Below are 287,577 nucleotides of genomic sequence, written 5' to 3'. Positions count from 1 at the left end.
AACTTTAGTGGAAGGTTAAAGAATACAGACAGAAAACCTTTTCAGACAGCAGACGGTGCTGTACAATCCACTGTGATTGCATTCAAGATATTTGCCTGAATATGTTTTGCTGCCTTAGCGAACAGGGCTGTCTTATATGTAACATATGGGTCGCAATCTGACAGTAACCAAGAAGCTTTCACATAAGGAGTCTCGCCCTGTAAAGCTGTCAAAATCTGTCCCAGGAATCTCTCTCTAGGGGTCTGATATAGGTGGCAAAATAGTAGGTACCTCTCCCCCACCACAGATGCAGAGCCGTAGGTTTCTTGGAATTTGCCTATATCTTCCGTCCCAAACGGCCGAGGGCATAGTTTGAAAATGTAGTTCTTTAAATGCAACTCTCAGGGAAGAGAAAGTGAGCATTTGTAAGTACTGGGCTCTTTCGTGGTTTGATTTCAACCAACAATACCAATGGGAGAAATTTGATAATTTGATTAGATCTAAATCCTGATTATTATCCAGCCTGTATAACCAGACTCTCAGTTTATTTTTAAATCCAGGGATAATAAAAAAGTCCAGTGGGAGGTTTTTAGAAATCAGTAGCTCTTGGCATGACTTGGCCCAACTGCCTTTCCTCCATTGCTCTCTCAGGCATAACTTTGGAAGACGATCGTCTGTCATGTCCAGGACCCTCTTGTAATATAGAAGGGCTGCCTTCTGCGCCCTGGCTTTGACCGAAACCATGCCTGTCTCTGTCCTGATAAACGGGGCTGTCTAAGGCACAGTATATTCTATGGGCTTATTCATGCTTTATCACCACTTATTTATTTATTTACTGTTGGAGCAGACGACAATGGAACCAATGACCTAGGGAGGTGGTGGGCTCTCCAACACTGGAGGCCTTCAAGAGGCAGCTGGACAGGCAGCTGTCAGGTGTGCTTTAACTTGGATTCCTGCACTGAGCAGGGGGTTGGACTTGATGGCCTTACAGGCTCTTTCCAACTCTGCTATTCTATTATTCTATTTATTTATTACCTGTGAGGAATTGTGCAACCTGGACTATCCGTGCTCAGGAGAAATGCCCAGGTGAGAGGGGCAGAGCCTCACTTTGCCTAATGTTAAGGCTGCCCCTGCCTTCCCAAACCAAGCAGAATGAATAACAAACAGCAAAACAGGCTGAGAGCATCAGCTTGATGGTGCACATCATGGTAGGTGTTTTGTAAGAGCTGCTTCTCTACTTGCCTCCAAGGCCTTCGTTCACCATTGAGCTGGTCTGGTCTGTCTCACTTGGGACGTGCTCTCCCTACCAGGAGTTCAGCTCTGGAGAGGGGCACATTTACTGGGCATTTATTGAGGCCCCAGCAGGGGAAAAGCCCATCACCTCAAGGGTGTGGTATTTTGGGAAATACCAGCACCAGTCAGTCAGCCTTTATGCAAACGTGATGCCACCACCCGCCACCAGATCCATTTATCAGTCCCCGCCCCCATGCACATAATCCAAAATGGCAGGAAATTATAGAAAATAATGACCCATAGAAACATCCTCGTTGCAGGGCAGACATTGCTTGTGATGTGTGTTTTCCATGCTAAAAGGCTGGAGCTGCAACTGTTTCCTAAGGGCTGTACAGGCAGTATTTGGAGAGATTACAGATGAATGCAGGGTTATTATTTTTTAAAAAAGAGGTTGGCCTCCTGTAACATATTCTTCTCACTCTTAGTAAAGTAAAGTGAAAATTTAAAAGCAGTGTATAAAATAAAAAGTTGTGTGTAATTTATAGTAAATGCACAATGGAGATGAGCAAAATACACAAACTGATTTCCTATCGTGACTCTCCAGATGTAAAATGTTAAAACAGGCAAATCAGAAGTTAGTACCTCAGTCTTATCAGTGTGGGTGTTATTATTATTATTATTAAACAAATGCATAGACTGCTTCACAGCATGAAGCCATCAAAGTGGTGTATGAGATACAAACAGAATAAAACCCACAAACACAAGCTCTAAAAACAATACAATCAATTCAATAAATTCTAGAAACAATAAAACAATTTCATCAGATACAAAACTGATATTCCATAAGTGATTGGGTTACACCTCAGGAAAAGCCCTCCTAAAAAATACAAAAATGTCTTCAATAGGCACTAAATATTATCATGCTAGGCACCTGCCTGATTTTGGCTGGTAACTTATTCCAGAGAGCTGCAATGCTAAAAGCCCAGTTTCTGGTACAGGCCAAGCACATATCTGGGACATATGGTACGCTCAACTGCATGCCATCTGGAAGCGCAACTGCCAGACAGGGATATATATTGGGCAAGGCGGTCCCTTAGATATCCTGGTCCCAGGTTGTTCAGAGCTTTAAATGCTAGAAGCAAAACCCTGAACTGTGCCAGGAAGCCTACTGGCAGCCGGTGCAGCTCCTTCAGCAGAGTATCCAATGGTATTGATGGGGTGTCCCAGTCAACAACTCAGCGGCTACTTTCTGCACCAGCTGCAGCTTCCAGGCTAAGCCCAAGGGAAACCCCACACAGAGTGTGTGGCAGTAATCCAGTCTTGAGGTTACCAGTGCCAAGACCATAGTGACCAAGCTATCTCGATCCAGGAACGGTCTTACTAGCCCAAGCTGGTGAAAGGCACTCCTAGCCACCAAGGCTATCTATGCTTCAAGTGACAAAGATGGATCCAGGAGCACCCTCGGACTACGAACCTGTTCCTTCAGAGGGAGTGCAGCTCCATGCAGAACAGGTAACTGACCTATCTCCCGGATGTGGGAGCCTCTCTCTTGCTGGGGTTCAAACTCAGTTTATTAGCCTGATTCAGATGTTACAAAAGAGCTGTGTGTCATCCAAATACACACGTGTAGGCTCTTTGCAGAGGTGCCACTGAGGTCAGGGACAGGTCTTGCTGCCACAACCCTCTCTCCCCCCCATATGTATTCCTCATTCCCTGTTTCATTGTAGGGGTGTTTACACATGACATTCAACGAAGTTACACACAAACAGTTGAGCTGAACGCTTGCAGTTATTCACACATAACATTCAGTGAGTGTACAGCCTCTGTACCTGTGACCAGAATACACAGGAGTTGTGCTGTGCAAATCGACAAGCGGACACTCTTTTCCCCAAATGCTTGCACATGTGGAGAGACAGCTGGGTCAGGGTCATACGTGGCCAAACCTTGTGCAAAGGGGGGATTATGAGAATTCCGGAGGGCGGCAACTTTTAGCAGATTGATTGATTACATCAACTGATTAAAAACACTTCAAGAGGAAGAATATGATCTGATTAATGACATTATTCTGTAGCGAGGAGGGTGTTAGAAAAGGCACACTGTGCATGCTCAGAGATTTCTTCAGACTAGAGCTGAGCTCCTGGCCGGTGCCAGAGTTCACAGGGATATTCAGGCTTTTGAAGCGGAGGCGATTGTGTACCGTTCACAGTCGAGAGCGAAACCCGACGCCGCTCCTTCTAAAACTCGCAGTTAACCCTTTTCCGCCTGGAGCAGCAGAGCTGCTGGCCAAGGGGAGGAGCTGGCAGGCTTGGGGAGGGGCAAAGGGGCGCCCCAGAGGCTCTTGCTGGTCCTCGAGGGAGGAGCTGGCGTTGACAGCCCTAGCCGGAGAGCGGCGCTTCTGCCGCCAGAACTCCGCAGCCGCCGGGCGCAGTTTGTCCTAAACCTCGACGGGGCCACGATGCCTCCTTGCCGCGAGCTGCGCAGGCGCCAGGAGAGGCGGAGGTAGACGGGGGCGGAAAAATAGAGGGCAGCCCCCCGTCCTTTCTCTGGGCTGAGCACCCACCACCACCTAACGGAGACAGGGAAGACCCCCGAGGGGCGAAGCGAAGGCGGCCTTAGCATGGTTCTCCCCGGGTGGTGAAGGGAAGCCGGCCGGCCGGCCGGCCGAGCTGCCGTCGGAGGAGCAGAGGCGAAGGCTGGCGGGCGGGCGGTGGCCATGGCTCTGGAGCGGGCGCTGCAGGCCGCCCGTCAGGGGGACGTGGACACGCTCAAGGCTCTGCAGGCGGACGGGCAGCTGCTGCCGGCGTCGCTCCGGGACCCGCTGGGCGCCTCGCCGGCTCACCACGCCGCCCGCGCCGGGAAGCTGAACTGCCTGCGCTACCTGGTGGAAGAAGCGGCGCTGGCGGGCAATGGGCGGGCTCGCAACGGGGCCACGCCGGGCCACGATGCCGCCGCCACCGGCAACCTGGCCTGCCTCCAGTGGCTGCTCACGCAGGGAGGCTGTCGAGTCCAGGTGAGCGCCGGGCGAGGGGGCGCCTTCCTTGGGGGGCGCTTCGTTGGCGGGGTCGGGGGCTCTTTCCCCAGCGCTGCCTCGCCTCCAGCCGGGGCCGCTCCGTCCCAAGCGGCGCCGTTTGCAGACTGTAAGGGACCTTAACTTCAAGGAGAGACTCTGCCCCAGGACCTGTTTGGAATGGCTTTGTTGTTTGCTGAGAAATGCCAGCAGGGCTCGGGACATAAAAAACAGGGCTAAGATGAAAGTGTGTCTGAGCGCATGCAGAGTTAGTTTCTCTCAACGCCAGTGCTCCAATGTCTGTGGGGGGAGAAGGGTCCGGTGCCTTATTTTGCGTGCTGACTCCTATAGCTATGGTTTTCAGAAAGGGGGGCGGACAGTTTGGCTGGAATTGTCAGGGGGGTGATGCCTCTGAACCTCATTGGGACTGTCTTCAAGTCGATCCCGATTTACGGCGACCCTATGAGTAGGGTTTTCATGGCAAGCGGTATTCAGAGGGGGTTTGCCATTGCCTTCCATTGAGGTTGAGAGGCATTGAGCATCGTGGCTGTGTGGGGATTCGAACCCCGGTCTCCCAGGTCATAGTCCAACACTCTAACCCAGCCTTTCCCAACCAGTGTGCCTCCAGATGTTGTTGGACCACAACTCCCACCTGAGCCTGAGGCCAGCATTGCCAATTGTCAGGAAAGATGGGAATTGTAGTCCAGCAACATCTGGAGGCACACTGGTTGGGAAAGGCTGCTCTAACCACTATGCCACACTGGCTGTCCTGAACCTCATTAAGGTCCCCATAATCCGAGAACAGATCCTGATTACACACCTCTCACCGAGTAAGCCCAGCCCAGGATTTGAGCCCCAGCACCTTTCTACTTAGGTTTCAGTTGCTGAAATCACTGAGAGCAGGTCTCCCTCCATTATGCATTTATAATAACAATATGAATAATAAATAGTTCCTAAATCAATAAGGAAGATGAAATAAGAAACTAATAAGAACAAAAGGAGTTATTTATTGAATTTATATCCCTTCCCACCCTTGTGTGGCAAACGCATCAGCAAAATAATTTAACAAAACACAGTTTTACAGTTACAGATAAAAACATTCTTTTAATCCAGTGATCTGGGTGTTGCCAGGAATAGTGTTTCAGCCATCAAATACCCAGGTAAACAGGAATGTTTTTCAATTCCTCCTAAAAGTAAACCATGATGGAGACAGACACACACACCAGGGAGGGCATTCCACAAACAGGGAGCCACTGCTGAAATGGCCCTGTGATGGGTTTACACCAACTGGCAGCCTGCCTCAGACCTCTCAGAGCATGCACAGTGTGCGTTTTCTAGCATCCTTGCTACAGAAAAATGGAGCTGTCGGTCACCGAACTAAAAAAATATATTTTAAAAACTCATGCAGTCTGGGGCTGATGGGAATAGCTTGTTGGCTACTCAGTAACCAAATAATAACAGCAAGCAGGTGTTGATTGCAGTAGTGGTGCTTGCAAAGGAGAACTAGAGTTCTACTGAGCATATACAAAGTGCCCATCCCTGTCTGCTGCATATCCTATGTTAATTAGGACATTCTCTTTACATGAAGACACCGGTTTGGGGCTAGCAGAATTTCTAAGCAAGAGAGTGTTAATTCTCTGCAGGATTAAGCTCTGTTAGAGTAGAAAAAGAGGAAGGCCAAACAAGAGTTGGATTAATTCCATAAAGGAAGCCACAGACGGGAATTTACAAGATCTGAACAGGGTGGTTCACAACAGATGCTCTTGGAGGTCACTGATTCATAGGGTCAGCCAGAAGTCGTAGTCAACTTGGAGGTACATAACAACAAGAGTGAAATGTTAGTTGTTGTTTTTCAGTGAGAGGAGAGCGAGAGACAGAATTCAGCCTTTAAGTGTATGGGACTGTTGAGTAGGCAAGACACTCACAGGCCCAGCTGCATATGGTTAGAAACCGTGTAGGGAGCCTCCCTGTCACAATCACTCGCTTTACAAGTGTGGTGGGGTGAGGCCATTCCACTCCTGACATGCAACAAACCTGAGTTTGCCTCCGAATGCTCCCTTGATGGGGAACTGAAGCCAATCCTGTGTTTCTGCTGAGAATTCCTGTTTGATTTGGGAAGAGGCTGGAGCTCCATGGGACAGCAGCTGCTGTGCATGTTTACCAATTACCTAGAGAGGTAGTGGGCTCTCTGACACAGGAGGCACCTGTTGGAAATGCTTTGATTTGGATTCCTGCATTGAGCAGCGGGTTGGACTTGATGGCTTTATAGGCCCCTTCCAACTCTATGATTCCATGATTCTATGTAGAAGGTCCCAGATTCAATCTCTGGTATCTCCAGGCAGGAGGAGGAAAGACTCCTGTCCAAAACCCCAGAGTTGTCAGTATAAGACAACTCCCTTTGTCACCAAGCACATGAGAAACTTAACCACATGGTGAAATGACCATTGCTGTATGGTGGGGAAAAAGCACTCTGCATGCACTTAGAGGTGCTGTTTTCTTAACTGCAACTTCATATGAGCCTTTGCACTGTAAGTAGGTTCTAGGGCTGAGATCCTAGAATTCAAAAGCATCCAAAGCAGCTGTGCTAAAAATATATATTCAGCAAAGTAAGAACGCAGCGGCAGGAAAAGCAGCTGAGAGTCTTGGGCTACCTTAAAGGTGGGCATATGGCTGATGGCATGCACTCTCAGGGACTTGAGCCCGTGGCCAGATGCTGTGGGGATTGTTCTTCATTCCCAGTACATTTTGATAAAGCCTTTTTTCCCTCAAAGGTGAAGAAATCTTTTATTTATTCCTTAGAAACCATTCAAATTACTGTACAATCCTTTGTAGCTAACTCAGAAATACTCCTTAATAATTATATTCTTAAATGCTTATGGTCTTAAATATAAGAATGATTTTTCCTTGAAAGATATATCAAAATGCACAGTTTGTGCAGCTGTGTTCTTTCGGTGTTTGAGAATTATGGGGGTGCATCAGGTCTGGTTAAATCCCCCCCCCTCTCTATTCCCCTTTCTCTGTTCCTCCTTTGGATGTTTTTTGGGATGCACTATTTATTACCAATAGCTGGGGAGCTGCAGGGGAAGAGGGTTGTTGGTCCAAGATAACTCTGTCTGGAAGCCAGACAGAGAACTTGTGTAGACTACTTGACTAGCACAATACAGCTTTTAGATAGAGCACTATAGACAGCGTGTGCTTCACTCAAAGTAAGCTTGTAATCTGGCATTGGCCTGGTGGCTTGTTCTGACTTTAAAAATCCCCTCCAGGTGACAAAGGAAGAGTTGGCTTTCTGTTTTTGAAGTCGTGTGAGTGATAGAATTGTGCTTGGGCATATAGGCAGATAACTTTGTCATCATTTGCAAAGCTGTGGCACAGAGCGACATAACTTTAAGAAGGGCAGGTCCCTGCCCCAAGCAGCTTACAGTTTTAAATTTCCATAGCTATTAGCCTATGCTGTATGGGGGAAAGGCCATGTTTACTGGAAGGTTGAAGCAAAATGTACTAAAGGTGTAGAATTAGCATATTGTGATTGCACTGACTTATTTGCACTGTAATTATCAATATTGCAAATAATATATTTTTTTCATCTAGGGAGAACATGGTTTCCTTCTATATGTCTTCCTAGTGAATGTTGCTAAAGCTGTTCTGAGGTGGGGGTGAAGAGGGGAACAGCTCAAGGGTAGAGCATAGAATCGTAGAGTTGGAAAGGGCCTCTAAGGCCATCTAGTCCAACCCCCTGCTCAATGCAGAAATCCAACTTAAAGCATCCCTGACAGGTGCCTGTCCATCTGTCTCTTGAAGGCCTCCAGTGTTGGAGAGCCCATCACCTCCCTAGGTCATTGTTTCCATTGTCTACTTTTTAAAAGAAAACTTCAGTTTGGAGGCACAACTGGAAAGGTTTGCTTTTAAGTGTGTGTAATGTGAGCAGTCTCTTTGTGGCCCAATAGTTTTTTTCCGGGCCTTCACATCTCTAAGCTGGGGTCTCTTGTGTGAAAAGATATCCTACAGGGTCACTACTGAAAAGATCCCCCCTCTCATGCCCTAAACCAGGGATAGCCCAGATGGTGCCCTCTAGACTTTTTTGGATTCCAACTCCCATCAGCTGCAGCCAGCATGGCCAGCAACATCTGGAGGGGACCACGTTGGCAACCCGTGCCCTAAATATATGGCTTGGCTAAGTTCAATGAAAAGCCTCCAGGCTGAGCAGGAATCTGAAGCCAGGTCTCCCTGGCCCTAGTCTGATTTCAACCACCTCACCACACTGGTTCTCATGTCTTTAAATTATTTATTTTTATTTTATTTGAAATATTTATCTCCCACCCTCCTACAATGAGATCATAAAATATGTAAATGTACTGCCTTCAAGTCGATTCCGACTTATGGCGACCCTATGAATAGGGTTTTCATGAGGCTGAGAGGCAGTGACTGGCCCAAGGTCACCCAGTGAGCTTCATGGCTATGTGGGGATTGGAACCCTGGTTTCCCAGGTTGTAGTCCAACACTCTAACCACTACGCCACACTGCCTCTCATGAGATCATACACAGTTAAAAAACTCCACAAAAAACATTAAAATAGATAAAAATACATACAGTATAATACGGCTAACAATTCTAGGGGAGTGATATTAAAAAGGGACTAAAGAGGTAAAACTAGAAAGGGGGAAAATTAAATCAGTTTCAAACTATACCTTAGCTTTAAGCCGATGCTGCAGTCCCTTATTGTACACCTTAAGCCACTTCTTTATGTTAGGTAAGCAATGTCTGTTTCAAGTTGCTGGCTTGCATTGTGGGGAGTAAATTGTCAATGGACAGGTTGGTACTTGTTTTTTTTAAGACAGCTTTTCAAATAAGTCCACGAAAAGTGACAAGGGTGCCTGTCTAGCGCACACACACTAATTTTATTCTTCTTCCATCAAACCCAAGTCAGTACACATTTGGCTCCCAGGCAGTCTACCATCCAGGTGCTGGCCCGGCCCAGATCCGCTTAGCTTCAGAAAGGCTATTGTATCATGTGCCATCAGCCCATTTCATGGGGACCTGTGATTAAGACCTAAATGTAAAAAAATAAGCTCTGCTCTGTGCAGCTTTCTTACCAGGATGCCTGAAGGTGATCTTTACATGCCTTAGATAACCGGGCAAATGACTATATCCAAGCCTATTGTACTTCTATAAATGAGCATAAATGAGTTTTTAAATTGTCTTTAATTTTGTTTAGATTGTGTTTTTAAATTGTTTTTTGTGTTTTAAAATTTGTATACAGTAGGGCCCCACTCATACGGCGGGTGACGTTCCACACCCCCGCTGTAAAGCAAAACCCGCTGTAAAGCGGAACCCATTGAATAGAATGGCACGCAATGCCTGAAAACCGCTGTAAAAGCGGAACAAGCACCTTATGAGTGGGGCTTTAGTCTAATTGCGTCTAATTGAGACCGCTGCATTAGCAAATCGCTGTAAAGTGGGGCCCTACTGTATTTGTTTTTATTGTTTTTAATTGCTGTGAACTGCCCAGAGAGCTTTAGCTATGGGGCAGTATATAAATACAGTAAGTAAGTAAATAAGTAAATAAGTAAATAAATAAATAAATCTATCTGCAGAAACTGGAAACAGGGAACCTGTTTCTCACCAGGTGCTGCTGGACTATAACTCCCATCATCCCTGACCATTGGCCGTACTGGCTGCTGAGGCTGCTCGAAACTGGAGCCCAGAGATATCTGGAGGCAACTCTGCCCAGAGTAATATGTTCCAACTGGCCAACAAGGGTCCTCCAGAGTTTAAATGTCCGATGCTAGTGCCTTTTACTGATTGACACCCTGTGCCTGCCGGTGCTCAGTGATGACCCTTCGCCCTCCCGGTTGTGTTTCCCAACCTTCAGGACACAGACAATTCTGGTGCCACCGTCTTGCATCTGGCTGCCCGGTTTGGGCACCACGACGTGATTGATTGGCTCCTGCGCTTTGGGGGCAGCGAGCCGCTGGCAGCCACAGACATGGGTGCTCTACCTGTTCACTACGCAGCAGCCAAAGGAGACTTCCCTTCCTTGCGACTCCTCATCGGGCATTGCCCCAGGTAAGGCAGAGATGGGGACTTTGCTCCTTCACATTGGCTAGGCATCTTCTGGCCCACGGGCTGGGCTGTAGCGACCTTCAGCTGATGTCCTGCAACAGTTGACAAGCAGATGCATGTGCAAGCTAAGTGCAGACTTCAAACCCATGCCTCTCTTTCCACCCCCTGCCTGCCCCCCCAGTCCACTGTGTAAGGTTTTCCTTTGGCTGTGATGCCAGAACTGGAAAGTAAAAGTTGTTTCGGATCAGAACTACAGAAAAGAGCATTGTGGGTGAAGTTGCTGGACAGAGGTGGCATCATTGCTATGGCCAGGTATAAATCCGAAACAGCAACCCCCTTGCCTGCCCATCTGCAATCTGAAGAAGGCGGAATGATTCCATGTGGTTGCACAAGATGATCCAAATTGCTACACCAGTGGAAATTGGACTGGTGCCTGTTTGTGTTTGGTTGGTTGGTTCTCTTCAGTGCTTTCTTGCTGCTTTTAAGGTCCAGCCCTTCAGGGGCCTGCCCTGTATTCTCTCTGCAAGTTCTGCAGCGATGGAATGTTCTGCCTGGCTTGGGACAGCCAATTCTTGCATGACTGACCACCCACCCCTCAATGCTTTGCTGTTTGGGGCTGGTTTACATGTGCAACAGAATGAGGAGTTAGAACTGCAGTGGGGTGTAGTGTGCGTTTTTGGAGGGAGGGGGGAATCCCATTTCTGAATGCTCCCCTGCATTTAAAAAGAAAACTGTTTGCCAGTCGAAAACCGCAATGGCGGGAAGCAACATCCTTTAGGCCTTTAGCCTGCTGGCCTAGCTTTCCATCTCCCTACCCAGTTTGGTCCCAAAAGCAAGTAGGGCTGTGGAGAGCTAACAAGTCCTAAAAGGGCAGGACCGGGGTTTGGAGGGAGGCTGCCTCCTCTGGGCAGAAGTTGCCAGGGCAGGCAGATGGCATGGCAGAAGGGCAGGTTCCAGTTCCCAGCCTTAGGGCAGAGGTGGGCGTCAAGCCCACTTCCTCCACGTAGGCCATTGAGCTTCCTCTGTATGGCTGATCCCTGAGGCAGGCTCCGCTGCTGACCTGCGCCCTCTTTGCTGGAGCTGTTGTCCAAGGAATCTTGAGGAAGCAGCCTTTGGCTCTGAAGGTAGCTGCCTTGCCCTCTCTCCTGGGAATGCTGTCGTCTGTGGTGCTGTACAGACTGTCCATTTTAGAGAGCCTCCATTTGGTCTTCATGCTCCGCATTGCCCCTCCTTCCACGTACATGAAGGAGCCCAGCCTTGCGCAGCCAGATGGTTGGGCTACAACTCCCACTGTGTCTGACCTTGCTGGTTTAGACTGATGGGAGTTGTAGTCCAACAATATCTGGAGGGGACCAGGCTGGGGAAGGCTGGAGTCAGCCACTATGTATAGCTTGTCTTTCATATGCTTCTGTGTGATGCTGCAGTGTTGGAAAGATAATCCCAATTCTGATTGAATACAAATCCAGTACAATCAAAGATAATATTCCCTACCACAGAGTTCAGGATCATAAAGTTGGGAGGCACCTCAAAGGTGATCTAGTCCAACCCCCCCAAATACAGGCAAGCAGCTCCTACAGTATCCCTGACAGGTGCCCATCCAGCCTCTGCTTAAAAGCTTCTAATGAAGGCTTCTTTTTGAGGTCGTCCATTCCACTCTCAAGCAGGTTGCACAGCCAGGAAGCTCTTTTCCTTGGCATTTGGAGTGCTGTGAACAATTCTGGGGCACCCCCTCTCAAAAAAGGACAGCCAAAATGATCGTGTGCTGGAACACAGTCTAAAGAATTTGGGGCTTTTCAGTTGAGAAAAAAAGGCCAGTAAGGTAAGAGGTGGAAGCTTGATCTAAAACTCTAATGGACTTCATGAGAGCTGAATAAACTGAATCTTAATCCAGTCGAGATTGAGGCACTGTTAGCAGGTGGTTCCCTAGACCGGATGGAGGGAGTGTGTCCCACTCTGGATGGTCTTACCCTCCCTCTGAAGGAGCATATACCTCTCTCGGGGGTATTTCTGGATCCATTACTGTCGTTTGAGACTCAAGTGGCCTCCGTGGTGTGGAGTGCATCCCATCAACTTTGACTGGTGGCCCAGCTGCACCCCTTTCTGGACTGGGGCAGCCTAATTTCTGTTGTCTACACTCTGGTAACCTCTAGATGAGACTACTGCAATGTGTTATAGGTGAAGATGGTTTGGAAACTGCTGCTGGTGCAGAATTCAGTGGCCAAATTGTTGACTGGGGCAGAATTGTCTGAACATATAATACAAATTCTGGCATGACTGCATTGGCTACCAATTAGTTTCTGGGCTGAAATCAAAGTGCTGGTTTTGACCTATAAAGCCTTATGCGGCTCAGGATCCCAATGCCTCTAGGGCCACCTCTCTTCATATGAACCAAACCAGACCATGTGATTGTCATCGGAGGCCCATCTTCATGTGCCGCCTCCAAGGGAGGTCAGAGGGTGGCGACACGAGAGCAGGCCTTCTCAGTGGGGGCCCCCCTGGCTGTGGAACGCTCTCCCAGGGAGGCACGCCTGGCACCATCTTTATCCATCTTGAGGCACCAGGAAAAGACCTTCCTCCACACCCAGGCCCTTGGCCCTTGTGGAGATCTTTTAGTGGAGTGGGACTGGCCTTTTATTTGTATCACTTGTGTTTGTTTTAATTTGGTTTTTCATTGTCAGAGGTGTTTTTAGCTTTATGGATTCTGTTGTTTTTATTTGGTTATGTAATTTGCTTTGGGTTACCTGGTAAGAAAAGTGACCTAATAATAAGTCATGATATGAGGCTAATAAAATTATGCTTGATATCAAGAAAGTGGTGGCAGGACACCTGCTTCATGTGCAGAAGGTCCCAGGATCAGTCCCTGAAATTGTCAAACAGGGCTAGGAAAGACTTCTGTCCTGAAAGCCCAGAGAGTCACTGCCGGTCGGTGCAGGCAACACTGAGCTAGATGGATCAATGGTCTGACTCACTACAAGGCAGTATCCTTTAGACCTCTGCCACAAGGAGTGTCTATAAAGGCAGCTTCAGGTGTTTCTTGAAATTTTCCTTCCTCTCTCATGATACCAGAACTGGGGATCATCCAACTGAATTGATTTACCTCCAGTAGAGTCAGGATGGACAACGTACTCCTCCACACAGTGGAATTCATTGCACAAGGCATGGTGATAGCCCCTGACAGACTGATCCTCCTCCATGGGGCCATCTATCAAAGGGTCAGCCAAGTCTCTATGTTCAGAGGCAACGGACCACTGAAAGCCAGCTGCCTGGAACAGCCTTGCTGCTCTGCCTGTGGGCTTTATGACTTGTTTTATTTATTTCATATATTTATATACTGCTTAAGACAGTCTCTAAGTGGTTTATGAAAATGGCAAGTGTTCTGTATGCATGGACACTCATACACACACTCTGAAATCTAAAAATACAATACCAAATAAAATACTCCCAAAAAAGTGATGTCAGAATTCAGTGATAATTGTCGGGACTTCAAAGCACCGTACAGGGCTTGCAAAGAGCCCCACACGGTGCTTTGATGTGCTGCTGATCAGCAGGCTTGAAGTCTAGCAGCTGAAAAGTGGTGGCTTCAAGCCAGCTTTCTTCAGGGATCCCCTGTGCGACAGAGTTCCCCGTTGTCTTATGTATTTAATTTATTAGCTGCTTTTCTTCACAAAAGGGAACTCAAAGCGACTTACAATCAATAAAAGGATGAAAGCCAATATCAAAAACTGAAACAGATAAAAAGTTAACAAATGCAGTGTGCAAATATAGAAGGTGGTGGAACAGCCCCCCCCCCCAAAGAGGCTACAATATCAAGAGCTGTCCAAAAGCCCTCCAAAATTAAGAGCCAAATGCTTCAGAGAAGAGGAATGTTTTTGTCTGGTGGCTAAAGATAGACAATGATGATGCCAGGTCTGCCTCCCTGGGGAGAGCATTCGATAAGCAGGGGGTCACCACTGAGAAGGCCCGCTCTCATGTTGCCACCCTCTGCACCTTCCTTTGAGGGGCGCACAAAGAAGGGCCTCGGGTGCCGATGTCTCAAAATCACTGCCCATCAGCTGATGGGAAGTGACTTCAAGAGGGCTTTCTGCAAGGATTGGCTGCATCCCTACCTGCCCCACACCTGATGTTATATGGGGTATTTAGGGGTATGACATGGCTTGGGGAAAATGGCCTCACGGGCCAAAGTGGGACCTGTGCTGGGCCAAATTTGGCCCATGGGCCAGAGGCTCCTCACCCCCAACCTGCAGGATTCCTGTTATGGGCTGAATAAATACCACCAACAGAGCCTTCTTTGTGGCCTTGTGCAATGGCCCTTTTGTGGTAAATGTGGGCAATGGCCTTGATCAGGTTTATTCACCTGCCTCGGTGTTGGCAACATCTGACCCTTGGCTTGTCTTGCGGTGGCAGCAAAACCCATTTTCAGCAAACAACCAGAGAGGAGGCTGGCCGGTTTGACTGCTGTCAAGATTTGTTCCCGTTTGTTGAGCCCCTCTGCCTTTCTCCCACTGTGACAGCTTTATCATGATTGGAAGTCAAATGCCTGTTCTTTTAACGCTGCACTAACAAAGCAAGGTTTAAATCTTGATGGAAATATTGCTCACCATGTGGACGAAGCGCAGCTGAGGATTTGCACGTTGGGCTTTTGCAAAGGGGTGATAACACGGCCGCCTTTGTCTCAGCCGGAGGCTATGTAAATGGATTATACCGCCTGCAGGGGAGGAACGGAGAGTCAAGTGTGAAGAATCGTAGGGTGGGGGCAGGTATTTCCAGGTTCAGGAAAAAACGGGGAGCCTTGGGTGGTGGGCAACTTCTGTGTATTTTAAAGTTATATGTTTTGGTGAAGTCCAGGCACTGTTTTCGCTGAATTTTGGGGCTGCGTGAGGAGCACTTTTCACCCTGAGGGCCACATTTCCTCATGGAGAATTTTCTGTGGGCCGAAGTGGGCAGAGGAATGGGTGTGACTCTTCCACATGTCAGCCACAAAAGAGTCAGAGGCTTTTACCTTCCCCCCACCCTGTTCATCCAGGCAGCCAGAGGTGTTCTGTCATAACACTGGAACTCATAGACCTCCAGTGAAGCTGAATGTTGGAAGACTGAGGACAGACAAAAGAAAGGCTTTTTCCACATAGTGCATAGCTGAACGATGGAATTCATTCCCACAGGAGGCAGTGATGGTCACCAACTTGGATGGCTTTAAAAGGGGATTAGACAAATTCATGGAGGGAAAGGCTGTTGATGCCTACTAGCCGCCAGGGCTGAGCGCTACTTCCACAGTTGGAGGCAGGATGCTTCTGAATACCAGTTTCTGGAAACTGCTGGGTGGAGGAGGAGAGTGCTTCTGCGCTCAGGTCCTGCTTGCGGGCTTCCCTTTGGGGCACCTGGTTGAGAGCAGGATGCTGGACTAGCTGATACCACAGGCTCTTCTTATGTTCTTAAGTTGAAGGATGCATGCCTGCCAGGCAGAAGCCATGAGGAGGGTGTGGGGAGAGAGGGTGTTGTCTGTGCATGTGCATGGCCTGGAGAGGGTCCTGAAGGCTGGATGGAGAGGCCAGGAGATGCACGTCTGGCCCCAGGCCTGAGGTTTCTCACCCCTGTTTTAGGGTTCTCTAAGGACACTGCTAGTTAAGCTAGTAATTGCCGTGAGAAATACACTAATTAAAACATTCAGTACTCCTGTAAGCCCAAGCCATCCTTCTACAGAGGAGGAGGATCAGGGTATAAGAACATAAGCACATAAGAAGAGCCTGCTGGATCAGGCCAGTGGCCCATCTAGTCCAGCATCCTGTTCTCACAGTGGCCAAGCAGGTGCCTGGGGGAAGCCCGCAAGCAGGACCCGAGTGCAAGAACACTCTCCCCTCCTGAGGCTTCTGACAACTGGTTTTCAGAAGCATGCTGCCTCTGACTAGGGTGGCAGAGCACAGCCATCATGGCTAGTAGCCATTGATAGCCCTGTCCTCCATGAATTTGTCTAATCTTCTTTTAAAGCCATCCAAGCTGGTGGCCATTACTGCATCTTGTGGGAGCAAATTCCATAGTTTAACTATGCGCTGAGTAAAGAAGTACTTCCTTTTGTCTGTCCTGAATCTTCCAACATTCAGCTTCTTTGAATGTCCATGAGTTCTAGTATTATGAGAGAGGGAGAAGAACTTTTCTCTATCCACTTTCTCAAGGCCATGCATAATTTTATACACTTCTATCATGTCTCCTCTGACCCGCCTTTTCTCTAAACTAAAAAGCCCCAAATGCTGCAACCTTTCCTGGTAAGGGAGTCGCTCCACCCCCTTGATCATTCTGGTTGCCCTCTTCTGAACCTTTTCCAACTCTATAATATCCTTTTTGAGATGAGGCGACCAGAACTGTACACAGTATTCCAAATGCGGCCGCACCATAGATTTATACAACGGCATTATGATATCGGCTGTTTTTTTTCAATACCTTTCCTAATTATCGCTAGCATGGAATTTGCCTTTTTCACAGCTGCCGCACACTGGGTCGACATTTTCATCGTGCTGTCCACTACAACCCCGAGGTCTCTCTCCTGGTCGGTCACCGCCAGTTCAGACCCCATGAGCGTATATGTGAAATTCAGATTTTTTGCTCCAATATGCATAATTTTACACTTGTTTATATTGAATTGCATTTGCCATTTTTCCACCCATTCACTCAGTTTGGAGAGGTCTTTTTGAAGCTCTTCGCAATCCCTTTTTGTTTTAACAACCCTGAACAATTTAGTATCATCAGCAAACGTCTCTGTGTGAGTCACTGCTCCAGTCTGCTCTCCTTCCAAGGGGCTTCCAGTGTGATGCGGGTAACTTCTCTGTCGCCTCTCTGCATCGGGTGCAATTGAATGATCACTGTGGATGTAGCACAATTGCCTGCGTCAGAGGCTGTTGCCTATTGAGTCTCTGCACGAGTTGCTCCCTGCTCTGAGCTGGCCTTTTTTCATCAGGGAGGCATGCCCAGATCACTGACTTCTCTGGGGAAAGGCGAGTCTTGCAGCCCAGAAGTTTTATGTAAGAGTCGGGTCTGGCATTGCCACCAGGCACCCTTGGGTGGCTACTGGGACCCTAGTGCTGTGGCAGGACAGGTCCCCAGTGCTGGGTAGTGAGTGCCTGTGAGCCAACACACTGCTATGCCCCAGATGCAGTACACTGGGTGTGCATGTTTGTGGGAAATTTTAAAATGCCAATAGTGGCAGATGACTGTGAGCAGCCAGATAAGCCTGTAGCTGGTCGAGGGCGGCTGTGGAAAAGGCAAATTCCATGCTAAGGACCATTAGGAAAGTTATTGGAAATAAAACTGCTGATATAATGCTGTTGTACAAATCTATGGTGTGGCCGCATTTGGAATATTATGCAGAGTTCTGGTCGCCTGACCTCAAAAAGGTGGAAATAAAACCGCTGATATAATTTATTTATTTATTTATTTATTAGTCGCTTTTTTCTGTTGTACAAATCTATGGCGCGGCCACATTTGGAATATTATGCACAGTTCTGGTCACCTCAAAAAGGATATTGTAGAGCTGGAGAAGGTTGAGAATGTTGTGTGTAATTTGTGTGCTTAATTTCGTTTAAAGCAACACCACAGCAGCAGAGTAACAGCAGATGTTGAAATGCGAGTGTGCCAGCGTGTACGTGCATTTACCTAAGAAAGCAGGCTTTTACCCTGCATCAGCATCACTGAGACTTGAGACTTAGTAAAATAAGAAAAGCTACTTTATTTATAGAAATACATAGTAGATAGGAAAGCAAACTTAGTTCAAACTAACTAGGTAAGTTGGAGGCATAACGCCCAGGTGTAGGGGTTAGCCTCATGGCTTGGAGAGAGCAGAGACAAAGGGATGTCTCCTCTCTCCAGACAGTCGGAGGACAAAGGAGAGGAAAGGGCGTAACAGAAGGAAGTCAGTCAGAGCATCACAGGTAAAGGTAAACAAGCCTGTCCATCTGGAGGACCCGAACTCTACCTTCTGGAACACAAACAAAAGACCAAAACAAGAGTTGCTCTTGCCCCACTTCCAACAGAGAAAAGGGCAACCAAGATGGTCAGAGTGATGGAGTAACTCCCCTATGGGGAAAGGTTGCAGCACTTGGGGCTTTTTTGTTTGGAGAAAAGGCGAGTCAGAGGTGATGTGATAGAAGTGTCTCACATTATGCATGGCATGGAAAAAGTGGTTAGGAAAAAAAGTGTCTCCCTCTTTGATAATGCGAGAATTTGTGGACATCCAGTGAAGCTGAATGTTGGAAGGTTCAGGACAGACAAAAGAAAACACTTCTTCACACAGCACAGAGTTGAACTATGGAATTCACTCCCACAAGAGGCAGTGATGTCCACCAAGTTGGAGGGCTTTAAGAGAGGATTAGGCAAATTCATGGAGAAGACTATCAATGGCTACTAGCTATGATGGCTGTGCTCTGCTGCCATAGTCGGAGGCTGTATGCTTCTGAAAACCAGTTGCCGGAAGCCGCAGGAGGGGAGGAGGGTGCTCTTGCGCTCAGGTCCTACTTGTGGGCTTCCCATGGGCATCTGGGTGGCTACTGTGAGAACAAGAAGCTGGGCTAGATGGGCCTTCTTTGGTCTGATCCAGCAGCCTCTTCTGATGTTCTCATGAGGGGGCAGTGCACGAGAGAGGGGGCAGTGGACACTTACCTGAGAGCCCCCTCAAAACTGGAAGCAGCCCTGCTAAGAGTGAAGCATTTCTGCAGTTTTAATGCAAGGGGAAACAGTGTGCCTAGCAATCAGATGTTTGGAGAGGGCTTCAGACGCCCTGTGGGATTAAGAAGTGTGAAAACTCTGCAGATGCTTTTTGGGGTTTTTTTTACAAGTTTGGCTGCTCTGTCCCTCCATATCTGCCCTTCATATTGCAGCACAAAATGTCAAGGCGAAATCTACCCTTCTCCCTGAGAAGTGTCTTTTCTGCATGCAGGGAAGCATGATGTTTTTTATTGCAGGAGTACAGGAAGATTCCTCATCCCTTTTTTCACTTGTGACATGGAATGTTGTTTAGAAAGAGCTTTGATTCTGCTCAGTGTTAGAGCAAAATTTCCCAGAGGGTATTCAGCCATTGTGGGGGAGAGGAGAGAGAGAGACCATTTTGATTTTGTTACAGTTTCTTGCACCCGTGGCACAGTAATGCTGGCTGAAAAAAGCATTTAATGGCATGTTTCAAGGTCAAGAAAGGGTCCTGTGGCATCTTGAAGATTAAGAAATTTATTATGTTCACATGCTGGACAAGACAGCAGAGCGATCCCCTTCTTGGGCCCAGCAACTTGTTTTCAGAGACAGACTGCCCCTCTAAATGGAGGTTCCATGACTAAGTTATCATGGCCAATAGCCATTGGCAGACCACTCCTCTCTGCATTTACAGGCTGGGCAGGTGGAAAGCAAGTAGGCAAAAGTGCAGGTTTCATAGTGTCAAAGCAACACCACAGGATCCTGAAAATACCTGCCTCTTGGCATAATCATGTTTGCACCAGCATTTTATTACAGTTATATCCCCCCTTTCCACCAGTGAGTTCAATCCGGTGAATATCATTCTGCCCCTCCTATTCTACCTCACAGGGTTGTGGTGAGGATTAGTTTGAGAGGCAATGACTGGCCCAAGGTCAGAGTGAGCTTCATGGCAGACGGTAGATCTGAACCTGTCTCTCCCCACTTGTAATCTTGAGACACTTAAACACCACATCACTTTGTCTGTCTACAGTATTTTTTTTTTGTAATTTCTATGGCACTCTTTAGTGAACGACATGCGTTACAACTAATATCTAATGTGATTAGATGGTTCCCTAATATTGGTGCTCTAGCTAGTCTGCTACCGTAGCACCCTCTGGATCTTTAACAGCAGCACAGGTGAAGCTTTTCCATTTTACTTTTTCCGTGGTAGGAAGAGACTGTTCTGGTGAATTTCAAGAGCAAACCGTGGAGGGGTCCATGTACAGGAGCACAGCTCTGGGACTTTTTTCAAACCAGAAGCAATGACTTCATCTGATGGAGTACCAGCGTAACTGATGCCTCATCCTTTCCCTGGCAAATTAACAAGGCGATAACAAGTCTTTCAAGTTTCTGACAAATTAACATAGCACAGGGGTAGGGAACATTTTTCAGCCCAAGGAGGGCCACATTCTATTCCTGCCAACCTTCTGGGGCCCACATGCCAGTGGTGTGCAGGACCAGAGGGAAAACTGGGAGAGGAATGAATGTGAATTTTAACTTTGTACAGCAGGCTGCTTTCTTCACACTCATGGATCCTTCTCTGCCCTCCATCCCAGCAAGCAAGAAGCATGATCAGAGTCCAAGAATACATTCTAGCCAGGGGAGAAAACACTCCAGGAGATTGCAGAGCAGGGCAGGTAACAGGTAAAGCTCAGGAGAAAGTGTGCCCTCTTGTGGGGAGGAATCCCATGGGCCAGACAGAGCGGCCTGAAAGCGTCATTTGGCCCCTGGCTAAATGAGCCTTCCCACCCCAGGCATAGAGGAAGCCAGAGAATGAGGAAAACAAGAAGATTATTTGGGTACGCTTTTGTTTTTCTTTGATGGGGTTCCTACCTCAAGCTAGAAATGTAAATGGTTGCACCATTTTGCAAGGTTGCTTCCAATGAAAAGCAAAGGTTGCATTTCAGCTGGCTGAAAACCTTTTGTGAAAGCTCAGTGTGTTTTCCAGGTTGAACCTCTGCAGTGAGACGTGAGCCCCATTCACTTCAATGGCACTTACAGGAAACTGTGCACAGGATTGCAGTCATGCTGGTCGTACTACCTTGGAAGTTAGGCTGTGTGTACTGCTCTCTAGTGTGTGCGTCTTTACTAGTATGTGTGCAAAATGGATTGACACAGCTGTGAGGTTTTGGGGTCTCCGTGTGGGGTCTGTCATGAGGAGCTCCTGCACTTCCAAAGTGACCCCCACCACCACCACTGAGAGCAGGACGGCTTTGAAAAAATAATCAGTCAGGAACTCTGCAATGGCATCGACACCTGTGTGGTCACAGAGCGTGCATGGCTGGAATCTATCTTTTAATCTATTTTAATCTATCTTTAGCTTTTAATGTATAGCAGATTGTTAACCGTTCAATATGTATGCTTTTACTGTTTTTTGTGATTTTATTGTATTTATCTTATGCTGTGCACCGCCCTGAGAGCCTTCGGGCTGCGGGCGGTATATAAATTGAATAAAGTAAAACAAATAAATAAATAAATAATACTGCTTCATAAATACTTAGCAACGTGTGAGCTGCAATCTTGGCTTAGGGTCAGGCTTCATTTCTCTTCACTCTTTTAGGTGGATGGAGCCTCCTCTTTTCTCCTTCTTTCTGCCCCCCATTCCCATGCCCCCCTCTTGCCATCTCCATGAAATTAGGTTTAGGATCACATTCAGCCACAGTTCCTCCCCGCACCCTCCAGTACCTCAGTCTAGGTAATGTGTATCATCCAGAAATCCCTGGAGTTGAGACTGGATGCAAATGGATTCCTTCCTCTTATTTCCCCCCCCCCCAAAAAAAATATCTGTTGATGTTTTATAAAGGGCTTCCAGTGGCATCCATGAGAAGGAGAGCTAGAAACATCTTTGCAATCCTATCCAAACTGTAGACTGGGTGAGAATCTGTAGTAGTTTTGCGCATCTGATCATTGTAGTGAGGTGTTTATTAGCCTAGCTGTTCTATTCAGGGCAGTTAAGCATCTCCATTTGTCACAGTTCTGATATGTACTTCTAGGTGACTCTGCTTGACTGCTTATTGCTTTTAAAAGAATGTTTTGTCCAAAATGAGCTTCATCGTTGAGCAGGCAGGTGAAATTAGGTCTGCCAGGTTTGAGGTTATCAGCTTCCCTCGATGCTTTAGGATTAAAATAGTGGTGTTCAGAAAACCATGAACTGTCTAGGACTCCCAGTGCGCAGGGTTGTTGTTGTCTTTAACTACTTTACCTTGATATGTATTTTCCCCCATCAATATGCGAGTTGGTCCTGGCAAGATGCCATTACGCAGAAGTGTGTAACTCTTGTGTCAGTCAAGAACTGGAAAGCAAGAACGATTGTGGGATGGCCCGGTGTATGTCCGGAGAGCACCACCCTAGGGTAGCAAATACATGGTGCTCAGCCAGGCCTATTTCTGCTGAGAAGCAGGCAGAGTTACGCTGCAGTTAAAGGCTCAGAGAAGCTGTGGTGGCAGACTAGCTAGAGTACCAACTTCAAATGTTTTTAATAATGTTATTACTTTGTTATATAATTTTTGTAAATTGTATTGTTTTTATTGATACGTATTTCTATATTTGTGTTTATTTTTTGTAAGCTGCCTTGAGGGCCTTTTGGCCAAAAGGCGGGATAGAAATAAACTATAATAATAGTAGTAGTAGTAGTAGTAGTAGTAGTAATAATAATAATGTTGTTGATGATGATGATGATAAATGTGGAAGACTCAACTTCAGAGTCTTGTTCAGCCCACTGGGCAGCTTTGATTAATGTGGTTCTCTTCACCAAGACAACCCTTGAAGGACTATGATAGACACACAAGATACTGGCTGTACACTAAAGAGTGCCGCAGAAAAATTAAAAAAAAAATACTGCAGGCAGTATGCAGTGCGTAAAATTGTCAGATTAGGAGTGGGGAGACACGGGTTCAAACCTGCATCCCACCAATTAATCTCCTTTCGCCTCCATGTAAAGCTGATGCAGTGTCAGCCATCGCTGCATTCTTTTAAGATCCACTGAAATCCTGGGGTGAAGCTTGGGTCCTAATGCTCTCCTCACAGCTGCAGATTGCATCCTCAGGATGTGCTGTGCGTTCTCTAGGCCTGTGAACCTGGCCCTGGATTACACAATTGCCTGATGGGAGTCAAATCTTCAGCCTCCTTTGCCCCCAAATTAAACTGTGCTCCTTTGGGGGCTGGCAACCAAGATCCCTGCTGGTGTGCCACAGTACTGAGCTACATGCCTGCCATGTGGGTGGAGAGGTGTTGGCTTAGAAATGCTCTTCTGCCAAGGAACTGAAGCAAAATCACTGCTCAGCATTAAAGCAGGTTGGCTGGGTGCTTTGCAGAGTACGGGCTGTTTAATCTCATTTTCCATGACGAGTGAGTGTGACAGACCTATAAATAGCCTGGACAGAGAGAAGGGACCCTGCTTGGTAATTATAAACCTACCCGTACATAGTACTCTTTCCAAGGAAACTCTTTGGCAAACATGTTGGATAGAATGGGGACCAGAGTTGGAAGGAGCATTGAAAGCATTTGGGTATAGCTGAGGCTGTCCACACCCTATGGTTGCAGTCAACTAAATTATACTCAGAGTAGACCCAATGCAATTAATGGGCCTAAGTTGTGCTCATTAATTTCAATAGATCTACTCTGAATAGGACTGACACTGGATATAATCCCTGGGTGTTGTTTGTTAAATTAAAATTCCGTGGCCAGGCAGTCCCAACTAGGGTTGCCAGGTTCAGGGCCTGAGACTGATCCTGTATCTTTAGGAGAAGATACCAAGTGCAGGTGTTCTTGCAACCCTGTAATGGGAAAAACTACAAGGTGGAATTCCCTCTGTCCCTGCACAACTTTTAAAGATACAGAAGACCTCTTGGTTGCCAGGCCCGGCCTCTTTAAAAGTTGTGCAGGGGGAAGGGAGAATTCCACCTTGTGGTTTTTCCCATTACAGTGCTGTAAGAACACCTGCACTTGGCTGACTTTCTCTTCTCCTAAAGATACAGGATCAGTCTCAGGCCCTGAGCCTGGCAAGCCTAGTCCCAACACTGCTAAAAGAAAATAAGACTCTGTCTAAATTAAACTGAGACTGGTGACACTGTAAATGCCATCCTCTGTAGCTTCCTAATTTGTAACTGGCCTTAGACCAGGGGTTCCCAAGTGGTGGTCCGTGGGCCACCAATGGTCCGCGAGCTTCATTCAGGTGGCCTGTGGCATATAAATATGAAAGATTCATATTGATTTTTGATTGTTATTGTTATTGCTTGTTTGATTGCTTATATTGTATTTTATTCAGTCAGTTTTATTGCCTAGCCATAGGTCATTGCAACATACAGAATCGCTGATCATTATATAAAACTACAGTTAAAACATTCTTTCGTAAATTTCAAGAGGTGTACAGGGCAAAACGTATCCCCTATGAGTTACTCGACAATTGAGCCAGCTGTGCCGCACGGATCTTATGTGCAGCACAGGCAAAGAGAGCGACCCTATGTGTAACCGCAGAATCCTTGTCGGCTAAAAGGAAGACGATGATATCCTGCACAGACCTCCCGCGTATTAGAAATTCACCCCGAATTCTGGACCTCGGATGTGCATAAAGGGGGCATTCTAGTAGGTAATGTGGGAGATCCCACAAATGCAAAGTTGCTGGGTCCACAGGGTCTGGTTATAACGGCCTGCCAGTACAGTGTTCGGCATTGACTGGAACCGGAGTGCAGTGAAAGCTTGTCTAAGCGTTGGTGTCATGGGATGGGCCATATAGTTTGCCCTTCGGTGGTCCTTTTTTATAGCCCCAAACCATCTAAAGGGTTTGGAGTTGTTGATTGCTAGCCTATCTAACCAGTGACAGTGGGAGAAAATTGTCTCTTTCAGCCCTGCTCTATCATGGATACCAGGGGCAGGAGGTGAAATGTGGTACAAATGGTATATACCAAGGATTTTTTCACCCCAGAATTTGTCTCTGGAGGCCTGCTTGATGCATAATTTCAAAATGAGCTTAGACCGAGAGTTTTGGATTGACTCCCCAAAACTGAGCAATGCGCAATGAATATGAGTGCTGACAGGAGAAGTTCCCGTCTCAGCTTGCAACAATGCCTATGGGTAAACGCAAAGGTTTTTTAAAAAGCTGTTTTGGACCACCTCAAGATTACATAGAAGGGGACCCTCCAAGACCCAAACCGGGGCGCCGTACAAGATCTGCGGTAAAACTTTGCTGTTATAAATTTTCAGTGCTGGGGGGATGAGATTACCACCTGTGGACCTGTGAAAGCTCAGGATGGCACCGCATGTTCTAAGAGCAGTAACTTTGGTGTGGTCGATATGTCTTTTCCATGTAAGGTTATCCTGGAACAATATGCCTAGGTATTTAAAGGAGCGGCATTGCTCGATTCGTTGGCCATCCATAGACCAAGGAAAATTTCTGTGCCTTTTACCGAAAACCATGACTTTAGTTTTGGCATGGTTTATCTGTAATTTTTCCTTTAAGCAAAAGGCACTGCATTTCGAAAGTAGTCTTTTTAACCCCATGCGTGTAATAGCAAACAGGATCATGTCATCTGCGTACAGGAGGACCGAAACCTTCCTGTTCCCAACTGCTGGGGGAAAAATTCTGGCCCCGTCAGCTCAGTGACTATATCATTAAGATAAAAATTAAAAAGTAAAGGGGCTAACAAGCATCCCTGTTTTACTCCCCTATTTGAGGCGATGGGATCTGAAAGCGAACCCGAGTAACCCACCCTCACTCTTGCTTTGTTATCTGTGTACAATTCCCTAATAAGGAATAGAAGTTGTTTGTCGATGGTTGTGCTAGCTAACTTAGACCAGAGCATTGATCTGTCGATGGAATCAAATGCTGCCGCCAAATCTATAAATGCGGTGTAAAGGTGTTTCGTGGGGCCTAGCACGCATTGCCTTGCGATAATGTAAAGAGTTAGGCAATGGCCAGTCGTGCTTTGTCCTTTGCGGAAACCCGCTTGTTCAGGAAAGATGACATTATTGGCTGTCTCCCACTCTTCCAATTTCATTAGGAGAAATTTAGCATATAGTTTGGTGGCGATGTCAAGGAGACTGATGGGGTGATAGTTATTCGGGTCCTGCCTGTCCCCTTTCTTGTATATAGGGACAACGACACTCTGTTTCCAGCCCTCTGGGAAAATGCCAGTGCTGTTCAGTTGTGTGAACAGCTGGGCTAGAATGGGGGCTCACCAAGCAGGGAAGTTTTTGAAAAGTTCGGGGGGCAGCATGTCTTCCCCAGGCGCCTTGCCATCCCTCAGAGTGGATATAAGTATTTTAACCTGTTCTACAGTTACTGGAGGCCAGGCAGGTAAAAGGGCTCCAAAGAGTGGCAGGGAATTACAGCGGCTTCATTTGGGGGCGCATAAAGTTTGGTAAAATGGGCATGCCAAAGATCAGCCGAGATCAAATTAGGACTAAGGGGTCTTGACGTTCGCATCCCACTGGCCACTATTTCGCAGAACAAGCGCTTGTTTTTCCCTATGGCTGCCTGTGCTAGTTGCTGCCATTGAGATCTAGCGTACTGTGCTTTTTTCTTTTTTAGCAAAAGCTTATAAAGAGCGCGCAGTGCCACTAGATGAGCGCGCGTAAAGTTATCAGGGTCTCTAATTGCGCGCCGTGCATAATTTGCAAGCTGTTTCCTGAAGCTTTTACATTCAAAAAAAGTTTGGGAACCCCTGCTTTTTACCATAAAAAAAAATAGGCAAAGCTAGCAGATATGCACAACTTCTTGCTTTTGCGTTATTTGCACTTAAAATATTTTGCACAATTCTACTTAGCTAGTTGCATGAATGAGTGCCCGCCTGCTGGAGATCATATTCACCTTCTTTGTTGTTTTTGCAGGATTTCAGCAGGCATTGCCACACCACATCTTCACAGTCATCAGCTAGAAACTGGATCTCTTTTTTTAAATTATTAAATTAAAGTTGAAGAAGAAAATAGCTGAATTCCACAGCTCCACTACCACAATCCATGTGGGGTTTTTTTCTGCCCTCACATGGAGGTATGGCATACTGAGCACCCCTAGTTATAGGAGGGTTAAAGTAGGCAGGATAGGATAGTTGCAGACCCCTTGCAAACATTTCATTCTTACTTAGAGAGCCAGTTGACACATATATATTCATTGCTATCTGTCTGCAGCATTAAGTGGTAGGGGACTTCCTATGAGGAAAGGTTGCAAGAGTTTGGTATGTTTACGTTAGAGAAGAGACTTATTTATTTAAAAGGCTTCCAGATAACCTTTTTTTTAAAATGTCAGTCTTGGCTCTCAGATTAACAGTCTAAAATGACATGACACAAAAGGAAAATAGATTGGGAGGGAAGAGGGAATAAACTCAGATACGAGTGGCACATTATTCTAATGAGCAGCTGTAGTGGGAAAGTTCAAGGAGAGGAGGAGCCAGGAGATGCTGGTCTCTCAGCTGTGACAATGGAGTGGTCCTGCAAACCTTCTCTTTCTTCCTCTGCAGTAGGCTGGTGGAATGAATGGCTGCTGCAAGGTGACAGTTCATGGAGGGAGCCAAGAGGTGATGAGATATGGCCATCTTCAAATATTTGAAGGGCTGTCACATTGAGCGTGAAGCAAATTTGTTTTCTGTTGCTCCAGAAGGTAGGATGTGAACCGATGGGTTCAAATTACAGGTGTTGGAGACAGCCTTAGAAGGTGGTGGCCTCTTCTTCATTCAAGGTTTTTAAACAAGGGCAGTATGGCCACCTAGCTGGGATGCTGTAGTAGTGGATTTTCTGCACCAGTTGGGGGTTGGACTAGATGCCCTTTGGCATCCCTTGCAACATGATTCTATGACTTGCATGTGTAAATCAGTAGTGTAGTGGCAAATTCAGAAATGCAGGGTCCCTTCATAATAGTCATAACCACACCCCTCCCCCCTTTTCTTGCTGCTGGGTTCAGAATGTGATCCCTGTTAATGCCTTTTCCCACAATTATTATTATTATTATCTTTATTTATACCCCGCCCTTTTTCCAAACTGGAACTCAAGGCGGCTTCCAGATAAAAGTAAGTACATATCATTAAGAACTTATAAACATATAAAACATATAAACATATAAAAATCAGCATTAAAACAGAATTAAACTATTAAGATGTTAAAACCAATTAGCCATACACTTAAAATACCGCAACCCAGTTTAAGAGCATACAAGTAAAACAATAACATCCAGCACCCTCTTCAATCACTACCCTTAAAACCTTCAGTTCCAAAGGCCTGCCGGAAGAAAAAAGTATTTAGCTGTCGGCGGAAGGGCTGCACAGAGGAGGCCATTCTTGCCTCCCTAGGGAGGGAGTTCCAGAGCCTAGGGGCAGCCACCAAAAAGGCCCTATCTCGTGTCCCCACCAGTCGCACTTGTGAAGGTGTTGGGATTGCGAGAACATCCCTAGGAGCCAATAAGCATGAAAGGGGAGAGTGTTAGCTACTGAAAAGAGTCTTCTCAGTGGCTGGCTCACCTCCTTTCACTCTGATTGGCTCCAATCAGCAGAAAAGGAAAGGAAGCACATTAGAAGACTCCTCTCAGTGGCTAACACACTCCCTTTTCATGTTGATTGGCTCATAGGATGCTGGAGGCATTGGGACCCTGCTCCCAAAAAAAGTAAAGGGTCTAAGACAGCCCCCCCAACCCTGGGCAATTACACCATTGGTGTGAATGAACCCCCAATGTTCTAATATGACAGGCACCGCTGTGTCAGCATGACTCATGGCCCTGGCCTTCTGTCCTTTCTTCAGCATCTGCTGAGAGCTCTCTGCATGCCATGTGACTGAATCATTCAGTCCCTCCTAATCCAGAGACATGGCACACTTATCTGCCTGTGGTGAGGCTTCCTGTTGTGCCTCTGCATGAGTCAGAAAGCACAAGCATGATAGTAGATTCCTATGAGAGTTGCTGTGTGGTTGCCATCTAAGGGCCACCTGGCATGTCCAAGGTTCAGCATTCAGACCCCTGGAGCCCTTTGTTCCTTGGCCTGAGTGAGAGACTGTCCCTGACTTCATTGTGGCCCACAGCTCAGTGGCAGAGCATGTTCTTTGCATGCAGAAGGTCTCAAGTTCAGTCGCCAACATCTTCAGCTTTAGCTGGGAGAGGCCTCTGCCTGAGACCCAGGAGGGTCCTCTTTCAGTTACACACAGCCGAAGGCAGCTTACTATTTAAATTCAGAACTGCAAGGATTACGACCTTTCTTTATTTTTAGGGGAAGGACCATAGGTCAGTGGCGGAGCACCTGTTCTGCAAGCAGAAGGTCCCAGGTTCAATCCCTGGCGGCTCCAGGCAGGGCTGGGAGAGACCCCTGCCTGAAACTAGAGAATGCTGCTGGTCAGTGTTGACCAGGCTGAGTGGATAGACCAATGGCCTGCCTTGATAGAAGGCATGGAGTGATTTGTTGCTCTTTCACACACTCCGAGTAGATCTTGGGTGTACAAGTGAAGTGTGTCCTCCAGTGTTAATTTGCAGGGGAGGGTTCCTTGGCTCTTAGAAATGTGGGAAATGCTGTGATGCACACTTGCTTGAAGGCTGCTATTGTGACTTTCCTGTCACCAGGGAGGAAAACACCAGGCTTCCTCCTCCTCCTCCACAGCTTTGTCCATACAGGGAAATACAAGTAAACTAAGTGGATTATGATGAAGCAGGCAGGTGGCCTTGGAACGCCACGTTGGTAGCACCCAGCAGTCAGATGGCTGAAGCCTGCAAATGGCTAGAGAAATTCGGTTGCAAGCTGACCTGGGACCTCTGTGTGAGAGGCATTAAATTTTACCTCTTGAAAGGCCACGCATGTGACAGAGATTGTACCAACACAGGAGTGACCGTGGCCTGTCATAGTTATTGCTTAGCCGTATATACAGTGGAACAGATTGCATGCATTTGCCAGGATGCAGATATATTATTTGCTGGAAAATACTTGCATTCTGCGGACATCTTTTCCAATAGTATTTGGTACCATTGCTGCCTTCCCGGTGGAGTCATCGAAATGATTTTTCTGCATCACAAATTGCAAAGTAAATGGGCTGATAACCTAACCCATGGATATTTTAAAGCCAAATTAAAATATTTAAGTAAAGGTAAAGGTGTCCCCGCACTTACAGTGCGAGCCGTTTCCGACTCTTAGGGTGACGTCTTGCGATGTTTACTAGGCAGACCATATATATGGGGTGGGATTGCCAGTTCCTTCCCCGGCCTTTCTTTACTCCCCAGCATATGCCGGGTACTCATTTTACCGACCACGGATGGATGGAAGGCTGAGTGGACCTCAACCCCTTTTACTGGAGATTCATCTTCCTCCTTTCGTTGGAATCGAACTCCACTCTGCGCCACGGAGGATCTATAAGCATGTAGTAAAAAACTAGATTTCAGCTGAACATCAGGAAAAACCTCCTAACTGTTAGAGTGGTGTGACAATAGAACCAATGACCTAGGGAGGTGGTGGGCTCTCCAACACTGGAGGCATCCAAGAGGCAGCTGGACAGGCACCTGTCGGGTTTTGTATTATTCTGTAATATTGTGTTCTCTGACTTTTACATTTGTTTTTAATTCTCTTTGGTCAGGGATTTCCCTTGGGTGTTTTTGATATCATGACAATTCATAGCCAGTCAGATGTGGTCATGTGTTGACTTCACTGAGGGCCATAAACTACATTTATACAAGTTTCCCTATCTGAATTTCTCTCCAGATATTTGGGATTTGAATTACCGGGTTTTGTTTATGGAGCATCACCAATATCTTTGGAATCCACCGTACTTGTACTTTGATTTTTGGACTACATCAAACCTCTCATATGTTCACTTTGTTGCAGCTTTTCTGCCCTTCCCTACATTCCTCCTTTCCCTGCTCATCGTGCTAATTCATGCAAATGCTTATTTTCATTAAAAAGCAAAGCCCTGCAAGAGGGAATTTTCACCTGTTCATCCATGCAATGCAGCATCAATGATTGCTTGTCCACACTGAGATGGTGGCAGGGGAATTTGAAAACAGACAAAAGGAAACGAATACTGTGCGTGTGCCAATTCTGAAAGTCTACAAATTCTCCAGGTTAAATCTGGAAGAAGATGGTGTAGAATGCTGAGCTAGGTGAACTCGAGGAATAACAGTGGAACTGAACCAGGTACATCTCCCTAGTGCCACCCCCCTGCAAATAGAGCAATGTGCATAATTTATCCAGGGTTGGCTTAGTACTGCATTTTGATTTCATTTTGAACCCTGCCACTCTTTGAGGGCTCCAAGCTTTAAATAGGTTTTTGATTTAACCATGGGTTACCCCTGGTAGACCTTCCTTGTTTCAATATCCTTGTCTTTGTGCTGCTTGCTTTTACTGGGATCACCTGCCCTCCTTAGTCAAGAAGTGACATGAATTATTCACTGCCAGGTGAGGACTCTCTGTTCACAGTACCTCCCGCAGATGCTGTGACGCTAGTCTCGGTTACCAGCCTTTGCAACTGGATCTCCGGGAGGAACTTGTAAGCAACATGGCCAGCGGCTTGCCTGGGGAGGGATTTGTCACCCTTGTGTGTCTGAGAAGCACCTTCTCCTACCAAAACAGAAATCTTTCACACACACCCTTTGGACTCACAGAGCTTAAGAAAGATGGTTAAGAAGATTGTTGCAAGGAGTAAATGCTTCATTTTATCCAAGTGGTTGTTTTTCTGCTGGGTGACTGTCTGCAGCAGGGAGCCTTTTCTGTCTGTAGTGACTCCCACACATTTTAGAACCCCTACATTTCTAGGGTTCTACATTGCATGGGGAGCCTATAGAATAGACATAGATGGGGCAAACCTTGTGTGCTCTGCCTCCTGCATTCTACTTATGCATAAATATTGGAAAAATGAAAATGGACTGCCTTCAGGTCAATCCCAACTTATGGTGACCCTATGAATAGGGTTTTGATAATAAGTGGTATTCAGAGGGGGTTTACCATTGCCTCCCTCTGAGGCTAGTCCTCCCCACTGCACAAGCCAGCCCCTTCCTTGTCTGCAACTGCCAGCTGGGGGGCAACTGGGCTCCTTGGGACTCTGCAGCTTGCCCACGGCTGCACAGGTGGCAGGGCATGTAACCCCTGAGCCACTCACTGTGGGGGGATAAACGCAGGAGACACGAGTGGGGATTTGAACTCTCAGACTCTGGACTCCCAGCCAGGCTCTCCTCCCCACTGTGCTATAAAAGGTAAAGGTGTCCCTGCACTTGTAGAGCAAGTCGTTTCCGACTCTTAGGGTGATGTCTTGCGACATTTACTAGGCAGACCGTATATATGGGGTGGGATTGCCAGTTCCTTCCCTGGCCTTTCTTTACCCCCCAGCATATGCCGGGTACTCATTTTACCGACCACGGATGGATGGAAGGCTGAGTGGATTTCGACCCCTTTTACCAGAGATTCGACTTCCTCCTACCGTTGGAATCGAACTCCGGCCGTGAGCAGAGTTTTGACTGCGTTACCGCCGGTTACCACTCTGCGCCACAGAGGATCTTCCACTGTGCTATACCAGCTATATATTACATTATGCTTTAATGTGGATTCCCTCATTGAGCAGGGGGTTGGACTCAATGGCCTTACAGGCCCCTTCCAACTCTACTATTCTGATTCTAACATCTGCATAGGACTTTGGATTGTTGTGTGGCCTAGAGATTAATATGGGACCATGCTCAGCTGCACATCTATTTTCAGAGCCAGGGCTCAGCGCTGGAACATAAAAAGTAAGAATAGAGGAAGACTCCTGAACAAGTACAGAGTGCATTTCTGGAAGTATTGAGATTAGTAGTCACCTGGGATTATTGAAAGCCTCGATGTTTCCAGTCAGATGCGAGCCCCAGAAGATTACAAAAGGAGCTAGATCCTGATCTTGGTGCAGTCTGGAAGCCTGCATGAGCTTTCAGCAGGGCAAAGGCAAAGAATGCGGGTTTAAAAAAATGGAAAGGGCTTCAAACTTTCCTTTTGGAAATATGACTTCATTGTGTGGGTGTATGTATATATGCTTATATATGGTGCAGAGAAAGTAGAGAGAAGGAAGTTTTCTCTCTCTCCCATAATAGACAGGATCATCCCGTGAAACTGACAGGCAGGATATTGAGTTCAGACCCAAAAGAAAAGTTTTTTTCAGATCTACCTCTTTCCTTTATCTATAGTACCTGCCCATACTGCAAGTTCTTCAGCTTCTCTGTGTGCCTTCCCTTGTGGAGGTTTTCAATTATAATCCAGGCAGGGGGACTTCTCTGTTGTGGCACCATAACTTTGGAGTTCCTGGCCCCAAGAACAATGCCTGATGCTGTCATTACACACTTTTTGATGCCAGGTTGAAACAGTCTCAATATTTCAGGCCATTCAGATGGTTAGATTGCTTTAAGCCCTTCTTGCTATACTTTTTTAATTAATAATTTTTGCCTCTCTGTTCATGTGTTATGAAGGGTGCTTATTCAGTGTGTATGAGCATATATGTATATATGAATATGGAAATGGACTTACTTCAAGTCGATCCCGACTTAGGGCTACCCTATGAATAGGGATTTCATGGTAAGCGGTATGCAGAGGGGGTTCCCCATTGCCTCCCTCTGAGGCGAGTCCTCCCCAGCTGGCTAGGGCCTGCTCAGCTTGCCACAGCTGTACAAGCCAGCCCCTTCCTTGTCCGCAGCTGCCAGCTGGGGGGCAACTGGGCTCCTTGGGACTCTGCAGCTTGCCCACAGCTGCACGGGTGGCAGGGCACGTAACGTAACCCCTGAGCCACTCACTGTGGGGTGATCTTTAGCTAGCCCTTGACACCCAGGAGACGTGAGCGGGGATTCGAACGCACAGACTCTGGACTCCCAGCCAGGCTCCCCCCCCCTGTGCTATACCAGCTGTTCAGGTTAGGGGGAAGTGTGCATAAAAATGCTAGTCAAAATTTCATATAAAACTGTGCTCTAAAATGCTGAAGAATTTTCATGAGGATTTTTTGTTTTAAAAAAAGATAGCTAATTGCTGCAAAAATGTGAACTGGTTTTTTAAATAAAAAATAATAATTATGACTCTGGGAGGTTCATTAGGGTGGGGTCCTAACACCCTGCAGGCATGCTTTGTGTCAAAACTGCCTACAAAATATGTTTAGTAGGAGGAATTCTCAGCTGGGGGGCAACTGGGCTCCTTGGGACTCTGCCGCTTGCCCACAGCTGCACGTGTGGCAGGGCACGTAACCCCTGAGCCACTCCCTGTGGGGTGATCTTTAGCTGGCCCTTTATACCCAGGAGATGTGAGCGGGGATTTGAACTCACAGACTCTGGACTCCCAGCCAGGCTCTTCTCCCCACTGGGCTATACCAGCTAGGGTGCATACATTTATTCCTGCATGTTGTATGTGTCATCCTGGAAGACAAGTGTCTGCAGCTCAGAAAGTCCCAGGTCTCCAGGCAGGGTTGGGAGACAATCCTGTCTGGATCCCTTTAGCGCTGCTGCCAGTCAGCGTGCGCAGTACTGAGCCTGACGGATGATTGCTCTGACCTGGCCTAGTGGAGGGCAGTCACTCAGCAGCGGAGCATCTGCTTTGCATACAGAAGGCCTCAGGGTCAATCCTCGGCACCTCTAGGTAGGGTTGGGAAAGATTCCTGCCTGGACAGCCGCTGCCAGTCAGTGTCAAGAATACTGAGCTTGGAGGTATAAGGCAACTTTCTCTGCTGGGTGTATTTCCATGCTACCCATTTTCTTGGATACTGACTCCATTCACTCACTGGCTTATTACTGAAAATCCAGACGCTCTCCATCTCAAGCCTGTGTTTTCTCTCGTTGGCCCCAGAGCAAAGCATACACACCCCGCCCTTTGCCAAGCTCTCACCTGTGCAATAAAAAACTTCTGTCACAAATTCAGTGCAGTCTTTTCAGGGGTCAGTTGACGGCAGTACTGTTTCTAACCTGGGGCAGCGGAGTAATTGTTGACGTCTACACTTGCCCATCCAGAAAACAGAGACAAGTAGTGGCAAAACTGACAAAATTGTCCCCCATGCCCCAACAGTGAGTCTGAAGAAGAGAATGAAACTGAAATGGCTCCAACCAAGATCCATTGGGGAACTTGATTTTATTCACTTATTTACTGGTGTGTGTGTTTTTTACATGAATTGCATTTTATTTGTAATTATACTTTGTAAATTGCAACGTTCTCTGGGTGGCTTTCACTAAAAATGTTTGTATACAATGAAACAGCAAAAACAGCAACAACCCTTTAGTAGGCCTATAATTGTAACCTAGGAAAAACAAAAAGAAACCTTGTGCTCCAGATATGAAAAGTACGGGCTATGTTGTAAACTAGCAGCCTTGGACCCAGCGTTGCCCAGGAATTTTAAGAACCAAACAAAAATCAATGCAGTTTTGAAAGGTTCAGGCCGCCATTTTGATTCAAAATGGTGTCCAGTTGTATGCAACCACAGATGAAAACCTGCTCCTTAATCTCAGGAACATCTGGCAAAATTGGTTATGATATGCAAATGCATGGAAAGGAGCCTTTCTAAAATATATGGTAGATACAATATGATCAAGTGTCAATGTCATATGATGAATATTTCTTGGGAATGTGCCCTTAAGAGGCAGCATCTGGTATTTGCTGCATCCAAAGAGAGAAACTGCTCTTTGGGTACCAAACTATGGGCACAGGTGTGTGCCTTTTGCAACCCCCCCCCCATTTCCCATGCAGAATTGGTACAGGTCATCCCACCCACCCAGTTTATTGTAATGACTTCTTCATGTGGAATGGGCCCATGAAGGTAGTGAAGAGGTGTAGAGTGTTATCAGCAGGGACTAGAGAGGGTTGGAGTTGAAGTTGCAGCAGGGTCGACCAAAAGCTGATGTGAGGGCTTAAGAAAAAGGGGGTGACCTTGTTGAGGCAATAACAAAGGCAGACTGTGAAGCCTCGGATAGTTAGGTGACCCTTTTACGCTCTGTAAGGAGGCAGCCAGAGAGTTGCGTTTTCCGCTAATGACCGAATGAATTGGAATGGCATTGCATTGGTGGCTGCTATAACTGGGTTTATATTAACAGTGCAATTGCGATCTTTGCTGCTTCAAGGGCTAAAGGACATTCAAGGGAGGGCTCTGTAGTTTGCGGCTGTTTAATCCTGGCCCTAATTGGTGTGTTTTTGAACCTGATCAGTGCCAACTCTTCAATCTGTAGGCTTTGTTTTGTTAATCCTTAATCAGCTTGGCTGCTGGCAATCAAGGGGGAAAGAGAGGGGCTGTTTTTCATCATCCAGGTTGTTTCCTGCAGTCGCTCTGGCAACCAGATAATCTCTCCATCACAAGGGCAGATCCAGGCAGGTGGGTGGAGTCCTGGGCCTTTTTGCATCCCCAAACATTTCACAGATGTGCTCTCCTGTGAGAACCCCTATTCTTACACCCACAATCTCTCTCACACACACACATGCACGCACACTGCCATCCATGTCTTCTCTTGTTGCTCACATACTCAGCACTGCACTGGATTCTGACGCTGGCTGCATTAGTCAACTGCCCCAACAGTCTGCTTTGTCAAATTCCACTTGAGTAGAATGTTGTGGACTTTGCCATTCTTTGCTCTTGCTGCAGAACAGCTACAAGTCAAAATTTTCAGCACCTTTACCTGTTTGGAAAGGCAGTTCAAGGGTGTGTGTCTGTGTATGTGTGCAGGAAAGCGGCACACTGGGCTGGCATTTTGTGTTCTTATGTTTGTGCATTTACCAAGAGTGGTGTGGTGGTAAATTCTGACATGCGGGTGCTCTTCAGGACAACCCCCATTGCCACACCCTGTCTATGACTATGCAACAGAAATGAGCTGTTGACCAATGCAGACTTAACTATGGCTTCAATACCAAGCCAGGTCTTCTCTGATGCACACACACACACACCCCTACCTTAACATCCAGCCTGAGGAAGAGTTCTGGTAGATCCAAAAGCTTGCTGCTTGCTCACTATTTTGTGACATTTGGGTTGGTCGTAATCAGTGCTCTTTCTTTTTCTTTTCTTTTTGGTAAAGAATGAGATTCCAGGTACTCACACCTTGATAAAAGTGTTTTGGATCACCAAAAAGAGGGGCTGGTACTCTGTACCTGTGAATACCATCACAAAAACAGCACAGGTCATAATAAAAGGACTTTCAAAATAAAAATTGTGTTATCCATACATACTAACATAGCTAACCTCTTCCTCTGCTGAACTTATTTAGAGGGTTTCTTTCTGGGAAAAACTTGTTTGTATAGCGCACAGAGGGTTTCAAAATCTGAACCTCTGAATGTGAACATTGCCCTCACAAATCCAAGTGCTTTAGACAATGTTGGCAGCCCATTGATTTGTCAGGTTTCACATGGAGCAATAAGCATGTGCATGCAACAGGGTTGGGGCAGTTGTGATCCTCTGGATGTTGCTGGACACCAGCTCTCACCAGCCCCAGCCCCAGCCAGGCTGCCTGAGGGGCAGGGCTGATGGCCATTGTAGTCCAGCAACATCTGGAGGGTCATAAGTTCTCCATCCATGATGAGGAGCCTCAGAATGCTCAAAGCATCTCTTGTGTTTGTTGTCAATCATCTAAGTTTTTCATTCAGTTTGCCTCTTAAGAACATAAGAAGGGCCTGCTGGATCAGGCCAGTGGCCCATCTAGTCCAGCATCCTGTTCTCACAGTGGCCAACCAGGTGCCTGGGGGAAGCCCGCAAGCAGGACCCGAGTGCAAGAACACTCTCCCCTCCTGAGGCTTTTCAGAAGCATGCTGCCTCTGACTCATTTCTGCATCAGTTTCCAATTTTTTTAAGTACTCATGGGAATTCATCATTTTTATGCAGATGTCTCCTAAGATATTTATTGAATGTATTACCTGCTTTTCTACACAAATATGTGTACTCAAAGCAACTTACAGTTAATTAAAAAATAAAATTAAAAAGCAAAAGGAAAAAAATAAAGAGTTAAAAACAAAACAGTATATAAGGCAGTGGAGCAACGCTTCTTAGGAAGGCTACACAACAGAAGCCCTCCAAAAGCCTTTCAAAGCTAAGAAGCAAATGTCTGCGAGAAGAGAAATATTTTTGCCTGGCCCCTAAAGATGGCATACTTCCCTGGGGAGAGAGTTCCCCAAATGGGGGGCCACCACTGAGAAGGCCTGTTCTCATGTTGCCACTCTCCGCACCTCCTTTGGAGGGTGCACATGAAGAAGGGCCTCCAATGCCAAGTGCAGGGTCCGGGTTGGTACATAGAGGGAGAGGCGGTCCTTGAGATATTGGGGTTCTGAGCCATATGAGGCTGTATAGATCAAAACCAGCATTTTTAATTGAACCTGGAAACAAATTGGTAGCTGTTGCACCAGAATTGGTGTTATGTGCTCAGATTGTCTTGTCCTGGTGAGTAGTCTGGGTGCTGAATTCTGCACCAGCTGCAGTTTCCAAACTGTCTTCAAAGTCAGCCCTGCGTATAACACACTGCAGTAGCCTAACTTAGAGGTTACCAGAGTGTAGACAACAGAAGTCAGGCTATCCCTGTCTAGATAGGGGCGCAACTGGGCAATCAGCCAATGCTGATGGAAGGCATTCCTCACCACTGAGGCCACTTGAGCCTCAAGCGACAGTAGTGGATCCAGAAATACTTGCAAGCTATGTACCTGCTCCCTTCAGAGGGAGTGTAACCCCATCAAGAGCAGGCCCCAGCCCCTCCATCCGGTCTAGGGAACCACCCACTAGAAACACATTTTGGTATGCAATTTTGCCTCAATATGCATTTTTGCAAGCAATTTGCCCTGATATAATGTATTTTTGTACATTATTTTCACAAATATGTGCATTTTTATGCACACTTCCCCTAATATATAATTTTTGGGGCACATTATTCTGTTAGAGTCCTGCATCCTACAATCCAGAGAAGTATAAATTTTGAAAGACAGCTGCATTTTTGTATGCATTGCTGTTGTTATGTGTTTCCAAGTCGATTACGACTTATGGCGACCCTGTGAATCAGCGACCTCCAAGAGCATCTGTCATGAACCACCCTGTTCAGATCTTGTAAGTTCAGGTCTGCGGCTTCCTTGATGGAATCAATCCATCTCTTCTTTGGCCTTCCTCTTTTTCTACTCCTTTCTCTTTTTCCCAGCATTATTGTCTTCTCTAGTGAATCATGTCTTCTCATGATGTGTCCAAAGTATGATAACCTCAGTTTCATCATTTTAGCTTCTAGTGACAGTTCTGGTTTAATTTGTTCTAACACCCAATTATTTGTCTTTTTCGCAGTCCATGGTATGCGCAAAGCTCTCCTCCAGCACAACATTTCAAAGGAGTTGATTTTTCTCTTATCCGCTTTTTTCACTGCAACTCTCACATTCATACATAGAGATCGGAAATACCATGGCCTGAATGATCCTGACTTTAGTGTTCAGTGATACATCTTTGCATCTGAGGATCTTTTCTAGTTCTCTCATAGCTGCCTTCTTCTGATTTCTTGACTATTGTCTCCATTTTAGTTAATGACTGTGGCGAGGTATTGATAATCCTTGACAAGTCCAATGTCCTCATTGTCAACTTTAAAGTTACCTAAATCTTCTGTTGTCATTACTTTAGTCTTTTTTATGTTCAGCTGTAGTCCTGCTTTTGTGCTTTCCTCTTTAACTTTCATTAGCATTCATTTCAAATCATTACTGGTTTCTGCTAGTAGTATGGTATCATCTGCATATCTTAAATTACTGATATTTCTCCCTCCAATTTTCACACCTTCTTCATCTTGGTCCAATCCCACTTTCCGTATGATATGTTCTGCATATAGATTAAATAAATAGGGTGACAAAATACACCCCTGTCTCACACCCTTTCCGATGGGGAACCAATCGGTTTCTCCATATTCTGTCCTTACAGAATATGGAGGCTGTTGTGCAGAGTATAGGTTGCGCATCAGGACAATCAGATGCTGTGGCACCCCCATTTCTTTTAAAGCATTCCATAGTTTTTCATCATCTACACCAGTCTTTCCCAACCTTTGGGTCCCCAGATGTTGCTGGACTAGTTCCCATAATTTCTGACCATTGACCATGCTGGCTGAGGCTGATGGGAATTGTAGTCCAGCAACATGTGGGGACCCAAATGTTGGGAAAGGCTGGTCTACACAGTCAAAGGCTTTGCTGTAATCTATAAAGCACAGGGTGATTTTCTTCTGAAATTCCTTCATTCGTTCCATTATCCAACATATGTTTGCAATATGATCTCTGGTGCCTCTTCCCTTTCTAAATCCAGCTCTATATATGGCAAGAGCCTTTGTTGTAGAATCTTGAGCATTACTTTACTTGTATGGGATATTAAAGCAATAGTTTGATAATTATTTCAATGTAGACCCAACTAATTTGCACTTTCTGAAATAATATGCAAAAAGAATTGGTTTGCAAATTATTTCAGAAAATGCAAATTAGTTGGGTCTACATTGAAATACAGACTGAGCTGAGTTTCTCCCCCTACTTCAGCCCTCATACCATGATTTGTCCTGTATTTCAGATGGAGGGGAGGGAGACTGAGGGTGAGGAGCAGTGACAACTATTGCCTAGTAAGCGCACGGCAGGGATGAGATTTCAGCTGGAGGTGTTCTGGCTCGTAGCTTCATATCATGGCCACAAATCCACATCTGTTTAACTTCACAAAGAGAACCCCATCCAGAGCCTGCAGACTGTTCTTTGCAAAGCCATTCCTTACCAGAGCTAACTAAATCTTCTGGGGAGGGGGAAGGAGGCAGCCGGAGCCGCCCGTTGTGTGCCTTGGGCTCCACGTCTGCCTTTTATCTCTGCAAGCCTGCCATGCCTTTACGGCCCCTGCAAAACAGCTATCTGTGACCCGGCACAATGGACCAGGTCTCCAGAATGTTGATTTACGGGGTCTGCTTGTGCCTGACAATCAACCACCAGCTGTAAATCTTGGTCATGTTTTGGTCTGTCGGGGCCTCCTGTGAATTATGGAGGTAGGACTTATCAGAGCAGCTGCAGCTTCAAGGGGGTGGGATTGGCCAGCTTCTTGCGAAGGGTGCTCAGAAATGCAGGCAGGTGCCTGGAAACAAAAACTGTCCTCCTCAACCCCCCACCACAAACATCTTGCCTGCAAAAGGGGAGACAGAAGCACCCACAGAGTCTTCCTTCCTGATGGAGGATGTGGTCTTGCTCTGTGTGTAGAGGAGCAGCCTCACTTCTGTATTGTGGAAGCAACTCCCTGTGACAGTGTTTTCCAAACTCTTGCTAGCCAAGAGGCAGCCTTCTTTTTCTGAATTAAAATTGGAGGCACATGTTATATATACTGTATATAAAAGAGAGAGGCTTGCTTTTAGAGGGTGACAATATTAGAACTGTCCACCTCTCTCATTCGGTTCCCTGCTTGGAAGAAAGGAAGCCAGAGCAGTGACTCATGCAGAGATGCAATGGGCAGGCCATTCTGCTGTGTTTAGACTCTGAGGACCCAACTGCGTCCCATACTTACTGAATTACTTGCACCTGGCAGAGGCTGACTGGAAGGAGGCAAAGCCAGAGCAGTAAGTCATGCAGAGAGACAGTGGGGAAGTTCCTCAGTGGATAGGTCTTTAGGGAGAGGAATGGAAATGGAAATGATGCACCAGGATTTTCTGACAGTGCAGAGGCATAGAAATTTATTTATTTTTATTTATTTATTATATTTGCATCCTACCTTTCCTCCAAGGAACTCAAGGTGGTGTTCAGGCATGGTCCTCCCCTCCCAATTTTCTCAGGCTGAGAGACAGTGACTGAGCAGGGATTTGAACCCTGGTCTCCCAGCTCCCAGTCAGACACTCTAACCACTATACCACACTGGCCCTTGAGAAATGAAATGCATGTATGCTAAAGGTGAAATACCTGAGCCCCCAGAATGGCACCTCCCTCAAATGTTTTTTAAAGGCATTCCCAATAGCTCTCCAAGAGTCAAAACTGGACAATGATTTGACAGGGACCAGAACCTCCCAGTTTGTGGTTTGGGGTGGGGGACCTCGAGTTTCACATGGAGGCTGCCTTGGCTGGGCAGCTCAGGGCTTCGTCGCCACCGTGACAACTGTGGGGCTGCCCCAGCATGTTATCAGGGCAATGTGAAAAGGATTCGAAGGCTGTGAAGGGATGAGTCTCCAGAGCAAAGCGTTTCCATTATCCACACCTGGAGGGGGAATGGGTTGATCTTCCAATGAGTTGTGAAATTTATTTGGAATTGATTTTTTTTTAAAAAAAGCACTCGAGCTGTTCCCACCAGGTTTTATATTAAAAAAGGGGGTGGGGTTTGATTAGCATTGTGTGTCCCCGTTTTCAGGTGGAGACACACTGGAACCCGCAGAACAGGAGTGTGTGTTTCTACCCGTAATTTGCCCTGGTGGGAAGGAGGGTGGTGACCCAAGAGATCCAAGAGGTAACATCTGTTTTGAAAGTGGTTTAACAAAATCCCTCTTTCCATGGAACTCTGGGAACTGTATCTCCGTGAGGGGAATAGGAATCTGTTTTAACTCTCAGCACCCGTAGCAAGCTACAGTACCTAGGATTCTTGCCGGGGAAGGGCATAACTGTTTAAAGTGGCATGATACTCTTTTAAACGTACAGCACAGGCAGACCAGTGAATGCATTTCAGCTTATGAAGGATGTGAGCATAATAACATCACACTTCCTCGCAATGTGGGGATTCCACGCAGCTACCACAGACCGCTCATCCTCTCCTGTGAATTTGTCTAACCCCCTTTCAAAGCCACCTAAGCCATTGGCCATCCCTGCATCTTGTGGCAGTGAGTTGCGTAGGCTAATTATGCACCCTGTGAAGCAGTGTTTTGTTTTGTCTCTCCTGGGATCAAGACAAGTCTAATGGAACCTTAACAGATACTGGAGGTAAGACTAAAAAATTAAGGTTGATATAGTTATGAGAATACTCAGTATAAATTTAATAAAACACATTAAAAAAATACAATAAAAAGGAATATAAAAGGTGTAACATACAAAAGTCAAACAATGACAGACATGATACTATGATCTTCAAAAGTATGTAACTAAAACAAAAAACATCATGAAGAATGTATCTGATGTGTACTAATTTTGTTCAGATGGTCCGTTTCTTTTATGAAGAAAAGAGAAGTATGTTTTTTGTTAAAAAAAGTCCAGCCAGACGCGTTTCGACAGGTGTCTTTTTCAATGGCTACTGATATGACTTTCAACAGAAATTGAATATAATGCGATAACCAAAGGAATTGCTAATATGACTTCAACAAAAATTGAATATAATATGATATCCAAAGAAATATGACACTCACTTCTTTAAACACTGTAGCTTGGTACTAGTCTTCAACTTGGACTTGGGCTGGAGCCGAGAGGTGGGGCACATACTTTGCATGCAAAAGGACCCAAGTTCAGTCCCTGGCATTTCCACACAGAACTGTGGGAAACCCTGGAGAGCTGCTGCCAGTCAGTGTGGACAGTACTGGGCTAGATGGACCAAAGGTACATTCCTACTTCAATCCAGAATCATGAAGACTACAGTCTTGCTTTATTGGACTGTAGCTCAGTGGTAGAGCATTCCTCTGTTCCCATCTGTGTCACTGGGTGATTGCTGGTATTATGAGAGGAAGAAAAGGGTCTCCCTGTGACTTTCCCAGTCAAAGTCTCCCTAAATTTATCTGGGAATGGTTGAAGAATACACTCTTGGACAGTCTCCCTGCGCTGTAGGCAGCTGCCCTGGCCTTGGATGACACCTGCTCTGTTCCGGCAGCGTGTGAGAAAGAAGAGTTCCCCAAACCTCCTGGATTTCTTGTCATCTTGAAAACAGCAGCAAAGATTAGTTCCCGGAAAGGGCTGCATTGTTTGCATTCCTGCTGTCTGCCAAAGGCAAACTTCAAACCAAGAGGCAGTGTCCCGTTGCAGTTCCCAGGGGTGTCTCCTCTCTCCCGGACAGTCGGAGAAGAAGGAGGTGGAAAGGGCAGAAGGAGGAGGGGCAGGTAAGCTCCCCTAAAGATGTAACAGCCTAGTAACCAGTAGGCAGGCAGTCAGAGCATCCCAGGTAAAGGTAATCAAGCCTATCCATCTGGAGGACCTGAAATCTACCTCCCTTCTGGAACATGAACAAAAGAACAAAACAGGAGTTGCTCTTGCCCCACTTCCAACAAGTACATAGTCAACATGCCTAGTATCCACTGATTTTTCTCCTTGAATTTGTCTAATCCTCTTTTAAAGCCATCCAAGTTGGTGGCCTCTTGTGGGATCAAATTCCGCAGTTTAACTCTGCACCGCATGAAGAAGGACTTCCTTTTGCCTGTCCTGAATCTTCCAACATTCAGCTTCATGGGATGTCTCTGAGTTCTAGTATTGTTAGAGAGGGAGAAAAACTTTCCTCTATCCACTTTCTCCATGCCATGCGTAATTTTATACACGTCTATCATGTCACCTCTAAACTTGCCCTTTCTTGAAATGAAAAAGACCCAAATGCTGCAACCTTTCCTCATTAGGGAGTTGCTCCATCCCTTTGACAATTTTGAGGTTGCCCTTTTCTGAACCTTTTCCAACTATTCAATATCCTTTTTGAGGTGACGTGACCAGAACTGTACACAGTATTCCAAATACAGCCGCACCATAGATTAACACACTGGCATTATGATATTCAGCAGTTTTATTTTCAATACCTTAATGATCTCTAGCATGGAATTTGCCTTTTTCACAGCTGCTGCACACTGGGCTGACATCTTCATTGAGCTAACCATGATGACGCCAAGGTCCCATTCCTGATCAGATACTGCCAGTTCAGACCCTGTGAGCATATAAGTGAAACTAAGACAGATATTTTTTGCCCTGACATACATCAATTTACACTTGTTTATGTTGAATTGCATTTGCCATTTTATTGCCCATTTGTTCAGTTTGGAGATATCCTTTTGGAGCTCTTTGCAATCCCTTTTTGTTTTAACAAGTCTGAACATTTAGTATCAGCAAACCTGCCCACCTCACTGCTCACCCCTAACTCTAGCTGATTAACGAACAAGTTATAAAGCACAGGTCCCAATACTGGTTCTTGCGGGACTCCACTTTCTACATCCCTCCTTTGGGAGAACTGTCCATTTATCCCTACTCTCTGCTTCCTGCTACTTAACCGGTTCCTGATCCACAAGAGGACCTTGCCTCTTGTTTTGCTTTTGCAGGAACAAGCTGTGTGTAAGGCACTGAAGCTCTGCCTTCTGTCCACTAGGGGGAGCTGCCAGAGCTCACTGAGATAACACATGCTCTGCATGTAGAGGGCTCCTGGTTCTGTCCCTAGCATTCCTAGCTAAAAGGAACTCAGGCAGCAGGTGGTAGAGTGGAATACCCTTGGAGAGCCACTGTCACTCAAAGGAGACAGTCTGGGTTACATAGACCAATAGCCTGATGGCAGTTTCATACGTCTGAAGGATCTGCATGTTTCCCAGTGGCAGTTGTTGTAGAAAGGCCCAGATCCAGTCTCCAGTTAAAGTAAGGCTGGGGGAACCTGTGGCCTGCCAGATGTTGTTGGTCTACAACTCCCATCATTGCTGGCCATTGGCCATGCTGGCTGGTTGGAGCTGATGGGAGTTTGAGTCTAGCAACATCTGGAGTGTCCCACATGTGAGTTAAAAGATTTCAGAAAGGAAGGTGCTGGGGAAGACCTCTCTCAGCCTGAGACCACTGGAGTAGCCTCCCCTAGCCTTGTGCTCCCCAGATGTTTTGGACTACAGGTTCCACTAGCCCTAGCTAGCACAACCATGCTAGGGCTCATTGGAGTCATAGTCCAAATCATCTGGAGGGCACCAGGCTGGGGAAGTCTGCCCTGGAGAATCATTACTAGTTAAGGTAGACTCATGCCTAGTCAAACAGTAGTCCCATCTGAGATGGGATTAGATGGGCTTGTGGTCCCTACTTTGTAGAAGACAGATTCATAAATTCATGGAGAAAACCTTCTATAGTCACCATCTGTTTGGCCCGCAGACTTTCACATGAAGCTGCCCAGTCCTTGAGATCATCCTCAGAGACCCGCACCCCTTTTCAGGTTCCTCCTCCTTTGCAGGTGTCCCAAGATAAGGCTTTCCCTGTAATCCTGCCTCAACTGGAATATGCTTCTCCAGGGAGGCATTCTGAAAGATAACACAAAAATGTATAATAAATAAATTATTATACTGAAAAAACTGGTTTTCTTTATATTACTGTTCTTGCTTCTAAAAAGCTGATGAAAAACTGCCACTCTGTCATGATTTTTCTTTTTCTTTCTTTCTGTTATCTTCCGTCTCTTAGTTTCTCAGTTTCCCTTAACTTATATTTCCCTTAACTTCCAACAGTTGTGCTATCTGCCAGACTCCCCCCATCCTCCCCCCTTGTTTGTTTTTTTTAAAAAAGTCTTTGTTTTGGACATCTCCGCCTTTTGTCTATTAACAATTGGGCAGCTGTTGGGAAGGCTTGAAATTTAGTGAACCTTTTTGGTACAGTGCGCTGATTGCATCCAGCTAGCAGTACTCTAGGACCTAATGGCACCTCATAGTTAGTCCTTCTACTTATGTGGGTTATCCCCAAATATCTGCAGAGCAGGCTTTGCCACATGTGTAAATAGTTATTTGAAATCACACCTCTGGCAAGCCTATTTACTATGGGAGGCTTGTGTTAACCTAGCTATCTCTAGTATACTCGGGAAGCTGCTCTGGCCTTATTCTGCTGTGCTGATGCATTTTTAAAGTTTTTGTTAGCTGCTCTTTGAACCTGCTGGAGCTTGGGGCTCACAGGGGAAGCGGTAACTCAGGGTCAGGCTCATCAGGACCCTGGACAGCTCTCAGTGCCTGCTGGCCGAGTTAGGGAAGAAGTCTCAACCGGGGACCAGAGTCACTTGAGGCTTAAGAAGGCTGGCAGGACTTTTGTTTTTAGTGCTTTTGTTTGCCACCCCAGGCTCGTGCTGGGAGGAAGGGCGGGATATAAATTGAATAATAAATTAAATAAATAATCATAAAGTCTGGAAACTTTCTAACCTGCCCTTTAAATGAAAGCTGAAATTTTTAGGAAGTGGCATTCTGCAGTTTTTCTGCACTTCTGCAGAATCGTGGCACCGAGGCATCCCTAGGCAGGACCATTTGTGCCTTGCCATAACAACAATGGGTGCTGCTTTCCAATTCTGAAACTTTATGCAGTTGGCTGATTTTATATCATGCTCAGTTTCCCCACTTGATCCTGAGTTTAAGGGAGTGATGCAAATCAAATCAAATCAAATCAAAATCTTTATTGCGGTCAACGACCCGTCAAAAACTTTACCATAAAGTCTTCCTAAACAGTTACACATAACATCTAGGCATTTTTACAGTAAAACTGGTAAAATGATAAAACTCAAACTGCGTGGGTCGCATATTAGAGACGAAGAGATAGTTGTTTGCACTGGCATATATATAAAAACTTGGCCACTGGAATCAGATATTGATTATTATTACACGACAGCAGTCTAGACATCCAATGCTCTAAGGAACTGTTGTAATACTTTTCCATGAAGGGTAAGATATATAAATTCCTTTCCAAGGAGTATAACGAGCAAACGAATAGAACATGAGGAAGTGATTCTATGTGGCCTTCCTTACACGGACAGATACGTTGGTCTCGAGGAATGCCCCGGTATCTACCCTCCAAGAGAGCTGAATCTAAACAATTAAAACGCGCCTTAGAAAAGGCTAAACGATATTTGGGATTCGTTAGGACCTCCACGTATGGGGCATACTTTGCGCAGTTAATGCTCAGGTTATGGTGAAGGGGTGAGCAGGCTTTGGCTGCTGCTTGTATCGAAGATTGCCTATCGATGTCCTGGAGCCGAGAGTTAATAATCTGTCTGGCCTTACTAAAATCTAGGGTAGAAAGAAACTCTAGAGAAAGGCCTAAATAGGGAAGCTTAGCTATAAAAGATTTCTTCCAAGTTGAGAGGAACGCTTCTTCCACAAGGAGCGACATATAGCCCAAGGGAGTGATGCAACAGGTGGGCGTGGTCAGTCATTAAGTCATGCATAGTATGGGTAGGAGGCTGAAGTGCTGATGAATCTGCAAAGCGTCATGGCAACCAGGCTGTCCTGAGATGACTGTTGGTTCAAATCTGCGTGTGCTTATTTATTATTGCAATTAATATCCCACCTTTCTACACAGGGCACTCAAGGTAGTTAAAAACAGCAATAAAAGCACAATTTAAAATTATTTAAAAATGCATAGCAGCATAAAGATAAAAGAGTAGACAAATCAGGAGCCAGAACAGTTGAAAAACATGCATAAGACGGTGGCCAAATAAAATATCTTAAGCTGTGAAAAGGAGAGCAATTTGACAAGCCAAAGCCCTGCCTAAATTTTAAAAAGTCTTTTCTTAGTGGTAAACGGACAGAAGGGCAGATGGGGGCCCGGCCCAGCAAGCCTCCATGGGAAGGAAGTTCCAAAGCTGAGGTCTGATTGTGCCACTGTTTCTCAATGATGGGAGAGAGGCTGTCTGCACATGCTTATGGGAATGCTTCTTCACGTATTTCAGGGGTGAGCACTTGTGCCGAAGGAATAAATCTGGCACAGTTCCACCGCGTGGCTGGAAGCCAATTAAAAGGAGGAAATAGCTCTGGCCCCTGAGTGCAGGAGGTTCCGACCCAAAGGCATCGCTACACATGGTTGTGGTTTTTAATGGTGGATCTGAAGCAGAAGAAGCTAACCTTTGGGGGTGGGATAGGGTCACATTGCCTCATTGTAGACACTCTTGAGGCAAAAGTGGGTCTCCGCACCCAAATTGTTTGGGTTGTTGTGGGTCATGGAAAACCTTTTGGATGGCCGAATTCAGCCTGCAGTCCTCATCTAAAAATCAAAATTTGCGCTACAACCAGATTTGTCATGGAGTTCTATGCCTGTAGGCCAGGAGGCAACCTGACCTGTTTATGGTTTAGTTCAGTCCCCAGCTTGCTTGCTGGGTGCAGCTGGATGGATGCTCACAAAAATCTTTTGGGTGACCCTAGTTCCCCCCATCCCCCCAGGATGCATGCATCTTTTAGGAGATAAAGAAGAATCTGGTTTGGATAAATAAAGCCGCATACTTGAGAACAAAGGGCCACCTGGTGGACCTCTCCTGTTGCTAAATAAACAGACTGCAAGAGAATGCCCTGGAACTGTGGCTCACACCTGCTCTTGAAAGACTGTCCTTTGCAGCTGTTTCCAAATGCAAATAGCTTGATCCATTTTTGCTGCATCCTGGCATCCCAGCTCCAACATTTAGGCAGCCTGGTGCATGTTGCACTGACTCTCATTGACTGCCACGGAAGCCAAGGGCACCTCAGCATGCCCCACAGAGGGGCAGAGTGGTGAAGCTGCTCCAGAGAGATCTCTTGGCCCACTCTCTCTCCCCCCCCCCAGCCATCTGTAGTGCGGATCCATGGGCAGCCGCTTAGAGATGCGGGCTGAGGTCTGGGCTTCCTCGTGAGGGTTAGTGCCATTGGCTGCAATACATTTGGGCTATTTGGGGTGTTATTTAAACAATGATGGACATGATGGCTACAGCTGAACCTGCCCCAGGGTATTGTAGAGTTGCAGGGTTTTCCACAGGAGTGGAGAGATATGGTCCTCAGGATGCTCCCGCTTAGGCCAGACCTGGCCCCCGCCCCCCGGCCTGACCCCCCACTGGCCCTGCCCTGCCCCTCCTCGAGTGCTTTGGCCTGGCTGGATTGTGTCCTTGAGTTTTGATAATGCCTCCTGGTTGCCTGGTTGGAGGGTTGAGGGGTATAGAAATCTCTGTTGGAATAGACAAACTTGCATGTTCACTTTAAGGGATATTTGGGAAATATCCCATGTACCTGTTTACCATGATGTAACTTCCTAATGGGTGGGATTAGTTACCTGGTTTCCTCCTCCTTTGTCCTGGGGATTCCTGCATAATCTCCATTACTGAGCTTTTCACCTCTGGGGGAGGCCGCATGGCAGATGCTCTCCTCAGAGCATCACTACTAAAGACTAAGATGGACTAAGACTTCTACTTTTCTTTCATCTAAGCTAGAGCCTATGTTTCTGAACATATGAAAGGTCGTGAGTAAATATTCTTTATCTTTTACCTAAGAAGATTGTGTCTGTTGTTATTTATGCCTAGGGAAAGGTGGACTGGTTTACATTCTCACTCGGCTGCTTGCATTTATATCTCTGCTAAGAAATAGGACCACGAGACTTAGTTCCTATTTCATTTTATATTTTTAAAATACCAAACAACCTCTGACATTTGTGTGGCAGTACAAAGGTAAGAGCCCCATCCACTTTGTCCCCCACCCCACCCTCCTGGCATGCGGCCCCCAGAAGGTTGCTCATGAGGGCATGCAGCCCTTGAGTTGAAAAAGTTCCCCACCCTTGATCCAGAGGTTAAGTCCTTGAAGGTGTAGGTATCTAGTGTACATGCATCCCAATGCTGCAGCTGCTACACACGTCCCTGCGAGTAGGTCCCAGTTGGCCCGATGGAGCTTACTTTGGGGTCTCCATGCGTAGGGTTGCACTGTCAGGCACCTGACCATGCAGTATGGAGCCGACCATTTCACAGTCCTGCACCTGCTGAGGATCAGTGGGGGAGGATATTTTGTGTGACAGCTACTCCTCCACCCGCCCAAAAATGCTGCTGTGGCTTTTGCATGCATGGAGGGGGCAGGGCTGTTGCAGAATGCTATTGCTTATTTCATGGATTGCTCCTCATGAGGCATCCCAAAGTGATTTACCATATAATAACAAAAATTAGAACATTTATTTTAAAACCATCATAAATATTATTATTGTTATTGTTGTTGTTGTTGTTGTTGTTGTTATTGTTATTGTTATTGTTATTATTATTGTTATATGTATTTATACCCCACCTTTTGGCCAAAGGCCCTCAAGGCGGCTTTCAAAGAAAAATAAACACAAGTATAAAAATACATCAATAAAAGCAATACAATTTACAAAAATTAAACTAAATAACAAATAACATTATTGAGAAAAACAAATGTCCAAGAAAAATATAAAAACAGTTTAAAGCAACAACAGTCCATACGTAAAACTAGTTCATATCCAAGACACCAACTGGGATAAAATTAAAAGAAGGCTTGTTCAAAGAGGAACATCGTCATCAGGTGCCAAAAAGACAACAGAGAAGGTGTCTGTCTGATATGCAGTGGGAGGGAGTTCCAAAGGCTAGGGGCTGCCACACTATAGGCCGGATTCTGATATCGTGTGCAAATCTGCAGGATGCTCTCTCCTGCAGAATGCAGTGATTGGCTGGGTATGTAGGGAACGAGGCAAACATTTAGGGATCCTGGTCCCAAGAATAAGATGAATGCAGGCCTGAAGAGGCGTCAGCAATGTGTCACAAGTGGGAGTGAGCAGGCAGTCCAGAAGTGATCCTTGGGGTGAGAAGTGGGGTGTCCCCATCTGTGAAATGCTGGCAGTTCTGCTGCTGTGCTCATTCCTCATTGTCTCATTTCCTGGCATGGTGGTCGTCAGAGGTCCATCTCAAGAATCCTCAGGAAACCACAAATTCTTTTGCAGGCGGGTGGGGGGAGAGGGCAGGAGGCCTGTGAACCTTTTTTTGGAGGACCAGCTAGGATGACCAGTTATGCATTGCCAAAAAAGAGGATTTGCTTCACCGACACTAGAGGACAAAATAGGACACCAATTTGCATGAAATGTGCATGTGGTGATTTCTATGTATAGAGGCAAATTTAGAAATGATTAGTCAAATTTAAAGAGACACCATCATGGGGAAGACACATCTGGTGACTTGTGCACCTGCTCAGTCTGCCTTCCAAGTACTGCCACTCTCTGGATGGGCAACTTCAAGCCTCTTCCCCCCTCCACTCTCCCTTTTTTTGGGTTATCTCAAATAGAGGGTGTCCTCTGACAGCCTTTCAGAATAGAGGACCGCCTTCTGTCAAGTGGGACACACAGCCACCCTTTGCTCCCCTCCCTCCAGAGAGCCGTCTCTACCACCGCCCTTCTCAAAGTTACAGGAATGCATATTGAACACCCTGGCATCTATTTTGATAGCAGAGCTGAGTGGTTATTGCATCTCCTTTTTAAAATATTAAACAGGCATTTTACTGGATGCTTAATAAAGCCATCTTCATGATGCCAGAGACCCCAGTGAAGATGTTTGTAATTCTTTTGGGGCTGTGGATACACAGCCAAATCCAAGCCCAGCTTGAAGATACATGGTAGCTGTTTCCAGTAGGAAACTGGTATTCAGAAAACTTGCATTGTTCCAAGTAATGTATGTAGATGGCCTTCTGGTGGAACAAACATTACAAGAAATCACTGCCATGTCACTGTCTGGCTTTTGAAGGAGCAACCAGGTGAGCATTTTCGCTGCTGAGCTGATGGTCCGCTTAGATCACCAGTTCTGTTCCTGACCTTGCAGGGGTGCTGTGTTTAAGAGCATGCACATAGGAGGCTGCCTTGTGCCCAGTCAGACTATTGGTCCATCGAGCTCAACATTGACTACACTGACTGGGAGCAGATCTCTTGCATTTCAGACAGGGAACACTCCCAGTTCTTCCTGGAGGTGGCAGAGATTGAACTGGGGGCATTCTGCATCCAAAAGGGATGCTCTGCCACTGAGCAATGGTCCTTCCCATAACAAAACAAGATTTTTTTGGATGGGGGGGCTGCAGAACTGGAAATTATTAGCAGGGCAACTCTGGGTCCCAGCCCTGATGATCTCAACCACCTGTCAGTTTCAGGAATTAAACCCTGTGCCCAAAAAACTGAGGAAGGGATGGAGCCGAAGATTATTATACAGGCATGGGAGTGACTGCATAATAGAACCAGCATGCATTTTTCACATTCCACCAAGTTAAATTGAAAATACCCCCCGCCATTCTGATGCTTCCCATAAGCTCCTTTCAAAACAAAATCTTACAAATCTTATAGTCCTGAACTCAGAAACACTTGCTTAACAACCCTCTAAGTTTTCATGGTGATATACAAAACAGGCAGAGAGAATCAAGAGTTCAACGTATAAAACAAGAGGGGGGAAATCCAGACCCCACTGGACTTTTTTCTGTCAGTGGACTCATAATTTGTTAAAATTAATTATAAAACAGCCATGTTCACAGAGTATCTGTAATCCTATTACTGACCTTGCCCTTCTACAGTTTAAAAGTTTAAAAAATTCCTGGCTGATTTTTAATTAATTTAAGAAATTTAACATTGAAGTCTATTATAGCATTGGGCATGGTCAGTAAAAATCAACCATCAGTGTTCTAAAAGCCAGACTCCCAGCTGCTTGGCTTGGCTAATCACGGGGCCACACCCACACCAGATCTTAATTTCATTTTACACAGTCATGGCTTCCCCCAAAGAATCCTGGGAAATGTAGTTTGTGAAGGGGCTGAGAGTTCTTAGGAGATGCCCTGTTCTCCTCACAGAGCTACAATCTCCAGAAGAGGGGCTAACTCTTCAACCGCTCTGACCACTGGAGCTCTGTCAGGGGAATAGGAGTATAGAATGTAAGCAGCATAATGTCCAGGTAATACTTATGTGTAACTTTTGGATTGGAAGATGCTAATTTCTTTGTCTTGGAGGGTATAAAAATGTAGACATCAGTGCCATGTGGCAGAGCTCCATTGAACATCATGAGAAACTGACTTCCTGTACATTTCCTTACTAAATAAAGGCCTACTCTTTTGCTGCAAGCCTGTGTCCTCAATTTCTTCAGGACCCCCGGTCCATCGGACCCCTAAATTCCCTGTCACCTCCAGCCCATATGAATTCTGATTCAAAGTGGGATGTTATCCCCTCTATATTAATTTCTTTTTATTTTTGTTTCTGATACTTTGCCGCAGCAGCTGGTACCCTTCCCCTCCTGCGGTCACCACTTGTCTAATCTAATTATTTTAAAATACTGTGAAATTGTGACATCCAGAAACAGCCAGTGGCAGAAGCTTAGACTAAGCAGGCTGATTAACTGAATGACCTGCAGGGATGGGATGTCCCCGCAAGGGGGAAACGGAACGAGAGCTCTCTGCATACAGACAGCATGGAGGCCAGAACGGCAGACTCAGGAGGGAGAAATGGTCTGTGGCTCAGTGGCAGAGAAGCCGCTTTCCATGCAGATGGCTCCTGGCTCAGTCCCTGACTTTTCCAGGCAGTATTGTGGGCTGGAAATCTTCCCAGTGCTTTACTTTTCTGTTTCATAAGTTCATTAATAGCAATGGATATATGCCAATTGTAAATCAACAGTTGACAAGCTTGGCAGTTTTAAAGTTTGCAGTAACCATGCTAAATTAGACTACTTTTTAGGACATTGGAAGAATTCTAATGCAAACTGGAACAATTCTCATGCAATTTGCCCTAATATGAATAGGACATTTTTCCAGTTCAGAATTCCCAGAAAACCCACATCACTGTCTCCAGGAGAAGCTTGGAAGGACCCTTGCCTGAAACCCTTGATCAGCCACTGCCAGTCTGTGTAGACAGTACTGAGGTAGATGGACCAAGGTCTGACTTACAACAAGGCAATTTCCCATGATCATTTGGTCTTCAAGCCTAGCTTGTGTTTATGTCTATATAGAGACTGCTGCCTTCCAGTTCTTCAACTCCCATCAGCTCTAGCCACCACGGCCAGTGTGATGAGTCATGGAAGTTGCAGTCTAAAACTTCTGGAGGGCACCAGGTTGAGGAAGGCTGAGATAGACTACACACACACGCACACATGTTATATCCACCAGCCACCAATTGTGTCATTCTCCAGAATGACCAAAAACCAGAATCTGGGATGGGACTCCAGAGATGAGAGCATCTCCGTTTTTAATGGCTAGGATTGGTTCAGTCCTTGGCAGGCACCAATGGACCTCCCATCTGAAGGGTGTCTCCAAGTCCCCCTCTTTGCATAGGGCTACTACTGCTTCTTTGGGACAGCATAACAGGAGAGGCTTTGCACCCTCCTAAGGGTACCAGGCCTCTGCACACATCCCACCTGCCACCTATGGTGGGCATTGGGCTATTTATTTATTAATTGAAATATTCCTATGCCTCCTGCCACATCAGCCTCCAGGCAGCGTGTAACAAAGTTTTAAAATGTTACAATTAATTCAGATAAAAAGAATATGGCCAATATCCACAAGGAAGCTACCTTATCCTAAGCCAGACGATCAGTCCATCGAGCTGAGAGTCTGGTCTACGCTGCCTGCAGCGAGCAGTTCTTCAGGGTTTCAGGCAGGAGATCCTTCAGCCTGGGACCTTCTGCTTGCAAGCAGATGCTCTGCCGTGCAGGTAAGATGGCCCTTCCCTTGGCAACCAAGGGCAGAGTTAAAACACAGCAGCCTGCTGGAATTAAGCAGCAGCGAAGGGTTGGGAGCATAAGTGTATGTTTTAACAAGTAACAGTGTCGTCAATATTGGCATGTGCCTGAGCCTCAGTGGGGACAGGGTCCCGTAGGAAGGGGCGCTGCCACAGAAAAGAGCCTCTTCCGGTTGCCGCTAAACAAACTTCTGTAGGTTGCTGCACATCAAGAGGGCCTCGTCTGCTAATCGGGTAATTAAATAGGGTAATAGGGCTGAAGACGCTCTTTCAAGTAATCTGGTCCAAAGTTGTCCAGGGCTTTGTAAGTCAGAACCAAAACCTTTAGCCTGGCTTATTGGCAGTCTGTGAGCTCCTTTAAGAGAGTTGAGACGCGTGTTCGCAGTGGGACACCCACTGAGTAGCCTAGTTGCTGCATTTTACACTAGCTGGGGCTAAAAAAGGTTCCCCGCACTTGGCTGAAAGCCTCAGAGTCACATCCGAATGCGTGAAGTGCCGTTGTTTGCAAGGCAATGGGAGGTAATGTGGAATATGTGGGTGTTCAGTCATGGCTGTTTCACATGTGCAAGTTATCACCCTTGGGCCAGTCCCTGCTACGGGGAATTTTGTAGTTCGTTAGACTGGGGGTCCTTGAGTAAAATCAAAGAACACAGGCTTGCAGCAAAAAAGGTAGGCCTTTCTGTACTTTCTGCATCATGTTTTGGTGAATTTGGCAATGTTCAGTACTTCACATAAAAGTACATTTTCGCCATGAGCTGAGTGCTCCAGCTAAGCAATTTAGTTAAGTATTTTAGCTACTGCAATCTTTCCTATGTTTTCAGTGTCTATTCAGTGTTATCTTGTTTAGAGTACAAGTTGTTCCAAACAAACCAGCACAGTCAGGGAAGACAGCTCCAAGAAGAAAAAGGGTTCTGGCTGGCTACTAAACTTATTAAATGTTAAACTAAACTATTAAAATGTTATAAACCTTTATAAATCTTTATAGCTTTATAAAATAATATATTTTGCTTATTGTTTGTATGTTTAAAATTTCCCCAACACCTGCCTCTCAGCCTAAACTACCTCACCGGATTGTTGTGATGATAAAATGGGAGAACTGTGTATGCCACCTTAAGCCCCTTGGAGGACAGGCAGGATATAAATGCAATAATACATAAATAAAATAAATATTGCAGTCATCAGTTGCTAAAAATATGCTTGTGTAACATTGCTCTGTGAATCTGCAGTAGCAGAGAAAAAGTGCAGGATGTGGTATTGTCATGTGCAGAATTTTCAGCTTTCATTAAGAAAAAAACACCAGTCCTTATGATTCAGAGGGTGAATATTTCAGGGGTTGGGTGAAGTTTCAGTGCCCTGTCTTGCTCCTTGTCCCTCTGCTTGACAAGAAAATGACTACAAATTAAGCAGACTTGTTTGTTTACAAAAACCCTGATGCAAATTTTTTAAAAAAATTATGGCCATTTGCTGAATGAATACAGAATCCAGCTTTTCTTGGTGTAGAATAGACTTCCCCAACCTGGTGCCCTCAAATGATATTAGACATCATCACATCATCTCTGACTGTTGGCCACGCTGGCTGCTGGAACTGTAGCCCAGCAACATCTGGAAGGCACCAGGTTGGGGGAAGCTGGTGTGTATTTTGGATTGCTGCCCAGGAAATGGTTGGATAGCACTTGACAAAGCCATGTTGCTGAAGCCAACTGGGTCTGAGTCTGTTCAATGCCTGGTTGGAAAATTGCTCCTGGGGGTCTCATGTGGTCCTGGGAGGGAAAGTGGGCGATGAATGAAGATGTTATGTGCACCTAAAACTCTGAGCGATGAGGGGTTTGAGGGTCCCAGAGCATACCATGGGTTTGGCTTCCTTGGAATGAAGGTCACTGGCGTCTGGTGGCATTTTCCATGATCTAAGTTTTATTTACACATATATACAGGTTGAGCAAAAGATGGAAAGTCTCGCAGCATTAAGTCCATAACAAATCTCGCTCCTCCATGAGGTTTATAGGTGGGCCACCAAAGCCATCATTTTGGATTCTCCACAGGCCTCTGTCTCTGTCCAGATCCAGTCCCTAGACTGCCTGGCTATTGTTTTCTCTCTTGCACAGACTTTGTTGTCATCACTTTCATCCAGGGGAGCTTGGAAGGAAAAAGACAGCGCTCACCTTCAGCTCACCTTCCAGAAGTGTCTGCAGCTATTTAGTTTCCATGGCAACATTTTGGCCCAAGTGTATTCCAAAGCAGATCCTTAAGAGGCCTGGCTAGGGCTATTTACTTAACAGAGAAACTGGTTTGGTAATTTTAGCAGTCCCCTTTCTCATTTTACAGGTATACAAATCACAGGTTTGGAGGGGACCCCCAAAAAACATTTAGTCCAACCCCAAATTTATAGTAGAACAAGTAAAACAACAACAACAGAGCACACATCCTGCCTGTAAAGTTGCTCATGAAACCAGGAGACCAAGAGGAAAGGGCACAGAGCATGCCCAGAGAGATGCAGACCATTCCCAGGGCTTTGAAAAAGGAACCAGCTGCACCAACCAGCCCAAATGCCCCAGCTGTTTCCCTTTTCATTCCCTCTTCTTGTTCCGGCAGTTCGGTCAGTGCCCAAACCAAGAATGGTGCCACACCCCTCTACTTAGCCTGCCAGGAGGGCCACCTGGAGATCATCCAGCACTTGGTCAAGGACTGTGGAGCGGATCCCCACGCACGCGCCAACGACGGGATGACCCCTCTCCACGCTGCCGCCCAGATGGGCCACAACACCGTCATCGTCTGGCTGGTGAGGGCACTTGAGATTTGCAGGGTGGGCTGGACCCAAGGGAGCTGGAACGCTGGGCCAAAGTAGGCTCTCTGAACAAAATTTTGTAACTTGGTTCCTATCAGTGAAGTGCATTTATCTCAGTTCCTATGACAGTCCTCTCCCATCAGGTTTGCTGGAATTGGGCTTCATGGCTTATTTTAGTGGGGTTTTTTTTATCTTGCCTTCACTCGGGCCTCGGAGTGTTAAAAAAAAGTCTAACCAATTTTTTAAATACCATTTAAAATTCATGCACACACACAGAGCAATCAAAATAGTACACCAGAGGAAAAAATCAATCAAAAGGAAAACCAAAGACCAGGGATGCTTCCCAACATGGATGATTTAGCTGCATCCAGCCACAGCTGTGCTGCTGTAGCTGGAAATGGAATTGCAACTCTGCTTCCAGACTTCTCTGTAGCCAAGTGGGCAGTCGCCCTTTTCTCTGCCCCAAATGCTGATGTGTGTGTGTGTGTGAGAGAGAGATTATAGCTGGAACCATTATGGAGGAGAAAGGGTTAAACATTGCACTCATGATCATGATTGCCCACCACTCGCTGTTGGAATAAGGGAAGGGTTAAAAGAAAAGTCATGCACACCTGAGGAAACTGTGCAGCCGTTCGTGTGTGTGTGTGTGTGTTTAAAAAGCAGGATTTCCTGAGCTCTGGAAAAGAAAAGCCAAAGCTGAACAGGGGAAACATGTTAGGAACATGTTTCGAGCAGAGTGTCATGCGGATGCTCCATAAATGCGCAGTGTGGATGGAAGCAGCCTCACTGAAGCAACAAGGAAGGTCTGCCTAGGGCAGCCTTTCCCAACCAGTGTGCCTGCAGATGTTGTTGGACCACAATTCCCATCTTTCCTGACCATTGGCAATGCTGGCTGAGGCTGATGGGAGTTGTGGTCCAACAACATCTGCAGGCACACTGGTTGGGAAAGGCTGCGCTAGGGCTATGCTTGTCTGCTTCCAGTGTGTGAGAGGCCCCAGATTCAAATCCTAGGGTTGTGGTACTGATGTGATGAGGGGAGTGACATGGGGGGGGGGAGGAGTGTTTTGCTCTTTCCTCCCCACTCTGTTTCCCTGAACTTTTTAGCTATTTGCAACATATTCTGTCCTTCAATAAAAGGTAGCCAGTGTTTAGCTTTCACCATCTTGGACAGCTCCTTGAACGTTTAGACTGAAACCTGGAGCAGATTCCACTGCCCTGCTGACATAGAGCCACCAGCCACTAGCGCAGCCTTTCCCAACTAGTGGGCCACCAGATGTTGTTGGACCACAACTCCCATCAGCCTCCGTCAGCATTGCCAACGGTCAGGAAAGATGGGAATTGTGGTCCAACAGCATCTGGTGGCCCACTAGTTGGGAAAGGCTGCGCTAGCGTGTGTGTGTGTGTCCTGGGCAGCTTGCAATATAAATCTAAAACTAAGAAACAACCACAAGAACAACTCATGTCCCCCAAGACTGCTGTTAGCTTTGGAGTGAGGAAAGAGGAGTGTGTGCATGAAGGGTCCATAGCAGACTTGGGAGTGGGTGGGATTTAGAAAAAGAAATGGTCAGGAGGGAAGGGTTAACCCCTCCCTCCCCAATGCTGCTGCTCTGATTAACATGAGAGGGATTCCTCCACTCACCCGACTTGCCACTTCCGGCAGCAGTTTGAAAGGAAAGGAAAGATGTGATCATAAGGGCTCCTGATTGACACCTGTTCTGGGCCTTTCTTGCAAAGTAGGCTTTTGTGGGAAAGTGCAGTGATTGTTTCAGGACATTGGGTGCAGAGAGTGTGCTCCCTCAAATCACTTTGCAGCTCATTCTCTTTTTAATGGGTCCTCACGTGTCCTTGGTGTTTAGTTCAGGGGCTCCTGGGAGTGGTGCATTTATTCTGCCATTTTTCCTTTTTTGTGTGTGTAAGTCTGGTTTTGTGGTCAGAAAGGGTACAGGCAGGAGCCCTGTGGGGCACTGAAGCACTCCCCCCTACACACACAAATGCATTTAGAAATTCCATTCAGGCCCCTCTCTTGCTTTTAGAGATTTCAGCGAGCATTGATGACCCTTGCACATATATCCAAGAACATATTCCATCCTAAGGGCTAGAAACATGTCTGTTTCTTGTAAAGAAAGTTGGATTTCACACCCGCTGTGACATTTTGCATGCCCTTTGCAGATCCACAGAGTTGTGACCTCTGTACAGCCCTAATCCATATGGTGAGCCTGGCCATGAAGTTTGATTGTGATATTTCCGCCCCACTCTTCTTCCTTGGATGCATGTGGGCAACCCACAGGTCATGTGTGACCTTCAGAGGCCTTCAGTGTGGCTCATGTGGGTCCCCTGCCACCACGTTTTGCTGCCTCACTTTGCTGCCAGCCTGCATGAGGATAGCGTGTGCACATCCTTCCCTGTGAGCGTACGTGCGTGAGTGGCACCACTCGCCATCAGCACCAGCTCCACCCACTGGCCTGCAGCTCCTGCTTGCCCACCCACCACCACATAATGTGCCCCAGGGGGGCAAAAATGTTGTCCCCACCCCCAGAATGGGTTACATCTGGCTCCCAACCAAGCGGTTTCTCACCCGTTCTCTCTCTGAGCTCTCCCTTCATCATTTCCCAGGTGAGCTTCACGGACATCAGCCTCTCAGAGAGAGACGACGACGGTGCCACCGCCATGCACTTCGCTGCCAGCCGAGGCCATGCCAAAGTGCTCAGCTGGCTGCTTTTGCACGGAGGGGAGATCACCACGGACAGGTGGGGTGGAACCCCATTGCATGACGCTGCTGAAAACGGGGAGCTGGAGGTCAGTCTGCAAGCCACCAGCCTCATGAACGTCTATCTGGGATGGCCACAGAGCTGTGTAATCTGGGGGTGGGGGAGGGGAGCTGGTGAGTCGGTGCTCCAGTCTGCAAGGGCTGAAAATGGGGGCCACCCTATCCTGTAATAATACATCCATGGTTGTTTCTCAGTCCAATCACATGGAGAATATCGGGGAAATGGTGGTGATTTCCTGTACAGATTGATCCCAATAGCGTAGCAGGCTGGTGAAGTCTATCTGTGAGCCAAGATATCCCTGGTTCACATTTAGCTCAGCCATAACCCCACTATGTGGCCTTAGGTAGTCATTTATCTCTCTGCCTTGGCATGCGGAAACCATGTTCATAAAATAAGGATAAGTCTGGCCTACCATGCAGGGTTGTTGTAAGGATTACTGGATAATGTATGTGAAGCACGTTAGGCACGGTAAAAAAGCATTACATAACTCTGTCCCTTTTAATAGCAAACTCAGGTGCTGAGAGCCAATGGAAATGGAGCCAAATGAGAAACTAGAGGCAGATATCAGCATGCTTTTTTGGGGTGGGGAATTCTGAGGTTTGCAGAAATACAATATTATTATTAAAAATTCCCAAGGGGCCAAAAACCCTATAAACAGCCCAGTGAAGGTTAGGCATGCTCAGTTGCCAGGGATGCTGAATGTCAGTTGGATAACTCGCAGCTTATAACTTAACATCATCCTGGTGTCGATGATGGCTGGTGGCTCCATGTCAGTGGGGCTCTGGAATCCACTCCAGGTTTTAGTCCAGAGATATCTGGGAGCTTGGCTGGGTCCCAGAGTGTTGGGTAGGGACACGTAAGGCTCCAGCTTCAGTCCCCAGCTTCTCCAGGTGAAAAAGGAATCAGGTAGTAGAAGGGCCTCTATCCCCATGGCAGGGTCTGGAGAGCCGCTGCGAGAGGAGGCACTGGGCCAGAGAACGATCAAACAGTCTGGCAGATAAGGCTCAGAACTGTCTGAAAATAAGGCAGCCTGCCTCCTTATGAGCCTTGATGACACCCTTTTCCGTTCTCTTCTCAGTGCTGTCAAATCCTTGTGGTGAACAGCGTGGACCTTGGCGTCCGGGACCAAGATGGCTACACGGCGGCTGACCTTGCGGATTACAATGGGCATTTGCATTGCGCCAAGTACCTGCGTACGGTGGAGAACATGGTGCGGATCCTGGTGCTGCCGGGGGGCTTGCTTTGGTGGGGGAGGGGCAAGTGGGACAAGAGAGAATATGAAAGTGGGGAGCATTTGGGATGGTGTGCATATGTGTGTAAGGGAAGGCAGGTGCTTTGAAGGGATCTCTGCTGGAATCCAGATTTGTGCGAGTACATTTTCCAACCCAGTGACCCTGAGATGCACGTCTCAGCTGGAGTAGCCAGACCCTGGAAGATAGCAGCCACATGTCACAGCTGTGTTGATCAGCAAAAGGCAGAAACAGGGTCAGTGTGGCACTGAAGGTTGGCATAGTTGGGCACCTGCCAAAGGTGCACAGACCAGCAAGGGGGCCACCGACAGGATCATCCTGGACCTGCACTAGTAAGGTGGTAGGTTCATTGAGGGAGGGGAAGCCCAATGGAAGGCATTTTGACCAAGGGCCTCCCAAAACCTGGAGTTCACTGAAGAGAAATTTCTCCAAGAATTTATACCAGTCCTAGTTAATCCGGAGGCTTGAGACTGCCTGCCTACTGCAGGGGCTGATGGGACACACCCTGATTCTGCCCCGTTTATTGAGTGTGGCACAGGGATTACTGAGAAACAGCCTGCTAATTACCCCTTGCCTCAGTAGGTTGCCCCTTTTTGTACTGCTGTTTCACTATAACAGGTGCGGAGAACCTTTGGCTCTCCAGATGTTGCTGAACTACAACTCCCATCAGCCCCAGCAAGTATGACCACGGATGAAAATGAGATGGAAAAATAAATAAATAAATAAATTGGTGAGGAAATGATATTGTATACACAGAGAGACATTTGCAGGAACAAAAACTGATGATAACAGGATTTTAAAAGAGATTATTCAAGGAAGCATTTGTTGGTCAGTAATCCCCCAGTCATGCTGTATAGCAATAAAAGGGGTCCTAGCTGCAAGGAGGAAGCTGCCAATTAACACTGCAGGGGACCTTAGGTGTTTAGTACTTATGTGTAAACATTATAGAAGGAACTTCATGTGAAGGGGGGGACATTGCCAGATGATATAGCATTATATTGTGCCATGTGGAACCCATCCAATTTTGCTTCTAATTACAGGAAAACAGTGCCCCAGCCTTTTATTATTATTATTATTATTATTATTATTATTAGAGGAGGAGGAGGAGTAAAAATAAAAATAATAAATATAACCTGCCCTTCACCAATAGGTCCCAGGGCAGGTTACAAAATCTAAAATACAATATTAAAAAGAATTAACACACATTTCAATCACAAGAATAGGGTAGAAGCAACCTAACATAAGGAGCAAAGGGGGGCAAATTGGTGGGGAAAGCATCTTTTCCAAGGTGAGGAATGCACCCCTTGCACCCCGTTCGCCAGACAGCCAGTCTGACTCTAGGGATCCGAGGCTCTCCTCTGCCTTTGGATGCTGATGGGCTGCAAGAGTTCTCGATGACTGTACCTCCCTCTGGAAACTGGTGCGTTCAGCACAGATGAGAAGCTGGCGCTGTCATGTGTGAAATGATGCGCGAGTTCTGCGGTGTTCGAGTGGGGATGACTCTTTCGCCCATGCGAGTCAGTGCTTGGCGCTACAGCCACGAAGCAACAGGCAGCCTTGAGCCCCAGTGCGTTCTTTTGCAGGGTCAGATGCAGGCGGATCGAGGCTTGTGCTCCTCTGACGTGGACTCTGGCAGCCGAGCTTACACCAGATGATCCTTCTGTCACTGTGGAGCATTCTGCTTGTGTGTCTGTGTGCTCTGTGTTCAGTTGCATGAAAGATTCCTCCCTCCCTGCAGGTCCTTCCTTTGCTCAGCTCTGTTCTAATAGTTTTCAATTCTCCTGCCTCCCCATTTGGAGGAAAAAAATATTTCTTAAGCTGCCAGACGAGGCCAATGGGAGCCTGGCAGCTGGCATGTTACCCAGGGCAGCAGGGCTAATGAGTCCCAGAAGGCCTCACAGAAGGGCGGGTTACGGCTGTCACTCAGCCCCCCCCCCCCCGAGCAGCCCAGCACCATTGTGCGATGCTTTCCTTCATGCCAAGGAGGTTGATGCTTCGGCTTGGGCCGTGCCAGAGAGTGCCACCCGCTTTTCCAGGACCATGGGCAACGTAAGCAGGGGTGTGTGTGTGTGTCTGTGTGTCTGTGTGCACGTGCGGGAGCGCAGCTGGCCTGTTGCGGGATGTCTCCAGGGTGAGAGTTACCACCACATTTTTCCCACGGCCACCAATGCTGCGATGGATGCAGAGTTGCCGTGTGGAGGAAGATGTATGAGTGGGGGCTTGGAACACCCTCCTAGGATGCTCTTGCGGTGCCATCTCCCTCTCCCCCTCACAGTCAAAATCCACCTTTTCCATGAAGCTGTAAGGATTTAACCCCATAATCCTCAGCTGAAGCAAGGGCTAAATGTGTGTGGCAATGTTTGTTAATCTTCTTCCTCTGTCTCTTCTCTCCCCTGCCATAGAAATTTCGATTGCGAGTTCCTCTGGCAAAGGTCTTTCACCTCCCCCCTTTATTATTCTGTATAGTACCATGTACACTGAAAGTGCTGTCCAAAGAATACATATTTATTAGTAATAAATATTCTAATGCTTTACTGATGATCCTTTCCCTTGCCCAAGCATGCATGATCCTGGACCCCCTCCCCTTCCTCCAGGGCATCAGGCTACAGTAACCAGAGCCAGGGGCCATTGTACTTCCCTTCGGGGCTCGCTGCATGGGTCTGCCTGCTTGGTTTTTGTTCAGGTGCGTGGTCTGCTCAGCACCACATCTGGGTATGGAAAGAATTTTCCCCTTGACTCAGATTGGCTGATGATCTTAGAAGGGTCCCTCCTCCCACCCCTCTACATGCAGCTTGTGGGTTCATTCAATTATCTGAGCTGTCTTCTTAGGGGCTAGAAAAAAGCTGAAAATCTCCAAATACTGCATTATATTCAGATTTCAGATGTTGATGGAGGCAAGGAAAAAACACTTCCATGTTGTGTGCCTGTGTGTGAGGTGAGAAGATTCTCAGCAAGATTTAAACTGCAACAACAACAGAAGTCTGTGTGCGTGGCTGCTTTTTTTCATACTTCATCACAGTCACGGCAATGTTACCAATATGGTTCCAACAGTGTTTTCAAATGCAGGGATTTGCACCTTTGACATTTAGACCCATTTAACAGTTTATAACAATAGTCGCCATATTTGTTGAACTAGAGACTGAGACAAGAGAGAGAGGCACTTCTGAGAAATAATCACACACGGGTCTGAATCGCTGGGTGAGAGCTAGCTCTCCTTAATGACTGTAGTCAGCTCCTGGACAACTGAAGGCAAAACAAAGGCAGAGGACTGAGGAAAGTGAAGGCAGCCAAAGCTAGCAAGAGCAAGTCTCTTGCTGCCTTAGACCAACATGCACACCTGTCTGAATTTTTTTTTTTATCAGGTCAGGGAGTAACCCTAACCTTGCTCTGGCCTGTTGGCCCAAAGAGGCCTCGCTGGAGCTCTCTTCTTTTGTCAGAGCTGCTGATGGCGGACAAGGTGACTCCCAGAGCTAGTGGTGTTGAGGGTTGGCCTGGCCGGGCCTCAGTCAGGGGCCCTCACCCCAGCAGGGGCCCGCTGACAAGAGCTTCCTTGGACCAGCTCCTCTTCAGCATTGCAAGCTGCCTCTTGCTCAGCCCAGGCAGCAGCTGTGGTGAGGAGGAAGAGTCCCACTGCCTGCCTGCCCCCTGGCTCTCTAAGAGGTGGCAGCAACGAGGCAGAGGAGGGCAAAGAGAGAAGCAGCCAGTGATTAACGATGGTGAGGGGGCAGACTCACTGAGGGAGGAGGGCCCATGGAAGGAAGGCTTCTTGCCGGCTCCCACAGGACATCCCTCAGATTGCCAGTTCAGGGCTCACTGGAGGCGAAAGAGCAGGCCCAAGTCTTTACATCTGGTCTCCTGAGTGGCCCTTGGCAGACCTGGGTATTTGTCTCAGCTGCTGCACTCCTTTTGCACTCATGTTTGCATGACATCTTCATTAGGGAAACTCCAGCTTCTGAGCAATGTGATGATGCTGTATAAAAAGGATCTCGACATCTCCTGCAATTCTTGCCCATGATTTGTCTGGGAATGCCCCAACCCCGCCCCGGTTTGGTCTCGTGCAGGAGCTGGCCTGTCTCCTGTTTGGATCTGGCCCTCCTGCAAAGACCAGGGAGGGACTACGGATGCAGGTGGCCCCATGTCCAGGCAGAGGCAAACTGAGCATGGCCTGGTGCGGATGGGCCCCATTCTCTGGGCCTCTTGTTCTTCCTCCAGCTGATGATTCTGACGTATGTGCCCGTCTGTGTCTTGTAGAGTGTGGAACATCGGGTCCTCTCGCGAGACCCTTCCGCGGACCTGGAGTTCAAGCAGCCGGACTCCGGCATGTCATCTCCCAATACCACCATGTCTGCCCCGCAGGCCCACTTTGACATTGGCTCACCCAGCAGCACCCTCTCCAACTACGACTCCTGCAACTCCAGCCAATCCAGCACGGGGGAGAAAAGGAACAGCCAAGGTTCCCGTAAGCATCCACGGCATGTGTGCGTGTGTGTCCATGTATTTGTGTCCTCCTTCCCTGCTTGCTGTCTGTTGCAAAGCTGCTCTCTGGAACCAAAGAGGGAGGGAGTTAGTAGAGGTGGCATTGATCAGGGCAGAGGGAACGGCTCCATCTTGTGGCACAGATTTTTGCTTAAACCTGTTTCTGAGTTGTCAGCCTGCCAATTGCACACCCAATAACAGCACAAAAGCAGCAACTTCTGCATTTTCAACAGCCACTATGGGTTTCTTTTTCAAATAATTTTAAATGAAGACACTGAAGAGATTAAAGGGTAAGCCACATGACCTCATGATTAGTCAGAGCGATACTGCACAGAATCCTGTCTGCTGGAGGGAGACAGCTGGGGAGGGCTATTGCCTTCCTGCCGTGGCTGTGAGCTTCCTGGTGGCATCTGGTTGACCACAGTGGAAAGCAGGGGTAGTGGAGGTAGATGGAGCCTTGATCTGCTCCAACGGGGCTCTTATTTTGTTATTTATAAAGAGTGAGGCGAATTTGCAGCTAGCAGGTTGATTCCATTAACCATGATAGCTGAGTAGAACCTCCATAGTAAGACATGGTCTACCACCAAATATTGCACTGCTGGCAACAAACAACAAGGAAGAGCTATGGTTTCCATGCCTTGCTTGTGGGCTTCACAAGGGCTCCTGGTGGAAGCAGGATGTTGGTCTGATCCAGCAAGGCTCTAATGTTATCAAAAGCCTTTGTTGCTTTGATCATGGTTTTTAACATTATGCCGCAAAATGTACCAACTGGGTATCAGGCAGACAGACCGGCATAGCCTCAGCACCTGCCATACAGGGCATTTGCTGGGGCCCATGCGCCTCAATGGGCCTGCTGAGGCAAACATCTTGCCTGCCTTCCCAGCACCCACCACTCTTTGGGGGGCTTGGGGGCAGCACTGTTTCAGCCACCCCATTTCACTCACTCACTCATGGCCTTCCCCACTGACAGGAGTGTAACAGTTCCCAACCTGTGGGTGAATGCGTGAGGGAAAGGCTGGCAGCTGAACCTGAGGTAGCGGAGGGGCCGACTTGTTGCAGGAGACACCCCCAAATCTGGAGCTGCACTTTCAGGTAGGGCTGTCTAGTAGATCATAAAGAAACAGTCAGATTCACACGAGAGAAGTTGCTCCCAGAATTAGGTTGGATCCAGGTCTTGTAGTTTTATCTGTGTCATGCCCTAGCGCCAAACCCAGGCGCTCAGTGCAGTCCCAGAACCCAATTCCCCACCCAGGGCAATTGATCCTGGCAAAATATCTCCCCTTGCCAAGGCTGAATATTCCAACACCAACCCTACAAGACTGCCACCACCCCTTAATCTGTTTAACCACTCTGAGTCAGGGGGTACCCAGAGCACAGGAATAACCCTGCCAGGGATTCCACAAGACAAGAGCCAAAGAGGCACTCCTCATCCTGGAGCTCCAAGCAGACCCAAAACACAGTGGTCAGTGGCCAAGGTACCAGATTCAGAGCCAAAATTCTCCTCTAGCAATGAACACAGATAGGTAAATAAGAAGTAGCTTTATTGAATAAAACATAGTGCACAATTAATAGCAGCAAAACAGTTCCTTAAAACCCATACCCAAACAGGGCTAGGTAAATTACACAAAAAGAGTTCTAACACAAAACTACAAAACTAACTAACCTATACTTACTGAAGAGGTAGTTGTTGCTACGTCTCACCTCTCCCCAGAGAGGCATAGCCTGGGTAGTGAAGGCAGTGGATCCCACACAGGTAACCACCCAAGCTAGATGGAACCCAGGGGAACAAAGGCTAAAGATTTCACCCCTATACTTAAGGAAAATTTCCTGGTAACAGACCATGCTAATTAGCCAATCAGGGGGCTTTCTCATGATGTAACTCTTCTCCAGGTCTTTGCGCCTAACAAGCATGTGCGCCCCTCTCATCCCAGGCCAAGCTGACCTTGGTGCTAGGCTCTCAGAGATAAGCAGGTGTCTTCAAAGATCTCCAAATTAGTAGTAGCTGCTGATGAAACAGCAAATTTTCCCACTCACACAAAGGCCTCATTTCTGAACAAGATGAACCCCCACAATTCTTTGCATGACAGCCATTCAAGCTTTCTGACAAGTTCTTGGCAATCTGTATCTATAAATACCAACGCCAAGTTTGGGTCACATTTGAGCACCACCAAGCAACCGGCCATGTGCAAAGAGGAGACGGCTCCTGCTGAGGTCACCCAGACGATGGTGCACATGGCAGAGGGTAGTGAGGTGAGGTGACCTTCTTTAAAGGGAGCATCAGTGCATGCAAAGCCCCCTTTGGGTGAGGCTTTGGCTCAAAGAGCAGAGCCAGAACAAGACGTTTTGCTGCCTGAAGCAAAGGACAACACATCCGTCGTGTGCCAAGCGTGGTGGGCAGTTTCTTTAACCCTAGTAAAGGGGCGTTATCCCCCACCACACCTAAGAGGATGTGTCGCTCCTGCAGTGCAGGAGGAGGAAGTGAGCATACAGTGCAAATGGCTGTTCCTTGGCTCATCTCCCCACTGTGAGTTATTTCTACACCTGGTTCACATCCCCTGGCCCACCTGCCACTTTGTGAGGGAGCTGCTTTGCGCTATAGACTACAAGCCAAGGAGGAATTGTACATGGGTGAAGTCTTGGGATGGATGCATCTGTCCATTTTTGTGTCTCTCAGCGTATCCTTTTTCCCCGTTTCAAGTTTACTTCTCCATATTTCCATAGCAGTTTGCTAGTATTTTTTTTAAGTCCTCATAAAAATTGTCCTTCATTTTAATGCATGTGTCTCTGAATACACACTTTTTCTGCATGCAATTTTGCACACTTTTGCAAGCAATTCCCCCAGTAACATGCAATATATGTATATTATTTTCACAAGCATATACATTTCTATGCACAGTTTCCCCTTATGTTTGCATTTCCATACACTTTTTTTTGGTTGGTTGGACAAGTACCACAAAATTTAGAGAAGTGCAAATATCAAAGGATGGCTATATTTCAGTTTGTGTATTATTTCATGAAGCTCAAATTAGGTAGGTTAGCATTAACATGTGAACCAAACCAAATGACACCTATATCCCTCATGTAGACCAATCTGCTCTCTCTCTCTCTCTCTCTCTCCTCCCGCTCCCCAGGAGTTCCCGGAACGACTATCACAGATATGCAAACTTATATGGACATGCTGAACCCTGACCTGGCACCAGGGCACAGCAAGAAGGGTGGCGAAGCGCCCCTGCCCCTGCCCCCAAACTTCCCTGCCCCTCCCCCACCCCCTGACTCCAAGGTGCCTCCTCCTCCTCCTCCTCCCGGCTACCCGGCGCCAGACCCTCCCGAAGTTCAACACACGGCCGAGGTCTATGTGCAAGCAAAGAACAACCTCCGCCATGTAGAGAGCGAAGCACTGAAGAGAGAGGTAAGGCCCAGGAGCTTGTGTGACAACCCTTCTGAGGTGTGTTGAACCCTGGTGAGAAGCTGCATGGCTTTTGCTTGAATGTTGCAGCAGTTGGAAATCCAGTGGAATTTCAAGAGATGCATATGATTCCTCTGGGGAATAAGACAGTTTTCTAACTGTCTTGGAATCATAGAATTATATGCTTCCATGGAACCATTGAACTGGAAGAGGCCTATAAGGCCATAGAGTCCAACCCCCTGCTCAGTGAAGGAATCCAACTTAAAGCATACCCAAGAGGTGGCTGTCCAGCTGCCTCTTGAAGGCCTCCAGGCATGGAGGGCCCACCACCATTTATGAACATATGAAGGTCCTTCAGTCATACCATTAGGCCACCCTTCACCAACCTGGTCTCCTCCAGATGTTTTGGACTACAAGTTGGAGGAGGCTGGTGTAGGTGTCTGTAGGGGTTTGGGGTGTGTCTGAACATGCTTCTATGGGCATAGGCTTACTACAGAAAGGGGAGGGGGTTAGTCTTTCATCACAGATGGTTTTACATGAAAAAAATGAAATGGACTGCCTCCAAGTCGATTCCGACTTATGGGCGACTCTATGAACAGGGTTTGCACGGTAAGCGGTATTCAGAGGGGGTTTACCATTGCCTTCCTCTGAGGCGGAGAGGCAGTGACTGGCCCAAGGTCACCCTGTGAGCTTCATGGCTGTATGGGGATTCGAACCCTGGTCTCCCACGTCATAGTCCAACACCTTAACCACTACAAATGTGCAGTTTGGGAGTGATCCTGGATTCCCCTTTGTAGCTAAAAGGCCAAGTGACTGCCGTAGTGAGGAATGCCTTTGCCCGGTAGATCTGTGCCTGCTGTTGGAGAATAAGAAGCTGATCCTTTTTTCTCTAGTCATGCATGCTTGGGTTTCACCATGGTTGGATCTCTAGATGGGCTGCCTTTGGAAAATATAGGGAAAGGCCCAGTGGGGCAAAACCCAACAGCAAAAGTTTAGGCCATGAGTGGCTTTTTGGAGCCCGTGACGCTGTACCGATTTTATGTTTTTGAGCCCAATTCAAAGGGCTGGTCATTACCTTTAAAGCCCTAAACAAACCACTTAGGAGCAGGATATGTACAGGACAGTCTCCTTCTGAATGTCCTGTCAGATCGCTCTAGCTCCCTACAGAGACAACATTTCCTATAGCAGATGTGGGGTACCTTTGGCCCTCCTGATGTGGCTGAACTACCGCTCCCATCAGCCTTGGCCATTGGCCACTCTGGCTGGGTCTGATGGGAGTTGTAGTTCTGCAATATCTGGAGAACCAAAGCACCTGTCCAATAGGTAATTAACAGGCCCCTTGGAGTTGTCTTGGAGTTTCCCCTTGGAAAAGGTTCAGAAGAGGGCAACCAGAATGATCAAGGGGATGGAGCGACTCCCTTATGAGGAAAGGTTGCAGCATTTTGGGCTTTTTAGTTTAGAGGAAAGGCGGGTCAGAGGAGACATGATAGAAGTGTATAAAATTATGCATGGCATTGAGAAAGTGGACAGAGAAAAGTTCTTCTCCCTCTCTCATAATACTAGAACTCGTGGACATTCAAAGAAGCTGAATGTTGGAAGATTCAGGACAGACAAAAGGAAGTACTTCTTTACTCAGCGCATAGTTAAACTATGGAATTTGCTCCCACAAGATGCAGTAATGGCCACCAGCTTGGATGGCTTTAAAAGAAGATTGGACAAATTCATGGAGGACAGGGCTATCAATGGCTACTAGTCGTGATGGCTGTGCTGTGCCACCCTAGTCAGAGGCAGCATGCTTCTGAAAACCAGTTGCCGGAAGCCTCAGGAGGGGAGAGTGTTCTTGCACTCAGGTCCTGCTTGCGGGCTTCCCCCAGGCACCTGGTTGGCCACTGTGAGAACAGGATGCTGGACTAGATGGGCCACTGGCCTGATCCAGCAGGCTCTTCTTATGTTCTTATGTTGTCCAAGGTCCTGTAGGCTTTCTGCTTGACTGCCTGCTTCCCTTGCAAATCTCAAGCACTGACAGAACTGGACACAGGGACACTCTCATTTTGGATATGACTTCGTATCTTGGTGTAGCCTCCTCCTTGCTCTGAAATCTCCCCGCAGATGACAGCAGATAACTTAGGAATGCTCTCAGAGCCCCAAAACCTCATCAGAGAGGTCTCAGTGAATCCTTGGCTCCCAGTATAGGAGGGCTGAGGCATCTTCTCATCATTGAGCTGTCCCTGGGGTTACTGGGTAAAGTTCATCCTGCTCTTCCTTTCTCCCTGAATGCCTGTTTCTGGAAGGAGTTTACATTTTTGGCTTGCCACTCTGTTGCAACCCAGAAAGAGTTCCCTATCAGGTCCCGTTGCATCTCCAACAGCGAGGCAATGCTTTGCTTTCTAGGTATCTCTCCCTTCCAAATCTGTGCTGCTTCTGTGGCTGCTGCCTCCTCCCCAACTTCCATCCTTCTTTATAATATGCCAAGAAGGGAGACAGCCCCTGAAACATGACTGTTCCTGTCCAGCCTGCCCACTCTGGTCTCTTTGATCTGCAGGAGAGGCCCTTATCATGGCCCCACTATTGGGGGAGATGCATTGAGAGGTGAGATGAGACGGGGCCTTCTATGTGCTGGCACATCAGTTGTGGAATGCTCTCCCTTGGAAAAGAGGCCTGGTGTTGACTCTGCTGGCACTTTGGCCCCAACATACCTGTTTGCCTGGCCTTTTCCAGGCTGCTAGCATTGTCAATGTGAGGAGTTGTGCCAGTTCCAGAGGTTGGTCTTCAGTTGAGTTATCTATGTTTTGTCTGTTGTGGTCTGCCTGTCCCTTTTTCTATTTCTTTTTAGGTTGTTTGTATCTTAACTGATTTGCAGCCCTCTCTGTAACCCCTAAGATGGAGAGCAGGGTGAAAGCATCTCAAGTAAACCAATCAGTAACTCTTCCAGTGCTGAGCTGTGGGCTTTGGAGACAGACACACACCGTGGCACAGCAGAGCCCCTGGCCATTCCCGTTCATCTCTCCTGTCCTGGGGGACTGAGGGGGGGCAGAGTGCAAGCAGTATCTAGTCTCTGCCTGCCTGCAAGGTGAAGATATCGAGAACAGTCAGGAACAATGCGTGGCTTGTTGAGCTGCCGTGCTGATCCTGTCTGCCTCACCCCACAGGCTGCAGTTAGAAAAGTGATGGCTCCATTTGTAATTTAGTTAATTGCACAGGACCTTTATCTCTCCCCCCCCCGCTTTGGTTCAGGGTCAGGCATGCCGCTTAGTCTGCCGCCTCAGCAGTTTTGTAGACTTCGGACCCACACTGCAGGTTCCTTGCTGGCAGACTGCAGAGGGGAGGGCTTTTTAAAAATCCCCCACAGGAAACGGATCATAGAATCATAGAATAGTGGAAGGGGCCTATAAGGCCATCAAGTCCAACCCCCTGCTCAATGCAGGAATCCAAATCAAAGATGTTATGCATGCCAGTTCTGCCTAGCAGAAAAGCTCTCCAGAGCCCTCAGAGGGCCTGTTTCCTGGCAGACGTGGCATGTGTAGCCTCAGTTTTCCACCACAGAAGATTCTGGGATTAGGAGTCCCCATCCCAGTCCCCAGTGGGGGTAGGGAGAACAGGTTCTGGGGGCTGAGGAGCTCACTGTGCCCTTTGGAGATGGAGCTCTGAAGGATGCTTCTGAGTTGTTTTGTGAATGTTCACACTGAACAGTGGCAGGAAAAACCGGCAGCCTTTGTCAAGAAGAGTCATTCTGAACACTTGCAAGGATTCAGCCCCTTTCAGGGGAAGCAGCAGGAGGCTTGAGCCTTCCTTGAGGCAAGCGGTTTATGGTCGCTGACTAGACTGGACCAGCCGCATATCTCGGGGTCCAAGCTCTGGAGTTCGCCTCCTCCCCTCTCTCTCTTAGGCTTAGAGCGCCTTGTTCCCCGGGGTTTCTCCAGGCTTCAGGTTCCAGTTTTCCTTGTAGACGCGAAGCAGAGCATGTTTGTGTTGCGTGGCAAATGGTGCTAACCAACCACCACTTTCTCTGCTCGCGAGCTCCATTCATCATTATTTTACTACTTTTATTTAAGTTGTTTTTCTCCTGGCGTTTAGAGCGAAGGCCCCACAAAGCCGCTTCCAAAATAAGAAGTGAGAACCGAGGACGTGACAATAGAAACGATCTGTAAAACACTTTCCACCTAAAACACAGAGAAAGAGCCATACAAATGAAGAAGGCAGCTTGGCAGGATGAAAAGGGCTTTAGGGTTTGTTTTAAATCCACCAGAAAATCTCATGGGAGGGATTTCCAAAAATGTGGGGCCACCACCACTGAAATCATCCAGCCCCCCCGGTACCCACTAACCCGATGATTGATTGATTGATTTTATTTATCATTTTATTTATATCCTGCCCTTCCTCCCATGAGGAGCCCATGATGATGATGATGATTTATAGGACTTGTTCATCCACTTGCTACCAAAGGTCTCCAAGTGACTTGCAACATATTTAAAACACTCCCTTACCAGACTACAATTCCCAGGATTCTTGGGGGGGGGGGTTTAAATGCATGGTGTGCATGCAGCCAGAGTCAGACCAATGGTCCCACTAGCTCAGCACTGTCAACACTGGCTGGCAGTGGCTCTCCATGGGCTCATTCAGGGGACCTTCCCATCCCAACCCGGAGATGCCTTTGAGGATTAAACCTGGGACGTTTCTGCATGCAAAGCAGGGGCTGTGCCGCTGAGCTACACTCCTGGGGTAGAAAGCTTACCAAATTGGTAGGAAGGCCTGGCCAAATCCACTCTCTGCCTTAGACAGGCAGGTGTGTGATGAGGCCAGGGCAAAGTCTTCCAAGAGGAAATGCTTGAGGAAGTGCAGCCAAGTCAGAGGGTTCATTGTCAGCAGCTGGATTGCATGGCAGAGATCCCTTTGCTGGGAAATAAATACCAAAGTCTACAGTTTCCCTGCAATGTGACCCCTCTTCCTCCTCACCCCTGCAAGCACAAAAGCCTTAAACCCTAGTTAGGCTAGAATTCCTTAAATCGTCCTTTTTGGCAGCTCATTCCCCTTAATTAACATCTTGGGGGCTGGCATCGTAGGGCTGGTTTATATAACTAGCAGGAGCCAGTGCCAACGCTTTAATCTGATTGGACGAGGGTATCCCTGTGGCTTTGTTACCACTGCAAAGCGCTGTCTGCCATAGCAATGTAACGTGCTTGTCAACAAAATTAACAGAACAATGTAAGATGCTTGTTAACAAAATTGCTTAGGTCACCACAGCCAGTTAAAACAAACAGCAGTGGGAGGGGGCAAGTGGGTGGGTTTGTGGGTGATATACTTTGCTAGCTGCTTTGAGCATCTTAGTGTGGAGGGGAGAACCAGGACAGAAAGTCTTGGTGTGTATGTATATGCATGTGTGAGAAAGGGATGGGGAGATCTGGTGCCCACTGGGGGGGTGGGGGAGAAAGAGGAGGGGAGATCTGGCAATGCCTTGGGGGGAACGGGGTACGCCTACCATGAACCATGGGGGGAGGGGGGCTTTGGTGACCCAGGAAGGAAGGAAGGTGGGGCTTTGGTGATGGTAGGCAGTGATGGTGATGGTTCTGCATCCTGGGCATCTGCTTGTGCACGGTCCAAACATCCAACAGGTCGGCGAGTGAAATGAGCAGGGGCAGAGCCCCTAGTGTGTGTGTGCAGAGCTTGGAAAAGTTACTTTTTTGAACTCCAACTCGCATCAGCCTAATCCAGTGGCCATGCTGGCTGGGGCTGATGGGAGTTGTAGTTTAAAAAGAGTAACTTTCCCAAGCTGTGTGGTGTGTGTGTGTGTGTTCCAGTTAAGGATGGGATCTGCATTTTGCTGCCAGTTCAGTTTTTGCTGCATTGAACTTCCTTTCAGTACCACTTGGTCAGGAATCAACGTTTGCTATTTGCTATAAATATAGATTCATTCCCCCCCTCCCATAAAAATATTGTTTTTTTCATAGATTTTAAAAAATACTGATATTTTAAATGAAATATCAATGTTAATATCGATATTTTGAGGAAAAATGATATTGATATTTTTGAGGTGATTTTTGTTTTAAAAAAATAATCTGCGTCAACCATGGAAAGCCGCTGGAAAAACCCAATCTGCAAGGACAGAAAAAAGTGAATAAATAGGAAATCTGGTGTTAAATTTGAATTTTGTGAAATTTGAGCACATCCCTACTTCCAATATTCTCACCACTACCACTGCAAAATGATTTATCGCAACTGCCTGTACCTTGCCTACACACTTCTGTTGCCTCTGAATTGGGAGCTGGTGGGGCCAAAGTACTTCTCAGAAGACTGGATTAGACTTTGGGGCCTCCGGCCCATGATCCCTATCGCACAACAATTGTAAAATTCCCGATAACATTTATTTTATTTTATTTTAAATCTCCTTGGCTGTCAACACTGTTTTGGATTAAATAAGAAAACTAGCCCTTCACTTTCTCTCAGCCAGTGCATATAAAGCACTAGCCTGTAACTAACAAACTTGTCTGTATTAGCCACTGGGTGACCTTGGGCCAGTCACTGCCTCTCAGCCTCATGAAAACCCTCTTCATAGGGTCGCCATAAGTCGGAATCGACTTGAAGGCAGTCCGTTTACATTTATATTCCTTCCTGGTCAGTTACAAATCAGAGAGCATTTGAGAGGAATCCACAAGGCTGCTTCTTCCCACACCAGAGTCACAATATCTCAGAATAGTTGGTTTGGGAAGGCATTTCCTTCCTAGAGGGTGCCCCTACGCTTCTTTTGCCCATTCCAGTGAAACAGTGTGGGTAGGTTTTTGACACAGTATGAAAAAACCCTGTTGCCAGACTTGACACAAAGCTGCACAGGCATAGCGTGAGCTGCGGTCCCTCTTTCAAGCTGCCTTTGCTTTTTGAGGGGAAAAGTACTGTCAATACTTCAAGGTCACCTTCTTCAGAAGGGCACAATATTTCAGAGTCACCTTCAAGGGCTGAGGCTGGTGGCTCAGAAGTCAGTGGGGCAGTGGATCTGCTCTGGGTTTTAGTTTGAACTCCCAAGGAGCTGTCCAAGGTGCTTTCAACTCTTGAAAGTTCACACTAAAACCCAGAGTGGATTCACTGTCCCACTGATATCGGAGCCACCCGCCTCTGCTGTTAAGGGGGGGTTCAACAGGATCATTTCCTAGCTTAATTGCTCCACAAACAATGCCTGAATTAACCCCTATAATGATCCCAGCAGCTGGAGGTGCATTAACTATTGAATACTTCTCCTTTCAACGTGGCTTAGGAGAAGAGGAAACCATCTAAGTGACAAACTAGAAAAGAGCAGAGTTGAGGCTGAAACATGTGGATGTTAGAATGAATAGAAAAGCCAAACACTACAACAAGGGAAGTTAAATTTCCCTTAGGGAGTCATTGGGCACTTCCAGACAACCTCTGTCTTGAGCATTCATCCTGGTTTGTTTGCAGAAGTCGGTAATCTATTGAGCATTTGTGCGGAGGTTAGATGATGATGATGTGTGTGTGTGTTATGTGCCTTCAAGTGGATTATGACTTATGGTGACCCTATGAATCAGCAACCTCCAATAGATCTGTCATGGACCACCCTGTTCAGATCTTGTAAGTTCAGGTCTGTGGCTTCCTTTATGGAATCAATCCATCTCTTGTTTGGCCTTCCTCTTTTTCTACTCCCTTCCATTTTTCCCAGCATTATTATCTTTTCTAGTGAATCATGTCTTCTCATGATGTGTCCAAAGTATGATAACCTCAGTTTCATCATTTTAGCTTCTGGTGACAGTTCTGGTTTAATTTGTTGTAACACTCAATTATTTGTCTTTTTTGCAGTCCATGGTATGTGCAAAGCTTCCTCCAACACCACATTTCAAATGAGTTGATTTTTCTCTTATCAGCTTCTTTCACTGTCCATCTTTCACATCCATACATAGAGATCGGGAATACCACGGTCTGAATGATCCTGACTTTAGTGTTCAGTGATAAATCTTTGCATTTGAGGACCTTCTCTAGTTCTCTCATAGCTGCCCTCCCCAGTCCTAGCCCTCTTCTGATTTCTTGACTATTGTCTCCATTTTGGTTAATGACTGTGCTAAGGTATTGATAATGCTTGACTAGTTCAGTGTCCTCATTGTCAACTGTAAAGTTACATAAATCTTCTATTGTCATTACTTTAGTCTTCTTGACGTTCAGCTGTAATCCTGCTTCTGTAATTTCTTCTTTAACTGTATTCGTTTCAGATCATTACTAGTTTCTGCTAGTTTCTTGGTTGATTGCAGGGGCAGAGCCTTCAGCCTCTTAGGGAAACCTCGGCCGCCATCATGGTTAATGATAGCCATGTGCATGCAGCACACGCAGCCACAAAAAACAGGAAAGACAGGTAGGTGGAGAGAGCAAACGGGCAGGCAGCTTGGAAGCTCCCTCCCTGTGATCCACGGCAGCTACTCTGCTGCGGATCCTGGAAAGGGAGTGCTACTCTCCCACCTTGGTTGATGGCAGGAAAGGTAGGTAGGTGGGGAGTGCATGCGTGTGTGTGTGTGTGCCGGGGCCTGGGGCAGGCTGGTGCCCAAGGGCCCTGGTATGCCTGGCACGAGCCCTGTTAACCAGTATGGGCAGGGCCTGTACCAGAGGGTGGCCAGGTCAGGTCCTGGCCAAGGACCCCTGCAGCCCAGAGGGGCCCCTCCTTAGGGTGGGAGAGTAGCGCCCTCATTCTGTGATCCGTGGTAGCGTCAACTCATGACTCTGCCACAGATCACAGAGAGGGAGTTGCCAGCCCCCCACAAACCACATGGACCCTTGATGCCTGTCCACAGCCCCACCTATCTTTCCTGTTGTAGTAAATGCTGTGTGCGCTTGCGCATGCATGCCTGCCATCAACCAAGATGGCGGTGGAGGCTTCCCTAAGGGACTGGTGCCCCTGCTGCCATCTTGGTTGATGGCAGGCATGTGCATGTGTAGCGTAGCACTGGTGTAACACCTGCATGCCACACCTACCTCTCCTGTCACCTCAATGTGAATGCCATGTGACATCACCCTTCACTGGATGTCTTCAAGCAGAGGCTGGACAGCTATCTGCGGGAGATGCTCTAGCTGTGGATTTGCTGCTGTGAGCAGGGGGTTGGACTCGATGGCCTACAAGGCCCCTTCCAACTCTATGATTCTATGATTCTATCAAGCAAGATGGCAGCGGGGGCATGGGCCCCCTAGGGAAGCCCCTGCTGCCATTTTGGTTGGTGTCACATGGCATTCACATTGAGGTGACAGGAGAGGTAGGTGTGGCATGCAGGCGAGCTCCACGGGCCCAGTGCAAGCTGGTGCCCAAGGGCCCAGTCATGCCTAGTGCTGGCCCTGAGTATGGGGTTAATCTGATAAATTGGGGGAAATTATTTATTTGCTTGTTACATTTATACCCCACCTTTCTTTCACCCTGGAACCCAACGCGTCATACATGTGGTTCCCAGGCAGTTTTTCATCCAGGCATTGAGCAGACCCAGACCTGCTTAGCTTCAGCAAGGGGGTGGCCTCATGTGCCTTCAGACCATAGCCTGGGACCAAAATTGCTTCACTCAGGGTCATGGGTTATTTGTTTCAGAGTTTTTGGGTGGGTGGATCAATCATAGGGATGGGATACGTTGGCCGGTGTTCGTTTGAAAGCATTCCATTGACCTAACAGACTGGTATCACTCTGAGGTCATTCTTTGTCTGCTAGCCACATCTTTTACTAATCCAGTTTTTTCCTCTGCAGAAAATATTGATGTTAATGTTGATTATTTTAAAGGAAATATCTATAGTTTTTAAGGAAATATCTATAATTTTAAAACAAATATAATGTTGAAAGGAAATGTCAATAAATGTCTTACCCCTTTTATTGTTCTTAATATCAATATTTTAGAGGCAGTTTTTTTTTAAAAAAAATTGAAAATAGCTGCAGAAAATGACTACACAGAAATCTGATCTACAACTATAGAGAATAAGTGAATAAGCATTGTTTGTTTTTGCTTGTCAATATGCTGCTGTTTGGTTTTTTATTTATCATTAGGCTGATATTTATTTATTTATTTATTTATTTATTTATTTATTTATTTATTTATTTATTTATTAAATTTATATCCTGCCCTTCCTCCCAGAAGGAGCCCGGGGTGGCAAACAAAACACTAAAAACACTCTGAAGCATCTTAAAAAGAATCTTTAAAAAATATTAAAACAAAACATCTTTAAAAAATTCTTTTAAAAAAAGCTTTAAAAACATCTTAAAAAGCAATTACAACACAAATGCAGACTGCAGGTTAAGGTCTCTACTTAAAAGGCTTGTTGAAAGAGGAAGGTTTTCAGTAGATGCCAAAAAGATAACAGAGATGGCACCTGTCTAATATTTGAGAGGGAATTCCAAAAGGTTGGTGCCACAAGGCCAGAATTCTAAATTGTGTGGAATGGACCTCCTGATGTGATGATACCGGCAGGAGGCCCTCACCTGCAGAGCGCAGTGATCAACTGGGTATATAAAGGGTAAGTCGGTCTTTCAGGTATCCTGGTCCCAAGCTGTATAGGGCTTTGTACACCAAAACTAGAACCTTGAACTTGGCCCAGTAACAAATGGGCAGCCAGTGCAATTCTTTCAGTAGCAGGGTGACATGTTGGTGATACCCTGCCCTAGTGAGCAGTCGCGCCACTGCATTTTGCACCAGCTGCAGCTTCCAGACCAACCTCAAGGGCAGCCCCACATAGAGCGCATTACAGTAATCCAGCCTGAAGGTTACCAGTAGTGTTGTTTTTAATTTTTTACTTCTTTGTTATTTTTATGTCAGCCACTCTGAGCTCAACCTTGCTGAGAAAGCAGCACACAAAAATTAAATCAAAAGTGCAAAATGGGAATTAAAGATATGTAATACACACGCACCCTTTAAAATAGTGCTCTTGTTAGTGATATTTGTAAGCTGCTCTTTCAAAGGTATAAGCCCTTTAAAGAAATACATATTTTCCAAGGTGGTGAACAGAAGGACTTACTCCAAGGCGTAGTGAGGGTAGCAAGCCAGGCAGAGTGGCAGCTGCAGCTTATCACTAGTTCTTCACCTGCAGCTTTACACAGTGAAGCACATTCAACTGCTAGTGTGTGTGTGTACAAAATCAGTCTTGCAATCTTGGATGGCAACATCCAGCAGTTTTTTTGTGCCATAGGTTCTGAGCACAACATTTTAAGGGTCTGGTTGAGGTGTGCCTGAGCACAGAAATGATTCATTAGAGATGGCTGTTAGCAACGATTGCCAAACAACAACAACAACATAACCCTCCATATTTAGAGGCAGTGCTTACTTATGGCTGTTCTTATATTATGAATCCAAAAAAGCGAGGGAGGGGAACCGAATGCAGGAATAGACCAGGGAGAGAAATGCTGACGCATTTTGTAATCAAGAAATTCTTTCCTTGGGGGCAATCCTCCTTACTCGTGTCCTGCAAAAATAAGCCCTGTCACTTGTAGGGATGCAGGAGAAATTCAGTTAAGTTTGCATTTAAAGGCGAACCTGCTTAATTTGCACTTTCTGAAACAGTATGGGAGCTGAAACTCAGCCGTCCTTCACAATTTGCTCTTCTGTGGATTTTGCAGTGCAATTATCCAGCCAAATAACACATACCAAAATGCATCTGCTGAGGTAAAGTGTCCATAAAAATGTGTATGTGTATATGTGTGTGTGTGTGTGTGTGTAAATAACATAGAAATATGAATTACTTTAGGGAACACTGTTTTGCAAAAATGTGTACTATAGGCAAAATATCATGCCAAAATCTATATACAGTATTAGGAGAAACTTGTACCCAAATGCTGATGAATTTTCATTAGGACTTGAAAAACAAATCACAAACTGAATTTAAGATTGAAGAAAAGACAAATTGACAGATTTGCCTATCCCTAGCCAGTTGTATTTGGCAAAGGAGGCAGCTGCAGCAATATATTTTTGCAAGGTGCTGGTGAATATTGCCCCCAAAGAAGGCATTTCTTCTTTCCCAAACATGCTGGGGCAACAATAAAACATTCTGGACACTTTAAGAACTCTTTCACATCATGCCGTGCTTGTGATCATCCACAGTACAGCTTCAGTTGCACACAGAATGTTGGACTCAAGTATTTTTATTGATGGGTTGATTGATTGATGTATATCCAGCCCTTCCTAAGTAAATGAACTTGGCCTTTGACCTGATCCAGCAAGGGAACTGGGGATCTCAGGGGGTGGCTGGCCAAGCCAACTGCTAGCTCTGGCCACATGTCTGCTTTTCTGGCTCCTTCTCTCCCCTAGACATTTGCGGTGCCGGGTACCAAATGCAGTGCTGGGATGTGGTCCCACCCAAATATCTCTGGAGGTAAAAGAGTGGGAGAGGGAACTTGCACCTTTCGCTGGTTGCTGCCAGCTTCCAAAAAGCTCTGCAGAGTTTTCTGTGACCCTTCTGCAACGTCTGCACCTTTGTGCATGGCCAGTTGAAACTTCTGACAGGGTGTGCCCTCTGATCCTGCTCAGCCTTGCTGTCCGATGCCAGAGATGTGAAAGCACAGAGAGAACACTCTTTGCACTTCCTCAGAGATAATGTTCTTTGCACTTCCTTTGTTGTTGTCTTGATGTCTGACCATCAGCCAGGGCAGGCTCCGAGAATGTGGACAAATTCTGGGACTGCACCTCCTCCCCCTCACGGTTGCAGTTCTACTTTTTCCTCTCTTTAGGCTGCCTAGGTGTTGATGCAAAGCACATTTGCATGTTGGCTGCCCTGGGTGCTACAGAGGCCGAGTGAAGGTGTGAACTTGTACGCTTTCTCCTCCCTGCATAATTTCTCATTAGGAGATTGCACAGCCGGATGATGTTACCATCCAGGATGCAATGGCCGGTGTCCAGTTCCCCTGGCGCCCTTCTTTGAAGCATCTCAGGGTGCTCCTGGAACGTCTGCATTTGCACAATCTGCTACCAACCAACTCACACGTAGAAGGTGCAGCTCCAAAGCATGCTGCCCCAGATAGTGTATTCCATCCTCATTGCATCTTATTAGTGTATTAAAACATGGTCACTACTTGTCAGGAGAGACATTTCTCCCTGATCTTCATCACGTCACGTTTTTTGTGGCTGAGAGGTGGGGAATGTGCATAGGCATCAAAAACCCCACATGCCACCCTGCTGGAAGGAAGGGCGGGATATAAATCAAATAATAAATAAATAATAATAAATAAATAAACCATCATCATCATCATCATCAAGTTTATTGTAGTGCCATAGGCCAACACAAGATACAATACCAAACATTTAATATATATTAATAATTTAAAACAGTATTAAAAGTATATGTATGTATAAATCATATAAAATTTAAAAACGTTGAATTGTGCCAAATCTAGTAAGCTCTCACATGGTAACAATCCAATAAGAATTAAATATAGGCTGCTATCTTGTTTGTAATTCTGAAACAAATTTAGCTCTTAATTTTTGAACCGCTAGTGCAAAGAGAGATAAGTCATGAGTAATCTCTGGATTTAAGTCAGAGAGTAAGAGGAATATTTTGTCTACTTCCGTGCTCGTCCCGCCAATGTCAAACCACTTCCATAGCAGTTTTGCTCTAGGGATCTGGTATATTGGGCAATTTAAAATTATGTGTGGAAGGTCCTCTGCCCCATTATAGCCGCAAATACATTTTCTTTGATCCTTAGGAATGTTTAATATTCTTCCCTCCCTTTCTGAGTTGGGGAGAGTAAAAAAACAGATTGCCGTAAATGCATGCCTAAGGTGCACAGGTAGTGTCTGAAGAAGATAAGAGGAGCATGTGTGGTCTTGCTTGAAACGCCAATACCAGGGGGCAGTTCTGCAATTGAGAAGGGACAAACGATCTAAGTATTCGGAGTGTTGAAACATCTTTGCTCTAAGGCTTTTCTGTGAATCTATTAAATTAAATTCTTGTATCATTATATGGTATCTGTGTAATATGGCTTCAATTTTAACACCCCAAATAATTTGTGAATATGGGTGATTTAGGCATAAATTTAATAATTCCCTACGTTTCTGTAACATAGAAGATCTTATAAATTTTAACAGCGTTAAATGAATACGAGCACCTAGTGATGGTAAACCTGTCTCCGCACGAAGCATTGCCGCAGGAGTTCCTTGGGGCTGCGACAAAAGGCGCCTCAAGAAATTAGTTTGAATTGTCTCAAGGGCCAAAACTGCTTTATCATCCCATCCCTATATCGGTGCACCATACAGAATCTGGGAAACTACTTTGGCCTCAAAGATTTTAAGAGCCGGAAGAATTAAATATCCACCGCTGGTGCGGAAAAATTTTAAAATTGCACCCAACATCAATGCCTATTTACAGTTCAGTAATTGCTCAGCTGGTACACCACAGTGGGGAGGAGAGTCTGTGAGTTCAAATCCCCACTCGTGTTTCCTGGGTGTCAAGGGCCAGCTAAAGATCACCCCCACAGTGGGTGGGGTGCCACCTGTGCAGCCGTGGGCAAGCTGCATAGTCCCAAGGAGCCCAGTTGCCCCCCAGCTGGCAATTGCAGCCAAGGAAGGGGCTGGCTTGTACAGCTGTGGCAAGCTGAGCAGCCCTAGCCCGCTGGAGAGGACTAGCCTCAGGGGGAGGCAATGGGAAACCCCCTCTGAATGCCGCTTACCATGAACACCCTATTCGTAGGGTAGCCATAAGTCGGGATCGATTTAAAGGCGGTCCATTTCCATTTTTTTCAATTGTTCAGTTACTGAACAATAGTTTGTTGTTGACACTGAAAGCTCCAAACAACTTGGGACCAGGACACCTAGCCAACCATCTCCCCTAGTACAGGCCCAGACAACTTGGTGACAGCACAGAACTGGGCCTTCTTTGTGATCATATACCCACCCTCTGGAATGCCCTTCCAGAATCACGGGTACTTTGTGAGGCAGAGACAGTCATGATGACCCTTAAACACCTCCTTAAAACATACATGTTTACTCAACATTTTTCTAAACTCATGTTTTTTAATTCTCTGTTCTGTACAGTACTCGGATTTGTTTGTGAGATACAGTTGCATTGAGTTTTTAATCTTTTTCAGTCTTATTTTTGTTAAATGCTGTTGTGTTTTTATGTATACCGCTGTTTATTAAGCAGTATAATTTTTTATAAATAAATAAAGCATCCGCAACCAACGTTTACACTCTTACACACTTTTGTTAGTTTAATCTTCGAGCTGTAATTTAAAGCAAAAGCTGGCCCCTTCCTGCAGTGGCTGCCTGGCTTTAGAATGCCCACCCTCAGGAGTAGGCATGGGAGAAAAATTTGATTCAATCTGCATTTAAAGCTGAATCTATCAAATGTGCACTTTCCCAAACAATATAACTGAAACACAGCCATCCAACGGAATTCGTACTTATCTGAATTTAGCAATGTAAATTCATTGTAAACCAATGTTTACAAAAATGAGTATTTTAGGAGAAATTATGCATAATAATGAATATATTGGTGAAAATAACATACAAAAATGCATTATGTTAGTGAACCTTGCTTGCAGAAATGTGAACATTAGCCAAAACTGCATATGAAAATGTGCGTATTAGAAGAAATTTACACTAAAGTGCTAAGAGGTTTTTTTTAAATAAAAAAGATTGCAAATTGCTGCAGAAATGTGAAGCACTGAATCTAAGATCAGAAAAATGAGGAAGTGAGAGAGCTGAAATGGACAGCTCCTTCCTAAGGAGACACGTCTTGCTCCAGTTTATGACCTTTCTTTAGATGGAATTCTGGGTGGAATGGATTTGTCTGATCCTCAGGTTTTTCTTCCTGTCTTTTATTAAGTTGTTTTGTTTAATATTGCATTTATTATTATAATTATTTATTGAATTTATATCCAGCCCTTCCTCCCGATTCACATTGCGTGAATCGTTTTCACACTTTTGTGCACTGCCCAGGAAATAGGGTTGAGGGAGAAAATTTGATTAAGTCCACATGTGAAGCTGAATCAAATTCTCACTGTCCAAAACAACATGAGAACCTAAACACAGTCATCCTTCGAAATTTGCACGTATCCAAATTTTGCAATGTGGCTCTCCAACCAATGTTTACAAAAGTGCATATATAAGGGGAAAGTGTACATAAAAATGAATATATTTGTGAAAATAATATACAAAAATGCATTATATTAGGAGGAATTGCTTGCAAAAATGTGTACATTAGTCAGAACTGCATGCAAAAGTGTGTTTAGTAGGAGAAATTCACAGAAAAATGCTGAAGAATTTTCATAAGGATTTTTTTTCAATGCACATTGCTGTAGAAATTTAAGATTGGAAAAATGAAAAATTTAGAGAACTGAAATGGACAGATCCTTCCCACCCTTACCTGGAATCTTCTGGTGAAGTGGTTATGCAATACTTTAAATAAATATTACAATGGTACCTGTGCAACTCACCAATTGCACTCAGGCAAACTTAGCATAGGCTAGGAGCATTTCACTGGCAGGTGCCAGTTTCCCACTGATCCTGAATGAACTGGCAACTTGGGGTGTGTTGCAGGCTGGGGTGGGGGGAGGAACTTGTGGTTTTTCAGCACGGCAGCCTGTTGCCGGCTTCATCTCTGGACCTGCTGGGCTTGATCTTTACTTACGGCTCTGTGAAGAGAGAAGCCAGAGATCCCGCTGAGCCGCGATTGGTCGCCGTGCCCAAGTGATGTCACTGTTGGTTGAGCTGATAGGTGTAGCTCATTCATTAGAGGGCCTCTGTAACCAGAGAGGCCAGCTTCAGTGTCACAGGTGTGCAGAGGGCAGGTGTTAGGTGACGCCGATGCTTCAGGCAGCTGGGTAGGTTTAGTGGGACCTAGTGCTGCTCTGCACAGGTAAGAGACAATTAAAAAGACAAATATATTATTATTGAGTTAGCTGGAGATTGCTGAGGGATGGGCAGTGGGGGAAGTATTTTATTTTGGTGTACTGTGGGACAGCCCATCAGCTCCCTGCTGTTTCCTGCAGTCTCTTGATCCCCGGCGCGCAATGCAGACCTGCTGTGGCCATCAGTAATTTCCCTGTTGCTGTATAGGACAGGAGGTGGTTGGCCAGAGAGGGACAAGGGCAGGGGCAAAGCACCTGTTTTGCATGCAGGAGTCCCCAGCTCCCCACGGAGAGCCGCTCCCAGCCAGTGTTGACTGCGCTGAATCGGATGGGCCAACTGGACTGACTCTGGATAAGGCAGCTCCCTCTCTTCCTCTTTAGCTGGCCTGCATTTGTTCTCCATCTAGAACTTTAGGGAATAAGAGTTAGAGCAAGGAGCATATGTGGGAGGAAATGAGTTCAAAGCTAGAGTACTTCAGATCCAAGACTATGGGCTGGCAAGTTCCCAGTTCAAATCTCACTCGGGCGAGCTGTGATCTCCTCCATAATCCTGCTGGGAAAGCTGAGGCTGAACAGTAATACTAGCCTACACTGCAGGGCTGTTGTAAGGATTGCTGCAACAATAATTTGTGTGAATGTTTGAAGAGCCAATATGGTATAGTGGTTAGAGTGTCGGACTAGGACCTGGGGAGACCAGGGTTCAAATCCCCACGCAGCCATGAAGCTCACTGGTGACCTTGAGCCAGTCACTGCCTCTCAGCGTAACCGACCTCACAGGGTTTATTTTATTTATTTATTTACTATCATTATTTTTACCCCGCCCTTTTTCCAAAACTGGAACTCACGGTGGCTTCCAGATAAAAGCACGCATATAATTAAAAACATTGTGCAGATTAAATGAGGAGAGAGAAAACCATGTTTGTATGCCACCTTGAGCTCCTTGGAGAAAAGATGGGATGTAAATGCTATTATTATTATTATTATTATCATCATCATCATCATCATCAATAATAACCATAACAACAACAACAACAAGGGCTGCATAAATATGAAGTATCAATCCTCTTTATTATTAGTAAAGTAGCTATATCTGACGGGCATGCTGACTGCTGAAATGGAAGAAGGGGGAGAGGTAGAGGGTCCCCTACCAATCACGAAAGGGGAGAAGCTCTTAAGAAAATTAGGAAAATGTTTCCTTTTTTTTAAGTGCCCCAACCCAGTAGGGACAGAGTGTTGTGTGCCCACATTCTGCCAGTGAAGGTTGGCAATACAGAGAGCAGCATGAAAGTGTCAGCCCTCAACCAGGGTGGGGTAGTGGATACAGCTGAGGAGATCTGGGTTCAAGTGCCCCACTTGGCCATGAAGCTAAAGGAGCAACTCGTGCCCTGATCAAAAGGAGACCAATTTTGCAACTTCCCCATTTGTTGCAGCTCTGAGGGGCACTTCTGCTTTCTTGTCCAGCTTCTTCCAGTGGCTGAGACAGAGAGCGTTTTCTCTCTCTCCAATAACAAATATAGCCAAGCCAGGAATATCACTTTCTGTGCTTGTAAATATAAATAGGCCGCCTGGTAGACTGAAGCTGCCAATGTCTCATGCCAGATTCTGGTACAAATATGAAAAAGGTATATGGCATTTGAACATTCTGGTAGAAATAAGAACTTTGTGCAGTTTAAAGGATTGTGGGGATAATTGGCATCTGAGCGCAACCTCCACCACTACAAGAGACCTCTGGGAAACTGGTTGTGCATCCAAATACACACTTCCCTCCCCCCGTCTGGCTGCCCATGCATAATGTGCATCTAAATACTGGAAGGCTGTAGGTCAGCGGTTGAACATCTGCTTTGCATGCAAATGGTCCCAGGTTCAACCCTTGGCATCTCCGGGTCAGGCGCAGTCAGAGTAGAATAATGCAGCAACATGGATGGCTGAGGTACAAAGGACCATTTCAGAAGCTAGTTCACTTTCCTTTGGGGTAAATGTCCTGTGTCAGTGGTCGTTTCCCTCTCCTGAAACTTTCTGGATAAAATGAGTGCCCTGAAAAGGGGAGCCTTCCTTTCAGAACCTGTGAATGTTTAGGGCCGTTCCCCTTTTTTTTATTGCTTGGTTAAGAGCATTTTGGCACAAACTTGCTTCTATAGGAACATAGTAAAACCTATGGGCAGAACTTTGCCACTCAAGTTCTTGAAAGTATAGTTTACATTTTGCGATGTGACATTTTTCCTAGAAGCTTGAAATTGGTGTGTTTTAGAATTGTTTTCTCCAGTGTTCTCAGGAAGGTGTCAAATACAAAAGCTATAATTTATCAAGTATGACACAGAATTGTGTTGTATCACCTATGAAATTGTATACACTAATAGCTAACCACTCACTGGGTGCTAATCCTTAAGTGGTCAAAATGGAACCATCAGTGAACAAGGGGGGTATTAGCTTGTTCAGGGTATTTTTATTATTTTTATTATTATAATAATAATTATTATTATTTGCTTGATACCTGAAGGTCTCCAGGTCTCACTACAATGTTTAAAAAATGGAAAGCAAAATGCAGAAATACAAAAAAACTTTAGGGGAAGAAAGCTCAGAAGGGGTGAGGAGGTTAGAGAGCAAAAACAGTCCCAGGAGGGGAAAGCATGAGCACAGGCGCCAAATGCGGAGGGTTTGCTGGGATCCAAGAGCCGATGGAGGAGCCCTGTGTCTCCTCTCTCCCTCTGCTTTGCAGCCTGATGGATGGCTGCTCGTAGGTGACCTTTGAGAGAGAGAGCCTTCGCAGAATGCCCTCTCTTAGGAGGCCCATTTGGACCTCGCACTGTCCATTTTCTGGTGGGCAGCAAAGACTGGCTGCAGCTCTTTTGTGCTTAATTCTGGGTGGCGTTGTGACTCGTTGGCTCCTCAGCTGCTGGTGATGTTGTGATTATCTTGGGGTCTGTTTGTATTTTGGTCTGAAATGGAAATGGACTGCCTTCGAGTCGATCCCGACTTATGGCAACTCTATGAATAGGGTTTTCATGGTAAGTGGTATTCAGAGGTGGTTTACCATTGCCTCCCTCTGAGGCTAGTCCTCCCCAGCTGGCTAGGGCCTGCTCAGCTTGCCACCGCTGCACAAGCCAGCCCCTTCCTTGTCCGCAACTGCCAGCTGGGGGGCAACTGGGCTCCTTGGGACTCCGCCGCTTGCCCATGGCTGCACAGGTGGCAGGGCACGTAACCCCTGAGCCACTCCCTGTGGGGGTGATCTTTAGCTGGCCCTTGACACCCAGGACACACGAGCGGGGATTTGAACTCACAGATTCTGGACTCCCAGCCAGGCTCTCCTCCCCACTGTGCTATACACAGTTGTATTTTGGTCTGTTTGAGTTTTATTGCCTTATTTTTTCTTTTATATTGTTAGCCTTTCCGCAAGGGCTTCTCCACCCAGCAGCAGGCTGGAAGTGTTTTAATGAAGAAAAATATAGTATAAAAACCTGCAGAGATTCTTGGTGGATCAGAGCAAAAGCTCACCTACTATAGCATCCCTGCTTCCTACAGTGACCAACTACCGTGAAGGGAATGACCCTTTAGCAACTAGCATTCAGTGGTAGACTGCCTTTGAATGTGGAGGGTCAGTATAAATATCACGACTGATTGCTGTTGATATAGCCAGCTCCTCAGGAGAGGGTTTGAGAGAGAGAGAGATGGCATCATGTAGATTTTGGGGGATGGAGTTCCAGGCATAACATTCACCAGGGAATCACATATATGCTTTTTTCCATGGCAGAAAAAAGGTGGGATATAAATGTGAGAAAGTAAGGGAGGATTAAGAGAAGATGGAGAGGAGCCATTTATGGCAATAGGAAGTCTGGGGGGTAACCAAGAGTGGTGGATTCTATCAGGGCCGGCCCCACTATTAGGAAAAGTGGGGCAGCTGCTTCACAGCAGATGTTGAGGGGTGTGAGCTCCTCCCCTGCTGGCCATACTTCCTGGGCCTTCCCAACGTGAATAGATCAGGCTACATAAGTAATTCCTCATTGCTAAAATGCAGGAAAATGGGGGGGGGGAGGAGAGAGATAAAGCATGCAAAAAAACCCACAGGATATTCTGTGCCTTTGAGCAAATATTCAGCTCTGATCCTGCCTCGTATCTTTGCTCATGTGAGAAGAGGAGGCAAGGGCATAGTAGTGTAGAGAGATTATATTTTATCTGCCTACTGAAAGAAAGCAGGCCTTTCAAGCCCGTCCTCTGCCCACTCAGGGGCACTGCACGCCATGACTCCGTGTGTGTAAATGTATTGCCAAATGGTTGCTCCACCGCAGGCAGCCAAAAGTCTTGGGCCACTCCTGGATTCAGTTTATTATCTTTGGGTTGTTTTCAACCAGTATTAGTCCTACTCAGAGTAGTTCCATTAAAGTTAATGGGCATGATTAATTTATTTCTGTGAGATAATTGTTGGTAATAACTTATGTTGTGAGACTTTGTATTTTATTATGTATTTCTAATAATAATAATAATAATATTTTATGACATAGAGATTATGTTGACATATATTGTTTGTTGGGTTCTGTGTTGGAAACCACCCTGGGGTCTCTTGATGAAGGGCGGGATATAAATGTAATTAATTATTATTCGTTAGGTCCATTAATTTCGATGGGCCTACTTGGAATAGGAGTTAACATCCCACCTTTCTTCCGTGACAGAATTCACAGCGTATTAACTTGGGTTCCACAGGTGGTCTCCAATGCAGGCACTGCGAGACTCAGACCTGCTGAGCAAGGCGGCTGCATTAGGTACCAGCAGACTTGGAAGAGGTCCAGGGCACAGAAAGCGGAGACAGGAGAGGAAGAGGAGGTGGGGCACAAGGCCACGGACAACTTCAAAGTTTGAATGCCGGAGAGGACAGAGAGCCAGCTTCAAGATTTGAGGGGAGAAATAAGGGTGTCCCTAGTTGACTTGAGCAATACTCCTGCAGATGGCTCTCTGGACCTCTCAACCCCTTCCCTCCCACTCATCTCCCCAGCTCTTCACTCTGTCAGCAATGGAGAAACAAGGTTGCCTTTTTCACGGGAAGGGTCATTTGCTCTGGCATATATTTACTGTCCTTACGCTAATGGGAGCCCTCAAGCCGAAGAGCACAAGCAAGCTTTGTTGCGTCTTCGGACCCTTGTTAAATATTAACAGACCACAGCTAGTGAGAGAGTGATTACTGCCCCTTTAAGAAAAGGGCTTAGAGAGCTGTTTCCGTGAAGCATCCTCAGGGTTTGGGGTGTTCAGAAAGGTTTAGAACAGGAGAGGCAGTGCTGTGCTGTGGGCAGGGGATTGGCCACCTTGAAATGGAGAGAAATGGGCGCTGACCCCCCTCCATTCAGTCTTGAGCAGGGTGGCCAGGTGCAAAAGCAGGGAGGGTTCCTGCACCTTGAATAGAATCATAGAATCGAATCATAGAATCGTAGAGTTGGAAGGGGCCTATAAGGCCATCCAGTCCAACCCCCTGCTCAATGCAGGAATCTAACTCAAAGCATCCCCGACGAGTGGCTGTCCAGCTGCCTCTTGGATTCCTCCAGTGTCGGAGAGCCCACTACCTCTCTAGGTAATTGGTTCCATTGTCGTATGGCTCTAACAGGAAGTTTTTTCTGATGTTCAGTCGAAATCTGGCTTCCTGCAACTTGAATAGTTGTGTAGAAGAGGGGAAAATCAGCCACTTGCATGGCAGCCATGCATCAACCCCCTCTTTCAGTTTGTCAAGTAAACTGCAAGCTGCATCTGCTGAAATTCTCTCTTCTGCACAACTGTCAGCAGTGCAGGAGCAGGCTAAGCTCTGTCACAGGGTGGTGGCCAAGATAAGGGGGGGAGGGGCAGGGGGGGAGAGACCTTGCCTGCTGCCCTAACCCTGTGATAAAAGAAGCAGAATTGAGATAGACAGATGTTTAGACTGTCAGAGTGCAGCAGCAGGGGAGAGAGAGAGAGAAGGGTTGTGTTTGCTCTGTGTCGTGTTGAGGGAGCAAATTCCAAAGTTAATGGAGAAGTTGTAGCTCTGCTCCATGATAGTGAAGAGAGAGTGGAACTTGGCCTGGAGTCCAGAAGAGGAGGAGGAGGGCTGCTTGTTCTCTTTGCAGCCTTGCCACAGAATACAGAACTGGTAGAAAAAAGAGAGCCGTGCAAGTAACCTCCATGTGCAGGGGCAGCCTACCTCTAAATAGCAGTTGTGGGGAAGGGCAAAGGAGAGGAGAGGGCTGTTGTGTTTGTGCTATGCTGCCTGGGGCATCTGGCTGGCCCCTTTGGAAAAAAGCATGCTGGTCTAATGAGACCTTCAGGGCAGCTCTTCTGGTCATTTAAAGCAGGGATGGGAAACATCTGCAGCCTTCCAGATGTGGTTGGACTTCCAGCTTCCATCAGCCCTAGCTGCCTCCCCATCCCGCTATAAAGGGTTAGGAAAATTGATGGCTGACAGCAGCAGGGCATACATTTGCAAAAAATAGATGAATATTGGCAACCAGTCTGGATGAGAGCTAAGAATGCAGCCTTTCAATTGCAATCCATTGGGCACTTTTGCATGAAGATCCCCCTTGCTGTGTTCTATAACTAAGAAGGTGAGAAGAGCATGGCAGCTCGTAAAAACTTACCTTTTCGCCCAGGCTTTTTAAATTTTGTAAATTTTTAAATATTTTAATTTAACATTTTAAACTTAATATGATCTTAATTTAAATCTCAATGGCAATTTTATTAATGTTTTATAATTGTACTATATATTTTTTTTTTTCCACACTTGCTCATATTTTAATTGTGATTTTATTTGTTGTACACCGCCCTGAGAGCTTTCTGCTATAGGGCGGTCTAGAAATGTAATTAAATAAATAAATAAATAAATCTGTCTGTCTGTCTGTTTGATTGATTGATTGATTGACTTATATCCCACCCTTTCTCCCAGTAGGATCCCAGGGTGGCCTAGCCTTCCGTCCTCGTAGTGGCCAACTTCTGGGAAGCCTGCCTGTTTCAATGGCTACATTTTGTGCTGCTTTTTGCTTTGGGATATATTTACTTTCCGTTTTCAGGGATCTTATTGTGAATTGTGTTTTGTATGTTATTGTTTGTCTAAACGGCCCACAGAACGTGGTGAGATATAAATGTCATTAAATTAAATTAAACTTGCATCTTCAGGAGACATGTCTGAACATCAGAGATAATCAACCATTTGTGGGTTACTAATTGTCAGCTCAGAATCAGATTGATATAAGAATTCCCTCTGCAGCTTAATATAGTTGATTGTATTTATTGCATTTTAGGTCCTCTGTTAATTTATTGTGTTGCTGTTACGTATGAAATGGAATTGTGTGGGAAAGAGAAATCCAGCAAGTGAGATGTTTCCTATCTGTGCGTCTCTGCTCTGGGAGAAAGTTTAGCTGCTGTATTTCTGCTTGGTATACAGCTGCTAGCAGCACAGAGGCCACACCAGAAAGAAAGTAAAATCATAGAATCATAGAATAGTAGAGTTGGGCCTACAAGGCCATCGAGTCCAACCCCCTGCTCAAGGCAGGAATCCAAATCAAAGCATTCCCGACAGATGGCTGTCCAGCTGCCTCTTGAAGGCCTCCAGTGTCGGACAGCCCACTACCTCTCTAGGTAATTAGGACAGTAACAAATCTCAGATCAAGAGGTGGAGGTATAGAGGTGGAGTTGATGGGAGTTGTATAGTCTAAAGCATTTGGAGGGCACCAGGTTAGAGAATGATGCTTTAGAGTAGTTGTTGTTACAGTAGGGCCCCACTTATACAGCGGGTTAGGGACCAGGCCCCCACCGTAAAGTGGAACCCATTGACTATAATGGGTTGCGTCGCGCCAAAATGAAGCAAAATGCCGCAAAAGTGCAAAATCGGCTTTAAAACGGGGAATTTATGCCCCAGGCGGTTTTTGCTTCCAGAAGGAAAACAGTAAGTTGGAAGCGGCTGAAATTTGGAGGCAATTTGTGGCAATGCGCTAGAAATGCTAGCTGGTAGGTCTACTTATGTCTAAATTGCACAATGAAAAGTGCTCAGGAGGTAAAGTTTTGTTCCACAAGTCTGGATGAAGTCCAGCTCTCGTGGTTTCCCACAAAGGATCTTGGGAACAGAAAGCATCGCCTAATTTAGAGTTCAGTATGCTTATCTCTAAAATTGGTCTAATAGCCTTACCAAACCTATTCAGGCCAGACTCCATGCTCTGAGTGGTGCAGGTGCCTCTGCACAGCTTGGAGATCCGTGGGGTCTGTTCTCTTGCTGTTTGCTGTAATACAACAGGTCCAACATCTTGCCTTTCCAGCTCACCTCACTCGAAAGCAGCTCAGAACTGCGGCGTGTCGACTCTAGCAGGAGATCAAGAAATTTCAACAAGCAGCCCAGCACCGGGGATTATTACAAACACCTAGGCAGCGGTAGCGGCAGAGAGGAAACTGGGAACAACCGCAAGATGGCGCACAGTGAGGAGGTGAGTGACTAGGGAGCAGTGTCTCCTTCTGGCTGCCTGCTGCTCCTCCCCAGCCAATCTGAAGAGTGGCCAATGGCTGGTTGTAGCATGGCCACCTCCTGGTCCCTGTGAAGGCCCTTCCCAGAGCAAACACCTTCCAGCAAGAGTCTGAGAACGTGGGTTACCCCAGGCTGAACGCAGACATGACATTCTTAACAGTGATCACAGCAGGTACAAACCGTGACTCAGATGCTGAATCCACTGTCTGGCACCTCCCGTTTCTTCAGTCCAGTCATTCACCCAGTAAAACAAAACAAAAGACGTGGATGCATTTAAATGCATGCACAATTACTTTGCGTCCCTCCCCGCTCCTGCAGATTCAGAAATATTTTTTAATATGGTTGCAAAACTGCTCCAGGGATTGCTTGGAGAGGAAGGCATTGTTTTGCAAGCTAACCAATAAGTTCTGGGTCCTGTCCCCCAACAGACTGGAAACATACAGAATCATCCCTCCCCTTTTATGGAGTGGCAGCTGGTGAAGTGAGCCAGAAAACAAGAAGTGTCTGTGCAGAGCAGACCCATGCACCAGCTGCAGTCCTGCAGAATTCCACAGCAGCTGCCCCTGGCTTCAGCTGCCCCCCTTGTGATCGTGGTGGCCGTTTACTGCTTTCCACCTCACTGTCCACCTCTGGAGGAATATGCCTCTTTTTGCCAGGAAGCAACCACATGTTCGTGCCACTGCCAGTGCTCTTAAAAGGAGAAGGGCTGTGGTTCCGTGGTAGCCCATCCTCTTTGCATGCGGAAGGTCCCAGGTCCAACCCCGGCATCTCCAGGTAGGGCTGGGAGAGATCCCTGCCTGAAGCCCTGGAGATCCATTGCTGCCGGTTAGGCTGGAGGCACATTAGCTGCCTACAGCAAAGCGTTTCCATTGGCCACACCTGGAGAGGCAATGGGTTGATCTGCCCATCAGTTGCAAAATCTGTTCGATGCTGAACTTAAAAAAAAAACGCACTGGAGCTGCATCTACCAGGGTTTACATTAAAAGGGTGCAGGGTTTGACTAGCGTCATGTGCCCCCGTCTTCAGGGGAAAGAGGTGGAGATGGTCTGAAACCAGCAGAACAGGGAGTGCGTGTCTAGTTTCTCCCCTTAGTGTAGACAGGACTGAGTTGGGTCTGACTCGGTATAAGGCAGCTTCCTCTGTTATATCTGCCTGCTGCCCCCCAGGGCTACCTTGTGATTGAGGTGAGACTTGAGTCGCACATCCCACAGTCTCTATGGCATCCCGTCTGCCTTACACCTACGAACAGAGGGGCCCCCGTAAGCAGTAGTGTAACGGCCCAAGCAGAAGTGCAGGGTCCCTTCATGTGAGCCACACCCATGCCCCCTCACCCCTGTTGGAGGGGTTGAGAACAATATCCTTGTTAGTGCCTTCTCCCACAACAGCAGACATCCCTAGGATGCCAAAAAGCATGAAAGAGGAGAGTGTCCTCAGTGGCTGACCCACCTCCTTTCACTCTGATTGGCTCCAATCAGCAGGAAAGGACAAGGAAGCATGTTAGAAGACTCTTCTCAGTGGTTAACACACTTCTCTTTGTGCTGATTGGCTTATAAGATGTTGGAGAGATTGGGACCCTGCTGCCAAAAAAGTAAGGCATCTAAGACCCCCTGAGACCCTGGACAACTACACTCCCTGTCTGTAAGCATGTCCTGTCCCACCCACCACCGCTGTTGAAATCCACATTTTGAAACTTCCCCAGAAGGGTCTTCCTCTGAGGGGGGTTTGAATCACTCACAGCGCTTCTTGGTGATGGGGCTGATTTCTCTCTCTCCCTCCTTTCCCCTCCATCCTTTTGCTACCATCTCCAAAGGCTTCCCTTCTGTCCAGTGACGACGACGTGCAAAACGGAAGCGCAGCTGAGCACAACCCTCACGCAGGAGTGCCTCCACCTCCTCCACCCCCACCCCTCCCCGAGGGCATCTGCCCCCCACCGCCACCCCCTCCACCGCCAACAGAGAATCACCCTTCCTCCTCCAGCCAGCGGCGATCATCTTCCTCCACTGGAAGTAAGTCAGGTGATGCTTCTTCTGTCATGAGGATGAATCTCCATAATGCATTTAAAATGTGTTTGAGAGACAGTTCCTCTCCTGAGGGGGAACTCTGGGATCTCTGGCTTGCGGGTGGGTGGGGCAGCTTTAGCAGACTCATCGTCCTAGGTACCAAGGGTGGGGGGAGCCTGTGGCCCTCCGGATGTCGCTGGACTGCAGGTCCTATCTCCTTTGGCCATTGGCCGTGCAGGCGGGGGCTGATGGAGGGGGTGTCCAGCAACACAGGGAAGGCCGCAGATGTGCCTTGCCCTATACTGATGCAAGCTCATGCTCCAGGTTCTGGCTAGGGATGGAAAGAGCTGCCAGTTTCTGTCCCTGCCCCCATGTCTCATTTTTCCAATCTTAGTTCTCCACACTTCTGCAGCAATTTGCTATTTTTTTTAAAAAAAATCTTCATGAAAATTATCCGGCATTTTAGTGCAAATTTCTCCTAATATACACAGTTTTTGTAGGCAGTTTTGACTGTTATATCAATGACAAGCCATTTCTCATCATATGATGTATTTTTGCATGTTCTTTTCACTCATATATTCATTTTAACGCACAATTTCCCTTAATATACACAGTTTGGTTGACGAACTGCAGCTCAAAATTTGAATAAGTGTGAATTTCGAAGGACGGTTGAGTTTGGGTCCTCATATTGATTCAGAACGTGTGGATTTTGACAGACCCGACTTGAAATGTGAACGGAATCAAAATTCTCACCCACCCCTAGTTCTGACACTTACGTATTCAAAATGGCCCCATCAATGCAAAACAGAGAGGCATCCCCTTGCTCAGGAGAACCCCAAAGTTAGCAGAAGTTAAAAAAAAAAAAAGCTTAACGGAAGAAGCCCCTGGGGGGGGGGAGGCAAAAACAGCTCAGTGAGGACTAAACATTCTTGGTGGCCACTGAATGCTGAGTGCTGGTTGTTGAGGGCAGAGACAGAAAGCTGAGGCTGGGGATGATGGGATGGAGTGTCCTGGAATAGGGCATGACTTGGTGGTTGGAACCCCCTGTACAGGACTGCTCCACATGGCAGCATTTCATTTCAGGTCCTGCTTGGGTATACTCAGAGCAAACTAATTCTCCAATTGTGGGTCTTTCTATACCCAAAACAGCACCAGCCTCACACAAGCGGGAGATACTTGCAGGCTTAACGAAACCTTAAGGTTTGCAGAAGTACAAAAAAAAAGTCAGAGGAAAAATCTCTTAAAGGAGGGGGAGATCTTTTAGATTCCCAATGAGGACTGAGCATGCTCACAGGACACGCAACGGGTCCATTGGCCCCCATTTGTGTAGGACACTCGGGCCCAGGGACTGGAAAGAAAGCCCTATGAGGAGAGACTGAAAGAACTGGGCATGTTTAGCCTTGGGAAGAGAAGACTGAGGGGAGATAGGATAGCACTCTTCAAATCCTTTAAAGGTTGCCACACAGAAGAGGGCCGGGATCTCTTCTCGATCGTCCCAGAGTGCACGACATGGAATAATGGGCTCAAGTTGCAGGAAGCCGGATTTCTACTGGACATCAGGAAAAATTTCCTAACTGACCTAGGGAGGAGGTGGTCTCTCCAACCTTGGGGCATCCAAGAGGCAGCTGGACAGCAACCTGTCGGCAATGCTTTAATTTGGATTTCTGCACTGAGCAGATGGTTGGACTCGATGGCCTTATAGGCCCCTTCCAACTCTACTTTTACCAGCTTCAGCTGCTTCTGGACCGGGATAGCCTGGCCTCTGTTGTCCATGCACTGGTAACCTCCAGGCTGGATTACTGAGACTACTCACTGGGGCAGGTTGTCACCACTGTGTTACACTGCTGCTGAAATAATTGTACTGGCTGCCCTTAGCTACCGGGCCATGTTCAGAGTTCTGGTTTTGGTGTACAAAGCCTTTTACAGCTTGGGACCAGGATAGCTGAAGGATCATCTTACCCCTTTATATTGATCACTGCGTTCTGCCGGTGAGGGCCTCCTGCAGATACCATCTTATCAGGAGGTCTGTTCCGCACAACATAGGAAATGGACCTTTAGTGTGGTGGCACCTCCCCTTTGGAATTCCCTCCCCTTAAATGTTAGACAGGCGCCATCTCTCTTATCTTTTCGGTGCCTACTGAAGACTTTCCTCTTCCAAAAGCCTTTTAAGTAGAGACCGTGTCCCTGTCTGTGTTGACACTGCATTTAAAGATGTCTTGTTTTAATGTAAGATAATTTAGAGTGTTTTAGTGTTTTTGTTTGCTGTCCTGGGCTCCTACTGGGAGGAAGGGAGGGTTATACATTATTGTGATGATGATGATGATGATGATGATGAATAATCTATTCTGTGATTCTATGACTGCATGTGGCCCTCAGGGCCTCTCTCTCCAGCTGTTGTGGCTCTCCGTAGGCCACATCCCCTCCCCAGGCTACACCCTGGGAAACTCCCAGACCCAGAAACAGCTGTGCTGAGGGCCCCGTTGGCTTTGCTTCACGAAGGTGACTGTCAGTCACACACTGGTGCGTGTCTGACAACTTCTCTGTCCACGTCTCTGCTTGCAATCTCAAAGTCCATCAGATTCTGCACTGGAGCTGTCAAATGGAACCAGATCGCTGCTTTAAAAATGTCAGCTGAATGTTTCATGTTCTTGTCTGAAATTGCAACAAGTTCTGGCATCTGCTGGAAGCAGGGGGCATTGAGGCACAAATTAGCAATGAATCTCCTTTGGGGGGCTGCGGGCAGCTTTTTTGTGGGAAAGGGAGGAGGGAAGAAATTATCTCTGCTTATATTTTATCCAAACTCTGCTCCTATGAAGGATTTCTCCACTGGGAAGCAATTAAGAGTAAGTCCAGCTATTTCACCAGACTCTTCAGACAGTACCTATTTATATATTTATATTTAAGACTACAAGTGTGCATATGATTTTTTTTCAGTTTACATAATATGTTCATGTTTTGCTCATCATGGGGATTGGTTGAGAGATTCGACCCTCTGGCTTCCGAGATTCCAGGAATTCCCCACACACTGTCAGGCACATCTCCACAACTATAAGGTCTAGAAACTTGGCAGAGAGGTGTTAAATGAAAAGGGTATTCTTATGAAGCTGAATGCTTGTTTTTTCTGTGCTCCTGCAGAATTGTGGCTTGCCCACAGCTTTGGCCATACATATATTTTTGGCAGGCTAAAGGCTCCCTGCCTTCTTTGAAGGTGGACCTCACAACCATCCTAGAAACAGTTAATATTTGGGGAATAACACATTAGCATGTACACATGTATAAATTCTGATGGTAAAAGAAAGCTTTCCAGATGGTAAAGAAATAGTCATTATCATAATTTTGAGCATTTATATCAGATATATATTATCATAGTAATTCTCACAACAGCACTGTAAGGTTGAGAGAATGGTGCTGGAAGGGAAACAGACAGGCAGGGAAATTTTCCTAAACTGAAAGAGAGTGATTCAGGCTGTCCCTGGGATAGGTACAGAGCTTGGAAAAGTTACTTTTTTTGAACTACAACTCCCATCAGCCCCAGCCAGCATGGCCACTGGATTGGGCTGATGGGAGTTGTAGTTCAAAAAAGTAACTTTTCCAAGCTCTGGATAGGTATGCTGAGGAAAGGAAGAACCTGTGAGTGTTTGGTTTAGTGATTTTTGTGGACTTAGTAGTGTGCGTGACACTCTGAACTTGCTCAGAGGCACCCTCTTCCCTCTTGGTCCCCATGCAAGTCCCAGGGCATCCTTCCTGCTGAGAGCACATCCACGCTGCAAACTTAAATGGAAGGAGCTACAATTCTTCTCAGAGGGGCTGGAAGTGGCTACTGTTCAGGATCATCAGCACCCTCGCCAAACTACAGGGGGGGAAGCCATGACAGCTAAGCTGCTCTAAAACTGATCTGTATTTTATAGTGCAGAAAGGCCCTTAGCCGTCACAGCAGTTGTGGGACCGTTGATTGTTCCTTCTTCAAACTGCAGCTCCTCCTGTCACACGCACCTCCTCCTCTTAAATACACTCGCAATTCCCTCCCTTCGCAAAGGTTTCAGCTCCTTAAATATTGATGGTGGTTTAATCCTCAGGCATTTGTGTTTGGTGAGTACCTGTCACCACACCCCCATGCTCAGCCTACATTATTTAGTGTGAGTTGAGTCTGGGTAATGCAGCTAGATTGTGGGATGTGAAAGCAACAAGGCACTGAAGCCTCGGTTTACACACTCAGGATAGTTTCAAGTGCATAGAAGCTTGTTTTTAAAAGAATATGTTGCTAGATCAGATTAAGCTCCATCCAGTCCAGCATTCTGTGTTCCCCACAACAGCCCACCAAATGCCTCTAGGAAATTCAGAAAATTTGCTTCCTGGCTCATGCAGAGGCACAACGTTATCATCATCTATTTGTATGCCTCCTTTCCATAGCAAAGCCACTCCCAAGGCAGATTACAGCATCAAAAAATGACACAATGCATTCTAACAGTTACAAAATAAAATAAAAACAAAATATAAATTGTCAAACAAGAGTCATAAACGATGAACTAATGAAAAGGTCTCAGTGCAATAAAATTCAGCAATCCCCGCACACTTCATTGTAATGTCTTAACAATAAAAATAGAAAATCATAGTCACAAGAAAAGCAAAAATGCTTAGCTAAAATTAATAAATCTTGACCCCAACAAGAACTCCTGAAAACATCCCACCCCAATAATCATGCTGAGCAGCATATCTTGCAAGACTCAATGCAGGCAAGACTGTCTCTGGCCCCTTCAGCAGTTGCAGCTGTTGTAGCTGGAGTCAGTAGCCACTCCAGACATTGCAAAGGTTGGCTTAGATCATGGGACTCCACAAATACTATTTAAGGCTTTATAGGAGGGTTGGGAATGCATGACCTTCCAGATGTAGCTGGACTCTGTCATCTCTGACCGCTAGTCATGCTGCCTGCGGCTGATGGGGTTTATTTTTTCACAGAGGTATTTCTATACGGTCCTCTCGCTAAACGTCAGGGCAGCCAAACAGCAACCAGAAGCACACCTCAATTGGCTCCTTTGCAGATGCATCTTTACCTGCACCACACCTGACATCACCAATAGGCAGCAAGGCAAATCGTTTTCCTGTTTCTCCTCTTCACGCACACAGGATGCAGAGAGTCTGCAGATTTCCCTGTTCTCATGGGAACACAGAAAGCTGCCTTATACCATGTCAGAGCATCGGCCCATCTAGCTCAGTATTGTCAACACTGACTGGCAGCAGCTCTCCAGGGTTTCAGGCAGGGGATATTTCCAGTCCTACCTGGAGATGCCATTGGGGACTGAGCCTGGGGGTTGCTGCGTGCACAGCCGGTGCTCTCCCACTGAGCTACAACCCTTCCCCCAGAGGCCAAGTGGAAGAAAGGAAGGCTATAGCTCTCCACTGCTGTCACTCTCAAGCACCTGCAGTTCAGAGATAGACTGCCTCTGAAGAAAGCAGTTCCATCTCTGTAGCATGGGCAGCAGCCCTTGTTAGATCTACAATTCCTTGATGAGGCTTCCTCTGTTGTAGCACCACAGTTATGGGATGCCCTCCCAAGGTGGCTCCTTCTTGACTCACCTTTCAGCAGGCTGTGGAAACAGATCTTTTCCAGCAAGCTTTTGGAGGTGAGACATTTTAGGAACAGTGTGCTGAGTCTGTGTTAATTTCCAGCAGATTGTGCTTGTGTATTTAATCAGGGGTAGCCGCCATGTTCTCCAGACGTTCTTGGGACTCTTAACTGCCATCATCTTCCCTGACTACTGCTCGTGTGGGTTGGAGCTGATGGAAGTTGGAGTCCACCTACATCTGGAGGACATTCAGCTGGCTACCCTTGGTTTAAATGGTTTGTTTTGTGGCTTATAATCTTTTGTTTGGTTCTTTTAGCATTTGTATATGATTTTATGCCAACAGCCACTTTGAATAATTTGTGTAGAAAAGTAAGATAGACAAAACTTTGAATTAAGTAGATGAACTAAGTACCCCCACATAACAATATCAGCAAAAGACATGGGTATGATGTGGAAGGATGATGAATGAAGAGTTCTCAGACATGTTTTGTCTTTATTTTTTTTGGCCAGAAGCACTTGCACCATATTGCACCATATCTGGAGTGTGCATTCAAAGGCCCCCCACCAACACAAGTTTTTACAAAGAGCTGACTACTTAGTTTGATCCTCTCTGGATCTGCCCTGATACTTTGAGTTCCCTGCCCCTGGGACTGCTCTCTAGTCCTCAGCCTGTCCCACAAGACTATTCCTATTTCTGTAGCCTGTGTGAGGTCATCGTCCCAGCCAATTGAGCAAATTCCCCTTCCCTGTCAGAGGCTGGACCACAGACATTCTGGCAGCTTTGTCTGAACTTTGATGGTTAAACCAGAGGCGTTTATGTCAAAAATTACAGCAAACCCCATTCCTAGTTGCCCCTCTCCACACCTCTCTCGGAGGCGCATCAAATGAAGGGCCTCAAATCATGAACACGGAGTCTGGGTAGGTTCCTACAGGGAGAGGTGATCTGTAAAACATTGGGGTCCTGGGCTGCATAAGTCTTTATAGATCAAAACCAACACTTTGAAATGAGCTGAACAATCGAGGTAGCATTGTGATGAGAACAGCATTATATGTACGCTGCAAAAACCTCCATGCCTAACCAGCACTGAATCCAGACTCCAGAATTAGCTGCCATGCTAAAGTGCTCATCGTGTGATGCCCTGAATTGAGCCATAGCATAGCACATTTGTGTATATTTGATGTTTTCGCATCACTCATTTTGCTACCATATGCCATCGGGTAGGAATGGAGCAATTTATGTCTCTGAGTCTCTCACCGTAACCCACTTTCCGGGCACTTGAGATTTCAGCACAAATTGCCCATGTTCTTTCAAGCTTATCTAAAGAGCTAGGAACGTGTGGTTTTTTAAAAACAAACTTATCATGGTGCTGAATCCTGTGCCCCATAAATTCTTAGGTAGGTGCTCTCAAAACAACGCACAATAGTGGCAGAAAATCCCCATGCTTGGGCAGAATCGTCAGATGCTCACCACTCTAACTGTAGTCTCAGGTTGTTGTTTTTTTTAAAAAAAAATCTTTATTGGAAATTAAAAATACAAAACAAAACAGATCAGAGACACATCTTATTCTTCATATTCAGGTAAAAACCGAGAAAAAAGCAAACGAGGTAACTTTAGTGATAATAATAATAACTAATAATAATAATAATTAAGACATTTTTAAAAAGGATTACCTATATTAAATAAATCAGAGCAAAGAAAATAATTTGTATGGATACTTATTCTCCGAATACTTTTGATTCCAAAACATAATAAAGAGTGCCCAGTTTTCTACAGTATATATTTGTTTGGTTGTCCATTTTTTCTCTTAACTGATATGTTGATAGTATCCCAGTTAAACCAATCAAGTACCAATAGTGATCTACATTGCTTCCAATGTTTTGCAATTTTGATTTTTGCCAATGTTAATAAGGTTGCCATCATTTCTAGATCTGTATCTCTGACTATCTCTTTTAGATAATTTAACAAAATGACATATGTCTCGTGAGGCAGTCTATATCCTGTCATTTCATATATGTGTTTCTGCACATTATCCTAATATACTGCTGCATTTTTGAGCATTTCCAAAAAATATACAGTATGTAGGCAGTCAGCCTTATTATGATCATATCTCCAGCATTTGTCAATACCTGTTTGATATATTTTGGAGATTCTATATGGAGAAAGATACCATAGATACTGAAGTTTAAATTGGTTTTCTCTTAGGTCTGTAGATATTAACCTTTAGGGGATTTTTACCATATCCATTTATCCATTTCCATCTCCTGTTGTAAATCTTTATTCCTTTTTTTCATGAAGGTTCTCGTAGTTCTTTTCAATCTCTATGATTAATTTATAGATCTTTCTGTCAGACTTTTCTTTGTGCCAATAAGTATCAGATGTTCAAATTTCCTTTTTTTCCTTAAAGGGCCATATTTTCTTGAGACGTATAACAGCTTCCCGAACCAGAAAATATTGGAAATATTGTGGTTGATTGTTTAGTCTAATCATAACTTTATTATGAGACATAATACCTGTTTCTAATAAGATGTCATGCACTGTGTTTAAATTTGAAAAATGCCATTAAGTTAAATTAGCAAACATACCTTGTGTGTGAGATATAAATTCATTATAAAATAGGGATGTAGACGGTGGTTGTCCCGGCAAGAGCTTATTTTTATGTTTATACCAAATGGATAGTGTTGTATGAATTAATGAGATTTTCTCTACCTTTTCAGTCCAATGTTGTTCATTCTTTCATCGTGGCTAGTTTTGCTGCATAATAATCATTTACTATGTTAAGCAATCCTATTCTTCCTTGTTCAATTGGGTTATACAAAACCTCAGCTGCTATACGTGGAGGATTTTTTTATTCCACCCAAAGTCCAATATAGTTTTACTCCATAATTTTAACATGTTTATTAGTACTTGTAAATGGTAGATTGACAAACAGAAATAATAGCTTTGGTAGTATGTTCATTTTTGCAACTACTACTCATCCCATCCATGAGAGTGGCAGTTGAGACCAAGATCTTATTTCGGTTTCAATTTCTTGGAGCAACTTATCAAAGTTGATTTTAGTTAATTGTGATAAATCTTGTATGATCTTAATTCTGAGATATTTACTTGGCTTAATTAAGTATGGTATTTCCATTTGTGAAACTGCATTCCTTTTTTCTTAGTTCATCTCTAGACCAATTCCTATCCATTCAGATTTGTTTGTATTGACTTTATAGCCTGATATTTGCCCATATTCTCAGGTTTTTGCACTCTCCTTCTGTGATGCTCATTGGAACTTGAATTCTGAGTCATTACCTCATTTCCCAAAATCTGCATGAAGATTTTAGCACTTGCTTGCCCCTTGTAAAACCTACATTTTAAGAAAAAATAACAACCCTGCTTTGATCGGGCAAGTGAATCGAATGCTGCCTGCCTCTGCATCACTGATGTAGCTAGGTAATTTTAGACCCCGGACCTAATGGTCTTATGGGGAGGGGACTATAGACAGCCTTATGTATTACTTCCATTGTGAGCCACACATTTAACATTCCTCTTCTCCACCCACCATTCCATGCTTTACAACAGCTTCTATATTCCTGGTATGTCAAATTAAAGGGGGGGGGAAGGTTGAGAGAGAGAGAGAAAAGAAACACTCTGAGCATGTGCACTTTTATATTTTAAAAACTCACAGACACCATAGCACCATTAGGATTACAGGAACGAAATGGGGCTTGTTTCTACTGCCCTGAAGCAAAACACATTTGCTTGGGAATAATGTAGAAAAAGACAAGATGCTTTTAAAGTAATAATAATAATAATAATAATAATAATAATAATAATAATAATAATAATAATAATAATAATAATAATAATAATAAATTTAATTTTTGTGTCGCCTATCTGGCCGAAGCCACTCTAGGCGACGTACACATTAAAATGCAGTAAAATACAATGTAATACAAAATAAAATACAATGCAGTCAACACTAATGTAGCAGTATAAAACCATGTAGGGCAATCAATAACAATTATAAAACAATCACAGAAAAAATTGCCCACCCCGGAGATCCCAAAGGCCTGTCCAAAGAGCCAAGTTTTCAAGGCTCGGCGAAATGTATCCAGGGTAAAATGAGCATCCATAACTATGTGCAAGCCCAGCCAGCTTCCCCCTGACTATAAAATGTTTTCAACACTAAGAAGGAAGCAAGAGAGGAGACTGTGGCACTCTGCCCCAGTGGGCTCCTGGCATGCCCATGCTGGCCCGGGTGCTGCTGGCCCGGGGCCTGTTTGCTCTTGCCCTCGTCCTCTGCCGCTCTCTTCCTGGTCAGGGCGGGCTTGGGCCCCTGAGCTGCAGCCCCAAAGGCCAGCCTGGGTTCCACCACTGTTCTGCCCTTCTACGAGAGCAGAGGGCAGGTGCTTGCTGTGGTCAGAGTGTCAGGCATTCCTCCAGGAAGACTTTTTACGCCCCCTCCCCACCCAGGCCCGCTGCCCTCACCAGTTCATCCCCAGACCCCACCGTTTGGGGCCTGCTGCCCCCTGCCTGAGACAGCACAGGGCTCCTTTGGTCTGTGCTCAAATGCTCAGCATTAGCCGGACACGTGAACGTTCAACTGGCCTTTGGGCTCCAGTGGCTTATTAGCGCTTCCAATTTGGCAGACATCCAACACATGGTGCTTATTAGCCCTGAATCCAGGAGGATTTGGGGTCTCCAGCCAGCGCTTAATAGCATGTCATTTCCCCAAAGTGGGCCATTAATGTCAGCAGCCTTTTGTCTTTGGTCCCCAAGGGGAAAGACGCTCCCAAGACCCCTCTGTTCATTCCCCCAGCTGAGAGGGAGGCGGACTCGAGAGCTTTTCTGCCCCTTTGCAACATCATGGCCTGCTAGGAGCGCCGACCTGCATGGCCCAGGAGGACCGATGGTTGCACAAAGAGCCAGGGCTGTTCCACAGTGCCGTCTGCGCAAGAGCATTGGGGCTATGCCTTCTGCGCCACACTGAAACATGCCGGACAGGGCAAGTATGCTCCCTGCAATAGACTAGTGGTAGTAATTCCATAAGCGGTTCAGGCACCATCGCGACTTTTGCTGTTTAATCTCCCTCCCCCTGTGGAGTCAGGCGTGCAAGGTCATGAGACGGCTTGAGCTAGCAACTAGTAGTGCTCTCCAGAGGCAGAACTATCAAATACTGTGGATTATGAGGCATGCAGGAAGAAAGGGCCACGATGATCCAGATGGAACAAATCTCTTCCAAAGTGGGATTTTAATTGTTCCAGATCAGCTGTATTCCAGGTTCCCCTGGAATGATGGGAGGTGCTTGCTGGATGCGGTGCTTCAGTAAAAGGTGAGACAGAGCCGCAAGGTGCCATTGTGGACTTAAAAGGAGGGGCATGTGGTCTGCCGGGAAGACCAGGCTGAATTGGGTGCCTGGTTTGTGCCGAGCGTGTTCCATGTGAGTCGTCTTCACTGCAGTGCCACAGTGGGGGGGGGGGGGCTCCTCTTTTCTCTCCAGTGGAGGTGTTGGCATGTTGTGGTTCTAGAGTGAAAGAGGGCAAATGCCGTGAGGACCATCAGAGGCCCATCTGCAGCGGTGCGTGCTCCTTTCCTTCCTACCAGCTTTGACCTGGATGTAGCTATTAGCTTGATGTTGCCTTTCATGGTCTCCAGCCTCTACTGAGATGCGATTACTTTATGCATGTTGCAGGGTCGCTGGGACTCTTAAGGACAACGTATCCCCCATGTTCCATTTTTCTGCAAATACACTGAGTATATGTGTGGTTCTCTACGGCCATACTACTCTGAACATGCCCAATCTCGTCCGATCTCAGAAGCTAAGCAGGGTCAGGCCTGGTTAGTACTTGGATGAGAGACCACCTGGGAATACCGGGTGCCGTAGGCTTAGAGGAAGGCAATGGTCAACCACCTCTGAATACCTCTTACCGTGAAAACCCGATGAATATATCCAAAAAGAAATCAATAGGGTCACCATAAGTCATAATTGACGTGAAGTCATATAACAACAATATGGGTGGTTCTCTCGGTTCCATTTTTGGGGTGGGTGTCCTTTGGATAACTTGACCTAGTAGAGTTCCATAAGCATCCGGGGCGGGGGGGTGACGAGAGGGAGGTGAGGTCCAGCCGGTGAGACACAGTGGCACATATGAAGAATCTAGGGCCTCCTGCAACATTGCTGGGGATGCATCCCCTTGCTGTGGGTCATGGTTAGCTCAGAGGCAACCTGTTCTGGGGAGAAGTGGGAGGGAGCGAGGGAGGACTTGACTGATTGCTAAGAGAGCTTTGATGGGCAGATTTGTTCAACCGCCAGCCGTAGCCATTGATCCTCTTTCTTGATTTTTTTATGGGATGATGTAAGAAGTTCCCCTGAGCTGAGGTTGCAGTTAGATGTGACAACAGCTCACAGATCTCTGGGTGTTGTATAAAAAGTTATTAATAGCGGGGGGGGAGAGAGAGAAATCTGATTGGGATATTTTTCTGGCAAAAATCCCCCCCCTGCAGCCCCTGCCCCTTATCTTCAGGCAGCTGGAGGAATTGTATGCGTGGATTAAGGATGGAGGGGGGGAAATCCATTTTGCTTGCATTTTAATAGAAGCTACCTAATTCACACTTTTTGAAGCAAATATGCAAACTGAAATACAGCAATTTGCACTTCTAATTTTGTGGTACAGTTCTCCAAACAAACAATATGGACAAAAATGCATATATTAGAGGAAATGAGATTAAAAATGCATTATAAGGGGAAATTGCTTGCAAAAGCGTGTATATTAGTCAAATCTGCATACAAAAAAATTTGCACTAAAACGCTGATAAAGTTTCATGAGGGTTTTTTAAAAAACTAAACTAAACCGCAGAATGCTGTGGAAATGGAGAGATCTCTATAGATATACAAATGCTAAATAAATATTAAATATAATCAATGTTATTAATATAATAGTCCTTGACGTAAATTGCCTCGAGACCCCTATGAGGCAACAAATTAATTAAATAAATAAATAAATAAATAAATAAAGGTTAACTTTCACTGTGGACTGTTTGGTCTGGGAGATCTGTTAAGTTCAAAAATGGACTCACTTCAAAAACAGTCAAGGAAATTAAACTAAAATTGGAAATATCCTGGAGAAGGATGTTACTATGAAGTGTTGGACTAAGGTGGGGAATCCGGATGAATTTGGGATTCCAAGAAAATCTGGTCTCTGACTGACCAAAGACTCTTTTTCTGTTATTTGTGTGTTGAGAGCTCCACATTTCCCCCCCTCTTCCTGTTCGGTCATCTTCTGCTAAAACAGTAATTCCAAAACTGGGTGTAGGGAACATTAGTGTGTCACATGAAATAAATCTAAAGGCTTCTGTGAGCTAAAAACTGCCCACCTGCAAATGAGGGTTGCTGGTATGCGTCTGTGTGAGTCACTGCTCATGACATATAGCCTTCTTATCACCTTTGTCGGGGATTAGATAATTCTGTTGTTTCTCCATTTGGGGAGTGATTGAATGAGCCTATTGAATGCAGCGGAGTTACCTGCCTTCCCTTTGCATCACTGCACGAGTCTGTTCCGGGCTTGCCTCTTTCCAACAAGGCACCAGTTGTGTGGCCAGATCAGTAATGTGCATGCCTTACTATTGCATGCTGGGGGGATGGGCAGAAGAATGACATATGCCTCCAGTTTTAAGTGGGCTTTAAAAGTGCACTTTTGTTGTCAGAAGCCTGGAGAAATGCTTCTCTGGGAGGTAGCGGCACTCTATCTCATATTCCAACAAAGTCGCTCCTTGGATCTTAAGAAGCTGGTGTGAACTTCTCAAGAGCTTTTCGGAAGGGAGAAGGCAATGCTTTTTATGTGGGGCACATGAGCTTCAGTCTTCACTATCATCTGTTAAAGTAAGGATGGGGGAGAAATTAATTTGATGAAAAGTTACCCAGTTGGTGCTTCCCAACACACAAACCGAAAGGCATCAGTCCTTTGAAATGGGTGCTGCTCCAAATTTTGCAGTGCAGTTCTCCACACACACACCCAAAAAAAATACATGTAAAAAAAGCATATATTTGGGGAAAGTGCAGTAAAAATGCATTATATTTGGGGGAACTGCTTGCAAAAAAAAGTGTATATTAGTCAGAATTGCATTCCAAGAATATGTATTAGGAGGGCATGCATGCAGGAATGTTGTGAACTGATGCAGAAATGAGGGGCGCTGCACTTAAGGTTGGAGAACTGAGAAGAACTGAAACGGACTGATGGGCCTATCCCTATTGTCTTTCAGGCACCAGGTCTTTCAATATGATGTCCCCAACTGGTGACAACGCGGAGCTGCTGGCAGAAATAAAGGCCGGGAAAAGCCTCAAGCCGACACCCCAGAGCAAGGGATTCACCACTGTCTTCTCGGGCTGCGGCCAGACCTGCACCAGTGTAGGTGCTGGTGAGAGGGAGGGTGGGCAGAAGCACAAAAGAGGCTTTCTGGGTAGGATTAGCTCTTTGTAATTAGAAATGGAGAAGCTGATTGAGAGAGGGAGAGAGAGGCTTCTGGAGCTCAGTTTAAGAAGCAAAGAAGCTGCCATGGGGGCAGGCAGCAGAACAAGGGCTTATCAATCGGGTCACTAAGCTTCTGCTAATGCAGAAAACAGGGTGGGAGATTCTTCCCTCCAATTGCAGGGAGTGCTCTGCCCAAATGAGCCCCACGTGGCTCCACTCTTGCAAACAGTTTCTGAATTCACACAAAAAAGTAGATTCCACAATCCATATTAGGGGAGCAGTCCCTTTATTAGGCTCACCAAAATGTCACAAAATTGTGTGCAAGCTTTTGAATTCTCCAGAACTCTTTATCAGGCTAGGTGATAAGCAAAGTGGGGGAGGGTTGTTGTTGTTGTTAAAAAAAACCATTGGTTGCTGTTAAAGCACTGTGTCTGCATGTTGTGAGAGTCCTAAGGCAGAATGGAAGTAGAGGCAGAGATTCAGACAGGGCTCTGTTAGGGTCCAGGGGCCGCCAAGGCCTGCTGGGGAGGAGAAATGTAGCAGTGGCTGGTTTCCCCCATCACTGCGAATATAAAAGCCACTTTTTACCAATGTCTATCTCCATCCTTAGGCAAAACATACAGGTTCCTTGGCAGGTGAAAAACAGGGATCAAGAGAAACTAGGAGGCAGTTTTTATTTAACAAAGCTGGAGATTAATTTTACATAATCAGTAGAAGCCAAATGGGGTGGCTTTACCTGGCCATTGGAAGGAATGTTCCCTTGGAGAATAAAGCCCCATCTTCATGTGGCGTAAGCCCCTCTTCCTCCAGTTTGGGATCCCAGTGTTGAATGGCATAATCTGGTATTTTCGAAGTCACACTGAAGTTCCTGGACCCACAGATCCTGGAGTGTATTCTTTAACTTGTGTTCAGTTACACTGAGGGTGCATGCAAGCATTGTTAAGCTGTGGCTGCAGTTCACCCCCAAAGGGAGTTTTGGGTTCCTGTTGGTTTTTTATGCCTCTGCTGCTCTGATTGTTTTAATATTTGTTTAGATTGTATTGGGGGTAGGTATGGAATCCTCTCCTTTTCTATGTTCTGTTTTTAAGTGCAGCCCATTGGTGGTCATTAACGATCCAATTCCTTTTTCCTGTGATAACTTTTCATTTTTCAAATCTCCTCCAATTTTTTTTTCTTTGCAGAGAATTATCGATATTATAAAAGCTATTTATTCATGAGCCTCTACTGGTATTGATCTTTATTCCCAACTCTGTAATGATTGCCTGTTTACATTCCTTTTCAAGTGCACTGCAAAGCAGATTAAGGCAGATAATCAAGTCAGTGTCTTCCCCCCTGCTGCTTCAAATCAACACCTCATCCTCCCCCCGTGCTGCTTTCTGTCTGTCAGTTACAATCAACACTTCACTGACATCAGTGAAAGGGAATACACATTTGAAGAGCTCACATAGAAAGTAGATCGATAAAAGTATCACTCACACTACTGATGATTGCAAAGCAAAAGTTTTAAAAAACAAATCAGAAAAAAGAAGAAGAAATCAGAAACCAGGCACGGAGAGTTGCTATTTCAAAATTCTCTCCACAAAGATAGAGAATATCAGAAATAATAATTAATTCAATGTCAAATCCAATTATTGCAGAAACGGAACCCATCGCTAATTGGGGATGGTGGTGGAGGCTGGTTTATTAGGGCAGATGCTCCACTATCCTCAGTCTTGATTCCTCCAAGCCCACTTGCCTGCCCTGCCACTTTACAAGCAGCCCTGGGGGGTGGTACCACCTGTCAGCTTCTTCCTTCTGAGTCTCAGGGTTGCTCTTTGTAGAACTCAAGAGGGAGGAGGAGGATGGGGGCAAAACTGGAATGGGTTGGCTCTGCCTGTCACTGGCTCTGGCACCACCTACTGTTGGGCTCTCTGCCTTCCGCCTCCTTACTGCAATGGGGCACCAGCCACCGCTGCATAGACTTATTTGTGTCAGTAAATACAAATGACTGGTTGGTGACTGGTTGGTGCTGAGCTGTGCAGGGAGAAGGTTGTCTGTAGCATCCGTCCACGTTGTCAGGAGATTTGGTGAAGCTGGCGGTGGGTGACATTTGGCTCTCGAGACAGTGCTGGCTGCAGCTCCCATCAGCCCTGACGCTTGGCCATGCTGGCTGGGACTGATGGAAGTTGGAGCCCAAGAGGATCTGAAGAGCCCGGTTCCCCACCACTGGGCTAAGCGATCACATGGCCAGTTGTTGCCATGTAATGTTTACCCCATCAGTTTTGCAGTGTGAATGGGCAGCCTTGAGCGCTGAGAGCTGGTCTTTAATGTTGTGGGTCAAAATCTCATTTGCAGGGGCAAAATGTAAAATACTGAGCATGTGAAATTGATATGATGCCTTTCTTCCATGACGGACCTTAAAGCTGCAGGAGCGGCCAGTATGGTGAGGTGCTCCCCTCCCACCACCACCCTCCTGACAGTGGCATGGCTGCTGTTTACCAGGACAGAGCTGGATGAGATCAAAGCTGCATGGGTGCGCTGGCAGGGGAGCTCTGGATTGGCATTGCCAGGTGCCCATGCAGCTCCGACCTTGCTGCCACACCACCCCTGGACTGCCCTGGTAAGTGGCAGCAAAGCCAAGCCCACTGTGCCAGCAGCTCCTGCAAAGCAGCACACTTGGGGCTCCCAGGTGGTCTCCTCTGCAGGCACTGGCCAGACCCAGGCCTGCTTCACTTCAGAAAGGGTGTTGCATCGTGTGCCTTCAGACAATGCCCTGGGGATGGCCAACAAAAGCACCAAGCGGTGGAGCGGAAGCCTTTCCAGTGATGCCGGGGGGGTCCCCTTCTTGAAACCTTAACCCTCTGCTTCTCTGCTCCCCACCCAGGCTGAGATTCCTACATCTTCCCCATCCCCGACAAGGACACCAACCCCTCCGCCCGCCCCGGAAGCAGCCTCCGGGCCTAGACCTGCAGCCTCCCCTGAACTGATTGTCAACGGCTCCTCGCCATCGCTCGCCTCACCAGCCGCAACCGGCCAGGTGGACATTGAGGCTCTGATCCCCACCCATGATGAGCAGGGAAGGCCCATCCCTGAGTGGAAGAGGCAGGTGATGGTCCGCAAGCTCCAGCTGAAGATCCAGGAAGAGGAAGAGCAGAGGCGCAAGGTACAAAGGGGTTGGGGTGCTGGGAGGAGGGCCCCCAGCATGGTGTGGTGGAGGTTGCTGTGATCTTGTGATCTGTGCATGCTCTGAGGAAACAGCTCCCTCTGAGGAAAGCGTAAGCCCTTGCCCACAGCCTTAAGGCAGTCTTCTCTGACCTCCAGACATTGCTGAACTCCACCTCCCATCATCCTGGCTGTGGCTGGTTGGGAACTAGAGTCTAGCAACGTCTGGAGGAGGCCTATTTGGGGAAGGTTCCTCAATCCACTTGCTCTTTCTTGGTCTCCCATTCTCCAGCCCAGAGCAGGCTGCCTGGAAGCAACTCTGCCCCGAATACCAAGTCAGGCCATTGATGCTTTGATTTGGATTCCTGGATTGAGCAGGGGGTTGGACTCAATGGCCTTGTAGGCCCCTTCCAACCCTACTATTCAATGATTCTATGATCCTTCTAGCGCAGTATGGCTGCACTGGCTGGGAGGAACCATTTAAAAATTGCTTATAATGCACCAGGGACTTGGCATAGGGGTGATGGCTGACCCATGGGCCTTACTGTTGTGCTGTGCTTCCTGTCATCCCTGATCATTGGCCATGCTGGCTGAGGAGGATGGGAGTGGGAGCCGGCAACGACTGGATGGCCACAGAACAGGAAAGGCAGCTAAAGGCCACTGGTAGCAAATATAACATCACCTGAGCCTAGAAGGGAGAGTGCTGGTCCAGAAGGGTCAGGCAAGGCTCTGAAAACTGGGCAGAGGGGCTGAGAACTAATCTGCTCATTGGTTAGGAAGTTATTCAGGGGTGGGGGGGATCAGAACTGTTTCCTATGAATATAGGAAGCTATTGGCCAGAGTAAGATCACTCGTCCACCCAGTGGCAGCATATGGCTCTATGTCAGCGGGGTAGCAGAATCCGCTCTGGGTTTTAGTCCAAACTTTCAGGGAGGCTGTCCAGGGTGCTGAAGCACCTTAAAAGTTTGAACTAAAACCCGGAGCGGATTCCACCGCCCTGCTGACATGGAGCCGCATGCTGTCACTGGGTCCACCTACTCATTCTGAATACCATTCACTCCCCAGCAGAGAGAGGTCTGCAACTCTGAGCTGAACTCCTCCAACTGGAAGCACCCGGGACTGAACATGGCTCAGTGGGAGGGCATAAGCTTTGCACCCACAAAGTCCCCCCCATATTCGATTAGTAAAGGACTCAAGTTATTACTGCAAAGTCTTTCTTTACGTGGATCAAGTAAGAATAACTTGCTTCAGTGGCTGGATCTGGCCTGCTTGACCACTCCTGGTTTGGACACTGTTTATAAGGAAAAGTAGGGAAGCAGCACCAGGCTTGGGGGGGGGGCTTGCAGTGAGCAGAGGTGTCCCTCCGCCTAGCCCTGACAGCCCTGGCTGGCAGAGTGACAACAGCATCACTCTGCCGGCACGGAACCCCCTGTTCTGCCCACCAGATACGTGGGCTAGCCAGATGCCCCCTGGCAGCAGCCCATGGAAAGACCTGAAATGGGGCATTCCAAGGGCAGGGAAGGGCCGGGCCCAATTGCTGCATGAGCTCAGTTTGCCTGCTCTCTCCCTCCCCCCAGTCTTCTGCCTTGGCTGGCATGAGAGGCTAGGCTGTGGACGCAGTGGTGCACCCCCACTCCCCAGACAGGGTTTGGATTGCAGGATTATATGATTAGATGCATGACCATCAAGTCCACTAGTCCCACAAATTGGTCCAATGAAACCCATGCCTGCCTGCCTTCCTTGACGTTCAGTCCGCTGTGAATCGCCTAGTTTTCTGACCCCTTTTGGAAGTGCTAGAGGAACGGTCCATTCCTTAAGCGCCCAGTGCTTGGGGCTCTTCTTTCCCAGCTTGTGTGGTCATGTGAGATGTTTCTGGGTGTTGGTGAGGGAGGCAGAGAAGCGAGTGGCATGCAACTGGCGTGTCCTTGGCATGGTTCTGCGATCTTTGCCTTGGTGTGACTGACTCTGAAGTGCATTTAACCTGCAGTATGTGCCAAGGGTCAACACTGGATTAAAGGGTCTCTGCACTGGCGACTGATGACCTACCAAGTTTTGCACTGTTTGTCTGTTCAATTTTTTTAAAACAAAACAAAACCCATCCACCTCTGAAAAAAGCAGCCTCCCGTTTGCTACAAACGCCATGCTGCAGGGTTAAATGCCTTACATGATCACTCGGTGGTGTAAAGGCGGCATCTGCCGTTGAGTCACTAACGCCATTGCATTCCTTGTGGGGTTCTCTTACTGCCTGCCACGTGAGCTGGAAACCGTAAGTGCATCTCTCTCCCCCAACCTCACCTGATCCCGGTCCTCTACCCGCCGCACCGCCCTGCCCTTGGGCCTGCGTCCCCCCCAGCGCTACACCCTGGGAGCTCCAGTGTGCTCCGTTGCCGTTACACCACAAAGGGACATGTAAGGCCTTGACTCGTGTGCAAAACCAGGACAATGTGGAGGCCTAGCCGGAGGGAGACATTTGCCCTCTGTTCTTTTTTGCCCTGCCGTAGCTTCGCTCTGGTAGCTACCCCCCTCAGGAAGGCTGGCGGTACTCCCATGCCCACAAGGCCATTCTGGGGCCCTTCGGGGAGCTCATGACAGAGGAGGACATCCTTTGCCTGGAGAAGCAGATCGAGAACCTCCAAGTGATGCACAAGGTCCAGAAAGTGGAATCTGAGCTGGAGCAGCTGGAACAGGAGCTGCAGCAACTGCTGCCCGTCTCCGCAGCCTTGACCAAGGAGCACTTCACCGTCAACCCCAAGCGCATGCAGGGCCAAGCGGACGACCTGCCGGCTTGGTGCAGCAAGATCTCCACTCTCCTGAAAAGCATGGCCCTCCTCTTGGCCACACTGGGTGGCAAGGCCATTAGTCTGGCCGACATGGTGACCCCCCAAGGGCTGGAGCAGGCGGGCGGTGCCACAGAGGCCGCACCACCTGTCAAAGAAGGCCCGGCTAACATTGTTCGGTCCCAGTCCTTCAGCTGCACCAGGGAGGAGGTGGAGAAGGAGATGGTGCAGTGGGGGGTGTCAGTGAAGAACCTCAAGGCCAACTACGAGCTCCACACGCAGTCGCAGCTGCCCAACACTGCGCCCAGCCGGGTGTACAAAAGGAAGCGGTCTCTGCCAGTCGGCACTGTCCAATTCACTCTTGGCCGAGAGCCGATCCTAGAAGAAGACTACATCACTGGCATTGAGCTGTTCGGCGGGCTAGGGGAAGAAGACATCTCTGCCATGGGCTTGGAGCCACCCATCCAGCCCTCTCATGCCCCTGTGCTCTATGGGGAAGCAGGGGTCCTGTTCCCCAGGCAGGCCAATGCTCCATATGTGCTAGGGGAGCCCTTTGGGGAGGCTTTGTTCAGCCCTGACCACATGACCAGGAGCCTCCCGGTGCAGACGGAACTGAGCTGCGTGCAAGACTACATTGACATGCGGAAGGAAAGGATTGTCTTCCTCTTCCTGGAGCACTGGAAGAAGTGGACTTTCACAGCTTCGGTGAAGCAAGCCAACCCAAAGAGGAAGCTGGCCGCCTCTGAGGCCCCAGGTGCTGACATGGCTGAAGCACACCAGCTGTGCAGCAGCAGCGGCCCAGAAGGTTCTGGGTCGATCTCCATGGGGAAGAAGCCCAGTGAGGATGACCGGCTCCTGTATTTCATGAAGCAACGGCAAGTGGTAGGGAAGCTGATAGCCCACTGGAGAAGCATCATTAGCCAAGTGCCCAGCAGGCAGATCCGTCGCCTGAGCCGCACCAACATGCTCTACTGGCCGGAGCATTTCCTGCCTCACATCAGCGGCACGCCAGTGAAGTACAACTGCCTCACCCTGGACCTCTTCATGCTGGGCTACTTCCAGCTCCTGGAGATGAACATGAGCCGCGAGGAGCGCAAGTTCCGCCACCTGCTCTGCTATGAGATGTTTGACCGGCTGGGCAGCCACAGCTGGGAGCTCATCCGCCAGTTCCACAAGGTGGTCCTGGAGGAAATTGAGGCCGGCAAGCGGGACTGGCTGGATGGCTTTGAGGACCTCAAGCAGGAGTTCTTTGGCGACAGCCTGCAGCCTGACCAGGTGGTTGGGGCAGATGCAGAGGTGCCAGCGGAGTCGCACTGCCCTCCCCCCGCCCTCTCCCATCAGGAACCTTCCCAGACGTTGGTCAGAAACAACCGAGAACTCAGTTTGTCTGCAGATGAACTGGCCCCAGCCTTTGCCCCAAAGAGCAGGAAGAACTCCATCCAGCTTGTTTCGGAGTTTGGGGAGTTCAGCAACGAAGACATTTGCTGCTATATAGACCGCAGCTTTTCCTTCTGGAAAGAGAAGGAGGCAGAGATGTTTGATATCTGAGAGTGCTTCCTGGGAGGGGGGGAGGGCTGCTGACCTTGGCATTTGCAGAGATCTGGCCCAGACCTCCAACCCACCTTCATGGGACCTTGGTTGTTCTCAAAGACGACAACTTTTTTCAAGCTGGTGGTGGGAGTGGGGAGGGGTTAGGACAGCCACTGCCCTCAGCGGGAGATTTGGCTTATCTTGGTGAGCGAAGGCGAGAGGCCTTGGCTGAACTTTCCCTGAATGTCAGTTGGGGGAAGTTTTCCCATTGTAAGAACTTGGGACCACCCTTTGGCATTGATCTGCAGTGCTCAGGGCAGGCCAAAGGAATGACTCCTTGACGCAATACATAATTTATGATTTGCTACCACAAGATTGGTGATGACCAGCCTTGAAAAAAGGACTGGACAGATTTTGCAGAGGGAAGATAATAAACCTGCTAATTATGATAGTTAAACATAGGGAGCTGTTTTGTACCGGTTGGCATATTTAGCTCAGTATTGCTGACATTGGCTGGCAGAAGCTCTCCAGGATTTGAGACAAGGGTCTTTCCTAGCCTTACCTGCAGGTGCTGGGGACTGAACCTGGCACGTTCTGCATGCAAAGCAGGTGTCCTGCCACTGAGCCATGGCCCATCCACGTCCATAGATATCTGTGAAGGTCAGGTGCTGCGGAAGGGGGCATCGTCATCTGAGCCTCCCAGAGACACCTGATTGGCTACTGTGGCAAACAGAATTCTGTGCTACATGGACCACCTGTATGGTCCAGCGAGGCTGCTTCTATAATCCTGTTGTTGTTGTTGTTGTTGTTGTTGTTAAAACAACAACAAGAACAACAATAACCCTGCCCTTCACCAATAGGTATCAGGGCAGGTTACAAAATCTAAAATACAATATTAAAAAGAATTACCACACATTTCAATCACAAAAATAGGGTGGGTCCTGAAAAGATACATCTCAGGAGCTGAAAGTATAAAGAGGAGCTTCTTTAGCGTTCACTGTATAGCAAAAGTGCAAGATGCACCTCTGTAAGGAGGTAATGGCGCAACTGAGGGGCTGCCACAGGGAAAGCCCTCTCCCGGGTCACCAACCCCTAGAGGACTGAGGGTGTTGGAAGTCCCCAAAAGGGCCCCTCTGCTGATCTCAGCATCCAAAGGATCTATAGGGAAGGAGACAGTCTCTCAGATGTTTGGGACCTAAGTCGTTCAGGGCTTTAAACATGAATGTGGGCACTTTGAATTGGGCCCAGACCTGAACTGGCAACCAATGCAGCTGTTTTAGAAGAGGGGTTACACGAGTCAATCCTTCCATCTATCCAGTGCTGTCAATATTTGGATGCCTAACAGTAATGGTGCCCCCACATGCGCGCACACAGAATCATGGTGCAGAGTACCCCTGAATGGGGGCAGAGCTGGCTTTCAAGGCCTGCTTTCTTTCAGATTAGTAGGCAATCAAACATAAACTCTACACTACTCTGCCCCCTGCCTTCTCGCCTCACATGACCAAAGATGCGAGCAGGACTGGAGCTGAATCTTTCCTCTGAGGCCCAGAACATCCTGTGGGTTTATGCATGTTTTATCTCCCCCCCTCCCTTTTGTTGCTGCATTTTACCAGTGAGGAATCCCTTGTGCAGCCTGATGTTGGGGAGGCGTGCAGGAGGAATGGCCAGCAGGGGAGGCGTTGCCACCTCCCAGCACCTGCCTCACTGAGCTTCCTGGGAGGGCCGGCCCTGACATTGAGTGTCAGTGGCCCTCCAAGGTCTCAGGTTAAGGTCCTTGAGTTGGAGATGGTGGGGACCAGACCAGGGCCCTTGGACCTGCAAAGCCAGGGTTCAGACAAGGAGCTGCCAGTCCTCCCCAGGTGCTAGCAGCGAGGGGCGTGAAGTTTGTCAGCAGCTTCCTGGATCCTGCCGTGCTAGAACCTCATTCCCTTCGGCGGTCTCCCCTCCCAACCACCCCCAGCCCTGCTTAGCTTTAGCTAGGCGGCTGCATTACAGGCTTCCAGAGCCCTAATCGCTTGCCTACCATGGCAGGCAATCATCTTCAGGATCCCCCTGAAAAAAGAGTGAGCTGCAATGAACTGCTTTGTCTTTATGTGAATTTGTCTCTGCAAACTTCAACAAAGCTTGAGCAGTGAAGCTTTTGCTGAGGGGCAGATGCGAGAAGCGTCAACTGACGTGGTCAGAAGTATTAACTGCTTTGTAGATTTTTTTTTTTTTATGCTACAGAAATCGTTGACACTTGTGGTTATGATTATTACAAGCCTCCGCTAGAGCTTTCTTTAAAAGCATTTCATATAATCCAGAGTTGGAGGATACGGTATGTTGAGGTCAGTGGGGTTGGTAGCCTGTAGGTGCTTGTGTTGCTGTTGTAGGGTGATCTCCGAACCTTGTTCTCTAGAAGCCCTGGGGTTCATGTGCGAGAAAGTCAGTATAGTCTTGGCAGGCAAGTTTCTGTGGAAGGTGCTGTGGCCACCTCTACCAACCTTCTTCTGCAATCCGCAGCCACAGAGCAGAGATTGCACATCCTGAAGGCATGCACACATAGTTCATATGGAGTCCTGGAGAAGCCCAAGCCGTTCATGCTCTGCACAAACTGAGAATGTGCCCCAGAATCCTCTGGAAAAACATGCAGAGTTTCCTCAGCAGCTAAATCCACTTTGAGTGTAAGAAGCTTGGAAGCTGCTATAGGAAACTACAGCTGTGGGCAGACTCCAGGCTTCTGGGATCTACTTTGATTTTTACTCAAACCCCAAGATCTGTCAACTGGAGCCAAGTGCAAACATACTCTCAGAATTAAGGGACAGGTTGCACCTGAGTGCACACACAGCTCAGAAATTTGATTTCAGTACCAGAACTGAGCTCACAATCTTCCTGTCACACAAAGCTCCACTCCTGATCCCCCACAAGCTTTCTTAATCTCAGCAGCCTAATTTAGTAGGGAAAAAAGTCTTGTTTTCTGGTTGCTATTGTTAGACAGTTGGGAGTCAGAATCCGTGCAGATCTATTGCAAATCACCCCGAGATCTGCCAGCAGACCCCCATCTACTTGCTGTTCACCCCTGACCTAAACAACCCCGACTGAGTCTTGTCCTGTCCATTAGGAGAAGAAAACAGTGGAAAGGTAGCATGTTTTGTTAGGACGAACTAAAACATCGCTGTTTGTGCTGTTTCCATTACTCAGTTAGCAATAGTGTGATGCTTTCTTTTAAAGTAAGTGGCAGCCATGGGAGGGCCCCATCTGGATCAGGGCTGGGGGGGGGAGGATTAACATTTGGCCCCCACCAGGTCTCAATCCAGACTGAGCCTCCCACAACTGTTTACTTAAAACAACAACAGTCATGAGCATGAATAATGTCACACCCTCTGTTTATGGCTTGTAGCACACAGGCAAGTCTCTCTCAGCCTGTGAATGTGCCTGGAGTCCAGAATTTCTGATATAGGAACGTGGGAAGCTGTTATTCTAAGTCAGACCCACTGGCCCATCTAGTGCAGTATGGCCAGTACTGACTGGCAGCAGCTCACCAGGGTTCGAGGCAGGAACCTCCCCCCGCCCCACCTAAGGAGTGTTCCTGGGACCTTTTGCATGCAAGGCAGATGTTCTGCCACTGATCTGCGCCCCCTGCCAGCATGGCCGTTACATCTATTGGCAGCACAGCATCTTCCCCACATCCGTCTTTGTCTCAGAGTGCATCATTATAAGCAAAGGTCACCTGGGGAGGTTTGGACAGTCGAAACAAAGAGATACTTCAACCTCTCATTCTGTCTGGGTGTGATTTCAAGGTGCAACAGAAGGGATCTTCTGATCCACTCAGTGTTCCATTTTTTTCCCTTGCTTGCCTTTTATTATCTCCAGCTAGCGCAAAACTGTCACCTTGTCTGTACAGGTGGGAATTGGGGGTGGGGTGGGGAGGCACTGGGATCAGTGTGCCTGTTCTGTGTGGGGTGATGGGGGTGGCGTTTTCTCTGATGATCAAGTTAAGAAATAAAGAGCTCAATTGTGTGGAAGGAATTGGGCGTATTTGTTCTTGGAAGAGAAAGAGTTTCTAACATGATGTCTTGAATCTTTGTACACGTTTGCTTAACATATCTATACCTTGCCTTTCTGCATGAGACCAGGTTTCCAAGACTGCTGAAAAGAAGTGAAAATTAATTCATAGTAAACATAATCAGATTCTTCTTTTAGGGGAGAAAAAAGGCATTAATGGCACAAATAAATAAATATATTTTTAAAAAACCATAGGAAGAGCATTGTTAAATTGGTCCAAAGATCCATCTAGTCCAGTCTTTACCAACCAGTTGCCCTCCAGATGTTCGAGGCTACAACCCCATCGGCTGTGCTGGCTGGGGCTGATGGGAGTTGTAGTTCAACACTTCTGGAGGGCCCCAGGTTGCAGAACGCTGTCTTAGCACACTAATGGCATTCTAATAATTTCAAAATGTAGAGGGCTGGAAGATCTCATTTATACATCACAATCCACCAGAAGTAAACAGACAGGCATATTTCACCACAGATCTCCTGGTCGCAGGTCTAGTTTGGTCCTAATTGAACCACCTTTCTGCTTCTCCCTAATTGTCTGATGCGAAGGGGGACTAGCAAGTAGCACAAATCCCTCCTGAGGCATGTTTGGGGGGGGGGAATCCCTGCATGTAGAAAACTAGCAAGTCAAAGGCTAGGCTTGATTAAGCGACTTGATGAGCTTTCAGCAGGCACAGAGTCTTTGACACCAGGATGCTTTCAGTTATGCTGCCCTCCCTCTGTGCTCTGAAGTGGTACTGTTTCAGGATAACTATAATGCCTTTGAAGGAGTACCTTACTCTAGACCTTATAAACTTTCTATCCTGATTTCTGTTTTGGTCTTTGTCTAAACTTCCCTTCTCCAATCTGCTGCACAGATATTGCTGCAGGGGGAACAGACGGTGTTGCACACAAAAAAGCCATTAACATTAAGCAAATGTCAGTTAGCTTCGCTTGAATAGGCAAGAAAAATGTACATGAAAGATGCATTTACTGCGAAGTAAACAAACTTCCAAGAGTTAGATGGGCTTTTCTGAGCCCACTTAACATTAACCTGGAGTAAATCCCCCCCATTAATCCAAACTTGATAGGGCCCAGAGTGGATTGGCCCCTGGGCCCTGCTGCACGTCAATGACACCATCACTGCCATGTGCCAGGCAGCCTCTGTCTGACAATGCATGCCCCCCCTCACTCCATAACATTTCCAGGAGAATTTCTGTACTGAAACTAGGGCAAAGTTTTTCAAAAATCCATTTTGGTTTAGTCTGGCAAATCTGGGGTCCAATTTGAAATTGATCCAGAGAGGCCTAAAATCCTGAATTTGAATGCACAGATGTTCCATTTTCAGAGTTCACCCCCATCTGTTACATCCTACAAATCGCTTCATGTACATTGTCTCAGTCATTGAAACAATCCTTTAAAGTAAATTGGTGTAATTGTCCCCATAGAACATGGGGAGGAGTCAAGGAGCAATCCACCTACATGTAAACAGAAACCTTCAAGGCAGCTTTTGCCAACCTGATGCCCTCTGGATGTCATAGAATCATAGAATTAGTAGGGGCCTCTAAGGCCATCAAGTCCAACCCCCTGCTTGACGCAGAAATCCAAATTAAAGCATATTCGACAGGTGGCTGTCCAGGTGCTTCCTTAAGGCCTTGAGTGTTGGAGAGCCCTAGGTCATTGGTTCCATTGTCGTGCCGCTGTAACAGTTAGGAGGTTTTTCTGGCTTCCTGCAACTTGAACCCATTATTCCGTGTCCTGCACTTTGGGACCATCGAGAAGAGATCCTGGCCCCTCTCTGTGTGTGACAAAGTTTGTTGCCGTCCTCTGAACCTGTTCCAGTTTGTCTGCATCTTTCTTAAAGTGCAGTGCCCAGAACCCAGATAAGGCCTAACCAGTGCCAAATAGAGGGGAACCAATACTTCACACGATTTGGAAACTATACTTCTGTTAATGCAGCCTAAAATAGTATTCATATTCAGCTTGTGAGCAACAACAATTCCAAGATCCTTCTCACATGTCGTATCACTGAGCCAAGTATCCGCCATCTTATAACTGGGCATTTGGTTTCTTTTTCCTAGGTGTAGAACTTTGAACTTATCCCTGTTGAATTTCATTCTGTTGTTTTATTTATTATTTATTTATTAGTAGCATTTGTTAGTCGCTTTTTTCCAAGAATAGAACTCAAAGCGACGTACATAAAGGAAAACAAAAACGCACTGCATATGAAATAGCTTACAGCAAGTCAAACAATGGCAAAAACAATTTCAAGCGAAATAATACAACAGTAACAGAAAAAGTAACAAATGGCAGATATACTGTAACAGCAACACAAAAACCATCCCAACACTATAAATATAACATAACACATTGTAACAATCCTGATTACATCCTACACATTGTGACAATTCTATTACACAACTAGTCAATATAGGGCAAAAGTAGAAGAGAGGTAGCACAATTTCACCTTCAACTTAGCTGCTAGAACCACCCCACCCAGGATGTTATTCACAGTCTCATTGTTCTAGTGACAAAAAGTCCTTTCAAACTCCACCAGTCTCTGCCAACCACCCGTGTAGCTCTTCTCTGGCGGCCAGATCTCACGCAGCAGCGTCGAGTGACCAACAGCGCCGGTGCACCTCCAGGAGAGTCCTGCTCGCGAGTCTGCCAAGCAAGGAAGGCTCCTCGGTCGCACTAGGGTAGCAGGCAATGAAAATGAACATGGGGAGCAAACCAAGGGCCACCACCACCGCCTCCCCACACACAGACAGCATACCTACAGACCGGTCTCCCTCACGTCCCCCTCTCTGCAAGGAAGAAGCTCCCTGAAGAGCGGAGTCATGGCCGCAGCAGCCGAGGGTAAGTCGGCCCTCAGGCGCCCCTTTGCCGGCCTCCCTCGCAGGGCGAGACCGCCTCAGCGGCCTCGGTGACTAACAACAGACAACTGCTCTGCCGAGATGGAGAACCACTCAGCCGGGGTAAGGGACCAAACTCCGTTGTCTTCTGGTCTCTCCGGTCTCTCCCGACCCATTTTCATGCTTTCAGTCCAATGCTACAGCCTATCAAGGTTCCTTGGAATTTTGTGTCTGCTACCCCTCCCAATTTGGTATTATCTGCAAATTTGGTCAGCATTCCCTTCACCTCCTCATCCAAGTCATTAATAAAAATGTTGAAGAGCACTGGGCTCAGGACCGAGCCCTGTGGTACCCCACTTGTTACCTCCCCCCAGTTTGAGAAAGAACCACTGATAAGCACTCTTTGAGTACGATTCTGTAGCCAACTGAGAATCCACCTGATAGTCGTTCCATCCACATTTAACTAAGTGCTAATCAGAATATTATTATTATTATTATCATTATTTATACCCCGCCTTTCGGCCAAAGGCCCTCAAGGCAGCTTACAAAGAAAGATAAACACAGGTATAAAAATACAATATAGAAATACAATAAAAGCAATACAATTTACAAAAATTAAATAACATTATAATAACAAATAAAATTAAATAACAAATAACATTACTTTCTAATAAATACTGCACTTTATATAGTAAACTAGAACAGTAGGGCTAAAATATCTATTAGGACAGTCATGCAGAAATTGCCAGAAGCAGTCCCTGCATGACAACTACAACGCTGAGGGTGACTTAACGGGAATGCTCCCATCTCATGGGAAGCCATCTTCAGGAACACTTGGTAATGGCATAGAAACTCTATCCAATGGGATGAGATACACACACTGAGCTGCTCAACATCTTCCAGGGCTGCACAGAGCACTTGTCATGTGGGGGGGAAAAATCCAAACAACCTTCACATGATGGCCCTGTGTGAAACCATGCAATATTATGGGGCACTTTGTCAAAAACTTTGCTGAAGTCGAGATATATCCACAGCATTCCCACAGTCTACTAGGGAGGTTACCCACCAAAAAATGATAGTCTGGCAGGATTTGCAGTGCTGGTTGGGGCTGACGGGAGTTGTAGACCAAAGCATCTAGAGGGCATCAGATTGGCAAATAATTTTCTAAGGAAAAGCAATTTTAGGGGGAAACATTTTGGGATAAAAGTGTTCCACCCTTCCCTTGCTTTCCCCGGCTGTTTCTTCCTTCTACACAACCCACTCTCCCCACACAATCCTAGCCCCATGTTTGCCCAGCTGGGGCATGGCAAGCCTTTTCTTCACCCAATCCCCCCTGCACCCACCAAAGAAAAAACTGGCCCTTCCTGTACTCTGTTTTCTGCACCATGGTAAAGTCTGCAGTGGATTTATTTGGTGAATGGGATTTTGTTTTGGTGATGCTGTTTCCTCATATATTTCTCATTAGGGTCTGCTGCTTTATCATCTTCCCACCTTTCCTGCAAAATGGTCCTCTGGCTGTAGAAAGACTGGTCCCCTTAGCTTAGCCCTTATCTGACTTCACTGGCTGCAGCTGAGAGAGAGAGGCCTTTGCATTCCCATCCCAGGCCACTTTCACGTGCGTCTAATCATAAATCTGTTCTGTCCCATTTTCTCCAGATTCCTTGTTCAGTGGACAAACAACTGCATTTAAATGTTACACATTTCTGTATGCACTTCCCCTAAAATGCACACCTTGTATGCATTTTATCCCTAAAATACACAAGTGTGTGTGTTTTCCATTCCCACCTGCACATTTTGTATGCATTTTTCCCAAAAAAGTATGCATTTCTCTTTGTTTTTGAACTGAAACCACACTGCAAAATTCAGATAAGTGCATGATCTGACTGTTAACTGCATTCTGATCCACATATAAGTACAGGACCTGCAAATTAGGTTGGTTCACTTGCAACGTGGATGAAACAAAATTCTCTTCCATCCCTAAACTAGCTCTATCACAGAGCTATGTGGGCCCTCAATATCAGCATCCTCCTGCTGAGCCAAACCAGTGGCCCATCCAGCCTCACATTGTCTCCTCTGACGAGCAACGACTCTCCTGGGCCCAAGGCTACCGGAGTTTATGTTAAACCTCTGGGTGCAAAGCAGACGTCCTACCATTTAGCTGCGACTTTTAAGTAAGGTGCTGTGGCACCTTGGACAGCTTCTTGAATGTTCAGGCTGAAACCCAGAGTGGATTCCACTGCCCCACGGACATGGAGGCAGCCGCCACCATCGTCTGCTGGATACAAAGACAAGAATCTGCCTCCTACCAAGTCTGGCCATTGATCCAGCTGCCTCATTATTGCCTCCACTGGCTCTCCAGATGTTTTGGACTCCACTCCCATCAGCCTCAGCCAGCATGGCCAGTGGCCACAGATGACAGGAGTTACAGTCTGACCCCTTTGGAGAAGGCACCAGGTTAGGAAAGGCTACTCCAGGATTTCAGACAGGAGTCCTGGAAATACCAGGGAAACTGGAATCTTCACTGGTCAAAGCATGTCCTCTGTTCCTCCCTTAGAGATGCCCCCCCAAAAGGCAACTCTGGCCTTAGTTGCCCCTGGACCTTGCAGCTTTACCAGCCAGTCTTGGTGCTGCATCTGAGTCAACCCACAGCCTCCCTTGAGCCCAGATTCCTCCCCCCCACACACTGTTATCCTCTCAGTGGTAAATTTCTGAGGAATGTTGGGCCCGACTCTCAATTGGGAGGGGGGTGAGCTCTAGGCCACCTCATGCTTGCAGGACGCTTCCACCTAAGCTGCTTGCCCTGGTGGGTTTATCTGGGCATGTTGCCAGTCCTCCTTCCTGCCATGTGGCTGAGTTGCGTAGTACGCTGGTCCTGGAGGGTAACTTTATCAGTCAAACCCTGAACTTCTTTGCCTTGGATTGGGTGTGCTGTTTCTCTGTGATAACTGCAGAAGCTGCTTCATCGGGCAACACACAGGGAAGAAGTTCGCCCACGTGTGTTTGGATGAAGTCCTGTGCTCCAAGGTCCAGTTCACCTTAGCTGCTGCCATCTCCACCCCTCTCCCATCGTTCAGATGGCGCCTTGCCCCTCCTCAAGTCCTTAAACTGGTTTCTCATTCTTTTCTTTTTTGGCTGCCCCCCAACCCTCGACCACGGGGAGATCCGCTGCTCACTTAGCAGGCTTCTCCTTGGGTTCCTCATCCTTTGTTTCTTCATCTATTTAAAAAAGGCCCACCATTTAACATAATAAAAATCTCTTAACAGTTTACGTAAAAACAATGAAAATACAATAAAATTTCTTAAAAATCAAATAAAAATAAAATGCAATTATATGTCAAAAATAAAGCATATTTAGATAGTGTCTAGGAGATATTGGGTAAATATATATTCCTGCAGGCCCCTCTCAAGGCATCCTCATGGTGTCCTCTCCCTTCCTCGGTCCAACCCCCTCCTGAAAACCTACCTTGGTTAGAGTGTTGGACTAAGACCTGGGAGACCAGGGTTCAAATCCCCACTCAGCCATGAAGCTCACTGGGTGACCTTGAGCCCGTCACCGCCTCTCAGCCTAACCTACCTCACATGGTGGAGGGAGGAGAATGATGTGTCCTGCCTTGAACTCCATGGAGAAGAGGCAGGATATAAAACACTAAATAAAAATAAAAATTCTCTGCCCAGCTCTTCCTTTTCCCTCAGTTCTCATCCCCAACCAAAACAAAGCATTCATGCAGACATCTAACCTCCATTGTCAACATCTAGATTGCTGGTTCATGTTGGACAGCGCCTCTCATTTTTCCTATATTGTAAAACGCCACATTATTTTGAAGGCGCTCTGTTAATAAATCCACCACCTCTGCAGACTTGAGTCACATGTACTGAACCATCATTTTATGTCACCTGCATGAAATTCTGAGCAGAGCCCCCTTCTCTTGGATGGCATTTTTTAGTATCCATTTCATTTTCCGTAGTGAATTAGTGTGCGCCTGGAGAATTTTATTTTATTTGGGTTATTACTACAAAACAATTTTTCTGGACCAAGCTGTACCTGGGCACTCAAGCAAAGTGAAATTGGCAGGCTGATTAATTTCAGGGTCTTTTTCACCCAAATGGGAAAGCATTTGGCACTGAGCAGAAGTAAATCTGTTCCATCTCCCTGTAAGTACTTGGCTGGCACTGGCCCCTTTGTTTTCTAACACTCTCTTGGATTCCAGTTTTCCTCCCACCCCTTTCCTGGAAAACAGAAGTGCACACCCCTCATGGGTACCAGAAATATGGTACCCTCCTGAGGACCTGGCACTGGTAGGCAGTAGAAGGAATTATGCTGCAATGTCACAGGCACTGCCCAATAGGTGGCCCTGACTGTAGAGCAACCCCCATCCTTTCCACAAAATCAGCATGATCCCTTCCACTTGTTCTTGCAAGAACAAGGGCAAAATTATACAGTTGGTGAAATCTTCCTGGAAAAGCTCCTGTGCCTGGAACAGCCCACCCTAAGGGAAGTCGCTAGGACCACCTTTTTGCGAATAAGGTCTGTGCACCATGTTGCAGTAGCAAGAAGATGTTGCAATGTGGAGAGTGAAGAGAAGGGTGAACTCCCACCTGGATGCTTCCTGGAGTTGTAACACCTCCTTTCTGGAATTTCTTTCCCATTCTGATGGCTCTGGGTTTAGCAGCAAACTTACCAGAATCTGGGGAGAGTTGGCAGTTGCACACAAGACAGGGAAGTCTAGCGCAGAGCCAACACTTTCTAGAATGTGGCAGATTCCATCTGTCAGAGTTTTATCCACAGGCTGCTCCACCAGACATGAAACCTCAAATTCATCAAAAGTGAAGTGATGCTGAGTGGCACCTCTAGGGGAGGACAGGCATAGAATTCCCTTCCCCAGCCCGAGCTGATTTTCTAAGTGGGCATTTTATGTTTTCCCTCCAATGGTGTCTTATCCAGTTGTTGCAGGATAGAGAGTTTCATAAATAAATTTGTTCCAGAGGCACAACGGAAAACTAAAAATGAAAAAAAATGAATTGATCTTAGGATCATAGGAAGCCGCTTTATCCTGAGTCAGACCATTGGTCCATCTAGCTCAGTATTGCACACACAGACTGGCAGCAGCTCTCCACGGTTCCAACCAGGGGACATTCCCAGATGCTGCCGGGAATTGAACCTGGGACTCTCTACATGCAAAGCAGGTGCTCTTCCACTGAGCTTGTGCTTTTACTCCTCTAAGCCCAGTTCAGGGTTTCTGCAGCAGATTTTCAAGGGGGGAAATGGGTCCATGGACTGCAGCTTGCCATGCTGAGTCCAAGAAAATTGTATATGCTAATTGGCTAAAATGTGCAAATAATTGGCTGGGCTTTCAGCATGACACTCTGCCTAGACTGGGGGGGGCATCATGCTTGCAGCCTGGCCAACCGTCAGGGATGATGGGAGTTGGAGTACAGCAAAACCGGGGAGGGAGGGCATCAGGTTTTCCACCCCTGGCCCGCATCCTGAACCTCATCATTGACAAAACTACCAAGGATCGCTACATCCAAACGTTAGGGGGGGTTCTGACTCCCCTTTGGGTGCCGGGCATATGTGGTAGAATGGGTGGTAAAGGGGTGGGGGTCCTACCACTCCGTCTCCATCAGCTCTTTCTTCTCCCTTTCACTGTTCTGGTAAGAACTCAGACCTCCGTGCCCCTTTCCTTCTTCCTTGGGGAACGAGGCTCTTCCTGGAAGGCCTAGAGAGTTGGACTGGGAGCAGCCACCCTCCTTGCCCTTCCTCTGGGCTTAAGTGGAAGGGAAAGCCTCAAGCTGCTCCTTTTGCCTTGCAGGAAAGGGAGGAAGAGGCTCGCCTGGCTGCTATGCCCGCTTGGCGGAGGGATATTCTTCGCAAGAAGATGGAGGAGGAAAGGTGAGCCCAGAGCCCGGGGTGGCAGGGGTGAAATACTGCTGCTGCAAGAAAGGCAGGGACCAGGGCAGCCTTTGCAGAGCAAGTAGCAGTGGAATTAGGGTGAGGTGAGGTGAGGTGAGAGCCTATCGAGGCTGCACCTTGGAAGGGGATGCAAAATGGACATCAAAGATTGTAGATTACATGGACAGTAGTTTGTGTTAAATTATGTGATGCTCTTCAGCATGGAGTATTTAGGCATGTTTTAAAGATGGTAGGTGGGAAAAGTCCTACCATCTGAGCAGGTATCTGGCCGCTCAGAGGCTTGGTGAGGGCAGCAGGCCAGGTAAGGTGGCACTGTTGCGACTCCTCATTGGTCCTGAGCCTGCATCCTAGCACAGTGCAGCGCCCTGGATACTACTACTGGAGACCGAGCAGCTTAGAGACATGAGGCACTGGACAACACTGGAAGGGGGAGCGGGAATTCCATACCTGCCCCAGGTAGTCACAACACTGCAGTGGCTTCACTTTTAAGTAGGTGTGTGTAGGATTGCTCTGTAATAAGCTTATAAATTTGGGCTCTAACTTGTGCGTTTTTCCCCTCCCTTCCTTTTCTTCACAGAGAGCAAAAACGGTGAGTCATGTCTTTTGTGATCAGCTAAGATAACCAGTTCAAAAGGGTGGCTACTTAAACATGGACAAAAAGAGGACCCAGATTTGCATTACATTTGCATATGTTAATTTATCTGTATATATGCAAATTTAGAAATAACTTTGTTGTTGTTATATGCCTTCAAGTCGATTATGACTTATGGCGACCCTATGAATCAGTGACCTCCAAGAGCATCTGTCATACACCATGTCTTATAAGTTCTGGTCTGTGGCTTCCTTTATGGAATCAATCCATCTCTTGTTTGGCCTTCCTCTTTTTCTACTCCCTTCTGTTTTTCCCAGCATTATTGCCTTTTCTAGTGAATCATGTCTTCTCATTATGTGTCCAAAGTATGATAACCTCAGTTTCATCATTTTGGCTCCTAGTGAAAGTTCTAGTTTAATTTGTTCTATGACCCAATTATTGTTCCTATTGTGTGCATCATACAACTCCGGACTCTCCTTTCGCGTCTGTGTGCATCAGCCTCTGGGCTTCCTTTCAGCTTTGACGCAGCTGCGTCATTTTATTTATTTATTTATTATTTGATTTATATCCCGCCCTTCCTCCCAGCAGGAGCCCAGGGCGGCAAACAAAAGCACTAAAACCATTTTAAAACATCATAAAAACAGACTTTAAAATACATTAAAACAAAACATCTTTAAAAACATATTATAAAAAGCTGTCAAGATATTCTTTTTAAAAAAAAAAAAGGTTAAAAACGTATTGTGTTTTTTTAAAAAAGGTTTTAAAACATATTAAAAAGCAATTCCAACACAGATGCAGACTGGGATAAGGTCTCAACTTAAAAGGCTGTTGGAAGAGGAAGGTCTTCAGCAGGCACCAAAAAGATAACAGAGATGGCGCCTGTCTAATATTTAAGGGGAGGGAATTCCACAGGGTAGGTGCCACTACACTAAAGGTCCATTTCCTATATTGTGCGGAATGGATCTCCTGATAGGATGGTATCTGCAGGAGGCCCTCACCTGCAGAGCGCAGTGATTGACTGGGAATATAAGGGATAAGTCTTTCAGGTATCCTGGTCCCAAGCTGTATAGGGCTTTGTACACCAAAACTAGAACCTTGAACATTAGCCACAGCGCTACTCGTACTTGTCCTTTGTTCTTCCCCAGTAGCTCAGTGAGTACCTTCTGACCTGGGGGTCTCATCTTCCAGCATGTTGCCTTTTGGGTACTCATGTTCATAGGGTTTTGGTGGTAAGAGGTATTCAGAGGTGGTTTTTCATTTCCTTCCTCTGAGTTTGGATGCATCTTAGTCTGGTGTCTCAGCTTTGACCATTCCGCCTTGGGTGACCCTGCTAGGAGACTAGCCTCTTGGTCTAGACTCCTGATGGCATTGCTCTCATATACACATATATACACATGGAATGTCTGGGGGGAGTGGGGAGGTAGGGGTTCCTTTGAATAAGATTGTATTTACTATTGAAAATGCACCAAAAATATTTAAAAATTATTGGTAGTTATTGTGGTGTTGGTGATCCTCATGCATGCAAGTTTTTAACAGTATTCACATGATGTCATTGGCATCAAATTGCCTGCTCACATCTTCCCCCATTTAATCTGAATTTCCAGGGGAAATCCAGTAAGTAAGGGGGGAAAACCCTATTGACAACAGCTCATTGCACATTAAGCCCTCCAAGCTAGAAGCTTCTTGTGGTAGTGTTGGGAGTCATAGCAGTAGTCCTAGGCACAAGGTGAACATGCCTCCCACAGCACCTTCGATTCCCCGCCGTGTCCTTGATTCCCCAAGTCTTAGTAACCAACACAGCCTCTCTTTTCTTTTTCAACAGAAAAGAGAAAGAAAAACTGAGGCGGGAAGAGGAAGAGAAGGAGAAGGAACAGTCAGAAAAGCTAAGGACTCTTGGGTACGATGAGTCAAAACTGGCACCTTGGCAAAGGCAGTTCATTCTCAAAAAAGGAGACATAGTAAAGGAGTAGGGCCCAGGCATCCCCCATCTGCCTGGCTCCACTGTGCTTGGAAATGCTTCCTTCCCTTAGATCTCAGACAGCTCATCTCAGACCTGTGAGCTGTCTGAGAGGAGGAGGGGGGGTGCTCTTCCCCCTCCCCTTCTGGGCTTGTCTCTTCTTCCAGCAAAACCACAAGCGCACCCTTGCCTACTTTCACCATCACGCTTCAATTGCTAGTTTACCTTACTCTTCATTCATTCATTTTGTGCCCATTTACAGACCAGGATCAACTCCCTAAAGGGGAGGACAGACATGACATTCTAAGTGTGGTGGAAGTGACCTTCTCTGCACTTACAAATAGTATGTACAGGGGTTGGGTTTTTTAAATCCTGGAACAAGCCCTGAAGAGAAAAAGAAAAAGTGAGTTCTGCAAGTTTCCAGCATATAGGCTTTGGTTAGCACTGACTGGTTAGCACCTGTGCATCAGCAACCCCGAGAAAAGTTTTGCAACTGTTTGTGTGTATTTTTAAATTAATGTTGGTGAAGCATTCATGCCATTTTTTTAAGGTTTTAGGTGGGGAAGATGAATGACTTGCTTAAGCTGATTTCACTCCATGAAGGGAAGAAGCAGCTGTTCAGAATATTATGTCTGTCTTCACCTTAACGCTGAGTTGGGGGCAGGGAAAGCTAGCCATCTTAGCAACTTACAACCCCCTTGGCTGGTATGATATCAACTGCTTAATGTCCAAATGTCCATCTGTGCAATAAAACAATTTCTCCATAGTTGACCTTTACCGATGTCTTAGCTAGTTCTAAGGCAATTTCTACTCAGAAGGTGAGCATAGCTGAACATGGTTCTCAGCAGCCAAGGGCCAGAACTTCAGCATCCTGTCAAGCACCTGGACCTCTTACCGTTGCTTGCAGAAGCAAAAGATTAAAAATTACAAAACACATTCTTCATTTAAACAGGTTGCAGAATCTGGCTTTCCTTGATGCAGAAATTGGATGAAGAGTGTGGGTTTTTTTTAAGCACTGTGTATTCTGTACATATTTATTTGACAGTAAAACTTACAGAGTTCCTCAAATGTACATATATTAAACAGACCCTCCTGTCTTCCTGCCTCTTTCCTAACAGAGCCTTGTAGACAACAGGTTCTGCAGATGCATATTTTATTTTACAAAGGAAAAAGCAAACCAACAGGCATTTTCACATAACAGGGTTACAGTTTGAAACAGAAGACATGAGAATTCAGAAGGGTTGAGGCAAGAACTTCCTTCAGCTGCCATATTGACTTTTGTGTCTTTATCAAATTCTTTCTTGGTCATTTTCTGTATGATTTTGTCCTCTTACTCCTCAAGACCTCTAGTGGGAAAGTGTTGAGATTGTTTCAGACCTAGAATGTTTACCTTAACAGCTATTAAAAAACAAAGTAAAGCCCCTTGGTTTTCCTCATTTTTTGACCTCCTGTTGTTAAGCTCCCTCGGAAATGATTCCATTCTGTAGCCATATATTTGTTGCACAGGGAGTATTGTCTACTTCCATGGATGTGGTTGTGAAAGCATTTTGTGGCTGAAGGGAAAGGATCTCGTGCTCTCAGTTGCTACCCTGAATGGATGAATGATGTCAGTGAATGCTCTCAATTGCCGCCCAGGGCTCCTACTGAGAGGAAGGGTGGGATATAAATCTAATAAATAAATAATAAATAATTTCTCAATTTTCCAATCAGAAGTTTAATTCATGTTTGCTATTTTTTTAAAAAAAAAAAAGTCATCACAAAACATCCTTAGCATTTCTGTGCAAATATCTCCTAATACACATATTTTTGTATGTGATTTTATGCATTTTTGCAGGCAAGATACCCCTAACATAATGCATTTTTGTATGATATTTTTATGCACACTTTTCTGTAACATAATGCATTTTTGTACACATTCTTGTTTGGCAAACTGCATTACAAAATTCGGAAGCACAAGTTTAGGATAACTGTTTCCGTTCGCATATTCAGGAAGTGCAAATTAGTTAGATTTGCATTCAAAGATGAACTGGAACGAATTTATCCCCCTTCCCTAGTTGTGGCTAAGTTTCTCCACTGAATTCAGTGGGACCTATGGATGCCTAACTTTCTCTGGATCAGGGGCCCTGGGTAGATTTTTCTGGAACCAGCCAGAACCTAGCACCAGAATTTCCTTTGAACTGGGGGGGGGGCAATGACAGGGAGTCCATGAGCTCCTCAGTATCTGGCTTGAACAAAAAGCTTATTGCACCTGCAGTGCGTAACTGTGAGTGCAGCGACAGCTGGGGAATTGTGAAGATGGTCACAAACAGGCAGTCTGAGCTGAAAATGGTGGAAAATTGGACATTCCATAAATATCTGGGAATAGTGCAGACTCCTCAAGTCAGGCGGGATCTTGGGGGGGTCACAGAGTCCCATTCCCTGCTTGGTGCATGAAGTCCAGAGCAGGAGCAAACCGAGCAGATGGTGGTCTGTCTATTTTTTCCTCATGCATAGAAACATGGGGAGCTGCCTTGTGTTGAGTTGGACGATTTGGTCCATGTAGCTCACTGTTCTTCAACCTTGGGTCCCCAGATGTTGGACTACAACTCCCATCATCCTTGGCCATTGGCTAAGCTGGCTGAGGTTGGTTGGAGCTGTAGTCTGATAACACCTGGGGACCCAAGGTTGAAGAACAGTGAGAGCTGACTGGCTGAGAGGTCTTCCCAAAACTCCCTAGAGATATCAGGGACTGAACCTGAGACCCTCTGGATGCAAAGCATGTGTGGGGCTACAGCCCTCTGCCAGTTAGACAGCAGACAGACCGATCACCTCTCCTGGCAAGAATCTTCTTGGACCTTATGAGTATCACTGGAGGCCCTTCCCCATGTGCCTGCTCCCTCTGCCTGTGGAACGGTCTCCTGAGTGAGCCCACACGGATACCTTTTTGGTACTGGGTTAAGCCTTCCTCTTCACCCAGACAGTTGATGGAATTTGAAACATTATTAATCTTGAGTGTAAGTCGCATGGAGATTGCCCTGTGTGCGGTGACTAGCAAATACCAAAAAAAAAAGAAAAGAAAAGCCAATCAGACTGCAGATTTCCTATTGTGGGAAAACCAGGAGTTCCTGGGAGCATTTATGGACAAAGAATGTAACCAAGATAGAACAGGTGAGAGTGCCTTAAGGCTTCCTTCTGCTGAGATGCAAGAGAAATTCAGTCCTTCACAGGACGGGACAGAGCAACACAAAATTGTCATCTATAAGATAGATAGATAAATAAATAAATAAATAAATAAATAAAAAGCAGGCTCTGAGCACCCTTGGCAACTATTAGGTGAGCTTCTGTGATGTCATAGAACGTTTGCAAACATTCTAACTGCTGAGGGGAAAGGCTCAGTCATGGAATCCTCAAGGTACTGGAAGCTGTGAAAAAGTTGGAAGCGTGGTTGGGCCAAGAGGAAACTTGCAGAAGTGCTGGGAGCAGTGAAACACCTTGGACAGTGCCTTGAAAATTCAGACTGAAAGCCAGAGCAGGTTCCACTGCCCCACTGACATGGAGCCACAAGCCACCACTGGCTGGGAGATACCAAGATGGGTGGGTGGGTGTGCAAGCACGCGCAGATGGGGACTGAGAGAAATAAATAGCCAGCTTGTCTTGCACAGCCACATTCTGTGCTAATTTCTTTGGCATTGTTGGTGGCAAGGCGTCCTACTGAATAGCTAAAAGCACTTTAGCATGTGCAAAGCATTTCACATACATCCTCTCAGTAAACCTTACAACAACAATCATATAAAGCAGATCAGTTGTTATATTATCCCCCTCTTGCAGATGAGTAAGTTGAGGCCACCTTGTATGTCCATAGCTGTGGCAAGACTGGAACGGCAGCCTTCCTGGCTCACTCACAGCTCAGTGTCTTAGGCACTACACAGGATCCAGAATACCTGGAGCTGGTTTGTCCCACTGTGGGGCAGGCCAAACCCTAAATACATATTTAAAAGTGACATAAAATGTCTACAACACATCTGTGCTTACTGGTATGGGAATCTTTGGCAGAGAAGATACATATTTCCACCAAACGTCTCTGCTACCACCTGCAATTCACAATAACCCTGTGAGGTGGGCTATCAAAATCATTTTACAAATGGGGAATTGTGGCCAAGCAAACATGTGACTCACCCAAAGCTAAGCAATATGAGCACGTTTTGGCCCAGATTTGCACTCTGTAATCTTATGCTAATTTAAGTTGCTATCATATTGTAAGTTGCTAAGTATTTCCATCACACAAAGATTTGGGACTGGAGATCCCATTGACGTTGGTGCTTGAAACAGGCCCAGAGCACCCCAAATTTTCTCAGAGCAGTGGTGTTCTAGGAAAGGTCTTTCACACACCCATGCTGTTTGCTTCTCCGGTCCACATGGCCTCCCCTGGAGTTCCTACCAGGCCTGGAGAAGGGGAATAGAGATGCAGCTGAACCCCTGTATTACTCCATTCCCTGGGTTAATAAGAGGTTTTTGCAGGAGAGGGAATATTTAAATCAAGGGTGGGCAGAAGATTGAATGGAATTTACTGGACAATCACCGAATGATGCCCAGATCAGCAAGGGGCCCTGCCTCACCTTTTTAACAATAGCAACAAAAAGGTCTCCTTCCACTAAATTAGGCTGTTCCAATCCCTCATCTGTAATAACTCAAATCCATCCTTGTGCCCATGCAGGCCATCCCAGAGCATTTCCCATGGGGCCACCATTTTGCACCTGGCTCCAGTTGGGGCTAAGAGTGTGGCGGACCTTAAGGCTCTAGTAAAACATGACAAAGACTTCCTGATTTAGATCAAGCAGATGGCGTGGGTTAAACGCCCCTCTCCCAGGACCACTAGTCGAATGTGGAGCTCCGGGGGCTGTCCTGACCATTTTAAAAGAGTGGTGAGTGTTCTGCAATCCTCACCTGTGGCTTAGCCATCAAATAGCGAGGATTTGAATACAGGCCACTCCAGGCTGTCCACTGAAGCCCTTCATGCATGACGGGGGTAGGGGGAATGCTTTCAAAGTATACACCTTTTAAAAAAATAATGTGTGAATGCGATGAGCGTTCATGTATCAAAGATGTAAACCCACCAGAGTGCCAGTTCAGGGTGCAGTTGCCCTTCAGGGTGCAAATTGGTCACCAGCAGGCCTCCAGTTGTGGTGGCCCCTTCCTTAGGGTTGGATTCCCCTGCTGGTCCCATCAAGGTTGCCCCTGGGCTTTTTCCAAGAGCAGGTCTGTCTGGGGGAGAGATGGGGGGAGGAAATGGTGTAGCCCAGGTCTCTCTCGCCCCACCAGCCTTGGTCTCAGGGGCCATGGTGCCAATTGTTGGGGTGAAGCTGCTCCATGAGCTCCTGGGCACAGCCCCCCAGCTGCATGCTCTCCAGGACAGCAAAGATGGCGTCTGTCGATGGACCCTGCTGCTGGCACCAGCGCTTCAGCATCTCGTACTGCTGCTCCCGGAACTGAGAGTGTTCTAGTTCCACCAACTCGATCTCGCCGTCGCGCAGGCCCAGGCCCCGCACAAACTCTTTCCAGCGGCGAACAGGCACAGTGTCGATCACAGCATACATGTTTCTGCCTTGCTGCAGTGAACTGTGGCATGGGGGTGCTCTGTCCAGCAGCCTGACTGTCTCAACGAGGGAGGCAGGGGGCTCTGAAAGTGGAAGGTGAGGGGCTAGCTCCATCGTGCCTGCAAAAACAAGACCTGGCTTACTAGCAGCAAGGCTCCGTCTGTGTTCTCCAGATGCAGCTAAAGACATAAAAGGCACTCAGGTCCTACTCTTTGACTGATGGGAGAATTAGTCCCCTCCTTCAAATTAGGGAAGGGGCTAAAATTCTATACCCAAATGTTTAAGGCACACCAGGAAAGATGCAGACATTTGCTGCACACGTAGTCAAGAGACCTGGATTTCTCAGAAAGTCTGAGAACATTACATTTTTACATTTAAAAATCAAAACTTGGGTCATGAGGTTTATCTCATGAGATGCCAGAACTTTTGCACTGAGCAGCAAAAAGCAGAGGAATTATGTAAAAGTTCTACTTGCATGCACACAAATGCTAATTCTCTGCTCAGTCAAATCAAATTCTGCAACCTGAATTACTAGGCCAATCACATCAGCTTGTTAATTGTGCATCTCTCTCGCCACCCCTTAAACACCAGTGCAGGGCAAGGGCCTACCCAGCCCTTTGGGTCAGGGGGCCAGCCTAAGATATTTTGCTGACACTGAGACAGAACAGCAATGGTTCCTGTCCTGACATGTCCTGTTCCTGTCCATCCTGACAGCCCCCCCCCCAAAAAAAAGCCAAGGTGCATAATATTATTGAAGCCAGCCAAATGGTTTTGGCATCAGAGGCCAAAAACCCCCCACAAGCACCCTTCCTGGCGATAAAAATATAACAACAATTTTAATTGTTAACATTTTGCTGCCCTTTCACAATACCTAAAAATCTACTGGCTCACTCTGCTGAATGGTAGGTTGTCGGGGCGAAGATTGGTCATTCTACATCAAAGAAATTATAGGTTTGAAAGATAAGGAAGCAGAGATCCGTTTCATTTGGACAGGATTGTCAGAACAGAGTGGAAGCAGTTATCTAAAGAGGAGCTGAATGTTGGTGCAGAACTAAGGGAGAGAGAGCTGTTGGAACAATTCAAACAGCCCACGATTCAAATTTTGCCTTTTCCATGACCTCCCTAGCTGGATTTAGACAAGTCTTTCATCCTCAGTTCCTCATCAGCAAAACGGGCATAATTATAACAGCCTGCCTTACAGTGCCAGTATATGGATGATTAGCATTTGTGACTGGGCCCTCCATCTGAAGCACTGTGGTCAGTGCTGAGTGTTCCTGTTCCTGGAGGTTCCTGTATGTGCTATGTGTGAAGGGGATGATACTTCCCAGTGGGGCCCTCTCCTACTCAGGACTGGCCCAAGACATTTTGCTGCTTGAAGCAGAGGGCATGATTGCACCCTCGCCCCATTCCCTGGGCAGAAGCCGGCCAGTTGAATCTTACAAGTACATGAAAGGTTGTCACACAGAGGAGGGCCGGGATCTCTTCTCAATCATCCCAGAGTGCAGGACACAGAATAATGGGCTCAAGTTGCAGGAAGCCAGATTTCGACTGGATATCAGGAAAAACTTCCTAACTGTTAGAGCCATACGACAATAGAACCAATTACCTAGAGAGGTAGTGGGCTCTCCGACACTGGAGGCCTTCAAGAGGCAGCTGGACAACCATTTGTCGGGAATGCTTTGATTTGGATTTCTGCATTGAGCAGGGGGGTGGACTTGATGGCCTTATGGGCCCCTTCCAACTCTACTATTCTATGATTCTATGATACCTCGCAATGGCAATGGGACATTGTCCTAAAAGCAATTGAGGGCAGCTGGCTAGTTTTGGTAGGGGACAAATGGCAGGCTTGTAGCTCTGCTGTCCAACAGAGGTAATGGCCAGGGGACTCAGGAGGAACAATTCTGATCTGCAGCCGCTGCCCCCTCACCACTCTACTTGAGGACCAGTCCCATTTCTACCTTAGGATTACTGTTTCAAAAGAAATTGGAGGATTTACCTTTGTGGAGGTCTGGAAGGCTGGGAGAATTCTCCTCAGCAGGTGACCTGAGTCTCCTCCTCATACAGTACACAGCGAAGACTCCTGACAGCAGCAACAGGAATCCGCAGAAACCTATCGCTAAGTCATGCAAGAGAAGGCCAAAGAGTGATGCAAAGGCCCTGCTCATCAGATCCCCCAGTCCCCCACACCTGGTCTTGGATGCATTGGCCAAACTCCCCCAACATCCCCACCCCACCATTGCATAACCACAGGGCATGGTCGCATAACAAAGAGCCCTGCTGGGTCAGCTCAATGGCCCATCTAGGGCAGCATCCCAATCCCCACAGCAGGCCAACCAGATGCATCCAGAAAGCAGAGCAGAAAGGCAATGGCCCTCCCCTCAGTTGTGCTCTCCAGGAACAGAAATTCAGCGGCAGCCGGACCCACAAACAGAAATGAGGGGAAATTTCAATTCAGTTCACATTTAAAGCTGAATCTATCAGATTTGCACTTTCCAAAACACTTATCCAAATTTTGCAGTGTAGTTCTTCAACCAATGTGTAAAAAAAAATGCATACTTTAGGTAAAAATGAACGTGAAACTGGATATATTAGTGAAGAATAACATATCAAAATGCATTACATTTGGAGAAATTGCTTGCAAAGATGTATACATTGGTCAAAATGGCATACAAAATGTTTTTACTAGGAGAAATTAGCACCAAAATGCCAAAGAATTTTCCTGATGATTTTGGAAATGGAGAACTGAAGATTGGAAAAAATGCAAAACCAATGCAACTAAAATTGACAGATCCTTTCATCCCTACACGGAGGTCTCATTTGTCATGGATAATAGCCATTGATCAATGTTATCCTCCATAAATTTATCTAACACCCCCCCTTTAAAATGCCATCTAAGCTAGTAGCCATCACCATAAAATAATTACCATTTTGGTTGCCCACCCCTGGCCCTTTTCCAGCTCTACAATATCCTTTATAGCAGAGTCGACATCAACAGTCAGCACGGTCGGGCATCTGCTGACAGCCAACCCCAAGTAGAGGGCCAACTGGCAAGGGCTGGGGGTCCTGTTGCAGTGAGCAGGAAGACTCATTGAGGAAGGGGGCTTATGGAGGGTGCCTTGTCTAAGGGGGTCTCCCATACTTAGGAGGTGACACTGCTTATTGCACAGACAGGGGCTGGCCCCTGAACTGGCACATAGAGGGGGGAGGTGGATGCCTAAACGTAATCTGACTGTTGCCTTTGTATAAGGGCAAAAGTACTCAAGGAGGGCACCAAATAGGGCTGGTGTGAGGTGTGTCCCAGGAGCCAGACAGAGTGGTCTGGGGTGCCACATCTGGCCCTCAACCCTGAGATTACCCACCCCTCCAATAAATGTTAAACTGAGCTCATAACCCAAGGAGCCACGTATTCCAGAATTGTCGAGACATACCAAATTTACAGTCCTTGCCACAGATGTCAGTTTCAGGACTCTCACTAGAAGACAAAAAGAGCATGTCATTTAGGTAAAATAGCTCCAGGGTGAGCTAGGGGGACCTTGCCGTTGCTGCATTCCTGCTGCTGGGCAGAAAGAGAGAGGCAGAGGCCTCTGGAGGGAAGCAGAGGGAAGCCTTGCTGTGAATTGACCTCTGGTGCCAGGGCTGACGTCTTCCCTGGGGGTCCATGTGGTCGGTCCCCCTACAGCACTGCCATCCTCTTCTGCCACCACTTAGCTCCGCCCCCTTCCCCCCAGCAGATTTGGGACCCCCTGAGCACCCTTACTGATATTGCACAACTGACTTATCTGCCCCAGGGATGGAAGTTGTCGTGTGTGCCCCCAAAAATGAGCTCCTGGCTCTCAGTGAACGAATTGGTTCCAGTGGGGACCAAGGAAACTGACCTACAGAAGCAGAGAAATATGTAGGTGAGGCCTCAGGAATGTGCTAGAAGAATCCCACTCCCAGGCTGAGGGCCCACCTGCTGTCATGCAGAATTAAGATCTCAGAGAGTCTTTGTGTGTGTACTGCCTTCAAGTTGATTTCGACTTATGGCGACCCTATGAATAGGATTTTCATGAGGCTGAGAGGTAGTGACTGGCCCAAGGTCACCCAGTGAGCTTCATGGCTATGTGGGGATTCAAACCCTGATCTCCCAGGTCGTAGTCCAACACATTAACCACTACGCCACATTGGCTCTCCAGAGAGTCTGACAAAGGGGAAAAAACTCTTTTGAAGGGCCCGTTCCTTGGGTGATTAGCTGATACGGAGAGATCCCTTTGTGAAGGAAATGTGGACCACATCGTGACTTGCCTGCTTGGGGTGAAGGTGGTGGATATCTCAGGCCGTGTAGAGAGTACAGGGAAAGTACGTGAACTCAGCACCAACAATGTTGAGAGGTATGGTGGTCTCGTCCTGGAAGAAAAAAACAAGTTTCTGGGCAGGATGTTGAAAAGAAGAACCTTCACTAAGTTGCACTTGAAGAAATGACAACTGCTGCATGCATGGGGGCAACTAGGCAGGCAGGCAGGGCAGAGACGTGTCAGTGCATGGGCTTCAATGCAGTGACTTCTGCGACCTGCAAAGTGCCTTGTACCAGCTTCACCTGGTATGCCCGTTCCTGGGCAGCGATAGCCTGGCTACAGTGGCACATACATGGGTAACCTCAAGACTCAACATGGTAATGCACTTTACGTGGGTCTGCCCTTGTATCTGATCTGGACGCTTCTGCTGGTACAGAGTGTAGTGGCCAGACTGCTCACAGGAGCAGGCTTCTGGCAACATGTTTCCCTGCTGCCGAGAGACCTGCACCAGTTTGCTGGTTTACCGATCTGCTATTGGGCCAGGTTCAAGTTTCTTGTATTAACTCACAAAGCCCTAAATAACTTGGGTCCAACGTCCCTTAAGGACTACCTGATTCCTTTTGCTCTGCCTTGATCACCAAGATCTTCTGATTGGGCATCTTTGGTGGTCCCACATGCCCCTGAGGTTTGGCTGGCCTTTACCAGGGGCTGAACCTTTAATGTGGCAGGTTCTGCCCTATGGAACTCCTTGCCAATAGGAGTTATCCCTCCTTTTTTTAAAAAAAGACATTTCTAAAGAAAACCTGTATTATTCAGACAAGCCTTTCAATTCTGAGATTCTTTGCCAAGCAGTTCTTATGGATGTGTTTAATGTTTAATTTGTAATTCTGTGTTTTGAGTCTGTGATATTTTACAAGAAAGTACAGTTTATAAATATTTTGAATAAATAAATAAAGTAAATGGATGAGAAATTATTGGTGTCAGGAGAAAGGATTTAGACTTGGAACGGGGCATCTTTAGACAAGCTGATCTCCCTCAAAAGGGACAGGCTCCACTAGAACTGCAGATCACAGGCTGTTGGTGCTTAACACCAAGGAATGAGTATTGGGAATAATAGTAGGCAACGTCGCATGCTGCCACTAGGGCTCAGGGTTATGCAAGCTTTAGTACAATTAAAGGGAGAAGTGCTGTGTATGGCAAGACCCAGGGAAGCTCTATGGTTTGCTATGATGTAGCTTCCTGTTTGATTGTTGCTTTGCCCTCCCCTTTTTCTTGCTGAGCTGCCTTTTGAATTCTCCATTACCACATGGAAAGCAAGGTGTGGGGCTGCTTGCCAGAAGCTGATAACTATGGGCTGAAAGTAACGTCCGTTTCTTCTTTCTGCTTTCTTAAGCTGTGTCTGTATCACTGTATACATGAAGTGTTCATGAGTGAACTATTTTTATATAGGTTGAACTCCAACGCCCATCAGCTCAAGCCAGCACGACTGATGGTCATGGATGATGGCAGTTGTAGTACTAAACCATGGAGGTCACCCAGTTCAGGAAGGCCGCTGTAAACATTCCAAGTCATCCAAATGGGCCCATGAGTGCAGAGTAGGACATGACAATAGGCCATGGGGATGGAGGAATGCCAGAGACATTTGGAGAGGGGCACAAAAGTGTAGATGCTTATATGCCAACATTAGAAGCCCCAGAGCCAAGAGGAGGGAACTGGAGAAGATAGAGGAATAGAGAATCTGTAGGATTACAAATTTGTAGGATTATTTGTAGGAGTACAAACTCAACACAAAGGCCAACGAAGGTTTCGTTTGGGGTTGTGTTGAGCTATATGTCAAAGAGAGCTTAAGGGTCCCTGAGAACAGGATCAAAATATTTATTTATTAGCATTTATTTGTCACTTTAAAAAAAAAGCACCTCAAAGCAAGTTACAAAATAAGTTAGTACTGGGATATACTGTCACCCCTTGACCAAAATACTGAAAAGTTTGGAACATCTGATTCTCCTCTAACTCTCACTGCCCATCTCCATTGGCACCACCAGGACAGTGTCAGCCTTACTGGTTTATTCCCTAAACACCCTGACTGCTGATAATTTAAGAGTCAAGAGGATAGTTCACCAAAAGAACGTATTTGAAAAGACTGGATCACCTTAACAATTGGTGATCAAACAGGCCTAAATGTGTAGCATTGATGGGCAGGCGCCACTGACTTGGATGTGCACGGTGGACAAGGGGCTACTTCCACACTGTCGCAATCATACACCAGCAAATCCAGGTGGATCTTGCACTCTTGTGTTGGATTTGCCTTGAGTTGGCATCCAGGCAAACCCACTTCCAAAAAGAACCAAACCCTGGACTTTTTGCATAAGGAAAGTGGTTGGAAACACAACAGAACGTGTGGGATAACAATCACTTGATGCAACGCAACCAAATCAGAATGAAAACTCAAAGAGCAGATGTTGTATAATGTCCATGCAAACAAATGCCCAGTAAAAGTTTGTCTGGAAGAGACCAAGATGTGTCCACTCTGTGCTCCGAGATTCAACTTCTAGAGATCCTGTGGGGTTGGAGCTGAACCTTAAAGAATGGCACTGCCAGCAAATCTCACAATATTTCAACAAAGGAATCAGGTAACTGGGCCTGATGCTAATAAAAAGGGACCACTAGAGTGTACTCCATGCCATATCTTGGTGAGGGCATTTCAATAAAAGATAACTGGAAAATGAAAGATTGGTTTTCTCTTGTAAGGAAGAAGGCTGCACCTCTTGGGGAGCCTTTAGCCAGAGTGAAAAACAGCCGCCAACATTCACCCCTCCCTCAGAACTTGCCAAGTCAAGAATGACAGAGAAGATCTCACATTGGGCACAGCTGGCAGCTTGATCCAGACCAGCAGAAGTTGGGCTGGCAACCCACACAAAGAGCATCCTTCTCTTTTGAGCCTGCAAGAGAGAGAAGCCCCTTAGCAATGGGGCAAAATAACTGCCCATTTTTGTCACTAGCTTGTCACTACTAGGGGTGGATGGATCCATCAATTGTGGTTTCTCTCAGTTCCCTGTTTTTCCACTCTTAAGTTCAGATTTCATGTTTTTGCATCAGTTTGCCATTTTTTAAAAAAAGTCCTCACCACAAAATTCTTGAGCATTTTAGGACACATTTATTTAATATGCACATTTTTGCAAGCAATTTCCCCTAATAAAATGTATTTTTGCATGTCGTTTTCACATGTACATAATACATTTTATGTACACTTTCCCCTAATGTATGCATTTTTGTATATGTTTTTTGGTTGGGGAACTGCATTGCAAAATTCAGAAAGTGAATTTTGGAGGATCACTGCATTTCAGTTTGCATATTGTGTTGGGAAGTGTGAATTAAGTTGCTTCACATTTTAATGTGAACCAAACCAAATTTCTTCCCCAGCCAGCCCTACCCCAATGGCCCCAAGAGCCAAGACCAGGGCAAGCTAAGAATGGCTGGGGAACTTTCAGCTCTTATGAAGGTGGGATGAAATCTGTCTTAATGACATCAGTCTCTGATTTTCATCACCAGCATGATGAATGTGCTTTCCTGTGTCAGGCAGCAGGCAGAATGCCAATGAAAACTGTACTCTGCCTGGCTGGCTGCCTCCACTAAGCCTCTGAGCAAGGGGGCAGGTGATTCCATGTTGACTTTGAACTGTCCAAATGCATCTGATGCCCAGAGGCAGCAGAAACACCCAACACCAGCAAAGTAAGTGGGAGGAGGCAAGGCCAGAGCGTGACATAACAGCAGCGATGAAGCAGGCAGTTCTGCTGTGAAGAGAGCTGCCTTCAGCTATCAGGAGACTCAATTTATGTCTTATTTGGGAATTATTCACTCAAAAGCTGATACCAAGCACCTTGGGATACTCACAATTCTGCTGTGTTTGCTGATTCAGAGATGAACAGTCTTTGCATTTCTCGCATTTGAAGTTCTCCCCGTTCTGAGAATTGGGCTCCTTCACCTGGAAGTGGCCAGCCATACACCCACACTCTGTGTCTTCATCAGGTGTGCAGTCCCTCACCGTCTTCAGCTTATATTGTTCTGGATTAAACATTTTACTTTTACTGCATAGTCAATCAAGCATCTTTGGGGGTTTGATTCAGGAAGCGTAAGAAGAGAATCTTGAACCAGTGGACTCCTCCTCTTCCATGCTTCATTCATGTAGGGTGCAAAGCCTCCCTCTGCCTAACTCCCCAGATTCTCACCATCACAATATTTGCACCGCTCACAGCACTCCGTCCTGGAGCCTGTGCATGTCCGCAGCCAAAATCCACCTGCAAAGCAAACGCATCCAATTGTACATTTTATAAAGCCATAAACCATTTCAGAAGTGAACAGCTTGGGTACCTCAAGAAAATCAATCATGTGCCACAAGAAATAAATTCAGGTTAAAGCTGAAATTTCCAGTGAGCCTTCACTCACCAAGGATGTAGCCACGTGGCTCCTTCAAGCTTTTCCTAGAATGTCCAGCTTTCACTTTTTTTACATGCCAAGTCCTTGGCTCTTTTATTGAGGTGATACAAGTTTGCAGGTTGTTTTTCTACTCAAGAGATGCACTAATGTTAAGCATATCAGATTGCCTGCACTTACATCATGGCTGTGACTGAAAAGCAGAGAGGGGGCCTCAGAAGGTGCATTGAGGATTATTTGTTGACTCAGTGCAATCCTCTCCAACACAGCACTGAGGAAAATGGACATGCACTTGCAATATCCCTTTTCCTTTTCTAAAATCACTCTCCAAGGACTCCCATCACTGCTCCTGCAGCCTTCCTCCCCCCTGTGCTGGAGCCAAAACAGGTTAAATGTCTGCAATTTAACGTCTTAATTGCATGGGGAGCTTACCTGTACAGAGCAGGCTCCCTGTGCAGTTGAGAACCCTTGGACAGGGCCAATGTGTTGGTCCCAGCAGACTTGTTCCTGCTTTCCACCTCATCCAATGGTAAGTCACATACAAAGGGGAAGGATGACTGGTGTTTTCGGAAGCCAAGGTGCTAGGGGCATCCTTAACATGGCAGCGAGGCTGAGCTCCTTAGTAACAACGTGACTATTCACCTTTCCACCAGGATTGAGTCTTTGCGAATCAAACATCTAGAAACCAGATGAGGCTTGTGTGCTTTTAATGCAAGAGGGGCTCAGTACAGCCCGCTAGCAGTGTTAGACTGCCGCTCCCATCATCCCTGATTGTTGGCAATGCTGGCTAAGGCTGATGGGACTTGGAGTCCATAATGGGCCACTCCGGCTTCAGTGAAGTGTTAATCTGTCTTGCCATTTTGTTGAAAGCTACTTTTAAGGTGCCTTTGGTGGGGGAAATGAATTATAAATGTAAACATAGGATACATAAAATCTAACTTAATAGAGCTGCTTTAGGACTGGATGCCAGCAGCCTCCTAATTCATAACAAGTTCTGAAATTTTGAAAATGATAATCTTTAGGTGACACAAACAATGCTTTCAGTGGAATCCTGTGCATGCCTACTCACAAGAAAGTCCCACTATGTTTCATGGGTTTACAGTACTCAAAGGCATTTGAAGGACTGCAGATTTGTGTATACTTTTGCAGTAACTGAATGGGGCAATGTATTCTATAAGATGGAGCAAACTGACCATATGAGGAGGTTCAGCCTAAACCAATCGCACTGATCTGTCAGGTAAATTTCTTCTAAATACAACAAGATGGCAAATGAGGGCAACGAGGTTTGGACATGAATTCAAGCTGGGAGATCCTGCCTGCCCCAGATCAGGGTTGGTCCAATAATGAAGCTGAATAAGGCCATTAGGTGGTGCAGCAAATTGGTCCCCACGCCCCCAGGCCCTTCACTCACTTCATTATTAGCCTGGGCAGACAGCGACAGGGTGGGGCTGAGCTTTTTGCTGCTGCCCCTCCTTCAGCTCCTCCCAGACTTGCCTTCCTCGGAGAAAGGGCCAAGGGGGCTTCAGAGCAAGGCCTTCTGGGCAAGGCTGCCAGGAGAGGGCCAGAGATGCCACCATGGCTAGAAAGACTCTTTTCAACTTAGCAAGACGGTCTTCCCCAGAGCAAATGAGGCCAGACAGGGCAGAGCCCGAAGCCAATTCTGCCCAATGCAATAGCAAATAATGCAGAGAAAATGTGAGGGGGGAGGAGGAGGAGGAATATGGGCAGCAGGGGGTGGGGGTAGGATGGGGGCAGGGTAGAAGAATTGCTGCCTGCTGCAGGCAGCACAAGCCACCAGATCCAGGAGAAATCCAAGTCAAACGGAACACTCTCCTTCCCTGCAGAGGGAAGGCAGGCTCCCTTACCTGGGTTGCATCCTTTCGGTGTCATCGGTGGGCTTGTCTGCCTCTCCTGCCTCCGGAGCATCCCCATGACCTCACTTTTGGTCGTGTTGCCCAGAATGTGGGAACTACAGGCAGAGGTCAAGAGAGTCATCATAAAGGCCTGCAAGACGAAAGATGGAGAGGAGGAGGCGCCGCAGCCCCAGGGAGCGTGGAGAGGAGGTTGGTGGCAGCCTGACTGCGGCACAGGGATGTCAGAGGAACGGGGTGAAAATGGACGGTCAGGCAGATTTTGTTCAGCCTGCCCACCCAACTCCTGTCATCATGGCACAGACGCTTGCTGTGAATGCCTTCTGCCTTAGGTCTCTGCCATGAAAATTTTTGGTTTGTTTTTTTTAAAATGTGCACATTCTACCTAAATAAATACTTATTTACATCTTCTTTGATGTATTGCTTTTATTTTCTTCAGTAGTGTTGTCTGTTGATTTTGCATGGCAAACTTTGTGCTGAAGTTCTTTGTTCCCGGAGGCTGCAACCCTACCCATCTCTGCTCAGCAATAAGTCGCACTGAATTCAGTGGGATTCACACACAGGTGAGGTTATGATTGCAGCTTCAGCCCACTTCCTGCTGTGAATGTTAAAGACCAATGAAATGCACCAGGAGAATTAATGGGGGCCATACTCCTCCAGCTCTCTCCAGCATTGGTTATCCACCAAGGCGGCCAAGGCAGTTTCAGTGCCAAGGCCAGGCCTGATACCCAGTTAAAATGGCTCTGGAAACTCGGTCTTGCCCCAGAATGCTTGGGCTTGCACAGTCACCCCACACGTTTGTCTTGCGACAGTGAATGTCACAAGTGAAACCTGTATGATGGGAAGGAAGACTTTGCCCACCAGGTGTTGCTGATGTGTGTGTTTTTCCTCTAAGCTAGGAGTGGGGAGCCTATGGACCTCCAGATATTGCTAGACTACAACTCCCATCATCCTTGGCCATGCTGTCTAGGGCAGTTAGGAGTTGGAACCCAACCACATCTGGTTCCCCACCCCTGCCTTAAGGCTACAGGCACACTACCTCCTTAAGAAGCAACGAGGCAATTTTGTCTGGGTATGGTATGAACAAATCTGCCCCCAGCCGTACACATCTTTAAGGGTTAATTCATTTTTGTATAGTACTAACTCCATGTACACACCAGTGGGGGAAGCATGGCGGTGATGACCAAACAGTTTTGATGCTGGTGTGAAGCTGGATTCACAAAATGAAGGTTGGAGACACACTGAAACCAGTACAACTGCAAATGTGTCCATAGCCAGTGAAGTGGCTCACTGAAGTACACACTAGGTTGCCGAATCCCAACCCTAAGAGGACTCCTGTACTTTTCCAGCTCATCCTGCAACAGAAAGGAACAAGCCCGCCAGATAGGCGGCCTAGAAATAAAATTTTATTTTATTATTATTATTATCTGTGCCCTGCCCTCTGTTTTAGCTCTGCAGGATCTCAGCATAGAGCTAGTTTCAAACCACCTTGGACTGCAACCCCCTTCTGTATATGACCCCTCAAGAGCAGCCTTGCACACAAGTGGAGCTCCCATGCATTTCAACCAGGCTTGCTGGGGCAGCTCCTCCAGTGAATCATGCTCAGTCATTGCATGTTGCCTTGTGCTTCATCTTCCAGATATGTTTTCCGGTTGCTACACCTGGTAAGGCGCTGTCCCAATTCCATATTTTTGCCTTTGGGGAGTGCCTTGTTACAGCCATGTGAGCTGCCAGAGTTCTCTCTCTCTCTCTCTCTCTCTCTCGGTATAGACCCTTTTCCATGGATTGCTGGGGCAGGCTGGGAGTGGGAAGGCTGGCTACCTTTTCACCCTCTGGAGCTGGCGAGTTTATTTTGAACACCCGATGACATGAGCCCTATTCAGGCATTTGTGATGTGGGTCAAACCCTTATGCTCGGGGATGAGTGTGCTAGCCACACCCATACACACACACACCAGCCCGTTGCCATCTCCATTGCCTTCCACAAGTTAGTGGGGAGCGAGCACCAACAGTGGCAGGGGGGGCCTGTCCAGCTATGGCAGGATTCTACACTGCGGGGAGGGGGGGTGGCAATTGCAGGCAATCAGCCATGGAGAGGAAGATGGCCACGGGGAGGGGAGGCTGGCTTGAATAATATATAGACCACTTAATCAAAAACGATAAATACAGAAAAATAGTGCAATGTGTTTATGTAACATACTGACAGAATCATGCTGCATGCTGATTTCACCCAGAAGGCAAAGTGGTGAATAGGGCTACTTTGTCAGGCAGGCGTGGGAAACCTCAGGCCAAGAGGCCACATCCAATGCCTCTTGCTTGCGTAGACTGAGAGTGGAGGGGGGGCGTGTATGTAGGGAAAACTCTTGACTTTGCCATGGCTCAAATGTTGCCTCCAGCACAAAGGTAAGTCACATCTGTTGCTTCCCCATTTTGTTCCTTGGGTCCCACCCATTTTTTCTGCCTCTGGCCTTGCCCACCACTAGCATGTGGCCCCCAGAAGGTTCCCCATAAGGGAATGTGGCCCTTAGTCTGAAAAAGGCTCCCTGCTACATTCATTCGGTTTATATTCTGACTATATCAGCCAAAGGACAAAACATCTCCTTCACTCTGAAATCAGTACGGACAACAGGGCTGTGCACAGGGCTCCCATCTGCTTTGGGGCCTGATCTGAGCCAGGGTGATCCAGAGCTGCCTCAGCCAGAGCCCAAGCCAATCTGAATCTGCCTGATGCAGCTCAGCGTCGCAGATTTGGCCGGATCTAGTGCTCAGCCCTAGAAGGCAGGCTGCTCCAGAGTCAATGAGCCCAGTGTGCAGCTGACTGGGCAGCAGAGGGTCGGCTACAACTCCCACCATCATTCCTGACTGTTGGCCATGCCAGCTGGGGCTGATGGGGGCTGGAGCCCATCAACATCTGGAGGGCAGCTGGTCCCCCATCCTTGGGGTAGGACCTTCAGCAATGTGCTTCTTGGTAAGAGAAGGGGGCCAATACAAGAACGTTCCCACACTTTCATCTGGGAGGTTTTTAGAGAGTATGACGTTGCTCATTTTGCAGGTGGAGCAACAGATAGGAATCATGCTTCCTCTCGCAGCTCTGCAGTTTTGAAGGGCTGGTAATTTTTCAAAGTTTCTCGCTCTTGCCTTATCTGATATTACAGGGGAAATGCCGCCCATTGCCTGCACAGGCAGCTTTCCGTGACTCGTCCCCCGTTCAATGCTGATTAAGCCCCAGCGAAATGTCACACTGGCTGTGTGGGTGTTGCAAGGATGTTCTGATAACATTTGTGAAAGAAGCGTACCCCACAGCATGATGTGCAAAGAATGACACCGCTAGCTGCCGCATTCTCCCTCTGCCATCACCTTCACCCTTGGGCTGCATCTCTGCAGTCCAAATGAACTCCAGCAGTTGGACTCCCATAAGCAATGGTCTTGTCTACTGTAACCTGAAAAAATACCTTGAGACATTTGAGGTCAATACTAACCGTGTTCCTTCTTGGGCCACAAGAGTTTGCACTGCTGATGGGAGCTGAGCAGGCGCAGAGGGAGACAGTCCCCAAATCAGTTTTGAATCCAAGAATAGAGGAAGGGGCCACGACACAGTGGCAGAGCAGCTGCTTTGCATGTGGAAGGTCCCTGGTTCAAACCCCAAGATCTCCAAATAGGGCTGTGAAAGATCCTGCCTAAAACTCTGGAGAGCCTCTGAATGTCACTATGGGCTGTACTGAGCTAGACGGACATCCCTAGCAGAGTTTTGGAAAAAACAAGGAATCATAAATCGATTGATAGTGGGCACTCTGCACACGCTCACTAAGTAATCACAGCTAGCTCCCACACACATCAGAAACCAGGGACCGTCTGGTAGTCCTGGTCCCAAGTATATGTACTCAGAAGAGTAAGTTCTGGGGGACTTTTGCCAAGGATCGCAGCCCGGCATGTGTCGTCATCGGTTTTTTGCTCAAAGACAGAAGTGTGTGAGAGTGTGTGAATGGTAAAATTACACTTATTATTTCAATACTTATTTCTAAGAGCACCCATGAGAACATAAGAGAATCCTGCTGGATCAGCCAAAGGACCTTCAAGTCCAGCATCCTGTTCTCACAGTGGCCAACCAGGTGCCCCAGTGGGAAGCCCCCATGCAGGAGATGAGCGCTATAGTCCCCCTCTCCCCCCAGCAACTGACACTGGGAGTCATCCTGCCTTTGCTTCTGGGGTAATATACAGTCATCGTGGCTAACAGCGATTCATAGTATCAGTGGGGCAGTGGAATCCACTCCGGGTTTCACTCTGAATGGTCAAGCTTTCAGCACCTTGGACAGCTCCTTGAAAGATCAGGCTAAAACCCGGAATGGAGTCCACTGGCCAAACAACATGGAGCCACCACTGCACAGGTGAGTTTGTCTAAACCCCTTCTAAAGCCGTTCAAACCTTGTTAAGGATCTGTCCCCTCGGCTTCAACCACAGCAGCAGTTGACAGATTTAAAAATGGCATTTTAGCCCCCTCCTCAAAAAGGAAGAGTTCGATTTGCCAAGCCGTGGCTGGACTATTTGCCCATCTCAAATAGCCAGTGACAGCAAAGCTTGAGGGACATCTCAGGCGTCCATCCCCCTCAATGGTGCCCCCTTCGTAGAAGTCTCTCGCTAGGGGAATTTGGAGAGGTTGGACCAGTCTTCCACAAGCTGGTGCCTTCAAGATGTTCAACAGCCTGGGACTGCAATGGTGATGATGGGGGTTGGAGTCCAAGTGCATCTGGAGGGCACCAAGTTGGCATAGGCTGGTTTAGAGAGAATGAGCATCAACAAGCCACAAGAAAACCTCAGCACGCAGAATCTGCGCTGCAGCCTTGGGGGAGCTGCAACCACAAACTGAGATTGCTGAGAAAGAGCAAGGAGGCTACAGATGTAGCTCTCATAAAAAGAGCCTCGACCTTTCCTGGAAGCATCACTCTGCATCAGTCACCTTCCTGGAAACTCACTCTTCCCAGAAACTGCACTGCCAGGTTATGACGTTTCTGCCTGAGAAAGAAATTGAATCTCAGGGTAGAATAAGAGAATCATAATGTTTGAAGTGACCTTGGAGGTCATCTAGTCCAACCCCATGGTTCACTGCAGGGTCCGCAATGCAGGATGCAACCACAGCATCCCTGACGGATGGCCGTCCAGCCTCCTCTTAAATACCTCCAGCAAAGAGGAGTCCACCACCTCCAGAGGCAATCTCGGTTCCACTGTTGATGGCTTGCTATACCCTAGGAAATTTCTCCTAAGGTTTAGCCGAAATCTGTTTTCCTGCAGATTCCAACCATCTGGGGCAACAGAGAGCCAAGCCATTCTGCATGACAGATATCGGAAGGCTGTTATGTCTCCCTCAATATACTTCTCCAGACTAAACATTCCCGGCTCTTTCTACTGTTCTTCATAGTCGCCCTCACTGGACATGCTTCAGTTTCTCAATGTCCTCCTGGTACCCAGATTTGAACACACTACCCAATGCTGGTCCTACTTAAGGTAGACCCATTGAAATTAATAAATCTAAGTTAGTCATGCCGGTCAATGGGTCTACTCTGAGTAGGACTCAGGATTGATACAACCTGAACTGTGCAGAGCAGAGTAGGCCTCTAGCCCTGTCCCATCTCTTGCCACCACCTCTTCTCCTGTCTGCAGTTACCCTCACCTGAGGGAAAGAACATAGGTAAGCCTGATGGCCCTGACTCCTCCTGTATGTTCCCATTCCCACAGCTTTCCTCCTCCCCGTTGTGCAGGCTGAACTTCTGGGGACGGGAGCCTGATCTACTGGAAGAAGCTCCCCAAATGACTGAGAACACTGTTCTTCCAGGGTTCTAAAATCATGTGAGAAACCTACTTCAGTAGAGAAGGTTCTCTGCTGGAGAAGTTAAGATTGCACTGAGGTTGTCCCAGGCCAGCCTTTTCCAACTAGTGGGCCACCAGATGTTGTTGGACCACAATTCCCATCTTTCCTGACCATTGGCAATGCTGGCTGAAGCTGATGGGAGTTGTGGTCCAACAACACCTGATGGCCCACTAGTTGGGAAAGGCCGGTCTAGGCAATGGTCTGAAGGCACATGAGGCCACCGCAGGTCTGGGTCTGGTCGATGCCTGGATGGGAGACTGCTTGGGAACCACATGTATGCTGTCTTGAGTTCCTTGATAAAGGAACGGGAGGGAAATAAATGTAAGAAATACATAATTAGCCTTTTTAGCAGCCATAGCACATGGCTGGCTCACACTCAGTTTGTATTCAGCTGAGACACCTACAGCCTTTTCATAAGTCCTCATGTGAAGGTCCTCATGTTATATATAAGATATGCAGGACTTCACTTTTATTTCAATTGAATTTCATCTTTTTTTACACCAGCCCAGTTTCCTGCCTGTCAAGATTCTTGGTTCTGTCATCTATGCTAAAAACAACAAAGGGTCTTGTGGCATTTTAATGGCTGAGTGGTTCTGGCGTGAGCTTTCATGGACTAATGTCCATTCCAAGGACTGTGGTCCATGAAAGCTTATGCCATAATAATTTGTTAGTCAGTTGATGCAAAAGCAACGAGTCTGGTGGCATATGAAAGACTATCCTGGCTATCCCTCTGAAAACTGTCCTCTTTACCTTTCCACCCCAGCTTTTGCACATTTGATAAGCATTTCCTCAACACACTCATTCATTTATGAAATAACATCCACAATGACCTTTAGCACCCTTGTGACAGAATTCAGTTGCCCTGGAGATTTGAACTTAGCTTACATTGCTTCAAAAGCTGTAAGCCACCATGAGAAAGACTGTTTTGAATAGTGGCTAACAAATCTCTTGAATAAATACCTAAAACTCATTTTAAACAGCCAAGTGGCTTGCTTGTTCTTCTTTTCCTCTTGTGGGAGAAGACTTGGGCAAAATATATATGGAGTAGCTGGGGGGGTGAGAGAGAGAGAGAGAGAGAGCTTTCTCCTCTATTAAGAACATAAGAGCCCTGCTTTGATCACTCCAGAAATCCATCACCCAGTCCACCCAGAAGGAGGGCACTAAAGGAAGCCGTCCTCGCCTGCTGCATTGTATGTCCCTGCTAGCAACTGGTACTCAAACAGTCATAATGATATAAAAAAAATGCTTTCCTCCAGGACCACTGAGCTGTCCACATCATCTGAAAGCCACCTCAAGAGTCCTCTGCCAAAGGACAGAAGTGTCCCTCCTCCTTCAGATGCATAAATATACTTGACAGTGACCTAACCTGCCTTGATCTTTTTATGCCACCCCCAACACACACACACACATGCTGATGGGCCTGATATTTCTGCATACTGTCCGTCTCTCCCCTCCTGTCTCCTCCTCCACATCTTCAGTATTCAACTAGCCATCCTAGAAAAAAATCCCCATAACCTCAGACCAGTCCTGTAATGGTTCAGTTTGCCCTTTTCTGGTAAAACCTCCTAGATGAAGCAGGACAAGTTGTGCATCACTACAGGCGCAACCAGTGCTGACATTAATACCCCCTCAACTTCCCCTCTGAGAATGTTGATGCTGTCAAACATTTCCCATGTGAGTACAGATTTGGTATTCTGCCCTAGGCTGTAGCCTTGCTAGCTTGTTTGATAATCCAGCCCTTGTCAAAATGACCATGATCTCCAATCTCAGGGGAGGGGGGGGGGAATCAATTAAATGCATGGCCAAGTACAGATATTCTTGCCGCAATTATTCAGTCTGGAGCCTACATTGATAGATTGGCTATCATAAATATATAAACATGATGCTCTTACAGCAACATATTTGGCTCAACCTACATCAGTAAAACTCAGGCAGGCCTTTACAGCATTACGTTTCCAAACCATACCAAATGCAGTAATGGACGGCCACTATTCCCAAACACCTTGGCACCAGCGCTTTTGTATATGTGGTGCATTGGAGGTGGAAGATCTGCCCCATTACTTATTGGCCTGCCCACTGTACTCCCATCCACGAGCCAAGTACCTAAAAGACCTGCTGGCTCATCCACACTTAGTGCAGGACCATCACAAAATATATCACCTTATGTCCGATACGGACTCTTCTATAACATATAGGGTTTCGCTGTTTGCCTTGGCCGCTCAAAAGATCCGTGCAAAGCTCAAGTTAGAGACTGTAAATAATAGATGGGCGAAGTTAAGGGGTGAACATTTACCGTTATAAATTGAGTCCTGAAGGAAAGCATTACTCTCAGGACATTTTATTTTATGGTTTTATGGTTGAATGAATTTTAACACTCTCGTAATGACACGTAATGGGACGCGGGTTTTAATAGAGATAACTTGGTATCAGATTTTAAGTGTCAAACATTTTACTGTAAAACTTGTTCTGATTATGTGATGGCCTATGGCTAAGCAATAAAGTCAATACTACCGGTGGCCTACACATCACAGCTGGAGAATCTCTGCTCTGAATAGCTTAAGCACCTTACAGTCTGCCTCCTTGCACAGAATCAAGGAACTGCCTTCACATCACAAGTATTTACAAGAAGGAATGCACTGAGAATGGCTGCTAGCCCAGGACCTCCTTGTCTCTTACACACTGGCTCAGTCACCATGAACACCTGAAGAAGCCCGCCTGACTCTCCCACAATTATCTTATATTCATTTAATTTCTGCTTTTAAGTGAATTGACATCTGACAAGTACCTACAATTCTGGTATTTTGTTGTCTGCTGAAAACTTTCTTTTTGTTCTGCCAAGCATTTTTAGAGAACTGATTTGATGAATTTGGCTATTTGTTTCACATTTTATTTTATAATTTTATGAGGTTTTAATGATTTTATTGTATTCCAGCCTGATACGTTTTTATGAGATGGTTACAAATCTTATAAATAAAAACAATTCAGTGCAATTTGACATAAGGCCTAATAGAAACTGTCCCAGACTCTTCCCCCCACACCGTCCTCTCAAAGGAGCACTTTTCTCCCCGCTGCTGCAACTTCAAGTTGGAAGTCATACTGGGTGGAAAGTCTCCACTGCCAGGCACAGAATCTACCTGGTGGCACAGAAACAGGTTGCTTGGAAGTTATATACATGCAGCCCCATGTTGGAAGCACTATAACTGTTGAATGTCAGTCTACCATGGAACTGTTAAAGGCACAGAAGTCATATGGGGGCTGGGGGGCTGGCAACACGGCCAGAGACAGAATCTGCCTGTAGGCACAGGAATAGGTTGCTCAGATTGCTTGTTCCCCAAAATACCTTAAGATCTTTCTTTGAGGCCCTTTTCTATCTCCTCTTGCCAAATAGCTACAAGAAAGAGGGTCTTGTCAGTGGTGGCACCTCAGCTATAGAGTGTCCCCCCCAGAGAGGCTCACTTGGCACCCAAATCATTGTATTTCCAGCTCTAAGTGAAGACCTTTTTACTTCCCCATGCTTTTCAATCTCTTCATTTTAAAGATATTTTACAGCACAAACACATCCCCGGTTGTTTCAGTGGGCCCCCAAATTTCCCATTCTCCACATCTGTGTGACTTGGTTTGCCAACTGTTCACCACCCCCTGTAACTGTGCCTTTCTGCACCTCAAGGAGTAGGGCAAGCTGAGACAATTCTGGCCAACTGGCAAGCCCCAAGTCAGTTAAGGTAACTCGGAACATTTTGTCATTTTGCTGTCTTTCATAAAACCACCAGGCTCAATAAAGTCCGGCATAATCCCGTTCTCCCAGTAGGCAACCCGATGTCTTTGGGAAGCCTGCAAGCAGGACCTGAGTGCAACAGCCTGCTTCCCACTCATGATTCCCAGGAACCAGGCACCCACCTCTGATGCTTAGCCACCATGGTTAGCAGCCACTGATAGCCATAATCTCCTCCAATAATGTGTCTCTTTAAAGCCATCCAAGCTGGTAGCCCTCACCACATGTTGGGGTAGCAAATTCCATGGTTTAGCTATGCACTGTACAAAAAAAAGGACTTCTTTTTGTCTGCCTTGCATCTCCCACCATCATTTGGATTCATGGATGACCCGCGTTGGGGTCTAGTAGAATGGGCAGAGAGACTTCTAGTGACTTTCTCCACGCCAGTTTATACACCTCAGTCATGTCTCCCGACTCACCTTTGTGCCAACTAAAAAGCCTCAATGAATGTGACAACCTTTCCTCACAAAGCAGTTGCTCCAACCCCTGGATCACTTTCATTGCCCTTTCTTGAACCTTTTTCATCTCCACAGAACTCTTTTGGAACTGCGGCAACCAGAGCAGTGTGCAGACATGGTGGTATTATGATCTTGGCAGTTTTAATTTCAGTCCCCTTCCTAGTGACCCCCTAACATGAAATTTACCCTTTTCAACATTTGCCTACTTACCACAGCAGGGGCAAGCACCTGGCACCTCATCCTTCAGGGCTGAGATCACAAGCTCATTACGCTGGACTCCCCAGAAGAAGCATTATTGGGAGCACGGGAAATTGCCAGGACACCACGGAACATTCTGCTAAGCAAAATGCAGGCCCTGGGCAAGCAAAGCGACGAAGAAGCAGCGCAAGGCACGGGGTGCCCCGACCATTTCACCCAGCTGGTGGGTGAGAAAGAAAGGCAGACACGCACCACTCAGGCGTTTTAAGGCAAAACCACTGTGGGAGGAAGGAAATGTGCGCTTAAGAATGCACAGTTCAAAGTAATCTTTTCAAAACTGGAGGGAAATCCACGGCTGAGTGAAGCCTTAGTGATGGGAGTAGCAAGACGCAGCTGAGCAATCCCAGGTTTAAGCTCTACACCTTCTGGCTCTCTGTGCCCAGGCACCCTGACTCATCATCCAATTTAGGGCAACACATTTACGAGTTCTTTGGTCTGTAGCAAGGGGGGGAAATAAAAGGGAAACCTTTTTTTCAGGTTGAGTTTATTCGGTAAACTACAAAGGACCTTGCTGAGAAGGAATTTCCTTGAAAGACTGTGTTATGCAAATTACTGCAATACTTAGTTGGAATGACTGTACTATATTGCACAATCAAGGTTGCCCATTCCCCCCCCCGCAAGCTCTTGTGCTATTTGCAGCTGCTTCCATCAACAGTGGGAGTGTCTTTGAAAGAAAAAGGTGGCAACCTTTCCAGGACTTTTAAGCAGCTTTTAAACAAGAAACAGGGCCAAGGAACCTCAGGCCCACAGGCCTGTGGCCTGCCCAGCACACCTTTCTATCCAGACCTTCAGACTCTCCCCAGGCTACACCTCTGGCCTTGTTCCATCCCCTCCTCAAATGTCTCCTGAAAGGGGGCCAAGGCCTCACATTTGCCAAAATAGGATGGAGCAAGCACTGGTTGCTCTGCCCTGCCCTCCCCTGGCATGCGGCCCCCGGCTGGTTGCCCATGAGGAAATGTGGCCCTCGGCTGAAAAAGGCATCCCGCTCCTGCTGTGGAAAAGCACCAGGCATGGCAGTGACAGGATAAGGCCATCCCAGTGGACATCCCCCTTTACACACCTCTACCCCTGGGCCTCCGTGGCGCAGAGTGGTAAGCAGCGGTAACGCGGCTGAAGCTCTGCTCATGGCCGGAGTTCGATTCCAACGGAAGGAGGAAGTCGAATCTCCGGTAAAAGGGGTTGAGGTCCACTCAGCTTTCCATCCATGGTCAGTAAAATGAGTACCCGGCATATGCTGGGGGATAAAGAAAGGCTGGGGAAGGAACTGGCAATCCCACCCCATATATACGGTCTGCCTAGTAAATGTCGCAAGACGTCACCCTAAGAGTCAGAAACGACTCGCACTACAAGTGTGGGGACACCTTTACCTTTTTTTTACCCCTGGGCCTCTTCCTGTCACCTTCTAGTGCAGGAGAATAGCCCCTGCTGGATTTGGGCATCTCATCCCTCTTTCTCACAGTGGCCAGCTAGATGCCTCTGGGAAGCCCACAAGCAGGACACGAACACAACAGCCTTCAGTTATCTCCCCCTCCCCCCTCAGTAACTGGCACTCAGTGCATGCCACTGCCTCTGAATATGGAGGTTCTATACAGCCATAATGGCAGGAGCCATTGACAGACAGACACACTCTCCCCTTTTGTGAATTTGTCCAAATCCTTTTCAAAGCCACTTCCTGCAGCAGAGAGTTCCGTAAATGATTGTGCATTGTGGGAAAACAAAAACAAATAAGGCAAGCGGTTATTCCACACAGAACGTTTATCTCTCCACCTCCCCCCCCCCCGGCAACCAACCTCCCTTGCTGACCCTCAAAAGACAGAAAACACCAATTGGGAGATCTGGCCTGTGTTTAATGGTTCATCCATTATGCTGATGGCACGGAACAGTGACATGAGCATGAGAAGGGCAGCTACAACCGACGCATCTGCCTAATATCAGGAGGCTGCGGGCAGGCGGGGTGTGTGTGTGTCACAACTATCAGTACATGAAGTGGTATAAAAGGACCTGGCCTATGAATGCTTCCTCACCTCCCTAGTGGGAGGACACAGATAGCTGCATGGGGGGTCAGAGTGGAGCCAGATGCAACGGGGAGGGTTAAGCTTAATAAATATGCAACTTGAAAACACACATGCACAAATACACCAGCTGGCTAAATCTTTCACATGAAAACAGATGGGGGGGGGAGGTCTCTCTCTTTTTCCCCTTGCAGACTCTGCTCTCCATTGTGACACCTCCAATGCCAACAGGCTTATTACTGGTTTAACAGCCAGGAACAGCTAACAAAACTCCCCCCTCTCGCCCCCGCCTCCCAAGTAGTCGGGGTGGGAAGGGGCCGTTTTGCTGCAAGGTTTCCCAAGCATAGAATAACAGGGCAGGGCTGAGGAGTGAGGCCTGGTGAGACCCTTGCCCAGAGGCATTCGGACGCAAGTCATGGGCCTCCGATGCCCCCTGCAGATGGGGCAGGCTCTTTTGAACATGGCACCAGTCTAGGCACCCCCCTCCTCGGGCTCTCGTTTTCCCAGCTTCCTGGCTTGCGCCTGCTTCTGCCGGCTCCCAAAGTGGCCACTTGGCTCCAACCCTTCCAGCTGCCCAGACATTCCCTGTCTCCATCGCCTTGGCTCACAAGCACCCTTCTTGTTCCTACCCCAGCGCTCAGATTCCCCTGCATGTGAACAAGACTTTCCACTTCTTCTCTCCTTCTCAACATTCTGGCTCCCTCCTCGTGCAGCTCCGCAAAGCAAGGGCAAAGATGGGGGAGGGCACTTCTGCCCAGGACTCAGGGCCTTGCAACCAGTTTGGGCTATTGCCACCAAGTTGGCAGGGCTCCCATGGTATACTCAGGTCACTTTCCTGGGTGCAAGCCAAAGGCAACATCAGCCGTTTGCATGCCCTCCCCAGGAAAAGCCACGAGTTGAACAAATGATGCCCTTTGCATAATTTGATGTAAAGACACCCTTGGATGCAGCAGCACACCTTGCAAGAGATGGCAGCCATCCTGGTTATTGCATCCACAAGACAACCAATGGTACGAAGGTGAAAGCCCCCACCTCTGAACTTTCTAATTAGTACAGATCCACACGGAATTCCCCGCCCCCCAACTACACCCGGGAACCTGGCAATGCCACAAGGGCCTCCACCACTGTATGAGCTGTCTGCAGGCGCAGAAAAAGAGAGCTAGCGTCTCCATTCAGATTTTGCTTCCTTGACCTAGACATTACGCAAATGTTCAGAATCAGGCAGGCCATGTGCCAAGAGAGGGCACCCACTGTGGGCTGGAGCAGTGAGAGACACCAATCTGACCCACTGTGGGCTGGAGCAGTGAGAGACACCCATCTGACCCACTGTGGGCTGGAGCAGTGAGAGACACCCATCTGACCCACTGTGGGCTGGAGCAGTGAGAGACACCCATCTGACCCACTGTGGGCTGGAGCAGTGAGAGACACCCATCTGACCCACTGTGGGCTGGAGCAGTGAGAGACACCCATCTGACCCACTGGGCTGGCCCAAGGCATTTGTCTGCCAGCAGGTGGATCTTACTTCAATACTGGCAATGGGACAATATCCCCCACTGTACCTGAGGGCAGCAGGCTAGCTCAGGCGGCCCAGAGGGAAGTGTGGGGGTCTGCTACCCCCTCTGGCATTGACCCCGAGGCAGCTGCCTCACTCTGTCGAATAGTGGGGCCCTCCCTGCCCAGCAGCACCATGCAAAAACTCTCATTATTTTCAAGGTTTGCACAGGAGAACTTCTCTGTTAATTAGCAAGGCAGAGGGAGGAAACTGGGTTAAAAATGTCCCACGGTAGTCCTGTTAATGCCCATGTATCTGGGCACTGTACAAGATAACATTCCAAAGTGCATTGTTTTGGAAGGACAGCCCCACCCTGCCCCGCAGGTCCTTGTCAAAGGGAGTGCAGTCTGTCTGACTCTTACTCCCGCAGAGTCTGGGTGCAGCACACGAGGGTTCTGTGCAGGCAAAGAAAGGGGTTTAGGGGACAAAGTCCTGTGAAGTCCTTGCATGCGCCAACAGCCGTTGCTGGGCGCAGCGGCCTCTCGTCTCCACTGTCAGGCTGCCTCTTCCACACTCGAACCCAAGCACTGATGTGCACAGTTGCCACATGCGCACAGGCCTTGTACACACACACACACTTTGCCCACATCGCTGTGCCGGCTGCCGGGCTGCCTAGGTGTGGGCTCTGTGCTTGCGGGATGGTGTGCTTTGTCTTCGCACCCACGTCCGGTTGAGCTGGTGGCGCACCGCCAGCCACCCAAGGGGCAAGAAAGGGTTTCCAACGCCAAAGGCTTGTGGCGCTACAGAACGTAAAGACAACGTGGGACCTTCCGGCGCTGGGCGTGGCACCTCTCGCTCTGGGTTTGCACGTCCGTCATGTCTTCACACCTCCCTGCAGCAAGCAGACAAAAGAGGTCACTTAAATCGCTCGGCTCTACCTTTGCCTGCGTCCCAGCAAAAGGAGACCAAGGTGCGCTGTCTCCAGGCGAGGAGCAAGCAAAGACTTCCCAAACACCCAGGGTGCCGTTTGCAAGAGGATAAGCAAACATAGCATAGCCTGAGTCAGACCACTGGGTCCCTCCAGCTCAGGCCTGGCTACGCTGGCTGGCAGCAGCTCTCAGAGTTTCCAGCAGGGGACATTCCCAGCCTTACCTGGAAATAGAGGGAACTGGACCTGTGACCTTCTGCCTGCAGTGCAGATGCTCCACCACTGAACTACGGCTCAGTGGGACAGAGAGAGCATTCCCCAGCCTGGTGCTCTCCAGAGGAGGCTGGACTACAACTCGGTCATCCGTGAACATTGTCAATGCTGGCTGAGCTGTAGTACCAAGCAGCTGGTGGGAGCCAAGTCAGGGCAGCGGTCGCCAGCACGGTGCCCTCTAGACGCTGCTGGCCTGCAACTCCCGTCATGCATGACCACTGGCCGTGCCAGCTGGGGCTCACGGGAGCAGCAGTCCAACCATCTCCAGAGGGCACCACCTTGGCTGATCTATTCTGTCAGCCCACCTCTCTGCCCGCCCCCCATTGACCCAGCAGCACTCACGAGGCAGTGAGCGTGGAGTTGAGGAGCAACGTGGTCCGGATGCGGTAGAGCTGCGCCAGCGTCAGCTTGCGATGCTGGGTTGCCGGCGGGTCCAGCAGAGTCCGGCAGGCGGCAGGCACCTCCTCTCCTCTCCGGCCCTCTCTGGCCAGCCAGCAAGGAGGCCGCGGCCCTTCTTGAGAGGTGGCAGCCAGCTCTGGAGAGAGGCAGATCCTGCTCAGTGGCCCCTCCTCAGCCTCCGACAGCTCCGAGGTGCTGCTGTTGCTGCTGCTGCTGCTGCAGGCGCCCGCGCACCCCTGGCTCCTGGCTCCGTTAGTCCGCGGAGAGCCCAGCAGGAACAGCACTGGGCAGAGCTCAGAGAGGCTCTTGCTTTGGGTCAGCTGCAGAGCAGCCGGGACCAGCTGCAAGAGGTTTGCCTCCGACTTGGACTTCAGCACCTTGGTCTTTACAGGCAGGAGCTGGACCGGCGTCTGCCTGCGCAGCTTTGGGGAGCTAGCCCGTTGTGAGGGTGCCTCATCCTCCGCAGCCCCTGTGGCCTCTTGCTGCTGCCGTCGTCGCTGCTGGTCGGCAAACTCCTGGACAGAGGTGGGCGAGAGAGTCCCGTAGGCGCTGTCGATGGAGGCTGAGCGGCACGGGCCAGGCTCTGGTTTGAGACAGCAGTTGGCGCTGGCCGGGAGGACCTCGCACAGCTCCAGGGAGGAGGGCGTGGAGGAGGCCGTGGTGCTGATGGAAGCCTCATCCGATGGGGAGCCAAAGGGAGCAGCCTCAAAATTGGGCGAAGAGGGCCCATCGCTGGCATCGACCACCACAACAGAAATAGTCTCGGTGGAGCCGTCCGAGAGGCTGCAAAGGAAGGCAGTGAAAGGTCACAGGGCGGCTGCCGACTGGCTGTCAGGCTTGGTCCAAGGTGCTGCCACTACCCTTCAAAACGGCAGGCCTCTGCCCTTTGACCCCCTCCCTTTCCACACAGTGTGAGTGCCCGGTATAGAGGCACAGGGCTGGACAGCACTGCACAGCTGCATACCGCGCATGGCCCGGGCCTAGGGCGCCTCAGTGGGCCTGCTCTCCCTTAGGGTGCTCCCCTTGCAGGGGAATGCTCAGGATCTGTAATGAGGAGCCGGTTCTGTCATTTATGGAAGCCTGGGGGCCTTTTTATATGGGGAAGGACTGGCATCTCCCACACAGGAAATCTGTTTGCCTGCATCTTATTTTCACCTTCCTGGATTTTTTATTCTTGCCGGGACGGGGTTTGGCTGCCATGGTTAAGGAGTTGTGGCATTTTAATCAGGATATATTGCCACTGGAATGCAAAGTTTCCAAAATCTCTGCCAGGTGAAGCCTACTCCCCCCCCCCCCCGAATTAAAGCCAGAAGCACATTTCATCCACCAGAGGGAAAAGAGAGACCTTCATTCAAAGCAGGCCAAACAGCTTTTTTATATATATAAAACTTTGTGTTTGACAGAGCAGTTCTTATCTTGGCTTTTGTAGGTTCTTGAACTGAAAGGCAGGAGATCAATTATATAAAATGAAACAACGTCAAGGGGCCTTTTGGGGAATGAGACACTGCAGGGTGCCTTGCGTTTGAGCAGAACCAGTTCAGAGAAAGAGGCACAGAGCACCATACAAGTGCATCCCGTTGGAGCCTCCCTCACTTTGAGCCAGACCTGTGGCCTATCTAGCTCACAAACGGCATCGAGGTGACCTTCCTTGGCTTTTTTGTTGCCAGCATTTGATATTCCCAATCGGCACCTGTGTTGGAATTTTTTTTTTTTTATAAAAAAGCTGTTTTTAAGATTGTTTTTAAAAGATGTTTTCAGTGTTTTATCATTTGTTTGTCACCCTGGACTCCTTCTGGGTGGTAGGGTGGCATATAAATTTAATAAATAAATAAATAATTCTCAAAGTTATACTGCCACTGAATCTGGAGGTTCCATGTTACCTATCATGGCAAAGGACCACTGATAGATGTCTATACTATAAATATGTCTACCCCTTTATCAGAAAATATGAACAGCCCTGCTGGAGTTGGAAGGGGTCTATAAGGCCATCGAGTCCAACCCCCTGCTCACTGCAGGAATCCAAATTGAAGCATATCCAACAAGTGGCTGCCCAGCTGCCCCTTGAATGCCTCCAGTATTGGAGAGCCTACCACCTCCCTAAGTCAAGGATTCCATGGTCATACCAATACTTCACACAATTTGGAAACTATACTTCTGTTAATGCAGCCTAAAATAGCATTTGCCTTTTTTGCAGCCACATTGTACTGTTGGCTCATATTCAGCTTGTGATCAACGACAATTCCAAGATCCTTCTCACATGTCGTATTGCTGAGCCAAGTATCCCCAATCTTATAACTGTGCATTTGGTTTCTTTTTCCTAGGTGGAGAGCTTTGCACTTATCCCTGTTGAATTTCATTCTGTTGTTTTTAGCCCAATGCTCCAGCCTATCAAAGTCCCTTTGAATTTTGTTTCTGTCTTCCACGGTATTTGCTATGCCCCCCAATTCTGTATCATCTGCAAATTTGATTGGCATTCCCTGCACCTCCTCATCCAAGTGGTTCATACAAATGTTGAGGGACCAAGCCCTGCAGTACCCCACTCGTTAAGTCCCCCCAGGTTGAGAAGGAACCATTGGTCTGTCACTGTGGAAAAGAGGATAGAAGTGGTTTGTTCTGATCCATCAGGGACCTTCTTGTGCCTGGGTGGGACCTTTGGCCTAACAGGGTGGCCCTCCAGGCCTCTCTATGTGGCCCTCGGGATTCTCCCAGGAGAGGACACACCACTCACTAGCCGTACTCTGAACCTTCCTCAAGTGCTTTCTGTCTGGCTGCCTCACGCTCGCCTGGACGGAGAGAGGTGCGTGCACCAGAGAAGCCTCTGGCCGCTGCACGGCTGGAGCACCACCGGCCTGCAGCTCTGGGAATGTTGCCTGTGAGGCTCCACACCCCGGACATGTGCTTGGTTGCGGCTGCCTTTCAGACCCATGCTGAGTTCTTTCCACTCCAAGCATACCACTGTTGCGAATCCAAGCTGTTGGTGCTCTTGCGTTGGATTGTGGGGGAGCTGGCCCCTGAGGTGCCACTCTCCCCATCCTCTTCCTCCTCCTCTTCCTCCTCTAGGCTCTGCAGCTGCTGCTGCTGGCTCCGCTGGTGCTCCTGGGGGCGCAGGTGCTGAAGCTTGTTCTGCAAGAATGCGTGGGAAGCACAGAAACCACGGAAAGCATCAGAGAAGCGCCAGATGGAACTGATTTTGTCATTCCTCAGAAAGACTCAGTGGACACTCCAGAGCAGGGGTATTGTTACAGGGTATTATGGACCAAGCTCCCAGCATCTTAATTTGCCCAGATGCATCTAAACATATAAATCACCGTGAGCGGTTTTTGTGCAAATTTGTGTCGTGGGCCTCTAGCCAGTCTTTTAAGTACCTGGCACACCCTGCTCCAGAGAGACAAGAAAGCAGAAGACACCCAACTGGTGGTCTAGTAACTGCAAAGAAACATCCCCAGATGGAGATCCAGGCAAGCAAACACCTGGTTCACATGTAATACCTAAGCCACGGTTTGTTTGTCCAAACCCAGCCCAGCAGACTAACCATGGTTCGTTTTCCTGCAACAAATATGATGTGAAGCCATGATTTGTAGTTGGCTTACAAACTGAGGCTTTTCTTAGCTATGGTTTGGCATTATGTCTGAACCCATAAGTCTTGCTTCACCCTGAGTTGTTTGGGCACCCCATCCCTGGACGCTCACCAAGCTACAAAGGCTCGCAGTGAGAGCAGCTGGAAAACAGACCAAGCTTTGGAAAAAGAAGATGTAGATTCTTTGCTTGTCTGTGGGACAATTTGTGGCTTGTTGAAGAAACCATGGTTAAAACAAACCAGGGGTAACTATGATATGCAGACACAGCCAGGGCCATTGGTGAAGACAAGTGCAAGGCAAAAGGAAAGGCAGAACTAGCAAAGGGGAGAGATTCTTGGGGAGGAAATGTGACCCCAAAACAGAGGGCCAGGGGCTAGTCAAAAACTGACCCAGGGACTGCCCTCAGGGGCCTGCTTCACTTTCAATGCATCTGGGAGACAGTCATGAATTTGAACACACCCCCGCCTTAAAACAATATCCACAACTACAGCTAGCCCAGGGCTGTTAACTCCGGCTTTCCAGAATCTGTTGCCTTCCAGCTGTTTTGGACTACAACTCCCACCAGGCCCAGCCAGTGCGCCTCGCGCTCTGCTAGGAGTTGTAGCCCAAAGTGTCAGAGGGGCAACAGGTTGGGGGTGGAAGGCCTACCGTGGCTGGCAGTGGCTGGCCAGCGTATTCCCCAGCTCTGCGACGTGAGTGAGCTCCTTCAGCTGGAGCGGCCAGGGACGCATCCAAATGCACGCCATGACACGGGGCTGTGCCTCGATGCAGACAGGCAAATGCTTCCAGACTAATCTCCCCCACCCCAGCATATGCGTGCTTTGCAGAGGGAGAGAATTTTAGGAGGGGAGGAATCTCTCCTTTGATTGTTCAGCACAGCTGAATCTTGCTTTGCCTTTATCTTCTGGCTCTGGCTGTTTGTGTTATGAACCTTTTACCTGCCCACTCGCCTTCTCTGCTCAAGCTTGGACTGCCAACTGATGACCCAAAAACAGCCTGACTTGCTCCTGTGCCCATGACAGCCTCTTGATCTACAGAAACCCACAGGCCAGCTTTTCTGGTCATGGCGATAAGCATAATCACCAGCTAATGTGTGCACAGCAAGCTGCTGTTTAAGAGTTAAGAAGCTGGCAGCCCTAGGTCAAGTCAAATTAGAGTTTTTTTTCCCCCTTTGCAAATCAGCCTTTTCCAACCTGGTCCCCCTTCAGATGCTGCGGACTCCAAACTCCCATCAACCTCAGCCAGCTTGGCCAAGAGTCAGGGGCAACAGGAGTCCTAGTCCAGTTATACACCGTGAAGAGTAGGGAGGGAATCACAGCACTGAATGTGCACTTTCCGCCCTGCTGGTGCTGAGTCTCTGCAACCTCACACCTTTGCTTACTCTCGCTCCCCCCACCACCACCCATGGCCCCACCAATTGCCCAGGACAATGCCAGATGGAGAGCTCCCCTTGGTTTATGGTATACACACTCCTCTGAGGGTAGGAATTGGGAACCTGTAGCCCTCCAGGTATTATTATTATTATTATTAATAATAATAATAATAATAATAATAATAAATTTAATTTTTGTGTCGCCTATCTGGCCGAAGCCACTCTAGGCGACGTACATATTAAAATTCAATAAAATACAATATAATTACAGAATAAAATACAATGCAGTCAACACTAATGCAGGCATAAAACTATGTAGGGCAATCAGAAACAATAAACAATCACAGTAAAATTAGCCCACCCCGGAGATCCCAAAGGGCCTGTCCAAAGAGCCAAGTTTTTAAGGCTCGGCGAAATGTATCCAGGGAAGGGGCATGACGAAGATCAAACGGGAGGGAGTTCCAGAGAGTGGGGGCTGCCACTGAAAATGCCCTCTCTCTAGTACCCACCAACCTAGCTGTTTTCGTTGGTGGGACTGAGAGAAGACCCTGCGTGGCTGATCTAGTCGGGCGGCTTAATTTGTGGTACTGGAGGTGCTCCTTCAGGTAAACTGGGCCGAGACCGTATAGGGATTTAAAGGTTAACACCAACACCTTGAATTGGGCCCGGAAAACAACTGGAAGCCAATGTAGATGAAATAACACTGGTGTGATGTGATCGCGGCGGCAGCTGTTTGTAAGCAACCGAGCCGCCACATTCTGCACCAGTTGTAGTTTCCGGACCATTTTCAAGGGTAACCCCACGTACAGCGCATTGCAGTAGTCTAATCGAGAGGTATTGCTGGACTCAAGTTCCCATCAGCCCCAAAAAGCATTGTGAATAGTGAAGGATGATGGGAATTGTAGTCCAGCAGTGTCTGGAGGGACCTCACAGGGTTCATTCGTTCGTTCGTTGGCGCTCTCTCTCTCTCTCTCTCTCTCTCTCTCTCTCTCTCTCTCTCTCTCTCTCTCTCTCTCTCTCTCTCTCTCACACACACACACACACACACACACACACACACACACACACACACACACACACACACACACACACACACACACACACACACACACACACACACACACACACACACACACACACACACACACACACACACACACACACACACACACACACCCCTTAGGGGGAAATACTTTTAGTTCTCACAGGACCCACCTGGGCATTGCAGACGGCATCAATCCAGCTCCGGCACAGAGACTGCCCGCTGGTCTGGAAGGTGTAGGCACACACTGCACTCCGGAACTCATTCAGGTAGATCAACAGGAAGGAACCTGGCAAAAGACACACACAGGGTTGGTTGGGGGGGGGGTGTCTGACATTAGCAGCGTTACTCCTGTGCTCAGGTAACATAGAAAGTGAGTCATCTCAAACCTTAGGCAGGAAGCTGAATGTTGGAAGGACTTTTCACAGGGCATCAAGTGAGACATTTGGTCCTACCGTGAAATCGGTCTTCTCTGTGCATGTCAAAAGATGATGTCAGGTGGGTAGCTAGCTCCACCTAGTGGTTGAAAGCAAAACTGTTGAAGATTTTTCGCAGGTCCGTTCCTAGTCTGTGCCTGTTCCTGCCTCTGCCTCAGTTTTCAATGACAAGCCCATAACGAGTAAGACAGGATAGAAACACAATAATAGAGACAAGACAACAATACTCATACACTCTCTGCCCAAGGTCTACTAGTGCTTGTAATGGTAGCCCAGCCCCCCTAGGGAGTGACCCTGATATCATCTTTTGACATGTACAGAGAAGACCAATTTCACGGTAAGACCAAATGTCTCTTCTCCTGTGGGACATACCAAAGCTGACCCATGTAGGGTGGGAAATTCGCTCGGCTGCGGCTTCGATTGGTCTGAGAGCACGTGCTGTAGCACTCTCCTCCCAAAGGCTGCCTCAGCCAATGCATAGGCATCTATTTTGTAATGCTTAATGAAGGTATTGGGTGTGGCCCATGTTGCTGCCCTACAAATCTCTATTAGAGGGGCGTTCTGAGAAAAGGCCGCTGATGTGGCCGCTGCTCTTGTGCAGTGAGCCACTATCCCAGCTGGCCGGGCTATTCTTAGAGAGACACATGCCAAAGAAATGCATGACTTGATCCACCTGGCTAGTGTAGAAGTGGACACCTTATTCCCCAGAGATGCTGGGTGAAAGGAAACAAATTATCTGTTTTCCGATTGCCTTTGTCTTGGAAATATAAACTTTAAGGGCTCTCCTCACATCCAGAGAGTGCCAGGCCTTCTCTGAAGGATGAACAGGATTAGGACAGAAGGATGGCAACACTAGTTCCTGCTGGCAATGGAAGGTAGACAGTACTTTGGGACAAAAGGAAGGGACTGTGCGTAGGACTACTCTATCCTTATGAAATACACAAAACATTTTATGGACAGATAGGGCATTCAGTTCAGACACTCTACGAGCTGAAGTAATGGCCACAAGGAGCAAGACCTTAAAGGACAGCAGACGGAGAGAACCTTGACTCAAAGGTTCAAATGGAGGTCTTTGAAGGGCTGTTAACACAAAAAACAGCACACAAGAAACAATACAGGCCTGAACCAACGGAGGCAGAGAGAGTCCAACCACATTCGGTGAAGGCAAAAGAAAACTGAGGCAGGAACAGAAACAGACCAGGAACGGACCTACAAAAAATCTTCAACAGTGTTCTTTTGCCTGCAACCGCTAGGTGGAGCTAGCTACCCACCTGATATCATCTTTTACATGCACAGGAGAATATGGAGACGGAGGGATGGCCACCGACTTGGACTGCTTTAAAATAAGGCAAGTGGTCAGATCCATGGAGGATAAGGCTTATAAGTGGCTGCTAGCCATGATGGCTATGCACTACCTCCAGTATCAGAGGTGTTATGCTTCTGAACGCCAGTTGCTGGGAATCGCAGATAGGGAGTGTGCTCTCGCACTCAGATCCTGCTTACGGGCTTCCCATTGGTAGCCACTGTGAGAACAAGATCCTGGGCTAAAGAAGCCCAACAGATGGGCTGCTCCAGCTGCAGGACTCATCTTAGGACTGGGTCTGCTCAGGGAAAACACCTACAACCCCTTTGGGATCCATGATGAAAAAAAGGTGTGATATAAATGTACTTAAAACAAAATGAATTAAATTAAACAATTCAGCCTGCTGAGAATCATGGGTTTCATTTAAAAATGAAATGGGCATGTTTCTAGCCCTTATGAATGCAAAGTCGTGATGGGGAGGAGGGAGTGCTTGATGGCCCCTATCGAGTACTATTGCTAGCAGACTGTGCAAAACAGCAGAAATCCCTCTCCCCTTGTTTTGCATAATTTATTCAGATCACTCGCAGGATCAAACTCTGGGTTCCCCTGCAGCAAGTCCAAACCAGCTCTAAAAAGGTAAAGGTGTCCCCGCACTTGTAGTGCGAGTCGTTTCCGACTCTTAGGGTGACGTCTTGCGACGTTTACTAGGCAAACCATTTATATGGGGTGGGATTGCCAGTTCCTTCCCCGGCCTTTCTTTACCCCCCAGCATATGCCGGGTACTCATTTTACTGACCATGGATGGGAAGCTGAGTGGACCTCGACCCCTTTCACCGGAGATTCGACTGCCCCCTTCCGTTGGAATCAAACTCCGGCCATGAGCAGAGCTTCGGCTGCGTTACCACCGCTTACCACTCTGCGCCACGGAGGGTCTTCAAACCAGCTCTAAAGAGACGTAATTCTAAGACGGGCAAACAACCTGGGCCCTGAAGCTGCCTGTCAAGCACCTGTTTTGAACTTTAATGAACACTGAAACAATACACAAACTCTGCAGGTTGAACCCAGTGCTAGTCCTATTCAGAGTAGGCCCATTGAAACTGATAGGCATGACTGAGGCCCCATCTATACTATACATTTAAAGCAGTATCATACCACTGTAAACAAGCATGGTGTCTCCCTCCAAAGAATCCTGGGAACTGTAGTTTCTTCAGGGTGCTGAGAGTTGTTAGGAGACAGAGCTATAATTCTCAAAGCTGTTTAATAATCAGTCCCTCTTCCCAGGGACCTCTGGGAATTGTAGCTCTCTGGGGGGAATATGGGTTCTCCTTACAACTCTTGGCCTTCACAGCTATGCTCTGCCTCCCTAAGCGGAGGCAGGATGCTTCCAAATACCAGTTGCTGGAAACCACAGGAAGGAAGAGCGCTCTTGGCACTCAGGTCCTGCTCGTGAGCGTCCCGTGGGCAACTGGTCGGCCACTATGAGGATGCTGGATGAGACGGGCCACTGGCCTGATCCAGCAGGCTCTTGTTATGTTCCTAACCTGGATTGGGACCATGGCAAAGGTGCTGCACCAATGGGGCAGACTTATACCATTTTACTGCCCAAAATTGCCCGATTGCCCTGGTTTGCTTGAATTGGCAGGCATGCGAGAATCTATGTAGACACACACATCGGTGGCGGCTGGGGGCTCCATGCTGGTGGGGCAGTGGAATCCACTCCAGGTTGTAGTCTGAACTTTCAAGAAGCTGTCCAAGGTGCTGAAAGCTCCTTGAAAGTTTGGACTAAAATCTGGAGTTGATTCCGCTGCCCCACTAACATGGAGGCTTCAGCCGCCACTAACACACGCAAGTGCCTCACCGGGATCCTTGAGAGCACGGCACACCAGCTTGTCGACCAGCAACGGCTGGCGGATCACCTTTGTGCGTTCAGCCTTCTTCACTGGCTTGGTGATGAGGAAGAGGTCCGTGAACAGAAAGCAGTAAACGTCCATCTGGAGGAGAAGGCAACACGTATGAAGCAACAAGCGCATCCTGTGTGATGCCTGCTCTGTGCAGCCACGGGACTGGGAGCCAAATGGCGCCACCAGAACTTTTCAGGGAGGACCTGGGATGTTGTGTACCACTGTAGAGGGAAGGTGAAACATGCCCCTCCTACCCCAGCCTCACTGCACATGGAAAGCTAGCTTATCAGAGAGAAGGCCTTTCTGCCTAACTTTCCTCATGCAAGACCCATTCCTGGGTGACAGAGCCCTGGGTTCAGTCCCCAGACTCATTTTCCCCGGCCATCGGGGCTCCTACCTTGCTGTCTTTGCCTTCCTTCATTTTAAGGCTCCCCTCCAGCAGAAGCTGCCGTGTCTCCTCAGGTGAGGTTCCTGGGATGGGGGCCGTCAGGTCCAGGCACAAAAACTCCTTCAGGATCTGGTGAGGGGGGGCAAGATGGTCAGGAGCTGGAGGCCCACAGAGCCCTGACTGCCTCCTTTGGCCCTCCTCCTCCCCCGGCCACCTCGTGGGCACAGCCTTGCCCCACCTTGTCCACTTCATCGGTGCTGCCCTCCACCACCTCGTAGGCGTCGATGCGGCTGACGATGGTCGCCAGGCGCTGCTGTTCCTGGCGCTGGCGCATGCGTGAGTTGACGTGGTTGATGAAGCGCTCCACCGAGTTGATCTGGAAGGGGAGAGGCTGGTCAGAGGTTGCCGGAGGAGAGCATCAAAAGGCAAGAGTGGCACCCTGCTTCCCTCCGTGCCAAGCCCAGCCTTCCCCAGCCTGTGTTGAACTACAACTCCCAGCAGCCAGCATGGCCAGCGGTCAAGGGTGGTGATGGGAGATGTAGTCCAGCAGCAGCATCTGGAAGTCACCAGGCTGGGGGAGGCTGGTCTAGGTAGATGTCTCCCAAAAAGAGTCCAAAATGGAGGAGCATGAAGGCAACACCCAAAACTTAGGCCCCTGCTGCTAGATTAGGGATAGGGCGAAAATCTGTCCCCTTCATATTTTAAGGTGAATGTGCCTAATTCACATTCTCAAACCAGTAAGAGAACCAAAGCACACATGTTCTTCAAAATTCACACCTCTTCATCCAGATTTTGTGATGTGGTTTTCTAACAAAAAAAAATGTGCACACAAATGTATTAGCAAGAAAACTGCATTATACTGTGGGAAACTGACAGATTCATCCATCCCTGTGTTAGAGAGGCGTAGCTGGGCCTGCATCCAGAATTGCAGGGGCTCCCTGGACCAGAGCAAACAGCCAACCCTTTAAAAATGGGCTATGCTCCCTGCAGGCAACACGGAAGCACATCAGGGTGAATGGCACGGCAGAGCTGATCTAGAGATTCAGAAGCAGCAAGGGGTACAGTTTTTGAGACGCCTGTGGCAGAAGTGTGCATGTCAGAGGGCCATTTGCATACTGACTGCCTCTTCACGTCAAGGAAAAGGTTAAAGTAGGTCTCTTCTCTCTTGCTAACTGTCCCCGGGCAAAACATTTGGGGCAACGTTCAGCCATGTGATCCTCTCCACCACCTACATGAAGCAGGACAATCCAGAAGGACCGCATCACCAGGCAGAGCAGCTTTAAGGTAGGCAGGCAGGCAGGCCTTTGCAAAACATCTTCCATGTATTGCAGCAAAGCAAACTAACAAGGTGGAACTTGGGAAGGTGCCCCACCTCCTGAGCTGATCCATCTAGCTCAGTATGTCAGCACTGACTGGCAGCAGCACTCAGGGGTTTCAGGCAGGGGTGTCTCCGAGCTCTACCTCGGGGACATCATGGAGTCAGCCTTGGCCCTTCTGCATACAAAACATGTGCTCCACCAGGCCCTCTCTACAAGAGAGGAAGCCGGAGCCCGCTTCTCCCATCTAGCTGTTCTCTGCATGACAAGCAGCTGCAATCCAGGGTTTTAGGCAGGGACATTCCAGGCCCTACCTGGAGTTGCCAGGGGTTCAAGTGGCCAAGTATGCAAAGCAGGTTCTGTCCCACCAGAGACCTCCTCACTTTCAGTTCTCCCTGTTTCTCATTTACCCCGTTTTAAATTCAGTTCTTTCAATTTCTGCAGCAGTTTGCAATTTAAAAGTCCTCATGAAAATTCATCAGCATTTCTCCTAACAAACACACCTCTTTATGCAGTTTTGACTAATGTACATATTTTTGCAAGCAATTTCCCCCTAATATAACACATTTTTGCATGTTATTTTCACAAACGCATTCATTTCTGTGCGTTTTTGTAATCGTAGGTTGGAGAATGGCATAATGAAATTAGGAGCGTTCTGAAGGGTGGCTGTTTCTCAGTTCTCGTATCGTCTCAGAAAGTGTGTGTCAGGGTTAGGGTTGCCATTAAATGCAAGCTGGACCAAATTTCCCCCCCACCGCTGTCCACACTAGAGCTGCAGTCCTTCCCCAGCTGGGTTTGGGTGCAGGCATTTGTTGCCCCCCACAGTTCCTTCCATTCATTCATTCATTGGATCTCCCCCACCCCAACAGGCAGGCGGCTGAATGCAGCGTACGGAGAGCCCTGAGTTTGTGTCACTAGGTGTCCCCTTCGCCCCCTCTCCCAGTTACCATGGTGATGATGGCTTCTCGGGTGCGGGGGTCTTCCGTCTTCTTAAGCACCGACTTCAGCAGCAGCGGGTACTTGGTGAGGCGCTGGTGGGGCTTCACCAGCATGTCGCTCAACTTCAGCCGATTGCACTGCTTGTGCTTCTCTGCCCACTGCAACGGTAAAAAGGTCAGGGTCAGTCCCTGAAGCACCGGGCCAAGGCACAGGCCACCATCCGCATCCCCACCAACCCTAGCCCGACAACCAGCTCCAGGAAAATGTGTACAGAAGAGAAGGGAGGAGCGGGGGCATGCAGGAGGGGGTAGGAACTTGTTCCCAGTTTGGAATTGTGCCTTGAGGCTGCCTCTCTGTGTGGCTGCACGTGTGCACTCAGAGTGTGTGTCAACTGTGCGTCTGGGTGCTGAAGGCATATTATGTGAACTGTGTGTCTGCATCCTTGTGTGTGACAGTTTGTCAAAAGTGTGTATAGTAACTGTGTGTCTCTGTGTCAAGGGTGTTTATTCTTTTTATGTACGTCGCCTAGAGTGGCCGTTAACTCGGCCAGATAGGCGACTCAGAAATAAAATTTTATTATTATTATTATTATTGTGGTAAGTCCATGCATTATGTGTGCAAATGGTGTTTGTGTGTGATTATGTTTCTTGCACCTCTCACTGCTGAAATATAGCGGCTGGTGGCTTCATGTCAGCAGGGTAGTGGAATCCACTCCAGGTTTTAGTCTGAACTTTCACGGACCTGTCCAAGGTGCTTAGCAGGAGTGGATTCCCAACGCTTTCCACCCAGCTAATGGGGTCCTTCACTGAAAATGGCTCCACACCGCTGGCTAAGGAGCTACAATGCTGGCTCCACACACATCGCTCACGGCCCCTGCTTCATGGTCTCAATGGAGGCCTCCAGCCCTTTCTTTTAGCAGATCCAAGCCGTGCTACATGCCCCTTGCTGCCTCTTGATACATCTGTGCCCAGAACAAGTCAGAAAAGCAAACCACCCCCCAGGCATGTGGGGTGGGGTGTAGGAAACCGCCTGCCCTTCCCTGGCCTTACCGTGACGTAGATGCGGAAGAGCTCGTTGTCCCGTAACAAATTCCGCATGTATTCCATGCATCCTTCCTCCTCCATGCAGTAGCGGATATAAGGTTTGAAATGGGATCCAAACTGGAAGAGAAAAGTGCTGAGCTAAGAATGCGGCCGCAGGGAGGCAGGAGTGGAGGAAACGAGTGGGGCTGTGTGGACAATCCGCCTGGCCCTGCGCAGAGCCGGGTGGCGGACACCAAGGATTCTGGCCGCCAGATGTGCCACCACTGCAGCAGCTCACCAGAGCAGGAAGCTAGTGGGTTACCCCCCCTGTTCTCTAGCACCTCCACTACTAGTGGCCAGAGGTGGTATTGCAGCTACCCGTTCAGCAGGGACAACCTGTTACGAGGGGTTCCATTTGAGCTTGGAACAAGACCAAGACTGCCCTACCCTCCTTTGCCGCCTCCCCACTCGCCAGCCCGGCAACGTGCCTCGCTAGCAGCCGGTTTTCAGCACCAAAACTCAACCTTGAGAACATACTGATGTAACAAAGCACAGCATGACTCAAGAGGTTGGGCAGGAGGCATTTCCCACTGCCCTGTACAGATACAACAAAGCCCTTGCCCTTCTGTGAGGGTGGAAGAGTTTCCAGCTCTGGCTCACATTCAGAGACAAAATGCCAGTGTCTCCTGGCTGCATGCACATACAGAGGCACATCACACACACACACACAGTGGCAGGCCTCTCTTTCATGCACAAGCCCTTACCATCTTGAAGCCCTTGAAGAAGTCGTTGGGGTCCAGCAAAGCCCGGCTGGCCCTGGCCTTGTCCAACACGGGGGCCATGACGCTTTTCCAGAGAGCTCGGTGCAGCTGGATGATTTCCTGGATGTTGCTGAAAAGGCGATCAGCTTCCACCTGCGGGCGCGAGAATGACACACTTTGGGTCCCAGGCCCAAAGCAGAACCGTGCTGGGTAGGTAGCCTACGGGCACCCTGAGCCAACCACTTACAAGCTGAGCAGAAGGTCCTGAACAGGCATTCTGGAGGCCAAAGGCTGCCCACACCTGTTCTAGAGGGAGGGGCAGACAGCCCAGCGGAGTCTTCCGCCCCTACCTCCGTCAGGGCCTTTTCCTACACCCCTATATCATATTTCAACACTAACACAAAACCAGCCCTCCTGCATCAGGCTGAAGATCCATCTAGGCCAGATCCCAGCTAGGAAGCTCACAAGCCAACGGATCTCCCTTGCTGCTGCCCTCCAGCAACAGGCATTTGGTAGCATGCTGCTCCCTCTGAACACAGAGGTGCCACGCAGCCATCGTGGCAGGAGCCATTGACAGACCCGCCCCCATCCTCCTCCCTAAATTTGTCCAACCCCCTTTTAAAGCCACAAAGAAACTATGGACTGTGTGAAAGTGTGCTTTCTCTCGTCTTTCCCAAATTGCCTTGCTGATCAGTTTCATTGGATAATTTCAACATTCTACCATTTCAGAAGAGTCACCCCAACAGTTGCAAACACAGGCAGCAGTTCTTAAAGTGAACGGCCAGCTGGGCTGGTAACAGTTCAGGGAAAGAAGGAGGCAAAAGAGCCAAGGATTCTGCTTCCTTTCTCTCTCTCTCTCCTCTACAGTCTGATAGAAATACAGTTATCCTGTTGTCTTTCTTGATCAAACAGGTCGAGTAGATTTTTGTTTGAAAAACCGAATAATATTTGACCAGATGCACAAAAGAGAAGTGTGTGAACACTGCAAGAATTGCCTCACACAAAGAAAAACCTATGAGGAGAGACCAGAAGGACTTGGCATGTTTAGCCTTGAGAAGAGAAGACTGAGGGGAGTGATGATAGTACTCTTCAAGTACTTGAAAGGCTGCCACAAAGAGGAGGGCCAGGATCTCTTCTCGGTCATCCCAGAGTGCAGGACACGGAATAATGGGCTCAAGTTGCAGGAAGCCAGATTTCCGCTGGACATCAGGAAAAACCTCTGTCAGAGTGGCACAACAATGGAACCAACTACCTAGGAAGGTGGTGGGCTCTCCAACACTGGAGGCATTCAAGAGGCTGCTGGACAGCCACCTGTCGGGGATGCTTTAAGTTGGATTCCTGCATTGAGCAGGGGGTTGGACTCGATGGCCTTATAGGCCCCTCCCAACTCTACGAGTCTATGATCCTATAAAACCACTTTCATCTGTCTTAGAAGCAGTAGCCTCTGCCATGAGACGTGACACTTCAAGACATAAGAAGAACCTGCCGGATCAGGTCAGTGGCCCATCTAGTTCAGCATCCTGTTCTCACAGTGACTGACCAGATGCCCATTATGGGAAGCCCAGAAGCCAGACCTGAGCGCAAGTGCACTCTGCCCTCCTGCAGCTTCCAGCAACTGCTTTTCAGAAGCATTCTGACTATGACAGCAGAACACAGCCATCGTGTCTTGTAGCCAGAGCTTGGAAAAGTTACTTTTTTGAACTACAACTCCCATCAGCCCCAGCCAGCATGGTGCTGGCTGGGGCTGATGGGAGATGTAGTTCAAAAAAGTAACTTTTCCAAGCTCTGCTTGTAGCTGTTGACAGCCTTCTCGTCCGCAAATTTGTCTAATCCTCTTTTAAAACCCTCCAACTTGGTGGCCATCACTGCCTCTCATGGGAGCGAATTCCATAGTTTAATTCTGCACTGCGTAAAGAAGGACTTTCTTTTGTCTGTCCTGAATTGTCCAACATTCAGCTTCATTGGATGTCCCTGAGTTCTAGTATTGTTAGAGAGGGAGAAAAACTTTCCCCTATCCACACTTTCCATGCCACGCTCTTACCCCACTCTGAGATTGCTTAAGGTATTTCTTGAAACAGTAAAAGATCACAAAACTGTTTCTTGTCAGAAACGGAGAAAGAAAACCTGGGCTCCTTCCTCAGAGCAGTCAAGAGACAACGCTCTGCTACCAGGAACACGAAAAGGGCTAATCGTGGGCACAAAGAACTGAGATTTGGCCCTGGGGAAGGACAGCGGATGGCAGATTCTCAAAGGGGGAGGATCCTTACCTCACACAACAGCCCTGATTCCTGCAAACTCAAGAGACAGCACAGGAACAGCTGATGAGAGAGAGAGAGATGGGTCATTGCAATGGGGCTCAGTAGCGTGTGCGTGTGTTGGGGGAGGTTCTCCATTTGTTTAGAGCACCAGCAAGCAAAGTGGGATGGAGTTGGTCATCAGCCAAGGCGCTGATCTGACGCTGCTTCGGTGATGGTCAGGGATGCTGCAAGACTACTATACCCTCAACCCCAAAGGAACCCACCCGTCCCTTTGGTGTGCCGGGGTCCCTCCTGCCCCACAGGCCTCCCACTGCTGCCCCAACTCCATCCCAATTTGGTGCACTCCTCGGTTTTCCCCATAGCTGTATGAGGACAAGGTGGGCCCTCCCAGGAGGGAGAGGACCCTGACAATCCCCTCCCCAGGGAGGTCAGCCATCCCATTCCTCCAAGGACAGCCTTCCTGAGGAAGAAGGCAAAGGCTCCCTGGGCTTGCTGGAACGCCCATCCAGTGGCCAAGGGACCCCCTTGACACACACGTTGCTGTTGCCTAACCAGCCAGGATCTGATTCCATGTTGGGAATCTGGGGGGAGAGCATGCACATCAGAGCTCTTCCCTTATCAACCCCTACGCCCCCCCCCAGTAGTCCCCAGTTTGGCACTCCAGGGAGAAATTCAATAATGTAATAACCAGAGGCTCCAAGTTCACACCTCCAGAGGAGCCTGCCTACTGGATCCCTGCATGAGTCACTGCTCCGCCCTGGCCTTCTTCCCATCGGGAAGCATACCCAGAACACTGATTCATGCAGAAACACAGGCTGGCGGGCTCTTCAGAGGTGGCTGAGTCTTCTTCTGATACACCTTGAAAAATTTCCTTTTAAGAGCGTGAGGCATGTTTTAATTCAGAAAACCATTTGCTCTAACCCTCCCGCCTTTCAGGGAACGGCCAAATATTTATTTATTATTTGATTTATATCCTGCCCTTCCTCCCAGCACGAGCCCAGGGCCTCAAACAGAAGTGCTAAAAACACTTTAAAACATCATAAAAACAGACCTTAAAATACATTAAAACAAAACAACGTTAAAAACATTTTTTTAAAAAGCTTTAAAAACATCTTTTAAAAAAGGGTTAAAAACATTATTTAAAAAACCATATTAACAAGCAATTCGAACACAGACGCAGACTGGGATAGGTCTCAACTTAAAAGGCTTGTTGGAAGAGGAAATATGCACGAGACTGTATCCTTCTCCTTCCAGTTCCTCTCTCTTAAAACAGAGAAACTCTATTTGCTGAGGAGCGGGCTCCTCGCTCTATCCAAACAAGGGAAATTGTTGAAGATACCTTTTCCCCTGACTTGCTACTCGTCCAGGTCCTGAGAACAAAGATGAGGCTGAAGGAGGCTGTTAATGGTTCGATGCCGTATGTCAGCCTTTGCCAAGTTCAAGAGCTGCAGATGCTTTGGGCTGCACCTCACATCAGCCAGCATGGCTGCGCCAGCTGAAACTGATGCAGGCTGCCAAGGACACCAAGGCTGGCGTATACAAACTTGTATCCCAGGCTCTGGTCTGAAGGCACAAGAGGCCAACTCCCTGCTGAAGCTAAGCAGGGTCAGGTCTGGACGGTGCCTGGATGGGAGACTGCCTGGGAACCACGCGTAAGCCGTCTCGGGTTTCATGAACAAAGAAAGGCGGGGTATAAATGTAATAAATAAACAGATGTGTTGGGTTTTGTGCAGGGAGGTGGCAGGTTGATATCTGTGATTAACAAATATTAACCAATTTCCCATTTTGTTTTATCATGATCTTCTGATGTTTTTTATGTTTGGGTCATACCCAGCCCTTGAGTTTCTTTGAAAACCAGACGGGGGGCAGTTTTGTTTACTTTTTTTAAAAAAGGAAGCAAATCAATAAAAACACTTACATCTGTGATGACCTTCAGCTTCTTGATGTAAGAGGCTTCTGTGTGCAACAGCTCCCAAATAGCTTCCTGCTGGTGGCACTGCCGGCGTGTCAAAACCTAGGTGGGGAATGGGACGACAATGGCAGAGGGCAGAGCCAGCCTGCTTGGGCCTGCTTTGCTTCTCTGATAAGATTATGACAGAAGCCCTGCTGGATCCGTTACTCTCAGTATAGGGAAGTGGATCCGGCAGGCTGGATTCTGAGTTCCCCCATGGCCAGCAGGCACCTACCTATCATCTGAGATCACTACAAAAGAAAAGCCAAGCCAAGCAAGGCTTGAAGGTACTGCCCATCAGCTGATAGGTGGCGATTTCATGCCCTGCCTTCTGCAGGGGTTGGTAGGGCAACCAATCCAGCGGGCTTGAAGCCTCTGGGAAGCCCATGTGTATGGCATGAAAGCAAAGCCTTGTCCTATTGTATACAGAGGTACACTGTCCCTGAAAGTGGAGGCCCTGTTGACAGAATTTGTCTCTTCCTTTTCTAAAAAGCCATCTAAACTAGCAGACAGCAACTCGTTCGGAGGTACAGATTTCCACAAAGTTCATGTCATTTCATGTGAAAAAGGACTTCCTTCCATCTGTCCTGAATCTGCTGTCAAGCACTTTCACAGGGTTGGTTAAAGGTTGGCTTGGTTTATTAATATGCTGTTTTCCCACAGTGCCCAGAGTAGATCACAATTTTTAAAAAACATTAAATAAATGTAAAAGCAAACAGAACAAAAAGGCATGTGGCACTTTAACGACTATCAGATTAACGGTGGCATCAGCTCTCATGGGCCAGAGTCCACTTCACTGCATGCGCCAAGTGGGTGCCCAAGTGGGTGGGTAATCCCAAGAAAGAGAGGCAAGACTAAAGGAGATGGCCCAATGGTCCCACTCTGGTTAAGGCAGCTTCCTATGTTTGTAAATAAAAAACAGATTTGCATTGCATCACATTGCTTTCAAATTCAAACAAATGCAAGACTCAATCTGCCACTCACAGCTGGCAGCAGCAGCGCTGGGGATGAACTGGCAACGCCAAAAGTGGGCAAACGAACACCTAAAGGAGGAAGTGAACTACTTCCCAGTTTCTAATGCTGAGCATGTTCCACATGGTCAAATCTGCTGATTATTATGAAGGGGGAGGACATTCCACTCTCGTATAGCAAAGCTGGAAGCTGCCGGAGTCAAACCATTGGTCCATCTGGCTCAGTATCGCCTACACTGACTGGCAGCAGCTCCCCAGCTTTCTCTTTAGGAATAAAAATGCATAAATTAAATAACAATTTGCTACCCTTTCATGACACCCTAAAACAGCTCATTCTGTCCAATGGTTCGCTGGCCCTGGTGGTGAGCATGTAAAAATATGCATGCGGAAGACAAAGGTTGCTGGGAAGCCACTTGGAGGAGGGGAAAATCCTACCCCACCCCAAATGCGATCCATTGCATACTCTACTTGGGTTCTTGCAGAAAGAAAAATGGAAATGGACTGCCTTCAAATCCATCCTGACTTATGGCTACCCTATGAATAGGGATTTCATGGTAAGTGGTATTCAGGGGGGGGTTACCATTGCCTCCCTCTGAGGCTAGTCCTCCCCACCTGGCTAGGGCCTGCTCAGTTTGCCACAGCTGCACTAGCCAGCTCCTTCCTTGTCCACACCTGCCAGCTGGGGGGCAACTGGGCTCCTTGGGACTATGCAGCTTGCCCACAGCTGCACAGGTGGCAGGGCATGTGGGGGTGATCTTTAGCTGGCCCTTGACACCCACGAGGCACAAGCGGGGATTTGAACACACAGACTCTGGACTCCCAGCCAGGCTCTCCTCCCCACTGTGCTATACCAGAAAGAGCACTCCCAAAATTAGGGCCCTCTGAACAGATGTTTCTGGAAGGTGAGGAGTGGAGTTGGTACAGATTACCTTCACAGTACTTTTGTGGGGGCAAGGCTGGTGTTCTCCCTCCCAAAGGAAGTGCCCACACATTCTTTCGAACATGGCTTTGAAAACATTTCAAATGACTGAAAAGATGCCTGCTATTAAGAGGTCCCATTTAAAAAAATATATTTTCTAAATAATAGAAGTACTTTATTTTATGATTTTAATTTGTACTTGTTTTGGTTGTTATGTTTATAACTGCCCAATAAATAAGTATGATTTTAAAGCCCGCAGACATCAAATGCAGTCTCAGAAGTGGCCTTCCCTACTGCGTAAGAGAGAACAGGGAATGCGCTTCTAGGCTGAGGCAGACGGGGAGGTGGGAAAGGATGCTTGCTTCCCCCCCTTCTTTAAAAATACAGCATTTATCACCTGCAATTACACGCAGTTCTAAAAACAGATGAGTTAATTGATTAATCAGCAAGAAGTCACACAACATAGGCTGTGCACACACTATACATTTCAAGGACATTATTTTCCCCCAGGAGAACTGTAGTTTACCCCTCACAGAACTACAGTGCCCTGCACCCTTAACAAACCACAGTTCCCAGGATTCTTTGGGGGAAATAATGGGCTTTAAACGCATGGGGTGTGTGCAGCCTTATAATCGGCTAAAATTCCTTTATTCAGTCCTAATCTGGACTCCTCCCAGCTCCAAAAACTAAAAGATGAAAGAACTGGCAGAAGGAGAAGAACCCTTGCCAGCCAGGTCCAGATCCCACGCCCAGGGTGCCAGCAGAGGAGCTCGTCCCCCCTCACCTCTGTGCCCTCGATGATCTCCTGCCAACTCTCTTCCAGGCACAGAGTGGTGTCGTCCTCCTCTTCCTCCTCCTCCCAGGAGTCCTGATCGAAGCGGAGCTGCTGGGGGAACTTCGGCAAACCAAAGATGCTGTAGGTGTGCAGTTTGCTCTCTAGCTGTTCCATCTTGTCCATCTCCTGCAAGGGGGGGATTAGAGAGCGCAGGGCTGAGCAAGGAGCCCGAGGGTTGCTATTTCCATGTGCATGCCCCCCACCCCGCTCAAGACAGGGTGTCCAGAGGCAAAGGGGAGAAGCCAAGAGCACCTCAAAAGGCAGTGGCAGGGGGAACTTGTCACACCAGGAAGGAGAGAAGCTGCACCCACCCTAATTCCCTCTCTCTCTTCCTTTGGAACTCTTGAAAGAAGGAGCACAAAAAGAGCCCGTTAGATCAGGCCAAGGAGCCCATCTAGCCCTTCATCCCGTTTGCCTTAAAGGCCAGCCAAATGTGCAAAGGGCACAGCCCTCTCTGGTTTCATGGCCCCTCACTGCCCACCGGTACCCTGAGGTAGATAACCCCTGGACATGGAGGCTTGATCCCTACAACATGGACAACAAGGACAAGAAGAGCATTTCTGGATCACATCACAGGAATATACTGTATAGGAATCTGCCTTCTGGTCCATCTAGCTCAATATTCCCGACACTGGCTGGCAGCATCTCTCCAGGGATTCAGACAGGCATCTTTCCCAGCAGCACCTGGAGATGCCAGGATTGGACCTCTGACTTTTTGCTGTAACACTGAGCTAACCCTCCCCCCTTTCCCAAAATAGGGTGTGAAGGCGCCAGGCAGGAACTAATATATAATGGCACGCCACCCCTGACCACCGAGGGGTCCAGAATATCATCATGAATGTAACTGCAGCTGAGAGACACTTCTGCCTCCACCCACCAATGGCCATCACTGAGGAAGAAGCAGAGGCAGCTGGTCTTCCATCGTGCTTGCAGCCGCTCCTCCATCGTGCTTATAGCCAGCTCCATGATCTACTGAACTGGGTAACCAGTGTCTGAGTCTGATTTTTCCTCCTCCCTCCAAAGCCCTTTTCCCTTTGTGTCGTATCTTTTAGATTGCAAACCTTCCTGGCCATCCTGGGAGAATCCCGCCCAGCTGCAATGCCTGCAGAAGAAAGGAGCCGGTAGGGACCAACGGGTGGCAGTGCTGGGTGGGCCATGGGAAGCCTGGCGACATACCCGTGCAGAGGGACTGGCGCTACTGCCGGAGGCGAAGAAGCCGCTGAAGCGGCTGGCAGCCCGGTTCTTCCACGTGTCAGTGCCATTGCTGGACAGGGAGGTGCTGACGGGCTGGGAGGGATCCTGGCTCGGGATGCTGGAGTCACCCAGGAATTCATTCATGTTCTTCCTTTGCCTTCCGGGCACCTGCAAGGCAAACCGGGGAGAAAAGAGAGAACTTAGGGAAGGAGGGCAAAGAAAGGCACTGGAGGCAGAGACCCCGGGGAGAAGGGCCCTCTCCCCAAACCCACCCAGATGCAACAGCCACTCCTGCCCTGCGGAGAAAAGAGCGCTGCAGGAGAGCCCAAAGGAACTGGCTGCAGAATAATGGCAGCCGCCTCTCTTCAGCCGGGCAGAGAAGCACAAATCCCAAAGGCACTTGGCTAATCTTCATGCTATTCTAAACCCAAGAAGGCCCTCCAGGGCTAGCCGGCCAGCCAGCCTCCCTCCGGCCACTGATGCCCTACAGCTGCCACCGGCCACTACTGGTGCATGGCCAGAATCTGGAGAAAGTCAGACCAGCTCTACACTTATTTATTTCTTTAACATCTCCCTTTGCCCAGAATCTGGACTGCTGCTCAATGAGGATGGCAAAATGTTGACAGATAACAAGGAAAAGGCAGAAATGCTCAACGCCTATTTTGCCTCCGTTTTCTCCCAAAAAGGGAACAGCGTGCAACCTTGCATCGGTAGCAATCTCAGTAAGGGGTCGGGATTGCAGTTCAACATTGAGGTTTCAGACCCTTGGCCTCTCCATTGTGGAGTGCCACAGGGTTCTATCCTCTCCCCCATGCTATTCAACATCTATGTAAAGCAGCTGGGGGCCATCATCAGGAGATTTGGGCTGCAGTGCCACCAATATGCGGATGACACTCAGCTCTATCTGTCATTTAAGTCCTCACCAGAGTTGGCTGTGGACACCATGTCCAAGTGCCTGGAATCCGTAAGTGGATGGATGGGAGAGAACAGGCTGAAGCTGAACCCCGATAAGACTGAGGTGTTACTGGTGGGGGATAAGGGAAGGTTGGGAGATATAGACCTGGTGTTTAATGGGGTAAGATTACCCCTGAAAGACCAGGTCCGCAGCCACGGGGTCATTCTTGACTCCCAACTGTCTATGGAGGCTCAGGTTTCAGCAGTGAGCCGGGCAGCTTGGTATCAATTACATCTGATAAGGAGGCTGCAACCCTACCTTCCTGTCCATCTGCTCCCACGGGTGATACATGCCCTGGTCTCCTCCCGCTTAGACTACTGTAATGCGCTCTACGTGGGGTTACCCTTGAAAACGGTCCGGAAACTACAACTGATACAGAATGCGGCGGCACGATTGATTAAGAACAGCTGTCGCCGTGATCATATCACTCGGGTGTTAGTAGATCTACACTGGCTACCAGTTGTTTACCGGGCCCAATTCAAGGTGTTGGTGTTGACCTATAAAGCCCTATACAGTTTCGGCCCAGTTTATCTGAAGGAGCGCCTCCAGCATCACCAATTATGCCGCCTGACGAGATCAGCCACACAAGACCTCTCAGTCCCACCAGTTAAAATAGCTAGGCTGGTGCGGACTAGAGACAGGGCATTCTCGACTGTGGCCCCCACCCTCTGGAATTCCCTTCCTTTCGACCTTCGCCATGCCCCTTCCCTGATAGGTTTCCGGCGAGCCTTGAAGACCTGGCTGTTCAGGCTGGCCTACAGGACATCTGGGGTGGGTTAGCTTTTAATACTGTTATTAATCAGAATTGTAGTGTTTACTCTAATTATTGATTGTGGCTCTCATTGTTTTATATTGTATTTTATTGTATTGATGTACGTCGCCTAGAGTGGCCGTTAATTCGGCCAGATAGGCGACTCATAAATAAAATTTTATTATTATTATATTATAAGGAGATAGTCAGGAAATACCTAGTTAACCTAAATGAGTTCAAATCTCCAGGGCCTGATGAACTGCATCCCAGAGTATTGAAGGAACTTGCGGATGTACTCTCGGAACCTCTTGCCATCATCTTTGAGAAATCCTGGAGAACGGGAGAGGTGCCAGAGGATTGGAGACAGGCAAACGCCGTCCCACTCTTTAAAAAGGGTAAAAAAGAAGATCCGGGGAATTACAGGCCGGTCAGTCTGACTTCAATACCGGGAAAGATATTAGAACAGATAATAAAAGACCAACTATCTAGATGACAATGCTGTGATTAGAAGGAGCCAGCATGGGTTTGTCAAGAAAAAATCCTGTCAAACTAATCTCATCTCTTTTTTTGATCGGGTCACTAGCTTAGTAGATGGTGGAAATGCTGTAGATGTCATCTATCTAGATTTCAGCAAAGCGTTTGACAAAGTCCCCCACGACCTTTTGATAAGCAAACTCGTCAAATGCGGACTACATGGAAATACTGTCAGGTGGATTCACAACTGGTTGGAAAACCGTACTCAAAGAGTGGTCGTTGGTGGCTCTGCTTCGGACTGGAAGGAGGTTTCGAGTGGAGTGCCACAGGGTTCTGTCCTGGGGCCGATACTCTTCAACATTTTTATCGATGACGGGGTGGAGGGAAGCCTTATGAAGTTTGCGGATGATACAAAACTGGGAGGGATAGCTAACACAATGGAAGACAGGAATAAAATCCAAAGGGACCTAGATAGACTAGGAAATTGGGCTGAAATTTATAAAATGAAATTCAATAAAGACAAATGCAAGATTCTGCATTTAGGCCACAAAAACAAAATGCACGGGTACAGGATGGGAAATACCCGGCTTAGCAGTAGTGCGTGTGAGAAGGACCTTGGAATTGTAGTGGATCGCAAGTTGAACATGACCCAGCAGTGTGATGCTGCGGCAAAAAAGGCAAAAGCAGTTTTGGGCTGCATAAACAGAGCTATAGTTTCCAGGTCGAGGGAAGTAATAGTCCCACTATATTCTGCATTAGTCAGGCTTCATCTGGAATACTGCGTTCAGTTCTGGGCGCCTCATTTTAAGAAAGATATAGACAAGTTGGAGTGGGTTCAGAAGAGGGTGACGAGGATGATAGCCGGTATGGAGAACAAGTCTTATGAGGAAGGGTTGAAGGAACTTGGCGTGTTCAGTCTGGTGAAGAGAAGGCTGAGGGGTGACATGATTGCACTCTTTAAGTACCTGAAGGGCTGTCACATAGAGGAGGGTACAGATTTGTTCTCTGCTGACCCAGAGCGTAGGACTAGGTCTAATGGTTTTAAGTTGCAGGAGTGTAGATTCAGATTGGACGTTAGAAGGACCTTCTTGACAGTAAGGGCAGTTTGGCAATGGAACTGACTGACTAGGGAGGTGGTGGGATCCCCTTCGCTGAATGTCTTCAAGCAGAGGCTGGACAGCTATCTGCGGGAGATGTTCAAGCTGTGGATTTCCTGCTGTGAGCAGGGGGTTGGACTCAATGGCCTAGAAGGCCCCTTCCAACTCTATGATTCTTACTCCTGCTAGCATTCACAAGATCACCAATCTGCTGGCTGAGGAGGGGTAGGGAAATAGACAGTTGAACAATTGGATGGGAAATTCTCTGGACTTCGCCAGTTTCAAAAATTATAAGCAGTTTAGTTTTATGGGATTCTCTCTGACCTGGGGGCAGTTTGCGGCATGGTTGTTTATTTTGAAATTAATACGATTGAGGTAGGGGCGTCAAACAATTACTATATACGGGACAGAGAGAGAGGTAGATGATTAACCAGCTGCTTTTTAGCTGATGAACAGTGCAATCCTATGTATACTTCCGAAATCCATACTAGGGGAATGCCATTATCAGGCCAACTAAAAACGTGTGAAAATTCTCACTAGTACCGGTACTTTTTATCAGGTTAGAAGGAGAGAGAGGGAGAGGCTGTTGGTCAAGCCATCCCTGTTAGAGCGTTGAATGGAGGGGGAGGTAGCAGACATTCAAACGAGGGCCTTTCAGGTGATCTTCAGGTTTCAGGTAGCACCCAGACCTCTTCTGGGTAGGAGAAAACACGCAGAGTCCCCCCAGAACCAGATATTTTATTGCAGGTGTCTTCTGCAACATGTTATTGACACAACAACAGTGCATTAGCGGTGGATTTATTCTGCCACCATTGCTCTCCAGAGGGGCTACACCACAACAAAAGGTGGACAAAAACAAACCAGAACATTTTTGATATGAAAAGTTATGGGATTTCACCCGTAACAGGATTGGAAATGAAGTCATTTGGCTGCCCCCAAACGTTTGCACGCGCAAACAGAATGGAAATTGGGAATGCGTATGGCTGGCCCAACAGCATCATGGGCACAAATCAACATTAATGTGTAAAGAAAAGGGCATCAGGAGAGGCTTTAATCCCCCAATTCTGAAGATACAAACAGCTGTTACTCAGTTCTGTCTCCATCCTTGGGCAAACCAAAGAGGTTTCTGTGTAGTGGGTGGAGGAATCTGACAGTCCTAACATAAACAGAGGAAGAAATTCATTTTAGGTGGCATGCTAATTTTTTTTTAAAAAACCCTGTGTATATTTACTCACTACTACTGTGTTCAGTAGGGTTTACGTGTGCATGGATTTGCAACCTAAATTTGCTTGTATTTGCATGTGATCAACATTTCCATGAAAATTCATTTTTTTATATACTGAAAGTAGTGTATGCTAACATGCAATTTCCTCATGAGAATGAAAAAATGTATTTAGTGTCTTCCTTTGCATTTTCTATTATGGTACTCTAGGACCAGAATAGTCACCAAAAAAACACAAACGTGTGTGCTCTCAACTCATAGCCCATCAATCAAATTTATGTCTCTCTCACACACACACACAAACTGCAAACAGCTCTGAGGAAGACTGGGTCCCTGTTTTACGTCCTCTCTGCTAAACCAAAGCAGGGATTCCCTGCTTAATCTGCTTATCAAGCCAACCGTACCTTGAAAACCTAATTACAGGACAACCTGAAAAAAACCCATATTATTTTAAAACCACATTTTTCTCAAAGCAGGAGAAGAGGAAAGGATGACTAAGAAGAGCTGCAGATCATCAAAGGGGCTGCAAAATGGGACATTTCCCTCACCCCCCAATCCCTATGCAACTTTCCCGGTCCCCTCCTTCCAGAGAGAGGAACCTGGACCAGCCTTCCCTATGCTGACTGGGACTGATAGGAGTTGTGATCCAAAATATCACTAGGTTGGGGAAGGCTGGCCCCTGGACTCTGATATTAAGTGCTAGTAGCCAAGAAAGAATGACTGTCACACCATATCAATCTCTCTCTAATCTATATTGGCTCCTTGTGTAGATTTTGACTGCATACACTTCACTGCATCACTAAGCCTGAAAAGGGTAATTAAATAATTAAATGAATAAAAGGGCAGAAAAGCATTTGTGTGCTTTTTAAAACTGAAGATGGGGAGTCACAGGATCATAACTGGAAGGTATGATTCCCACAATGAGGTCACCTCTGCAGACTCCCACCAGTGGCAAAGGGCTGGGTGACATAAGCTGGACTTGTACGTGCTGCACAACAAGAAGTGGACAGTACCAGTTCAGGCTGCAGACATTATTCGGAATGGTCCCTCCCACTCCATGTGGATTAAAAACAATCCGAAAGAGAAACCTAACCCATCAGGGAGATGGATTTGTTCCAACCTACTTCCTGATGTGCTAGGTTTTTGCTAGGGAGGGTTTTCTTCTTACTGTTTTTTTTAAATAATACAAAAAAGAATAGAAGAGCATTCAAAAATGTAATTTCCACACCTATGGCCTGAAGAGATACAACCCATTCTGTGGATTCTGAGCTGCACCATCTTATTCTGGTGCATGTGTAAATCCAGCCAGAGAGTCTTCCCAAAGGCAGGGGCTGAGATTTCTCTTTCCAGAAGGAAAGAAATGGTTTTGTCAATTTCCTATGCAGTTGACATTTTAATGGCAGAAGTGAAATTGACAAATCTTTCACCAGTGAGGATCCTGCAAAGGGTGGAAAGAAAAATAAGCAGTGAATGGAATTTACACTGCAGGATCATACCTTCCCGGGCAGTTGTAGAACCCCCAATTATGGTCAGTGTCAGATGCAGCCACTGGAAAGAGGTCTCAGGACCAAGAGGACTCAAATACAGGGATCCAGGCTCTTCACATTTCAGCACCTCAAACAAGGCCACCTGCCAACCCTCAGCTGCAGAGCAGGATCAGGACCACGCAGTCCTTGCTGCTGCCTCAGGCTTTTGCCAAAGACAGAGGCTGAAGCATTCAAAGGAGGGCTCTTTGCCATCTGTCCGGCAACCACCTTGTAACTTGCATCTACCCCATCACAAATCTGTGAAGCCATCTTACTTTGATCCATCTAGTCTAACGTTTTATTTATTATTTATTTATTACATTTATACCCCGCCTTTCTTTTTCATGAAACCCAAGGTGGCTCACATATGGTTCCCAGGCAGTCTCCCATCCAGGCACTGACCAGACTTGACCCTGCTTAGCTTCAGGAGGGAGCTGGCCTTATGTGCCTCCAGACCATAGCTCTGACACAGCAATGCCGCAAAGCAGAATTACCTCAGCCCGAGAGCCCCTTTTTAACTGAGAGGGATTGCATCTGGGTCCTTCTGCATGCAAAATATGTTCTTGCCTTTGGCCTATGGCCACTCCACACAAAATGTCCTAAGGTCCGAACTCTGGCTCCCCCACAGGCAGAAGAACGATGGGGTTTGAACCCACAAATCTAGCAAGGGGCAAAGTACCTGCAGGAGTCCCCTCGTGCTCCTGCCCCAAACCTTTTCTCCTGAAATCAGAGCAGAAAGGGGTCACGCCGAGACTCACCTTAGCCAACGCTTCCTGCTCTTTGCCCTAGGAAGGATCCCAAGCTCAAGGGCCGAATAAGCCAGGACCAGCAGCCTGGCTGTCTACAGCTGGTGGGCAGGCAGGCGGGCAGGAGAAGAGGAGGCAGCTCTTGAGTCAACACTCTGTTCACAGCCCCCCCCCATTCACATTGATTGCATTGCTGAGAGGGCCTTGCTGGGCGCCCTGGTGATGGGACATTCCTGCACTCTCTCAGTGTCTCCTGAGCAGTTCTCCACTGGGGGCCTCCATCATCACACGATGCCCTCTTGACTTGGAGGATGGCACAGAAAAACCTTTAGGCCAGTTAGTCACACACGCTTGGAGAGAGATGTTTGCTCTTCAAATGCTCTACCCCGGCGGAGACAGAGAGCTGTTTTCTTTTTAGGAGAGCTGGAACTGGCTGTGCCACTTTCCACGTGGCAAACAAGCACGCACCTCTCTCCCCACCCCGGCTATCGCCTCATTCCAAACCAGTTATTTATTTATCTGTATCTAAGTGATTTATGACCTGCTTTCTGGGGAAGGGGGTAATTTTTCAACTGTTTACAAAATAAGTGCTGAAACATAATCAATAAACTACATTTGCATCCACTGAAAATCATCCACTGCATAATTCACCACGCTACAGAAGAGGCAGTACAAAGCTAGCAATCACCTAGCATAACACATCATAGCCACATCTCTACACCATTTCCACAGCCCATGATTAACCACTAAAAGCTACAGTGAAAAGGTTACAATTCAGGTCAGAGGTGTAAAAGCCCATTTAAAAATTATCAAGGGAGGGGGCCTGCGCAATTGCCCATGGGAACAAATTCCACAACTGTGGGGCTGCCACTGTGAAGGCCCTGTTCTGTGTGCCCATCGACCCAATCTAACTGTCTTTACAGGCAGGTGCCTCAGCAGAGCCTCTGTATGAGAAGTGAAGGCATGTGCAGGTTCAAATAACGCACCCGCCACACAAGTATTTAAAGGTCATGGCCAGCACTTTAAATTGGGTGCAGAAATGCATTGGAAACCAGTGCAAACGGCTACTCTCTGTCTCCACTCCAGCCCAAGTGAAGTGGATGCAGCCATGCGTTTGGGCAAGGAAAGGGGTCTGGGAAACCCTGTCCTGCCTTGCATATTTGAGTACTGCTAGTCAGGGCCATGATGACACAGCAGAGCAAAAAGCCCTGTTGAGCTACAGCACAGGACAGGAGTTCAGGGTCCTTCTGGTAAGGAAGGAAAGGTGGGTATTCAGTGCTAGTCTGACTCAGAGTACAGCCACTGAAGTTTATTTTATTTTATTTCTTTATTATTACCTTTGTATCCCACCTTTTCTTCAAGGAGCTCAAGGTGGTGTACATGGTTCTCTCCCCTCTCAATTTTATCCTCACAACAACCCTGCGAAGTAGGTTATTTATTTATTTAAATATTTCTATCCCACCCTTTCATCTTAAAATAGGGTACTCAGGGCGGCTCACAATAAAATCATACACAATAAAAACAGCAAAAAAACCACATTAATAGGCTAGGCTGAGAGACTGTAACTGTCCCAAGGTCACTCAGTGAATGACTTCCATGGTTGAGTGGGGATTTGAACCCTGTTCTCTCAGGTCCTAATCCAGCATTCTAACCACTACACCACACTGGTCATTCATTTCAATGGATATACTCTGAGTAGGAGTTAGTTGAACACCACCCAGGGTCTCCCAGCTCTGGGCAGCCTCCATGTTTGCCACTTTCTGCAACCCATCCTGGCACTTTTTCTGCCCGTGAGATGGCGCATAGCTCAGTGGTGAAGCATCCGTTTGGCATGCAGAAGGTCCCAGATTCAAACCCTGACAGCATCTCCAGGGAGGGCTGCCAAAATCCTGGAGAGATGCCCCCCATCAGTGCTCTGAGCTAGATGGACCAACGGCCTGACTTGGCGTAAGGCAACTTCCGCTGTTCTATGAGTGAATCCAAACACACAGAGGAAGAGAGAGGTTCTTAAAGTCCTGCATGACAGAGCAAGTGGCACACACACAGCTCACAAAGCCAGAGTCTTCCTTGCTATGATGAGATGTATTTCATTTCTGTTCAAATTATAGTAATCATTTCTAAAGTGTTCTGAGAGGAAGGGCAGGGGATCAACTTCATAAATAAATAAAAATAAATAGATTTGCATCTATCCATCCATCCATCCATCCATCCACAAAACTTTATGCAAATCTGTGCCCTCTTTTTTGACGACGCAAAAGCATCCACCCTCCTATTTATTCATGTAAGAGATTTACATACTGCTTAATCTTTCATATTTCTAAGCAGTGTGCATAAAAAGGAGCCATACATAAAATGGAAAAATAAAATCGCCATAAAACCAAGCACTACCTTAAAATGCCTGCTGGGGAAAAAAAAGACTTATGACATGCGCCTGAAGTTCAACAGGGAGGGTGCCTGTCGTATCTCAGCTGGCGGAAGGAGTTCAACGGGGTTGGCCCATGACACTGAAGACCACAAACCTATATACTCCTAGACTTTTCATTTGAAACATTAAACAAACTTACAAGTCCTGTGGTATTTTGAACAATACTATTAGGTCACACTTACTGGGCAGTGACTGACAGCGGGGGGGGGGGGAATCAATGCTTTGCAATCGAAGTAACAGACCAACTAGCTCAAAGAACAGAAAATGATGAAACAGCAGCTGACAGCAAGAAACAAAAGAGTAAAAACAAAAAACAAAACATTGTAAGACAGGACAGGCAACAGGAACAGCATAAAAAGTTCCCATGGGAAAATAGAAAAAGATCTTCCACCCCCTGACACCCACCACCGAGAGTACTGGGTGAGCCTCCCTAGGCAGGGCATTCCACGAACAGAGCATCACCACCAAGAAGGCTCCCCTCTCCAGTTGCCATCTGCCTTACCTTTCCAGGAAGCTCTGCCTCTGTCTTATCACCTCCCCCAAAATGTGCACATCCTCAACAGACCAGACCAGACCACTTGAGCTGCACAGAACTGCACAGATGAGCATGGGGGGGGGAGGTAACACCAAGCCTTACCCCAAGGATACCACAGCAACTCCTGGAACCTGGGCCTTGCACTTGGAAGGAGAAAGGTGCAGGGCATGCACGTAAGTGGGTAACCCAGCACAGCTCCTCTCCCAGCAGCTCCTGCCTTTGTAGCAAAGTTACTCAGAAGTGAGGGTTTTTTTACAAAATCGGGTGGAGGAGAGGTTGGGACAAACACTGGCTCCTCAGGGTCACCTCGCTGTGGACTGCAGCCTGGCCTCGGTGACAGGATGGCTGCCCTCAGGGCCAGGGGAGCACAGCAGCTGACAAAGAGACAATGCTCCTCTCAAGGGCTGGATGCCTTTCCCAGCCTCGCTCTGCCTTCAGCTGTCATCCCCAACCTCTCTCCTCTTTGTTCCAGGGTCTGTAGGGGTGGGGAGGTTCGCTATCCACATCCACTGCTGCCGGGAGCGCCATGAAGCTTGAAGGTCTCTGTGGCTCAGAGGCAGAGCAAAATACACACGCACACGCAGTTTGGCAGCCAAGGCAAACCCACACCCAGGTTGTTTTGTGTAGGTTCACATTCGGAGCATTCAAAAGATGCAAGACACTGAGAGGAAAGGTGCACCTGCCCCTTGCACCACACCCCATGGCAAGCGGTCTCCTTGGAGAGGGTGGCACAAATGCATCAGTACCCCACAAGATGGATGCGCTAGCCAGAGCTGAAGGGAGTTGTTGTCCAAAACATCTGGACAGCACTAGGTGGGGGAAGGCTGAAATAGACTGCGGACGTAACGGTCAGGGGCTTTAGACTGCCGTGCACATGACTTCAGGTGTGAAGCGCATAATAAACATTTCTCTTTTTCCTCCCCCCAAACCATTCCATGCTTTTCAACTGCTTCTATATTCCTGATACATTAGAGCAAAGACAAAGGAACAAAGTTTGCCAACCCTGATTTTAAAAAGAATAGAAAGACCCTGGAGCAGGCGCACATTTTAAAAACTCACATCACAGGACCATTATAATTACAGTAATGAAATGAGGCTTGGGTCTGTTTGTCCCCAACATCTGGTCACTTTGGAGTCTGGGGTTGCAGGGTCCCAGACTTCAACCCCAAGGCAGGTCCATCTAATCTAAGATGGATGCGGAAGAAATTTGATTCAGCTCACATTTAATTTCGGCCCCCTAGCAGTTGTGCTCTGGGGTGCTTCAGGGTACCACCCCAATGCTGTTTAATATCTATGAAGCCACTGGGAGTGAACATTAGCAGATTTGGGACAAGGTGTCAGCAGTACGCAGATGATACTCAGTTCTATTGCGTGATGACATCTGAATAGGGAGAGACTGTGCAATCCCTGGACCAGTGCCTGGACTCGGTGGTGGGCTGGATGAGGGCCAAAAAATTACTTAATCCAGGCAAGAGGGAGGTGCTGGGGGTTAGTGGTTCCCAAGTCCAGATAATTGGTCAGTTGCCTGCTTTGGATGGGGTCGTACTCCCTCTAAAAGAGCAGGTCCATAGTCTGGGGGTGCTCCTGGATTCATCTTTGTCACTAGAGGCCCAGGTGACCTCTGTGGCTAGGAGTGCCTTTTACCAGCTTCGGATGGTAAGACAGCTGCAGCTGTTTCTGGACCGGGATAGCCTGGCCACTGTTGTCCATGCACTGGTAACCTCCAGGCTGGATTACTGTAATGCGCTCTATGTGGGGCTGCCCTTGAGGTTGATCTGGAAGTTGCAACTGGTGCAAAATGCGGCGGAGAGACTGCTCACTGGGGCAGGAATATTGCCAACATGTCACCCTGCTGCTAAAAGAATTACACTGGCTGCCCTTAACTACTGAGCTAAGTTCAAGGTTCCGGTTTTGGTGTACTAAGCCCTATAAAGCTTGGGACCAGGATACCTGAAAGATTGTCCCACCCCAATATACCCAGTCAATCACTGCGCTCTGCAGACGAGGGCCTCCTGCAGATACCATCTTATCAGGAGATCCCTTCCACACAACCTTTAGTGCAGTGACACCTCCCTGTGGAATTCCCTCCCCTTAAATAGGCAGGTGCCGTCTCTGTTGTCTTTTCAGTGCCTACTGAAGAGCTTCCTCTTTCAACAAGCCTTTTAAGCAGAGCTCTTATCCCAGTCTGTGTTGGAATTGCTTTTTAAAATGTTTTGTTTTTAGTATGTTTAATATTTTCATATGTTTTAGTATGTCCTTTTGTAAGGGCTGGATATAAATTTAATAAATAAATAAAGCATCTAAAATGAACAGCCCGTTCTTTCTCAGCTTTAAAGTCTCGGGCTTTTTAAAAGTGACTTGGTATGAAGTGTTTTTTATTACTGATAGTTGTACGAGGGGCATGCCTTAACTTAATTAAGCAGTATATAAACACCTAAACTAAAAATAATTAAATTAAATGAGAATTAGATGGAAAGATAAGATCTCAACAATGCATTTATTTAAAATATTTTTATGTTGATATCCTGAGACAGCATAAAGTAGAACAATATAATTATTACATTATAAAAATAAACCACTATAATGAGCATGGCGTTTAGGGCGGAGGTTCCCAAAGTTTGGACTGTAAACTTCATTTAGGTGGGCCGCCATGGCAACTCGATCTTACCGTATTAAAATTTGAATTCCATACAATTTTTAAAAAATTATTTTTACATTTGCAATTGCTAAACAACAGGCAGAAAAATGACTAAGTGGTCCACCAAGACCCTCAGCGATTTTCAAGGGGGACTGGAGGGGGAAAAGTTGAGGAAACTCTGACTTGGGGTATAAAAGAAGATGGATACATTTGTGTTTTCTGCACAAGACAGGGTCTATGTGTGTTTAGAGTTGGGGGATCTTTTCACACTACACAGACCCTTTTTGCATTTGGGAGGAAATTCTATGAATCCAGATAGTAAAATCATATGTTTTCAAGGGCAGTTTAAAAATGGTTACTCTCAAAGATAATGGAAGAGGGGGAGAAAAATCAGCCCATCCAAGATAAGGGGGAAAGAGAAAGCACCACATTTCTCCCTCCCCCTCCCCCCAAAAAAACAAATCTGGCTTCTTGGCCAAGGCCATTTTATAACCAAGAAAAGGAAAAGGGGCTGATGAAGTTAACCTGGTTTGCTTCTCTTCCCCAGAATAGCAAAAGAGATAACAGACAACAGATCAAAGGTCTCCGGATAGCACCAGATTCTTGGCAGCTCCCAAAGAACTTCCTGCCATCGTGCATTCCTGGCCCAGTTATAAGCATTAACTTTATTTCCAAAGCTCAAGGTGGGCTGGCTAGTGAATGGATCCAGCTGCATTGTTTCCAACTCTTGCAATTTCAAAACAATCCTGAGATTTAAAAAAAAACTTGTATTTTTATGCAAGGGACAGGCACATAGGACCCATTTTTCAAGTGTCGGGGGGCGAGAGAGAAGAGAGACAGTTTTAAAAAAACCAATAATGGTTGTGCAAAGGTAGGCAGGAAATTTGGGGGGGGGTTAACGGGGAAGGGGATCATTTGCTGAACAGTCAGGACAGAAATATCAAGTAGCTTCATCCATTTAAGGTTAATTAATTGTATTAAATATAGAATAAAATTTAATCTGACAGCATTAACAATATGGACCTAGAGCTTGTCACTCGTTCTTTATCATTATATTTTTTCATTGTCAGCCAAGGGAAGATGAAGGCACACCTGCCACTTAGCGACAAATGGGGCCAGATGCAGCCCGCATGCTGAAACCTTAGGGACAGGCCTGGGATATCCCTGGAGCGACAGCCTCCCAATTCCCCTTGTGGCTCCTGCCCCACAAACAGGGCTCTCGGGAGTCACACCTTCCATTAGGGACCGTGTAAAAGCACGGCAGGACGAATCCACTGCCACAGCAACAGAGCAGGACACGGCACCTAAAAGAGGAATAGCTCTGTTGGGAAGCCAAGCAGAGGGCAGGTCCAAAACAGAGAGGAGCCTAGAGAAGACTGTGGGGCAAGAAGCATGTAAGGCTCTTAGGCAGCCCTCCAGATGTTTCAGACTACAACTCCCATCAACCCCACAGACTGGCCGGCCGGATGGCAGCATCTGAAGAGCACCAGGTTGGGGAACTGGTCTCTAGGAGGCCAAGCAAGGCAGCGATACTGCGAGGTGCTGTGCCTGAGAGATTACGCTGCACACATAAGGCTTGAATTGTCTTTGGGCCTCTCCCAGTTGCTTTCCTTTATGTCTCCTCATTGCTTTTTGGGGCTGAGAGATTAGAGGACAGGCGTTGGTAATGCAAATGAGCATTCTGGCCAGTGCCAGCTTTTTTTTTTTTTTTTTTTTACATTCACATTGCAAAAGAACTGAGCTTCCTCAAGCATGAAAAAGCCCCAAGCTTGCTGACAGGAAAAGGACACCAGTGCTAATCAGGAGCTAATCATATCAGATGAAGGATGATTGTGAGAATGGGAAGGTCCCTAAAAGCCTTGCAGCACAAGGTGTATGAGGAAGAAGTGGCAGCTCCAGGAACAAAGTCTCAGGTCAGTCCATGGCTTGAGACATCCTGCAACTGGTGAGGACAGACAGAGGCTGCCCCACCACCTCATCCCACCAGAGGCTTGCACAATCTGTGCCAGGGAGGCAGCAAAAATCAGGAGCTTCACAAGGCCCTGGTGGGCCACCTTACATGGCTAGCGGGCTACCAGTTGAGCAGGTCAGATCTAGGCTGTGCTATTATGCACAGAGCAAAACAGTCCAAACAGGAGATGTGGTGCAGAGTCTTGACCAAAACTGCAAACAGGGAGCCAAGTAACCCTTGGTTCAGAAGCTCCCTAGAAGGCCTACTCATCTCCCCACATCAATGCCCACCTCAGCATCTGCCACAGGGAGGGATAATCATCCTAGCCTCCTTCCAGGGCTGTTGTAAGGATGACTGAGATAGCATGTGTGAAATGCTTTGAGCATTCTGAAGTGCTAGCCAGATGCTCAGTGTTGTCAAAACAATGTGGTTAACAGCCTCCCATCACCCCACTTCCAGATATGAGTACAGTTGGAGAAGAAATTTGGTTTGGTTCACATTGTAATGTGACCTCCCTAATCTGCACTGAACAAAACGATATATGAACCAAAACGCAGCAGTCCTTCAAAATTCACACTTCTGCAAATATATAATGTAGTTCTCCCATCCAAAAGAGTGTGTGCAAATGCATATATTAGGGGAAAGTGTGCATAAAAATAATATTCATGAAAACAACATACAAAAATCTGCTATATATTTTAGGAAGTCATTCACTGTGCATTTGGACACCTCTTAAGGTAGCATAAGCAAATTTCGCATGCTGGTTCCTGAAAGCGAGGGGCAGGTTTTTGTCTATGTTTGGATATCATCAGAGCCCATTTGGAATCAAGATGGTGAACTGGACCTTCCAAACCTGCACTGATCTGTTGGTTTCTTAGAATCCCCGATTAACGCCCAGGTGCAAGGCTGCTATTGGGTTGTATTAGGAAAAGTTGCTTGCAGAACTGTGCGTATTTGGCAACATTGCATACAGAAATAAGTACGCAACAAGAAATGCACACTGCTGCTAAGTTTTCATGAGGAGTTTTTGTGAAAAGAAATCACAGACTGATGCAGAAATGCAGGGAACTGAACTCAAGACTGGAAAAAATGAGAAACGGAAGGAAACGGAAAACTGACGAGATTCACCCACCCTATTTTGGAGAGCAGCCCCTGTGCTCCTTCGTGCTCCTCTCCCTTTCCCAGCTGATACCTTGAGATCCCTCCTCTCTGCCCAGGAAGAGCTAACTCACACTCTGCCCCAGTCTCCGTCTCTCCGTCTTCCCAGTGCCAGGCACATCTCCGAGGCAAAAGCCTTCATCTGCTGCACCCCGTTGCTGTCTTACCTGGGCAGATGGTTGCAAGCCAGGCCCTTCTTTCTCCTTGGGGCATGGAGAACCTCCGGGCCTCACCCACTCTCGGGGGATGGCACAATCAGCCAGCTGAGAATTATACATCTGGATCCTGGAGGCAACAAGTCCCAGCGCCACAACAGGCTGCCTGCCCCTCTGTGGCTCTGTGCTGGGTGGGTCATCAGGGAGATAGTGGAAGCGAGTAAGAAAGGAGACTGGGGGTGGGCTGCCACTGTTGGGGACATGCCACGTCTTCCATCTGGAGCTCAACATGGTAGCGGTGCTCTGCCTTCTCACCGAGCCAGACAGAGGATGGCATCAGAGGCCAAAAAAAGCCCTACCGCCTGAGATTTATCCCACAAGCCGTTGGCCGAGATGCTCCAGCTCTGAAATGCCAGCTTGGCTGGCTGAGATTGAGATGACTGCGGATGCGAGGAGTGGGGAGAAGAGCAGACCCATAACACCAGCAGCAAAGAGCCTAGAGCAGCTGGACCGAGACAGCAAGTGACAGACAACAAATCTGCTCAAAAGATGTCCGTGTAAGAAGTGTGGCTGGCTGGGCCACAATCCACATCCCACCTGGAGGCTCAGCAGGCACCCTTGCAACAAGCCGGAGGGATCAAGGTTTCCAGCTCACCCATGAGACAGGTTGGCACACGGCTTGGCACAGCCGCACACAGGAATCCAAAGATCAGGGCAGGCGAGCGACTGCAAGGTGCCTGTAAGCCCGTCCAGCCCAACAGGCAGGATTGGCAGCTGACCGAGGGGGTGTGTGTCAGAGCAAGAGGCAGCTACAAGCTGCTCTGTGGAAACCTCAGAGGGAACACAATTGCCCAGCCACCCCCCACACTTTGGAAAAACAGGGTGTGCAGCAGGAAATGTGTGGGTCCCAACCCGTAACTCTTCCACGAATGTTCATTTGCATATGGATCAGCGGGATAGGAGCTACCACAGCAGAAACTCTTGAAAAGAGGCAAGACACCAGAAGAGTGGACCATGGGGGGGGGGGGATTTGATCCCATTCACATTTAAAGGGGAATCGATGCAATTCACACCTTCCGAAACAACATGAGAACTGAACCCCAGCCATTATTCGAAATGCTAAATTTTGTGATGCAGATCTCCAACCAAGTGTTTACAAAAATGCACATTTAGGAGGGAAGTGTGCATAACGTTAGTGAAAAGAACATACAAAAATGTACTATATTTGCAAAAATTTCTTGCAAAACTGTGTACATCATCCATACAGAATGGTGTTTATTAGGAGAGATTCACACTCAAATGCTGCTGAATTTTCATAAGGATTTTTTTTTTTTTAATGCAAATTGCTGCAGAAATGTGAATTTAAGACTGGAAAAATGAGGAACTAAGAGAAAAAATATCGATAGATCCATCCGTGGCAGGCAGCAACGTTTATTTCTGCCCCCAGCTTAACTTCTGACTGCAGTCAACCCAAAGGAGAAAGACCGTCTGTTGTGGGTGATGTAAGTGGCAGCTGCATTTGCCAGCGTGAGGAAATCGAATCTAAAGCAAAGGCCGCCTGGCCACAGGTCTGGGAAGCTCCGCTGTGTGAGCCGGCAGGTAGATTTGAGAAACGCAAAGACTACTTCTGAGTAACACGCCTGAGTAGCGTTTGCATGTAAATTTGTAGCCGTGTCAGAAGACCAAGTTATATAAGAAGAGGTTACCATAAGCAAAGGTCATAACTGAAAATGTTATCATTGGGTTGAAGTTTCTTCTCATTAATAAATAACTTGATGGCCTACTGAGGCAGTGGCACCAACTGCTCTCAGGCTTTCCTCTCTGAGCAATGAAGTAGCAGGCAAGGGAGGTGGCTGACAGCAGAGCAGGAAGCCCTCCCCCTTAAAATCTTAGCAAGCCTCCTTCTCTCAGGTGCCCCCTGGCCTTACCTGCAGGGCTGTCGCACGTCCACTGGCAGAGCCATTCATTTTAATGCAGATCTTCCCCATTGCATGTAAAGTGTTTAGAGCAAAAGGGGGCAGGAGAAGGGTACACAACCCCCTCCAACTGTGGTTTACCTCCCCTCAGTCTGCCCCTCTCCTGGACTGCCAGGAGTTAAGACTGTCCTTGTTTGGATAACTGGGGGGGGGGGGGTCATCTTTGTTTTTCTTTTTTAAGCTGGGTGATATTGTTGATGACTTGTCTGCAGTTGCCACACTTTTCCTGAGCCTCCTCAAATGTCTCCAGAGCGGAAAGGAATCCTTTTATGAAGAAAAAGTGGTGGGTGTGGGGAGGAGTCTTCACTCCTTGCGATGGTTTTCCTCCAAAAACCAGAGCCCACCACCGCCCCACTTGATATGGAATGGGCAAGTCTGGGTTCTTCCAAGCAACAAATTCTGCACCCATTTGGGTTCTTGGAGCGCCTTTGTGTGTGGCATGAGCCACACAGCAGCTCTCAGCAGCCCACCCCACAGTCCAGAGTGAACTAAAGACAGACACACCCTCCCGCACGGGATCTGTGGACAGGGGAAGACAAAGACTTTTGTATTGGTGCAGATGAAACATGCAACCATAACTAACAGCAGGAAATGAAGGGTGCTTCTGGAAGGGGCTTGTCCCCCAATGTTAATACTACTCAGAGAGTAGACCCATAGAAATTAATGGGCATGACTAACATAGGGCCATTCATTTTAATGGGTCTACTCTGAGGAAAACTGCGCTGAATGCAGCCCAGGGTGCTCATTGTGGGATCAGCTGTTCACCATGCCTGCAAGATGTTGTGCTTTGTTCTGTTTCGTTGCAGCATCTAACAAGACCTCTTGGCATCAAAATGCCAGCCTGTAACTCCCACACACCAACGCAGTTAATCTAGATTTACCCTTCCTGGGGAAAACCTGGAAAAAAAAATTTTAAAGGCCTGTTGCCAACAACTCGTTTGTAATATCTCAACAACTCATTTGCAAACTAAGCCTCCCACCATATACAAGCACCCTAAGGGGAGGGATAGAAGACCACCCTGCTCCTAGAGCCTCTTGGTTTACTGGAGGCAGAGGGCTGGAATGTGCTTCACATTTGCCACTGAGTTCCCCACAAAGCCATCTCACAGCACCATGGATGATAAAGGAACAGACTTGAGGGTCCTTCCCTTGAGGACTAGTGTACTGAGGTGGCTAAGTGTGTAAGCTGGTAAGTCTCTGGTTCTAATCATGCCTCACCTTGAATTTCAGTAACTTAATTTTACTCACCCTCCCATTTTCCCCAGCTGCAATATGGAAGCTCTCTCTGCAATAACATTGGCCTGCCTTGCAGGCATGTTGTAAAGATGACCAACATAATGCATGGGAAACGCTCTTGAGTTTCACACAGGACAGTTATTGGATGACTAACAAAAACACTGAATAAATAAGCAAATACTTGAACTGTAGAATATAAGTCCCAAGTTGAAAACATGCTTATTTGCCCAGGCTGTGGTGACCTGATGGTGTCGATACTGGTTGCTGTTGAGGGTCATAGAGTTGCTGTTTTTATAATGGCTGTATGATTTCATTTTGCTTTATTTATGTTACTGCTTATACTGTATGCTGTATCCACCCTGTGCTTTAATCTGTAGGAAGAGCATAAAAACTCTGAAATAAACAAACAGATTTGCCTGTCCTTTTTAACAGGTTCCCCCGGTTGGAGGCGGGATTTGAACCCAGATTCAAGGACATGTGGGTCCTCCAATGGCCTTCCTCCAGACATTTTCTTTGTGCTCCCCCTCCCACAAAACCTGTCCTATCCTGACAGTAGAAAACAAACAAAAAGCATCCCCAAGGACAAAGACAAAGTAGGCTCCTCTCTGTTCCCTTCAATGTAATTCAGGTCAGTCGCATGACATGGTAATCTGAAGGCTGGTGATCTTCCTACGTGCCAACTGCTCTGATCCCATTAACACTCATTATGGGTCTGTTGGGCAAGTTGTTTGCGTCTGCTAGCTCCTGTGGGGGCAAATAAAGGCCCTGACTCCCTTTTCTGAGCTCCTCTGTGGCTTATACATCACCTCCACCCAGCTGAAATCTGGCCTCCAAAATATGGAGTTCAGAAACAGAACAAGAATCTGTGAAGTCCCAGCACACAAAAAAACCCAACCCTCACAATCAAGAGTTGCACCGGATCCTGACATAATCATTTGCCTGCATTTAACAGCTATTCCTGATCCAATATTGCCAATGGAACTTATGATCACAATTAGCACTTATATTACTGTTACAAATCATTTGGTAAGCATCTAACATTTGCTAAGCACTATACGAAGATTGAGAGAAAGAAGACAGTCCCTGCCCACAACACAAAAGGACAAAGGGACTGGAGAGGGAAGAGAAAAACAAGCCAAATTGAGGCATCCATTCTAAACGGTTTAGCATGGCCAAAGCAATCCTGGGATAACCTAGTTAATTATGGCTGTCATGTTGCCGAGGGGAGGAATAGCTTGCCTTTGGCCACCTAGTAAGTTCATAGACAGAGGCAAGATTTGAACAGAGAACTTTCTCATTGGTAGCTCAGCCTTTGAGCTCTCTCATATGCATGCATATCCTGCCCTCCTGCTGTAAAACAATCCTCCATGCAGCTCACATTATATTAAAACTATGCAAAAGGTACTCTATTTTTTTTAAAAAGCAAATCAGAGACAGGCAACACAGATCCAAACAATCTTAAAACAAATGCTCAGTTCAGGGCAACTCATCCACCCTAGCAAGCCAAACGCTTGCTGGAAAAGATTTGTCCTGGTGGCAGGGGGAGAGGCCAAGCCACCTTCCCTAATGCAGGGAGTTCCACATACTGGGCCCAGCCACTGAAGATGCTTCTAGACTGTGACTATTTTGTGGGTATGAATCAACCATATACTGGCAGATTTGGGTTCTGCAATTAAAGTAGGCTTGGTGCTCTTGCACAAGAAACCTACTCCTCCCCCGCTCTCCCCACCAAAAAACAGAATTTTAGTGGTAAGACAAGTGGTGAGTAAATGCACTGGAGACATCATTTGACACCCACACAAACAAATCAGAATGAATACTCAGTACACATCAACTTCGTATAACCAGTGCAGGCTGTTGGCTCTCATGCTGGCAGCACCTTAGACAGCTCCTTGAAAGTTCGGACTACAACCTGGCGCGGATTCATAGCCCCACTGATATCGGAGCCACCAGCTTCCACTGCATCGAACTACCACACCCGCTGCCCCAGGACCTCAGCCTGCCTCCACCTGCCTGCCCTCTTCCTTACAACCAGGCAGGGGAGGGCTCCTCCTGTCCTTGGATCTGGTTTCACCTACTACGGGTCTCTGTTTTCTGTCCTACCAGTCTCAATCGGCACCAGCTGGTCACCACTGCAAATCAGGACAGCTTCTCAACGAACAGGCCATCTAGAAGAGCCTGAGGTAGCCTTGCCTTCCACCCCAGCCCTGACGGGAGGCGGAGTGCCCTCCGTTAGAAGCTGAATAAACAAACCAACAACAGATGCAGCCCCTTATGAGGCTGAGGAGAGGAAAGAACCACAACCTCGCCGGCCAGGGCCTGAAGAGGGTCCAATGATGGGAACAGGGCAGCAAAGCCGGGCATGTCACAAAGGGGACAAATTAAAGAAAGGAAGGCATCAACCAGAGCAAAGGGCAGAACTGGCAAAGCCACCCACCCAGAGATACACCAGAAAGATGCCCTCACAGCTAGGAACGGGCGGCGGGGGGGAACCCAGTTCAGTTCACAGTGTAATGTGAACCCCCCCATTCCACATTTCCTGAAACAAAACAAACCACAGCTTTCATTTGAAAAGTCACACTTCTCCGAATTTTGCGATGCATTCTCCAACCATACAAAATGCATATAAGAATGCATATATGAATGGAGATCACACATAAAAAGGCATGATCGGGGAAAATGCTTTGCAAAGTGCGTGTATATTTGGCAAAATGCACACCTGATGTGGTGAACTAAGACTGCAAAGATGAGAAGGTGAAATGGGCAGATTCCTCCGTCCCTCTGCACAACAGAGCCACGCCTAGAGTCATGCTGGGGCACCGTGCGAGGCATGGATGATGCTTCATCATGCTGAGTGACACATGAGTCTCTCATCCAAAAGAGACATGCATGCCCAGACGTGCGTGTGAGGCAGGCGCAGATCATGTCTGCCTCATCACCCAGCCATCCCAGAAATACTCAAGGCCGTGTCTGTCAGACAGCAAGCAGCAAATTTCATTCTGGCACACGCCAGTCCCTCTGCTGTGATGTCCATCAACACACACATGCACCCCCCCCCAGAGAGCTTCACAGACAGAGAGCAAGACACAGAAAGAGGGCAGCCGCAGCCACAGCCAGCAAGAGCAAGCAGCCGGGCGCCTCCTGCAGGTTTTTTTAATTGTTTCATTTATTATTTCAGTTCATTACTTAAAATAATCCTAGGACCAGGGGCGGGGGACGAGGTGAGTGGCCCGGCCCCCAGGCCCCCAAAGGCGGAGTCACTGCTGCTTACTGTAGTAGTAGTAGTAGTAGTAGTTTATTACGGTCAAAGACCAGACTAAATACACTCAGGGTCAAATAATCATAAAACAGATAATTATGACAGGACACACATTTTTTGGATAAAAATAATCACGAAAAACCCAAACTCAGGTCTGTATTGGCAGTTGAGTTAATTGTGCTCTTCGGAGTGAAATAGCAGCAGCACAAAATCTCGCTACCTTCACTGTGACCTGCGAAACTTGGTCAGATAAAAGATATCTAACATGGAAAGCAGCGTCCCTGCCTGGGAGACTTTGCGTGATCGGGGTGATCAACGTGTGTCAGAGATCATTATAAAAAGCACAGTCCAATAGAACATATCCCACAGTCTCTACGGCACCCACTCCACAGGGGCATAGTCGCTCGGCATAGGGGATTTTTTGAAATCTGCCACCTAAAAAGGCCAAGGGTAGTACATTAAACTTGGCCATCGTGAATGCTTTCCGGAGCCTCGGGGTAGGAAGGGAAGCAAGCTAACACACAGGGGTAAAGGGTCCAGGGCAAGGTATAATTCCAAAATTGGGCACTGGTCGAGAACGATGATTTTGGAGTTCAGCGTCGAGGATTTATTGAGCGATTGCCTGCATTGCCTTGGTATGGCCTAACAAAAGCACAACAGTAGCCGAAAATCCTAGACTGGAAAGTTTCTTAGTTAAAGTTTTCTTCCACCTCGACTGGAAGACGTCTGACAGGACAAGAGGGGCCAGACCCACAGGTAGAAACAGGAGTTTTAACCAGTACTTAAGTGTCCATATACGGGCCTCTATCGAGGGAAGCCCAGTTTCCAGGCGAAGGTAGGCATTAGGGACGCAGGGAGTATTTTCATGTAGCCGCCGAATAAGTAATAGCAGACACCTGTCAATGTTTGTGGCCTCAAATTTTTCCCACAGCCTATCTCTGGGAATAAGATTGAAAGCTGATTTAAAATCTATGAAGGCGGCGTAAAGGGCTCCTCCCAATTTGGTTGAGTATTTTTCCACCAAGCGTTGGAGCACCAGACCATGATCAATAGTGGAACGCTCCACCCTAAACCCAGCTTGTTCCTCTGCCAAGATGTTTTCATGGTCCAGCCAGCTTTGTAGTTTTTCCAATAGGTGGCTGGCGTATAATTTACTGACGATGTTTAACAAACTAATAGGTCTGTAGTTGGTGGGATCTAAACGGGAACCTTTTTTGTAAATTGGGATAATAACTCCTGAGCCCCAGTCATCAGGAATATCACTGCTGCTTACTGGAATTGGGGGGGGGGTAAGGCAGAGGTAAAATCCGGCACCCCGGTGGGAATGCCCGACTGGCTCTGTTGATGAGCCCGCACTGCCCTCCACTCCTCCCACACCCACCCAGCAACTGCCCTGCGAGGAGGGCACTTCCAGAATATTATAGCATAAGCAACAGTTACAAAAACATACATCATTAAAGCTAATTTTATAGCCTACAAATACTGAAAAGAGAAAGCAGCCTCACTGGCTCACCCCAAACGCCAAGGAGAAGGAGAAGGATTTGACTTCACAGCGGAAACCCAAGGCAGGAGCACAGCAATGAGGAAGTTCTTGCAAGTATCACCAGCTAGAGGGCCAAACCTCTCGGCTGTCTCGCCCCACAAGTTAGCCCAACATACAAATGTTATGGAATTATCCCCCGACTCCCTTTCCTTCGCTGGTCTCTCCCATGTGCCCTCCTTTGGCCTGATGCCAAACTAGTCTAGTGCCCCCGTCCCACTGCCCAGACAGAGCCAGAACAGGAACCACAATTCATCCTGAGCAGGGCCCTATCCTGTTCGTACCTGCGTTATGACATGGGGAGACCTGGGCAAAGTTCCAGGGACAGCTGGGCTGGATTTAAACTCACTTGATTTTATTTACTTCATTTTAACCCTAACCCTTTGAGATGGGCGCACACCACACATTAAAACAAACAGCATTTAGTTGTTGACCCACTGGCTTCCTTGATCTCCAGGGCAGTGCCCAGTGCACTGCTTTTGCCCTCAAACCACAGTAGCTCTGGCAGTCCACACACACACACACACACCCCTTTGCCCACTCACCAGAATGTCGGCACTCTCCCTCCTCATCGACAGCTGCTCCAGCCGATCCAGAGAGGGGGTGCAGGGAAAGGACGGGCCGGTGCCTGCGGGACGGAGGATGGGCAAACTCAGCGACTTGAAGTCTTTCAATGCCTGTTCCACTTTGAGCTCCTGCCCAGGTTTGGCTGCAATGCAGAAGGGGAGCACTGCAGGTCAACACTGGAAGCCTGCACAGGTGGGTGGTTGCAGACAGACACAAGGACGTGGCTCTTCACACCACACGTGGCTAGACTGTGGGGTTTTCCGTCACAAGATGTGGCCACAGGCGCCAACACGGACAGTTTTAAAAGGGGTTTAGACAAATTAATGGAGGCAATGGCGCCGGCTGGCTCCATGTCAGGGGGCAGTAGAATGCACTCTGGGTTTTAGTCGGAATCATAGAATAGTAGAGGTGGAAGGGGCCTATAAGGCCATCAAGTCCAACCCCCTGTGGAACTTTTAAAGGAGCTGTCTAAAGTGCATGGAGAGCTCCTTGAGAGTTTGGACAAAAACCCGGGGCGGATTCCACTGCCCCACTGACCTGCAGCCACCAGCTGCCACTGCATGGAGGACAATTTTGCTGCCTGAGGCATCCCCTCCTCATTCCACACCCAGAAGCCAGCCCGACTGAGAGATGGATCTCGCTTCAGCTCTGCTGACAGGACAGAGGCCTCCACAGCCTGCGAGGCAACAGGCTAGCTCAGGGCCCTCAGACAGGCACCTACAGCTCTGTCTTCCAAGAGAGAGCAATATCTGGGGGGGGGGGCACAGAAGCAACAGGCAGGGGCCCACATGATACGGCCAGACCGGGAACTACTGGCCCTGGTGAAGGCAATGTGCCCCAGCATACAAGCTGCTAGGGATGCCCAGGGAGAGTGCTGCTGCTGCCCTCGGTTCCTCCTCCTGAGCTTCTCGTTGGGACATCTGGATGGTCACTGTGAGGACAGGATGCTAGACCAGGTGGAGCCCCTTTGGCTCTTCCGGTCCACGCTGAGCCTCAACACGACCACTGAGCAAGTGCCAACCGACCACTCGGCCTACGGAACTCTGTACTGGGGATAATAATCTTACTACAGTTTTCTCACTCGCCTGATTTCTGACTAGGTGCAGACACGCTTACGGCCGACCAGATTCCTGCCCCTGGATCCTGAACATAATCTCAACTTTTAATCTTGGTTTCCAAATACCATTATAAGGCTTTTCAGTGTTAGGATGTTTTTGTATCCTTTATAAACCTGTATCAAGTCAAGGTCTTTAATGGAGCCCTCCAGATGTTTTGGACCACATCTCCCATCAGCCCCAGCCAGCACACCCGTATGATTCTGGGCATGGCCATGCAGGCTGGCGTTCAGGGGAGTTGTAGTCTAAAGCAACCAGGTTGGCAAAGCCAGTCCTTAGAGAACATCAGCAAGGCATGCACTGCTAAAATGATACACCTCTTCTCCTCACCATGGAACAGGACCACACAGCCAGCAGCCTACCTTTCACACGCAGGTAATGCCCCCCAAAACGGTACGCCTCAAAGTTAAGCGACAGGGGAGTCTTGGACTGGTCCAGGTAGATGTCCACTTTGGACAAGTCAATCCCCTTCCTCTCAAAGACCGGCAGCAGGACTTCGCTGGATTTTAAAGAAAAGAGAAAAAGCCAACAAATGATGTTGACAATGAATGGCCGTGTCAGAAATCAGCTCAGGTTTCACCTGCCTTTCACAGGAGACGCCCTGCAAGCGGGGCCCTGGGTGCAGCCTGGACATAGATGCAAATCATGCACAGAAGATCACATCACATCACATACAACGTAAGCTATGTAGCATGCTCTTTTCAGCATGGAACAATGAGTAATGTCCCAGCATGCCAGGAGGCTTGGTGGGGGCAGCAGGTCAAGCAGAGGAGCAGGGTGGCCACTTCTCATTGGTCCTGAGCCTGCAGCCTCAGACAGTAAAGTGCATTCTGCCACTGGTGCTGGAGGAGAACTTCTACGTGACTCTGGAGAACCGGTTGCTTTGTTTCCACACACCTGTTCCAAAGCAGGAGCCATGAACCAGAGCAGCAGGCCCTTCAGGCCATGGGAGCGGACTGTCTTCACGTGAAGCCACTGGGCAGGATCCCGCAGCCCAGAAATCTGACCTGATGTGCTCCGGAGCACTCAAGCTGCCTCTAGCGAGTCACTGGAATCGCAGGATCCCATCTCACGCCTCAACAGGCTCCCAAACAACAAACGTGCCCCACCCCCGCCCCGCAAGCCCCCTCCTCACCCCAGCGCCTTCTTCTTCATCGCTGGCACAATCTCCATCTCAATGTCTACGTTCAAATCAAACTTCACGGTGAAGCATTCCTTGCTGGGGTCCTGTGGGAGAAAGGCAGGTCCCTGTGCAAGGGGCATCGTGCCAAGTCCAAAGCAGTCTCCAGCCTTCCTTTCCACTCATCCCTTCGCCACCCCCTACAAGGACTGCTGCCCCAGGAGGGGTACAACCGGGGGACCCTCCCTCCCCTCCTGCCCTCCACAGGACATCCAAAGAGGCTTCTGAGCTTCCCGCACAGGCTGAGGCCAGCCATGACTCACGGGGCCGATGGAAGCAAGGGCCCTTACATCTGTGTGCCGCCTCCGGGCTTTCTTCTTCGGCAACTTCAAGGCGGAGCTCTTTCTGTCCCTGCAAGAGACCAGCAAGCAGGCAGGCAGGAATTAACAGGGAAGATCCCCCTTCACAGCCCTTTCATATTACTCCACATAGCTAAGGAAGGCAGGAAAGAGCCTATCCCCCCATGCAGGAAACAGCCTATCCCACCAGCTCCCAGATGGTTTAAATGCCTTTACAAAATTCCCATCAAGCTGATCCATGGATTTACCAGGACCATGTGATACAGCCCTTGATGGACTGTACCACTTCGGACTTGGGATGGGGGAATTGCATGTTGGAATTCTCCCCCATGAAATAACTACTCCTTGTATTCATTGAACTAGTGTGTCAGGGAGAAGGCTCCCTGAGACACTAGTTTTCTAAGTGAGGGGAGTTTTCCTGAATCAAGAACCTCCTGGGCTGGCCCTCCCCTACACTCACCCTTTCCCATCAATCAGCCCTTCATCCTCCTCCTCCAGATCTGAGGCAGGACTGGTGCGTGGTGGACATGACCGGGTGGAGACATTCCGGGCCAGGATAGAACCTGGAAGGCAAGAGAAGGTATCTCAGTCACGGGGCATCAAGAGTCCCCAGCAATGGGGCTCAGACGGCCCCAGACACATGACATCTATCTTCCAGTCGGGCACAGCAGCCATCCCCTTTGCCATCTTTTCCAGTATGCACAGTTTCAGATTGCGCCCTCCTCTTTTTTGCAGACGAAACTTACACAGCACTTTGTGCAGCCCCAGTAGCCTCGTTATGAATAAAGCGACCGTGGTTATATGTGGGAGAGCCCTGCTTGGTGTCTAGAAGGACCCAGGTTCAAGCCCTGGCCTGAAGAACTTGGGCAGCAGAGTTAAGGGGCTACCTCGTCCAGAGTCCGGCTTCCCATCCCACCGTGGCCAAGACATTTCCAGGATGCTCAGTTCCAGGTTATCTCAGTTTCTCATTCTGCCAATATTTTAAGTTTCTGCACCAGTTCGTGAAGTCTTTTTAAAATCCTCACAGAAAAGATTGTCAGCATTTGAGACACTTTTGTCTAACTTTACAAATATTTTTGTGAGCAATTTCCCCTATATTTGCTTGTTATTTTCACCAGTATATCCATCTTTATGTACACTTTTCCCAACAGGGTGCAATTTTGTTCACACTGTTTTGACTGGGGAATTGCATCACACAAAGGGCGATTTTTGAACAACAGCCACATTTCGGTTCACAGACCGTTTCAGGGAGTGTGAATTTTGAACTGAATTCAAACCCCCTTCCTATCCATCATGAAAGGGCTGTGAAGGGGGATCTTCCCTGTTAATTCCTGCCTGCCTGCTTGCTGGTCTCTTGCAGGGACAGAAAGAGCTCCGCCTTGAAGTTGCCGAAGAAGAAAGATCTCTACAGCAACTCTTACTTAGCAGTAGACTGCCTCTGAACATGGAGGTTCCTTAAAACCACCATGGCTAATGTCAATTTATAGGATAGGTGGGAGGATGTCTATTATTGGCAACTAGCCATGACTATTAAATAGAACCTCCAGATTGAGAGGCAATCTCCCTCAGATCAGCAGAGGCTGGGGACAACCAATTGGGGAGGGTTCTTGCCTTTGTGACCCGCAGGTGGGCTTTGAGAAGTTGGAAGATGTGCCTTCAGCCTGAACCAGCTGGGCTCTTCTCAGATTCTTAATATCAATCATAGTTAGGAATTCAACCTCCATGTAAAGAGACACTATACCTGGGAATAACTGTTGCTGCTTGTGTGTGTGTGTGTGTGCAAAGAGTGGAAGAAGGCTGTTGCCTTCAAACTCTGTTTGAGGGTGCGAGCTTAGATGGGCCTCTGGTCTGATCAAGCTACAGGGGTCTCCTTATGAGCGTTTACATTGAGATATCAGAGGCATAAGTATTTCTTACAAGTGCTACAAGATGTTCACATTTGGGCTGGCGTTGGCTAAAGGTAAATGGAAAGCAATTTTAAAGTCCTGTCATGTAACAGGAATTGGCAATGAGGAGTCGGAGTGAGGAACCCTCAGGGCTGTCCACACCCCTGCCTGCCCCTGTCCTGTGCCCTCCTTGACTGGTTTTACCTAACTGGAACGGGTCCCGGAACTGCAATAATGTCTCTTACTTGCTTGGATGATGGAGAGATGGGGGCGGGGATGTAGAAACCCCTGGCTCTAGTGGGGCTGGAATGTAGCCTACCATGAAAAAGCAGATCCACATCCATGGCCCCACCCACTTCCGTCTGTGGCCTCCACCCACCCCTTGCATGCAGTCCTCGGAAGGATATGCCGCCTTGGGTTGGAAGAGGTTCCCCATCCCCACTGCAGGGGGAAATCTGGCCAGTTGAAGAGCACCAGCTTCGCCTTTGGGTGAAAGGAGTTTGGGAGATGAAAGAAGCCCTGCCAATGTTTTCTTTCAGGGCATCAAATCTGGGCTTCTGGGATGCGGACTCTCGATGTCTATCTTGGGCGGCTCGGCCCTGCCCTTGGCCAACTGCGCGGCTGGGCCTTCCTCACCTTGTGGCTGCAGGTCAAAGCGGATGTGCCCGTCAAAGTGCATGGCGCTGTGGAAGTGTCCGTCACACGCCTCGCACAAGTGGAGGGGGTTGCTGTGGTTCAGCTGCTGGCATTCGGCATGGTGGCATATCTGGCAGGGCAGAGGGACGAGAGAGAGAGAGAGAAACCAACACGGTCAAGCCAGTGGCTGATTCCTGAACCAACAGGCACATTTCAGGACTGTGCAAAAGACAGGAGTTATCTTCACGCACAAGGTCGACTACTACTGGACAGGATCTTAATCTGAATTTTAATGTTGCACAGGTATGGGGAGCCTGCAGCCCTCCGGATGTTGCTGGATGCCAGCTCCCATCAGCCCCAGCCAGCATGGTCAGTGGCCAGCATGGTCAGTGGCCACCAATGATGGGAGCTGCAGGCCAACAACATCCGGAGGGCTGCAGGCTCCCCACTCCTCCTTCAAGGTATACAGCAGAAGACCCCTGGTCTTTCCCTGACTAGCACTACACAAAGGCAAAAAAACCCACATTTGTGTAAAATTTGCCAATGCTGATTTCTGTGTATAGATGCACATTTAAACTTCAAATGTTACACAAGCAAGCCAACTAATGTCCCATCCAGGAACCCAGATTTCTTCAGTTAAATTGCACCCCAGATCACCCAAATCACTTCCCCTTCCTTTACCCCCAAATAATTTCACAGTCGATTCTGCTCCACATTAATTCAATTCCCCTTGAATTACACCCACAAATCAAAAAAAATCTTCTCTATATAAAGAAATTTATTTTCCCAAATTGATATCTTTATGCACACCACACCCCCAATTCAGTTTCTTCCACATTTATTACCCAGACAGACACACTCGGAAAAAGATTCAAGGCCCAGCCCTTGCAACTGCCCTGCTCCTTCCCATGTATGCATCTACAGTGCAAGTAAAGTGCGCCCAACAGCACCACCATCTGCCTCTTGCAAGGATGGCTCTAGTGAATGCATGCACGCTATCCATTCTGGGGTTTGCCCGTGCAGCAAAGAGATTTTATGCATCACTCCAAGGTTACAACAATCCAACACATAATTTATATGCATGTGACCCTATGGAATTTGATGGCCTCATCTCTGTTGAACCATGGCCCCTGCAAGGGATGCCAGTACAGAAAGGAGAGAGCTTTTCAGTGCCTCGTGCATGAAGGTCGTGTTTAAAGGCTGGTCCGCACACACAATAGAATGCAACGGAAGTAGGGTAACAGAACAGACTGTACCACTTTAAACTGCAGGTTGTGTTTCTGGATGCTCCCCTGTGCGAAAGACTCCCTGAAAGCAGAGAAGTAGCACATCAGAAACTGCTTAGGCTGGAAATGTTCTGCCTGATGTGATAACTTTTTGCTTGCAGGGAGTTTTAAAAACAGAAGTGGAGTGAAGGAGACAATAAAAAAAGGTGTCCTCCACCTACAGTCTGAAGAGATGCCACTTCAGGATTCTACCACCACATTTTGGTCTGCATGTAATCTAGGCATCCAACACTGAAGCAGAGAAGATGCGCTTTTGAGCAGGGTGCTGCATCAAGGCAGGTTAACTGTATTGCAAAAAGTACCCGTGGAATCTTTATTAAAAGCCCCAAGGAGCTGCATACCACAAGAGAATGAAGAGAAAGCAAAACTAAGCAATGCAAATTTGTTTACAAGCTGGTTTCCAGAATCCCCCATGCCTGCCTTCTGGACATCAGGATGACTGGGGAAACTACTCAACCTCTATGCTGATCAAAATGGGGTCTTTGCCTGCTGACCCCAGAAGAGGTCAATGTCCGCGTAACGCTGAGCAGGGAGTAGTAGCAGCTGCTGTGGCTTGCTTGCCTCTGTGTAGTGTTGTGCGTATAGCAGCCACAGAGCACCATGGATCCCGGAGGCCTAAGACAGCCTGCAGGACAACTGAGGGCCCAGTTGGAACACGAAACCAGCTACATGGGGGCAAGCAACTGCAGGGCACAGAATGCCACATTTACGTCAGGCCTGAATTCTCCCCCTAGAAAACAGCTGTCTTTATATATATTTTTTCTATAGCAAATTCATTTGGAATCCAGGTGGTTTGCTTATTTTTTTTTAAAAAAAAATGTATTGGCACATCTCTCAGTTCCGCCTTCTCTTTGATTCTGTGGCTTGGTGTGGGATGGCTCTCCATCTGGTCTCTTCCACTTGCTTCCCACCAAACTGCACTCCCCCCTGTTAAGTTGGTGCTCGTCATCCAGAGACGCTGGCTTCTCACGCCTTGCCAGGCACATCGAAACCCCTGGCAGCATGAGTGCTTGAATTGTTGGATGCCTAAAGTTATGCGCCCATCTCTGGGCTCACAGACAAGGCCGTCCGCTGGCTCTGGCCTACCCAGAGTCATCCTCCTCCTCCTCACAGGCAACGGAAGCAAGTGTCTGTGGCAGAACAATGCACCGACAGCCGCAGTGTTTCCTCCCATTGTGAGCGAGGGGCACCCTCTGCCTGTGGCCATGCACCAATCCCCTGCAAGCTATTTTTAAAGGCACAGCCAAGTCTGGCAGGGGGGTGAGGGCTGCCTGGTGCCCTGCAGCCAGTGACATCACATACAATGGCACCCATTTATGTCAACAAAGAAAGTTCTCCCAGGGCTGCCCGAACAAGTCGCAGCTTCCTGCCAACGAACCAGGAGAAGAACTGTGAGAGGGACACTCAGACCCCTTGCTTAATTCCCAAAGTGAGAAACATATGATGATGCTGTTTACTGAGTTAGGCCCTAAGCCACAGGTGGGGAATCTGCAGCCCTCCAGATGTTGCTCAACTAGAATTCTTTATCAGCTGATGATCAGGGACGATGATAGGAGCTGAGCAACATCTGGAGGGCCATAGGTTCCCCATCCTTCCAATAAGCCCATCTGGCTGACGACTGCCTGCACTGACTGGCAGCAGCTCTGCACAATCCAGGTCAGAGATCTGTTTCAGATAAGGCGTGTAAATGGAGCAATTGTAACTAGAGCTGGTTCCAATCAAATGCAGCTGGATTTTAATAAACCACTGCAGATTAGCTGTAAATACAGTAAAAATATTAAACTCCACTACATGCCACCTATCAAACACTGCCAAGTGCTGAAAGCAACTTTTGATTTGTTGACATAAAAATATTCAGCAAATATCTGAACATTCAACTAGCTACAACAGGGGTGCGGGACCCTTTTTCTGATCTGAGGGCCACATTCACCCTTGGCCAGTGCACACCTACATGGTCCCACACAGGCGTGAGGCTCCTTTCTCTCAGCTGATCTGTGCAGTACAGTTCAGGAGCAGAGGATATCGCCCACTCGTTGCTGGAATGACATTTTTGCAAAATGTTGAAATCCATCAGATTTTCACCGCAAACCCTGAACCTGAAATTCAGCATTCATATCTTGGAACTGAAGTTTGTTATCGAAATTTAATTGAAAGACATTAATATAACTTTTTCAGCTGCCAAATATTCACCACTACTGACTACTACTGTGGTCTGATATGGTCTAAGGCAGTGGTTCTTAACCTTTTCTACTGCTAGCACCCCTTGGATTTCCAAAATATGCTCTTGCATCCCCTGAAAAAATACCGTTCATTTTTATTATTAATTTATTTTATTTTGTGTGTTTTAGCCTAACTTAGCTAAGATAAATGACCATTTTACAAAATCTTCGGTTGGGCCTCGCACCCCTAGAAAAAGTATCTCGCACCGCTGGGGGTGCATGCACCCCAGGTGAAGAACCTCTGGTCTAAGGCAACTTCCTATTTAAATTCAAACTCATGACTGGCAGCTTTATGCCACATGACACAACTGCTTTATTTTTAGGGTGCTTCTTTGATTCTGCTGCAGGGCAGCTATCAGATGCCATCAGAAACAGTACATAAGCTTTGGGTGACAAATAAGGGCACTGACTGCGCACCCCAGACAAAAACCCACAGAATATTCACCATCAAAATCCACAAAGGCAAACTTTAAAGAGAACTGCTCGGGGCACACTCATTTTCAGTTCTGGCATGAGGAAACCAGCAACTTTTCTGTGGTATGTCACCAAAAACAGGGCTGGTGGAGACGGGGAAAGGGCTGTGCCTCCCTTGCCTCCGATTAGAGCTGTACTCCCTGGATCTTTCCTGCAAGCCTCGAAGAGTCTTTCTTCTTTCTCTCCAGAAGCACATCAAGTTCTAACCACCTTTAAGAGAACCCTTCGGGAAGGACCACAGCTCAGCCGTAGAGCATCTGCCTTGCATGCAGAAGGTCCCTGGTTCAACCCCCAACAGCACCTCCAGGTAGGACTGGGGAAGATTCCTTGCCTGAAACCACGGTGGAGAGCTGCTATCACGCAAGAGTAGACGTTAGTGAGCTACACAGACCAAGGTCCAACTCAGATTGAGGCAGCCTCCTATATCCCTCCCCGATTTCCCCAAGAGCACCCCAAACTTTGTACTGATGAGTTGCAATCCGACATTTTGCATTATGGTATTCTTTATTTGTTTATTCTATAGATATCCTGCCTTTTCTCTAAGGAGCTCAGGGTTATATACACACACACAAACATACATCCATTTTATCCTCACAAAAACAATTCAGCAGAGAGAACAGTGACTGGCTCAAGGCTGCCCCTTGAAGATTGTGGCTGAGCAGGAATTTGAATCTGTCCCCCTCCAGAGCGGTGGTTTTCTGTGGGCGTATTCTGCAACATGTTATTTGTTGGAATATGTGGTTCAACTCCAACTTGTGGAGTTAAAAAGAGTAGCTAGAGAACAGACCTCCTGATTGCTAGGCTAATACCTATCCTTTGATCTCCTGCTGACTCTCCCTTCCTGCTAGACTGATATGCAAAGGATGTTGACCACATCTCCTTCTTCTTTCTCTCGAGAGGGAGAGCAGACATCTTCTCTTTGGCTCTCCCTCTCCTCCAAGCATGAGGGCAAACACTAGGCTTAGTGTTTGCGTCTCCAACTTAGCTAGTTAGCTAGATGTAGAACTCTTTCCTATCAAGTATTTACTTCCAGAATAAAGTAGTTCTTTCTTATTTTAAAGTCTCTGTCTGACTAATTTGCAGGGAAAGTATAATCTTTAGCAAAGATTCAAACACATAAAGGCTCACTCAGTCTCTCCGTTCCCAATTTCGCCACTTTGCGACATTATTTGGTGTAATAATAGTGCGTTAGTAGAGGCTTTATACTGGACCAGAAACATATCACTCTGTTTTATTGGTTCTTCTGCGATGCTTCGTCAGTGTTACTGCATCCTTACCATCTGGAGGGGTGCAACAAAAGTGGGACAAAATTGTACCTGGAACATTTGTGGCATGCAAAGTTCCAGGATTTTAGCAGGAAGCTGCAGGACATGCACCAATAGGAAACGAAGCAGCACATCCACACCAAAAAAGTTGCAGGCACAAACAGGACTGAAAGAGGGATTGTGTATAACCGCCCCAACACCATTCAGGGCACATATCATCATGAATGCACAATAAAAAGGATGTCTGGAGGGTTCTGGGTCTCCAGGATCCGATCCTGACACTAACCTGAGCCCACATTTCCAAAAGGAGGAAGCATTATGCATTATTCCAGTCTCCAACATTCCATTTCTGGGTAAGGCAATAGAGCATGTGGTGGCCTCCCAGCTCCAGAGATTCTTGGATGAAACAGATTATCTTGACCCATTTCAGTCTGGTTTCAGGCCCAGCTACGGGACAGAGACAGCTTTGGTCGCTTTGGTGGATGACCTACGCAGAGAGCTGGACAGGGGGAGTGTGTCTACTGGACCTCTCAGCGGCTTTCGATACCATCGACCATGGTATCCTTCTGGGCCGCCTTGCCGGGATGGGACTTGGGGGCACTGTGTTGCTGTGGCTCGGCTCCTTCCTGGAGGGACAAACCCAGAAGGTGGTGCTGGGGGATTCCTGTTCAACTCCTTGGCCGTTGACATATGGGGTCCCTCAGGGCTCAGTTTTGTCCCCCATGTTATTTAACATCTACATGAAACTGCTGGGTGAGGTTGTCCGGGGGTTTGGGGTTCGGTGTCATCAGTATGCGGATGACACCCAACTCTATTTCTCCTTTCCACCTAAAGCCAAGGAAGCTGTCCTGGTCCTGAACCGGTGCCTGACATCAGTGATGGACTGGATGAGGGTGAACAAATTGAAATTAAATCCAGACAAGACAGAGGTGCTCCTGGTTAGTTGAAAGGCAAATCAGGGAATAGGGATTCAGCCTGTGCTGGATGGGGTTACACAGTTTGGGTGTGCTCCTGGACTCAGCTTTGAACTTGGAGACCCAGGTCTCTGCAGTGGCCAGGAGTGCTTTTGCCCAGTTAAGACTGGTGTGCCAGCTGCGCCCGTTCCTGGAGATGCCTGATTTGACTACAGTGATGCATGCCTTAGTTACATCCCGTTTAGATTACTGTAACACGCTCTACATGGGGCTGCCTTTGAAGACTGTCTGGAAACTTAAACTGGTACAAAGAGCTGCAGCCAGAGTGCTAACTGGGGCTGGTTACAGGGACCATACAACCCCCTTGTTACGACAGCTCCACTGGCTGCCAGTTTGTTTCCAGTCACAATTCAAAGTGCTGGTTTTGACCTATAAAGCTCTATACGGCCCAGGTCCAGGCTATTTGTCAGACCGTATCTTCCCATATGAGCCTGCCCGGGCATTGAGATCCTCAGGAGAGGCCCTTCTCTCAGTCCCAACACCTTCGCAAGCGTGATTGGTGGGGACGCAAGATAGGGCCTTCTCGGTGGCTGCCCCCAAGTTCTGGAACTCTCTTCCTAGGGAAGCACGAATGGCCCCTTCCTTGCTATCCTTCCTTCGGCAGGCAAAGACTTTTTTATTCCGACAGGCTTTTGGACTAGAAGATGTTTAAGATAGGGCCTCATAAGGTCTGTTGTGTTGTTCTATGGCCCTATTCTTAATGTTTTAAATTGTCTTAGTATCTTAAGTGTATGTTTCATGGTTTTAATGTCACAAATAGTTTAATTCTATTTTAATTGTATCTTTTTGTATGTTTTTTTACCTATGTGTAGTTTTTATTTGTAAGCTGCCCTGAGTTCCAGTTTTGGAAAAAGGGCGGGGTAAAAATAAAGATTCATTCATTCATTCATCCAAATCCACACCAGTTTTCAGGCTTGGACATGATTGGGTGGAATTAAATGCAGTCTTAGTGCAGGCCAGAGGATTCTGCAGTTCCACAACTGCACAACGTAAGTGCAGAAATCAGCACGCAGTGTCCTGAGACTCCCAGTGACTATCTTTTCCCATAAACTCGTGTCTAGCTTTTATAACATGTTTAAAAACATGTGAACAATATCTTGATGAAATACTCAAAGGAGAGAGGTTCCAATGAGAATTTACTATCAGAAGGCAGCCCAGGAAGTGAGCATGTGTGTGGGGAGACTGGGAAGTGCCTCACTACTTTGTCCTTCCTCTTGAAGCCAAATGAAGTACGCATAGGGTTGCCTATTGCCCAGTTAGCAGGGTTTTACTGGATTCTAGCCATGAACCCAGAGCCCACTTAGCCCATAAGGGCGGCTCAGATTCCCAGCTTTCATTTTTTTTAAAAAGTAAGTCTCTAGCCCTTGTGGATCCAGAGGTACAGGGAGGCAGTTTTCTGTCCATTTTGTGAGAAATCAGCCTACTCCTGCCATCCGTTGTTCTTAACCTATAAGGAACACCACAGCAGTCCTGGGAAAATCAAGAATTTTAGTCTGCCTTCCTGCTGCATATGTAGAAACCGCACTTGCTCACTTGATCCAACATGTGCAGCTCCACCCCTTATCCAGAGACTTTCTGGCTGAGTTAGCAAGGAACAGCAGCCTTCATCTCAGTTGCTTCCGTGCCTGAGGGGATGTCCTCGGTGGTGAATGCAATGGGAAGGTCTGCCTGCTACCATGGAGGATGGAATAAAGGGGTTTGAATCCGCCAAACGCTCCCTCTCCTAAACAAATACAAGATATAAAAGCAAACCTCTCTGTAGAAAAGGCTGAGGTATTAGCATTTGCTTTTTTCAGCTTCCCCCCCCCCCCCCGGTTAAATGGTGCTTGCTCCCAAGTAAAGCTGCATTGGAATGCAGCCTCGCTCACCCAGTTGCCCAGCAGAGCCCCTGTTCAGCAATTCAGAAAAGGCTAAAAAGTATTTTTAATACATATCCTTCTTCAAAATGACTGGCAGGCATCTCCCCACCAAAGATCACCCTATTTCATTTACACCCCAGGGATGGATGGATGTGTGTGTATGCATATATATATATATATACATACATACATACATATCATTTATTTTATTTATTATTTTATTTATATCCTGCCCTTCCTCCCAGCAGGAGCCCAGGGCGGCAAACAAAATCACTAAAAACACTTTAAAACATCATAAAAACAGACCTTAAAATACATTAAAACAAAACAACTTTAAAAACATTTTTTTAAAGCTTTGAAGACATCTTTAAAAAAAGGTTAAAAAACATATTGGGGTTTTTTTAAGGTTTAAAAACCTATTAAAAAGCAATTCCAACACAGATGCAGACTGGGATAGGTCTCAAAAGGCTTGTTGAAAGAGGAAAGTCTTCAACAGGTGTCAAAAAGATAACAGAGATGGTGCCTGCCTAATATTCAAGGGGAGGGAATTCCACAGGGTAGGTGCCACCACACTAAAGGTCCGTTTCCTATGTTTGTGCGGAACGGACCTCCTGATTAGATGGTATCTGCAGGAGACCCTCACCTGCAGAGCGCAGTGATCGACTGGGTATATAAGGGCTAAGATGGTCTTTCAGGTATTCTGGCCCCAAACTGTATAGGGCTTTGTACACCAAAACTAGAACCTTCAACTTGGCCCGGGAGCAAATGGGCAGCCAGTGCAATTCTTTCAGCAGCGGGATGACATGTTGGCAATACCCTGCCCCAGTGAGCAGTCTTGCCGCCACATTTTGCACCAGCTGCAACTTCCAGATCAACCTCAAGGGCAGGCCCACATACAGCGCATTACAGTAATCCAGCCTGGAGGTTACCAGTGTGTGGACAACAGTGGTCAGGCTATCCCAGTCCAGAAACAGCTGCAGCTGTCTTACCACTTGAAGCTGGTAAAAGGCACTCCTAGCCACTGAGGTCGCCTGGGCCTCTAGCAACAAAGATGGATCCAGGAGCACCCCCAGACTACAAACCTGCTCTTTCAGAGGCAGTACAACCCCATCCAAAGCAGGCAAGTGACCAATTATCCGAAATTGGGAACCACCAACCCACAGTGCCTCCGTCTTGCTAGGATTCAGACTCAGTTTATTGGCCCTCATCCAGCCCACCACGGTCCAGGCAGCGGTCCAGGGCTTGCACGGCCTCACCCGATTTGGAGAATCTCCTGTACGGAGAAATAGAACTGGGTATCGTCAGCATACTGCTGACACCTTGCCCCAAAGCTCCTGATGACCGCTCCCAAGGGCTTCATATAGATGTTAAACAGCATGGGGGACAAGATGGTACCCTGTGGCATCTCACAGCACAACTGCCAGGGGGCCGAAAGATAATCACTCAATGCTATTCTCTGAGAACGACCTTATATACCCAGTTAGGATCAGAACCCCTGTAAAACAGTGCCTCCGATACCCATCTCACCAAGTCGGCCCAGAAGGATACCATGGTCAATGGTATCAAAAGCCGCTGAGAGATCAAGTAAGAATAACAGGGTTGCACTCCCCCTGTCCTTCTACCAATCAAGGTCATCCATCAGGGCGACCAAGGCCGATTCAGTCCCATAACCAGGCCTGAAGCCAGACTGGGATGGGTCAAGATAATCTGTTTTATCCAAGAGTACTTGCAATTGCTGCGCCACAACCCTCTTGATCACCTTCCCTAAGAAGGGGGTATTTGCAACAGGTCGGTAGTTGTCGCAAACCAATGAGTCCAGGGTGTGCTTTTTCAGGAACGGTCAGATCACCGCCGCTTTCAGGGAGGCTGGAACCATTCCCTCCCACAATGATGTGTTGACCACACACTGGATCCACTCGGTCAACACCCCTCGGCAAGCTTTAATAAGCCAAGAAGGGCAAGGGTTGAGAGGACACGTTGCTGGCCGCATCATCGCAAGCAACTGTACACACACCTATATACACACATGTACATATATACATATATACAGAGAGACGTATTTTTATATATATATATATATCCAATACAGTGGGGGGGTGTTACCTTTTTCCCCTTAAGGCCAATAGGAATGGAACAGCTGCCCTGTCTAATGCTAGCACAGCTTGCCAGGTCTCTAGAATTCACTGCATTAAAAAAAAAAAAAAGAGGTGCCAGCAGCACTCAAGTCTCCATCAAGTTCCAGCCTGCCTCACAGAAGGCTGCATTTCTCTTCTCCCTGATCTGGTTTGTGAGGATCAGTGTGCTAAAGACACTTCTCACATGCTCAGACACTACTCCTTAGATAAGATGATTGACTGAACTGATAACACTGAAATCTTGAGTTCTGTCTGTGTTACAAGTTGTAGCGGTGTGTTCATTTCACATTTCCTAATTGTTGTTACAGACAACCACAGTCACAATATCGCTTTTAACTGATGTGTTGCTGGTTTTTTGTTTTATGCTGGGTTTTTATACTGCTGCACTGACTTGCTTTATGTTTGTTTCTGTTTTGTGTTTTTTATTATGTGTTAATCTTGATTGTGTATTTTAATTGTTTTTATTATGTTTCTAAGCAGCCCTGAGCCCTGTTTTTAACCATGGAACGGCAGGATATAAATTATCTTATTAAATAAATATTCCACAGTGTTGGAAACTAGAGTCTAGGCTGAAAATGTTACTTTAAAAAAAAAAATTCCTCACATCCTCCCCCAGTTTTTGGTGGTAATTACTAGGCACAAAAGCAAAACAACTGGACGATGCAACCATTAATATGCTTAATATGCCTAGCTGGATCTAGGAAATCAAAAACAGATCCTCTGAAATTTTTGTTGTTGTTGTTATGTGCCTTCAAATCAATTACGACTTATGGCGACCCTATGAATCAGCGACCTCCAAGAGCATTTGTCATGAACCACCCTGTTCAGATCTTGTAAGTTCAGGTCTGTGGCTTCCTTTATGGAATCAATCCATCTCTTGTTTGGCCTTCCTCTTTTTCTACTCCCTTCTGTTTTTCCCAGCATTATTGTCTTTGCTAGTGAATCATGTCTTCTCATGATGTGTCCAAAGTATGATAACCTCAGTTTCATCATTTTGGCTTCTAGTGACAGTTCTCCTTTAATTTGTTCTAACACCCAATTATTTGTCTTTTTCACAGTCCATGGTAATTTGACTAATATTTGCCTGCCCAGATGTGTGGAACTGGAATATGGAATTACTACGCAAAGTAGGCATACACCAGTGAACTTAATTTGCATCATTTATATGCAGCTTGCGTCTCCCCCCTACCCGATTATCATGATTTTGGGGCCTGCTAAAATTTCCTTCCCTTGTTGCATTCTCTTCTCTCCAAGAGGTTTCCTCAGTACAGAAGTTATTGCAGGTTCCCCAGCACGCAGAGGCTTCCCTCCCGCCACAGCAACAACAAACAAACAGCAAAACCCCAAACAGGAACCCCGCAGCGACACACTTCCCACAGAGCAGACTCAATGTCTGTCTATTTGCCAGGTGCAGGAGCCAGTGGAGCCGCAGCCAGAACACCCTCCCATGCCCCCATGCCCCCCAGGCAAGCTCCTGGCTCAGAAGCAAATGGCCCACACGACAGCCCCCTGCCCAAGTCCTGGCACTGCAACTCCGGAGGGGAGCATGTAAATATTTGTGGTCCCCTGGAAGGCTTCTCCTGCTCTGTGGATGAAGCAAGAGGCGGGCAAGCCAGCAGCTGAAGGCTGCGACAGTCCAGTGGGGCAGAAAGCCCCAGAGAGAGGAGGGGGGCGATCAGCAGGTGGCTCAGATGCTTTCGGCCTCGGATGGGAGAGGCGGCCCATTTGGCAGGGTTCCCACTGCCAACCAGACACTGGTAGCAGACGCGGGGGAAAGGCCGGACACCCCTGGGGGTGGGAGGGAAGGAGCAGCAGCTGTTGAATTTTTAAACAGCCATCTTGAAAGCGAACGCCACTTACTGAGCACATCAGGAGCCCCAGAAAGGCCTCCTTGGAGGAAACACGACCCCAGGGAGGGTGGCAGACTGCCAGCCACTCACCCCACGGCAGAGAGCGCCCCAGAGACTCACCCCAGCAGCAGCCCACCTTCGCTCCCAGTCGGGCGGAAACAAGAGACTCTGTCCAAGCCAGAGCCCGGCCGGCTGACGCACAGCTGCTCCAGGAGGATTTGGGGAGGAATCTCGGCCATGATGACAAAGCACTGACTCAGCAGGTGGGGCATCTTTGGGGCTTGCAGTGAGCAAAGGTTTGGGGCCTGCTCCTGCCAGGCGGAGCCCACGCAGGCTGCAATGCAGGGCTGGCGCGGAAGCCGGCCGAGCCACCGGCCTGCAGGTACTTGCCTTCCCCGTGGCCGGCTCTGCCTTTCCCCCTCCTCTCAGGAAAGCCTCTCAGCTGGAACCTAAGCCTGGCGACTCCGGCAGATGAGACACGCCTCAGCTCCTAGCTGAGCAACAGCAGCGGTAACCAGGACTCTGGGCATCAGGTTTCCAAAAAAGCTCTCTCAAACACACACACACTCTCACAGTATACATCGCTCCTGCCTTGCAGCGGCTGCTGTCAAGCTACCTGCACATGGACAGAAGGCGCCTCTGCTGGCTCAGTCAGGCCACAGAGGGCCCACCAAAGCCAGCATCCTGCTGCCCACAATCACTGCCCAGGAAGCAGCCTTATGTTCAAACAGGCCCTTGCTCCATCAAGCTCAATCCACCGAGCTCAGTATCATCTACGCTGACTGGCAGCAGCTCCCAAGGTTTCAGACAGGAGATAGCCCCAGCCCTCTGTGGAGATGCCGCCACTGGGGACTGAACCTGGGACCTTCTCCATGCAAAGCACATGCTCAACCACTGAGCCACTACGACCCGTCCCCAGGTGCCTCTGGAAAGCTGCTCTGCCGTTCCTCCCAAAGCAATTGGTACCCAGAGATAGACTGCCTCCGGATCTGGAGGTTCAGCTATGATGGCTATCAGTAAACTTTTCCCCTGCTTCCTCCTCTTGATATCTGTTGATATCAGGCAGGGGGCTTTGCGGTATTCCTTTCAGCTCCTGCTTATAAACCTTTTTCGTTTAAGCAAGCCTATCCAGACACATAGATGTTGATCTGTTTTAATTTTTTCAGTAAACATATCGAATACGTTTATTAATCCAGCGACCATTACAAACCTTTTTAGTAGCTGTTTTAATTGATTTAACTATGTCTTTAATTACTTGTTTTTCACTGTTTTGTTGATAACCGCTTAGAGATCTTCACATTCAAGCGGTATATAAATGTTGTCAAATCAATAAATAAAAATAATCACTAACACTCCATCACCAAGAGTTTTGCAAAATCCCCTTTCTAAAGCTAGTGGGAATCACTACACCTTGTATGTCCTGAATCAACTGCCTACTGATGTCATCAGGACACATCCTCCCTCCCCAAGTTTGCACATTACAAGAGAACGCTCCACACCATCCATCATTCTGTAATCTTCTGTCACGGTATGATTCAGAACAGGAATGGGGACCCTCTGCCCCCTCCATCTCCAGATGTTCCTGGACTCCACCTTCCATCAGCCCCAGCCACCAGGATGGCCAATGGTCAAGCTGATGGTCTGGAACCTCTGCAGCCCCCCCCCAGATGTTCCAGGCCACTGTCCTCGGGCCTCCTGCCTACCTAGGGCTGTGTGATTCTGTCAATTTCAGGTTCTCATTTTTTCACTCGTAAGGTCAGTTCTGCACATCAGTTCATGAATTCTTATTTTAGAAAATCCTTGTGAAACTCACCAGTGTTTTAGTGCACATTTTTTCCTAACGTATACATTTTTGTATGCAATTGTCCCTAATACACATATTTTTGCAAGCAGTTTTACCTAATATAATTGCTGCCATGGGCTCCTTTGCAGGAAGGTGTGGGATATACATTTAATAATACAATGATGTATTTTTGCATGTTATCTCCACTGACATTTGCATTTTTATGCATACTTTCCCCTAATATAATAATAATAATAAAATTTTATTTTTGAGTCGCCTATCTGGCCGAATGAACGGCCACTCTAGGCGACGTACAAAATACAATAATACAATAACATACAATATTCCCTTGTTTAGAACTACCGGTATATCAGCACACATCAACAGAAATGAGGGGGGAAAGCCCAAAGTACAGTGAATTTTGGGGCAACTACAGTTCACATGTATACAACGGGTGAGGGACAAAAACCAGACGTTTGTTGCAGCAGTGTGAAAGACATTTGTACAAAATGCCGGTATTCTGGCCGAAAAAGCTACAGTTTCTAAACATAACAGGCAATTGCAATGTGAAAGTAATTTTTGAAATTGGGACAGAAGTGCTACCATTTTAATTCCCAAAACTGACATCATTCCTGAACATTGGCCCATGCTGGCTGGGCTGATGAGAGTTGGGAGTTCAACAACTGGAAAATGAAAAAGGCCACAGGTTCCCTAATATACACATGTTTGTACTCATTTTGTAGTTGGATGATTGCATCGGAAAATTCAGAATAGCGCTAATGTTGAAGGACAGCTGTGTTTTGGTTTGCAAACGTTCTGGGGGGAATGCAAATGCGGTCGGTTTGCATTGAACCAAATGTCTCACCCACCTCTGCTCTCCCCAAAGCTCACTGTATGCAACCTGGAGAACGATGGCTGCGTTTCCTCTTCAACAGTTGCTTCTTCCATTGCTTTTCATGTTCTATTATTATTTATTTATTCGATTTACATCCCACCCTTCCTCCCAGTAGGAGCCCAGGGCAGGCAAATGTTCTACACACAGTGGTGGCTAGTGGCTCCCTGCCAGCCCCTTGGACAGCCCCTTGAAAAGTTCAGACTAAAACCCGATGTGGATTCCACTGCCCCACTGACATCGGAGCCACCAGCCACACCTGTCTACACCAGGGAAGAGAAGGGAAGGGCCAGCCCCACATTAGACAGAGAGAGGCAGCTGCTGCAGGCAGCTCCAGCTCTCTGCCGTTCCCCATGCACCCCCTAAGCTAGCCGGCTCTGCACCTCTTCAGCTAGCTTGCTCTGCTCAGGGATAGTGGAAGGTGCTGTCCCATTACCAGCGTGGAAGTCAAATGAAACTGCCACTCCCATCACATTCTGAACTGGGAATGAGGGCCAGGAAGGGGGCACCATCTTGCCCTTTTGCCTCAGGCAGCAATACATCTCTGGCCAGCCTGGCAAAGTGACCTGCACGGAGTGTGAAAGATGAGGGTGAAGCTGCTCCCCCACCTTCGTCTGCAGAGTGTTTCCCCAGATGTACTTCCCAAAGCTGGCGCCTCTGGGATTCCACAAGCCCAGTCAGCTGCCTGTCAGGTTGAGGCAGGCCTAAAACTAGCTCCTCAGCGAGTCATCCCCGGCCGCACACCCTTGCTAATTTAGAGGAAACATTTCGTCTGATGACTAAAGGGAGATCTCAGTAGCCAGGTGTGGGGTTGTAAACAACTGTATCAGGCTGAGGTCTCAGTGTTTGGACACCCAGCAAGAAACGCTCAATGCTCTTGGCACGCCCATTCACAGCCAGTAACTCTTACGACAGGTAGATCACCGGGGGGGGGAGGATGGGGGCTTGGGCAAATGCAGCTTATCTTATGGGAACAAAAAGAGCTGCATCTGTTGAAATTTGCTCTGCTGCAAGAGTGTTGGGAGTTCCCTCTTCTACAGTCACCTCTGCTAGAGACTACAATGGGGTTTCCATAAAAGTTCAACAGGGTGTTACCCCACTATAACATTGCCCCCTGTTGGTTACAAATAGTATAGCACCCACACCTGGATGCCCCTAAGCATGTCCAGAGTAGAGAAGTGAATGCCCAGGAAAAAATGTTTTTAATTTTCCTGGTTTTTTCCAGGGCCTTCATATCTCTGGGTCCAGAGTGCTTTCCTCCCGCTGACTTGCTTATCCGGGTGTGCTGTAGAATTTGGCACCCTGCCCAGAGTGACAGGGGGTTCACCTCTCCATCAGAGTTGGATCCAGGTTTGGGAAAGACACCCCCTGTGAGTCCCCCCTCCCTCAGTGAGTTTTCCTCCTCACTGCAGTTGATCCAGGGGGCTCTTGTCAGTGGGCCATCAGCAGATGTCCAACTATGCCAGCCCTTGATGCCAGCCCTGCTCTAATGCTGGACTGGGCAGAGGGGAGATAGCAGGCAGTCACTCAACTGGAGGCATGGGAGGAAAGTCAGGACACCCTGCAAAATGAGGCCAGCCAGCTCCCACAGGACAGCATACATGCATTTGCATTCCCCAGACACACAACCTCATGGCATTACCATTGCAGCCACAACCTCCACGGGAGTGGCATTAGGACAGAACAGCTCAGCTGGGATTTCTATCTGAGCTTCAGGGTATCTCCTTCTGCCATTCACTTACAATGGGTGACCCCCAAGTTCAGGACAGAAAAGCTGCTCTCTCTACCCCGCTTTCTCTATGCCAGGCAGAATTTGATCAGCCTCTATCACATCCTCCCTCAACCCCTTTTTACCTAAGCTGTGACTGGCCAAATGGCTAAAATTAATGAAATTCAGCCATTTTTCTTGCCAATGCACAAGGCTGCATAACTCTGTGGGTCTTGCTCCAGAGGCTGCAGCTAGTGCAGAACATTATTATAGGACACCTTGACTTCAGGACTTGCACTGGCTGCCCATCTGCTACCAGGCCAAATTCAAGGGTTTGGTTCTAATCTATAAAGCGCTATGCAGCTCAGGGCCACGTTACTTGAGAGCTCACCTTAGCCCTTACTTGTAAATTCCTTTGAGACATACGCAAAATGTGATTCAAAATAATGCATACCTGTGTGTGCAGGTGTTAAATGGGGGTGGGAGGGGTGGCAGCACTTGGCATGTCATCTTCACACAAACACAAACATGCACAGACCACTGGGCCCACAACCCTTCATAGAAAGATTGTGGAGACGGCTGGCACCAGTTTGGGAGGAGAACTGGGCAAGACCGCCACGCATGCGCAAACGTTCCAGACACTGGGGGAGTAATTCCAACAGCCCAGAGTAGACCTGAGCCTCTCCTCCTCACTGCCTGCCCTCTGCCCCAAGACCACCTCTCGGGCACAGCAAGGGCTGACGAGCTAGCGTGGCCCGAGACCAGCAGGCACCCGATTCCACAGCGGACACAGACCATCTCCGAGCAGCCAAGGAAGCACTACTCACCCAAAAGAAAAGATCAGGAGCACTCTTTTGAAACACACGCCTTCCCCTTGGAGAGATGTGCTACAACCAGCGACACAATATGGGTACAATCGAAATGACTCTACTGCACACACACACAGAGAAGGGCACTTTCTGGCTCAGATCTGCCTCCCTATCTTAAGGGCAAAAAAGCCAACTACCTTACCTTATCCCATTACAGAACCGCCTCTCGCCGGAGGGGGCTTCTCTCACTCCTCCGTGCCCCTCCCCAGGGCCAGGCTTTCCACAGTCAGAAGAGGGATCCTCTGTACAAATGCCACAGGTCGGCAACTGGCCCCCTCACTGTAACAAAGGCCAACCGCTCAGGAATGGGTGCTGGTGGCTCCTTGCATTGCGTTTTAGGCTGAGCACTCCTCCCTTCATGATCCAACTGAATGTTTGTGTTTTGTGTGTCTAAAGTTCAGGAGGCGTGGCTCAGACAGAGCACCCAGCCAGAAAGCGTTTGCACCTGGATAGGGCAAGGCCCAACATGCCTCTCTTCCGTGGGATGACCTCTCGAAGGACAGCCTCTGGGCTCTGTTCACCCAGCACGGCACTCTCCTGTCTGCTTCGACAACAACAATCAGGGCTGAGGAGACGCTTTCCCGTCTGCCTGCCTGCTTGCAGTCACCAAACAAGACTTGGAGCAATTCAAATGAGAAACACCAATTGTAGCAGGAACAGCATCGAAAGTGCCCCCCCCAGATTCAGACCACATATTACAAATCCTCAAACATGCCCCTATCACTTGCCACTATGACCTCCTTAAGTCTCCAAGCTGAGCAACAGAGTGTAGTGGTGTAGTGGTTAGAGCATTGGCATTCAACTGGGGTTCAAAGCTCCACTCAGCCATGAAGTTCACTGGGTGACCTTGGGCCAGTTACCATCTCTCAGCCTAACCTACCTCACAGGGTTGTTGTGGGGATACAATGTGGAGGCGTAGAAGCGTGTACGCTACCTTGGGCTCCTTGGAGGAAAGGTGGGATGTAAATGGAATGAATGAATGAGGATAAATAATTCAGCTCTAGATCAGTTGTTCTTAAACTGTGCCACAAGGATGTCAGTGCAATCCAGTAAATTAATTCCCTGAAGCCTCTTGTGATCCTAAATTGCCTGCCCACAAAAGAGGCAGCCCACTGTGTCTCTCCATGAGTCACTGCTCTGGCCTCACCTCTTTCCAAGCAAATTCTATTAGGAAGCAGGTTATTCTGCCACATCTGCTGGGGTTGGATCATTCACTCCCTATGAAGACATCGCAGAATTCTCTGCCCTCAGAAGAACAGTGACCCACACAGAGACTTAGGGGCGGGCTTCTTTGAGGACAAGACACATCTGCTCTTCTGCATTCTCAAAGTAACCCTTTTTAGGATGTACAAGTGATGTGTCCCTTCAGCCATAGTTCAGAAAAGTTGTGTCCTGGTGCTCAAAGGTTAGGGAAACGCTGGCCTAACTTCTAGACCCATGTCCAAAGCACAAATCCCTTTCCTTAAAAAGAAACGGAAGGATGGGTGAATGTTTATTTATTTACTTATTACAGTCATATCCCACTTTTCCTCCAAGGAGTTCAGTGGCATGCAAACATGGTCCACCCCCTCCCGATTTTACTCTCACAACAACCCTGCGAGGGGGTGACCTGCCTCAATAACATTGCTACAGTTATTGTGAAATATTTTTTCTTCTAAAGTTATAACTGCAACTGCCTTTTGGGCATCCCACTTGAAATATATCCATGAGCAGGGCTATAAACCTGTTGAGAATCTTCCCCTCCCCACAACAGACACCCACAAACCTCTTGGACGTCTCCACTCTGAAATGACAAGCCTGAGCAAATTTGCAAAGTCAACAATATGCAGTATCTGCACTGGGTTTTCCTTCACTGCCCACAGTCCCCACATCATCTTCCCGCAACTCACAACGCGTGTGTTTTTATTGCTGGGAGACCCCCATGTCCCCAGACCCCACCAGCACCCTTGCTTAACCTGGGAAAATGCCACTTGTTCCACAGGGCCAGGCGAAAAAGGCATTTTGCTACCTGAAGCAGAGGCAACATGCCAACCATATGCAAGGACCAGCACTTTTCGAAACATGCACACATACAACCCCTTGCTGCACCAGTCAGAGACTAGTTTCTGCCTAGAGCTGCCCCGTGGCCTCCGTAGGCAGACCTGGTGCCCCCCAGCTATATTGGACGAAAAGCCTCATCAGCCAAACCTCCCCTTGCTGCAAAAAAATGAAGCATAGGTTGTATTCAACTAAATCTTACTCAGAATGAAATTAATGGGCCTAAGTGAGTCACGTTCTTTAACTTTGCTGGTTTTACTCTGAACAGGACTACAGCTGCACACAACCCTAAGTGCCGAGGGGATTTACTAGGGATGTCCCCCAGTTAAAGCAAGCATTGTTGATTAAACAGAGGAATTTTACACTGATTAATTGATTCAACCTGCATAATTTGCATATATAAAACAACAATTCTGAGGGCTGTCTTTGTGGAGAGCTGTTGGCTCTCCAGCTGTTGCTGAACGACAGTCGCCCATCAGCCCCAGCAAGCACAGCCAACGGCCAAGGATGATGAGCACTGTCGTTGAGCAACATTTGGAAGCCGAAAGGCTTCCCACACCTGAATGCCCACAGCTGGATGGCACCACATTGATAAAGGCTGTATTAAAATAATAGAGATGGTTTCTAAAATCTGGCACCCAAGTAATCAAAGCTATCCTTTTAATCAAAGCACCTTATTGTCAGATTAGCGACACTCATTCAAGCAACACACACACACTTAATCTGGATTTACCCTTTCCACGGAAGATCTGATAAGCAATCAAAAAGCCCCCAAACCTTTGCTAAGGACCCTCTGAGGTGTCAAAATGAGCCATTTGTAATATTAAGTGCCTTCCATTTCGAAGCATCCCACATCAAAGGCTTTCAACCCACTTAAACCAATTCAATATTGCAGCACTAAATAATGACATTTCACAGACACGCGGACACACACACACACACACACACAGAGCAATCACTCAGGTAGTAAGCAAGCAACATTTTGAAGAGAGAAGCAGAACAGGTGAGGGTGGCCAGCACTGAGGGGCCAGAGAGCCAAGTGGCTGCAGCCATTTTAGGCCCAGCCCTCCACTGGATGCCAGCCAGCCACAATGAAAGGGAGGATAAGGGTGGATGCGGAAGTTCAAGATGACTTTTTGCTCTGCAGCAGAGGCCACACTTCATGGCATCCAAGAGCCAGACCAGCAGGCAACACTGTTGGTTGGCTCAGCCTCCAAGCCAGTGGCTCAGTGCAGGTGGCAACGGTTGCATCACTGCCATTCCACGTGGCCCAGACAGGCAGAGCCCAAGGGCATTGCAATGATGCCTGTCCAAATCAGGACGGTGGCCAAGCACAGCCGGGAGCAGAACTGCCCTCCCAGCACGAGGAGCTGGAAAAGTACACAGCCAGTCCCTCCTTGGTGTTGCTGTTATGTGCCTTCAAGTCGATTACAACTTATGGCGACCCTATGAATCAGTGACCTCCAAGAGCATCTGTCATGAACCACCCTGTTCCTCCTAGTCTTACAAAAATCTCCTCACAAGGGAATGCATCAAAGCCGCCCTGGGTTCCTGGGAATCCAAAGCTTTCTGCTTTCTGGTTAGGATGGAACAGGTTCAGAGGAGGGCAACAAGGATGATCAGGGGAGTGGAAACAAAGCCCTACGAAGAGAGACTGACAAAACTGGGCAGGTTTAGCCTTGAGAAAAGAACACTGGGGAGAGATGTGATAGCACTCTTCAAGTTTTTAAAAGGTTGTCACACAGAGGAGGGCCGGGATCTCTTCTCGATCGTCCCAGAGTGCAGGACACGGAATAATGGGCTCAAGTTGCAGGAAGCCAGATTTCGACTGGACATCAGGAAAAACTTCCTGTTAGAGCAGTACAGCAATGGAACCAATGACCTAGGGAGGTGGTGGGCTCTCCAACCCTGGAGGCATCCAAGAGGCATCTGATTCTACTTGACAGAGGAGGACAATCTTCAGTTTGAAGGTGCCCTCTATTGGAAGGGCTGTCGGAAGACAATCTTGTATTTCAGGAGCGGGAAACCTTTGGCCCTCCAGATGCTGCTTAACGACAACTCCCATCAGCCCTGGCCATACTTGCTGGGGCAGATAGGAGTTGTAGTTCAGCAACATCTGGAGAGCCAGCGGCTGCCCACACCTGCTGTGTGCAGACATCCTCTAGTCCAGCCTTCCCCAACCTGGTGCCCTCCAGATGTTTTGGACTACATGGCCCGGCTGGCTGGGGCAGATGGGAGTTGCACGCCAGCAACACCTGAAGGGCACCAGGCATGGCAAAGGCGGCTCTTTTGGAAGGTCTGTCCGGTGCAAGTCCAGTAGAAAAATCAAGAACCCTAAGAAGGGATGCGGGGAGACTTGAAGATGCCCACACACACAAAGTGAGTGCCTGGACAGCAGACTGAGAAAGGGTCTCACAGGTGAGCTGCTCCCCCACAATGGTGACTTGGCCCTCCTGTTTTTGTTAATGGGACTATTCCTAACTTTGTACCTATACAGGTAAAGGAGCAGGTGCAAATGTTATGCAAACCTGGGTCCACTTCTGCCCTCTGTTCATTCCTCGGTCCCAGACGGCCCTCTGGATCTTCATTGGGAAGACCAATGGAACAACACAGTCCAAATCAGCCTTCCTCAACATGGTGCCCTCCTGTGTTTTGGGCAGCACAGCTGTGCCGGCTGGGGCTGACGGGAGTTGTAGTTCAAAACGTCTGGGAGCACCAAGTTCGCAGAGGCTGGTCTAAAGTAGCTGGAAGCAGCTCTCTGACTTCAGATTCTCAGGGAATCATTCTTCCAAGCTTTGCTTCCCGAGAGCCCTTAAACTCGAGATACTGGTACCTGACCCACACGCACACATTGAGATCTGTGGAGGGCCATTTCACACGTGGCATGAACCCTGGGCTGCCACAGGGAGACACTGCTCATCTTGGCTCACTCCCAAGCACCTAAAGCACGTTATATTGTTAGGTGTATCCTTGCCCTGAAGTTTTCAAGCAATAGGGCAGGCCCCTACAACGGGACATGCGAGGCTCCCAAAGGAGGCCTTTGAAGGCCAGCAGAAACTCTCTGCAAGAACCTGGCAAGAAGAGGAGCAGCAGAAGGCTCTGCTGCAGTCCGTACTCTGCAGGACACAGCCGTGGGCTGCCTGCCCAGGTGGGGGTTGGGGGTCGCTCCTTCCCCTCCTCTCCACCAGACCCCTCCAGCAGGCATTAACCTCACATCCCGCATCAGTGCCAACCCTCGCCGGCAGAGCTGTGGAGTTGGAGTCGTGGAGGCGGAAGCAATTTGGGGTGGAGTCGGAGTCAGTAGAAATGTAATTTTTTAAAATATAAATTCAAAATATCAAAGAAGCTTCCCATGAAGTCAGCTGTATTTGAGCATTTCACCATAACTCAAGATGGAAAACATTTTGTGTGTCGCATATTCAGGCAGCAATAAAAATGCTCTTACGAGAGCTCCCAATTTAAAAAGACATTTACAGCGCTTTCCAGGGCTATGGAGTCGGAAACAATTTTGAGTAGAATCGGAGTTGGACAGTAGAAAAATAGAGGAGTTGGAGTCGAAGGTTTGGCGTACCGACTTCACAGCCCTGCTTGCCGGCATGGCTGGACGCAGCACTTGGTTGACCACTCTAGAGAACGGGGGTGTCAGGAGAAGGGGGCGAGTGCTCCTGTTAAAAAGCCACCATTCACTCCAGGCTCACGTTCATCTGTACACACCTAGAGTGGGTGTGTTAGGATTCCATGTGCCCTAGCACATGGCATGTGTTTGGGGATGGCGTCATTTCAAAAGTCAGGGAGCGAGTCCAAAACACTGGAGAAACAGTGGCTTAAGCAAGCGAGCCACTTCACGCGCTGAATGAGTCATCTTACTCACAACGAGCAGCCTGGGGCACAGAGTCACAGCTGGCGACACTGTCATAGTTATGACACGGCGCAGGAGGGGAATCCACCACAACAAAACACTCTTCAGATGAGGCTGGCCACATGTCCTACTTTACAGAGGACAGTTGTCTGTTTAAAGGTGTCCTCTATTTGAGGACTGCCCAGGCCAAGTCTGCTTTAAAGATAAGGAACCCTAAAAAGGGAGATAAGGGGGGGGCTTGAAGTGGTCCGTCCAGAGTGTGGCCACACCTGGCCAAGAGACTGACCTGGCCCCCAAGTCACCTGGTGTGTGTCTGCTCTGCTCTGGTGAAATGGATGGCACTTGCTGTTGAAACTATAGTTGTTATTTCTAAATTTGTGCCAATGCATATAAACTACCTTATGCAAAATATATGCAACTTGGTGTCCTCTTTCGTATTTATGGGAGGGAGGGTGCAACCCCCCTTTTTGGCAATGCATAACTTGCCACTCTGTTTAAAACACATTTCTGTTTTTTTACAGCTGAAATTTGAACAAGAGCAGGTCTTTGAACTTTGCCCCCAAGTGAAATTTACTCACCCCATCTGTGAGTGCCTGAATGGGGCCAGACCCCCTCTTGGCATCTCTGCTTTCTAAATAGCAATAATAATATGCACAGCATTTGTGGTGCACCAAACATACCCGGCAACCTTTCGTGTTTCCTGCCTGAGAAATTCCAGAGGGAGCTGAGACGCAAGAACTTCCGTGGGATTTCTGCAATCACAGAATCACAGAGTGGTAGAGCTGGAAGGGGCCTATACAGCCATCCAGTCCAACCCCCTGCTCGGTGCAGGAACCCCCTTTCGCAGGATCTTTTGCTCTGAGCCAGCTCCACTGCCCTCCGACTGGCTCACGGGGTGACCCCAAAGCAGACTGCAAAGACCTCCACAGGCCCCAGGAGATGCAGTCCCCCCCCCACGGCCTCTGGCCTTCTGGAGGTGACCCACACGGGAAACCCCACCATGGCCCAACAGCAGCACGACCCTCCTCTGCACCCTGCCAAGCCAGCCAAAGGGGGGGGGGAGTGGGCCTGATCCAAGGTTTGGACTCAGCCCAGACGGTTGCTGCGTCTCTGGAAACCGACGGTTAGGAAGCAGCCTGATACCGAGCCAGAGCACTGGGGTCCATCTAGCTCAGTACTGTCTACACTGACTGGCAGCGGCTCTCCGGGGTTCCAGGCAGCGCTCGGGGATGGACCTTGCACGGGTCCTTCTGCAAAGGTGGCCTGAAATCCTCGCCCAAAGAGCCCAGCTCTCCAGAAACTCGCCCCGCAAAGGCCGACGGCCCACCTGGCCCGCAGGGGCTCCCTTAAGCTCGCCAAGCCGGAGCAGAGGGCACAGCTGCGGCTCTCGGGGGGCGGATCTCCCCAGGCTACCGCAGACGAGGTCAGTCCCAAGGGCCCCCTGCCCGATTAGCCAAGCCCCGAGAGAGAGAGCCGGCCTCGCGCTGCAGCCGAACCCGAGACGAGGGGGGCAGCGCAGCCGCAGCCGCTCCGCCGGCTCCCAGCGCCCCGTCGTGCTCCTGAAAGCAGAGGCGCCGGCGGCAGGAGGAACCCGGGAAGGCGAAGAGGCCGGGGAAGGAGCCGCCTGCCGCCCACTCGCGCCGCCCGGGCCCCTCCGTCCCGTGCCCCCCCTCCTGGTTCCGGAGCGACTCACCGCTCGGAGGGAGCCTCGGCGGGGCAGCCCCTCGCGGGCCCCTCGGCCGTCACCCCAGCCTCGCGGGTCCCCCAGCCGCTGCCTCATGCTCGGCCGCCGCCGCCGCCGCGTCAGAAGTCCCCGCGCACCGGCACGGCGCCGCCTCTATCCTCGCCGCAAGCGCAGACCTGCCGGCGGCAGAGACAAAGCCCCGCTCCAGCCCGACGCCAGGAGGCGGCGGCTCGACCCCCGCGGCCCGCCCACGGAGAGGCCGGGCGAAGGAGCGCACCAGTCGCAGCCGCCGCGCGGGGAGGAGCACCGGCGCTCCTGCTCCACGCCGCCGCTGGCAGCGGGCTCGCGGGGCTGGCGGCTGGGAGCTCTCATGCACAGGCCCGCCTGCAGCCCGGGCAAGCTCTGCTCCTGCCGCCGGCGCCGTCTCCCCGCACGCTGACCCGGGGCTTGCAGCGGTTTCCTTCTGCGTCAGAGGGACGAGGAGTCCAGCGCCGTCCGAAAGGGCCAGGGGTCCTATGGGACCGACCTCCTAGGCAGGGGTGTAGTCGGACGGGGGGGGGGGGCGTCTTACACCCCCTACTTTTTGGGGAGCAGGTTCCTCTCCAGTTTGCTGTGAGGCAACCATTATAGGGGGAAGCCGCTGAGAAGAGGCTACTAACATCTAAGTACCCTAAAACAACATTAAAAATAAACACACACATACGGAGGTAGTAGAATAATTCCTTTTATCCGTAAGATAGCAATGGTGGTCTCTCCGCTGGTAAGGGTGGTGGGGAGAGAGGCAGAGACCACTACTCAGATCTTTGCAGGTCAAACCAAGTGCAACCCCCCCCACTCAGCCAGCCAGCATAATCTCTCTCACTTAACCACCTCCCGGACCCTGCCCTGCCACCAACTAAGGGACACCCACCCAAGCAAACATTTCCCCCTGAGATGCAAAAAAGTTAAAATACTGCAAATGCAGCACAGTAGCCAGAGAGGGTGGTAGAAGCCACTTTGTGTGCCAAGTGCAAACACAGTATTCACACACACACACACACATGTTGTCATCTTTCACCTCCACAGTTGTTTATCTCCATTCTGCTGCTGCTGCCTCATTCACCTTCTTTATCCATGTTCTTGCCCTCTGGCTACTTTTTCCCTCCACTCCATTCTTCACCACCACCATCCATTTTTTAAAACAATTGTTTTCTCCACTCCACCCCGTCTCACTCTCCACCTCCTCCCTTGTCGCTTCCTACCCACCCACAGAGCTCGAGCGAAGAGCGAGGCTGCACAGAAGCCTAGTTTGAGGCACATGATTTTCATCCACAAATCAGAGGAGCAGAAGACTTCCTCTGCTTCCCCCCCCCCAAGTAATGCCCCAAAGTAATGCTGGAAACGTTACAATTACTCCGCCAAAGTAATAAAAATTACTCCTAGTTCTATTACAATCAAAATGAAAAGGAATTACCCACTCATTTCTCAAAAAAGTAATGAAATACAAGTAATTCATTACAACGAACTACTTCCAAGCTCTGTGTATAATCAATACATTTTGATTGTCAAAGCAGCTCCCTTCACCCAAACTACTGCCCCGGGGGGGCCTCCACAACAAAACCACACACCCAGGGCTTCATTTGTCCTGATCCAAGGCTCAGTCGCGGCAGTTGTGTCCAATGCCAGGTTCTAACTCAGTCACTCCGTCAAATTTATTTGTTTAAATCCATTGGCCATCACAAAAACAGAAATTACAAACAGTATTGAGATTAGCATTTTAGACTAAGTGGCCCTCAGCATGTGGGATACCCGCCCACCCCCAATGTTGTACAATGAAATTTTGTCTGACCTGTTGGGCTGTTCAAGCAAACCCAGAGAACTTCTAGGAAGGGTGTTTGTCCCCAAACTGCCCTTTTTCTTCCTACCGTTCAAGAAGGAAACACAAGAATATTAAGAAGTTGTCATGGATTTTTCTAGAAACAGGGCTGGCCCCACCATTAAGCAGAGTGAGGCAACCACCACCTCAGGCAGCAGATGCTGTGTGGCAGCACCTGAAGACTCCTGGCTGTTCCTCCTGAATCCACCTGCCCTCCCCTGCTCCCTGGTTGAAAGATGGAGCTGTGTGTGGGCCAGGCCACCTGTCCTCTCCACCCCCAAAATCCTTTACGGAGGATGTTGCCTTATGACAAGTGTTAAACTGTCAACAGCCAGGACAGGAGGTGAAATAGGGGGTGGGGGCTCAACGGGGTGGCCTTCTTCTCAAGCAGCAACATATCTTGGTCCACCCTTGCCTGGGAATGATGCATCGCCTTCTTCCAGAGGAAAAATAAAAAGGTACAGTCCAACCCAAACAGAGCCAAACTCTGAGGCTTCCACAACCTTTGTGGGCCTCCCTTGCACTCTTTATGATTATATATGAGTTGCTTTTTTTAAGAAAGGTGAACTCAGAGCGACTTACAAACATGCAAAATAAATGTAAAAGCAAGAACAAAACAACCTGAAATAAATAATATATATACCAGAACAGATCCAACTCAACCTCACCCCGCTAAAAAACAAGCAGAAGTTCCAAATGCCCAGGAGAACAAGAATGTTACTGCTTGGCACCTCAAAACAGTGACTGTGCCAGGCATGCCTCCCTGAGAGGGAACACACAGCGATGGGTGTCAGATGACGAACGCAGGACCACGCTGGTGCATGTGAGCGAGGCGGACCTTGACGGACAGGGCTCTTGAGCCACATAAGACTTTATAGGTCAGAGCCATAACTTTGAATTGAGCCAGAAACTAATTGGTAGCCAAAAGAGTCATGCCAGGATTGGTGTGATGAGTTCAGACCATCTCGCCCCAGTCAGCAACCTGGCCACTGAATTCTGCACCAGCTGCAGTTTCCAAACCATCTTCAAAAGCACCCCCATGTGTAATGCGTTGCAGTAGTCTAACCTAGAGGTTGTCAGAGAGTAGACCACAGAAGTTAGGCTGTCCCTGTCCAAACAGGCAGAGCTGAGCTACCCGTCAGTGCTGATGGAAGGTGTGGGGGATGGGTATTTGTAAGGCAAGGGCGCATCCTAGACAAGTGTTCTTCAGCTATGGGTCCCCAGATGTTGTTGGACTTACAACTCCCATCATCCTCGGGCAGTTTAGCCAGTGGTCAGGGATGATGAGAGTTGTGGTCCCACAAGGTTGCAGAAGTGTTCTAGGCAATGCAGAGCACCCAAATTTGAAGCAAAAACTACTTGAATACTCATAAGTGACATGCCCATAGAGAAAATGATTTTCTGGGAGGGCGGGGGAGAAGATCCTCAAGTAAATTTAGGGAGGGGCCATAGCTCAGTGGTACAGCACCTTTGCGTTCAGAAGTCCCAGGTTCAATTTACAGCATCTCCTGGTAGGGCTGGGAAGACAACCTTGAAGAGTGCCCACCCCCCAGGGGAGACAGGACTGAGCTAGACAGGCGAAGGGCTGACACGGTCTCAGGCAGCCTCCTCTGCTCCTAAATCCTACACTGACATCCTTATGGCACCAGGTTAAGACTTCTCCCAGGCATTTGATGGGCGATAATTCTGCTGCACTGAGACACTCTGGGGGTGTGGTTTGTAACAGTTGTGCATTTTTAAAACTTGGCTGTAAGTCACCTAGAGACTGCCTTGCCTTAGGTGACTAAGAAATTGCATCAGTCAATCATTCCAGCTGTGGCTATAGCGTTTCCTGGACTGAGATAGTTCAGCATCAGTGATCCATGTTCTGGTCACCTCACATTTGGATTATTGCAATCCAACGTGGCGCTCCCCTTGACAACAGTTCAAAAGCTGCAGCTAATGCAGAATGCTCCTGCCCATGGGCATATGTAACACTGACCCTTAAAGCCTTGTGCTGGCTGACTGTGTGCTACCAGGTCTGATGCAAGCTGCTGGCCCTGGCCTATAAATTCAGGGCCCAAATATGACCCTTAAGATCAGCAGGGGGGAGGACGCTCTGCTTGTGGTTATCTCGAGGATTCACAGTGCGGGCACACCGAGCAGGACCTTCTCTATTTGGAGAATAGCTTTTCCTCCTTGCTTTACATGTTCAGATGTCAACTGAAAATGTTTTTGCTCACTCAGGTGTTTACAAACTGAGGTTATGTTGTTTTAATACCCAACAGCTATTGTTGGGGTGATCATGAAATGTAATTAATCAAACAAACAAAATGCTTTTGCGGTAACCGAAGAACAGAGCTGCCGCGTGGATGTTGCCTCCACCATTGCGTACAAGTCTGATGCACATCTGCAAGATGATGAACAGAGCGAGAAGCTGAGGCCCACAGTTTTTAGATGGTTTGCACCAATCACTTGTCCAAATGAATTACTTCAATTGTAAGATCCTTGGGGCAGGGATTTGGCTCTTTTTGCTCATATGGATTTGCAAAGTGCCAGATGCATGAGTGGTGCTATCTAAATAATAAAAACAAGTTAACAATAACAGCAACACATTTTCTTGCTGGGGTGAAACATTTAAATCACAAACAAATGATAATTTGGAGGACACTTTCAGCCTTAAGAGCCGTTTTGAAAAGGCTCCAGAACGCCTCCAACTTCCCTCCCCCCCACCTCACCATCTATCAAACACACATGTCTGCATGGTTATCTATTTCCTTGAACACAGACTTCTTTTCATCTCACATGTATTTCCTTTTTTGCCGCTTTGCGCCCCCTCACATACTTGGCCACTTACAAATGGAGCAAACATGCAGCAGCCTTCACAGACAGCATCATGTGAAATGACATAAAAGCACAGAGCCTATCAGCCAACATAGAGAATGGCTTGACTGTTGTAGGAGCAGAGAGTGCAAGAGAAATCATGAAAGGGTACGACACGCAAGGCATCTGGGACCCCCGGAAGGAAGGGGTGGTGGCGCCAAAGGACTAGCAACGAAACACTAAAGCCATTTCCCAAACTGAGGGACCCAAGAAAGAAATTAATTCAATAAGGTAAAGCTCTAGTAAGCCTATCTGCAGAGGAGGCTGCCCACTACATCTCTGCATGAGTCATTGCTTAGACCCTGCCTCCTTCCAGTCTCTGATGGGGATGGGTAACTCTGCCACATCTTGGCATCAAGTGTGACTGGTGCATACTTGGAGGAAGCGGATTATCTGGATCCATTTCAGTCGGGCTTCAGGCCTGGACATGGGACTGCAACAGCCTTGGTCGCCTTGGTAGATGATATGAGGAGGGCGTGGGATAGGGGCAAATGCACCTTCCTTGTCCTCCTTGATCTCTCAGCGGCTTTCGATACCGTTGACCACGTTATCCTCCTGGACCGCCTGAAGAGGTTAGGCATGGGGGGCACTGTATTGCAGTGGTTCCATTCCTTCCTCTCTGGTAGGTACCAAAGAGTGGCATTGGAGGATGAGGTCTCGGATCCTTGGCCTATCACTTGTGGGGTGCCACAGGGTTCCATCCTCTCCCCGATGCTGTTCAACATCTATATAAAGCCGCTGGGGGCAATCATCAGGAGATTTGGGCTGCAATGTCATCAGTATGCGGATGACACGCAGCTCTATCTCTCATTTAAATCTTCACCGAGGTTGGCTGTAGAAACCCTGTCCAAGTGCCTGGAGTCGGTGAGTGGCTGGATGGGAAGGAATAAGCTGAAGCTGAACCCTGACAAAACCGAGGTACTGTTTGCGGGAGACAAGGGAAGGCTGGGGGATGTGGACCTGGTGCTCAATGGGGTACGATTGCCCCTGAAAGACCAGGTCCGCAGCCTGGGGGTCATTCTTGACTCCCAGCTGACCATGGAGGCTCAAGTCTCGGCTGTGAGCCAGGCGGCGCTGTATCAACTCCATCTGATACGGAGGCTGCGCCCCTACCTTCCCAATCATCTGCTCCCACCGGTGGTACATGCCCTGGACACCTCTCGCCTAGACTACAGTAATGCGCTCTACGTGGGGTTACCCTTGAAAACGGTCCGGAAGCTGCAACTGGTACAGAATGCGGTGGCTCGTCTGATTAAAGGCAGCCGCCGGCAAGATCACATCACTCCAGTGCTGAAGGAGTTGCACTGGCTACCGGTTGTTTACCGGGCCCAATTCAAGGTGTTGGTTTTGACCTTTAAAACCCTACAGGGTTTTAGCCCAGTCTATCTGAAGGAGCGCCTCCAGCATCGTCAGGGATGCCGCTCAACAAGATCAGCCTCAGAAGACCTTCTCTCGATCCCACCGGTTAAAACAGCTAGACTGGTGAGGACTAGAGAGAGGGCTTTTTCAATAGTGGTCCCCACCCTGTGGTACTCTCTCCCAAATGATCTCCGCCATGCCCCTTCTATGATGAGCTTCCGCCGGGCCTTGAAGACCTGGCTCTTCAGGCAGGCTTTTGGGGTGGGTTAGGTTTTTACTGTTATGGTTTTAAATTTTAACATTTTAATGTATTGTTTTTTATCTTTTTTTTTTTTTTCAATAATTTTTATTCAAATTTTCATAAAACATACAAGACAAAATCATAAAACATTCAAAGACAAAAAACAAAATCAAAAATAGTTAAACAAAAAAAAAAAAAAAAAAAACAAAAATAAAAAATAAAGAGTAAAATATTGACTTCCCATTTGTCAAAGATCAAATCAGTTATAAGTCTATAATATATAGCAATCCTGTCTCTTAAGTCATATTATAAAATCACTTTCCTCCAGTAGTTATCTTACTTAATCATCAAATCTCATAAACATTACTTTATTCTTTCCACAAAAAGTCAAAGAGAGAATTCAATTCTTTAAGAAATATATCTATCAATTTTTTTTTTCCAGATAAGCATATCGATTAATCCATCTCATTACTAATTATGATAATCTTATTGTCATAACCATAGTCAAAATAAACATTTCAATTAATCCATCACATCAGAATCTGTTAGGTTCAGTAATTTCAGTAGCCATTGTTCTATTATCTCTATTAGTTCCATTTTCCATCTTCCATCTTCAGTAGTCTTGTTAAGTCCAGTAATTTCAATATCCAATCTTCCATTATCAGTATTCCATAATAATCTTGCTGTCAAAGCCATAGTCATATAGTAAGAGTCTGATGGGAATTACCTCTATCCCAAATATTTTCTTGCCATCCATTCTGAATAGGTTGCTGAAATACTGCTGTAAAATCATATCTCTGTTCTTTTTTTCAAAATACACTGGGTCATCTCTTAAAAGTTTTTCCATTGTCACATGGCTGCAGTTAATTCCATAGATTTTCTCTATATTGGGCTCCATCACATCATTCCAGTCCAGAAGATAATCCATGCCATTGATAACTTTATCTCTAGAATCTTCATTAATTTCTTCAGAGATAACATTGAGTTCCAAACAATAGATTTTATTTCTAAAGTCCATAGACTCCAAATCTTGTTCCTGTTCCACGTTTGTTCCAATCTCCGGGATCTCCTCTCTCACAGGGACCCCTATTCCAGTCTCCAGGGTCTCCTCTCTCACAGGGACCCCTGTTCCAATCTCCGGGGTCTCCTCTCTCACAGGGACCCCTTCCAGGGTCACCTCTCTCACAGGGACCCTTATATCTTTAATCTCCTGCTTCATTTTACTCAATTCAATTTTCGTTATCTCAATCTCATCCATTATTTTCTGAAACATAGTTATTTCCAGATTCTCAGCCACTTTCTTAATTGCCATTTTAAAAGAAAAATATAGGAAAACCACTTCTTATTTCAGCAACAATTGGGTTAATACTCCAGACTTGGTGACATCACAGTATAAACAGAGCAGACAGCCTTATCTCTCCAATAGTTAAGTAAACAAAATGCAGTTCCCAGGATCGAAACAATTAATGGCAATCGTCAAGAAACAGATTCGTCAAAATAAAATAGACCAAAAAGAGAGTAGTCTCAAAACAGTATAATATTTTTCAAAATAAAAATCTGGAATAGAAATCCCTCTTCTGTGTGTATCTTTAGAATGCAAATCCAGGACAGCTTTTTGCAACAAAAACAGAGATAAGCTATTAATTAGTGCGTAGCAGAGAGAAGTTACGGCTCCCCAGTGAGATGTCAAAAACCGATCAATCTGGCAAATCTCTTTTAAACAGCAACAATTTAAGTCAAGTAAAAGAAAAATATAGAAAGAAGGGTGCTTGCCTGTTAATGCGTTCTCTCTTAGAAGATAAGATGAACGTTCGCTTTAACAGATAGAGCTTGCTGTTGAAAATCCGTCCCACCTTCGTCGGCTGGACCTCGTCCCATAAATTAATGAGATCTGGTCGTCCCAACAAAAATAGGCTTTGAGGTTAATCTCTTCGTTTCTCCCTACCCGGGAGAAGTTTAATCAGTCAAAAAAAAAGAAAAAACTGACTGATATATCTGAATAAGCTTCTTTTGAGGCAGGAGCCCGTCTCAAAAGCAGGCACAGGCTAAGTCACCCTTCCCGGAAGTCTGTATTGTTTTTTATCTTGTACGTCGCCCAGAGTGGCTGGACAACCAGTCAGATGGGCGACTAATAAATTTAATAAATAAATAAATAAATAAATAAATATGCAAGGGCACAGTTTTAAAGTAAGCCCCCTATTGCATCTCTGCATGAGTCCCTGCTCTGGGCTTGCATCCTTCTGAGTCCAAGGCACATTGAGATTAGTGGTTCATGCAGAAACCGAGTGGGGTGGGCTCTTCTAAGGGAGGGTCATTCTTCCTCTCTTGTATGCTTTTTGGTAGTGAGAGTGTCTCAGTTTAAATTCAGACATAACATATACCAGAAGAAAATAAGCATAGCACTCATCAGTCTCATTTTGACAGGTCCTGTCAGCCAATAGGAAGGAAGGAAGCCCTCTATATCCCACTCTAGCCTCGCCCCTTTTTAATGGCCCCACCCTTTTGTTATTAAATGCACACTAAGAAACATGCATGCCCAGTCCTAAGCTGTTTGGATACACCCAACTTGAGTAAGCTGCACTTTGGCCTTAGAAGCTACATCTCCAAGCAATCATGTTGGCTTTTAAATCTGAAGAGAGACTATTGCAGAAGAAACCACAGTACAGCCTTTCAGTAATGTGTGTGGGAGGGGGCCCTTGATATGAGAATGGAGCGGGGGGGGGAGGTATTACAAACATGTCCCTAATTTCATATGTGAAACCTTGGGAGGAAATGTCATGCCAGATTCTCCCACAATTCCTTGGGTCTTAAGATGCCTGAGCCAGACAGTTCTAAGCAAACCCTGCCATCTGCTGGCATGCTGTGGAAGTGCTGCTGTCAAAGCCAACTTTACAATTGTAAAGTCATTTATCAGAATTTAGACCCTTATCGGAAGGGCTGACTTTTTCAGATCTGCTGGAAGGAGAAAAAGAGAGACATAGGATTGACTTTTAATCTTGATTGTTGAGCAATTGTTGGGTTCAATGTTAACAGAAGGCTTTTGCAATGAATATCTGGAGAGGCATTATGAAAGTTTTGCACCTCAGGACCCAACTACACCTTACTTGGAGATCTGTGACTTATGTCCCTGAAAGGCCACCAGTTTGCTTGGAACTTCAGTGAAGGAAGAGGTGAGCTTTTAATCGCGTGTGCCTCTCTCTCTCTCTCTCTCTCTCTCACACACACACACACACACACACACACACAATCATCCTGAACAACACCAGCATCACCCCCCTAAGCTGTTTCCTGAGATGCAAAAAGGAGATAAGTGATACCTTCCACCACCACGGGACAAACTGCAGCTTTGGCAGGGACAGGTCATCATTTTTATTTTATTGGTTGTTTTGCTTCTTCATTCAACAAGAAGAGTTCTCTGGGCAACACACAAAGTGAAAACAAATTTAAAAATGATGACAATAGGAAGAAATACAAAGCAGAATTCTTTTGATTTCATAATTGTTTTAAACAGATACCAAAACTCTGCTGCAAAGATCAATTAGAACAGTTTCAAAATAATGACACAGCAAAATAACGTAGGGCGGTTCTGCTAAAAAAAATCTCCTTCAAAATCATGCCGGAGTGAAACTAATGATAGAAGCCCCCACACACACTCAAAATCATTTTCACAACAAGCTTAAACACAGAGAGAGACGGGGAGGAGGGGATTTCCTTGATTTCCCCAGGGAGAGAGTCCCATAGTCAAGTCCTCATGCATCCATCTGAACATGGAATGATGTGGATGGGACTGGACGCAGACTTCATCTCAGCCACAATCTACTCGAGCAAACGTCCAGGAGATGTCAGAATGCCTTCTGTAACCCTTCAGTGAGTCCTTTTTCTCTCTGCCATCCACAGTTTGCACATGGACTTCAACAGAGGGGCCACGGACTGGGTGCAGTCATGGAAAGCAGAAGCCTTGCCCAGTTGCTTATATAACTGTTCAGAGAAAACTACCCCACCCTTCCTGCTGGGACGACAGGCCCAATGCCATTGCATTGCAAGCGTGCTTCTTTGGATCTGCAGAAGGCCTTTTTATCTAGCTGAAGATATTTGCTTAATGGCTTTGGATGGCTGGTGGTTATTAACTGCTAAACGCGGTGATGCACACTACCTGCTTGGATGGAGGGGAGAGGCTGAAGGAAAGTTTCACATTTGGGATGTAAGTGTGGGGGGGTTGCAACTGACTGGCAACTGCAAGACACAGCTAATATATCAGGAGCTGCAGTTGTGCGGAGTGGATTCTTTTAAAAAGAATTTCATTGCCTTCCTGCTCGCTCTGTCCCCCCCCCACACACACACACATCTTGTATATTTGAAAATAAACAGATTTTCTGCCAACAGGGAGCTCAAGAGCAGCAAACATGGATCTCCCCTCCCCACTTTATCCTCACAACAATACTGTAAGGTAGATTAAGTGGAGAGACTGTAACCAGTCCAGCGAGCTTCTTGGCTGTAAGGAGTGTTGAACCCCACTCCAGTTCCAGAACCCTAACCACTACACCAAACTGCTCTCAAGAGAATACTTTCCAAAATGAGAGGTTTGACCTTAGATTTGGGAAACTCTCCTGGGTCACAATAAAATGTGAAGCCAATAACATTACACAGCTAGCTAGTTGTTCAAAGTACTTTGCGTCCATCATTCCACTCATCCTACAACCCCCACTGGCGTTATTATAATCCTGCAGCTGAGAGCAATTTGCCCTCAGCCACATTCATGACAGAGGCAGGATTTGAACTACGGCCTTCCCAGTTCATAGCTCAGCCCCTTCCCCAGTATCATGCCATACCAGCTCATGGAGTACTCCCAGCACTGCTAGCGATGGGGAAGAAATTTGATATAGTTTGCATTTAAAGGTGACCTTACCAAATCTGCACTTCCTGAAACAATGTGAACACTGAAGCATAGCCAGCCTTCAAAATTCACACTTTTCCAAATGTGACAATACAGTTTTATACAAAAATGCATATATTAGAGGAAACCGCTTGCAAAAATGTGTACATCTGCCAAAACTGCATATGAAAATGTGCTTATCAGGGGAAATTTGCACTAAAATGCTGAAGAATTGTCATAAGGAATGTTTTAAAAACAATTTGCAAATTGCTTTAAAAATGTGGAGAACAGGATTTACAATTTGAAAAATAAGGAACGGAGAGACCCTAAAGTGGACAGATGCATCCATCCCTCAGCACAAGCACCACCCTTTCCTCCAAGGGCCAGCCCAACCATTAGGCAGGCAGAGGCAGCAGCCTCAGGTGGCTCATGCTGGGCAGGGAGTTGGTGCTGAGGGGCTAAAAGACAGAGCCGTGCATGCAGCATGACCTGCCCTGCAGCCCTAAGCCTGCGGGTGGCGGAGGATGCCATCCCATCGCCAGCGCTGGAGTAAGAGTCGGCTGCCAGGCTGCCACTTCATCCTTATGGAAAAAAAGTCAGAACTGAGGTTCTCACCCAGGCTTCTGGATTCTGGAGCAAGAGCCGGTTCTGTGGCTTTTCATTGCTTGCGGAAGACGCACACATCTGGCTGGGATCTAATGTCTTTTGCCTGCTTGCTGTAGACTTGCAGCACCCAACCATGAATCATTGTCCTAGGTCTCTCCCATTGCAGAGCCAGTGTGGTGTAGTGGTTAAGGTGTTGCACTAGGCCTGGGAGACCAGGGTTCGAATCCCTGCACAGCCATGAAGCTCACTGGGTGACCAGTCACTGCCTCTCAGAGGGAGGCAATGGTAAACCCCCTCTGAAATACCTTTTACCATGAAACCCCTGTTCGTAGGGTCACCATAAGTCGGAATCGGCTTGAAGGCAGCCCATGCCCATTTTACCCATCCCGTTGGAGACAGCAGGCTCTGGGGGCAGCAGTGGAGGCTGGTCTGTCTGGGCACATGGGACACCAACACAACCTCAACCTGCCTTCACTCAGCCCCCACCTGCCTGCCTTCTTATTTACAACCAATCCAGGGGGTGGAGGCACAACCTGTCAACATCCTGTTCCTTACTCTCAAGGAAAGGGATGGTGGCAAACCTAGGATAAGTTGGCTCTGCCCGCCCTTGGCCCTGGCTCTGCCTGCTGCTGGCCTCCTTGCCTTCCTCTCCACTGTTCTCGATGGGCACCAGCAGCCACCCCTGGAAGGAAGCACCTTCTCTTTGGAAGCAGCTGCAGAGTCGCTCCTCTGCTCTCCCCCTTCATAGTCTGACACCAAATCTCAAAAAACATCCTTGCTCTGCATGTCTGCCTAGAAAAACTGCCAGGCTGCGGCAACTATGCCAAAACTCCTAGCCTAAACAACCATCTGTCTCTTTGGACCTTCAGAAGAATCTGCACATTCCCAGAAGAAGAGCCCATGCAAAAATCCCAGGGATGCATGGGTCGGGCTCCACTGGCTTTGTAAGAAACATTTTGGGCAGCCACCAGGGGAAACGCCCAGCCCTGCAATCTGTTCTGCTGAAAAAGTAGGGAAGGAGCCATAGAGCCAAGGAAGAGCCAGCCTTTGGCTCCAGGCCTCCGTCTAAACAGGCCAGCTCATCAAAGGACATCTCAGCCTCCCTGCAACCGGGAAAAGGAGTGTGGCTTCCCTTGTCCCTTTTATCCCGCTTTCTTAAATCTGTTGCACTGCCTCAATCAAAACAGGCTTCAGTCAGCCTAAATCTGGAAGCGTCCATTCACAGCCAATGAGCTCTGCAAAAGTCCAGCCCTCTCACCACTAACAGGGCCCCAGGCAGAGGGGACAGGCCTTCCCTCCCCACAGCATCTGGTAATCTGGGGTGTACTGCCTCTAAATATGGAGGCTGCCACTTCAGATCTCTTCTCCATGAATTTGTCTAATCCATTTTAAGAGGCCACCTCTACTGGTCTCCATAAGAACAATTCGTGGCAATGAATCCCATAAGTTAATTATGCCTTGCATGAAGGCTGAGCAGGGAAGCTTCTGGGCACTGAACTCACTGCCAGTCCGTTCCACTCAATGATCTCAACACACACACACACAAACACAAACACACACACACAAGTGTTTTAAGGGAGATGAAAAATAATAATCTCCATCCCTCTTCTCTCTACCATTCATAATTCTATTATTTAATTAATTAATCATTCACTTTTCCCATACAAGGAAAAGGCGGTTTGCAACCATTCAATAACAACTAAAAGTAGGTTTAAAAACAGTACAGAACATGACTAATGATGCATTTTTAAACGATACAAGCACCCAAGGCAGAGGCCTTAAAAAAAACAATCCCATTGGGATGCAGTTCCACAAAAAGAGGGAGCCACCCTGAAAGTCCGCCTCTGAGTTGCTGTACAGCAGATTTTTTATATTTTAGTAATTCCAAGGAGAGACTATTCAGCAGAACAAAGTGACCTACTAGATATATAAGGGGTAAAGCGGTCTCTCAAGTAATACGGTCCCTGGATGCCAAGGTACCAAAACCTTGAACTTGGCCTAGGAGCATATTGGCAGCCAGTTATGTGCTGGTGGTAGTCTCCCTCCTCCCAGCAACCTAGCCACCATGTTCTGCACTAGCCACAGTCTCTGGACTGACCTCAAGGGCAGCCCCAGAACAGAGTGCATTACAGCAATCCCACCTTGACATCTGTGGTCAAGTTCTCCCGAACCAGGAATGGCTACAGCACTGATAGTTTAGAACAGTAGAATATTTTAAAAATATTTTTAGAAATAAAATAAAATGAATAGCTCTGACAATACCAAGCTGGTCAAAGGCACTCCTAGCCATCAAAGACAGACGGATCTCTGACAGCTGTATCTCAGAGCACTCAGAGACTACCAGCTGCTCCTTCATGGGAAGGGCAACCCATCAAGGGCAGGCAACTGACCAACATTCTGTCTTGCCAGGATTCAGACTCAGTTTACCAGCCCTCATCTAGCCCACCAGATACTGGTGCAGGGGGTCTGCATAGCCACTCCTGATTCAGATGCTACAGAGAAACAGAGGTTGGTATCATCAGCATATTGGTGACACCTCGTCCCAAATCTCCTAATGACTACTCCCAACAGCTTCATATAGAAATTAAATAGCACTGGAGCCAAGCTCAGGAGCCAAGAGGCTAAGAAAGACTCGTCCAATCCTAAATTCTGGAACCATTCCCAAAGAACAGTTCTCCCAACAGCCATCTACCGAAGACAGACCAGGAGGATACCATGGTACCCAGGGCCAATGAGAGATCAAGCAGAAGCAGCACTCCCTCTCTCAATAAAAGACATCCATCAAGGAGACCAAGGCTGATTCAGTCCCAGACTCAGGTCTGAACCTGATTGGAATGGGTCTCAATAATCAGCTTCCTCCAAGAATGCCTGGAACTGCACTGCTGTGAGCTTGTCGACTCCCTGTCTCAGAGAGGGTATTTGCAGCTGGGCCGTAGCTGTCGAAAACCAGCAGGTCCAGGGCAAGCTTTCCCAGAAGTGGCCATACTGCCACCTCCCTGGAGGCACCAGGCACCACCACGTGCAAAGATGCGTTCACCACACCCTGGACCCACCTGGGCATGTTAATCAGCCATGAAGAGCAAGGGCTGAGACTCAAGGACACCTGGTTAGACGCATACTCACAGACTTGATGGAGCACTGCAAACTCCACTCGGCGCTGCATTAACTGTGGCGTCAAGCTCACTGTGGAGGTGGCCAAGCAAATCAGAGGATTGCCAGAGGTCCCAGGTTTCATCCACCAATATGGATGTCAACAGCCCATGGGCCATCCTGATGAACTCAACAGAGGCAGCAAAAGCAGGCCCTCTGCCACTGCTTTCCTCACCAGGCGCCATTGTGGGCTCCAACTCATGCTCGCTCGGCCTTGCAGCAGGGCTTTTGATACTACCCTCTGGCTACTGTCCAGTCTGTTCACAGCGCAGAGCTCCACACTGGCGCAGTCTTATCAATGGCCCTCCGTGTCACACTGTTCCACAGCAAGACAAAGGCCTCAGCAGCAGCAGCAGCAAAAGCAACCCAAAAGTCCTCTATTTACAGATTACCTTGTTTACTGATGTTTTACATTTTTAAGCAGCTGTTTCTGAGCTACTTGGAGGAAGCCAAGGTGAAGGCCACATGCCAAAAAGACGCAGAAAACCTTGTGAACATTTCCCTGCCACTCCAAAGGCGCTAATGCAATCATCTCAGCAATGCTAAGCACATTAGCACCGGTCTGTTACTGTAAAAGGAATACCTGTTTTATTTCATATATAATGCAGCTCTAATTAACAGTGACTGTAATTTTTGCCATCACCATTCAGCACAGAATCTTACAATTTTCTCTTTTATATACTGCCAACTAAGGATAGAAACACACTCCCTGTTCTGCCGGTTCCAGTCCTCTCTCTTCTGAAAACGGGAGCACACGATGCCAGGCAAACCCTGCCTCTTTTTACTGTAAAACCTGGTGGGACCAGCTCAAGTGCATTTTTAAAAATTCGCTTCAAAGAGATTTCACAACTGATCGGCAGATCAACCCGTTCCCCCTCCAGGTGTGGTTAATGGAAACTCTTTGCTGTAGGTGACGAGTGTGTTCACATCTGAAAATGTAGGGTTGAGTCTACGAAGGTTTGTGCTATATTATATAGTCTTCAAGGTACCACAAGGCTCTATGTTGCTTTTACTTTGAAAAGTTTTTTTAAAACAGAAGTTTGCATCCAGTGTTAGTTCTAGTCAGAGAGGAGCTATTGAAACTAATGACTAACTTAGGGTCATTAATTTCAATGGGCTTACTCTGTCTAGAACTTAGTTGGATGCAACCCAGATTCTGTTTCAAGGATGGGGGCTGGGGGGCTGGTGACAACATGACAGCATACATACTGGCCAATAACATCCCACAGCAGCCATAAAACCTCAGTACTGGAATCAGTAGTCATCTCCCCTTTCAGAAAAGGGATTGACTTTTCCCAGGTTCCGGTTAAACCAATCTGAAGAAGCAGTTTGTATAAAGCCTGGGTTGGGGGGGCGGGCGCGTGAATGGACACCTGCATTGTGGCTGGGAGGATGCTTTCAGGTCATCCCCACAACATCTTCAGCCTCGGGGCCAAACAAGGTCTGCAGAATGTCCCCTTTGCAAATGATCCTCTACACCCCAAAAAACATTTCACAATAACACTAACGCTCCTGATAACAGCAAAACCTCCGAAGAAACAAGGGCAGCAAGGGCAAGGGGCAAGGGACAGAGAGGTAGATCCTGGAATATAGGCCAACCGTTGACACTGCCTGGTCTGTGCAATCAGGAGACACTTTGCCAGCACTTACCTTAAGTTCAGAGCAGTCCCAGAAAGACGCCTAGGTGGCAGTAGGGAAACCCCCAAAGGATTCAGCCCCAAAGGAAAGGAAGGAGAACTATCCCAGAGAACCGTGAATGACTGCGGGCCTGGCTACTGCCACAGGCGGGGAGAAGGGAATAGGAGTCTCTAAATCCATTGCAGCTTTACATTAACAAGCAATTAGGCTAAGATGGGGTGGGATTCTGTGGTGCTGTTTTGCACGCAGACATACAAACTGACCTGAGAGTGCAGGCAGGGGACAGTCCATCCCCAGCGGGGCTTTTGGTACTGGCATGGCCACGGCTGGCTGGAGGAGGAGTTTGGTATATGGCTATTTCACACATTACAGAGAGGCAGACCCAGACTGTAGATACAACAGCGATGTGCAGCCTGTCTTGCCTGCCTACTGTGCGATGATGCCCAATAACTCAAATGCTTCAAGAGAGCTGTCTGATGTTTCTTTTTAAATATTACATCTTTTTTTATTCATTTATAGGCCCGTCCACCTTACTTTTATATATCTATTGTTGCAGAGCTGCTCCAGAGATTGGCAGAAGGCCCATCTGATGTCACAGGCATTAGCCAATTGGTGCTGTCCACAGCTAGCTTGTTTTCCCATCCCAAAACAAGCTGCAGAACAAAGGCAGTGACTGGGAGGTTTGTTTCCCTCCAGAGCTCATGTCAGGAGAGAGAAAAAGTTTGAGTTAAACGCAAGGCTGGCTCCAGAGCTGTCCTCCACCCAGTGTTAAATCTTTCACCACTAACTGGAGAGCTGAACCGAAGTGACTGCAGTGGTGCCAGCCTGCCTTCCTGAGTCGCACCTGCTCAGTCTGTACCCTTGCAACAGAGGCTGCCTCACCCACCAGTCTTTCTCTTCCCAAGAAAACCGACCCTGTCCAAGTCTGCCTCCTCCTCCCACACACATACGCACCAGCCGTGAAACAGCCCTTTTATTTGCAGATCATGTTGCTGCACTCTGCTCCGGCAACTGAGCACAGAAGGACAGAGCAGCTCAAGTTCATCATTGTGAATTGAGTCAGCAAAGGAAACGGAGGAGAGAAAGCAGCTGCCCACACACACACACCGCTGTCCTTGTTGGAATGGAGACTCATTGAGCCAATGGGGCCTGATTATTTCTCCAGCTGCTGCTGAGGCTTTGACGCTGCCACTCTGTCTGGAAAAGTCTTTGTGGTTTTGCAGCAGTGAGGGAAAAACCAGTGAGGTCATGGGAGATCCATGGAAGGGAGGGGAGGCAAAAAAGAGCCCAAAGGAGGAGGACGGCCAGCTAGCACCAATACCACCCCCCCCCCAAAAAAAAGTTGGGCCTTGCAAGGCTCCCTCTCCTCCGTGCTGCCGCTGCCACCCTCTCCAACAAGCCCTGCCATCAACAGCACACAGGCTGCCCCTCCTGGCTCCCCCCGCAGCAGAGGTCATCCTGCTTCCTGATCTGATGACCCAGAAGCAAGTAGCTGCCACTTGGCCAGCCTCAGGTGCCCTCCCAGGAAAAGAGCCCCCCAGTTCCAGTGGGGGCTTCCAACTTCAGCTCTGCCACCTAGCTGGAAAAAGCAGCCTGGCCTTTTTTTCTCCCTCCCCTCCCCCGTGCCCCCCATACACAGTACATGCACACACACTTTAAATATCTAGGTCAGCCTCTACAGTAAGCATCCGGCTGTTTTTAAAATGTGTAGTCACAGCTGCATATGCACCATGCATTTAAAGCACATGACTTCGCTATAGGAACTATAGTTTACACCTCGCAGAGCTACAATTCCCAGGCCCCTTACCAAACTCCAATTCCCAGAATTCTTTGGGAGAAATAATGCGCTCTAAATGTATGGTGTGTACACACTTAGTCATGTATGCAACTCTCTCCCTTTCCCCTCGAAAACACATCGATTTGGTTCGCTCTCAAAGCCAGGCAACACTTTTTAAGAGAGCCGGAAACTACAAGTTACCCAAGTCTTGAGAACATCGTTATGTGGCACGGCCCCCTGCCAGCAGCAGCAAGTAATGATAGGGGGCAGAACAGGTAGGATGGGATGGTGTGGGGGGGCACTCAGTGCCCTGACCCCATGCCACAGGCTCAGGGCAGGAGGGACCTTGACCCAGGGCTCCCACGTCTGGCGTCATCTTCATAAGATTCTGGGCTCATCCACACCAGAAGCTTCTTGTCTCCTTGGCCAAGTGCCCCACCCCGCCCTTCAAGTTACAACAGTATCCCCTTCCCCAGAAATCCCCCTCCCTGGACCCACATCATGTGTGGGAAACAGCCGAGTACCTTTGCAGCTCTTTGTTTTTCCGTACAGTTTGGATTTTGGCAGTGCAAGACCTTCTCCTCCGTCACCGCCCGCTCATCTGGAAGAGAAAGCATAAGCGAAGAAAAAGAGACAGATTAGCCAGCAGCAGCCAGTCTGGAGCACAGAGCTTCACCACGCCTGCCTGCAAAACCTCCGATCAATAGCCTGTTGGCAGCCATAATGGAGAACCAGCCAGCCCCAATGGCAAAAGAAAACAATGGGTTGAATCCAATGCTAGTCCTGTTGAGAGTAGACTTGCTGAAGTGACACCAAATTCAGTAAGATAATTCTCTGTCCTGAATCTAACCACCACCACCATTATGCATCAATGACATTGGGAGATCTCAGTTCTAGTATTGGGGGGGGAGGGACTTCTATCCAAACACCCTCTACATTGTGTGTTCATCCCAATTTATTTGCAGGGAGATTAGATGACACTGGCTATCTCAATTTATTTTTGTATTGGCTATTTATTGAGCGACAGCCAGTGTGGTGTAGTGGTTAGAGTGTTGGACTATGACCTGGGAAACCAGGGTTCGAATCCCCACACAGCCACAAAGCTCACTGGGTGACCTTGGGCCAGTCACTGCCTCTCAGCCTCAGAGGAAGGCAATGGTAAAACCACATCTGAATACCGCTTACCATGCAAACTCTATTCACAGGGTCGCCATAAGTCGGGATCGACTTGAAGGCAGTCCGTTCCATTTTCATTTATTGAGCATACTTGCTGATATGTTTGTGGATAGATTACATTGTGTCAAAGCAAGTGTTATCCCACGTTTTCCCATCACATCCCTTATTGCAAAAAAAATCGATTTTGGGGGGGAAGTGCATTTGTTGTGCAGGACTTCCCAATCAACTATAATTGTGCAGACTTAATCTGCCAATATGTGATTGAATCCCACCTGAACATAGTGACACTCTGAAAGCACCCAGGCAGAGACATCTCTGCCTATCAACTCTCTCCACAGCATGCATAATACTAAGGACATCATTGCCTTTCCACCTTTGCTATCTTTTATCTAAACCCAAAAGCCTCAGTCACTTTCTCCTGGAAAAATTCTCCAAGCCAGGGCCAGAGGGTGAAGGCAGGATGTGGTGGGCCTCTCATCTGCTCCAATACAGAACGTCAACACACACAATATCTAGCTTTTCCTCCTTGAAGGTGAGGTGCTTCCCCACCAAAAAAAAATAACCTTGATCATTTTGGTTGCCATTTTCTCCACCATTCCTAGCTTTGTTATATCCTTTTGTGACTGGGATTCGAGAGAGGCCTTTCACCAGATACTGTTGAGTTGGAAGAAGGGAAATGGGAGAGGAGATGGCAGAATAAGGCAGCAGCATGTTCAGTTCCAACCTGTGTTTGTCAAAATCAGTGCTGTTTCCATTCCTCTGCAGCTCAGTTTCCACCAAACACTATGTTATTTGTCTCACTATCTGCTCTTTAACGTACGTTACATAACCATTTACATAACTTAGTTTCAATGTGAAGAAAACATCAAAACAATGTGAAAACAAGTCATTAATTACATATCGTTTGCAGACTTGAAAACAACAACAATGGTGTGAATGAATACTGATTGTATTCGCTTGGCCAACTTCCATTCTTGAGCACAGACGAGCACACACACTGGAGCAATTTCCACTGCCTTTTCAGCTTTCAACAGAATTCTCAGGCATCCCTAGGAGCAGGTACCTGCTGCCTTGTAGGCTCAGGCAATGGGAAATGACCTCTCCGAAGAGACGGGTGTTGTCCATCAAGAGGTGAGAAGTCCAGGTGCCCAGGAACATGCTGGCCCAGCCAACGGGTGCTCCAAGGCACTTAAAAGGCTGAGCACAAATTTGCATGTGTTAATATATATGTATAGATGCAAATTTAGGCCTCTTAGCAAACTAAGATGATGGGTGGCTAAGATCTGACCAGCACTGTTTTAATTTTAGAAGAAAAAAAGTGGGGAGAACAACTAGAGATCTGAAACCCAGTGCAAAGGTTTCAGGGTTCACACCCCCTGGGGCACCCCCTCACCCTCATATCAGAAAACCTCACAGATCGTTAGAAGTCAGGGAGAAGAGTTCAAGGGAGCTCAGTCTTTATGACATCTCATCTTTCTGTTGCAATTTACCTGACCTGTCAAAAAGCATGGCTCTCTCTCATCACTCCTGTTTTATCCCCACAACAGCCCTGTGAGGTAGATTAGACTGAGAACTAGTGGCTAGTCCAAAATCATCCAGCAAGCTCCATGGCAGAGTGGGGCCTGGACCCCAAGGACTCTCTGGTCCTTGACTAACAAACACTAGCTCTTTTATATATAGGAACTGGTGGGGGACAGAGGAGAGAGAGAAATTAAACCATGTAACCACTCACCTGCACTCTATTTTTTAAATTTATTTTAGTGTTTTCAGATACTTTTGTTTTTTACTTTTTAAAATATGTTTTTATTTTTAATGGTACTGTTTTGTCACAGATGTGTTTGCCGTCCTGGGCATCTTTGTGAAGAAGGGCAGGATACAAATTTAAATAAAGAAATAAGATATACAATCCAGGAACAGTTTTAGCTTGTGAGCCACTGCTTGCATAGACGGGGCACCTCCCCCGATTCCGAGACCGACTGATACTTAGTGATAAGAGAAATGTACTCTGTACATGCTATGGGGGCTCTGTTGTTCTTACATGACATGGCACAACTGATCCTAATACTCAGAATGGGTTCTAGGATTAATCTCTATTAAGCACTGGCTCAAATCAAGCCCTGAACCCATTTGTCTTTTTTGTTAAGTACACAGCAAATAAATGACCCACTCCCTCTAAAAATCAGACCAAAATCAGAGAATTATGTGAACTATGCTTGCTCCCCATTAATAAAATGGGAAGTTAGCAGGGAAGAAAACTGGAAAACTGGAAGAGAAGGAGGCGCTTACTTTCCCAGCTCTCTGAAACTCTTCAGTCTTGAATTATTTGAAGCTGCCGTTTGATTGTTGTGTTTTTATGTTTTCGTGACACAGAGAATGTTGTTTGTTGAGTGGCATATCAGGCTGGTGAATAAATACATAAACATGCAGTCCCTGGAAAATAACACTGTATCTCTTTGTTTTTCCTTTTGGAAGTGCCTTGTTCAAATTTGCAGTGCAAATGGCTGGAGTCATCAGTCTTCAGCATTCATTGCCATTTCCCAGACTTCTTAGTAGTTTGCCACTACAGAGTTCCACTGGTGGTTTTTGCTAGGTTAGGTAAAGGAATGGTGACTCTCTATTTAGGGTGCCTCTAGACTATTGCTGTTCTGCCGGAGAAGTTCAAGTGCATACCAGAACTTTAGGTTTGCAGTTAACGTGGATTTAAGGCCCACTGTCACCCTCATGCAATGAATCCACTTTAAAAAAGAATCTGACTTTTTGCAGTTTGATGACTGACTGGTAAATGCATTGAAAAGTGTGAGATGAAGAAATGACTAACCATCCAAGCAAATCAAGATGAATGCTCAGTAAAGACAGGGATATAATCTAACATCCACGTAATCTTTGTAGAGCAATATTGGGATGAATGCTCAATAAAAAGGTCATCTGGAAGGGCTGTTAATGTTATTGTTTATTTATTTATTTATTTATTATTTGATTTATATCCTGCCCTTCCTCCCAGCAGGAGCCCAGGGCGGCAAACAGAAAGGCTAAAAACACTTTAAAACATCATAAAAACAGACCTTAAAATACATTTTAAAAAGTTACAAACATTTTTTTAAAAAAGCTTTAAAAACATCTTTTTAAAAAGGGTTAAAACATTATTAACAAGCAATTCTAACATAGATGCAGACTGGGATAGGTCTCAACTTAAAAGGCTTGTTGAAAGAGGAAAGTCTTGTTCTAAGTGTTGTTGCTTGTTCTGGTATAATTAATTCTTAGAAAACAAGTATTGTATTGATTACTGAAATTGTCTGCTTTGTGATTGTTATAGCGACTTACTCATCTTTTGTAATGAACTTAATTGTTGCATTGTTATTGCACTGGCATCTGTCATGAACACACCTTGAGCCCAGCAACCGCAGAAAATAACCTGCTGATCTCCTCGACCTGTTAAATTGCAGCGTTGCCTATGCTCAGCCTACTTTGGATTCAGAGTATATGCAGAGTTCCTGACAGAAGAGATGTTCTACCAATCAGTCGGGATCTTTTTAGTCTGAGCAATACAAAAGTACTCCGGTGGGACTGAAAAGCCAGTAAGGTCCACTCTTGGTGCTATAGTTCCCCCCTTCCCCAGCCTCACAATCTAAAATTTGACGCATGGGCAGGGATAACAGGAGAAGGGGTGGAAATGGAGTCAAGGACAAGCAAAGGAAGAATATTCCAGTCCTGCCCAAGACACTGCCAAGCATATTAGACATCTGAATGGCCCTCAGAGCTCTTCCTCCCCTCTGGCAGGCCCCGGCCACACTCCTGGGCTGGAGGAGGTTAGTCTCTTCCCCACCCACTTTTCAAGGGTTGAAGGCAGTTTTAAGAGGGACGGCTGCTCACGGTGTGTTCGTGTTCACCTCTGGCTGAACAGAACTTCCAGGGTTTTGTCTGCAAAACCTGCCAAATCTGTTGGTCTATGGCATTCCATTTCCTTCTCTCTTAGAACAGGAACTGTGGTCCATCTCCACTCTTAGTCGAGGGTTAAGGTCCACAATGGGTCCTCTACCATTTAAAATGCACCTGGGGCCTTAGCAGTCAGCACTGGAGCCTGGTGGCTCCCATGTCAGCAGGGCACTGAATCTGCTCCGGGTTTTAGTCTGAACTTTCAAGGAGCTGTCCAAGGTGCTGGAAGCTCAGACTAAACCCACAGCAGATTCATTGCCCCACTGATAGGAGCCTCTGGCGCCTGCATTCATGCTAGAGACAATATATCTTCTCCCTGGCCTGAGAGCTACGTCAAGCGGGGCGTGGAGGAGACACACATCAGAATATGTTAATATGGAAGCAGAGGGCCCTTTAAGAAGCCTGGCCTCCTAGTTCAGGACAGCAGTGGGGGACATTTTCCAGCCTGAGGGCCACATTCCCTTCTGGGGGCCGCATGTCAGTGGTGGGTGGAACTATGGATGTGACTCTAACTTTGTACCTTCCATCCACGCAAAAGTCAGAGGTTTCTATACACCCTCCATGTAAGCAAGCGAAAGAGACATGATCACAGATGAAGGACACCTTCCGGCCAGCCAAAAGCACTCAAGGAGGAGGCAGAGCAAGGCTGGCAAGGGGTGTGGCCTAAGGGAAAAGGGTGTGGTCTGGAAGAAGGCATGGCTTGGAGTTGCGAGGGCTGGATAGAGACAGTCCCATGTCAGGCAGCCCCATGTAAGGTGCATCGCAGTAGTCCAACTGTGATGTAACTAAAGCATATGTCATTGAGTCTAGCTCACAGCTCAAACACCTACCTACGTTCGGTTGTCATTGCTGTCATAGGGACATCCAGGTTCAAGGGCGAATCCTAGGGTGCCCCAGACTGCAAACCTGGCTTTTTTATGAGAGTGCAACCTACATCTAAGGCGGGAGAACTCCCATCCCCCATTCAGATTTGCCCTAGGTAGGACACACACCATCAGGCCTGGCAAGCAAGTCCCTGTTACCCAAATCTCACAGCTGCAGCAGCAGACACAAGTGAAGCCTGACAGCTAGAAGGAAATGTTGTCTTCAGGGAAGCCAGAGGTAAAACAACAGAGAAAAATTCTGACCATCATTTGTCCAGAAGGCTCGAGAAGCCAGCCAAGAGATCGGCACGTACATTTTTCCAAAGCAGTCTGAAAGAAGCCCTTGGAGTTTGTCTCAATCTAGCTTTTGCATTTTAGCGCAGAATTGCTCCGGGGAACAGTTTTGCAAGGCAATGTCTTTGTTTTAATCTCTCTTGTATGGGGGTGGGGAGACCCTTTTTTGCCCATGGTTCCTCACTTCTCTGAGAGGTAAAGTGTGCCAAGATCTTAACAAGGGAGCATGCGAGAGACTGATGTTTTGTTTTTCCTGAAATGCTTATTTACAAATATACACACATTGAGTGAAGAAGAAGCAGGCAAGAGTCGACACCAGACACAGCCTGTAAAGCAACAGCCACATAGAGCCCCCAGCCTGACTTGCAGTCACACACACACGCACACACACAATACTTGAGGTTTTACTTTCAGCTTTTTGTGAGCTATACTGCAACTCCTGACTGCTTAGATCCACCCAAGCTTGCAACTCCTGACTGCTTAGATCCACCCAAGCTTGCACCTCCCTCCCCCTCCAATGATGCCATGGTAAATCCTGAACTGCAAGTCCTCTTCATGACATTTCCTCTCTCCATGCCCCTTCTGAGGCTAAACAACTAGAGAGGGGGAGAGGAATTCATTTTGGTTCTCCCATTTTAATGTCGACCCATCTAATTTGCACTTCCTGAACCAATTCATGAATCAAAACACAGCTATCCTTTGAAATGTGCACTGCTCCAAATTGCGCAAGGCAGTTCACCTGCCAAAAAATAAATTAATAAAAGCCTGCATTGGGCGAAATGGCTTGCAAGAATGCATACACTAGGCAATGTTGTGTACAAAAGCATGTGTATTTAGAGGAATGTGCAGGAAAATGTATATTTTTAATGTAATTTAAAAAAAAAATAGAAAACTGATACAGAAAAGGGGCAAACTGGATTTAGACTGGAAAAATGAGCAACTGAAATTGAAACCGACAGATTCTGTCATCCAAAACACAGTTGCAAACAATTCCACCACATATGCAGTAACTGAGCATTTGCCATTCTATATTTCCAACACTTGAAATCATCCACAGAATAGATTTTTTTTAACCTAGCTGGCATTAAAAAGGTAAAGGTGTCCCTGCACTTATAGTGCGAGTCATTTCCGACTCTTTAGGGTGATGTATTGCGACGTTTACTAGGCAGACCTATCTAATACCTAGATGGCATTAGATACCATCTAAGTGATTATTTGCATTGTAGTTCTCAGATGGTTAAACTAAGGCTACGGGAAATTGTGTCAGTTGAATCCCAATTCTCTTTCCCATCTTGTTCTGCTCTTCCATGGTTTTGGTCTCATATCCAATCGTAGCTTATAATTTTCTGAGAGTAGCCCTTTACCTTTTTGAGTTATTTTTTCCCATGCTGTATCTTGTCTCAGTTCATAACTAGGACCTAAAAGGGCTGACAAAAATATCTGACTTGGAAAAACTAGTGCCAGGGTGGTTGCCACCCATCTGTAATTCATTCTGCAATTCTTGAATTATTATTTTTGTTAAATTTATTACCTGGCCTTATTTTTACATTTATATTCCACCTTTCCTCCAAGGAGCTCAAGGTGGTGTACAAACATGGTTCCACCTCTCCCAATTTTATCCTCACAACAACCCTGTGAGGTAGGTTAGGTTGAGACAGCAGGAAAAACTTCCTAACTGTTAGAGCCATATGACAATGGAACCAATTACCTAGAGAGGTAGTGGGCTCTCCGACACTGGAGGCATTCAAGAGGCAGCTGGACAGCCATCTGTCAATAATGCTTTGATTTAGATTCCTGCGTTGAGCAGGGGGTTGGACTCGATGGCCTTGTAGGCCCCTTCCAACTCTACGATTCTATGATTCTGTGATTCTATCCCTATCTACAACAAAAATGAATTTTTGACAAGTGGAGATGTCATGGCTTCAACACCAAGCCAACTTATTTGTTACCACTTATCTCCCCCTGCCCTGAAGCTAAAAGGCCCCCTCTTCCAATATTTAACATTTCAGGTTTCAGACAACGACCAATGAAAATATCAGCAACATTGTTTTGCAGCTCACAGGTGACCATTTTCAAGGCATCACCAAGGACGGCTGGGGTCAAACTGAGTGTGCGGGAGGGGTCACACCGCCCATCAACTAGCACACTATTTTCCACCTGGAGACAGAGAAGACGGGTGTTTTCACAGACAAGTGGCTTTCACATTGCTGCTGCTTCTAGCTAAGGTGATTCAACAGGGTTTATATATAGAAACAGACCAAGTTAATTCTAGCCCCCGCCTCCCCCCCCCACCGGCTGGCTCCAGCCAGCAACAACAGAGGCCACACTCATCTTAATGTCACTGGCAAACTACCTTTGACCTAGTGCACTGAGCGCTGCCTGCAGACTGACTCACACAGCTGGAGTTTTCCCCCCACAAATGGGGAAAGAAACCCAAAGCTTTGGCCCTTGCCTTTTTAGGGAGCCTTGTCAACAGGACAAAGAAGTGTCCAGAGAGACAGCAAACAGGGACAGGAAGCGCTGGAATGCAAGACATGACCTGCGCCACGCTCTCCTAAGCTGCAAAAACATCGGGCCGTTGGCACCAACAACGCTCACTAGCCCCAACCTGCAACAGGGAACTAAAACTGCCCCCAGCATCCATAGGTCAAGAAGTGGTGTGGCCCATCCTAGGTCCTTCACTCCCTAGTTCTAAAGAAGGAGGGGGCTGTGATGCCCAGGGGGCTCTACCTTCCCAGCCTGCTTTGCTGCTGCTGCTGCTGGCAACCCCAAGCACAATCCATGCGAAGGCCTCCAAACGGCTTTGCAAGCTGTTCTTTGTAACCTGGGTGCCCACTGAGCCTCCCGTCCAGGTGTTCACTGTGGGTGGGCCACTTCAATACCTCCCTCCTCCTCCCCCCACTCTCTCTTCGTGGGGTTCTCTATCTTTAACCGGAGCTTGGATTGGAAGGCCTTCCAACGGAGGATGCTGTCAAAAGGCTGGGAAAGACCTCCGCCTCAGAGAGCCGCTGTCAGTCAGGAGCAGAGAGTGTCTGGCAAGATGGGCCAGTGGCCCTCCTGAGCACAAGGCACTTTCCTATTTTATTCAAAATAAATAAATAAATAAACATAGGGAGGTACAACAAAAAGCACCCCAAGCCCACCTATAATCATGGCTTGGCTCCTGAGGAAAGAAAGAAGGATCTCTTCTGCCCCCCCTCCAAAAAAACCACTTTTTTTGGTCTGAACCACAACAGAAATTTTCACACAGCCCTTTTATTGTGGTTCTACACACACACACACACACACACTTTATCCTCACAACAGTCTTGCGGAGGGGCCGTAGGCTGAGAGATTTCAGTCTGAAAAAATCCCTCACATCCTTTTTAACCCTCTCCACCAACCACCTTTGGTTTCAGCTTTTGCAGAAATCACCATTTATGCAAATCTACGGTGCAGCCACATTTGGAATTATGGCTCACAACCTGGTGCCCTCCATATGTTTAGACTACAACTCCCATCAGCCCAGGCCGGCACAGTCATGCTCCCATCAGCCCCTGCTGGCTAGGGCTGATGGGATTTGTAGTCCAAGACATTTAGAGGGCATCAGGTTGGCAAAGACTGTTTGAGACAAATTCATGGAGGAGGAGGAGGAAGTCTATCAATTCATCAGTATAGCTAAGCGGAGTCCCTCTGTTCAGGGGCAGTCTACCACTGAATACCAGTTGCTGTTGCTGGTAAATAACCTCCAGAGAGGGCTGTTGCCCCCATGTCTTGCTTTTCAGAGGCATCTGGCTGGCCACAGAATGCTGGACCGCATGAACCTGTGGCCAGGTCCAGAAGAGCTCTTCCTCCCTTCCTAGACAGTTTCTAGGCACGGTCTAAGAGGGAACCTTTGCTGCCAAGCCACGCACAAGGTGGGCGCCCGGGTATCAAACACTGCAGCAAAGCATGGCTCGTCCTCTTTCCTTTATAACCCAAGATGGGCGAGATAAATGAGCTTGCTTGAGAGATGGAGCTGCCCACACTTTGAAATTATTCCCCTTCCCTGAAACCCCACAGAACAATGGAGCCTCTGTCGCTGGCGGGGTCACTCCTGGCCCCGACCACTTAGGAACAGCCTCACCATTGGCCGCCAGACCCGGCGGAATTATGATTGCCGTTGACCTATTATGAACAATCCTGGGTGCAAAGAAGAAATCCTTTCAGGGGAGAAAAAAAGGAAGCTTTTTCAAACACAGAGAAAGAGCAGCAAAATCAGGAAATCCAGTTGCACAACTGGGAGCAACCCAGGCGAGTGGGGGGAGAGGACGTGGGCAGGACAACAGACCAGCAGGCAACGGATATGAGCAGGAAGAGCCATGCGCTTCCCATCACCAGCATCCTCCTTAGAGATGGCCTTCAGCAGCACTGACCTCCTCACTACCGTGGATCCGGCCACCCGCTTGCATTCCGGGACTCCTCCAAGGGCTACCCTAAACAGAAGGACCCCTGGCTTCTCTGTCTCTCAATACCACCTCTTCAAAGGTCTTTTATTTATCTCAGCATCTGCAAGTGCCCACCATTCCACAATATATTTTGGCAAGGTACCAAAAAAAGAAAGGACAAGAAGATGCAAAGTTTTAAAAGCAGCAAGGGGGTGGAGAGAGAATTCGATGAGATTGGGGAATCACAGTGCTGAGAAGGGGGGCAGTTAACCCTTTCACTGACGTGCTGTTTTCCTACTATGAATCATCCCCCTCAGAAGTGCAATTTGCCTTGTTGGGGGGAAACGCACAAGATGCTCACCCGTGGTGGCTGGACGTCAGCCAGTCTCTCGCCGTCCCATGGACTGTGTGTGCAACTGACACCTTTGGAAAGAAGGTGGGTTCAATGAACATTGAGACCAATGTTCTGGGCCAGCCTGCCCCATACCTGGTACCCTCCAGATGTTGTGGACTACAAGCACCACCAGAACACAAAAACAGTGCTTGGAGGAAAAGAGCACTGCAGCTCGTGGCAGCCGAATGTCCAGACGCCTCGTCCTTCCGTGACACTTGGCTGCCACCCTCAAAACAGCCCTTTGCGCATTGCAAGAGAGATCCCACCAGCTACCAGGAATCCCATGGCCTAGCAGGGTAAGAAGAGGCAGCACAGTCCTCTGCATTTCTTTCTGCCTACAGAGCATCCTTTCCAGACAGTGCTCAACTTGCTAGTGGGAGGTCTGTGGTACCAAAAGCTCCAACTGTGCCAGCAGTCAGCCAAGGAAAGCCATCCTTCACGGCCAAAGGAGGAGGGGGTGTTTACATCTAAGAGCAGCGCCAGAGCTAAATACTTGTGTGAAGTTAAATTTAGGGGGCAGGGGAGGCAGGGAGAGAATTAACTTTGTGCAGCAAACTGTCCAATCAGCTCCTTGCAATTTATACACAAGCACCGCAGGTTTAAACGGAATCAAAGTAGCAGTTGGGTTTTCAGAACTGCAAACCAAAACACTTCTGCTACCTCCCCCCCCCAAATTAAACTTGTGGGGTGCTTCTGTGTGCTGTACAGCTATACGCTGAAGAGTTTCGCTTTTAGAATATGTAAGAATGAGGATGGGCAGCCTGAGAGGGATGTTCTCCTGTGATTCTCTGTGTCATGGGAACATCAGACAAGCCCTGAGGCAGCTGGATCAGGCCCAAGGGGGCCCATCAGGACTGGCATCCGCTTCTCACAGGGGCCAGCCAGAGGCCTCGAGTCTTCCAAGTAAGGAAGGGGAAGAAATTTGATTCAGTTCGCATTTCAAGGCGAAACTACCTAATCCACACGTTCCGAAACAATCTGCAACCCAAAAGACAGCCATCTTTTGAAATTTGCACTTCTCCACATTTTGCAAAGCAGTTCTCCAGCCAAGTCATTTCTTCAGAAATATATATGCTGGGGCAAAGTATCCATTAAAATACTTAATGATTGAAAATAACATTCAAAAATGCATTATTTTAGGGGATTTGGTTTGCAAAAATTTCCATAGCAAGCAACATTGCATACAAACGTGCATGTTAGGAGAAAATTACACTAATGTTGATACATTTTCACAAAGTCTTTAAATAAAATCACAAACTGATACAGAAATGTGTAGAACTGAATTTTAGATTAGAAAAATGAGAAATTGAGAGACACCAAAATGGACATCTCTCTTTGCAAGGGCTTTAGGTGGTGTAGCGGTTAAGCTGTTGGACTACGACCTGGGAGACCGGGGTTCGAATCCCCACACAGCCACGAAGCTCACTGGGTGGCCTTGGGCCAGTCACTGCCTCTCAGCCTCAGAGGAAGGCAATGGGAAACCCCCTCTGAATACCCTATTTGTAGGGTCGCCATAAGTTGGGATCGACTTGAAGGCAGTCCATTTCCATTTTCCTGCTGACCTACCTTGTGGGATATAAATAACTGCAAATACATAAGGGGTCTCCGGATGCCAAGCTGTACGTCACATTTTAAGCCTAGCTGGCTATTGCCCCCTTGCTTGCAAAGGCCTGAGTCTCGCCCCTCACTCCACGGGCTCCCTCTCTTATGCTGGCCATCTTCAGCAAGGTAAGCCCAACCTCTCCTCTTCCATTACATCAGCGTCTAGGTGGGCTCAGAGGCAGAGAGGTGCCTGCCGCTCAGTGCCTCTTTACAAAACCTGCAAGAGCCAATTTTCAGCAGCTGCCCTTGGAGAGGATCCTGATGCTTTGCAACCTGTCTGCTCTTTCTGCTAAGCCTTCCAGGTCCCAGGACAAACTGCTGCTCTGATCTAACCTTCAGTTCTGCATCTCCTCACTACCTGTCCTGCACTTCCTCCAGAGGTATGTCAATTCAAATAAAACAGGCCTGGAGTTTCTAAGGCAGCAGTTCTTAAAACTCTGTTGCAGCACTGAAGATCGCTGGTCTAGCTTTTCTGTCCCTTGCAGGCCATCACATTGGCTTACATTTTACACACTTACAGGGGTGTGTGTGTGAGAATGAAAGCCTTCATTCTTAACCCACAGCTGCTATACTTGTTCTCCACAGTTATAAACATGCATGGGGGCAAATTGAGCAAACATGGGGGCTGGGGAGCATTCTTTGCAGCTTCCACTGCAGCTGCTGCCACTGCTGAAGAGGCAAGCTGCCAATCCAGAGGGAAAAAATGGATTGCCTCTTCAGCATGTCACGGCAGCCTTCAAAAGGCATCTTCTAGCCTTACAACATCCGTCTCCATTGCGGTTTCAGGGTAAGATGACCAGTTTTGCAGTGCCGGAAAAGAGAATTTGCATCAACAACAAGAACAAAAGACAACACCAATTTGCATGTTGCAATTTTTGTGAATAGTTTTGGTTTTTGGTTAGGAATTCTGACTGGGTGTGGGATGCTGAGTTTTCTGCCTTACTCATAGGAATCTTGTTGTGGTTGGTATGGTACTGCATTTAGGAAATCATCACTGTTTTTTCTTTTTCTATTTGCATTTCATTCACCTTTAACCTCACTCCCTTATATCCACAGAAGCAACAATAGTGGTTCCATGGGTTATGTGCCCTGCCACCTGTGCAGCCATGGGCAAGCTGCAGAGTCCCAAGGAGCCCAGTTGCCCCCCAGCTGGCAGTTGCGGACAAGGAAGGGGCTGGCTTGTGCAGCTGTGGCAAGCTGAGCAGGCCCTGGCCAGCTGGGAGGACTGGCCTCAGAGGGAGGCAATGGGAAACCCCCTCTGAATACCGCTTACCATGAAAACCCTATTCATAGAGTTGCCATAAGTCGGGATTGACTTGAAGGCAGTCCATTTCCATACCCAGGCTCCAGCTAAGATTTCTATCTTAATTTCCAATCAGATAAATGTTTTTCTTTGAATTGTATGTGCCAAGCAACTGTGGTTGATGCTTAATGTATCATGCTTAATGTATCAGGGTTTGGGATGCTTCTGACCTGGCAACCCTACTCTGGTTAGGCAACTTTCTATTTATTTATTTATTAAATTTATTAAATTTATATCCCACCCTCTCAGTAGGAGCCCAGCTCCCCTCCCTTTTTCGGGCTCCTTGTCTTTAAACCAGACTTGGGAATAGACAGCCCTCAAAGGAAGGACACTTCAGACAGAGGACTACCCTCTTACAGCCCTTCAAAACAGAGGACCGTAAAGTAGGGCACATGTCCACTCTATTTCAGGTACTGCCAGTGGCCCACAGACTGACATTTAAAAGTCATTGTCCTACGCCAGGGGTAGCCAATGTGGTGGCTTCCAGTTGTTGCTAGACCACAATTAACAACTGGGCTAAGTTCAAGGTGCTGCCATACAAAGCGCTACAGAGCTTGGGAGCAGGATACCCAAAATATAGTCTTGCCCCTTAAATATCCAAGCAATTGCTGCATCCGGCAGTAGAGGGCCTTCTGCAGACACCATCTCATCAGGAGTTCAATTCCATATGATGTAGGAATCAGGCATTTAGTGTAGCAGCACCTAGCCTTGGGCACTCCCGTTACATATCAGACCGGCCCCATCTCCGTTATCTTTTTGGCACCTATTGAAGACCTAAGTGAAGACGCACACCCCATTCTGTATCTGTATTAGACTTGAAATTCTTTTTATTGTTAAATTCCTTCAAGATGCTTTATGTGATTCAATCTGTAAACTAAATATACAAATATAATGCCCAATATCCTTGCCCGTTGGCCATGCTGGCTAGGACTAGCAGGAGTTGGGAGTCCAACAAAATCTAGAGGGCTACCAATGGAGCCAAAAAAGCCAACCACAATTCACAGGTTCTCACAGTGGAAAAGTTCTCCTCCTCTCTTATGTAGAGAGGTTTCTTTCTGTTGCTTAAAGCCTATTTTCTCTTCTATTATTTAAACAGGTATCTTGTCCCAACAGTGTGCAATTCACTGATCTAATTCCCATCCTTTCTGCAACCACCATCCAAATATTTGGACAGTCAACAGGACCCAGAACCTAAACTTTGATTTTCATTTGTCTGTTTACAAAGCCTAACACTTCTGTTTAAAACTGTAAAACTCTTTGCCCTGCCATAAAACAACTGTGGCACATTCTGGAAACAGAGAGAAAGGAAGGGGGGGGGAAGCAACTTCTTATTGTGGAAATAAATTAAGACTCTTAAAAATGTTTGCATAGTTTTGGGCTGGCTCTGGGAAGCAAACGGCAGGCTGGGTGACCTCATTTCTTGAGCCTTCTGCACTGCAGGATGATTGACCTACCCTCGAAATCCTGTGTGATGTCCAAAGTTGAACTCCAAGAGAAGCGCTCCACTGTTGCATATTCCAGCTCTGTTAAGTCTGTTGGGAGGGTCTCCAGCTCGTATGTCCCCCTTTTCTTCCAATATAGAAACATGTTGTAAAGAGGCCCAGAGGAATTTCAGAAATGTTGCTCGTCTGTAGTGCTCAGTGGCCTGGAGGAGATTCTCTTACCAGTCTGGGACAGCGACCACAATGTTTTCTAGCCAAAGTGCCATTTGCGGCTCTAGAAGTAAACGGTCAGGCTTGCACCTTAAGGAGCAGGTTCCAGAAGATGGAGGGACAAGTGGTGCATTCATCCTGTGAAGCAGGAGGTTTCTGGGACAGCAAAGTGCTCCTAAGAAACTGACCAATGCTCAACGCACCCAACTGGACAAAGGGCCTTTTTCTTCAGCCTCCTACAGACATTTTACAAATTTCGCTTTCCATCGTTTATGAAAGAGATCTCAGCCAAGGATACAAGACATGTTTATGGTGGGTATTTTTTTTTAAAAAAGCAAGCTTGCTGGAGAGCAATCAAAATAAGGCTGTTCAGCAGTTTTGCCCCTACAGTAAGAGCTCAAAAAGAAGAAGGGGAACAAGGAGTGTCCGAATGGTGCATGGGAAGTGGACAACAGTTTGCAGGGTTGGAGACACACAACTGATTTTAAATGAGGTGCAGGAGATGTAAGATATTGCCTGTGTGCACACCCTAGTTTCTTATGTCCCAATCAAAGATTACAGCAGATTTACACACACACACACACACACAGAGAGAGAGAGAGAGAGTTTACAAGAAGAGCAACACTCTAGTGCAGTGGATAAAATGTTATCTCTAGGTAAAAATGGGTACCAGCTCCCACAGGTCACTGGGTGGCCATGGATCAGTCACTATCTCTCAGTATAACCTACCTCACAGGGTTGTTGGGAGCAAAACCACATAGACCCTGAAGCAGCGGTGGGATGAGCATCAGCTATAGTTCTGTCACACCACCTTTGCCTCTCTCAAAAAGCTGTCGCCTGTGTCTTCAGGCCTAGCAAGAGAAGGCCAAGGATGGTGGCCAGGCCAAACGTTTTGCAGAGAGTCAAATTCTAGCTTCACATCATCCTAATTCCCTCATTTTGAAAATTAAGCGATCAGTGTGCAACATTTTACACTGCTGTTGGTCAAAGGTACGTTGAAAATAAACCCTTACAAGTAACATTGCCTTTAGAGTCCCCTCCAGGCATCCTTTTTAATGTGCATTCATCATGATTTGTGCTCATGACGTTTTGGGGGGCAGTTCTACACGATCTCCCTTTCAACACTCTTTCAGGGTGGACATACTGCTTCATTTCGAATCAGTGCCCGTCCCGTAGCTTCCTACTAAAATTCTGTAACTTTTCACACCACGTGTGTTCTAGGGAGGGGCTCATCCAGTTTCTGTTGTGCTATAGTGCAAGAGTGACCCCTCCAGATGGCAAAAATGCGGTAAAATTGGAGAAGCATCACAAAACTAATAAAGCAGAATGATGTTTGGACTATCCAGTATTAATCCATCACTAATTTGTGGCGTAGTGGTTAGAGCGTTGGACTGCGACCTGGGAGACCAGGGTTCGAATCCCCACGCAGCCATGAAGCTCACTGGGTGACCTTGGGCCAGTCACTGCCTCTCAGCCTCAGAGGAGGGCAATGGTAAACCACCTCTGAATACCGCTTGCCATGAAAAACCCTATTCATAGGGTCGCCATAAGTTGAAATCGACTTGAAGGCAGTCCATTTCATTTTCATTTCAATGCCCTATTATTGTGTCCATGGCATGCTGTCGAGTTCACCTGCAAGGAAACACCTATCTGGAGGGGCCCTTAGTCTTCTCCTTGACCCACTTGCCCTCCTTTTCAGAAGCTGCCTTTTACCAAGTCAGATCAATGGTCCATTTAGCTCAGAACTGTCCACACTGACTGGGCAGCAGACACCCAGAGTCTCAGACAAGGAGTCTCTCCCGGCCCTACTTGGAGATGCCCTGGGATTGGATCTGGGATGTCTACATGCAAAGCAGGTGCTCTGACCACTGCACCACATAGCGCCCTTCCCTTAGCCACATAGCTCTACGCCTCCCAACTTTCGCCAAAGCCCTCTCGTCAGTCATCAGCCTGAGCTGGTCCAAGACATTTTGCTGCTGGAAGACCACATGCAAAAGGATCTTGCATCTGACACTGGAGACAGCAGTGCCATTCGCTGGGTGGACCTGAGGGCAGCAGGCTGGCTTTGGGGTGCAGGGCAGGCCACACGGCACATACAGCTCTGCCCTCCAATTCCCTGCCATGGCTTCCTGCACGCCCAAGACAGCTCCTTTGCTCTGTAGGGCTGTCCCTGCAAGCAGCCAGATTTACCTCCACTGTAAAGAAAGTATTCACAGCTCCCAACCACAGAGAAAATGGTGCTTTGCCTGGCAATAGCTTAACAAAAGAGTCTCTGAGCATGTACAAAGTTTTTTATGTCTCCGTCTTGTCTGTTTATCCCTGCCCCCGAGGAACTGCAAGCTGGTGCACATGTGCACATGTAGGATTAAGGAGATTTCAGGGCAGACAGCAAGACTCTCATGGTGACCAGAATTGCCACTCCATTCCAGAAAAATACAATATGGGGATGATGTTACTGGCCACTCCCGGCAGATGCTCTCCTTTGCACTGTGGGTGAGGCTCAGAGGATATCACCGTGAGGACAACAGTAGCCAGAAGTACATTGTAAAACACTGTTGAAGTGCGTAGCTCTTGGCAATACTCTCACGCCACTCAGAGTGACCCCTCCCTTCTTTCCCCACTAGCCTTTGGTGAGTTGGAGCAAGCAGGATGCGCAAGTCCCAGGCAACCGGAGAGGTGCAGGATAGGAAAACTCTTGACCGCAGCATCAGAGGCCCCGAGGCAGCAACTCAGTAGCAGCAGATGCTTTGAAGAACCACACATGCCCCAGCAATCTCAGCTGACCCAGGGGGAGCTGCAACTTTTGGGCAGCTGTCCATACGAAGCCTTCCTCACCCCCGTTTTGCCTTTTTTTTGCAAGGGGGCGAGATTTAAGGGATGCCTCGTTAAAATGTTATCAGTCTGTGCATCGGGGCTGTACATATTTCTGTGCCCTCCCTTTGGGTCTCTAGGGCAGCCTTCGCCAATCAGGGACCCTCCAGATATTGCTAGATTATAGCTCCCATCATCCCTGACCACCGGCCATGCTGCGTGGGGCTGATGGGAGTTAGAACCAGACGCCATCTGGGGGGCACCAGGTTAGGGAAACGTGCTCTAGGACTTAGAAAGAGAAGGTTGAGGTTGGATGAGCCTTGACTAGCATGAATGCATCGGGTCCCACTGTTCCATGCATGTGTTTACATTTACATTCACTTGCACGTGCTGGTGTTCACTCACCAACGGATTCCTGGTTGCCCACTGCATCCAGGCCTGGCTTCACTGCAGAGCCCTGCTGAAGAGCCCTGCTGGACCCCAATGGCCCTCCTAGTCAAATATCCTGTTTCCCTACAGTGGCCAAGATGCGTCCAGGAAACCCACATGCCAGACATGAACGCAGGAGTCCTCCCCTGTTATTAATTCCCATGAACTCTTATTCAAAGGTAGACTGCCTCTGGACATGGAGGTTCCATCTAGCCACCATGGTTGTTGATTTACCTCTGTTCCTCCTCCTCCTCCATTAATTTGTCTAATCCCCTTTCATATCCACTGGCCATCACCACATCTTGCTGCAATGAGTTCCACAGATTAATTTCATATTGTGCAAAGTAGTCCTTTTTCCCCATCTTGAACATCTTCTGGCAATCATTGGTTCTCACTCACACTCACACGGGTTCTTGTATGAGAGAGGGTGAATAACCTCACTTTCTCCACATCGTGCATAATTTTATAAACCTTTATCATGTCGCCTCCACTTCGCCATCTTTTTCAGCACTTTAGCAGTGCCTTTCCTCATACTAAAAGTGCCCTTTCAATTCTGTATGTGGCGAATAATGTAATAAATAAATGCAATCTAGCCTAATAATGGAATTGACAATCTGGCATATTCTTCGGCTATCTGGAGAATGTTAACTTTCTTCAACAAAAACAAAGAAAACTTACATAGAAATGCTTGGGGGGACAGTTTACTACTTCAAGCCAAAATCCCAGTGCGTTTCGGGGTAGTAACATGCCCCTAAATGAGGCAGGTGTGGTGCGGGGGGAGGGGAAGGAAAGGAACATTAATTCTGCTTCCCTGAGTCAGTTTTTGCCTGAGAAGCCGCATGGGACATTTGGCATCCCAATGCTTTCCATTGGCTGAGGTAAAAAGGACCACCAAATCCAAGTACTTGGAGCATTTTGTGTTTCATGCTCTTTTGGGTTTTCATAAAGGAAGCCCAAGAAGCAAATCTGCTTCTCTGGCTCACTTTTATTGGAAAAATGTGTAGTTCAGTATGAGACACTGTTGGGGTGAAAAACCAAACACCCAAATACCAGGAATCAATTCAAATCAGTGGGGAAATAGTCATCCCCCCAATAAAAAAACTTATATGGAAAAAGGACTGCAAGTGGCTGAAATTTGGGGACATTTTTTACTACCACGCAGGTCTCACTGTCCATGGGGAACTAGGTCATTCTGTGTACATTCAACAATGCAAAATGCACCCAGGGCAGATTTTAAAGAGTGTTTTTAGTTTTTTAATCAAGTCCTTCCCTCGCCTTCTGTGGGGATGGGGAGTGTTACAGGACTACTGGATTTGCAAGCACTCTGCTGTGGGGCGAGGAAGGGTGGCTTGAGGGCTCTTGGACACTTGCAGTGATGAATCCTAAAAGGTCAAGATTAAGGGCAGAATTTCAAAAGGTGGGACTGCAGGATGCCCCCCCTCCTTGAAATCATACCTCTTCCTACTCCCCCCCCACTTCCCCTTCCCACAGACCTGGGTTTGGGACTTCCATCAGAGTGGCAGCTCCAGAAAAATATCTCCTCCTCCTCCCCACACCCCACAAAAATCTTCATATCCCTTTCCCAGCTGGCCGCCTGCCTCACAAGCTTGCCCCACTCTATGGAACTGGCTTGCTGCTCCACCCCGACAATTTCAGCTGCTGTGGCTCTGACCATACCCTTTTCCCACCGGCTGACTCAGCAGCCAGAACTTTTTTTTGGCAATTCAGCTCCTCTTTGCTGGAATTCTCGCTGCTGACTTTCAGACTGATGTTCCGGCCTGCTCAGAGTTATGGAGAAAGCGTCCATGTGCAAGGGGCGCCACCAGTGGCTGCCCCAAAGATTCTGGGGGGTGCCAGTAGGGGAGGCAAAGCAGCAGGCAGGGAGGGGGAGGGGGCTTTTGCACACGAATTGCCAGCCTGGAGGAGCAAAGGGCGCAGTACCCCCCACCAAGTGACTTTTGTTTCCTTCAGCATCCTGTTTCTGAGAAGGGCCAGCTTAAAGGCAGCCCCCAAGCAGGGTGTGAAGACATGAGTCCTCTCCCTTGAGATTGCTCCCAACCAACTGGAATCCAGAGGCATGTTGCCCCTAGTCGTGACCAGAGGTGTAGTTGTCCAGGGTTGCGAGGGTTTATAGACCCCACTTTTTGAGGAGCAGGGTCCCAATGTATGAGCCAATCAGCATGAAAGTAGAGCGTTAGCCACTGAGAAGAGTCTTTTTACTTGGTTAACAACATATTTCCTTGTCCTTTCATGCTGACAGAAGCCAATCAGAGTGAAAAGAGATGAGAGCCACCGAGAAGACATTTCTCAGTAGCTAACACACACCTCCCCTTTCATGCCAATTGGCTCCTAGGGTAAGTGTGCAGTGAGCTTCCTGGGAAAATACCTTGGTCTCCAAAATCCTAGTCCCACATTTGGCTTCCTTTTCAGAATTCTTAAAATCAAAATGTTTCTGGCAACATTGAGCCCCAAGAGAGAGAGATTTGGGGTGGGGATGCACAGCCTCTGCACACAGCAGTTCTATTCTGGTTCTATAATTCTGTGATTGCAGAAGGAAACATGACTCCTGGGGATGTGGCTGTGAGGGGGCATGGCGTGACTATCATGAAGGAACCCTGCACTCCTGAATTTGCCACTACAGTACTGGTCATGACCCCAAGTTCTAATGTTATAGCAGTGTTGCAGTATAGATGTGCTTGTTGAATTTTTAAAAAATCAGCATCAAGGCAAACTGAATTATGCAACCCATATAAAATATGTAATATGAATATTTTGTGTAATTCATTCCGCTGTTGCTAATCACAGAAAGGATCAGAAAGTTATCCAGGACACAAAAGCCTGGGCGTCTTCCTCCACTCTCACACTCCTCACTGTTCCACCCATGGCAAATCAATTCCCTCCCAGCACTTACTATAAGTCCAGCATTCTCACCTCATCACCATCTTCAGGGCTAGCAAATTGGTTGCCTTGCCTTGCCCTGGAAATATGGAGGCTTACAACGCTAAATTCTGTACCTAATACACTTTTGGACACTTTGACAGTGTGATTTGCAGAATCACGGCAGCCTCGCTCTCAGGCTCCGGTGACACCCCTGACATTATTACTAAGACAACTCCAGTTAATAAGCATGCTTGTTGACAGAGCAACTTCCAGTCTGCAGAGGCTTTGCCTTTTCACCTCATCCACCTTTGCAGTGGCCCGGACTTTTGTAAGACTAGCAGTGCCATTTACCACTCCTTCCTTTTACACTCTGCCCCTTCTGCCCCCCCCATTCAGCTTAAAATGGAGGTTGCCTCTTCTTCAGCAGCAGCAACGGCTGTGGCAGAACCAAAGGTCCCACTGGGTACACACAGTTGTCCATGCACACACTTCACTGACAAAATCCGCTCCTAAAACAGAATGCTGCACTTTCTCTATGTGCCCCTCCCCACCCTTCTGGGTTGGGAGGCGAAGACAGTGATCTGTCCAAACAGTCTGAGCACTGCCAACCCACTCTGGCTTCTGCAAGCATAATTCATCCCACTTTTTCTATTGAACTCATGAAATGGCAATGGACTGCCTTCAAGTCGATCCCGACTAATGGCGACCCTACGAAAAGGGTTTTCTTGGTAAGCGGTACTCAGAGGAGTTTTTCCATTGCCTTCCTCTGAGGTTGAGAGGCAGTGACTGGCCCAAGGTCACCCAGTGAGCTTCGTGGCTGTGTGGGGATTCGAACCCTGCTCTCCCAGGTTGTAGTCCAGCACCTTAACCACTATACCACACTGGCTCTCATTGAGAGTTGCTAGGAGAGGCCCCGTTCCCCTCACAGACCTTTAGTCAGAGCGGCTGACTGTTAAACCACTCTGGCCACTGGAGCTCTGTCAGGGGAATAGGAGTCTCCTCTCAGCACACTTCACAAACTACACTTCCCAGGATGCTCTGGGGGAAGCCATGACTGTCTCAAGTGAAATAAAGGTCTGGTGTGGGTGTGGCCCCCTGATTAGGCAAGCCCAGCAGCTGTGAGTCTGGCTTTTAGAACACTGACAGTTGGTTCTTACTGAGCATCCCTGACATCATCATTCAGTTCAATGCAAAATTTCTTAAATTAATTAAAAATCAGCCAGGCATTTTTTAAACTGCAGAAGATGAAGGTCAGAGTATGGGGCAAGGTCAGTAACAGGATTACAGGTCCTCTGTGAACATTGCTGATTTTTAATGAATTTCAACAGATTATGAGAACTCTGACAAAAAAAAAGTCCAAAAAAGGTCTGGTTTTTCTCTCTCCGTTTTTACACTTTGAACTCTCGATTCTCTCTGACTGTTTTGTGTATCACCATAAAAATGTAAAGGGTTGTTAAGCAAGCATTTCTGAGTTCAGGACTATAAGTTTTGCAAGGTTCTGTTTTGAAATGAGCGTAAGGGAAGCATCAGAATGGCATGGGGGTATTTTCAATTTAACTTGGCAATGCAAAAAATCCATGCTGACTATAGTCTGCAGCCACTCTCAGGGCTGTACTATCTGAGCCACCTTCTCCAACCTGGTGTCTTCCGTAGAGCGGAGGCTGCTTCATTAGAGCACATGGGGCACCGCCCCACCAAGCTCAGTCTGCCCAAACCTTAAGGAAGCACAACTGCAAACAGTCCCAAAGAAAGTGCTCTCGTGCAGTTTTTTCAAACTGTGGCAGCAGCAATGTCTGGCTGCAAAAGAGCCAGCCTTTGCATTGTGAACAGAGAAAAGTTCAAAGGAGCATGATGATGATGACTGATTGCATTTATATACCACCTTTTTGCCAAGGCATTCAAGGCCATTTACATGTTTAAACTACTAGAGCTAATAAATTGTATAAAACATGAAGTTGGCTCTGGGGTGGGACTAATGATGTTGCCTTTGCTGGCCTGCTGGCCACTCTCACTCGCTCCTTCCTTCTCAGGAGTTAAGTCCCCAGAACTCGAAAGTCAGGGAGGAGGGTGGCTGCGGTTCTCAGCTGGCTTTGATTCTTTTGGGTACTGATCAAACAAAAAGGGGTGCAGAGCTGGAAACACATGCCGTTCCTATGGCGCGGAGAAGTTATGCCAGAGAGCCTTTGGAAGTGCATTTTCGGAAAAACAGCAACAGCATTGGGGCTTGACACATTCTTTCTTGCTCTCTCAGGGTCTCTCTACTGAAAGACTGGGGGACCTTTTGGCCCACCAGATGTTGCTAAACTACAACTCCCATCAGCCCTAGCAAGCGTGGCCAGTGGGCATGCTTGATGGGAGTGGTAGTTCATCAACATCTGGCAGGCCAAAAGGCCCCCCACACCTGCTCTGGTGGAACATGCACCCTCCTCCCCCCCCACCTGCTTCTCTGCCTGCCACATGGGGCTGACTTGTAGCATGCGTGTAAGATAAATATTGACAGCCAACTGCTGGGTGTTGCATCTCTGTCATTTGTGAGTGTGACCACAGAACTCTGTCTGGTAACTGCAGCCCTGATTCTCAAGGGTTTCTCAAACCCCCAACTGCAATCAGAAAAGTGCTGAAGGAAGGCACTAATTAAGCAATATCCCGTTTTTGCTGGGGGGGGGGAGGGTTGAGAGGAAATTCTCTTTCTCCCTCCAAGGAGCTCAGGGTGACACAAGCAGTATTGTTAAGGGGTGGCCCGCAGGGCCGGAGGCCCATATATCCTGCCCCTTCCTCCTTTTTTAAACACAATTTTTTAATGTTGCTTATAGGGCAGCTAGGGGAACTGCAAACTCCTGTGCTGGGGAGACGAAAGCCACACATCATCTTAATTTCCCAGAGACACAGGTCCATAGCCAGCATAAAAGTTCCGGGGGGGGTGGAATTTCTGTAATAAATTTATTTTTTATTTTAAAAATTGGGGGGGGGTAGAACATTTTTAGGGAGGGCTGCCCCCCCAGCCCCTTCCCCTGCTATGGGTCTGCAGAGGCATAGATACATGCACATTAGCATATACAAATTTGCATAATGAGCCTGGGTGTCCCTGTGTTTTTCAACTACCTACCCAGGAGTGGCAGATTATAGTTTATAGCATTTTATCCTCAATAGCCTTGTAAGCTTTCAGCAGGTTCCATGGGGTTTGAAACCAGGTTTCAGTCCGGTCCAGACTCAACCCTCTACATAAGACATGACACTCACTCTTAAGGCAGCCATCTCCTTGGCAGGACCCAGGGCTGTTGCTTTTAAATCTGTTGCTGTTTTTTCCACCTTCAGGGAAAAGCAGAAAGCCAGCTGTGCAAAAAATAGCGCATGGGGGGGAGGAGGAGGGTGGCAAGGCGGAGGCTGTTGGCAACAAGCGCTTGGCTGAAGAACACAGAAGATGTGCCAGGTGCTGGAAACGTGCGTGAGAAGCCACGCTGCAAGACGCTTCACACTTTCCCTGCCCATTAAAAGAAAAAGGGGTAGGCAAACATGTGTCTGGACTTTGTGTCAAGGGCATCAGGGACCCGGCCCTCCCTTCGCGGCCCTGGTACAAATTAAGTTCTCCAAGCAAAGCACAGGACAGCTCCTCATTGAGACACACACACACACCCCACACAACCCTGCAGGGTCTGTCTGTCATAAGGGCTCCTAGATAAAGCCCGTAGAGCCCTGGCACACCCCCGGACCACATCCATCCTAACATGCCAGCCATTAGAGACTGCGACACGAACACTCTTGCTATTCTAAGCAACTTTGAGGCGAAATGGCAGAAACTCTGAACTCAGTTTGGCCTGGGAGGGAAATCAGGGGAAGGGCCAGAACCGGGTGGTTCTAGGGTCAAGACCCGGTGGCGGCATCTCCAGGCACAGCAAGACCTGACACCCTGGAGAGCCACTGACAGTCAGTGCAGACACCACTGAGCTAGATGGACCAAGGGCCTGATTCTGTATAATGCACCTTCCCAGGGGTGCAGTTGTCTGGGGTCATGGGAGGGATTGTAGACCCTGTACTTTTTGGGGAGCAGGGTCCCAGCCAGGTCCCTCTGTATAAGCCAATCAGCATGAAAAGGGAGCCATTGAGTCCTTGCCCTTTTGCACTGATTGGAGCCAATCAGAGTGAAAGGAGGTGAGTTGGCTACTGAGAAGACTCTTCTAATTAGCTAACATGCTGCCTCCCTTTCATACTGATTGGCTCCTAGGGACATCGGTTGTAGTGGAGTGTGGACTCCTGAGACAACAGGGAGAGTGAGGTAGATGAGGGAAAGGGGAGTGACTGTGGGGGAGCATGGCATGACTATCACGGAGGGACCCCGCACTTCTGAATTTGCCACTGCGCAATGGCAGCTTCCTAACTCTCTGCTCCAAAATTGCAACCATCACAAAGACTTTACAAAGGGACTGCCAATCAGGGCTGGCCTGAGGCACAGAAAGGACAAAATGATGCCCCCCCATTCCACATACAGAAGGAATTGGAACTTATTGCCACCCTGTCAATGAGACAGCACCCTCCCCTCCCTTGAGGACAGCAGGCATGTCGCTCTCTGTCCTTCAACAGAGGACAGCACAGCTGCAGCAGGGATGCTGATGGGGTTGCCACCCCACCCAGGGCCCACAGGATCTACTGCTTGTGGCAGCTGCCTCCCTCTGTCTAACGCCAGGGCTGTGTCCTCCTCCTCGTCTCCAAGGTGGAGTACCCTGGCAAAGACTGGAACCGTTCCCATTCATCTTAGAATCGGATTTCCACAGGAGAAGTTCCCACTTTCTCTCTTGCTCCGTGTTCAGCAGCAGAAAGGGATTGTGCTGCCCCAAGCAGCAACATTTCTCACGTCTGAGAGGAGAAGGAAGGGAGAAAGATGGAAACAGCTAACAAAAACATTTAAGGGCTGTTTCATTCCTGAAAATGAGCTGCAATTCCCTGTAACAGGGAGGGGGCAGGGAAGACCTGGGAGGATAAGCAGGTGGGATAAACCATTTTCCAGCTGGATCATTTATCAGCATCTCCTCGGCTTACTTTAATAAAAAAAAAAATGTTTGGAACAGTTTGTTGTTTTGTCTGTACCGGTTGCCAAAGAGGTAGCCAGAGTTTGAAATGGCCAGTCCCTCCCACTTCTGGCTGAGAATTGCCACATACCACACAAGGCACATACTTGCTTTCTTACATCACGGAGGCAAATCTGCGTTTATGGGGGGAGAGTTCCGTCACATCTGGACCCCTGCCTGGAACCCCGGAGAGCCACTGGCAGTCAGAATGTGGCGACAATACTGAGCTCAGGGAGCAATAGCCTGTTCTTCTCCCATCCACGGCCAGCCACACGAGGGCTCAGCAGCATTCTTGGAGTCACAGGGACCTCAGCAGGGTCTAGAGCTCTGGTCAGTCACCAGACACTGCGCTTTGACCTGAGCAAGGGCTTGAGGGCTAGCAAGAGAGGTTGCCACTGACCCACACAAACCAAAACCCAGGCAAAGGGTGAAAAAGAAACAGGTGATGGCCAAACCTCTCCTCACAGGAACGTAGGGAGTCAGCTCATAACAAAGGGGAAGGCTGCAGCTC

The 287,577-nt window shown here is 47.6% G+C and overlaps 4 protein-coding genes, 1 long non-coding RNA gene and 1 pseudogene across 12 annotated transcripts; 3 read left to right on the top strand and 3 right to left on the bottom strand.

Moving 5' to 3' along the window:
- The first annotated feature begins 3,539 nt into the window (after positions 1–3,539).
- On the top strand, positions 3,540–135,309 carry ESPN (espin). 3 transcript variants are annotated; one of them, XM_061601841.1, is made up of 14 exons: positions 3,540–4,222; positions 10,092–10,285; positions 57,751–57,937; positions 60,557–60,739; positions 61,790–61,921; positions 66,213–66,420; positions 69,569–69,846; positions 94,894–95,058; positions 96,907–97,102; positions 110,903–111,048; positions 113,975–114,253; positions 131,239–131,318; positions 131,917–131,928; positions 133,754–135,309. In XM_061601841.1, exons 1-14 carry the CDS (start codon positions 3,926–3,928, stop codon positions 133,899–133,901), a joined length of 2,505 nt encoding a protein of 834 aa, XP_061457825.1. In that variant the 5' UTR covers positions 3,540–3,925; the 3' UTR covers positions 133,902–135,309. The 3 variants fall into 3 exon arrangements, with proteins under 3 accessions (XP_061457825.1, XP_061457823.1, XP_061457824.1); XM_061601839.1 differs by lacking the exons at positions 131,239–131,318; positions 131,917–131,928; XM_061601840.1 differs by lacking the exons at positions 3,540–4,222; positions 131,917–131,928; positions 133,754–135,309 and adding an exon at positions 6,816–6,990 and having other exon boundaries at positions 131,239–131,337.
- LOC133372785 (uncharacterized) lies at positions 83,265–94,987 on the bottom strand. The gene is made up of 3 exons (XR_009759554.1): positions 94,767–94,987; positions 86,416–86,635; positions 83,265–83,643 (listed from the first exon to the last, which is right to left on the bottom strand). It is a non-coding gene; the product is annotated as an uncharacterized LOC133372785 (long non-coding RNA).
- Positions 108,412–108,530, top strand: LOC133373016 (5S ribosomal RNA; annotated as a pseudogene).
- On the top strand, positions 116,438–122,448 carry LOC133372781 (espin-like protein). The gene has a single exon (XM_061601844.1). It carries the CDS (start codon positions 116,838–116,840, stop codon positions 118,575–118,577), a length of 1,740 nt encoding a protein of 579 aa, XP_061457828.1. The 5' UTR covers positions 116,438–116,837; the 3' UTR covers positions 118,578–122,448.
- A 3,881-nt stretch (positions 135,310–139,190) lies between the features above and the next one.
- Positions 139,191–164,769, bottom strand: TNFRSF25 (TNF receptor superfamily member 25). The gene is made up of 8 exons (XM_061601871.1): positions 164,696–164,769; positions 164,314–164,346; positions 150,032–150,135; positions 147,627–147,797; positions 146,593–146,674; positions 142,890–142,933; positions 141,458–141,577; positions 139,191–139,580 (listed from the first exon to the last, which is right to left on the bottom strand). Exons 1-8 carry the CDS (start codon positions 164,767–164,769, stop codon positions 139,195–139,197), a joined length of 1,014 nt encoding a protein of 337 aa, XP_061457855.1. The 3' UTR covers positions 139,191–139,194.
- PLEKHG5 (pleckstrin homology and RhoGEF domain containing G5) lies at positions 162,214–260,861 on the bottom strand. 6 transcript variants are annotated; one of them, XM_061600764.1, is made up of 22 exons: positions 241,909–242,163; positions 240,896–240,967; positions 217,006–217,135; positions 214,944–215,046; positions 214,475–214,535; positions 214,140–214,231; positions 213,367–213,503; positions 211,868–212,031; positions 187,661–187,846; positions 186,434–186,610; positions 183,727–183,822; positions 181,818–181,868; positions 179,554–179,703; positions 178,817–178,927; positions 177,776–177,925; positions 175,751–175,888; positions 175,522–175,641; positions 175,082–175,214; positions 171,657–171,772; positions 168,445–168,614; positions 165,435–166,274; positions 162,214–164,783 (listed from the first exon to the last, which is right to left on the bottom strand). In XM_061600764.1, exons 1-22 carry the CDS (start codon positions 241,993–241,995, stop codon positions 164,774–164,776), a joined length of 3,294 nt encoding a protein of 1,097 aa, XP_061456748.1. In that variant the 5' UTR covers positions 241,996–242,163; the 3' UTR covers positions 162,214–164,773. The 6 variants fall into 6 exon arrangements, with proteins under 6 accessions (XP_061456748.1, XP_061456749.1, XP_061456750.1 ...); XM_061600765.1 differs by lacking the exons at positions 240,896–240,967; positions 241,909–242,163 and adding an exon at positions 260,785–260,861; XM_061600766.1 differs by lacking the exons at positions 240,896–240,967; positions 241,909–242,163 and adding an exon at positions 260,785–260,856 and having other exon boundaries at positions 211,868–211,950.
- Positions 260,862–287,577: the final 26,716 nt, after the last annotated feature.

This window comes from Rhineura floridana, chromosome 18 (assembly GCF_030035675.1).
Source record: "Rhineura floridana isolate rRhiFlo1 chromosome 18, rRhiFlo1.hap2, whole genome shotgun sequence".
In the NCBI taxonomy this organism is placed as follows: domain Eukaryota; kingdom Metazoa; phylum Chordata; class Lepidosauria; order Squamata; family Rhineuridae; genus Rhineura; species Rhineura floridana.
This window is presented reverse-complemented; position numbering and strand designations above follow the sequence as displayed.

Coding starts and splice junctions, on each gene's coding strand:
- TNFRSF25 (XM_061601871.1), bottom strand. CDS start 164,769: ATGACGGACGTGCAAACCCAGAGCGAGAGGTGCCACGCCCAGCGCCGG. Junction 150,136..164,313: donor TGCACCCAGACTCTGCGGGA/GTAAGAGTCAGA, acceptor CTCTGCCTGTAG/TTCCCACATTCTGGGCAACA. Junction 142,934..146,592: donor AGCTGCCAGCTGTGCCCAAT/GTGAGATCTTCT, acceptor TTTGTCTTCTAG/TGAGAGTCCTGAAACTGACA.
- PLEKHG5 (XM_061600764.1), bottom strand. CDS start 241,995: ATGAGGCAGCGGCTGGGGGACCCGCGAGGCTGGGGTGACGGCCGAGGG. Junction 212,032..213,366: donor GCATTACCTGCGTGTGAAAG/GTAGGCTGCTGG, acceptor TCTGCATTGCAG/CCAAACCTGGGCAGGAGCTC. Junction 178,928..179,553: donor TCTTCAAGGGCTTCAAGATG/GTAAGGGCTTGT, acceptor TTTCTCTTCCAG/TTTGGATCCCATTTCAAACC.
- ESPN (XM_061601841.1), top strand. CDS start 3,926: ATGGCTCTGGAGCGGGCGCTGCAGGCCGCCCGTCAGGGGGACGTGGAC. Junction 60,740..61,789: donor CTGAAAACGGGGAGCTGGAG/GTCAGTCTGCAA, acceptor TTCTCTTCTCAG/TGCTGTCAAATCCTTGTGGT. Junction 95,059..96,906: donor AGATGGCGCACAGTGAGGAG/GTGAGTGACTAG, acceptor CCATCTCCAAAG/GCTTCCCTTCTGTCCAGTGA.
- LOC133372781 (XM_061601844.1), top strand. CDS start 116,838: ATGACAGAGGAGGACATCCTTTGCCTGGAGAAGCAGATCGAGAACCTC.